This window comes from Phascolarctos cinereus, unplaced genomic scaffold, assembly GCF_003287225.1.
Source record: "Phascolarctos cinereus isolate Bilbo 61053 unplaced genomic scaffold, phaCin_HiC Scaffold_4;HRSCAF=312, whole genome shotgun sequence".
NCBI classification, from domain to species: domain Eukaryota; kingdom Metazoa; phylum Chordata; class Mammalia; order Diprotodontia; family Phascolarctidae; genus Phascolarctos; species Phascolarctos cinereus.
The window spans coordinates 59,260,392-59,548,749 of NW_027555847.1; the positions used below are offsets into that span (position 1 = coordinate 59,260,392).

A 288,358-nucleotide genomic window follows, 5' to 3' on the forward strand; every position below is an offset into this window, starting at 1 on the left:
GTCCTCACAGACCATCTAATCCAACTTCATTAATTTGCAGATGAGAAAATTGACGCCAAGGACACTAAGTGATTTGCTCAAGAGCTGGTAAGCATCACAAGGGAAATTTGAACTCAGACCCAGTGACTGCAGAGCACGTGTTCTTTCCACTGTACCCCCCTGTACATGAGAAGCTAGCACAATGTAGTGAGCTAGGCTTTGAAAGAGATAAGAGGACAAATGATAGTGGTTCCATGCCTCAGGGAGCTCATGTAAAGACAAGACTGATACATGAAGTCCACCATACAAGAGATGTCCAAAGTCAATGAGGACTAAGGGATAGAAAATAAGAAGTAGAGGCTTGATCAAAGAGTTCCCTGACCTGCATATTGCTCTGAAGAGTCCACTGCATAGTCCACTGACTGCATATTCCTATGAAGAGTGTGGACCAGTGGTTTGTTAAATTTTCACTGTGAGCTTTTGCACCTCAGAAGTCAGCAAACATTTCAAATGAGGCTTGATTTATGTTTTGATTGTATAGATTCAAGAAAGTGAGGAAGAAAATGTTAACAATGCAAATTATTTGCCACCACATTCCTTGTGTGGACACAGAGAAATAACACCCAGCAAACCCAGTTGGTGTCATTTTTATAGGATTAATGCAAAAGAGTGTTTGTGCCCCATCACAGCCCTGGCAAACCAACCTTCATCCTCCATGAGGCACTAAGAGTTCTTCCCATTTCCTGCATAGGGAAATGTAATAAAAGTCCCAAATGAAGGATCAACTTCCAGAAACCACCTGGTCCAATGGGAAGAGTGGTGGATTTGGAGCTGGGAAACCTAAGTTCAGATACTGTCCTACGTTTGTGTCCTTGGTCACTACACCTCTTAGAGACTGTTTCCTCATCTATAAAATGAGTGGATTGGACTAGAGGGTGTCTGTGGCCTCCCTCTAGGATCAGGGGGCTCCTTGGTCTTCAGTCACACTCGTACACACACCTGGAAGGGAAATGCTATAGAACCTGGTTTGAAGGTACCAATAAGGCCCAGAACAGTCATTGAAGGTCTCCTGTAAGATGTTGAGACCCCTTTGAAGTAGATCAGAGAGTAACCTTGGGCTCCCAAAGCTAAAACAAAAACAATGGCTCTGGTTAAAGCTTAGTATGGGTCATCCACCCCAGCTCCTGCTGGGAAGGTGATCTTTGCTCCGTGCCTGGGTTATTGATTCCCAACTGAGGAAGCTGAATTATCATTACAAAACAACAGAAGTAGCTTTCCTCCCTGAGCTGGGATGCCCTCTGTTGGGAATTCCAGCTGTTCCAGCAGGGTCTGCCACCTTCAGACCAGGTATGAAATGTAATGAAAAGTGCTGCTCGGTCCCTCAATCTCTGCCTCTTCATCTCCATCCCCTCCTCCTCAAAGTCCTAGGATCATTACAGATACTAGCACTCCAAAGGACCTTAGAGATCCTCTAGTTCAACATTCTCATTTTACAGATGAGGAAACTGAGGCCCAGAAAAAGGAAAGGACTTGTCAAGGTCACACAGGTAGCAGATTCAAAGCCAGATCTCAGATTCCAAAATCAAGTGCTAAGCTAGCAATTACATTAGGATGTACCTGACAATTCTGAAAGTCCTTCCCAGGGGTGTTCTTGGGGTAGCTCCAGGATGGGAATTATTGTAGATATTGTCACATAGTAGGTACTTAATAAATGTATATTCTCTTCCCTTCTCTACCCTACATAGGGAAATGTAATCAAGGTCCCAAGCAAGGGATTGACTTAAAGAAGTCGGTTGGCATAGTGGAAAGATAAGGACAATGCCCTAACATGGAGAACCGTAAGATTTAGAACAGGAAGGGCCTCTAGATATTTTTTCATTCATGCATTCAAAATTTATCAAGGAACCACTATATGGCAGGTGTTGGGCTCAGCAAGAGGAATACAAGGACAAAAACAAAACATACCTGTCCTCAAGGAGCTTATATTCTATTGCATCATAGAGGTTATCTAGTTCAGTCTTCTCAAAAACAGGTAAGGAAACTGAGGCCCAAAGAAAGAAGTGACTTGAATCAAAGGGGTCATACAGAATTTGAAGCCAGATCTTCTAGATCTAAATCCTGTCTACACTATACTTCATTGTCTTCTCTAGCTCCCTGGTCCTGCTGACATTGGAGCCAAAGGAAGGAATTTTGGATAACACTTTTCTACTGGCCTGTTAGGAAGGAGAAATGCCTTTTCCATCTTAAAGAGTGAAACTTCAAAAAATAGAGGACCCTGGAGTGTGTGTGAGGAGGAGGAGAAGGAAGAGGAGGAGAAGGAAAAGGAAGAAGAAGAGGAGAAAGAGAAAGAGGAGGAGGAGGAGGAGAAAGAGGAGGAGGAGGAGAAGAAGAAGAAGGAAGAGGAGGAGGAGAAAGAGGAGCAGGAGGAGAAAGAGGAGGAGAAAAGGAGGAAGAGAGAAGGAGGGAGGGAAGGAAAGAGACAGAGAGAGTGAGAGAAACTTAGAGCACATCAAGTCTAACACCCTCATTTTGTGAAAAAGAGGAAACCGCTACAGAGGAGGAATGAGTTGTCCAAGGTCAGTCCCACCACTAATTGGTATCAGAACTCAACTCTAGGTGTCCTGACTCCCAGATCAGAACTGATCTCACTGCACTGCAGAAACATCTAACATGTGAAGACCTGACCTTACACAATGGTAACATTGGGAAGGGGAAGTTCCAAAAACAAACTTGGACGCTCTCTATAGGGTTACTCATCATGCCCAACCATCCAGGTGCTTCCTCCAGCAAACTTTCCCTGACTGTCCTGGTCAGGAAGGACCCTCTCCCTTGTACTGTACAGAGTGCTTCATTACCTCTTCTGGGCACTGATTGTATGTTCCAGTTGTCTGTGCTGGTGCACAGAACCAGGCTCTGCATATAGTCAATACTGAATTCATGCTTGTTATGTGATATTTGTCGTATAGGAATAGACCTAGAAGAGGCCTGGAGGATCATATAGTCCAGCTGTCTTATTTCAGGCCAAAGTAAATTGAGATGCAGAGAGGTCAGGGAGTCAATACGATGCCTTCTCTCTTCTGACACTCCCACCACCCTGGTGCAAGCCCTCATCACCCCATGCCTGGGCTATTACAGTAGCTCAACACTTGCTCTCCCCGCATCAGGTTTCTTCATGCTCCAATCCATTCTCCACTCAGCTGGCAGATTGATCTTCCTAAAGGTCAGGTCTGACCATGTTACCCCCACCCTATTCAATCAACTCCAATGGCTCCCTATTACCTCCAGGATAAAATATAAAATATAAAATCCTCTTTTCCGGTCTTCCAAAGCCCTTCACATCCTCCCCACTTCTTACCCTTTCCTGTCTTCTTATTCCTTACTGCCCTCCATGTACTGTGGGATTCACTCACACAGGCTTCCTCACTTACTCCAATGTGGTGTCTCATCTCCTGACTACGGCCATTTGCATTGGCTGTTCCCATGCCCAGCATGTTTTCCCTCCTCATCTCTGCTTCCCTAGATTCCTTCAAGTCTTAGCTAATGTATCCTATAACGTATCATTCGTATCATATCATAATGTTTCATTCATAGCTAACGTATCGTCTTCCACAAGAAACCTTTCCCAGTAGCCCTCAATGCTAGTGCCTTCCCTCAGAGATCATCTCTAATGTATCCTGTAGACCACTTATTTGTTTATAGTTGTTCATATGTTGCGTCCCCTGTTAGACTGAGCTCCTTTAAAACAGGGACTGTGTTTTGCCTTTCCTTGTATCCCCAAAGCTTATGTAGCACAGTGCCTGGCACACAGTTGGCACTTAATAAGTGCTTTCTGCCCAACTGACTAGAAAGAACCTTGGATTTGGTGTGAGAGGACATGGGTTCAAATCCTGCCTCTGTCACTGTGTGATTGTGCAAGTCACTTAACACATAGAACACTGGGCTTAGAATCAGGAAGACTCATCTTCATGACTTCAAATCTGGCCTCAGACACTTCCTAGCCATGTGACCCTGGGCAAGTCACTTAACCCTATTTGCCTCAGTTTCCTTAACTGTAAAATGGGCTGGAGAAGCAAATGAAATGGCAAACCACTCCAGTATCTTTGCCGAGAAAACCCCAAATAGGGTCACAAAGAATTGGACATAACCGAAAAATGACTGAACAACAATCTGTAAAATGATGGGGTTGACTTTTTTTTGGCTTTTTAAGGATCCTGTAAGAGACTTATCCATAGTCTCAGAGCTAGTCAAGAGCAAAGCTAGCCTTCAGACTCAGATCCTCTGATTGCCAATTGAGGGCTATTTTCACTACCCTGAACTGCCTCTCTATAGATTTAACATTTCCCTTAAAGAACAAATTCCAGGGGAACGTTGGAATATCCCACTCATGCTCAATTAAACCAGCCATCCTCAAAGTGTGGTCTGGGACTGCTGGGTCCCTAATCCCCTTTCAGCAGGTCCTTGAGGTCAAAACTATTTTCAAAATAATGCTAAGACTTTCAAAATTTCTAATCTAGTAAATGTCAATGAATATGATACACAATATTTTGGCAGGGTCTTTCATAATTTTTAAAAGTGCAAAGGGTTTAAGAACTGTTGGTCTCAGCAGCTAAGACCATAAATAGCAGAGAAAGTGGCTACCTACACAGGTAAAGGGAGGTTTCCTCACCCGGAATTTCCCTATACCAATGAAAGCATAGGTTCAGTCCCTAAGCCCTCTCCACTTACGCTCCATGTTTTAGGCAGAGAACCAGTTTCTATAGTGCACCCAGCTGTGACCTATAACTCATCTTCAGTTCCCTTCCCCTCTCCAGGAGCAGGAATTCCAAGCAGAGCTGAAGTTCTCAAGAAGAATTGACTCAGAGGCTGGGGAGATGATCTATCCTGGCCTCCCTGGGTTCTTTCCAGAATCAAACTGAGACAATGGAAGAGGAAAAAAAAAAACCTGGTCTCCCCGTAGCCCAAGGTGTCCCCCCACCCCTCCATCCCTAGTGACTGTATTCAAAGCTAGACAAATTAATTATCCACTGCCTTGTTCACTCTTCTTTTTCACTGGCAGCCAAAAACAACCCAGTATTAAGAACCTATTGTGTGCAAAACATTGTGCTAGGCATTGGGGAAAATACAAGGTTTAGCCAAGGCACGCAGGTTACAAGGCTCTCACCATTTAACAAGGCGATAAGACACCTTTTGTGAACCCTCCAAAATTCCACAAACCCCCATGAACCCCGGTTTGGAACAGAGTCGGCTCTAAGAAAGAGACAAACAAAATGAGGGTGCATGTGTCCATGGTTTAATTTCTCTCAAGAGGGCTTGACATGCTTTGCATGGGAGTTCAATCCAAGACTGGGCCCATTGGGGTTTTAGGGGTAGATGTTCCTGAAGAATGCCAATCAACTCTGGGAGGTGGGCTATATTAAAATTAGGGTCTTTCAGTACGTGACCCAGGTCACTCAATCCTGTTCAAAGAGACATCAATTTCCATATCACCCGTCTTAACAATAGCGAGGAATCCACATTCTCCCAGAACTGTCTAGGCCACATAATGAGCAGGAATAGACCCATTTAGATTGCATCTTAATGTCCTTCTGAAGAAGGACTGTGAAAGAAAGGGGGATGAGTAAGCTCTGAGTTTCCAAGATAATGATTACTAAGAAAAATCGTTTTTCACAGTGTCATACACAGCATTACAAGACAAATTCATCAGAGGCACAAAGCCAAATACTCAACACGCAGAATCCAAAGCAAAGCTCAAGTACTAGGTGAGCGCTGAGGGAGAAAAGTCAATCATTGCCAACCAGGAAAAATCTAAGTAAGCTTCACGGAAGAAGTGGAACTTCAGCTGGCCTGAGCAGGAATTACAGAGTTGAAAAGGGAGACTTTGGGAGCTGTTTGTGAACAGAGGATTGTCTGGCTTGGCTAGAGTATAGAATGTGTGCAAGAGACCAGTCTGAGCTAAGGATGAAAAGGTCAGGTGGTGCTAGTTTGGGGGTACAGAGGGCCTTAAATTCTGGATACATGAGGATGTAACAGTCCAGATGAGTGATGGAAGTGCCTGTAAATAGGGTTGTAGTGATGGGAATAGAGAAAGTAGCTAGAACATTTAAAGCACCTTTTAGCTTAACCTCTGTCATCTTGTTGATCCTCACAACAAGCCTGGAAAGTGAGTGCTATTATTATACCCATTTTTACAGATGAAGAAACTGAGGCTGGCAGCAGTTAAGTGACTTCTCCAGGATCACAGCAAGTGTCTGAGGCTGGATTTGAACTCAGATTTTCCCATCTCCACGTCCAGTTCTCTCTCCACTGCACCACCTAGATGCCCTAAGAGACACCTGGTCAGTTTGACTATATTTTCCTTATTGAAAGAGGAGCCAGTGTAGCAGAGAGAATTAGATCTGGAGTCTTAAGTTCTAGTTTAAATCCTAACTCTACTATTTACTGGCTAAATTGCCCTTTCTTCTTGCAATGCAGGTGGCTTGTAATTGAAGAAGTGTAATGACACTGGCTAGAGAGTCAGACAAACCAGGGCTCAAACCTCCCATCTGATGCTTATTACTTGTGTGACCTTGAGCAAGTAATTTAACCTCCACGGATCTGAGTTTTGAAATCTGTAAAATGAGGGGTGTTTGAGACAGCCCCTGAGGTCCCTTCTAGCTCTATTCCTTTGCTCTATAAAATAAGGATGTTTGAGTCCAGCTTTATGTCCTCCCAGCTCTAAATCCCATGTTGTTATGATCCTATAAGATTTAGTGGGTGTTAAAGCTCAGGAGCATTGTAACAGAGACTCTCTGAGATATAATCAGAAGACCAGAAAGCACTGAAAAGAGTGAACTGTGGACAGCTGTCTAAAAGAATACAGGGGCAAACTGTGGACAGAAAGTAGACAGCTGTCAAATGGAATCCCAGAAAAAAATATATATCCCAGATTTGTCGACTCAAAGGGGTGTCAAGAATTCATCCCCTCTTGGATGGGGCAGATATCATTCGGGGACATCTGTTGGGTTTCATAAGTGTCAGGTGGAGATCTGGCAGGGAGAGAAGCAAATGATTGCCTTTCATCTGGTTCCTCCCACCCTCCTCAGGAAATCTGACCTTGAACATTTTGTTGCAGACAGCTTCCCCAGAGCTGCGGGTCATTTGCCGGTGAGCTAGTGTGGGGACTACATTTTTTGGTTGGGGAAGAGGGTTGGAGAAGGACCCAGCAATTCTGTCTTGCAGGCCTTGGCATTATGGGATCATGGCTCACTTGTTTGAGTTACCTTGCTCTGAGGTTTAAACCCTGTATCGGGGCTGTTAGATTCTTTCCTCTGGAGTCAGAAGAATCTGAGGTCACAGGAACATGAGTATAAGAAAAAGCATTCATGTTTTAGCCATTAGGTCTGAGTTCCAGTCTGAGTTAGGCAAGTAATTACCCAATTACTGGAGGCTCCAATTACTGGTGGAGGCTCCAACATCTCCATCTTTAAAATAAGAGAGCAGTCCTAATAATAACTGACATGCAAGTTTGCAAAGCTTCTGATTGGAGTCCCTTGACAACCCTGTGAGGTAGGTGCTAAAGATATCATCATTCCCTTCTCACAGATGAGGAGACTGAGACTCAAGTGTTTTGCCCATAGTCACACTGCTGGTGAGTAATGGAACCAGGGTTTGAACCTAGGTCTTTCCTGAGATTCCACACTTAGGATTTGTTCACCAGACCCCGATGCTTTCCCCAGATGATTGCTTAAGTTAATTCTAGCTCTCAATCATGTGGTACTATGAAAAAAATTACTAGTCTTTGCTGAGTTCAGTACAAAGCCCTGAATCCAAACTTCATAGAACAAATCCCTTTAATAAAAGGATTTGTTCTGTAAACCTTGGACTCAGTCAAAAGGCTGCACCTGAGGACCTAGAACGCCACAGTTTCCCCACCCCTGTTAGAAGCTTGGAATGTAGGAATGAGGATAAGATAAGAAAACAAATGACTATAACACCAGTTATTATTGGATAAATGCCATAGAATAGGCCACCTGGTATAACAGAAAAAGCACAAGACACATGATTTGAGGCAAATCACTGACTCCTCTCTGTGCCTCAGTTTCCCTTTTTATGAAATGGAGAAAATAACATCTGCTGTACTCACGTTATTTGGTTGTGAGTTATTAAATGACTTGATAGATGTAAAGTACTTGCTATGTTAAAGTATCTGTCAATTTGCAAGAATTCAGACCAGGAAGTTCCAAGGTCTGAATAATATCACCTCACATTTGGGTAGCATTTAAAAGCATTTTCACTTTCATTGTATTACTTGATTCTCACAACCCTGTGAAACAGTTTGGAGAGGTGTTATTATCCCCATCTGATAAATATGGAAATTGTGGCCCTGAGAGGGTAAAATGATTTATCTAATGGTGCACACTGAGTTAAGAGCAGGCTAAGGACTCAAAGTAATAATGATAATGATGCTGATGCTGACAGTGCCAAGCAAGGGTAAGTTTCAGACATGCAGAGTGAAGTGAGCAGCACCAAGAGAATAACTTACACAATAACCACAACAGTAAAATCTCTGCTTTGGGTGGCATGGGGGATGGGCCAGACGGGGCTAGGTGGGTGGCCACCATCTCTGCACACCTCTGTGTAAGAGGAAAACAACATTGAAACAGTATCTGAACTCTGATCAATATATTGATCAATTTTCATTCCAGAGGACTGATGGCGAAACATACCTGCTCCCTTTGGAAGTGAGGGGGAAGGGAATAAACATTTAAATAGTGCCTACTATGTGCCATAACTGTGTTAAACATTTTTTTTAACAAAATGGAATACACAGTATATTGTCAGATACGGAAAAATGTTCTTGTGTTTTGCTTAAATATACCCCTTTTTTTCAAGGGATGGGGGGAGGAGCAGATGCGTTAGAAAGGGATGATGCAAAAAATAACACTTAAAAAATGTTAGGACTTGAGAGTCACCAAGACCGATACTGAAATCCCACCTGTGAGATAATTCAGCATATATTATTATTCCCATTTTACAGATGAGGCCACTGAGGCTCCGAAAGGTTAAGTGACTTTGTCCATAGTCATGGAACCAGAAAGCGTTGGAGGGCAGATTCAAATGTAGGTCTCTTCAGACTCCAATTTTTTCTACCACTCAAACCCAAGTTTCCTGACTAGTACAGGAAAAAAATCATTATACTCCACTGGAGTTAGCTTTGCAGTTAGGGAGAAGATTTGGAGTCAGAGGAAAATGCACAACTCTACTAACTGTGTGATGTTCAACATGATATTCATCTTTGCTGGACCTTAATTTCCTCATCTATAAAATAAGAATAACATTTTAATCAATCAATAAACATTTATTAAGCACCTACTATGTGTCAGGCTCGGTGCTAAGCCTATCTCACTGGGTTGCTTGGGAGGAACACCCTTTACAAGACTTTCAAATGTTAAACCGGTTGTACCAAAGTCCAAGTGAAGAGGTCTAGGGGTTTTGGGGTGCCGGGACCCCAAGATCGTGGTACCAGGCCCTGCTGAATGAATTCAACTCAAATCTTCTTCAGCCAGAGGAAAAGTTTATTAGTGATAAATCACATTGACCAGGTGACGCCCATAAGGACAGGCGGGCATGAGAAAGGCTCAGCCTTTGGGGCACGAGAGATTCTCAGCCGGGTGACGCCCCATAAAGACGAGCGGGCATGAGAGGTTCTCAGCCTTTTGAGCATGAGATTCTCAGCATCTGAATGAGGGCCAAGGTGGATCTTAAATACTAAAGTAACTTTGGGTGGCCAGAGAAGGGGGTTGGGAAATGAGTCTAGGTAAGAATTCTAATTGGGGAGGTCAGAGAGATTGAACAGACAATGGGAATAGATAATGGAGGGAACAGGAAGGCAGAAGTTTGAAAGGCATCTGCACAAAACCAAGGTGGGGCCAGGACTTTCAAAAGGAGATGAAGGAAGGCCTTTCTGGGGCCTCATAGACAAAAGGGAGCCTAAGGCTTTCAAAGGGAGATGAGGGGAATCGATTAGGAAAGTTGAAGGTTTAAGGGTTTTCTGGGTCCGTAGACAAACAGGAGCCAGATTCTATTCAGGGCAAGGGTCGCAGGTGCATCTGAATAAGATCTAAAGGTAAGCTAGGGCTTTCAAGGGAGATGAGGGTCTGGGGCCTGTGAGTCAGATTCCCTTTGGGGCAAAGGGCGAAGATCTTGGCTTGGGCCCCGCCCCCATCATTAGGACCGTTTTTTAAAAGCTATTAGCTTTAAGTTTTAGTTTTTAAACTATTAGCTTTAAAACGGCACTAAGACTTTTGGGACAACCTGTATAAATTCGATGCTATGATGAGATTTAGGATGATGTGCTCGGTCCCCTAAGGTGGGGAGCAGAGAGAGAATGGGTAGAAGTGAAGGGCACGGAGAATTGGTGGCAGCCTGCTATTCTGAAATTCAGGACTGGAATGTTATTTAGTTCAAGGGAGTCCCAGAGTGGAAAATGATTTGCCCAATGTCGCCTTGTCTAGTGAATCCAGGGCTTGCTGGTGACTGGCTGAGCTGAGACTTCTGGCTCCAAAACCAGGGCTGTTTTCATATTCTCCCTTTCCTCTGCCCCTGGATCCCTAATTCTACCCCTCTATTCCCTCGAGGGAAAAAGAAGAAAAAGAAAAGACAGGAAAGATCTCCGTTTCTCCCCGGAGTTCAGCGGCGTCCTTCTTCTAAGGTTAAGATTTAACTACCTATAAAAGGAGCCTGGAACTCCCGCTGGCATTGCAGCGTTTATAAATAGACTCCACCTCCACCCCCACCCCCAGCCACCCACCTCCCCTTTGCCAGCCCATCGGCTGCTCCCTGCGCAGCCCGTGAAAAGGCACTTCGGGGCTCTCTGGAGTGAGGACCCCGTCTGCGGCAGTGGCAGTGTTCTCTGGCAGCCTTGGACCCCTGATCCCGGCGGCTGCCCCGCAGGAGACGTCAACTCCCCGGCCCACTGTTGTCCTACAGGTGAGTCCAGATGCCGCCGCTGCCCCAGTCTCTTGACCCCAGACCCATCTCTAGGATTCACTCTCTACTTTGGGGGTTTTCTCCTCGGCTGCCTGGGAGAAGCGCGTAGTCGGAAGGCGGAGGAGGCGGTGAGGAAAGAGCTCCTCCCGGTTCCCAGATTCCCAACGCTATGACTTCTGTCCTTTCCACTGCCAAGCCAAAGAAACAAGTGCTTGACTTTGTTGTAATGGAAATAGATTGGATTTGGAGTTAGAAAACCAAAGTTCAAGGCCCCTCTCTGAGGCTCAGTTTTCTCATTTATAAAATGGAGCTTTTGTAACAACTACAAGGTGACTTCTATCCCTGAATTCTCTGATTCCTGTCTTCTGAAAGCCTTTTCCTTTGAGATTCAGTTCAGTTGCCTCCTCGAAGTTTTCCCCCCTCCCTCTTACTTTGACCCAGAAGAAAATGGACCCCTTTCTTATGTTCCCAGAGCACTTTCTCACCTTCACTCCCATTCTTCCGGGCAGGGATTTGCATTATGTCCCTGTAGGTGTGTGTGCCATCCTTACAAGGCCATAATAGCCCGCTCAAAGGCTGAGTGGTTTTTCATATTTTCATTCACATATCCCTGAGAGGATGAGTATGTGAGCTCCTTCTCATGCGTGCATTTTTATTTTGTTTGGTCTGGACCTAAAAGGCCGTTGGTATAGAGCAATAGCTCTTAAACCAAGACCTTTATGGTCCCAGAAACCCTTTCAGGAGGTCTGTGAGGTCAAAACTATTTTTATAATAATGCAAAAATGCTTTAATTTCTAATATTGATGGATATAACCCACATACACAAAACTTCTTAGGGGTCCTCAACAATTTTTAAGCATACAAAGGGATGCTGGATGTAAAAAAAAAATTTTGAGAACCAGCTAGGTGGCACAGTGGATAGAGCAGCTGAGACTAGAGTCGGGAGGACTGAGTTCTAATTCTGCCTCAGACACATACCGTATGATGCTGGGCAAGTCACTTAACTCTGTCTCAGTTTTCTCACCTGTAAAATGAGCTGGAGAAGGAAATGGCAAACCACTGCAGTATCTTTGCCAAGAAAACCCCAAACGGGGTTGTAAAGAGTCAGGTATGACTGAACAGGAACAGAAATGATACAAGAGGATTCCTGGTGAGGAAAGTCCTGCCAATACCAGTCTGCATCTTAAAGTTTTAGTTCTCTGGGGTATGGAAAGGTTGAGTGAGTCAGCGTAGAATCATACAACCAGTAAGGGTCAGAGGCAGGATCTGGGAAAAAAAAAAGCTAAATATAAAGCTCTTTGGCTTCATCTATACACTTCTCTACCTACCAGTATTGCAGTATCAACACAAATTCAAATCAAGATTTAAGGTTTACAAAGCTCTTTCCTCACAACAATTCTACGAGGCAGTTTTTATAAATATTTTGATCCCTATTTTATAGATGAAATGGATTGAGAGAGGGGAAGTGATTTGCCCACACTCTGCAGATAAGATTTAAATTTATATCTAATAGTCTTTACAATATGCCCACTGCCTCTGATCTGGAAGGGACCTGAGCAATCATCCCCTCTCCCCTCCCAAGCTCCTCATTTTGTAGAGTAGGAAACTGAGGCCCAAAAGGCTTCAGTGCTCCATCCAATGGGTGGTAAGTCCCAGAGCCAGGATTTAAACCCAGTTCTTTTGACAGCAGATACAGAACAGAAGTAAAAGCAAAGCCTGGAATCGAAGACTCCGAGATGCACGTTCTTTCTCCTGTATCATTCTACTTCCCTATTCAGACACCTTTGCAGTCTTCTAGTCCAGATCTTTGTTTTTAAAGATAAGGAATTGGAGGCTCGGAAAAACTTTCCAAAGGTCGCTCAGCAAGTTATTGTTATACCAGTACCCAAGTCTCTTGTGCCTCCCTGGCAGGTGCTCTTTTCATGGATTCACAATGTTTCCGGAAGGCTCATTCCAACAAGCTGTTCAAAATATGTCATCTTTCAACTGTTGCTTTGAAAGAAAATCAAACCAAGTCCTGTGTTTTCCTAACCCTGCTCAGTTCTATCTGGAAGGAAGCCACGCCCAGAGCATTGTTTAGGGAAATCCCTTTTTTCCTGATTGGCCAAGTGCCTGGGAGATTTGGGACCAGGGTCTTTTCTGATTGGAAGAAAGGAATAGTACCACTAGAGGGAACAGTCTACAGTAGGGCTTCTTAACTTTTTTTGTGTTACAGACTCCTTTGGCAGTCAGAGGAAGCCAACGAACCCTTTCCCGGAATGCTGTTTTTAAAAGTGTAAAATAAAATACAAAGTGTCCTAAAAGTCTTACTGTAGTTGAGACACCCTATCTGTAGGATTACAAAGGATATCTACATTTAACATGTAATTGGGGGAAAAAATAAAATATATTAAATTAAAAAAAACAAAGGAAACCTATGTTAAAACTATAAAACTATACATTATGAAACTATAAAAACCATATTGAAATACAGTCATCCAAATATTTTCTGGCTAGTTCATGGATCTCAGGTTAAGAACCCCTGAATGACTTTCCAGTTTCCCTAAACAGAAGAAGGAAGTCCCAGAAGGGAAGAATTAGTGGAAAAATTTAGATTCCAAGAACCTGGAATCAAATCTCAGCCTTAGGTAATAATAAAGCATTGTATTTTACATGATTTCATTTGATCTTCAAAACATCCTGGTAAAGAATGTAATACAGTTATTCTTTTTGCAGAGGGAGAAACTGGGGTTCAGAGTGGTGATAAGAACTGCCCAAAGTCACATACTAGCCAGAACCAGTCAGAATTAAACCCAGGTCTCACTCCAAATTCAATACTTTTTCCCCCCCATATCACAATTGCCTCTTTAGTTGGCAAGTTACTTAACCTTAAACTAGGTGGGGCCATAGTGCACAGAATGCTGGACCTGGAGTCAGGAAGACTCATCTTCTTGAGTTCATATCTGGCCTTAGATACTTACTGGCTGTGTGACCCTGGGCAAGTCACTTAATCTTGTTTGCCTCAGTTTCCTCATCTGTAAAATGAGCTGGAAAAGGAAATGGCAAACCACTCTAGTATCTTTGCCAAGAAAACCCCAAATGGGGTCAAGGAAGAGTCAGACATAACTGAAATGACTAAACAACAACAAAAATATTTAAGAGCACATTCTAGTTAAAAAATCCTGATACCCATTTCACAGATGAAGAAACAGAGACTCACAGACATCATAGAACTTTAGAATAAGGGGCCCAGCCATCATTTATTCCAATGGTGTCAAACTCAAAGAGAAAGGGGGCCATATATTGACTTAGAAATCCACATTTTTACGTTATCGGTATTCTATTTTATTTTTGTTTATTGTGTTAAATATTTACCAATTGCATTTTAATCTGATTCAGGTCACCCTACAGCACTCTACAGACTCTGACCTAGTCCAGGAATTCTTAGTTTTAGTTTTGTATGTGTGTGTTCTAGTCCTCTTTGGCAGTCTGGGGAAACCAATGGACTCTGTCTCAAAATAATGTTTTTATATGCACAAAATAAAATTCATAGGGTCATAAAAAAAGGTCAATAAAAATGAAGGTATAATTTTTCCCATCCAAGTTGAATTTTACATCGCCCCCTGAAATCTATCAGTGATTGAAGAACCGCTGATCTAGTCCAGCCCCTGTTGTACAGGTGAGGAAATCGACTCCACAGAGTGAAAACAGTCAACCAAGACCACGTATCAATTCAGTGTCAGAGACTCCCAACTCCTCCTAGGCTGTCTGAATCCAGGCAGGGAAATTGGCCTGCCTTTTCCAGGCTGTCACATAACCTAGTTTGAGGGAGAAAGAATGATCTGAAGTCCCAGAGAAGGAAGGCAAAGACCTTCACTCTGGCACACCTTTTGAGCACTGTGAGGCTGGGCTACCCGCTCAGGTGAGGACAGTGTTTGGCTGGAGAAAACAATCTGTGTCAAATACCAAGATGCTTCAAGCTTCAAGAGAAAAATCGAGCTGTATATTAAAATCCCATAAGATAATGCAAAGGTCCCTAGGAATGGGGACGTCTTAACATTTATAAAAAACATGTAATTTGCCACGTGCTTTCCTCACAACAATTCTGTGAGATAGGTAGGATCCATCTAACAAGTGGGGAAACTGACACCCATAAGATAAAGTGATTTGCTCATGGTTGTGAAGCTACTAAGTGTCAAGACCAGAATTCAAACCCACTAGATCACACTGCCATGATCCAAATACCACCAGTCACCTGAAGGCAACCACCCAGATGACTCTCAAATCCAACTTTCCTCTGAGGTCCCCTTCAGCTAGAGAGCTATGATTTTATTATCTCTTGAGGTTCCTTCCAGCTCAAAAATTCTCTTTTAGGAAATCTATGTTCAGTAAATCCACTGAAAGTCTCAGAAAGAAGAATCTAATTTTGCTATTATTCTCTTATGATTATAAATGTCACAGCAAATAATATATGCAGATTTTTTTTCAACAAAGGATGCCAATATTTTGATTTATCATCAGTCACCTTTGAAAAATTTTGACCTTGTGGAAGTTTGATTTCAGTCTCTGGACTTGAAGCCTGCTCAGTGTTTTCTTGAAGACACTGTGACCAACACCATTCTGTTCAAGCCTGCCCTGGTCTGAAGCTTTAGTTTGTGTTCCTGCTTCAGACAGTCTCCATTGAGGAAAGAAATCATGCCTTTCTGACTGCTACGTGCCAAGCTGATCAGGTCCCCAGTGTTTTCTCTTTCACTGATAGAGATGGATATGTATGTATTATGTATGTGTGTGTGTATATGTGTATGTATTTTTGTATGTGGTATATATGTATGCATGTGTATACACACATACACAGATATATACACATGTGTATATATACTGTAATATACACAAACATATGTATGTGTATGTGTATATATGTACACACACACACACACACACACACATCTTTAAGTGGTTTCCCTACAGCATCTCATCAATTCAAATTGTGCGCAGTTTTTTCCCATAATGTCTGCTTAGACACCATTCTGCTTGCATATAAAGGGAGCCCATTTGATCTTCGTTGGAATAAGCACTGCTCTTACACTAGTGAATAAGCTACCTGTTGGCTCTGCAATCCCACTTGCCCTTTACTATTAGAAATGGCTCATAGATGACCTTGAATTTTTACTCACATTTTCTCCCAAATAGAATTCTAGTTTCCAAATTAAATATTCAAGGGGAAGTTAGGTGGAGCAGTGGATAGCGCACTGGCCCTGAAGTCAGGAGGACCTGAGTTCAAATCCAGCCTCGGACCAAACACTTGACACCTCCTAGCTGTGTGACCCTGGGCAAGTCACTTAACCCCAATTGCCTAAAAACAAAAACAAAAACAAATTAAATATTCAAAATTATTTTTATTTCACAAATAAATAGCCCTAGCTTTATGTCCCTTTTATGTTCAGGATGTAAAAAAAGAATTTTAATGTAAATGTTAAGAAAACCTCATCTATAGATCTCACTTATTTCCAAATATAAATTTTGTGAGGGGAAGCCTGCCACAGCTAGCCTGTAGCAATGCCATCAATTCTATCAGAGTTCCAGAAAGCATTATCCTAACTTTCTGTAGTTTGACAAAAATTGAATGCATAATTTTATAAACTCAGTTGAAAATTTTGGGTCTGGATGAGTGATTCCATCTGTCTGGGGAATTCCCAGTATGGAAATTCACTCCACTTAAGCTGATCTTAAATGAAACTAAAACTTACAGTGGGTTCATTACCTGAACACCTAGATGTCAGGTGACTTGTCCATAGTCACATAACTAGTGTCGGTGAGATGGGACTGACTCAGACTGCAAGGCCATCCTTTTATCTACTATGCCATGCTGCCTGTCGTGAGTAAAAATATATTTTTAAAATGCATCAATTTTTCCATAACACCTTCAAAACCCATGATATGTCACTAAAAAGTGTTGTATCCAATTAAATCTCTAATTATTCTTAAAGTTTTTAAGCTGCAAGTTTTTTTCTTATAACAAATGCCATTATCCACTTTTTCTTTACAAATTCAGCATGTTAACACCTAATTAGATTCCACTTCAACTACCTGAATTTGAAATAGCCGTGTACTAGCTCTATTAAATGTGAAAAATGGGGATTTCACACCCCTTCCCTCCCCTCTTCTCCAGGGAATTCTAAGAGGCTCAAGGTGTTAAGATTTACATTAGCATGGAAATGTAGTCCATAGACCTATCCTATCAACCACTGGCTTGGTATAAAAATTAAAATGCATGGATTTTTCTTAGTGGAAAAAAAATGTAGTTTCCTAATAAGAATGGACATAATTCATGGCACCTGCTTCTTTGCATGAAAGGCAACATCTAAGGAGTAATATTCCAATTCTGGGGCAACATTCCAAATGACTTGGGTAAGGATTTGCGTGAGCTCAAGGCTGTGAGCATATAGTTTCAGCATTGTGAAAAGAGACTGGATAACCCTGGGACCCATCCTTTGAATTTCTCCAAGAATAGTAGCCCAGTCCTATAGAATATGCATATAAGAAATCTGCCTCAACAGGTATTTTCTGGCGTGCTTTGCCATCATCAGTGGCACAGTCTCAATAAGTCTTACTGTTCAACTCTGTATCCCTACTCGCCAAAAGCTTTAGTGCCTCCTATCAGACTTCTCTTATTCAAGATGTTTCCTTCTTCATCATGGCTTAGGGGCACACAAACCAAACTGCCCTGCTGGCTGTGATCTATTTTAGAAAGACTGGGCATTAATTCAATTGTTTCTTTACGTGTCAGATCATTTTTATCCCTGACTTCATGTCTGAGTCTCTTGAATGCATCCCTGGGGCTTCCTACATCTACATCTGCACCAGACTGAAATGACACACCAGTGCTCAGGGGAAATTTTTATTATCGATTTTTCCACCTCACGCCATTTCAGAATAATCCATTTGGTGACTATCTGCTGACAGTCCAGATTGCACTGACTAGCTACCAAGGAAGATTTTTGCTCCTGAACTTTGGGTGGATTTTGAATCTGCTGGGATTTCAGTATTTGCCATGGTGTTTCTGTTCCTAACTGACCTCGATGTGCTTCTGGATTCAGCTCCACTCCACCCATAAACCCATTTTTCACTGCACTCTTTTCTAGTTTTCCAGCAGGTCAGGGTCAGATATTTTAGGGATTGATGGTAGAGATAGCACTTTGGCTATAATGGTCAGTAGAGATACACTGGGGCAAAATATTTTCATTGCCCATATTCTATGCCCTTTTCTCCACCTCTTTCTATATTGACTCTTCCCCTAATGTCTTCTTACTTTCCTCTGCCTCTTCTTTTCATAGAAAGAATCAACGAAATCAATCAATCAATTTTATTAAGCATGTACTATGTGCCAGGCATTATGCTAAGCATGCAAAAAGAGACAATAATTCATACTAAGATATCAATAACTTTGATAGGAGTCATGGTGTGGAAGAAAGATAGCTGGCTATAGATTCAGGAGACCCAACTTAGGGAACAGTGGGCAAGTCATTTAATCTCTCTGTGCCTCAATTTCCTCATCTGTTGAATGAGGATAAGAAGAGGAAAGTGCTCCATAGGCCTTAAAAATATAGTAGAAATGGGATCGATTTTTAGGTCACTCCTCTTAGGATAGTTTAGAGAATATCCAAGGAGGGGATCAATGCTTAACCAAAGGAAAGTAATTTCTAATGTTGGAATTTTAGGCAGCATGACTGGGGTGGGGAGGGGAGGGATCTTCCTGGAAGCTTTTTAATCATATTATAATGAAAAGAACATTGACAAAGAATCGTAGGGATAGGACTGGACCTCTTATTCCATTGATAATGGGAACTGCCAGGTGAGGATACATCCTCCTCCAATGTAACTTACACTGTTAGAGAAATGCTTGGGGTACTGAGAGGTTCTGGTGACTTTCCCAAGTCACAGAGCCAGAATATGTCACCAGTGGTACTTGAACCCAGGTTTACCAGGTTTTGAGGCCACTTTTCTAATTGTTGCAATATGCTGTCTCTCTTACATTAGTATAGCACTCAATTCAGGTCATTTTTTGTTGTTCAATTGTTTCAGTCTTGTCTGACTCCTCATGACCCCATTTGGGGTTTTCTTGGTAAAGATACTGGGGTGGTTTGCCATTTCCTTTTCCAGCTCATTTGACAGTTGAAGAAACTGAGGCAAGCAGAGTTAATGACTTGGCTAGGGTCACACAGCTAGTAAGTGTCTGAGGCTGGATTTGAACTCAGGCCTTCCTGACTCCAGGCCCAACACTCTATTCACTGCACCACCAGCTGGCATGAACTGCTGCAGACTGTTAGCACAACAAAGGGAATCGCTTATCCAAAGACAAGGATACCATAAATGAAAAGAATACAAAAGTGAAACTAGATGTGCAATAGCTGTAAGGATCAATCTTGGCTCTGATGAGGTAGAAAGAAGTGCTTGAGGAGGATGGAGCAAGCAGCCCGTGAGATAGGAGATAAGAGGCAGAAAAGTGATGGAAGAAGACTAGGCATTGAAGGCCCCCCCAAGGACTTATCTGTGTGCTTTCACAAAGCACCCTGAATTCCAGAACAACTCTTCCCCACCTCTGGACTAGCTGCTCCTCTCATTCTCTTGTCCCCTTCTCTCTATTCTATAAAATTGTATTTAAACCATACCTTTGATTCAGCTAACTGCCTTTGCCTCCCATGGGAAGCAGGAGCCGCTCTCTCCCTTAGGGGAGCAGGGCCTGCGGCCTATGCTCTGCCTCCCACGTGGAATAGAGCTCACTGGGGCTTTGCCTCATGGGGAGCAGGCCGCTGGGGTGCATCACCCCAATAAATGCCTTTCTTTAACCTGGAGGCTGAGGGAATTCTTTCCAGACACTAGGACCCGCCCTATTCCTCATCATTTCAGGTGTCACCCCAACATTCTTGGGGTCCACCATGAACTCATCACCAATGGCTACAAAGAAGGTCTAAGTGAATTCTTTCACACCTGAACTAGCTCTCCCAACTCTGACCTCAACAACCCCAGAAAAGGGAGGAGGAAGTGCTACCCTTCTTTTGATAGAGAGGGGGGTGGCTATGGGTGTGGAACATTGTATACTCTGTTAGATGTGGTGACTACGTCAGTTCTTTTTGCTTATCTCTTTTTCTGTTACAAGAGAAGACCCATTTGGTGATGTAGGGGTGGCAATATTCTAGAAAGACTGTGATGGGAAAATAAAAGGCATAAATAACATTTGTTTTTAAAAGAATTGAACTATCACGTAAACAATCCTAAGCAAGATTATGGGGAGATCCAGCTTTTGCAGCTGATTTGGATGAACCAGACTCAGAAATCATTAAAGAACACTCAGAGGCAGCCTGGAATTACGTGTGGAGAGATCAAGAGGCCTCAAAACCGTTTGGAAGATTTCTTGTAGGAAGGGAGACTTGAGCCGGTTTAAAAATGCAAATCACCCTGCAAAGAGAAACACCAGAGAGGAAGAACCTAGGAAAGGATGTGGTCTAGGGCCTATTTGGAACCATAGCTGGGGAGTTTGGGATGGAGGCCATGGGAGAGAGGCCTCACAGGGCATACCATCATGCCTCTGGTCACAAGGGCAGACCTCAAGGGAGCACTCTGAGCTGCCTTTCCACCTGCCTCCTACAACAGACTTCTCTCCCCTCTTCCACATCCCACATCACTGAGAAGTTTCCCTGAGCTCTCTCCTACATCACTCCTGTCTCCCATGAAGAGGTGGTCCTTCTCCTTGCCAAGGCAAACCCTCTACATGCACAGCTGAGCCCATTCCATCCCATCTTCTCTGGCAGATTCCCTCCTCTGTTATCCCTTCTCTCTCACTAATTTTCAGTGTCTCCTTATTTACTGACTCTCTGTTTGCCACAAAGATGTCCACACCTTCCCCAGCCTTTAAAAAAAATCCATAATTGATCTAACCATTCTTGTTAGTGATCCTTGCATATATCTCATCTCCCCTTCTCAGCTAAACTCTGAAGAAAGGAACTTCAGACTCTCCTGGGGCTTTGGGGACACCCACCTTCTTGACTTTTCTGCAGCCTTTGATGCTGCCAACCACTCTCCTGGGTACTCTCTTCTTACTAAGTTTCATAACTTTACTTTCTCCTGGCTCTCCTCCCACCTCTCTGACTGCTCCTTCTCAGTCTCCTTTGGTGGGTCTTCAGCCATGTCATACTCACTCGTGATGGCTTTTCTATCTAGATTCAGTCCTCAATTCTCTTCTCTTTTCCTTCTATTCTATCTCACTTGATGATCTCATCAGATTCTATGGGTGTGATTATCATCTCTGCACAAATGACTCCCAGATCTATGAAGCTAGCCCTGATGTCTCTCCTGAAGTCTAGTTCTAGTATCACCCTGACATCTTGGAATCAGTTTCCCCATAAGCATCTCAAACTCAACATGTTCAAAAGAGTACTCATTATCTTCCCCCACAAAATCCTCTTCTCCTCCCAATTTCCTCAATACCATGATCCTCCCAGTCACCCAAGCTTATAGCTTCAATGTCCTCTCCTCTTCACTTGAACTGACCCCACATATCCAGTCTATTGTCAAATTTTGCAGTTTTTACCTTTACAACATTTCTTGTCCACTTATACCACATTTGTACCTCTTACCTAGACCCTTAAAATAGCTTTCTAATTGGTGTCCCTGCCAACATTCTCTCCCCACACCAATGCATCCTTCACTTAGATGCTATGATATTCACAACAAGGTGATTTTCCTAAAATACAGTTCTGGCCATTTCGCTTCCCTACTCCATAAACTCCAGTGGCTCCCTATTACCTTCAGAATCAAAGTCCTTTGTCATTTGAAGCCCCTGACCATCCAACCCGTTCTTATCTTCCTTGTCTTCCTACATTTTGCTCCCGTCTATACATTCTGTGGTCTAGATACATTGACCTCGTTGCTATTTCTCACACAGGACATTCCATCTCCCTACTCCATGCCTTTTCACTAGCTGTCCCCTCTTTCCCCTCACTCCATGCCTACGATGTTCTTCCTCCTCACCTATGACCCTTAGCTTCCCTGATCTCCTTCAAGATCCAGCTCAAATCCCACCTTCTGCTGGAAGCCTAATTCTGCTTACCTCCCTCCCCCAAACCTTCCCTCTGAGTTTATTCTCTTGACTGTGTATCATCTATACATACATAGTTATTTTCACTCTGTCTCTGTTAGAATAGGAGCTTCTTGATGGCGAGGTCAGTGTTTTTGCTTTTCTTTGCATACTTAGCACAGTGCCTGGCATACAGTAAGCACTTAATAAATGTTTATTGACTTTGATGCAGAGTCAAGAGACCTGGGTTCTAGTCCCAGCTTTGCCTCTTACTAGCTGCAGGAGCAAATCCCTTACCCGCTCTGAGCCTACAGTTTCCTCATCTAAAAAATGGGGATAGGGGCTGCTATGTGGTGAAGCAGATAGAGCACTGGCCCTGGATTCAGAAGGACCTGAATTCAAATCCAGCCTCAGGCACATAGCACTTACTAGCTGTGTGACCCTGGGCAAGTCACTTAACCCCAGTGCCCAACAACAACAACAAAAAAAATCAATAGAAAATGGGGGTAATAACATTAACAGTGCTTGCATCACAACGTTAAGAGAAAAGCTATAAAGACTAGCTGTCCCCTGAGGTAAAGGGGACATTTATAGTCAGTACTAGGCCTGATAAAAAAATGGAATGGTTCTCACCAGCTTCACCTTTGGACAAGGCATCATTGAGGCAGAGGACATCTGGTGATATCTATTTGTTACTCTCATTTTACCAATGGTAAAAACATAACCCAGAGCCAGCGCAAGGAAATGTCTTGGACGGGATCTCCATAGCAGGTTATCAGAGGGCCTGGAATTAGAGCTCAGATTTTTTGGTGAAGAGCTCTTTTGACTCTAGGGGACACTGAGAATGTCCCCATCCTTAAAGCAGTCTACCTTGCTCTATCTAGTAAGCTTGAAATCCATTTTGACAGAAGCAGGTTCATAGGACTATGGATTGTTAGAACCAGAAGGAACTTAGCTCTAACTTAACCAGATCATTGAGTTCCATTTCATACTTTGTCCTTTATTAACATACTAATCCCCCTGGGAGGGGTCCAAATGCTTAACAGGATTGTCATTGACAGAGATGCTGGAGTAAGAGTTAACCTGACTTTCCACAGAGGACAGTGTGTCAGTGGGGTTGAATGGGGAGAAAAAGGCCAGTCTGACTGAGAGAGTAGGTGACAGGGAGTGATACCTAATGAGGCTGGAAAGGTGGGCTGGGGGCTGGGGGAAGGGTCTGATTTTGCTTCTAGAGGCAATAGGGAGCCCCTGGAACATGGCAATGGCACGATCAGCCCCATGCTTTAGGATGCTTATTTTGGCAGCCCTCTGGAGGGGAGAGAAGAGATTGAAAGCAAGGAAGCAAGAGTAAATGAGTCCAGGACACAGGTGAGGAGATCCTGAATTAGCATGATTGGAGACTCAGCAAGACCTGGCAACTGAATGGGGGGGGGGGGCAGAGAAGTAGAGAGAGTAGAAACAGGGTAACTCCGACCGGGAAACCTGGGTGAGTGGAAGGATATTAGCAGAGACCTTCAACTAAAATAAGGCAGCTTGGAAGAGCGAATGGATTAAAGCTGAGCAGAATGACTTTCATTTTGGTGATGTTGAGTTTGGAATGCCCATGGGACATCCAGATAACCCACAGCAGCTGCCAGGACTGGGCTGTGAATGGAAGGGAAGGTTATTTCACTGCTGATTGAGCACTGCTTTGGAAAAGCACTTTGGAATTAATAAGAAACATTACTAAATCATTCATGCCCTTTAACTCATAAACCCCCCTCAAGTATTTCATGACAGGAAGAAAAGGCCTTCCTATAAAAAAAATAGGCATCATTTATAATAGCTAAAAGGTAGACGCAGCTAGGTTGCCCAAGGGATAGAGGGCTGGGTTTGGAGTCAGGAAGACTTGAGCTCAAATCTCACCTCAGAAACTCTAGTCAGATGATGCTAAGCAAGTTAACTAACCTCAGCCTGCCTCAGTTTCCTCATCTGTAAAAAGGGGTGATAATAGCACCTACTTAGGGTTGTTGTGAGAATTAAATGAGATAATATTTGTAAAGCACTTAATGCAGTGCCTGGCACATAGTAGGCGCTTAATAAATGCACGTTTCCTTCCTTCTTAAAAGCTGGGTGCAAAAACTATGCTTCATGATTGAAGAATGACTGAACAAATATAGCATGTGGTAATGCAATGTTGCTGAGCCATCAGGGATGAGGAGTTTGAAGAATTCAGAGAATCAGAGGAAGTGATGAGGAGTGGGGAACAACCCCCACAATGACCTCAATGCAAATGAAGTCTGTGCTAAAGGCAGTAAATCCAGATTGGATGCAAGGGATGGTGTGCCCTGCTTACTGCTGAAAAGCAAAACAAACCCTGCTTTATAAAAGCAGGAAGTGACATGTACTGAGTCTCAATCTATCTATTAGGGAATTTGGTTTAAAGTTTTTTGTTTTGTTTTGTTTAATTACGAACTCTAGTCAGAGAATATGAATTCTGGTTGTTTGAGCTTTGGTTGGGAAGTAACTAGGTGGTGCAGTGGATAGAGTGCCAGGGCCTGGAATCAGGAAGACTCATCTTCCTGAGTTCAAATCCAGCCTCGGGCACTTAACTAGCTATGTGACACTGGGTAAGTCACTTAACTCTATTTGCTTCCGTTTCCTCTTCTGTAAAAAGAGCTGAAAAAGAAAATGGAAAACCTCTCCGGTATCTTTGCCAAGAAAAGCCCAAATATGGTCTGGAAGAGTTGAATGTGAATGAACAGCAGCAAATGGGAAGGATCTGTTTTGTCAAAACAAAATGAATAAATGCGATTACCTGCAATTTACCCTACATGTGTCTTGTTTGTATGTAATTGTTTGTATCTTGTCTCCCCCATTAGAATGTGAGCTCCTTGAGGGCAGGAACCATTCTTTGTATTCTCAGCACTTCGCTCAATAGCTCAATTAGTATTTGTCGAGGGAGGGAGTGAATCATTCGGATTTAAGGGTCAGGTTACACATATAAATAAATATCCATCTACAACTCCTCCTTAGCCCTAACTTTTGGCTTTGCCCTTCCAGGTCCATAACCACCCGCCATGAGAATAGCCATCATTGGTCAGAGCCTGTTTGGCCAGGAAGTCTACACCCGACTCCGAAAGGAAGGTCATCAAGTGGTGGGAGTATTCACCATTCCTGATAAGGATGGGAAAGCAGATCCACTGGGTAAGCCAAGCTTGGCACCTTACACACAGTGGGCTCTTAACCAGTGTTTGCCAAATGGAAATGATTTATTATGTCTACAGGGCTGGCAAGAGGCAGCCTAGACTGGAGATCAGAATCATGTGAGAATCAGGCCTCAGTTAGCTGAGAAACCAGCCAGACCAGCTGTAGCCAGGACTGGGAGGCTTGACAGACCTAGCAGGAAAATCTTTAGCAAGAGACAATGGGAACCAGTCTAGATAAATCAATTCTCATCAACAAGAGACAGGGGTGGCTACTCCAGTAAGAGGAAGGAGGGTGTCCTTAGTAAGGGGTGTCAAGCAGCAGGTTTGGAAAGGTAATTCATGACAGAATGAAAAGCAGATTATTTAATTAATAGAAGAATAATTCAGAAAACTCCAAGGGAAGGGGCAGGGACGGGGCACAGTGGCTGAATGTAGCACCTAGTGAGAAGAGGAGTGTTCATTTGTCTGTGATCAAGGGGATGCTGTGTTTGGTACCCCATGCCAGTGTGCTTAGCTAGTCCAGAGGTGGTTACATCTGTCCTGGGGCACAGAAGGGCTTCCTCAGAGGAGAGGGAGAGGAAGAAAGGAGGAAGAAAAGGAAGGAAGAGAATCAAATGATAGAATAGACCTCTACAAATCCCTCTGCATCTTCCACAGCACTGGAGGCAGAGAAGGACCATGTGCCAGTGTTCAAGTTTCCCCGATGGAGGGTGAAAGGGAAGGCCCTGCCTGAGGTGGTCGAGCAATACAAGTCCCTGGGAGCCCAGCTGAATGTCCTTCCATTCTGCAGCCAGTTCATCCCCATGGAGGTCATCAATGCACCTGAACATGGCTCCATCATCTACCACCCTTCGCTCCTGCCCCGGCATCGGGGAGCTTCAGCCATCAATTGGTAAGAGGGTAGGAGCCTGGCAGAGGCCAAAGGCCAGCTCACACCTTTCCTTCCCAAGCAGATCTGGCTCTTACACCCTCCACTGAATAGATGGAGTGGGACACACTAGGCAGTGCCCTCCTTCCTAAGTTTGTCAGGCACAAGGAAACTATTATTACTGATTTACTTCTTTGGTTAAAATTACCTCTTCCAGGATCTCATTTTTAAAATGCCAGAACTCTTCGGAGGAGAAGGGTGTTAAGCCACCTGGACCTGAGTGTGAATCAGTGTATTGGGAGTGCTTTCTTTTAAGGGTAGAGCACAAGACAGTACATTTTTATCCTTTATCATTTGCAAAGCCTTTCTCATCCGTGACTACATTCCATCCTAACTGAGGCATTGTAAGAAAGGCAGGGGTGAGGGTTATTATCCAAACTAAGAGCCAGATAAGGGAGGTAACATGTCAAAGGTCATGAGAGCCAAGGCCGTGAGCACTTGGTATACTTCCTCATGGCTGAGAAAGGCTAGATTGAAAATGGCATTACCTATTTCATAAATTTTTCTGGAGCTAGGAGGGTGGGCAGATATATCTTGGGGGAATATTAGAAAGAGAAGCCTACAGCCTGAAGAGGAAGAGGTAAGTTGGGGAACTCCTCCGTCCCCCAGAGGAGCACATCCTGATGCATATGCCCCTTAGGGCTTTCTTTAAGTGGTACTTAACCTTTTGTAGGGAATACCTTGAAAATGAGGGGAGCTGCACCCCCTCCTGGTAGCCCCATTCCAGGGCTGCTGTGGGAGGCTGGCTGTTCTCTGACACCTATGGGCCCCTGATGCCCTCTGCAGGAAATAGAGGAGAGGGAAGGAAGAAGAGCTCTTTCTGGTCTGCAGAAGCCAGGGGACAAATGAAACCCCAGGTGAGGATTATTCGAGAACATAGACCCAGTTGTATCATTCCTCTTCTGAAAATAATAACATTTACCACGAAAAGTTAAACTCCTCGGCTTGGTATTCAATGTCATGCTTCCTTCCCATCCAATTTTATCTCTTATTAATCCCTTCCACACATTCCTAGGGGAAAGGAGCAGGAGCCTAGAGGTCTCTGCTCCAAACAGACTGCACTTTTCTGTCCTGCAAAGATACCATGTACTTCTCCACCTCTGGGCCTTTGCTCATGCTATGGATTGCTTGGATTGCCACCCAACCTCCTCTTCACTTGCTGAGTTTCTAACCCATTCTTTAAAGCCCGAAACTGCAGCCATCAGTCCCTAGAAGGTTTCCCTGACTCCCCCCAATCAGGAGCAACTTTCCTTTTGGGATCTCCCATAACTCTTGGTCTTTTATCTCTCTAATACACCATATATAACGGTTAATCTGGATAGATAGATAGATAGATAGATAGATAGATAGATAGATAGATAGATATAGATATGCTTGTGTGTGTGTGTATGTGTATTATCCCCCTACTTGATTATAAGCTCCAGGGACAGTAGCTTATACACACTCTCCAGAACCTACCTAGTAAGTGCTAGATGCTTAGTAAATAAATGTTTGTTGCATTTTTAATTGCTGAAGACAGAGGCAACAGCAAGAGAACACCTTAAGCTTGGAGGCGATGTAGTGTAATGGAAAAGGCAGTAAATTGGAACTGACAGGACCTGGCTTCAAATCTCAGCCCTGGCACCTACTAGCTTGACAGCATACCTCCCAGAGAATTAAAAAAATCTCAGAGTCAGAAGTGACTTCAGAGATCATCTGGTCCAATTTGTGCTTGAGTGATAATTCCTTCTTAAATTGACAAATGACAGCCTCCAGATTGAGTGGAAACCCACTGCTTCCCAAGGCAGCCCCTTCCACTTGGGGAGAGCTCTATTTGGGAGGATCTTTGATGGATCTGGGGTCTCCTCAATGTTGTTATTCCCACCAATGATGCAGGTCTCAACTCATCCATGCCTGCCTGTCCTAAATCATTTGCCTCTCTGCAGCTTCCATCCATCAGTCAATCAACAAAAGTTTAAGTGCCTACAATGTACCAGGTGCCCATCACTCCTGGTTTCACCTTCTGCGGCCAAGCAGAATAAAGGTAGTCTCTCTCCTCCATGACCACTCTTCAAATACTAAATGAGAGTTACCAAGTTCCCCGACTCTTCTGTTCTACAGATTATCCCTGATCCTTTTAGCCAGTCTCTTTGTATGGATAACACACTCTCCATTCTTCTTAGCATACTGCTTGCCCTCTCCTAGATAGTTTCATTATCACTAAAATCAGGATAATAACCTTTGTCCAACTTGTCAGGGTTGTATTAAAAATGTGTCTTGTAAAACTTAAAATGGGCTATTGTCCTTCCTGCCCTCAGGACCCTGATCCATGGGGATCGGAAAGGAGGCTTTACTGTCTTCTGGGCAGATGACGGCTTGGACACAGGAGACATCCTGCTCCAGAAGGAGTGTGAAGTTCTGCCTGATGATACCGTGAGCTCACTCTACAATCGGTTCCTCTTCCCTGAAGGGGTCAATGGAATGGTAATTTCTTTTCTTTTAAGAGAAAGGTTTTATTCACACTTTAAAAAAATAAAACAATCATTTCTAGATATATACTCCACTTCCCATCCCACCCTCAATGTGACTCCCTTCTAACAAAGAAAAAAACAGTAAATTAGAATCAAGTGACACAGTCCATGTCTGACAGTGTATACACCATACTCATGTACCTGAACCGCCATCTCTCTAAGGAAAAGAAGGAGGGGTATGTCATCATTTCCTTTCCAGAGCCAACATTGGTCATTACAGTCATACGGTGTTGGATTTCATTTAGCATTCTGTATACTTGCATTATTGTAGTTTATATATTGTTTTCCATGATCTATTTCATTTGACACCAGTTCATATAATCCTTCTACATTTCACTGAATTCCTCATGTTCACAATTGCTTATAATATAAGAATATACCACTATGTTCATATACTACAATTTGTTCAGCGATGGGATGGTAATCACTGAGGTCAGCCTCCTCCTGAAACATCCTCCACCTTAATGAAAACAACCTACTCTATTCTGCAAGATGGACATTAAGGTCACAGGGATCCCACTCCAGCCACGCTTCTCACGTGGTAGCCACTAACAGTGATAGCAAGGTGTGCAGTGGGATGGACAATTGGTCTGGTCTCCCATGGCATTTCCTATGTCTCCATGAATCCCAGAATATTCTTGTGAAAACTTGGGGGCTATTCTGATAATGGCATCATTTTTATTTCCAATAATCATGATTATTGGAAGCAACATGGTGCAGTGGAAAGAGTATTGACCTCAGAGTCAAATCCCCAGTTTTGTGACCTTTGGCAAGTCACTTAAACATTCGGGGTCTCAGTTTCCTCGCCTGTAAAATGGGTGAGCTTTAGTCATAGGTTGATATATTTAGAGCTAGAGGGGAAATCAAAGACCAGCTCCTTTATCTGACAGATGAGGAAACTGAGGCTCAGAGGGTTTGTGACTTTCCCAAAATTATAGAGGCAGTAGTAGCACCAGAGGCAATATCTGAACCCAAGCCCTTTTGACTAGAGACAGGACTGTCTCTACTATGCACACATCCTCCTTGGGAGCTCCCTTGTTTCTTTTAAGAGGTCTGGTCATTTGTCCTTGGCTCATGGTATGAAAAGTTGGAGTTACCAAGTGATTCTTCCAGTGTGGAAACTACTTTCTGAGCCCATGTGATCTGATTGTCCAAAAAGCAAACAGGACCTTAGACCTCCCTGGTTCCCCTTGTTCAGTAATCATTCCCCTTTGGATTTCATGCAGCCCTTTGTTTTGTGCCTCTCTGGTGTATTATATAATATTGTATAGTATAGAATCATAAAATCATAGGTTGGAATGGACCTCAGAAGGCATTTAGTACAACCTCCTGTGACTGTCAAAATCCTCCCCACAACATCTCCATCCTCTCCTTTAACACTTCCAGTGATGGGAAACTTATTACCTTCTGAGAAGTCCCTTGCCATTATTGGACAGCTCAAATTGTTAGATCTTTACCTAACAGAACTTTGGAATGAGGGAGTAATAATCCTGCTCTACTCAGACCACAGCTCGCCTATCATGCCTCCTTCTCTGTACCACATTTTAGGGGTGTCTCTGGCAAAAAGAAGGTGTCTAGAGAAGGGAAATCAGGCTGAGTAGAACTTGGAGCCATGTCTCATGAGGGACGATTGAAGAATCTGGTTGGAGATGAAAAGATTTTTAAGAGGAACATGATATTTTTCTCCAACTAATTGGTGGAATTTTGTATAGGAGAGGAAGTAGACTATCTGTTCCAAAGGACAAAATATGATACATAGGAAGTTCCAGCCTGACAGATTTGGGCTCAACATAAGAATCAACTTTCTAACAAATCAGAGCTGCCTGAAAATGGTAATAGGGCTGCCACGGGTGGTAGTGAATTCCCTATCACTGGAAGTCTTCAAGCACAAAAGTGGACAGACACCTGTAAAGGAAGTAGCAGTGGATGGGAGTTTGACTTCAAAGACCTCCAGGGCTCCTTCTAGCTTACAGATTTTATATTTCTAAGCCTTTGTTTGCTTGGTGACCTGAGGACTTTTGAAAAGTAGCTTTCACAGTAGGGGATTTAAAAGAAAGTTGGAGGCCTCAGAGGAGTCCTGGAGAGAAGGCTGTCTATGTCCCCTTAATGTTCCATGACACTGATTATGCGGAAAGCCGCCCCAGTGCCCCCATTGAACCCACCAAAGGTTCCTTCTGTAGCTGAACTCAGAAGTGAGCGGCAGATGAACCTGATTCAATGCCACCAGCACAGACAGAAGAATTCTTCCCGAGAAGAGGAAGGTTGCATTGTGATCAGAGCTACCAATTCCAATGAGTGCCTTCTTTTTCTTTCCATTAAGGCAGGGTGAGGGAAGAGAAGGGAAAGCGTCCTCATTCCCTTGAGTTCTAGAAATCACTGTTTTCCATTCTCCAATAAAAGCCCTACCTGACCTTTGTGTGCGCAAGTAATGCTGTGGTTGACTCCTCCTCAGTAAGGCATGGGCAAATGTTCCTTTGGTAGCAGTGATGGGTTTGTATCGAACCACACACACGCGCGCACACACACACACACATACACACACACACACACACACACACACACACTCACCCGTTGTCACAAACAGCACACATAGGAAAAGGCTGAAGAGGGCAGTTTGTGGCCATGGTTTGTAAGTTCCATCTAAGGCCATGGATTATTTTTTCTCTGTGTACATCTAAGAGATCTGTATGAGTTGGAACCTATGACCTTGAAGTCATTAAAAACAAGCTGTAATATTGAGATTACCAACCTGTCCTAGAACCACATTTGTTAGAGGCATTTAAAGCACCCAGGTAGGGTGTTATTGAGCCATATGAATACCAGCACTGTCTGGTACCTTGCAACTATGGAGTATCCCCTGTGTTTGTGAATAGAGCTGAGCCTCCCAAAGGGAAGACAGACACCCATAGGAGACCTGTGAGGCACTTCTCCCACTCACAAATGTGTTACTCCCATGAAAAAGCCACTATGACCTTGTTTATTTCTCCTCAGGTGGAGGCAGTAAGACTAATCATGGAGGGGAAGGCCCCCAAAATACCTCAAACTGAAGAGGGGGCAACTTATGAAGGAATACAGAAGAAGGAAAATGCCAAGGTAAGGGTCAAAGGAGCAATCAGCAAATATGACTCAAATTCAGCTTGTCCACAGCAGAACTCATGGTCTCCATGCCAAAGAAAAGAAATCTACTTCTCTTATGAATTTCCTTTTCCTGTTGACAGCACCACTGTCCTTTGCACAGAGATAAAAATTCTTCCAGAGAAGAGGGAGGCTGAGTAGTGATTAGAGCTGACCAACTCCAATGAGTGCTGCCTTCTTTTCTTTGAGGTGGGGGAAAGGAGAGAGAAGGGGAGCCTCCTTATTCTCCTGAGGTCTAAAAGTTTCTCTGTCTTCCATTGCATTCTACCTGATCTTTGTGTGTTCAGGCAATGCTGTTGTTGACATCCTCAGCAAAGCACCATAAAGCACAGCGGATGTTGTGTCTTTTTAGTAGTAGTGATAGGTCTGCATTGAACCACACACACACACACACACACACACACACACACACACACACACCCATTGTCACCAATGGCACACAAGGCTCACAACGTTGATGTTAGCCTCATCTTTTCACTATCACTCACCCCACGTAGCCAAACAGATGCCAGATCTCATCATATCCATCTCTGCAATATCTCCTGCATAGGTTTCCTCCTTGCAACCCTCACAGCCAGCACTGTAGTTTGGGCACTCATCGCCCCTGGTCTGGACTGCTACAGTAGCCTTCAAATTTGTTTCCCAAGCTCAAGCCTCTCCTAGATTTAATCCATCTACTCAGCCACTGAAGTGATTTTTCTAAAACACAGACCTTACCATACACACACACACCCATTACTTCTAGAAACACACGATAACCTTTCTATTTGTCATTTAAAGCTCTGCACCACCTGGCCCTGGTCTACCTCTCCAGCTTCATTACACATGACTCCCCTCTGTGCTCTCTACAATCCCACCCTACCAGACTACTTGCATGCATGATGCTGTATTTCCCACCTCCATGCCTTTGCATGGCTTTGGCCCATGCCTGGAATATCCTCCTTCCTTACCTCCATATCTCAGAATCCTTGGTTTCCTTCAAAACTCAGTCCAAGAACCACCCTCTATAGGAAATGTCTCCCGATTTCCCCTGGTGACTAATATCCTTTCTTCCTTCTTTAACTGCCTCCATTCATTTTGTATGTACTCTGCATGTATTTATATGTGTACACATTGTCTCCCTCTTTAGAATGAAAGCACCTTGAAGGCAAGGATTATTTCATTTGTCTCTCTGTGTCCCTAGCACTCATTGAAATGCCTGGTACATAATAGGTGCTTTTAAAATGTTTGTTGATTGACTCATTTAGTGCCTATAAGGTACCCAGCTCATTTCTCATCTTCTGTCAGGTCTGTGCTTCTGCACAGATGAGGCACCCTGGTATATTAGAAAGAATATTGGACTCATAAAACCTGGGTTAAAATCTCAGCTCTAACACACACATATCACCTGTGTGACCACAGGCAAATCATCTAACCTCTCTGAGCCTCAGTTTTCTCATTTATGAAATGAAGGGCTTAATAATGGCTGATACTTATGTAACCATGTGCTTTTATTAGAATATATCACCTCATTTCATTTTCACAGCAACCCAGCGAAGTAATCAATTTTTAAAACAAGCATGTATTGAATACCTGCTATATGCCAGACAATGTGCTAAGGACTTGGGTACATAAAGAAGGGCAAAAATACAATCCCTGCTCTCAAGGAGGTTACGTTCTAATGGGGAGGACAATATGCAAATTAACTATAACCACAAAATATATACTGTATACATGTATAAATGGAAAGTAATTTTTAAGAGAAAATATTAGTACTGGGATTATGTAGCATAGGTTTTATTATTCCATCTTACTGATGGGGAATGATGAGACCTTTCCAAATGAAGAGAACATAACTAGTAAGTGCTATCAGAGACTGGATCTGAACCCAACTCTCCTGACCCTAAATCCAACTGTCTTTCCCCTATATCCTGCTGCCTCTCTGAGGAGGGAGAGCTCATAGTGAGCTTTGGGAGAATTCCTGGCTTGGACTCCTGGTTCAGCTATGATAACCACAAATCTTGGCATCCTTTCCCCACCTGGGAAGGGTGTGGTCTAGTCAAGGGTACACTCTGGAGTAGTTCAGGAGCTGCCATAGCAACCTGATTCTATCCCAGTTGGTTCTCTTGAAGAACGAGGTGTCATTATTCAAGTCATCCTAAGCAGTGAGCCCTCTAGCCAGCTAGCTCCCAATCCTGCCTCAGGCTCACTGTGTGCTTCTAGCAGCCCTTGGACTGATTATGCATCCGCCACGATGGACACAATTCTTACAAGTCATTCAATGGCAAGGTAGGACCCAGCACTTCTTCCCTCTACATTATTTCATTATACTTATACTAGTATATACTGTATACACCTTATACTAATCCAAGAAGTCACGCAAGGTAGCTATGGTACCCATCTGCATATGAAGAAACTGAGGCCCCAAGAGATGAGAATTGATATGACTTGGCCAAGGTTGCATTGTGAGTGCTACTAGAATTGCTGGATCAGTCTTTCTACCACAGAGTGTTACAGGAGCTGGGCTATCTAAGGATGGCTACTGTTCCAGGCCATCCATTTACTGCTTTCCATGTCCCTCAGTCCACCATATCCTTATGTCTATGATTAGCATCTAAGGTTGGGATAGGGAGTGGAGATATTTCAACCCACTTAAAAGCAGCTATGTGGTACGTTAGATAGAGTGCTTGACTTCCAGGAAGTCCCAAGTCCTTGAAGACCCAAGTTCAAATCCAGCCTCAGGCACTTGCTAACTATGAGACCAGCAAGTCAACAAGCAGCTAGTAAGGCTTAACATATGCCAGTCACTGTGCTAAGCAAAAAACAGGGCTGGCCCTCAAGGAGCTTGTATTTAATGGGAAAAGAAAAGGCATCCGAAAAGGCTGAAAATGTTAGGTTGGGGATGGAATGAGAAGGCACACCCTTAAGGTTATGGGAGAGAAAGTTCAGAGTCGGAAGTTGAGCCTCAAGAGAAATGGGCCATGGACTTAAACTTCTCTGTGCCTCAGTTTCCTCATCTATAAAAGGAAAGAGTTGGACTCAGTGGCCTCTAAGATCCTTCCCAGCTCCAAATCTATAATCCTCTGATTCCTTGGGACAGTGACCTTTGGTTTGGCTTGGGAGCCCTCAGAGGTGGTCAAAGATTAAACAAGTACCCGAGGTGCTGAAGAAGAGAGTGTCAACGAGAGGGAACAACATTCAGTGAAGGGGTCAAAAGAGCCGGCCTCACGTCTGACTGTGACGCTTAACGAGTCGTGTGGTTTCACTTCTCTGAGCCTCTGTTTCCTCATTATCAAAAATAGAGATCACAATTCTCATGCTGCTTGTGTTGTAGCAGTGTTTGGAGGAAGGTGTTTTGCAATCCTTCAGATTCATCCAAATGTGAATTGTCACTACCATGGTCTCTACAGATCAACTGGGACCAGCCAGCGGAAGCCATCCACAACTGGATTCGAGGAAATGACAAGGTTCCTGGAGCCTGGACAGAGGCGAATGGGCAGGTAGGTATGTTGGGAGTGCAGGACCTGTCCTTTGTCCCGGCCCTGTTTTCTCATCCCCTTTTTAATCTAGGTGTCACACCAGGCATGGATAACAATGAATTGAAAAAGGAGGTGGGCCCCACACAGGAATAGAGAGCAAGGTCAGGAGGCAGCTAGATAAGAGTAAATCTAATGGAAGTTGTAAGGTTCAGGTAATTTTTTTTAAAGCAAGAAGGAGGCATTGAGGGAGGCAGGGCAAGATAACCAGGAGAAACAGATCTAGGACTCCAACAGCACAGGACAGATCCTGATGTGGAAGGAAGCCATTTGGAATGGCCAATCCAAATCAAGCCTCGCTTGGAAGCCAGCCAGGGATGATTGTTATAGTCCTTTCCTCACAAAGTGGGCCCAGTGTGGGTTAATGCCAGATGCCAGTCTATCCAAGTGGGATGCAACAGGAATTCAGTCTCATTAAGCTCTCATAAGCTAGCATTCATGGTACACAGGAAAGAGCTTCAGGTCACCTTGGTCCAAATCTGAGCTCCAAAATTGGACCATTTTGTGACCCTTGTCAACTCACTTTGACTCCCTGAACTTCAGTCTTCTCATCTGTACAATGGAGATAATAACAATAAGTAGCTATTAAGCACCTACTATCCCTGGAGGTTTGAATATAAAAGTGACACAGTCCTTAGCTTCAAGGAATTTATATCCTACTTACGTAATAACACTTATGTTTCCTGCTTCATAGATTATCGTGAGAAAAGTGCTTTGTAAGCCATAAAAAACTATACACGTGAGAGTTATTATCATTTTTTTAATCATCTCTTTTTTACTATGAGGAAACTGAGTCCCAGGGGTTAAGTAACCACTGTACCCAAAGTTGCACAGGAACCGATGGCAGAGCTAAGGCTTAAATGTCAAGAGTAGGGCTCTTCCCACCTCACAGGGCCCCATTTGGCTGACATTTTGCATAAGCCCTGTGGCAGCTGTTTCTGAATCTGTTTCAGAACTTCGAATGACAGATCTCACTCTTCGTGCCTTGATTCTATTTTCTCCTCTAGACGCTGACATTTTTTGGATCAACCCTTAATGACAATGGTCTTATACCAGAGGGAGAAACCCTGGATATCCCAGGAGCAAGTCGGCCAGGCATCGTCACCAAAGTGGGACTTGTCCTCTTTGGAAATGATGGCAAAATGGTGGGTAGCATTACTCAATAGTTTTCTTCCTTTGGTACAGGATTTGCTTTCCATACATATATGCTAAAGAATTTGCTCAAGGGCCCCCACTGTTCTCTATTGGGCACCTGCAATGTGTCCAGTCTCTTGTTACATAGATCAGGAATCGAGGGGAAGGAGAGAAAAGTAAGGGTAGTGGGAAGAGATCCTAGAGGCAGAAGACCTGTGTTTAAATCCCAGTGCCAATACCTGCTAAGTAAAGGACGTCAATTAGAAGGCTACTGCAATAGCCTAGGTAAGAGGGATGAAGGCTTGAACTAGGGTGATAGAGGTGTGAGTGAAGAGAAGATGATAGAAATCAGAGATGTAAAGAAGGTAGAAATGACAAGATTGGGAAGTAATTGGATACGTGGGGTAAAGGAGAATGAAGAGTCAAGAAGGATTCCAAAGTTACAAGCAGGGGCAGCTCAGAGGATGGTAATGCCCTTGATGGTGATAGGGAAGTTGAGAAGGGAAAGTTTGGGGTGGGAGAGGATAGGTTAGTTCTCTTTGGGTTACTTTGAGTTTGAGATATCCAAAAGACAGTGGTAGTAGCTTGGAGGAGAGACTAGTATAGACTAGAGACTAGAGAGGCTAGAGACTAGTGTCATATAGACCTAGGGTCATATGCATAGACATGATAATTGAACTCACAAGATATAGATATGATGAGGCTAGCTTCTCATACACGTTCATGATGCCAAGGTCTCCAGTATGCTGTTGACACATCTCTCTCTCTCAACTGCCTCCTAAGAGGTTCTCTCTCAAAGTTTCTATATTCAACTAAGGTTAAGTCCCTTAGAAAAGTTACTCAGTGTTACATTGAGCATTCTTAGCTGATAAGAAATCACAAATCCCTCCATTTATGTAACATGCAGCACAGGGCTATTCTTCAGGACACTGTCCAAGATGGTATTACAAACCAATAGAAGCTGAAGAGGTAGTATAGAGCAAAAAGACAAGAGGCCCTGGAACAAGGCTCCCCAGAGGCTTGGGGGGCGGGAATTGCAGTTAATAGGTCTGCCATGAAGAACCAGTAAAGGAGACTGAGAAAGATCCCTCAGACAGATAGGGTAAGAACCAGAGGAAAGATATGTCATGAAAGCCTAGAAAGGAGAGAGTGTGTAGGAAGAGAAGGTGATCCACAGTGCCAGATACAGCAGAGAAGTCAAGAAAGACGAAGCTTTAGATGAAGCCATCAGATTTGAAAATTAAGAGCTTCATGAATAACTTGGAGGGTTTCAGTTGAATGATGAGGTCGAAACCAGATTATAGAGAGTTTATCAGAAAGTGAGAGAAGTAGAGTCACCCAGGGTAGGCAGCATTCTCCAGGAGTTTATCTATGAAGAGGAGGAAGGAGAGAGAATGATAGCGGGCAGGGCTAGTGTAATAGAGTGAAGATGTTTTAAGGATGGGTGGGGGGAGACATGGGCGTGTTTATAGATAACAGGAAAGGAGTCCGTAAGTGGAGAAAGATTGAAGCAAAGAAAGATGGTGGAGATGATAATGGGGATAATTTACTGGAGAAGATGGGAGGGGAGGGCATCAAGAGTACATACAGAGGCAGAGGGGCTGGTACGGCTAAGGAGGACGATATCTTCATCAGTCCTTGGCACCTAGTCCGATGCTTAACAGATGTGTATCGATTGGCTGGTTAACTAAAGTAAAGCAGGAAATAGTGCAAGAAGATGAGTAAGTGATGTGAGAGGAGAGGAGGGAGTGCCTGGTGTGTGTACCAGGAGGTATTTGTATTAGATGAGGAGTGGTAATGAAGGACCACGTGATTCGAATCAAAATAGAAGCGGAGTAAATGCCAGAACTGTGCCCTTTGCAGCTGGTGGTGAAAAACATACAGCTAGAAGATGGCAAAATGATCCCAGCATCTCACTTCTTCAAATCAGCAGATAGCACCGCCCTGGAACTGACTGAAGAGGAGCTGGTCACTGCAGAGGCCATTAGGGTGAGAAGAGAATTTGCATCTATCTGAATGTTTCTCTCTGCCTTGTTACTCCTGGACAATGGGGCCCCATTTCAATAAAATTCAGTAAATAGTTATTAAGAACCTAGTAAGTGCAAAGCACTGTGCTAGGTGCTGGGAATACCATGGTGAAAATTAGCACAGTGCCTACCCTCAAGAAGCTCACAGTCCAAAAGCACCTAATAGATTAGCAGGAGATAATGAGAAATCATGGGAAGTTGGCATTATGGTGGATAACAAATGAGTGAAAACTAGGATAGAAAGGAGGATGAGACAGTTCGAAGGTCCAAGTTAAATGGTATGGGAAATATAAAGTCACTTTCAGCTAAGGGTGGTGATGGGAGTGATCAAGGAAGGTTCCATAAAGGAGGTAGTGTCTGTGTTGGGCCTGAAGAAAGGAAGGGACTCCAACAGATGCAGTGGGGTGGGAAATAAGGGAGTAATCTGTTCCAAACATGGGAGACAGCATGAGAAAAGGCATAGAGCAAAAGGCAAGATGGGAATGGGAGATGAAGAAGTTTTATTTGAATGGAAGAAAGACGATAGGGAAATATTAAAAGATAAGGCTGAGCAGGTGTGTTGGAACCAGACTGTGGAGGCCCTTGAATGCTAGAAGGAGGAGTCCAGTCTGTATTAAGTGGACAGTGGGAACTTACTAAACATTTTAAGTAGCAGAATGACATGATTGCAGTGATACACTTGGAAGATTATGTGGGAGTGGGGGCGGTGCAGAATTGGAGGTCTAGACTGGAGGTGGGAAGATCAGTTAAACTATTGCAATAGTTCAGAAGAGGGGAGAGGAGGTCCTGAGTAAGGGTGATTGTAGTGGGAGTTAAAAAGAAAGATGGCACAGTGGATAGAGTGCCAGGCCTGAAATCAGGAGGCCTCATCTTCCTGAGTTCAAATCTGGACTCAGACAACTCTTAGCTATGTGACCCTGGGCAAGTCAGTTAACCCTGTTTGCCTCAGTTTCCTCATCTGTAAATTGAGATGGAGAAGGAAATGGCAAAACACTTCAGTATCTTCACCAAGAAAACCCCAAATTGGGTCATGAAAAATCAGACAACTGAAATGACTCAGCAAGAAGAAATGAAATGCCTTTAATTATTCCCTTCAACCCCACCCCTTTTTTCTATTATTGTTCCTTGGGATGGGTGCCCAGGCTTATTCTAGGGTTTATCATTATGGCCTCAAGTAGCCCTATCTCCAAACCCTGCAGGGGATAGATAGAAAGCTTAGATAGGAAGAATAGCATGGCACAGTGATAAAGGTGAGGATAGAGAGCTCAAGAAGCTGATAAAGGTATAGAAGTAGGAATTTCCCTTTCATGTCCTCAGGGTGGGTAAGGACAGTGAAGAGCCTGACCCAACAATAGCAAAGGAAGCAGTTGGGGCAGAAAGGAGAATAAGATTGGAGAGTCAGGAGCCACAGAGCTGTTAAGGCAAGTCTTTGTGCTGAGGATTGAAGGGAAGGCTGCCATGTGAGCAGGCTTGTCTTCATTTCTTTCCATTTCCCAACTCCATCTCTCAGTTCCAGTCCAACCAGTCTCTTTGCTTCTCCCTGTGCTCCAGAGCCCACATTTATACTGATTTTTGAGCAGCTGGACACCCAGGCTTCCCTGTAACCTGTAGAGTTATTCATATTCTTGTGTGGCCTTGCCTTTCAGGATGCCTGGCAGAGGATTTTGCCCAACGTTGCTGAGATCGAAAGCTCCACTGATTTCTTCAAATCAGGCGCAGCATCTGTGGATGTTGTGAGGTGAGAATTCTTTGCCACCACAAAAAGAGCTGCTATGAATATTTTTGTGCATGTGGGTCCTTTTCTCATTTGTATGATCTCTTTGGGATATAGCCCGAGAAGTGCTATTGCTGGGTCAAAGCAACCCTCTTACTTTTCAAAGGGAAAAACTGAGGCCAAAAAGGGAAAAGCAACTTGCCCTTGCCCAAAGTCTCACACACAGAACAGAATTTGAACTCAGGACCCCTGATTCCATATCCAGTATTTTTTTTCTATTGCACCTCAATAGATCAATTTTTTTTTTTGTGGATCTCACAAGCCCTTGCCAATTCCTACCATTTTAAAGAACCACAGAAAGTTAGACTAAAACAGCATCTGAGAACACAGAACTTCTGATTTTGAGCAGGAAGGGACCATAGTGATCATGGAGTTTAACTCTTTCATTTTTATAAATGAATCCCAAGAGAAAGGATGGTACTGACCCAAGGTCAACAGCAAGTTAACAGCAGAGTGAGGACTCAAGCCATGACCCCTGACTGCCGGACCAAAGTTCTTTCCATTACATTACCCTGTTACTCTTTGTTCCTTCACATCGTTCTTAGGGTCAACTGCTCATTTCTCTTAGTAATCCATTCTCTCACCTGACATAATCACATTTTTCCATGGAAAAATGCTTGTGGTCACGAATGTTTTTGTCAGGATATCCAAAAGAAGATAACCCCCTGTCCTGTCCTCCACAACATGTTCTTACGCTACGTGTCCTAATAGGTTTTTTTAAGATGATGTTTCACCAAAGACTTCATGTCTTAAAAAGTCTGGCTTGGTTTATTGTTAAGTAAACATGCCCAACATTTATAGGGTCATCGCTTTAGAACAGAAAGCAACCTTAGAAGTTACCAAGGTCCCTCATTTTACAGAGGAGGGCATTGAGGCCCAGAAAGAGTCAGCAATTTGCCCAAGGTGGTACAGATAAGGAAATGACAGCTTTGGGATTTGAACCCAGGGCCTCTCACTCTCCAAATCCAGTACTCTTTTCACTGTCTCACTCTTCCTCAGGGCTATTTTTTTTTTAAATAGAAAGTGGGTACACACAGCAAAAAAACCTATTAACTCAATGATACTGTGGCTATAATTGATATTTTAGTAGCAAACCATGCCTCTGTGATACCTGCTAGGATCAAGTCATTAAAAAAAAGTCTTTTCCAAGAAAAGTCACATTTAAAAAGCAGATATTAAGTCACTTAGAAGACAGGAGAGCTGGAAGGGACCTTAGAGGTCATTTTGTCCAATCTCCTTCTTTTGTAGAGGACACTGAGAGTCAAGTTCTAGTCTTTACCTTTCCACCACCTGCCTGTGTAACACTGAGTAATTCACTTTCCCTATCCAAGTCTCTTTTTTTTCCTCATCTGCAAGCATAAAGTAGTGCACTTGGAGTTAGAAAGATCTAGGTTCAAATGCTACGTCATTCATTTACTAGCTGTATGACCATGGGCAAGCTTTTTCAGCGTCAGTTTCTTCATCCATTAAATAGGTATAATAACAGCTGTAGTACTTACCCCCTTAGGGTTCTTATGAGACTCAAATTAGATAATGTATGAAGAATGCTTAAAAACAAAACCTTAAAATGCTATATGTAAATGTCAGTTATGAAAATGATTGAGGGGGCGCTAACTCATCTCTATGGCCTCTTCAGACTGTGGTATTCTCACATTCTGGGAAGACACATTTTTAAAAATCTGAAGTAGAGGAAAGGCAGGATGGTAAAGTGGATAGAGCCACCCAACTCAGCCTTGAGATGCCTTCTAACAGCTCTCTGAATACTCTGGGATAAATTATTACACATGGATTTTATGACCTTCACCAGCATGACTGGGTGCTTACTATGGGCAAGTGTCTTGACTTCTCGGGGTCCCAGGCAACTCTCCAATACCATAAATTACAAGACCACCTCACTGGAGGGAGTTTCTTTGCAGGGAGTTTCCTATATTAATGAAATCACAGGTCCAGACCAAAACAAATTAAAATGGAGATGAAAAGCAATTTCTTCCCTTCCTTCTCCCTCTGACAACAGTTTATGGTGTTATTGTATGGGTTGTAAAAATACCAATAAACTTACCAAGCATACTGTCTCTCAGCTGCCTCCCCCTCTCACCATAAATCCTTCCCCAGGCTACACTGAACCCATGCCAGGACCATGATGGTGTCCTTCCCACGGGGAGCCTCATGTCCTGTCCCTTCTCCAGCCCCAGCCCCAGGCCATCTTGAATTCCTAATCCAATTAACTCAGCCATTGAGACTGCCTCCTGGTGGTCTCCCTTGGAACTCCAAGACAAATTTACATTGTAGAGTGATTTTCACAGCTTGACTGCCCTGTCTCAATCTCACTGATCAACATGGCTCCCTGGTTCTGGTTTACTTTGATCTAGCCCAGCAACCCATTCCCCATAAGAGGCAGAATGGTGTAGAAGATGGAGCCCTGGATTTGGAGTCAGTAAAATCAGGGGTTGGAGTTGCTAGCTTTCTGCCTCCTACTGTAGAACCAATAGTACATAGAATCTCAGAGTTTGAAGGGATTTTACGGAACAAGTTTCCTCCCACCCTATTCAAAAATCATCTCTATAACAGGTGTTCTTAATCTGGAACCAATATTTTGAAAGCTATTTCAATATAATCGGTTCCCTTTGTAATTCTATATATTTTATGCATTTAAAAACATTATTCTGAAGGGGGAAAAAAGGTGACTAGGTGGTACAGTGTTTAGAATATGAGACTTGGAGTCAGGAAGACCTGAGTTTGAATCTGGCTTCAGATACTTATTAGCTGTGTTACTCTGGACAAGTCATTTAGCCTCTGTCTGCCTTGGTTTTCTCATCTGTAAAATGAGGATAATAATAGTATCCGCTTCTCAGGTGGCTGTGACAAATAAATGAGATCATTTCTTTCAGACTGTCAGAGGGATGGGTATGACATAGAAAGTATGAGGAACCTCTGTTTTATATCTTCCCTGACAGGTGGTTATCTAGTCTGTATCTGCACACTTCCAGTAATGGAGAGATAATGATAACAATAACATCATCATAACAGTAATGACGATGATGATAATAATAGCTAGCATTCATACGACACGTTAAGGTTTGTAAAGCCCTTAACAAATATTATCTTATTTGTCCTTCACAACAACCTTGTGAGGTAGATTACTATTATTAGCCTCATTTTACAGATGAGGAAACCGAGGCAGACAGAGGTTAAATGACTTGCCCAGGGTCATATCGCTGGTAAGTGTCTGAAGCCAGATTCAAACTCAGATCTTCCTAACTCCAGTTCCCATATTCTAAACACTGTACCACCTAGCCACCCCCTTGGGTAGCCCAGTCTATTGTGGGATAGTGATCATCTTTTTTTTTGTTTGTTTGTTTTAATTTTTAGGCAAGTGGGGCTAAGTGACTTGCCCAGAGTCACACAAGTAGTAAGTGTTAAGTGTTTGATCTGAGGCCAGATTTGAACTCCAGTACTCCTGACTTCAGGCCTGGCACTCTATCCACTGCACCACTTAGCTGCCCCTAGTGCTCATCTTTAAAAAGAGTTCTGCTTCCTTTGAATTGAACTCTGCCCCCTACTTCCCTTCCCAAATTGGTCCTATTTCTGTTATAAGCTCTGACATCCAGCTGCCAATTAATAGCACAGCCAGATGATATATTCTGCACCTAGCATTGAACATATTTGAGCTTAAAAGGACGTTGGAATTACACAAAATGCCTCCTCTCCCCAGCAATCCTTCAGATACTCAAAGACCAAGGTCTTGTCTTCTTTTCTCCAACCTAAGCAGTCCTCAACTGTCCTTCACATGACACAGCCTCCTGGCACCACCTTGATCACCTACTTGTGCTTAAGTTTATCAAGATCCCTCTTAAATTATGGCCTCCAGTTCCTTTTAAATCCTAGTCTAAATCCTCCTTCAGAAAGCTTTGCTTGATTAACCCAGATCTCCTTTTGCCCAAACAAACTCATTGCAGCAAGTAACACTTGTTTTTGTTGTTAACTTGAATTCACTGTTTATGCATCTTCTGTTCATTGTCTGCATGGTGATTGATAGTTACATTTGTCTGTGTCTTCTTCCTCCTAGAGCATAAAGTCCTTAAAGACAGAAAAGGTAGATGAGAAATGAGATGTTTTAAAGTGTTTTGCAAACTTTTAAGCAGGCTATTATTATCAATGAGTTATTATCTTAGTAATTATTATTCAAGCATAACATACCCACTGTGGGACTTCAGTCCAACATGCTGGAAGATGATGGTATCAGTGTTGGGGCTGGTGGTCATTGCCATTTTGCTGGTCTTTAGCACCTAGTCTTGGCTTCTACAGATGCAGGGATATGCAGAACATATGTCATATGTTCTCAAACTTCTTTTTTCTAGGCTTGTAGAAGAAGTGAAATTGCAATGCGATGGCCTGGAATTAGAGAATGAAGATGTGTACATGGCAACTACCTTTGGGGATTTCATCCAGATGTTGATTAGAAAACTGAGAGGGGAAGATGGAGAAGAAAAACAAGTTATAGACTATGTAGGTAGTGAATCACATCCCCCTCCAAAAAGTATTTGGTACCTTCTAAATAAACCCTATATGGTAGTGACACTCACTTGCTTTGGAATCCAAAATGGCAGCTGGGATCAACATTCCTGGAGAATTCTAAACACTGCATTTAAGATTCCTTTCTTCCCTGGCCCTATTCTCTATATCCACTAGGGGAACCTTATGTGTCCTACACAGTCATCTCAGTTGTGTCCAACTCTTCATGACCCCATTTGGGGTTTTCTTGGCAGATGCTGGAGTGGTTTGCCATTTCCTTCTCTAATTCATTTTACAGATGAGAAAACTGAGGCAAACAGGGTTAAGTGAGTTGCCCAGGGTAACACACACTATCTAAGGTCAGATTTGAACCCAGGTCTTCCTGATTCCAGGCCTCACGCTGTATCCACTGCACCGCCTAGTTGCACTTTATATGTCCTACCTGTACTTAATTGAATGATACAGGAAGAAAATCCTGACACAGTGTGGTCCACAGTCTAAGAAATGGAAGAATTTTGAACCAGGGTACTATGCAAAACAGTTTACCATAAAAGGTAGAAAATGTAAGTTGCCCTGTTTTATTCACATGTTTTTTTCTGCTAAGTAACTTGAAACCTTTATATGAAAATTATTTTTTCTATTTACATATTGTTTTAAAATTTGTTTTGTTTTGTTTTTTTGTCTCTGATACAAACTCATTTAAAAATTAGTTCCAATGTACTCTGTCTAAAAGTTTGTATGCTAGGCAGGCAGTAAATTTGTAGGTTGCTAAGAGCCCTTGAAGTTCTGACATCCAATTACCAATCAACAGCACGTCCAGAGGCTATATTCTACACCTAGGATTGTACATATCTGAGCTTATAGGGACCTTATAGGTCATCTAACTCAACCCCCTTATTTTACCAATGAGGAACCTGGGGTCCAGTGACTTGGACAAGGTCACACAGCCAGTAAATGGCAAAGTGGAATTCAAACACAGCTCTTCTGAATCCAAATTCAGCCACTTCTCCTCCACCCCCCATCCCACAGTATACTGCATTGAGGGGAAATTTTCCCCTCTCCTTGAATAATGGAAAATTGATTGAGAAAATCCTAGAATCTCAGAGGTGGCAGGTATCTCAGACACCATCTAGTCCAACCCACATGTGAATAAGAATCCCTTCTATAACACGTCTGTCTAGTTAGCTATCCAGTGTTTTCGTGAAGGTTTCCATCAAGGGGAAATCCACTATTTTCAAAGGCAGCCCATTCCACTTTTGAGAAGCTCTAATTATTAACAACTTCTTTCCTTACTTGAAGCCTAATTTTTTTTTGTTTCTGTATCATATTGTTGACTTGGGTTGAGTTCACAGTCCACCGAGACCTCTAGATCTTTTCCAAACGAACAGCTAACTATTCTTCCCCTATCTTGTACTCAGGAAGTTGATTTTTGGAACCCAAATGTATGACTTTACATTTACTGCTATTACATTTTTTTGTGTGTTAGATTCAGTCTAGTGTTCCATTTTGTCAAAAGCCTTTTAGATCCTGACTCTGTCATGCGACATGTTGGCTTTCCCTCCCAGCTTTATTCCATGTGAAAATTTGAGAAGGCTCTTATCAATGCATTTTCTTTTGATTGAGTAATGATTGTCATGGAAGTTCATGCTGTGTACATAGATATCTATGTGACTAATTCTTTTCTGTTTCTGACCTTGAAGAGGGAAACAAGAAAGCTAAGAGTAGGCGACACTTTCTTTTTCTTCCATGAAGCTTCTTCCTCCTAACTTCCATTTTCTGTATTATAAGGAAGTCTTTGCAACACAACACCAAAGTGATTGATGACGCTCTTTATGGTACAATGAATCTTCAGGCTGGCACAAAGTTATAGAGTTGGGGCCGTATGTGGAGTTTATAATGCATTCTAGGGATTTCTGCAGATGACGGTTACCCCAGCCCCTACCTGTCCCCTGGTTAGCAGGGGAAACTGAGAATAACAGACCAACTTTCAACAATTCTCCCTACTCCTCAGCTGCCACTACAACAATCCCCTTTGTCCCAGAGGGTGAACGAGAGACTTGAAGCCTAAATCTCCTGGTGGGTTTTAGAGGGACAAGGGTCAATTAGTCTCTGTCTTTCTCAGGTGGAGAAGTCCATCAACAACCTGACCATTCGAATGCCTCACCAGCTCTTCATCAATGGGATGTTTGTAGATGCTGAAGGAGCTAAGACCTACGAAACCATCAACCCAACAGATGGGACTGTGAGTCCTGGCAGGCCAGCCAAACCTTTCCTCTTCTCTTCCCATTCAGTGTTGATCTGTATCTCACCCCTTATTTGCTCTGAGACCTTGAGTAAGTTACTTAGTCTCTCTCAGTTTCCCCATTTGTAAAATGTAGATTATAGCTTCTGCCTTGCCCAGCTTATACGGTAATGACTGGGGGATTCAAATGAGATAAAAAATGAAAAAATTCTTTGGAAGCAGTAAAATGCTACCACAGTGTGAGGAAGTAATTATCTGATGCCCCAAAGGTTAAGAGGAAGGACCTCCATGGGTGATGAGTGAATCTGGAAGGGGTAAGAGAAGAAGAAGGAACTGTAATCCTTACCTTACTTTCCACCACCTGCCCCAACTCTCCTGAGTATACTTCATCTCCCATCTGCTGCTCTGGAATAAAGGGCTATAGAATCAGAGATGTACAGATGGAGGGGACCCTAGACATCCAGCCCTTTCATTATACAAATGAGGAAGCTGACATCCAGAGAGATTAAATAACTTGTCTAAGGTCACATGGGAGGAGGGAAAGGGAACATTTACTAAGAGCCTACTACATATCGGATGCTGCACTAAGCACTCTAAAAAAGGGAGAATCTCCTTTGATCCTCACGACAACCCTGTGACATAGGTGCTGTTATTATCCCCACTTTACAGTGGAAAAAACTGAGGCAGATAGAGTATAAGTGACTTACCCAGGGTCATACAACTGTTAATTGTCTAAGGCTGGATTTGAATTCAGGTTTTCCTGATTTCAGGCCCCCATCCTCTATTCACTGTGCTACCAAGCTGGGAAAAGATAAGAATGCCCCCAAAGTGGTTTGTACCTTCTCAGAAGTGAGGAAACAGAGTTTAAAACATCAGTAAAAGAATTGGAAAATTCAGACCACTTCTGGTCCAAGTGCCCCGCAAAGGCCCTGGTGACAGAAGTCCTGAGCCTTGGACCTCTCAGGAAACCCTGTATCTGGCTTTGCTCTTCACAGGCCATCTGCAAAGTATCACTCGCCCAGATCTCTGATGTTGACCAGGCCGTGGCCGCAGCAAAAGATGCCTTTGAGAATGGAGTGTGGGGAAAGATAAACCCCAGAGACAGGGGACGACTTCTCTACAAGTAAGCAGGGCAGCTTTCCTCATCCCTGGGAGTGTGGGGGCTTCAGACCCAAGCACTGGAGATAGGGGCCCAGAGCTTTCCTTCCCAGTCCTACTTGTCTTCAACAAGAAGGTAGCCACAATTCCTAGAAAACCAGGGGACTTGGCAGTGTAGAACACACCCAGAGAGAAAAATAATGGCCCTTAGAACATAGACTCTCAGAGCTGGGAGGGACCTTAGAACATAGAATGTCAGAGCTGGAAGGACTCTTAGAATATAAACTATCAGAGCTGGGAGAGACCTTAGATCATAGACTGTCAGAGCTGGAAGAGCTCTTAGAATATAAACTGTCAGAGCTGGGAGGGACCTTAGAACATAGAATGTCAGAGCTGGAAGAGCTCTTAGAACATAGACTCTCAGAACATAGACTTAGAACACAGAATGTCAGAGCTGGAAGAGCTCTTAGAATATAAACTGTCAGAGCTGGGAGGGACCTTAGAACATAGAATGTCAGAGCTGGAAGGACTCTTAGAATATAAACTGTCAGAGCTGGGAGAGACCTTAGATCATAGAATGTCAGAGCTGGAAGAGCTCTTAGAACATAGACTGTCAGAGCTGGAAGAGCTCTTAGAACATAGACTCTCAGAACATAGACCTAGAACACGGAATGTCAGAGCCCAAAGGTCTCTTAGAATACAGACTGTCATTGCTGGGAGGGCCCTTAGAACACAGAATGTCAGAGCTGGAAGAGCTCTTAGAACATAGATTGTCAGAGCTGGAAGAGCTCTTAGAACATAGACTCTCAGAACATAGACTTAGAACACAGAATGTCAGAGCTGGAATGGACCATTAGAATATTTAGGGCTGAAAGGGCCTTGAAATCACAGAACATGGAATTTCAGAACATAGAAGACAAAACATTGCATTAAATGGGACCTTGTGTGGCCAACAGAAAACCGGGCTTAGTAGAAAATAAGACTGTCATATGCTTGTGACTATGAAATGGAGAGGTTTGACTTCCACATCCTCAATTTCCCACGTATTTAACCTAGTCATTCAACAAACCTACATCAGCTCCTATTGTTATTCAAGTATTGTGCTAGGCACTGTGAGAGTTTTATTCAATTTCAATAACTCCATTCAGCTCAATAAGCATTTATTAAGTGCTTACTGCATGCCATGTGCCAGGCACAAGGGATATAAAAGCAAAAGTGAAAGTCTCCTTATGGGAAACAGCTTGAGCAAAGGCATGAAGCCTGGAGAGCTCTGTGAACATTGGAGAAGAGTAATCTGACTTTGCTGGAATTTAGAATATGTGAAGGACAGTAATATGAGATAAAGGTTCAAAGGACAGGGTCACACTACTATGGGAGGCCTTGAATACCCAGAAAAGCAACTCAAACTTTACTGGGGAGGCATAGGGAGGCATTGAAGATTTTGGAGCAGAAGAATACCATGTCCAGACATTACAGTTGATGAGCCTTATAAAAGATGTATTGGAGAAGGGGGAAAAAATGAATGTGGAACAATCTGCCTGGCAACTATTACAATGGTTCAGGCAGGACTGGCAGTGGGAATAGAGAGGAGATGGGAATGAAATAGGTTTTGAAAAATGGAATTCATAGGATTTGGTGACCCCTCCATCTCCTCGCAAATTCAAAGATAACCCTAGGATTTCAAACACAGAAGACTTGAGTGAATGATGGAACCACAGACAGTACTGGTAAAGTCAGAAGGAGCAGGTTTGTGGGGAAAGATGAGATTGCCTTTGAGTTCCTTCCTGATTCTCCTTCCTCTCCCAGTGCTTAATGCCCCCAAACTCTCTCTTCCAGACCCACTGGCAAATCTTCTCTCAGGTCCTAGTTCACACTGAAGTATGCAGAACAGCTCAGAGTATGACCCTTCCAATGGGAATTGGAATTTTAACAAGGATCAAGCTAAGGGGATGGCACTCCAAGAATAGAATTTCAGGCACAGGCAATGAATGAAGGAGGGATTGGGGGAGGGGTGCAGGGCCAGAAGACCTTCTAGATGCCCCTGAAAAGTGTGTTATATTAGAAAGAGCACCTGGGGCAGCTAGGTGGCACAGTGGATAGAGCACCAGCCCTGGATTCAGGAGGACCTGAGTTCAAACCTGGCCTCAGACACTTACTAGCTGTGTGACCCTGGGCAAGTCACTTAACCCCATTGCCTCACCAAAAAAAAAGAAAAGCACCAGACTGGGAGTCAAGCAATCCAGATTCTAGTCCTCGTGCCACCACAAATTTCCCATATGCCTTTCGGCTAATAGGTTCCCCTCTCTGGGTCCCAATTCCCTAGGCTCTAAAAAGTGAGTCTTGGATTAGATGTTCCCCGGCGTCCCTTCCAGTTCTAAATCCTCTGATCCCTGGAGCTCTGGGATATCTTCCAGGAGCCTTCCATTCCGTTCTTTCTCCGACCTGAGTAAGATGATCTCTGAGGCTTACATTAGTGTCAGATGAAAGGCTGGTGTACATTTAGAAGCAGGACTGGACCTGTGAAGTAATACACCATTAGACTTTGGCACTCTTCCCGTCTTTCCTTTTCTGTCTCCTTCTGTTCCTGCCCCCTTCCTCTCCCCTCCTCCTGTGCCTCTCCCTCGAGGGTCTTGCGGTCAATTAATCTCTGAAGGTGGTAGCTAATAAGAGCTCAAGGTAAAGGATAGGGGAAGAAACTTTCAAGACTCCAAAGCATTCTCAGTAGACTCACCCCAGTGCCTTTTATGCGCTAATTAAAGACATCTATATCCCAAGTGTTCATATGGACTATTTGTGCCCCACCTATGGTATGGCCGTCTGAGCTTGTATTGGTCTGATCAGCCACAGTCAGACACACTGTACGTTGATCCTGACATAGTGATGTCATTCTGATCCTCTTCAAGAATGAAAGCCAATAATCCATAACCCATCACATGCCAGGCACTGTGCTAATAAGCATTGGGAATACAAATTGAAGCAAGAAAAACAATTCCTACCCTCAAGGAGCTTACATTCTACTGAGAGAAGACAGCCTATACAGTGGAACTTGAAAGGGGGGCACCAATGAGGGGAGGAAGGCTCCAGGGTGGCGGTTTCTAGGGGTGGCAATGTGATGAGGAGGAAGAGCAGAAGGCAGTGGAGTTCTGAGAGAGGCCAGGTGTGAATGACAGCAACACCGGAGGCCCCGCCAAAAATGGGACTTACTTCTTTATGCTCTTTGATGAATACCATTTTCCACTCGAGAGAGGGGGAAAAAATCCAACAACAATGGGGACATGGCAGGAAGAAATACATTGCTAAGGGAGGATGGCATCTTTTCTGGAAAGTTTTGAGGAGAAGGCAGACTGCCTTTTGGTGTGGCTTAGACGCTGTCCCACCTGGGGTGCCACCTGACACCATGACTCAGTCAAGGAAATCAGCCAGTTTTTATTAAACTCATGTCAGGAGAAAGAGACCACTGGGGGACAAACAAGCAGGTAGGTATACAGTATGAGTCCTGCTGTCGAGCAGCTTACAAGGAGTTATGCTGACACATTTATATACTGCTTCTTAATTAGTCCAAATAAATTTCCAGAGAGCTTTGAAACAGAATTCATTTCTTGCAGTTGCCAAGAGTGTCATCAGAAGGCTAAGTAACAGGTCCAGCAGGGGGCAGTGTTCTCCCAGTAGTCATTGAAGGCAGCCTTCAAAGGACCAATGATAATGAATTCTACCCACCTCCTGATAAAGAATCATTGGACCCAAGATGCAGAATTTGTGTGTGTATATACACACTGTATACATATTTATACAAAACATCACATTAAATATATATATATATATATATATATATATATATATGTGTGTGTGTGTGTGTGTGTGTGTATGTATATATGTATGTGTGTATGTATTTATATACACACATATACATATACATATATGTGTGCATACCCTAGAGAGAGTTGGCCAATGTGATCATTGTTTTGCTTGACTATGCATGTCTGTAACAAGGATTTTGGTTTTTTTTTTTTTTCCAGTGGGGTGAGGATAGTAGGGAGAGAAAATAGCTGTTATTTTCCATAGAAAAATATGAAATGTAATTTTAAACACTACACAATGTGAGAAGACTGAACTAGGAACTGGAAGAGCCAGCTTCAGGTCCTAGCCACTCCATTAACTTGAGACTGCTTCTTGTCATTGTTTTAATTTGTGTCAATGTCCCTCGGTTTTACATCGCCTTCATTTCTAAATGTGTCCTCCTGCTTCCCGTCTTCTCCACCGCTCTGTACCCCCAATGCCATACATCACTAAATCAACTCCCCCAAATTAACCATGTCTGATGGTCTACAGTATGCAATGTTTCACACCCGTAGTTCCCCACCTTTGCAAAGAATGGAGCTTCTGCTGTTAACTTGTACTGAGACCTTGGACAAGTCATTCCCCTTCTCTGCTTTCTCCATCTGTAAAATTGAGGAGAAAGAGGTAGGTGCTCTCTAAAGCCTCAAATTATAGTACATACATACATATATATGTGTGTGTGTGTGTGTATATATATACATATATACACACATATATATACATATATAAAGTATATATACATTTATATATCAATCAACAGAAATAGATGATATTGTGAGAGCTATCAAATATCTTACAAGTGAAGCATATTTTTAAAGCTCTTAACAAAATGATTTTTAAAAGTTTCTCAGTCTTGCTCCATTTCTCAGTGGCCTCCAGCTTGATCTGTTTTCCAAGGCTTCAACAACCAGCAGGTTGATTCCGAAATGAGAAAACCACTGACTCAGGCTTCACAGCTGGGAGGTGCCTTAGATATCACTGAACCCTAACTCCCTCATTTTACAGATGAGAAAACTGAGGCATAGAGAGACAAAGTAACCTTCCAAGTCTTTGGACTCCAAATCCAGTGCTCTTTTCACTATACCACAAGGTGTCAGGGTCCCCGCAGGAACTAACCTCAGACTCAGCCTCCTCCAAACCTCATGTATCTGCACTTCTTCTGCAGAAGGACAGGAATGGGGATAGAAAAATATATAAGACCTAATTTCTGCCCTCAGAGTGCCGATGATCAAGATGGGAAGAATCATAGCATGTCAGAACTGAAAAGATCATCCCTCCTTATTTATAGAATGGGAGATGGAGAAGAGGGGGAGTGATTGCCAAAAGTCACCTAGCTAATGGGTGGAGTCAGGACTTGAACCCAGGTCTTCTAACTACTAGGCTAGTGTTCTTACCACTATAAAAGGAAACTTCAGACACATAAGAATTAATGAACATTGCAAGACAGCGTGAAATTGAGTGATGTGCTTAAGTGGAAAGAACACCAGACTGAATCAGGAGATCTGGGCTCTAGTCACATTCCTGTCACTAGCCAGCTGTGTGACCCTGGCAAGTCATTTAAGTTTCTGAGGAGGTTGGTCTAGATGCCTGCTAAGTTCTTCCCAGATGTATGATTCTCCATCCTTAATTCTAAGACTAGCTGTGTGGTAAGGCTTCAGAGGAAGGAGACATCATTGTGGGCCTGAATAGTTAGGGAAGGCTTCATGGTGGAGGTAAGATGAGACTTGGGCAGTGAAAGATGGGGAAAACAAGATGGCGGTGGAAAGGCGGTGAGCAAGATGACAATGTCCATTCCTTTCCTTCTCCTCTGGCCTGTCCAGGTTAGCTGACCTCATGCAGGAACACCAGGAAGAGCTGGCCACCATTGAATCTGCTGACTCAGGCGCCGTGTACACACTGGCCTTGAAGACACACGTGGGCATGTCCATCCAAACGTTCCGCTACTTTGCAGGCTGGTGTGACAAAATTCAGGTAGGATCTGTCAGGCCCTGACCTCCTCTCCTAAAGTCTGAGCCAGCATGGGTCAGGTAGGTCAACGTCCCCCCAAAAAAGGATTCTCTGAGGAGGGCGCCAGCCTGCTTAGGAGACACGTGACTCACCAGTTTCCCTTTGCCTGTTCTGGAAGTTGAGTGGCCTATGGCCTTCAGGATGGAGAACCCCGAGACACCTAGGATAGAAAGCAGTTCTCATGGAATTTAAGCTGTGTTTTAAATCTCTCCATTCTCAAGTACAAAGCTCAGTAGTAGAGATAGAAAGAAGCCTACAATACAGGGCCTGCTCTCTGGGAGCTTGTTGTCTAATGAAGGGAAGGACGCTTACATAAATAGCTACGATACAAGAAAAAGTAAGATAATTATAAAGAAGGGGTCATGGAAACCCCCATGGTTTATACAATGGAAAGAACCCTGGATTTGGAGTTAGAGGTTATAGCTCTACCACTCACTGTGTTACCTTACACTTTCTGTTCTACTGTAAGGGACGCCTGACTTCCTATTTCCAAGCCAAGGACAAATTGCCAAGCTATCCAATGGGCAGTATACCCCTAGCTGGGGGTATGGGGGAGGGAAAGGAGGACTAAAGACCTTGACACATCCTTGTGTTTGGTTTCCAGGGTACCACCATCCCCATTAACCAAGCAAGGCCTAACCGCAACCTTACCTTCACCAAGAAAGAGCCAGTTGGGTGAGTCCTATCACTTCGGAATGCTTTCATAGGAGGGTTTGGTAGCAAAATTGGCAGAAAATTGGACCTGGTCAAATGGCAGGCCTCCCTCAAGACTAACTGTGACCCTACTTTTGTGAGAGGCAATGTGGTGCAATTAATGAATTAACAAGTATTTAAGCACCTACTGTATGCCAGGCACTGTGCTAGATACTAAGGATAAAAAGGCAGAAGTGTGCAGCTTACATTCTATTGGGGAAATAACATGTACATATAAGTATATGCAAAATCTGTGCAAGAGAAAAAAAGATAATTTTAGTGAGAAGAGATACTAGCAACTTGGGGAGGTGGGGTGGGAGGCGTGGAAGGAGAGACCTGGTTTTAAATCCTGGCTCTGTTACCTACTAGCTGTGTGATCTTAAGCATTTCACTTAGTGAACTGGTTCTCAGTTTCCTCATCTGTTAAATGAAGGGTGGTCAAACTGTAAGGTCCCTTCCAATTCTATACCTATGAGCCTCTCAAAGCTTTCCAAAGATACAGCTAATGGGAATAATCAAGCTAAGCCCACCCTGGGAGGGATGCTGGTGGCTTCCTCTAGGGCCATGTGACTGGAGAACTTACTTGGAGAGGCTGATCCCCACCCTCTGCTCCCCTCAGACTTTTTTTTTTATTTTTCCCCCTCATACTTATAAAAAAGACCTAGGACTCAAACGCAGTCTTTCCAGAAAAAGTCCCCACTGGCACCAAGCCACCCTAGAAATAGCTGCCTGGGCAACTGAGGCATAACAGCCTTGTCTTTGGGGCCTTCCTATCTCATACCACAACCATCCCTAGACACTCATTCCCTTGGGTTAAGAAACTGAAGACTTCCTTAAATAAATTAGCAAACATTATATAAATAAATTAACAAGTTAAGTACATCCTATGTGGCAGAAGCCTTAGAATGCAAATATTTCAGAAGAGCTGCTTTGAGGCTAATGTGGACATGATAGACAGCTTCATATATTAGTAGGGTCATCCTGCAGAACAGAATCATAGCATGTCAGATGGGAAAGGGGTCATATTAGTCCAACCAGGCCATTTGACAGATGAGAAAACTGAGGCGGCAAGAGGCAGGATGACCTGGCAGAGAAGAAAGGAACCTTTGATATCAACCAGTAGAACCACTCCATTTTGTAGATGAGAAAAATGAGGCCCTGAAGAGCCATGATGATTTCGTAGCAGAGCCAGGTCTAGAACTAAGGTCTCCTGGATCTGAGTCCAGGCTTCTTGCCTGGTTACTCATGCTAGATTAGGATCGCACAGAGGAGGCAGGGAAGATGGAAAGAGGCAGGATGGGATGGGGGAGGGACTCCCGCCTGATCACCTCGGTGTTTAGGGTCTGTGGCATCGTCATTCCCTGGAATTATCCCCTGATGATGCTCTCCTGGAAGACCGCTGCCTGCCTGGCAGCTGGCAACACGGTAGTCATCAAGCCAGCCCAGGTGAGTTGCCTCAAGGTACAATGATTGTTGTTGAGGTTGATAGGGTGGAGAGGAGGGGAGAGGGTGGACATAATTATAACAACGTGTGCTTCTCAAATCTGAGTCCTAGTGGGAGATCCCTCTACCATGGAACTCTGTAGAGCAAGCTATCCATTTGGCCCATCATTGTACAGTGATACTATCCTTGAACTTTCACTTTCAAGCCCAGGGTTTGCTCATTGGTTTGGGGGAGGAACTCGCATCTCCAGCCATCTCTCCCACCAGGCTAACTCCAGGGGTCCAGTTTCTTTTCTGGGTAGCTACCCAGCCATGTCCACCTGTACCACATTATCTCAAGGGAGAGGGTCTAGTGCTTAGGCAATATTATGGCTTTATTATTTATAGAAATGGCAGAGTGTCATGAGAAAGCAGTAGACTGGGAGTCAAGACTTGGGTTCAAGCTCTGGGCTAGTCATTTTTCCTTATCTGTAAAACAGGAACAGTAATACAAATACTACCCACCTTGGTAGGTATGCCAAGGACATACAGCCAACAAATTCTTTTTCATTCTTTCTTCATCTCTTTAATAAGAGGATTCGTTTTTCATCAGCTGAGAGTAAGACTACGGGACACACAATGAATGTGGGAGTAAGCAGAGGGGAGGAGGGTGCCAATAGATAGGAGTTACTAGAAGGGGAGGTAAGAAGACACAGAAACTGGTTTTTACCAACTTTACAACTTTGCTGATGGAATATTACAGAAGATCAGGACAGAGAGAAACCAGTGTGGGTTGGAGTTGCTGCAATAATAAAGTCTCTATGGCTCACTCATATGACTCTAGATCTATATACCTGGCTTGTAGCCCCACATCACCAATTACTTATTGGACATTTCCAGCTGGATATCCCAGAGTAATCTCAAACTCGACACATCCAAAGCAGAACTCATTACCTTTCCCCAGACTCCCCTATTTCTGACAAAGGCACCATCAGTCTTCCAGACTCCCAGCATCATCCTTGCCTCCTCACTCTCCCTTACCCCACATGTCCAATCAATTTCCAAATCTTGATGTTTTCTCCCTTTCCAATATCTCTTGTGTCCAAACTTCTCTACTCACCTAGCCGCCATCTTAGTTAAGGTCGTCATCGTCTCTAAACTTTCGCAATGGCCTCCTGCTTGGCCTTACAAACAGCTTACAAATTGATATGTCTGACCATATCATTCCCGTGATCACTGAACTCCAGTCTGATAGACAATGGGGAGCCTCTGAAGAATTTTGAGGTGAGAAGTGACCTTGGTACAATGGAGTCATCAGTTGATCCTCGGAATCGACAGTAACCTGTTACTCCTAGGATCAAATAAAAATGCCTTTTATATAAATATAAGGCCCTTTACAATCTGGTTCCAACCTGTCTTTCCAGCCTTACAATACACTACTCTCCTTCTTTTGCTCACATCAAACTATCTGTCTTGCAGCTCCTCACACACAATAGTCGTCTTATATTTTGGTGCCTTTACACAGGCTGTATGTACCCCACAGGAGGCCATCTCCAGTAGTCCCAATCTATATCTGACCACTGGACCCAGATGGTCCCACACGAGAGAGTAAGGCTGGTGATTTTGCACAGCCCTCCCTCACTAAAATCCAATTCACTTGCAAATCATAGGGTCACCTTCCTGATGTCATGGTCCTCTTCGAGAATGAAGGACGAACGACAACAATGAACTCTGTGTCTGGAATCATTTCCCTCCTCACCTCTGCCTCTTAGAGTCCATAGCTTCTTTCAACACTCCCTCCACACACCAGCATCTCCTTTATCAGGTCATTCCTGATTCCACTCCCTACTATTAGGGCCTCCCCTAGTAAAAAATTACTTTCTGTGTATTTGAATATATTTTGTGCACATTTACACATTTATGTTTTGTCCCTCCTGATAGAATACAAGGTCCAAGAGGGCAAAAATTGTTCCATTTTTGCCTTTTGTATCCTCAGCATCTAGCATAGAGCCTGACACATAGTAGGTGCATAATAAGTGATTGTTAATTGAGTGATGATGACATCAAAAATGCATTAGGCGTTTACTCTTTCCAGGGCTTAGCATTAGGTGTTGTCAAGTCTTCCAAGAATAGAGAAGAAAGAATGGAGTCACGAAGAAAACACTGGGCTTGTAATCAAAAGGCCCAGGCTGGAATTCTGGCTCTGCCACTTACCTTGTGACCTTGAACAAGTCACCTCCTTACTCTGTTTTCTCCCCTGCTGAAAGGAGGATTGGTTGGTTTTTAAAGTTGTTTAGAGTTTGAGAGGATCTTAGTAGTTATCTGGTCCAATGCCTTCATCCTATGGCTCTGGAGAGATGGATACACTGGAGGAGGGCATCCTGGTAAGGAGAAAGAGGTGAGCTTGGTTGTTCAGCTGGAACCATTTAATCATATCAAAAATGATAGCTCCATTTTTCTATGTGTGATGTCTGGAAGTCACCCAGTGCATAAAATAGAAGAGAGTGGCCTGGGAGGGCCAGTGGGTCTGAGACTGCAATTCTTTTGCTGTACCGCCAGGTGACACCACTGACTGCCTTGAAATTTGCAGAGCTGACAGTGAAAGCCGGCATTCCCAAAGGTGTGGTGAACGTGCTACCAGGATCAGGTAAGGGGGCAGCAGGAGAGGGGAGTGTTTTGCCATCTCCCTTCTCAAGAAGAAAAGGCAGGACATCTCAGCTGGCCAACTTCTCCATTTGAAAGTCCTATAGGGAGCTCGAGCATCTCCAAAGACCAAGAATCTGACCTTGGGAAAGGGCTAACTAGGAAAAAGGGATGGTAGTAGTAGTGGTGGTAGTGGTGAGGATGGTGATGACACTACTACTACCACCATTACTACCACCACCACTACCACTACTTCCTCTTCCTCCTCCTCCTTCTGCTACTGCCACTGCTACTATTACTACTACTACTACTACTACTACCACTACTACTACTACTACTACTACTACTACTACTACCTCCTCATCCTCCTCTTCCTCCTACTATTACTACTAATAATAATTAATGATAATAAAAAAGCAATGGGCAAATGAGGGATAAAGTAGAAACAATTGAGCATTGAAAATCATACTAACCATTTGGGAGCTCAAGGTAAATCTACCTGAGTCTACTCTCACCTGCCATCTTGTATACACTCATGATAATGGATAGAGAATACCGACCTTGGAGTCAGAAAGGACTGGGTTCAACCTAATAGCTGTGTGTTGGTGGACATGTCACTTTAACCCCTTTGGCCCTCACCTATACAATGAGGGGGTTGAGTCGATCACTTCTGAGGTCCCTTCTGACTCAAAATCTATGATCCTATGATCATTTGTGAAGCGCCTACTATGTGCTAGGTGCTGTATACAAAGATGGGTATAATGGAAAGAATCCTAAACTTGTAGTCAGAAGACCCAGGTTTGAGTCTGCATTCTGATATGTATTATCTATGTGATCATGAGCAAGGTGCCTATTCTCTCTGGGCCTCAGTTTCCCCATTTGTAAAAAGAGGACATTGGACTGGATCCCTAAGGTCCCATGTAGCAATAACATGCCACAATTCTAAGTTTGAAAGGGGCAGCAAGGTGTTGCAAAGAGATAACTGAAATAGGAAACAGTGCCTGGGTCCTGATCCTGACTTTGCCACTAACTTACAGTCTGGCCACAGTCGAGTGAGGTCTCTTCTGGGAACCTCAGTTTACTCCTTTGTAAATCTGGAATCAGTGATCCTCAAGGTTCTAGCCATCTCTGGTTTCCTAGAATCCAGCCCTCCATTTATTCCATTCTTGGATCAAATGCTAGCTCTCTCTCTGCACACAGACAATGAATTACACACAGCCACGGTCTAGCTGCTTGCTTTCTTCCTTAATTAACAGCAGCTCTCCAGGAGCCAGTAAGTGGATGGGGGTGGGTAGGACATCCCTGGTGATCTGGCCTGGTGATTCCTCCAATGACTTTCCTACCCACCTGGTATACTGCTAACACATCTGTCAGCAAAGGGCTAATTGAAATTCTAACTAGGACATCACAAAAGCACCCCTCTCTACCTCCTGACTTCTGCTGAAAGGAGATGGGTTGGGGCAGTAGAATTGGCCCGCATTTCATTTCAACCTTCCCTGACTCTGTCACTGGCTGGGAATTTGCTGGATCGAGGGCAAGGAGGTAAATGTCATCTGCTCAGGGAAAGGGAGCCAAGAGTCCTGGGATCGCTGCCCAGCTTTGCCACTGGCTTACCTAATAATACTAATAACAATACCAGTGATGGTGTTCCTACCTCCACCTTATTTGCACTGCCCTCAAAACACATTCACACCCATTACCTCATTTGTTTTGATGAGGCAATCCTGTGAGACAGGACAGGTATTATCCCATTTTACAGATGGGGAAAGGGGATTTCAGAGAAGGCGACACCTAAAATCACACGTGTAGGGAGGCAGCAGGCCCTGCTGATAAATAACGGTGATGGGGAATCACAGGTTTAGAGCCAGAAGGGATCTTGGAAGCCATTTATTCCAACCCCCTCATTTTACAGATGAAGAAACTGCCAGGATGTTTAAGTGACTTGCCCAGGATCATATGGGTATCACAGGAAGGATTTTAACCTAGAACCTTTGACTCCAAAATCAATGTAGAATTCAGCTCTCAAGGAACAGAGTAGTAAAGAAGTTCACCTCTCTTGCCCGTTATCCCTAATTTTGCTGTCCTTGGGAGCATTCAACCCCAAAGACCCAATGAAATAAATAATTAATAGGCATCTGTGGAGTACCAACTGTATACCCACCCCTGTGTTAGGCACTGGGAACACAAATACAAATATATGGTGGGGGTGGAGGAAGAGGGAAGGAGAGGGAGAGAGAGAGAGAGAGAGAAGAGAGAGAGAGAGAGAGAGAGAGAGAGAGAGAGAGAGAGAGAGGAGAAGAAGAAGAAGAAGAAGGAGGAGGAGAAGAAGAAGGAGGAGGAGAATAAGAAGGAGGAGAGGGAAAAGAGAAGAAAAGGGAAAAGAGAGAGACATATATATATGGAGAGAGAGAAGAAGGAGGATGAGGAGGAGAGGGAAAGGAGAAAAAGGAAAAAGAGACAGAGACATATATATATATGGAGAGAGAGAGAAGCCCATCCCTCAAGGAGTACTCTGCCTACAGAACACCCCATAAGAGCCATTCCATCTCATAGCATATTAGGTCTGAAAGGGGGACCTTGGGACCTTTAGGGATTGTCTACACCAATCCCCTTATTTTCCATAAAAGGAAACTGAAGCTTAGAGACTGAATTGTCCAACATCACACAGCTTCTGCATGATACAATGGGGACCAGAACCCTGACTATGGACAACCTAGTCTAGTCCTCTTTCTACCACAGCAGGCTATACAGGACTTTGAGATTAAAAGTCTTTGACACTCAAAGGAAATGAGTTCTAATGGTAGACCTTCAGACGGTGAGACAGGTATTTCTATAGCATCACAAAGACAAAATCATGTATTCCAGCATATAAGGCCAACCCTCATATGTAGCCTGTTTTCTTCTGCTTATGCTGTCTAGGGGGCAGGGGGCAAACAGGAAGATTCTGTAACATGGGAGACTATTAGAGCTGGAAGGGACTGGTGAGATCAATTAACTCAATTCCCCATTTCACAAAGGAGGAAACTAAGGATAGGATATGTAACTGATTAGATAGATGGAGGGATAGATAGGTAGACGGACAGACAGACAGACAGATAGATAGATAGATAGATAGAAGATAGATAGATAGATAGATAGATAGATAGATAGATATGTCTATGGATATAGCTATAGATAGATATAGATACACACACATATACACACACACTTATATAAACTTGCTCAGAGTTTCATGAAGAGTTAATTGCAGAACCAGAATCTGATCCCAGGTCTCTTATCTTCTAGCCCAATATGTCTTCATATCTACCTCCACAAAGAGTAACTGCCTCCCCTGCTAGCCTACACGTGCACTGGCAGAGTCCACATGAGTTAGCATCCACTTGCTCCCCTCTGAGCAGAAGGAGAAAGTAGGCTTGACTAATGCTGGCTTTTTGGTCACTGACAAATTGTGCCTGCCCTCTGTGGCTGCTTATTCTGCAGAAATGGTGGTTGATCTGCCAGTCACCAAGGTGGGAAACCAGGCATATCGTGGCCAGTTTATTTTCAGAGTAAACCCCAAGTAAAGGAGAACTTTGTACTCTGAATCAGACCGAGATCTAGGCCATGGCGGAGGGCATTTAGGGTGCTCTGCATTAAGAGATATAGGGTGTACAGAATGAGAGGTATATAGTTGTGCTATAGTCTGCCTTCATTAGACCATGTTTGGGCTACTGTGTTCAGGTCCACGTACCACATTCTGGGAAGGAGGTTGACAATCTGGGAGGGATTAAAACCCAAGGAGGGTAACCATATGAAAACCAGTTACAAGACCTGGGAATGTGAATCCTGAGGAAGAGAAGATTTAGGGGTTACATGATATCTGTCTTTTAAGTATTTGAGAGATTGTCATGTAGAAGGGCCACTAGGTGGCGCCATAGTGCATAGAGTGCTGGGTCTGGAGTCAGGAAGACTCTTCTGAGTTCAAGTCCAGTTATCAGATACTTAGTAGATGTGTGACCCCAGGCAAGTCACTTAACCCTGTTTGCCTCAACTTCCTCATCTGTAAACGAGCTGGAGAAAGAAATGGCAAACCACTCCAGTGTCTTTGCCAAGAAAACCCCAAATGGGGTCACAAAGAGTTGGACACAATTGAAACAACTGAACAATATGTAGAAGATGGATTAGATGCCATCCACCTGGAAAAGGAGCCATAGTGTAAGAAGTCAATAGAGGCCTGGCCTTGCCTCTGACATATACTGACTATGTAACCCTGGATGAGTCACTTGAAGCCTCCATGCTCTAGACAGCTCTCTAAACAAAAAGGTGACAACCTACAATTGGTAGAGAGATTTCCTCATCTGAGAGTTCCCTACACTACTGAAATCACAGGTTTCAAGCTCTGTCTCCACTTGACCTCAAAGGGCAGTACTTAGAGTGATGGAGAGAAGTTTCAGGGAGAGAGGGATTTTAAACTCAATATATGAAAAGCTTGCTGACAATTAACACTCTTTTGAAGTTGGAATAGACTATTCCAGGAGGTGAAGGATTTTCCTCTCACTCTTCAAGCCAATGCCAGATCACCCCTTATTTGGGAGGAATCTTATTCAGGTCTGGATTGGACCAGATGGTCTCTGAGGGGCCCTCCAATTCAAAGTCTGTGAATTAATCCATTATAACAATATAACAAACTGGAAATCTCACAAAGAGATGATATATTTCTTCCATGACAACACTCCTTCCATGACAACCATACCAGTCCTGCCTGGGACTTAGCCCTCTGGATATAAGCTTCTCCAAGGTCATCTAAAACCTTAATAATAGGCCATTGTTGTGCCCATACTCAAAGTCTTTTCAGATTGGAAGGGTCTGCCAAAGAACTGTGTCCTGCTGGCATATCCTGCCATCAGTCTACAAGGAGTCAAGTTCAGGAAGACAGGGTCATCTCCACAATACAAGGAGGCATCAGAGGAGGCATTAGTGGAAATCTTATACTATGTCCAAGCATCGAATGTCGCATCGAAACATAGAGTTTGGATTTTGTTTTGTGGTTTTTGATCTAGACCTGGGATTTTATTCATTTGGGAACTCACAATAGAGAAAAACCCCTCCCATGGTGTATATAGCCTTAGAAATTTTCCTAGTACAATCAGACATTATATATGTTCATGGCCCCAGCTGATATATGTTAAAGGCAGGATTTGAATTTGGGTCTTCCAGAGTCCAAGGCTAGCCCTCTATTTACCACACCTTACTACCTCTCATAACAATTCGTAAGATTTAGAGATGGAAGGACTCCAAGGGGTCATCTATCCCAACCCCTCATTTTATAGAGGAGAAAGCTAGGGCCTAGAGATGTTGGAGCTAGCCCAAGACCACGTAGGTGTTAAGTTGAAGAATCAGGATTCAAACCCAGGCTCCCTGTTTCCAAATCCAGTGTCCTGCCTGCCTTCAGCCTCATTCAGAAAATCCAGTCCCCTGAAATGGAGTTAAATTGAAGGCTATATTCACCCCATTCCTTGAAGGACAGAAGTCACATGACCTCCTCAGTGAAGAGAGGAAACATTTCCATATGCCCATACCATTCTTGGCACTATCTAAAATCCTAGGATGTCAGTGTTGGAAAGGGCCTTGGAGGGTCTCTATTCTAACCTTGTTTCTATGATATTCAGAAGAGGTGATCTGTGTTGATTGTTTCCATGATGAGAAACTCCCTATCTCACAAGGCATACCATTCCATTGTGTTGAAGTTACAACTGTCCCTTTGAGAGTACAGAGCATTAGAATTGTTATTCTCTCAATACATACGTGTAGGTCATAGGGACATAGAATGTTAGAGCTGGGAGACCTCAGAGCTTATCTAGATTAGCTACCTCATTTTACAGAAGAGGAAACTGAGGTCCAAAGAGATTCAGTGACTTGCCTAAGGATAGAGCAGAGCCAGAATTTGAACTCGGGTCAGGTGTCAGTAGGAATAGGGAAGTGGTAATCCTGCTGTTTTGCCCTAGTCATATCACATCTGGAACACCGTGCTCATTTTTGTGAGGCAGCTGGATGGTACAACGGAGAGCACTGGTCCTGAATTCAAGAAGACCTGAATTTATAACCCAAACTCTGACACTCACTGGCTATGTGACCCTGGGCAAGTCGCTTAATCTCTGTCTGCACAATTTCCTTAACTATAAAATGGGAGTAATAGTAACACCTATCTCCCAGGGATGTTGTGAAGATCAAATGAAATATTTGTAAAGTGCTTGGCCCACGATTGATACATAACATTTCCTCTCCTTCCTGTAAAGCACTACATTTTAGGAAGAGCACTGATAAGCAGGGGAGAGTCTAGGGGAGTGTGACCAGTATGGTAAAGGTCCATGAGATCGTGCCATGTGAGGAGCAGTAGAAGGACCTGGGAATGGTTAGCCTGAAGAAGAGAAGGCGTAGGAGGGACAGGAGAGCTGCCCTCAAGTATTCAAAGTGCTATTACAGGAAGAGGCAGCAGACTGCTCTGTTTGGCCCCAGAGGGCAGAGCTGGTAGCCATGTGCAGAAGACACAAAGAGACAAACTAGGCTGGCCATGAGGAGCAACTTACTTTTAAGCTGATCCTGGCATAGGCTTTTTAAGGATTGTTTTACTGACCCTATCTCTTTGATCCTAATAACAACCCTATAAGCTATTCTTATGATCACCATTTTACCAATGAGGAAATAGAAGCCAGATTACTTGCCCATAGTCACACTTCTAAGTAAGTGTCAGAGGTTCAAGTGGAACCCAGATCTTCCTGGCTCAAGCCCAGCGCATGATTCAGTGACCCATTTCCCAGCCACTGCAAATGAAAACTTCCAAGTTCCCTCTTCTAGACTGGAAGAGATGATCTCTCCTTCCAGCTCTAAATCCATGACCTATGATCCTAATCACCCAAACTGTCTGATTGAGAATGGGCTGACTCAGTGGTTTCCCTCTCTCTCAACACCTTCAGCCATGGCTGATCCTGGATAATCATTTATATGCATTGTTGGGGGAGGGGTTTCTTGCTCAGGCTCCTGTAACGTCCTCTAAATCGGAGAATATGCTTCATTGTCATACTGGAACTTTCAACAATGTGTTAAGAATCCATCCTAACCCTTCAGGTAGCCTGCTGACTCTCCTTGTGATGGCTGTCCATGGCTCAGCCTAGGCTCCCAACCCTTCCCATTCCACTCTGAGGCAAATCTAGCCAAGATTTCACGTCTCTAGGGGCCAGGACTTTGGGAGACCGAATCTTAGGTAAAGTTCATTGTCTTCCAGACCACTAGTGTCAAATAGAAAAGGAAGCCCCTAATTGGTTCATAAGGATCCCCCCTGGCCCATTAAAATGTAATATTACCTATGCTTTATTGTATTTTTATTTATTTTGTCAAATATTTCCCAATTACATTTTAATCTGATTCAAGCTGTGCTCAGGGGTGTTGCAGGTCCTTTATGTATGACATCTCTGCTCCAAACCCTTTCAGAGTTAGGATTCAGGAAGGAATACTCCAATTTATGGGGGCTATAGGAGTAGAGAAGGTCATAAACTCCCGCAGAACCCACAAGGGACATATTAACTAGCTAATGATGGGGAGGGGGCAGTTAATGTGTAGAGTAATGCAGTGGGAGAGGCTCTGGATTTGGGATTGGGAGACCAGTGGTCTCATCTACTTGCTACATATGCAACATTAAGGAAGTTATTCAATATTTCTGAGCTTTGGTTTCCTCCCCTCTAGGATGAGGAAATGACTTCTGTTGTCCCTTCTAACTCTAAATCCTATATTAAGCGGCCCTTTCGTTATGAGAGTAATTCTCCTCTGCCTGCAGAGAATTCTTTACAGACTCAGAACAATAGTTTGGCTTGCTGAGTGGACTCGGCCTGGAATTTCCATTTCTCTTGTTGAAAGCTCTCCTGAAAGGGGGGAAGGGGGTGAAGATGATGGCCTTCCTTTGCACAGTAAGCCAAGGAGGCCTGCCTTGTGCACCAAGTTTCTACTGGCAGCTCAGCTGGTCAAAGAAAGATATCAGGCCAGGGTCGAAAAGGAAGCAAGAGTTGGCAGCTTCTCAGGTGTGTTACTGGCCAGAAAAGCAAGCCCATCCTCATCAGCCCATGGGTTATGTCATTTAGGGGTCTCAGGGATCTCCAGAAGCCCTGCTTTCACACTCTGTAACCCCTCCTTTGGACAGGTTCCTTGGTTGGACAGAGGTTATCAGATCATCCAGATGTGAGGAAAATTGGGTTCACAGGCTCCACAGAGATTGGAAAACACATCATGAAGAGGTAAGCACGTTGTGGGAGCAGGGTGGAGATATACTGGATATGGATGCCTTTGGGGAAGAGGTTTCCCTTTCCTGGTTCCTGAAATCTATTTAGGCAGCCACCTGTTTAACCTACACATAAGACTATCCCTAAACCTGAGCACTAATCATCTCCAAAGTACCTCAGATTCCACCATCTTTTACCCATGGAAACTTTCCAATCATTGTGGTCTTTGTCTACTGTGATAATAATGGCTTATGTTTATGTAGAGCACTTTAAAGTTCACAAAGCACTCTTCAAACACTATTTCATGTTATCCAGTGAAGCAGAGGTGCTGTGATCATGCCCATTTTACAGGTGAGGTTACCAGTGCTCAGAGAGGTTAAGGAATTTTCCCAGTCCCATAGCTGTTAAATGTTTAGGCAGGATTCAAAGCCAGGTCTTTTTGACTCAAGGGTGAGGGCTCTATCCACCACATAGCCCTACCTCTATAAAGAGAAATCTGCCTGTTAGTTATTTTAAAGCCAAAGTGATGGTTTTAGGAAGAAGATAAACACATACATGAAGAGCCAGAGACTTGTCACAGGCTATATATAGTCAGTAGGGCATTTAATACCTGCATCTATTTTTACTGAAATCCTTTCCTGGAAATCACAGCATGAGACAGCAAAGATGCGCGTGGTCAGAGGCAAGGGGCTGAACTGAAATTCTGCTGCACTGAAGGTGACAGCTTAGCATGGCATTAATCATGATCCTGACAACAGCTCACATTTAGATACACCAGCCATTGTTGCTTTCTTTTTTCCTTCAGAATTGTGATTCCATTGGGGTTGGAGAACTCCTACTATGTAAATTCCTTCCACCAACACAGATCAGCAACTAAACTATGGAAAGAATAGTAGAAAAAAGAAAGAATAGTAGAGAGTTGTCCGACATCCCACAGCCACAACGTGCCAGAGGCAGCACATCAACTCTGGTCTTTCCCACTGTCAACTCTTATCCACTATGCTGCCCTGCCTCTCAGCTAGGGAATATAAATATTGCTATTCCTAGTTGAGAGAGAAAACTAAAACTCATAAAGGTTAAACAATTTGCCAAGCCATGACTCAAACCAATGTCTTATTTTGAGTTCAGAATTCTTTCATGTGTGTGTGCGTGTGTATGATGGAGACAGAGAGAGACAAATGGGAGGGAAAAAAGGGAAAGGGGAGAGAGGAGGGAGAAAGGGGAAAAGGGAGGAGGGGAGAGAGAGAGAGGAGAAGGGGGAAGAGGGAAAAGGGAGGGAGGGAGAGGGGGGAGGGGTCTACTTGCTCTTCTCTCTATGCCTTTGTGCTGGCTGATCCCCATCCCTGAAATGCACTCCTTCCTCATTCTTCTGTCTCTTGGAGTCCCTGACTTCCTTCAAGACCCAGCTCAAGACCTTCTTTATGAAGCTTTTCCTCACACTCTCTGAAGCTAGGGCTGGGACTGGGAGGATGGTGTTACTCTCTATAACAATAGGAAAGGTCGGAGGTGGGGAGATTTTAGGGGAAAAGAAAATGAGTTCTATTTTGGACATACTAAGTTTAAGATATCTACTGGATATCCAGTACAAGATATCTGAAAGGCAGATGGAGATGAAAGATTAGAGACTGGAGTAGGACAGGTAGATTTGAGAATCATCAGCATAGAGATGGTAATTAAATGCATGGGGAGCTGATGAGATCCCCAAGTGAAATGGTATAAAAGGAGAAGAGAAGAGGACCCAGGACTGAAACTTGAGGGACATCTATGGTTAGAGGGTGTGATCTGGAGAAGGATCCAGCACAGGAGACAGAAGGAGCAGTCAGATAAGAAAACCAGAAGAATGGTGTCTTGAAAACCTTGAGTGAAGAGAGTATTAAGGGAGAGAGTGATCAACTTAGAGAGGTCAAAGAGAATGAGGATTGAGAAAAGGCCATTGGATTTAGCAACTAAGAGATCATCAGTAACTGGAAAGAGCAATTTTGATGGAACAGTAAGGTCAGAAGCCCTATTATAAGGGGTATAGGAGATAATGTGGAGGCCCCTGTTGTAGGTGGCATTTTTGAGGAGTTTAGCTACAAAGGGCAGACACATATAGGATGAGAGTTATGGAAGGGAGGAATCAAGGGAGGGTCGTGTTGTTTTTAAGCTGGGGATGTTTGTGGGCAGCAGAAAATGAGCCCGTAGAGAGGGAGAGACTGAAAATAAGTGAAACAGGGTGCAGTCTTTTGGAGGAGATGGGAAGGAAGGGGATTGCTTGGTCAAGTGGAGAAATCAGCCTTGGTAAGAAGTAAGGTCAGTGCAGCATGTGAGACAGAGGTGAAGAACGAGATAGCGGCAGGAGGAGAGAGTCAGGAAGACCCAAGTTCAAATCTGGTCTAAAACACTTTACTAGTTGTGATCCTGGGCAAATCATGTAGCCTCTGCCTTGGTTTCCTCAACTGTAAAATGGGAATAATACTACCACCTACCTCACAGGGTCATCAGGAGGAATGAATGAAGTGATATCTGTAAAGCACTCAGCACAGTGTCTGACACATAGTAGGTGCTTAAGAAAAGCTTCTTCCCTTTTCCACTTTCTGTTTTTGAGCTTGTTATCCACTAAAAACTCCCAGATCCTTTGTTGAGTCTTGCCAATTCGCCTTTATTTTACACTCACGTGTTTGACTTGTGAACCCAAAAATCTCTATCAAATTTCGTCTTCTTAAATTTGTCCCATTGTTCATGCTGTATGCCAGGCACCATGCTAAGCATTTTTTTTCACAACTATCTCATTTGATCCTTGAACAACCATATGAGATAGGAGCCCCATTTTACAGTTGAGGAAACTGAGGCAAATAGAAGTTAAGTGACTTGCCCAGGATCCCACAGCCATTAAGTATCTGAGACTGGATTTGAACTCAGATCTTCCTGGCTCCCAGCATTCTATCCACTGTGCCACCAGATGTTTTGTTTGCTTGTATGCTCCCTTCTCTCTTCTCCTACACCCCCCCCCGGTTCCCCAGTAAGCGTGAGATCTTTTTGGATCCTGACTCTGTCCCTTGATGTATTAGCTATTCCATCAAGTTTCTCATCATCTGCAAATTTGACGAGCATGAGTCATTCCTTCATCCAAGTCACTATTAAAAAAATTCAGTACCACAGAGTCACAAAGAGAATTCCAGGATACTCTACTAGAGACTTCCCTATATTCAGTGGTTGGTTCAAAAACCAGAGCTAATGGTACTTTTTAGACACTTGGGTTCTGATGACATATCCATCTGCTGATTCATCTTAGGACTGCTCTAAAACATTATCTCTGTGTTCATTAACCAGTATTTATTAAGCACTGTGCTAGGCACTAAGGACCAAAACACGAAGAATGAAACTATCCCTGCTCTCAATAAGTGTACAACAAAGAGACAAATACATATAAAAATATACACAGCAAACAAACATAAAGTGAATAAATGTAGATAAAAAGTAGTTCAGTACAGAGGTGTCTGAATGCTCCAACAATCCAGCTTTGTGGTCCTTCAGTGTTTATAATGGTTTGAATTTCTTATCCAAACCTTGCTTTATAAGCCTTGGCCAAAAGCAACAACACTTTGATCTGACACCGACAGCTGTGTTAAGGGTCCTGTATCCATGGGCCGAGATCCACCTTCTAAAGTGACCCTGACTCAGCATTCTTAACCTTTGACTCAGTTTGACTTGCAAGATTTCCAAATTTCTCAGTGAACTTGAATCCAGCCTAGCCCTGCTTACTCTTTTCTGCTTTTTTTTTTCTTCTAGCTGTGCCATAAGTAATGTCAAAAAGGTTTCTCTGGAGCTGGGAGGAAAATCTCCCCTCATCATCTTTGCAGACTGTGATCTGAGCAAGGCCGTCCAAATGGTAATCCTTCTGGGTTCTGTGACTAACAGGGGTGGGTGTGGGTATTCTAGACAGAGGCCAGGGTGGGGATGGAAAAGGTGGGGTTTTAGTGGGGCTGAGTTGAAAACAGACAAATTGAACCCAGCCCTTAGAGGTGTGTAAATCCCAAACGGTAGGTGGCACAGTAGATAGAGTGCCAGACCTGGAGTCAGGAAGACTCATCTTCCTGAGTTCAAATCTGACCTCAGCCACTTACTAACTGGGTGAGTGGGCAAGCCACTTGTTTGCCTGAGTTTCCTCATCTGTAAAATGAACTGAAGAAGGAAATGGCAAACCACTCCATTATCTTTGCCAAGAAAACACTAAATGGGGTCACGAAAGAGTTAGATACAACTGAAAAATGACTCAACAACAAGGACAAATCCTGTAGAGTCGGTGATGAGTTTACAGAATGCCAAGATAGAATAATAATATAAATAACAATAAATAATAACAGTGTTTATGTAGCACTTTAAGGTTTACAAATATTATCTCACTTTATCCTTACAACAACCGTGGGAGATGGGTATTACTACTATGTTCATTATAAGATAAGGAAACTAGAAGATAAATTATCCAGTTTAATGCCTTCATTTTATGTATGGAGAAACAAGCCTAGAAAGGGAAAGTAACTCGCCTTAAGTCATTCAGCCATGTGATGGCAGAACCAGGATCAGAGTCCCGGGCACAGAATCAGAATCTCAGGATCAGAGGTCAAGATGGCATAGTAGGAAGAACCCTGGATTTTGAGTAAAGGATCTTAAATCTAAATCGTGAGGTTCCCCACCCCTGTCCTAGATCTACAGCTGGGAGAGATGTCTAAAGGGACTAATGTAGCCCAACTCCTTTTTTTTTAAACAGATGGGAAAACTGAGGCCCAGAGAGGTTGTCATGTTGATTGCATAAAAGTAGAATAGAAGGATAGCTTAGATTAGCCCCTCTCTCACAGAGCCATTCTGTTCTGATCTGCTCTCATTATAGTCCAAGCTTTGTCCAACATCTGTCTCCAATAATGTTAATCAGCCTGCCTAGCAATTCCTTTGTGGAGAAATGCTTCCTTCCCAAAATACAAAAAGGAAATGAGGTTTCCAGTCCTGAGCCTTGCTGGGAAAATGAAAGTAATGGAATCCTAGAATCTCAGGGTTGGAAGAGCCCCCAGAGATCTGAAGCTGAACCTCACCAGTGAAGAGAGGGTCAGAGCTCCCTTGCGTTTCAGGACAGTTACTTTCTATGTCCCATTTTCCCCATGGGAAATTTCCCAGCCCTCTTTTCTTTACCTCAGTCATTAAAGGAGAGGGACAAGGAAGGTACAGCTCCCGGAGTTTCTGAGATCCTGTTCACAGAGTACTTGAGGGAAAAGGAGGAAGCTGGGTAAGCATTGGTCTGGCTATATTAAAAATAGCAGGTTACATTTCCCTAGCACTACAGTTACATCTTTGTAACTGTATAGTTACAAAGTACTTGAATATCCATTTTCTAATTCAAATTAGATTAGAATCAATTCTCACCAAGCCCTATGAGAAGGGACATATAAGTGTTGGTCCCCATTTTCCATATGAGAGAAGTAAGGTTGGTTCAAAGAAATTGAGATGCCCAAGGTCACACATCTGGGAAGTGGTGAAGACTTAATTCTAACCCTCCTGATGCTAAGTCCAGTGTTCTTTCCACTGATAACAATTAAAATTGGGATAGAAATAAGTCTAGAGATTGGGTCTGTGATTTCATTGGTATGGTGAACTCCCAAGTAAGAAAACTCCAACCAATGCAGGTTGGCACCTTCTCTGTGACTTATAGTCTTAGAGAGTTGCTTAGGGCACTGAGAGATATGAAGTAATTTTCCCAGAGTCACACAGCAAGTTTACAAGATATAGCAGTATCAAAGGAGACACCGAGACCAAGCCAAGAACAATAATAATAGTAGGCATTAATACAGTGTGTCACAAAAGTTTCAGTGCAAGGTTTTAAAATATTAAAGCTTAAAACTGCATTAAGACATTTGGGATGCTCTCTGTAATAATTTCTGTAACTGTTAACATTTCACACAATTTTTTTCTAACAACCCTGTGGGAGTAGGTAGTATAGGTGTTATTATTCCCATTTTACAAATGAGGAAATTGAAACTCCAAGAAATTAAATACTTGTCTATGGCCAAACAGCTGCTAAGCAGCAGAGATAGGAATATGTATGTGTATACATATACACACATATAAATATATGTGCATACACATATATACATATACATCTGAGAGAGAGAGAGAGAAAGAGAAAATCAATTGGGGTTAAGTGACTTGCTCAGGGTCACACAGCTAGTAAGTATCTGAAGCCAAATTTGAACTTGGGTCCTCCTGACTTCAGGGCCCGTGCATGCCACCTAGGTGCCCCTAAGAGCATAGATTTAGAGCTGAAAGGTGCCTAAGAAGCCATCTAGCTGAACCCCTTCATTTTGCCCGTGAAGAACTATAGCCCAGGAACTTGCCCAAGATCACATCAGCAGGAAATCGGCAGATCTGGGGGTTTGAACCCATATCCTCTGACTGTATTACTCTTTCTACTATACCACACAGCTTCAGGGACTTGAGTTCAGGTCTTGTGACCTCAAGCACAGTTCTTCTCAATGTGCTCTACCATGTTTCCCTGTTTTATCTCAGCCTGCTCCCTCCCATTCTACTCTATGCCTAATGTGAGGCTTGGCATTGACCAACCTTGACCTTATCCAGATTGTAGGCTCCCAGCTTGTGGTCACTTTTAGCATATTTTTAAAATAGAAAACTGATTAGCTCCTGAAGTTGTCAGAGTGGAAAAGCACCGGCTTTGAGATCAGCAGATATGAGTTCCAATCATCCCTCTGTCACTTACTACCTTTGGGTAGATTGCTTGATCCATCTGGTTCTATTTCTTTCATCAGTGAAATGAGGGGGTCATACCAAATGAGGCCAAGGTCCCTCCTGGCTTTAAGTCTGGAGTCCTATGATCACAGAAGGAGAGAATCGGTCAGGGATAAACCCTCAGAAAGGCTGCCCTCAGACTTGGTTCACTGAGCTTTGCCAAGCTCTCTGTCACTCCTCATCTCTGCAGGATGCCTTCATACCATGGTATCTCACTAGGGTAGTTCAATTTCTGGGTTATATAGTGGTTGAGACAGGTTCTTGGTTAGACTGTTATGGCTGGTTTCCCGTCGCTTCTGGTACAGACAGGAATGTCAGTAGATATTGGCTAATGAGAGAGACTTATCTGAAAAAGAAGAGTGTGAAAATGGTGAATGGAGGTTTTGAGAAAATGGCAGGGCAAGGGAATAGTTTTGTTGAGTCATTTTCCATTATGCCTGACTCTTTATGACCCCATTTGAGGTTTCCTTGGCAAAGATACTGGAGTGGTTTGCCATTTCCTTCTCCAGCTCATTTTACAGATAACTGAGGCAAACAGGGTTAAGTAACTTGCCTAGGTTCACACAGCTACTAAGTGTCTGAGGCAAGATGAGTATTCCTGACTCCAGGCCTGGCGCTCTGTGCACTCTGGCCCCTCTAGCTGCTTAAGGTGATCTAAGAACAAATTTTTTGAAAAGAATAGCAACTATGCATCCTTCACAATGAGGTGCTTTGTTGGCCCTGGAAAATGGATCCATTGTTTCGGTGGAGAGAGGAAAGCAGATAAACATCTAAGGGAAATGCCTTCCCATCTGCCCAGAGATCTAATACCTGCTCTTCTGTCCAAAGGGCATGAGCTCTGTTTTCTTCAATAAAGGTGAAAACTGCATTGCGGCAGGCCGCCTCTTCCTGGAGGATTCGATTCACGACGAGTTTGTGGAGAAAGTGGTGAGTTCTGACTCTGCCTTTGAAGGAGACACATCTGATTTGTGACCCTGCCTGTGTCCTGGTACTTACTCTCTACCAAGAAGCCCACCCTGACTCCCAGCTCTGTCCCCACCAACTCCACAAGGTGGTAGCAATCTTTCCCTTTCAGACTTTACACTTAGGTACTTCTCCAATGCACTTGATATAATATTGTCTATTATAGACACCTGCTTTTGTTATCTTATTGCCCACCTATTAGATGACAATGTGCCTCTTGAGGTCAAAGTGTCATATCTAAATAAGTGTCTCCCCCAATACCTAGAACAGTGATCTGCATACAGAAAATGCTTAATAAATATTACTTGTTACTGCTAATCGATTGGTAATTTTGAGTATCTGTTATATACAAGGTCTTATGCTAGGCATTGACTCTGCCCTTTGGCTATTACAGTCTGGTGGAAGAAATTTTATACACATACATGTGTGTATATGTATGTTACATATGTATATGCATGTATGTACCCGTGTGTGTGTGTGTGTTATATATATATATATATATATATATATATATATATATATATATATATATATATAAATATATATATATATATATATATATATATATATTGTGTGTGTGTGTATCATGGATAACTGCCATACCACAGGGTATAGCCAGGTCCCAAATGAGAGTACTAGAGGAGGTCAGAGGATGCAGAGATCAACTAGGGAGTTGGGATTACCTGGCCTCCTAGTTCAAAGTCTCTAATTCCCATGACCTGTACCTTCAGTCTCTCTCTGTCTCTGCCTCTGTCTCTCTCTCGCACACACACACACACGTACACGTACACGCACAGAGACATAGACACACCCTTGATCTCACCATTACTCATAAGGGTTCCATTATCAAACATACAGCAAGTCTTCTCTTGGAGCACGTACAACCTCCTCTCCATCTGTCTCTCCTTATTCCTTGTTTCACCATGTTTTCTAACCTCTCTATCCCTCCCTGTTCTCCTAAGCTGTCATCCCTGCTTTTGTTTTACTTCCCTCCCTTCCTATGCTCAACAGCATGGCTAACCAGTTCACCTCCTTATGTCATCCCCTATTCTTAAGTCCCCTGCCTCCTTGTCCTAACCCCACTTATGTCTGGGTAAACCCCAAGGTCTTCATTACTTCCTCCATTTGCCTTCTCTGTTCTTTCTTACTTGCTGCTGAACTGTGCTGGACCCTGGATCTGCTACTAATTTATTTGTTCTCCCATGCCTGGAATGCACTCACTCCTCACCTCTTCAAATCCCCAAACTTCCTTTAAGGTGACACCTCCTACAAGAAGCCTTCTCTACCCCTCTCCAGTTGCTGGTGTGCTCTCACCCTACAAAATCACCTTGTACATATTTTGTATTGACTATCACATTTGTTATATTCTCTTTTCTCAATCCCCATCCCTGACCCAATAAACTCCTTAAGGACAGGAACTGGTTAATTTTTGGCTTTTTATCCCCAGAACCTGTAACTGTGGGTGGCACATAGTAGGCACTTAATATTTGATTGATTGAATTGTAGCTAATTTATTCCATCTTTAAGGAAGGATCAGAATCAGGTAAAGAGATTAGGAGGAAGGAGGAGATGCCCAGGTGAGGAGAACGGCACCAAGTTCAAGACGGTGGTTGCAGAAGACACCTCGCATTTATGTAACACTTTATGGTTAACAAAGTGCTCTCAAAGTACCCATTGAGCTTACTGGCTCCTATGCCAAAGGAGCTAAAGCCGGGTTCTTAAAAGGAATCCGTTGGCTAAAGAATGAGAGGCGAGATTCCATTTAGCCCTGGCAGTGAGCTGCAGACTGAGGACAAACTTGAGAAGGGCAGGTTGTCAGCCAAACAAAGGAAAGAAGGCCTGATTCTCTGTCAGGAAAAGATAAGGTCTGAGAGAAAAGAGGACTATAAATGTCCTCCTTTCCCCCCCTGTGATTGCTATCTTCACACACACACACACACACACACACACACACACACACACACACACACACCATAGCCCTACAGTGACTAGCAGGCAATAATAAAAAAGTGCTTTAAAACTTGTAACAACAGTGCTTTCCCCACAACAACTCTATTAGACAAGCAGTACAAAAACTATTAGGCCCATTTCACAAACATGGAAACCAAGAATACAAATTATGATTATAAGACTTGTCCATGATTATGAAGCTTGTAAGTATCTGAGTCAGAATTCAAAACCAGGTTTCATGGTGGTACGTGCAGACGGTGAGCTGTCTAAACTGGCCAGGGCAGAAGATCATATAGGGGAATGAATGAATGAAGTACTTACTAAGTGCTTACTATGTGTCAGACACTATGATAGGTGCTCATAATAAAATTCAACAGACAGTTCCTGCCTTCCAGAAGCTAACATTCTAATGGGAGGAGACAACACATAAGGGAAGTAGAAGGACAGATAAGGGTCACGTTGTTCAGGCCTGGAATATGAGACTAAGGAATTTGGAATTTATACTGCAGGCAATAAGAAATATTCTAGAGTACAGCATGACAAAAGTGTTGTTTTAGGAAGATTAATCTGTCCTTGGGATACTATCTTAATTGACTAGACAAGAAATAATGAAGGCTTAAAGTCAATAGAGCTGGTAGACATGAAAATAGAGAAAGGGGGATGGATATGATCCTGCAGACACAGAAATTAAGATTTAATCATAATAATAGCTCACATTTATATGGCATTTTAAAGTTTGCAAAGCACTGTATACATACTATTTCACTTTTTTTTCCGTAACAACCCTGGGAGCAGGTGCTATTATTATTCCCATTTTCCAGTTGAAGAAACTGATGCAGGCAGAGGTTAAGTAACTTGCCCAGAGTCACACAACTAATAAGTATCTCAGGTTGGATTTGAACTCAGGTCTTCCTTACTCCAGCTCCAGGGCTCCATCTATATTGTGCTACTGGCTGCCTCATTGACTTGGCGAATGATTGTCTGGGGGTACGGGGAGGAATGACCCAAACCTGTGTGACTGAGAGAAGCAGGGGAGCTATGGATGAAGACAGGGAAGTCCACAGGAGGGCGATGATGAACTTGGTTCTGAGTTATTCCCAACCTTGAACAGGTAGGAGAAGTCAAAAAGCTGAAGATCGGTGATCCCTTGGACCGGGCCACCAACCATGGACCTCAGAATCACCAAGCCCACTTACAAAAGCTGATTGAATACTGCGAGAAAGGCGTAAAAGAAGGCGCTACTCTGGTCTATGGAGGAAAACAGGTTCCCCGGCCAGGTGAGTATCATTACAAGACAACCTTGCAGTGTTTGTCTGAAATGAGTTCAGTAAGGGTGCTGATTCCTGGCTCCAAGCACAGCCGCACAGTGAAGGAAGGTTGGAGCTGGAAAGGACTTTAGAACGTAGAATGTTAGAATTAGAAGTTCAGCACCCACCCATATTTGGGGTGGAGAGGCGGGAAATGCACCTTGCTGGGCGGTCACACAGCTAGTTACTAGAAGGGTTAGGCCTAGAACCCTGGCTTCCTGACTCCAGATCAAACATCCTATCAATTACACTACCTGCCTGCTACTTTAACGGCAGCTAGGCGGCATGGTAGACAGAGCGATGGACCTGGAGTCAAGAAGACCTGAGTTCAAATTCGGCCTCAGATACTTACTAGATATATGATCATGGGCAAGTCACTCAACCTCTTTGCCTCAGTTTCCTCAACTGTACGATGGGGATAATAATAGCACCTACCTCCCAGGGCTTTCATGGGGTTCCAACGAGATAATATTTGCAAAGTGCTTAGCACAGTGCCTGGCATATGGCAGGTGCTTTAAAAATGTTTGTTCTCCTTCATTTTATAGACGAAGGAACTGAAATAGAAAGAGGGTAAATGACTTTCCCAAGACCACCAGCTACTAAATAGCAGACCCAGGTTTAGTTGAACCTTTGTCCCCTGAATCCAACACGTACCAGCTCTAGTATAAATACAGCCACGAAATCCCCTGGACTCCAGACCCTTCTTACAAGATGGTACTGAGTCATGAGAGCTGTTCTCTCCTCTTTTTGTGCCTTACTCACAGTTGGTGCTTAATAAATGTTTTCTAAACGAATAAATGATTCCATCACTTCTCTTTTCTCTCTCTAGGGTTTTTCTTTGAACCAACCATATTTACCAATGTGGAAGATCACATGTTTGTGGCCCAGGAAGAGTCTTTTGGGCCCATCATGATCATCTCCAGGTTCCCTGATGGGTATGAGTCATTGTGGGGTTTTCTTTGAGTTTCACAACATTTTTCCATTTTTATTTGGAGCTGGAGAGTGACCTCTCCTAATATATGGTATCTCTTTGAGAAAACTGCCATGGGGTGGGTGATAGAAGCTTCCTTCTTTAGTTCTCACCCAAAGCATCTTTCCATCACCCAAGGTAGGGTGGGCAAATCTTCATTGACATTTTAGGTCCTCAGTTTCATGTAACTAACTTTAGGGCTGGGTTGGACCAACATAGGATTGCAACCAGGGAAGACTTTGGCAGGTTTTTCATGGCGGCCTTGATATCATTTTCATGCAGGATTCCAGCTTTCAGCTGGAAAGAGCCTTAGAAATGAAGTTGCCCAACCCCCTTGTGTTACAGAGGAGGGAACTGAAGGTCATAGAAGGTTCTTGTTCAAGGTCACAAAGATAGAGTCAGGTCTTTGGACTCCAAATCCAGATTTCTTTCCATATTCTCTCTTATCTTTTGAGTAGGAGGAGAATTCTCCATATCAGCCTTTTCCAATATTCCATTCCCTTTTTCATTATATTCTTCTCCTTCTCCATTCTCTTCCTTCCTCCTCCCTCCCTTCCTTCCTTCCTCCCTGCTTTCCTCCTCTCCTTCTCTCTTTCCCTCCTTCTTTCCTCCCTCTATTTCTTAATTAATTTGGTTATTTGGTTAATTTGGAGGCAACAGCATTTGCCCTCACAGGACTGCTGAGACAATCAGATGAAATAATGGGTATGAAAGTACTCTGCAACCATAAAGTGCTACAGGAATATATCATTTTCTTTTTTTATGTCTTCCCAGGGATATTGATGGTGTGCTACAGAGAGCCAATGCCACAGAATTTGGACTGGCCTCGGGGGTCTTCACCCAGAATGTTAGCAAAGCCTTGTATGTCAGTGATAAACTTCAGGCAGGCACTGTGTTCATCAATACCTACAACAAGACAGATGTGGCAGCCCCATTTGGAGGGTTCAAGCAGTCTGGATTTGGGAAGGACTTAGGTAATAACAAGATGCTCCATTTCTGTTATAGCAGAAACAGCACTGATTTTGAAGTCCCTAGACACCAGCTTTGTGGCTCTGGGTGGGTCACTTAACCTCTGTCTGCCTCAGTTTCCTCATCTGTAAAAGTGCACGTACTACCTCAGGGCTGTTATGAGGGTAAGATGAGATAATATTTGTAAGGTACTTTGAAAACTTTAAAGAGCTTTGTAAATTGTTGTTATTGTTATTATTAATTATTATTATTATTATTATTATACTGGCTTTGTGACCCTGGGAAAGTCACTTAACCTCTTAGTGCTCTGGGCAACTTTCTCAGACTACAAGTCGCTAATGAGAAGGTGCTAACCTGTATTTTTAGAGAGAATTTCCCCACCTGGGAGTTACCTCTACTAATGAAATCCCAGGTGTAGTCTCTATTCCTTTCTCAACCTCATAGCAGCTTTGTCAGATAGCCAGAGCACATGAGATTATACTCTCTATTTTACAGAAAGAGAAACCATAAGCCCAGAGATCGGGAACAGCTTACACACACACACACACACACACACACACACACACACACACACACACACACACGTATGCACACCCATGTGTGTGTGAGCGCATACCCACCCACCTACACACACATATACACACTAGCCATCCTTCATTCTCTGCTCCCATATCCCACTAAGATGTTTTCAGAGGTCACCAACCGCCTAGCTAGGAAACAGCGCTCCAGTCTTACATAGCTTATGTCTCCCTGGGCAAAGGGAGAGTTGTCTAACTCTTTGTTGAATGAATATTCCTGTAGATACCCTGGCTGCATAATTCAGGCCATTATATCTTTTATCCTCAATGGCCTCTGGTGTTTTGCTTGAATTATCTGTCTGATAATAACTGTTGTTGTTGTTCAATCCTTTCAGTCATGTCTGACTCTTTGTGACCCCCTTTGAGGTTTTCTTGGCAGAGATATTGCAGTGCTTTTGCCATTTCCTTTTCCAGACCATTTTACACATGAGGAAACTGAGGCAAACAGGTTCAAGTGACTCACCCAGTGTCACACAGCTAGCAAGTGTCTGAGGCAGAATTTGAACTCAGGAAGATGAGTCTTCCTGACTCTAGGCCTGGAGCTTTATCCACTGCACCACTTAGCTACCCTACAATAATAATAATAGCTCCTATACGTCACTTTCAGGTTTTCTAAATCCATTCTTCACTACAAGGTAGGTATGAGGGTAGATGAGGAGGTATCATGGTGCCCATTTTGTAAATGAATAAACTGAGACTCATAATCTTAAAGCCAGTAAATGTTAGAAGCAGGATTTGAACCCAGATCTCCTGGTTCCAAGTCCAGCATTCTTCCCACTCTCCCATGTTGCCTCAGAGAAGAGGAAACATGGGCAGGAGGACAGTAGGAAGACATCGCAGGGCAGCATGATATATGGTGAGAGAGTGCTGGCCTTGAGCCCCAGCTCGGACCTTTATGGGCTGTGTGACCTAAAGCAAGAGTTTCATTTCACTTGGGCCTCATTTTTGTCATCTATAAAATGGGATTAATATGTCTCAAGGTTATTGTTAGGCAAGTACTCTTTAAACTGTAAACCGTTTGGAAGTGTGAATTATCTTTGAAGAAAACCCAAAGTGCTCATTTTCATAATTTTTCTGAGGGCCAGGCCCATAGACCCTAGTTCTCCAATGGTTATTCAATGAAGCAGAGAAAATTTCCCAGTAAAATTACCACTTCTGGTGGATTTTAGAGGTAAGGAGACAACAGCAGAGAATTTTGGAGTTAGAAGGGCTCTGGAGACCCTTTAGGCCAATCTCTTTATTCTACAGGACAGGAAGATGAGGCCCAGAGAAAGGACAAGACTGGCCTTGCCTTCCTCGAAGGGTCAACTCTGGCACCACCTCCTCAGTGAAGTGTTCCCCGATCTCTCTCTCTTTTCTTCCCTCCCTTCTTACTCCCTTCCTCTATCCCCCTTTCCTCCCTCTCTCTCTCTCTCTCTCTCTCTCTCTCTCACTCTCTCTCTCTCTCTCTCTCTCTCTCTCTCTCTCTCTCTCTCTCTCTCTCTCTCTCTCTGACACACACACACCCCTTGTATTCACTTGGTTATATACCTATTGTTACTCTGCCCTAGTACAATGTAATCAACTAACGAACATTTATTAAGCTTCCACATTGTCCTAGGCACTGGGTATTCAAGTACAAAAAATGAAACCGTCTCTACTCCCAAAGAGCTTACATTCTAATGGGGAAGACAACAAGGACACATCAAAACATATACACATGCATACAAAATTAATAAATGCACACATGTCTTATGTAACTAAATATAATGTAGTTTGGAGGGGGGTGTGGAACATAAGCAGTTTGGGGCTGAGAATCAGGAAAGGCTTCATGCAGAAGGTGGTGCCTGAGCTGGATATTAAAGGAAGAGAAGGACTCTCTCTTCCTTACCTGGGATTAGGAAGACTTGAGTTTAAATACAGCCTCAGATATTTACTATCTGTTTGACTCTGGTCAAGTCATTTCACATCTGACTGTCTCAGTTTCCTCATTTGTAAAATGGGGATAATAATAGCACCTACCTCTCAGGGTTGTTGTGAAGATAAAATGAGATTATATTTGTAAAGTGAATTTTCAAACTTTAAAGCGCTTTATAAATACTACTTTTTATTGTGATGATGGTGATGATGATGATGATGTGAAGTAGAGGTGAGGAGGGATGGATGCATTCCTCCTTACATGAGGGATGGCTGGTACAAATGTGTGGAGATGGGAAATGGAGTCTCAGGAGTAAGGAATGGTGAGAAGACCAGATTGACTGGATCAGAGAAGACAGGAGTACAGTGAGGCTGGAAAAATAGGTGGGGGCCTAACTGTGTATGGCTTTAAAAGCTAAACAGATTTCAGGTATCACCTGAGTGAGGGAAGAGAGAGCAAGAGTACAAGAAAGGGGGAGAGACAGACAGAGACAAATGGAGAAAGAGATAGAGAAGGGAGAAGGGAGGGAGGAGGAGGGAGAAAGAGATAGAGGGAGATGGGGGGAGGAAGGGAGGAGGAGGGAGAGAAAGAGAGGGAGATGGGGGAAGGGAGGGAGGAGGAGACAGAGAAAGAGAGAGAGATGGGTGCAGGAAGGGAGGAGAAGGGAGAAAGAGGTAGAGGGAGTTGGGGGAAGGGAGGGAGAAGGAGGGAGAGAGGAAAGACAGGGGAGTGAGGGAGAGAGAAAAAGAGAGATGGAGTGAAGGGAAGGAGGAGGAGGGAAAGAGGGAGGAGGGAAGGAGAGTTTGTATTACATTCAAGTGGCAATATGAAGCCACGCAAGTTGGCTGAGTAGCAGTCATATCTAAGTGCCTTGAAACCAGAGGCTGTCTCCTTTTTGCCTTTGTATACCCTGGTGCCTTGTAAAAAATAAGTGCTTGAACATTTGCCCAGCTGAATTGGTCCAAGGTCACACAGGCAGTTGGTTAGTGGCAGATTGGAACCTTCCACTTAGGAGGCAGTGTGGTAAATTGGGAAGAGTTCTGCATGTGGACTCAAAGAGATGTGGGTTCATATCCTGGCTCTACCCCTTACTATCTATGGGACCTTGGATAAGGAAGGCATTATCTTTCTGGGCCTCATTTTCCTGCCCCGTAAAACGAGAGAGTTAAACTAGATGGTCTTTAAGGTTCCTTCGAGCTCTACATTTATCATCCCATGGACCCAGGCTGACTGATGTAAAGTCCTTATGAAGTATGTCTGATCTGCGTGTGGTTTCTTGCAGGTGAGGCAGCCCTCAATGAATACCTGAAGATCAAGACGGTCACTTTTGAATACTGAAAGAGAAGCTCCAAGTGAGGAAAAAGAGCCAGGCCCAGTGTTGAGTGAACCCCACTGCCTTCCCCTGCTCTCCCATCCTTCCTAATATGAGTCCCCTGGAGGGAAAGACAAAGAAGAAGGGCTTTCAGTCACCTGCATAATATGCCCAACCTGGGCCCTCCCTTTCCACTGGAGAAACACAACCCACATTTCATGCAGAATTCTGTCTGAGTTCAGGGAGCAAATCAGAAACTTGTTGAAAATTGGAGCACTACCTGGCCTTCTCTCTTGATTGGGATGGAAGGTTAAAAAGAAATTAGCATCTCTCTTCCTATCGTTTCTGGGTGCCTCCCATGATAAGACAGCATCCTGCCTCCAAGAGATCAACCAACTAATAGTACCCATCACTAATGAATACTTGGATGGGAAGGTCAAATACATACTGAGTGTGTTCTTTCCACTGGTACCCACATGGAGGCTGATGGCACCCAGAAGCAATCACACAGAATTTTAGTGCTGAAATTGAAAGGGTTAGAGCTGGAAAAGCCCTTTAAATTTAGACTATGTGAGATAGAAGAGCCTTTAGAACCTAGAAAATGAGAGATGGAAGAAACTCTAGAATATGGAATGCCAGAACAGAAGAGGGACTATCTTTCTATATGACATAGTTTCCATGTTTAGCAACCTCACTCCTCTTCCTCTTCTTCTGAGTCTTCTCCAACTGTATATTGATATTAGATATCAGAATATTAGATGACCTCTATTTTAGAGACCTTAGAAATTACCCAGTCCAACCTTCTATTTCTGTAGATGAGATGATTGAGAAAGTGAAGGGTCATGCAGTGGTAGGTATTCCATTTGGAACTCAAACCCAGATCTTCTGATCCATACTACCTCTTTTTCTACCATGCCATGCTGCCTCCCTAGAAATCCTTACAAAAATCAACTAACCAAGAAGTCATTATTAAAAATCTATTATGTGCACAACACCATTAGAAGCATTAAAGGGAATAAAGGAGAAAGAGAAGAAAATGTGGGTCAAAACGTAAGTGCTCCAAGTAACCAAGAGAAGAAAAAAGGGTAGACTGAAGGAGTCAGTGAAGGCTTCATGGAAAGGCAGATCTTGCAAAACCCTCCATCGTTCAACATGGGAGAATGACCACCTGAAACAAAAATGCAGTACTTTGGTATCATCACCCATATCTACATGACCTTCCCAAATCCAGAGGGCTAGGGACCCCATCTTTCCAGATTGGAGAATTTCTCTCTCTCTATCCCATTTCTCATCCTCTCATCCTTCTCTAAGAAGACTGTCCATATCTTGCACGTTGTTCTCATATATATATATATATATATATATACATACATAGAGAGAGAGCGAGAGAGAGAGAGAACATTCAAGATATCTTCTTCTCTAACCCCTTTCATCTTCTGCTTTTTTGTGTGTGTCTCAGATTCTAGTTGCAAACCCTCATGGCTCTTATACCTTCTTTTTTTACTTTTCTCTAATCATACCCACTGATCTTAGCCGCTCTCATCATATGTTAAAACAATCCTTTTCCGCATACGGAGGCCATGTTCCTGGGCTGGACAAGATGAGGTTCTGGTAGACGTTTCTTGACTCCTCCAAGACACGTTTACTTTTCCCATTCAATTTAATACAATTTCCACTCAACTCAACACGTGTTTATTTAAAAGTTCCTATGTGCTTTGGATTCAAAGACAAAAAACAAAATAATCTCTACCTTCAGGGAGCTTATGTTCTACTTTCTTTCTGCCAGTGTATATGTTACTTCCCATATGCCAAGGAGCCATGTTTTAACCAATGCAGGGACTCCCTTAATTGATGCAAATCACAACTTCTCTATACCTTACCAGATGGTTTTTGTGAATTGCTTTAGTTTTAAAAAAAAATTGTCACCCAGCAACCAACCTTTTTATGAATGTCTCCAAATTGAACTAGACTGATCCTACATAAGATGTGTAATTCACCACTGGGTCCAAACTTGGAGCCTTTCAAGGTTGGTAGGCATTTTTTCCCATCCCAAAGTTCAACCCAAAAAATTCTTGGGCAAATTTATATCCTAAATGTCCAATCAAATAGGTAAAATAATAGAATTCTGAATCCCCCAATATCATTAGACACTTGCACAATCAAATGAAACAAATCAATTCAGGATAGAATTAAGTCAAAAATCATGATCCGTAATTCTAGATGAACTCATAGGAAGAAAGAAACAGGTGTGATTGGAAATACCCTACTTGATCGTTCCATGAAGCCACAGGTGTTTAGAGTTGAAAGGGACCCTGGACATCCTCTAATTCAACCCCTTTCATTTAAGAGAAGGGGAAACTGGGCAGGGATAGTGGAGTTGAAAGAGAACAGGATTGGGAATCAGAGGACCCGGTTCTTGGTTTTTCCACTCACTACTTGTGCCACCCTGGGCAAGTCACTTAAATTCTGTGGGTCTCAATGTTATCACCTCTCAAATGAGAGGGCTAGATTAGTTGTCCTCTTAACTTTCCACTTTAAACCTATTATCCAGTGACCCAAAGAGACTCATGAAGTGGGAGAAGTCAAAGAGACTTTAAAGGAGCATCTAATCCAACTTTCCTCCCATTTTTCAGAAAGAAAAGTGAGACGCATTGAAGTCAGTTGCCAAAGCCCAAGATAACTCAGCTGATAAGTGGCAAAGCAGGGATTTAAATCCTGGTTCTTTGTATCCGCAAACATGGTTCTTTCAGTGTGCATATATGTGTGTGCATGTACACAGACACACACACACTTAACGGGTAGGAACATAGTGAAAAATATAGACTATTCAGCACAGAGGTTAACATTTCTTCCAACTTGTAGATTTAGAAAGAAATTACCCTTATCAAAAATGAAAAATGTTCTAAAATCAGGAGGAGGGGAATAACATAACTAGAATGGGAAAAGGAACTAGCTAGCCAACATTATCAAAAACAAAAACTGGGTCTTGGGAAAAGTGAACAAAACAATCCTTTAGCCAAGCCAACCTTGATAAATACACGATCTCAGAAAATGGTAAGGCCAGAAGGACCAGGGTTATTTTTCAGTCATGTCTGACTCTTTGTAACCCCATTTGGAGTTTTCTTGGCAAACATATTGGAATGGTTTGCCATTTCCTTTTCCAGCTCATTTTACAAATGAGGGAACTGAGACAAACAGGGTTAAGTGACTTGCCCAGGGTGACACAACTGGTAGGTGTTTGAGGCCAGATTTGAACTCAAGAAGATGAGTCTTTCTGACTCTTAAGCCCAACATTCTGTGCTCTATGGTGCCAGCTAGCTGACCGGAAGGACTCTTATTTTCAGGATCATAGGGTCTAAACTGAAAGCTGAAAAAGGCCTGAGAAGTCATCATATCCAATATCCTCATTTTACAATGCAGGAAAATGAGGCCCAGAGAGGTTAAGTCACTTTCCCAAAGTCACACGGATAGTAGGTGGGGCAACCATGCTTTGAACCCAGGTTCTCTGACTCCAAATCTGCTAGTTCAACACCATTGTTATACAAATCAGGAAACTGAGGTCAAAAGAGATGAAGGAATTTATCCAATGTCACACAGTGAATTAATGGCAGAATCAGGATACTTCTAATATACATATGTAAAATATATATAGATGTATATATTAAAAATTATAAAGGCAATATCACAACAATAAATAAAACATTTTCAATTTGCAAAATCACCATAGATATGTACCTACACATATATGTATGTAATGTGTATATAGTCAAGAAATTGGGAAATGACAGTTTTTTTATTTTAAAATTTTTAAATGCCAGAATCTCAGAGCTGAAAAGACCATTAAAAGTCCAACCTTATGCAGGCAGATGATAATCCAGCCACTGTTAACACACTTTTCTGGATTCGTGCAACTGGTCCAGAGTTGACCAGTGAGCTATGAAATAGCTAAATGCCTCTCTAGGGTGTGATGAAGTTAAAATAATCCCCCAAACAAAGCCCCAGGACCAGAGAACCATAGGAGAAAATGAGATCAACCCCAAGCCTGATCCTGCTCATATTTTACAAGGCATTCCCATCCCCTAATACATTTTATGAAACACTTCTAACCTCGATCTTGATGTCAGGCAACATCAAAAGTCAAAAAGAAAATGAAGGTTCACTAGATTGGCCATCTTTAAGGAATATGGTCATTAAAGTACTGCATGAAATTATTACAGTTAAAGGGATAGGGGCTGGATCTAGGGTATCACAGATATAGGGGAACTCCTTGGATAGGGAAGTTCCCTCTGCCAGTGAAAGTTAGCACCTTCCCTTCTGCCTAGAGCAGAGGCCATGGCCTGTAGCTGCCTAAAGTAAGTAAGGCCTGAACCAGATTAAAATGTAATTGGGAAATATTTAATGAAATAAATAAAAATTATAATAGAACACAGATAATGTCAATATGTGCCTTTCTAAGTCAAGATGTGGCAGGCAGGGATCCTTATGTGTACTATTGCTTTTATTTGAGTTGGACACCACTGGCGTAGATGGTTAAGTGCCATACCCAAGATCACATTGCTGGCACGTTTCAGAGGGAGGGCTTGAACCCAAGTCTTTCTGACTTTCAGGCCACCTCCCTATCTACCACATCACATTAATGTCATGCAGACATATTCAAACTGAAGAAGTCTACCTACACTGTCCATAAGCAAAGATTATTCAATATTTAAAAGACAGTCAATATAATTACTCACATGTAGATAGCATTTTGAATGATACAACATAGCAAAATTTATGGGATGCAGCCAAAGTAGTACTTAGGGGGAAATTTATATCTCTAATTGTTGACATCAATAAAATAGAGAAATAGGAGATCAATGAATTGGGCATGCAACTAAAAAAAATTAGAAAAAGAACAAATTAAAAATCTCCAATTAAACACCAAATTGGAGATCCTGAAAATCAAAGGAGAGATCAATAAAACTGAAAGTAAAAAAAAAAAATATTGAACCAATGAATAAAACTAGAAGCTGCTTTTATGAAAAAAAAATGGATAGACCATTGGTTAATATGATTAAAAAAAGAAAAGAAGAATGAAGTCTACAAAAATTTTCATGTGCCTCATCTTAGCAGCTCCTCACAAAAGTCTTTGGAGGTAAATAATACAAGTACTATTATCCCCATTTCACAGATTAAAAAACAGGCAAAAGTGATGATAAAATGGGTTTGCCTAAGGTCATGTGCCTAGTGAATAGCAGATCTCATTTCAAATCCAGTGTTTCACATATAAGAAAAATAAGAATTAATATTAGCAAGAGAGGCTGGCATAATGGACTGAGTGCTGGCCATGGAATCAGAAAGAACTGGCTTTGTGGCCATGGAGAAGTTATTTAACCTGTTGGTGCCAAGGGGGGGCTCTCTAAGACTTCAAGTTACAGCATCTGAGTTAGTGGAGGGACTGTCCACACTGGGAACTTCCTACATTAGGAAACTCCAGTATGGACTTGTAGAAAAATAGATAGTCAATAATCCTGAGTTCTCACTACAGATTTTAGAAACTTCGGACCATAAGTTTAGATCTGGAAGGGACCTTACAAGTCGTATAGTATGAGCCCCTTATTTTATAGGTGAGAAAACTGAGACCCAAAGTGGTTGAATAGCTTGACTAAGGTCAAACAGATAGTAAGAGACAAAAACCAAGATTCAAACCCAGGTCCTCTGACTTCAAATACAGAACTCATTCTACTGCACCATGATACTTTATGTGGAAATGTCCTCCAAAGGAGAAACCAGAGAGAATTGTTCTCTGCCCTCCCCCCCCATTACTTAATTTAGCATTAGAAGAATTTGTCAACTCCATCAAATAGGAAAACAGAACCATAGACAGAGCATAATAGAAGGTCCCAAAGCCCCAGTCTATGAGAAATGACGAATTTTTCTAAATATAAGTATGGTCCAAGGGATCATGAAGAATCAGACATGACTTAATGACTGAACAACTAAATCTAGAACTAAATATGCTAAGCAGAGGGCCACAAAGCTACCGAAGGAAGGGTAAACTGGCCTAGGTCAGAAACAAAAAAGATCAAAGTTTCTGTGCCAATTAGTAGTGAGATTAGGCCTGTGAATGGCCAAGCTGGAAGAGAGAGGAGAGGAGAGGAGAGGAGAGGAGAGGAGAGGAGAGGAGAGGAGAGGAGAGGAGAGGAGAGGAGAGGAGAGGAGAGGAGAGGAGAGAGAGGAGAGGAGAGGAGAGGGGAGGAGAGGAGAGGGGAGGGAGGGAGGGGAGGGAGGGGAGGGGAGGAGGGGAGGGGAGGGGAGGGGGGGGAGGGGAGGGGAGGGGAGGGGGAGGGAAAGAGAGAGCTAGATGCTGCCAAAGAGACTGAAAATGCCCAGAAGAAAGCAAAATAAGTCAAATTACACTGTAGCATAAGCCAGATAAGGAACATTTATCAAAGAATATTCCAAATTGATGAGGTCTAGTTCCAACCAGCCCCTAGGTGACATAGATGTGAAAACAATTATTATACACTAACTAGAACTGTTTTCTTATTCTATTTGTTCTTCATTTCATTGGTACTGGGAGAATTAAGTGTCGGGCTCCTTATCCTGGTATTCAAAGCCTGCTGTGATTTAGTTCCAATTGGTCTAGCCTTTCATGTGTATTCTTTCCAGCCATGCCTGACCACTCCCTACTCTCTGATCTCAGCCAGCCGCTTCCTACCTTGCTGCTTTTGACACCAATCCCCCAACATAGAATGGTCTCCTCTGATGTTTCTGCCTATTCAGATCCCTCTTTTCTTTCAAGGCCCAGATTGGGTGACTCCTACTAGGCAAAGCACCAAGATACAGTGGGGAAAAGTTCTGGCTCTTCTGTCAAGAGGATATGGATTCAAATCCTCCCTCTGACATGTACTACCTGTATAATTTGGGGCAAGTCCCTTTACCTTCATTGGCCTCATTTTCCTGAACTATGAAAAGAAGTAGATAGGTGGTACACCACGCCTGGAGTCAGGAAAACCTGAGTTCAAATCTGACCTTGGACACTTACTAGCTGGGTGGCCCTGGGCAAGTCACTTAACCCTGTTTGCCTCACTTTCCCTCATCTGTAAAATAAGCTGGAGAAGGAAATAGCACACCACTCTAGAATCTTTGCCAAGAAAACCCACAATGGGGTCATGAAGAGTCAGGTACAACTGAACAACAAAAACTCTGCTTTTTAAAAAATATTTTTTATTTTTTCCCCAATTATGTTTAAACAATTTTTAACATTTTTTTAACGTTTTGAGTTCCAAACTCTCTCCTTCCCTCCCTTAGATTTGACATAGGTTATGCATGTTCAACAGCTGTGTTTTTAAGAGACTTTTTAAAAATGTCGAATAATACGGAAATACGTTCTGCATTACTTTACATGTATAATTGATATCATATTGCTTGCTTTCTCACTGGATGGGGAAGGGACTAGTGGTAGAGAATTTGGAACTCAAAATGTAAAAAAAGATGAATGTTATAAATAAATTAGAAAGATAAACAAGGAACTGGAAAGCTACCCTGCTTCATCCATTTATACGTCTGACTAGCCTTACTGACAGGGGGACAGTGAATACACACAGGAATAGACTGTGAACCAATTCCTCATTATTTACATATTGAGCAACTCTATTCACCACAGACAGGGTGATATAAATGAAACCTTGAAAACTATTGAGTCATTTCCAGTCCCCAAAAATAAACAAGGTAAAAACCAGAAGCAAAGGTCAGTGTACCCACACAAATGTGTATATATAAAAAAAAAACAACTCAGGTGGAAAATTACTTTGATAGACATACTATCAGTGAGCTGACGCCCTGTCCCAAAGCAGGCACTAACCCCAGCTATGGTCCATAGGACTGGAAGAGGAAGGAAGATACAATAGACACTACAATATCCCCTGGTGGCTGCCTTCCCTGTAAGTCACTGGCACAGGCTCTGGGACCTTGTGCAAGTCTCTTCCCTGTTTTGTGCCTCAGTGTCGTCATATATAAAAGAAGGAGAGTAGACCTGATTGAGGGCTTTTAACCTTTTTGTATGTCCTGGACCCCTTTGGCAATTCGATAAAGCCTACGGACCCCTTCTCAGAATAAGGCTTTTAATTGCATAAAATAAAACACACAGAGTTACAACAGAAATAATTATATTGAAATATTTTTTAAAATTCACGTACTCCAGGTTAAGAAAGCTCTTTTAGCTCTAAGCGCTATAAGGCTATAATTAAAACAGCTGCAGCTATACCCTTCTCACTGCTCCAAAGGCTTACTTAGATTAGTCCCCTCTCTACTAAATCAATTTTGTCTAAAGGTCAAAAGTCTCATATTCACCAGGAATAATAATTGTTCTTCCTGCTCCTTAAAAACCATAGCTAAATGCTGCCTCTACACATCAGCATGACATTTTCAGAGTCTTCATAGGCGACTTGGATTCCATTGTTCTGCAGTTTCCCCTCATCATTTCTCCGATATTCCTCTCCTTTGGTTTCTCCCACCCTCAAACCACCCACAGAAGGTGAGGGATATGGGACTTCTCTGGTGCCAAACAGGGATATCTGTTCCTGATTCCCCTGAGCCATCCTCTTGACCATAGATAGCCCTTTCAATCTATCAAACACTATCCCTGTCCCCACTTCTGCATACAATCCAAAATCTCCTGCGCTTCATTCTCTTTGCTGAAGCCTACCTGCACAGCAGCAAATCGGTCCTGTTGTTGCCATGGAAACTGGGGGGGGGGGACACCAAATAGTATGAGGAATGAGGCATGGAAAGCTGGGCAAATCCTTCAGCTTAGAAGTGGTCCTCACTGGGGGTCAGGGTTCAATTCCAGAGACATGACAAATGGCCCACTTGACAAGTCGCCCCTACAGAGATGTGAAGTCTGGCCAAAGCTGACTTCTGGAGTTGAGGAGTGAGGGAAAATTCCGCTCGCATTGGAGCTTATCCAAAGGAAAGGACAAAAAAAAGAAAAACTGGTCATTAACATAAAAAACCAGCTTGCTTTCCCCATTGCTCTTCAACTGTGGTCCCAGCTAGGATGGGTGGTCCAGTGCCTGGAAAATTGTAGATGCTTAATAAATGTTGATTGATTGATCAGTCCAGGTCTTGGGTTACCTCCCACTTCTAAAAGAATGTAAGCTCCTCGAGGGCAGGAGCTATACCACTTTTGTATTTATACCCTCAGAGTCTAATATAAACCTGACACATAATAGGTACTTAATAACTGTTTGTTGCCTGTGAATGATTCTGGCTGCCACATATATTCTCACTATTTCGGTCTTCTCACAGTAAAGTAGCTGCCATTGTGTCTGTCTTTGCCTGGTCCTTTATTACTTCCCTCCATGCTGATTCTAACCCCCCTATGACCTTTTGGCCCTTTCTGTCATAGCTTATACAGCCGAAGCTTTATAGGTACCTAATGAGGCACCCCAGTTACATGCAGTTTACAAGTTTTCACTTACCAGAAATTTCAAGGCATACAACGGCATCTTCAGTTTGAAGAGTTGGTCTATGAGAGCAGTATCAATGACTAAAAGCTGCTGAAATAATCCAGGAAGAACTGGAAGCCTTCTTCCTGAAGATGACTACCCAAAGGTGAAGCAGGTAGAGTGATATAGAAGAAACAACATTGACTCAAATTTGAGGACCCAAATTCCAATCCTGATGACGCCATTTGCCACTGTGGACCAATCACTTTGTCTTCCTGGGCTCAGTTTCTTCATCTTGTAATATGAAAGAGATTGAATTAGATGGCTTCTGAGGTTCTAGACAGCTATAGATGGATGATTCCAATGGGCATTAAGACCTATTCATTCATATTATTGTTTGGCATGATAAAGAAACTTGCCCTAAGGAAAAGAAAGACTTTTTGGCTACCAAAGAAACATATGCTTTGTTGCTAGACTGGTTCAAATGGACACAGGTGATGAAATTTTCCTAAATTAGTTTAACTGGTGTTCCTAGATGGAGCAGTGGGAAGAATCAGAGAGGACTTGGGGTGGCATCTCGGCTCTGCTACTTCTGACTTAAGTGACCTTGGGCAAAACCTCACTGGGCCTCAGTTTCTTCCTCTGTAAAATGAGAGTGTTGGATGAGGTGATCGATAAGGTTCCTCCCAGTTCTAAATCCATGATCCCACTGAAGATAAGTAACCCTGAGAAGTGAATAACTAATGGGAAATGGCAGGGTCTTATCTTGCGGCTATTGCATGTGAATTCTCCAGTAAATTCTCCCTCTATGTGAGAAGAGTTATCCTTCCTTCTTGCTAAAGCTAATCCCCCTACATTTGCCCTTCATCCCACAACTTATGTTTGGGAAACCAGTCAGGGGAACATAGGGAATTGGGGGCCATGCTGAGGCAGAGAGGTAGCAGTAGTTCACTTTGTTTCTCCAAAAAGTCTGCTTCAGCTAACTGTGTTTCCATCAGCAGCACCGCCATTGACTTGGCTTCCACTGTCCAAAACGTTGGCACTAGCTTTGGCTCTTCCCACTCCCTGCCACTCACATATCCAATTCATAAAACATTCTCTCAGTTCTAAGACTAGGATCTCTCTCAAATCCATCTCCCTGTGGGGGGGGGCACCCCAATTAGAGCAGCTAGGTAGTACAGTGGATAAAGTCTCGAACTTGGAGTCAGGAAGATGTGGGTTCAAATCCGGATTCAGAAATTTACGGACTGTGCGACCCTAGGTAAGTCACCTAATTTCCCTCAGCCTCTGTTTCCTCATTTGTAAAATGGGGGTAATAACAGCACCTACTTCACAGAATTGTTATGCTGATCAACTGAGATAATATCTGAAATGCATTATAAGCCTTAAAATGTTCTATAAATACTTTTATTGATTTCATTGCTATCATCTAACTCTGGGCCCTCTTTAGTCTAAGTACCTCCTGCCCCAGTCTGGGACAATAGCACTTAACTGGCCTATCATTCACATACTATTTTTAATAATCATTTTAATTAATTTAAATTAATAATTTAATAATTATTTTAATAAGTATTTACTATGTGACATCTCCTCCTACTAGAATATAAGTTCTGTGAGGGCCTTGAATGTGGCAGCTAAATGTTATATGTCCCTCAGAATTTAACATGGTGCCTTGCATACTTAGCAGTGAGTGCTTAATAAAAGTCTAGTTAAATTAATGAAAAGAAAAAGGGTTTGGGTTTTGAATCATTTAGGAAGGGCTATAATTTTTTAAAGATAATACTGGTACTGTAAGTGATGAAAGATTTAATAAAGACAAGGGATAAAGATTTACATATTTAATTCAATCAATAGGCATTAGGGAGCCACTGAGACCTCTCTATCTCACAACAGCTAGGTGAGGCTGGTGGGAAAAGCTTTGACTTTTACAGAAGAGGAAATTGAAGAGCAGGGGTTAATAAGTCACCAAGTTCCTAAAGGCTTGGTCTGATTATTGCCTGTAGGGTAAAAGACAGAGCGTCCTCAAAATGTCAGTGCTGTTTTAAATAGTACTGAGGAAGAGCAGCTTCAAAACTTTATAAGCACTGCAACAGAGGTGACACTATACGTAAAGGGAGTTTCATGAGGATTCCCACAAAGAGGTGAAAAGACATCCAGCACTGAGGAAGAGTTGCATCGTCCCTTTGCCATATGTGCTGCAAGCTTGGCCACACTTTCCCTCAGATTCTGTATGTCACAGGCTGGGGGGCTGGGGGTGGGGTAACAACTGTCAGACCATAGTAAATATCTATTTCTAAAAACTACTTGAATCAGGCTGATGGCTGTCACTCATACTTAAGAGCCAGGGAACAAGAAACCCACCAGCTCCTCAGGGCTTCTCCTAGACTTATGGGATGAGCCATAGCTGAGCTCTGAGGACCCCTCTGGCAGCACAACTCAGGGTGCAGGGAATAATTCCAGATCGTGTGCTCCACAGGACAATAGAATTTTAGTCTAGAAGGAACCTTGGAGATCATCTCGTGCAAATATTTTATTTCACAAAAGAGGAAAGTGACTAGCCTAAGGTCACATAGCTAATCGGAAAGCAGCCAAGATTTCAAAACCAGGCTTTCTGACTCCAATTATAATTATTTTTCTACCAAATGTGAAGTAAATGTTATGTTTTTCCACATCATTTCATGGCCCTGATTTGCCTGGCCTGCTTAATTTTTTTTTCTTTTACAATTTCAGGAATAGACATCAGACTATAAATAACCAGAATACTAACATCTAAGGTGTTTTTTGGCTTGTTTGTTTTATATTGAAGGAAGTGGTGAATAATCTGTTGTGCTTAACAAATGGGTTTTGTTCTCAATGGTATCACTGAAGTCATGTGGGTAGTTGGGGTGGAATTCACCATACGTCTGCCTTCTGGACTAACTTTCCTGATATATCCTTAGCATTTTCTTCTCACCTGTGTTGAGGGGTGGGAGGTGGCAGGGAAGGGGTATGGATGGAATTAAAGGAAAGGAGAAATGGAAAAGAATTAGAAAACAGTAATAATTGACATCCCCAAAGGGTTGGTCTGATTATTGCCTCTAGGATAAAAGACAGGGTTTCCCCAAATGTTAGTTCTGTTTTAAGGTTTAGTAGCTTAAAATAGCCTAAGACTTTTGGGACACACTGTATAAATTACTCTGTTTGGCATTTTTAGGCCCTTTTATAATCCAGCTCCAAACTACCTTTCTATACCAACTCTCCTTCACACACCTTACGTTCCAAGAAAATTGGCTTACTTACTTTCCCCCATACACAACATTCCATCTCTCTTCTCTGTGGGAGGCTATATAGGCTATCCCCCAATGCCTAAAATATGATCCCTGCTCATCCTCTATAAAGCACAGCTCAGATGCCACTTCCTATTGGAGGCCTTTACTGATGTCCCTGATTGACAGCAGACTTTGCCCCCAAATGATACTGTATTTACTCTATAAATATTTTGTAGCTGGCTAGCTGTGTGTACATCATTTTCCCCTAGAGAATGTAAGCTTCGTGTAGCCAGGAACAGTGCATTTTTGTCCTCCTAACCCTAGCACATAGTAGGTATTTAAAAAGTATTTGATGATATTTTTAGCATTTTTCAATACTCCAATGTGCCAAACAATCTATGGTCTCCTCAGTGTGGACATTCCTTCCATTGATGAAGATCGTCCCTCACCTGGTCCTCCTATTCTGTGCTACTCTTGCCCAAATCCCCCCATATATTTGCCACAGGGGGCCCAATCATCATTCTGAAGATTTCCTCATGCTCTCTTGACAATGAATAGATCAATACCAAGGGGACACGCAGGCTGTCCATTGGTTAGCCCTTACTCCCACCATGCGATGACCAATTCATCTTTTTTATAGTCACTTATTTCTCAGGTGACATACTTTATACCACTTCTCCTGCATAATGTTTTATTTGAAATGTGTTTTAGCTTGTTTCTACCCACCATGCTTTCCTCATTGTCCTTTGAGTCGGTTGGTAAAAAAAGTATTGACTGAGCACTTACTATATGTTTTAGGCACTGTGCTATGTATAAGGGATACAAAGAAAGGCAAAAACAGTCCCTGCTCTCAAGAAGCTTACATTCTAGTAGAGGGTAGAGAGAACATACAAATAAGTCTGTATCATAATCTAGATGACAGACATTCTTTATCAGCTTGGTTTTTCTGGTATGGATAGTTAGACTGAACCCTTGAGTAAGGACCATAGAGAGTCCAAATAGAAGAAGGGTTCCCCACAGATGGTGAGGTCCTCAAAATGCTCACACTGGTGAAGGACATTGACTTTCATATCAAGACCTGAAACATTTTGCTGAGGTCTGTGTAGGAATTTGTGTGTGATTCTTCCATGAGGCAGCTAGGTGGCACAGTGGATAGATTGCTGGGCCTAGAGTCAGGAAAACTCATCTCTATGAGTTCAGATCCAGTCTTGGGCACTTGCTACTTGCGTGACCCTGAGCATGTCACTTAACTCTATTTGCCTCAGTTTTCTCATCTGTAAAACGAACTGGAAAAGGAAATGGTAAACCACTCCAGTATCTTTGCCAAGAAACCCACAAATGGGGTCACAAAGAGTCAGATGTGACACAACTTCTGTAAGCTGTGAGCTCTGAAAGTTCAATTTTGTGCATAAGCTGTATTTGTTGTGAACACACAAAAGTCATCAGTGGGTACCTGGCTTCAGCACTTACAACTTGTATGATTCTGGGCAAGTTACTTTGGTTCAAGGGGTCTCAGTTGCCTAATTTGTAAAATTGGAGGGTTGGATGAAATTATCGCTCAAGTCCTCTCCAGCTCCAACTCCCATAATCCAATTTTATTACAAGACTTTTGCTCACATCTTTAGCATACCTTTTGAAACTGTGGGAAGATGAAGTTTAATGATTAATAAATCAAATACAGAAGTGCTTAGTGGATACATTTTAGAAGTGTATTCTGTTACACAAGAGGCAGCATGCTCTTATGACTAATTTTCAAAGGAAAAAATACAAGTTACCAACAATCATTCAGTTAGTGAGAATGGGAGGAGGTTATGGGAGGGACAAGTTAATTTTTTTTTTGCTTTTTTTTTTGATGAAGCTATTGGGGTTAAGTGACTTGCCCAGGGTCATACAACTACGTAAGTATCAAGCAGCTGGGGTTTGATTTGAACTCAGGTCTTCCTTACTCCAAGGCTGGTGTTCTATCCAGTGTTTCACCTACTTCCCCCGGGTTAATTTTTTTTAAAAAATACTTGGGGGGAAAGGCAGGTACTTATGAGATGATTAGCAATAGCAACAATAAAGAAAGTAGATTAATTTTAATGCTTAGTCAAGTAAAATGCAGAAGGGTTAACCTTAAAATGAATGCATTTTAGGAGAGCAGTTCAAGAGGAGTGATGGCATTGTGGCTAGAATGGTAGCCTCAGATCCAGGATGACCTGGGTTCAAATCCCACCCCTGGCATGCACTGATCATGTCACTCTGGAATAGCTTTTCGACTTCCCAGTGTTTTAGGCAGCTCTCAAGTTGCTTTGGTAGAGAGAGTTCCCTCACTCAGGGAATTCCCTATACCAGGGAAATCATAGGTACTTATCTCTGTTTATTCAGCAATGCTGAAACTACAATAATAATAATCACTACACAAAACTATCCCTAGGGACATATATTTAGAGCTGGAGGGGACCACAGAAATCATCTAGTCTAATCTTTTCATCTTGAGGAAATTGAGGCTTAGACAATTTAAGTGACTTGTCTAAGGTCACACAGGTTACAAGTGGTAGGAGTGGGATTTGAACCCTTGTCCTCTTCATTGATCTTTCCATTGAACCACACTGCCTCTAGTTATGTGCTGTTTGTGTTCACCCAGTAAAGATGTTATTTAACCCCAATATGTTAATATGTTAACATTAATAAGATGTTAATATGCTAATGTTACTTAAACCTGAAAGAAGAAGAGGGAAAAGGAGGAGGAGGAGGAGGAGGAGAAGAAGAAGAAGAAGAAGAAGAAGAAGAAGAAGAAGAAGAAGAAGAAGAAGAAGAAGAAGAAGAAGAAGAAGAAGAAGAAGAAGAAGAAGAAGAAGAAGAAGAAGAAGAAGAAAAATAAATCTTCCTAGAATGCTATAGCTGCACAGGTGATGATGAAGTCAAGTACTTGGCAGTGGCAAAAGAGATAGAATTAATAAGGTCTGGCAGCTGATTAGTCTCCTGAGGTGAAGGAGAGGAGAAGAGTCAAAGCTCATGTTGAGGTTTGGGGCATGGGTGGTTAAGTAGATGAGGATGCCACCGACAAAGACACGGATTTGGTGGTAAATATAGTCATTTTGGTTTTAGACATGCTGAAGGTGAGGGGCCAGTGGGAAATCCAGAGAGGGGAGAGAGAGAGAGAGAGAGAGAGAAAGAGAGAGAGAGAGAGAGAGAGAGAGAGAGATCCCGTAGGCAATCTAGAGTTCAGGAGACAGAAAGGAGGGCTGAAGAAGTGTTCAGTTGAACATGGAAAGTCTTGAATGCCCATATACATTGGACTTTTAATTTGTAGACAATGAGAAGCCAGTAAGGTTTTGCAGAGCATTGAGAAGCTAGTCAGAGGAGAAGCAGAGGCAGCAAATGTGGCCAGCTTTTTCTAGGGGTTTGACTGAGAAAGGAAAGAGAGATATAGAACAATAGTTTAAGGGGGTGGGAGGTTCTTTATCTGAGCATTCCCTCATTGTTATATGCCTATGAAACCTGGACAGTCTACCAGCGCCATGCCAGAAAACTGATCACTTCCATTTGAATTGTCTTAGGAAGATTCTGAAGATCACCTGGCAGGATAAGGTATGGGATACTGAGGTAAACTGCCAAGCATGCAGAAAGTGCAGATCCTATGGACTGGCCACTTTGTTGGAAACTCAAACTTAACATTTGCCTAAAAGACTATTATACAGAGAACTCACACAAAGCAAGTGCTCACATGGAGGTCAGAAGGAGTGATACAAGGACACTTTCAAGGTCTCTCTGAAGAACTGTGGAATAGATTGTGAGACATGGGAGACAGTGGCGTATGACTGTCCAACATGGCATGCCCAAATCAAAGAAGGTGCTGTACTCTATGGGCAAAGCAGAATTGCAGCAGCTCAGAAGAAACATAAGATATCTCCTCTCCAAAAGTTCATTTGAACTATTTGTGCCTGACCTGTGCTAGAGCCTTCCAAGCTCATACTGGTCACATCAGCCACAGTTGGACACATTGTACCTTGACCCTGACATGATGATGTAATTGTGGTCCTTTTATATTTTTCACTAATTCATGTGCCATGTTTTAAATTCCTCTGCTAGATTTCATTTCTGCAAAGGCAGAGGCATGATGTAACTTAGGCTTAATCTTTAGATGGTAAGCTCCTGAAGGGCAAGGACAAATTCTTCCCTTTTTACTTCCTCCCTTCCTTCTTTCTTCCTTTCTTCCCTTCTTTCTTCTTTTCTTCTTTTCTTCCTTCCTTCCTTCCTTTCTTTTTCTTTTCTTTCCTTCCTTCCTTCCTTCCTTCCTTCCTTCCTTCCTTCCTTCCTTCCTTCCTTCCTTCCTTTCTTTCTTTCTTTTTCTCTTCCTTCCTTCCTTCCTTCCTTTTTCTCTTCCTTCCTCCTTCCTTCCTTCCTTCCTTCCTTCCTTCCTTCCTTCCTTCCTTCCTTCCTTCCTTCCTTCCTTCCTTCCTTCCTTCCTTCCTTCCTTCCTTCCTTCCTTCCTTCCTTCCCTCCCCAGCATTTAACACAATGCCTGGGCACATAGTAGACATTTGATAAGTGTTTATTGACTGATCTCTTCCTCAGCATATAGGGCATACTTATTCAATTATTATCGAATCAATGAATGTGTGCGTGTTAAGAATGCATACTTTGGTGGAGGCGTTCCGCTCGGAGAAGGTGAACTGAGACCCTGGACACGGTGGTTCCCAGGCAGAAAGATAGCACAGGGTAGGCAGAAGTTCCCTTACTGAGGTTCTTCATCTGGAGAAGGTGAAATGTAAGGGGGGGAAAGTATTCTAATATAGGTGGTTTCCTTTGTAATCCTCTGTATTGGATTTTATACATTTTATTTGTATTTGGAGAAGGGGCCTCCGGGCTTCCGCAGACTGCCCGAGGGGGTCAGCGCGACACAAAGAAGGTGGCATGGGAGGAGCTCGGTCAAGGTTATGGCTGTCCGCCCGGAGAGGCCAGTCCAGCTTCGAGCTCTCCCTGCTCTGGGGTGGAAGGGGCGGGGCGATCTGTCCGTGTCTGGGAAGGAAAGAGCAGGAATGAAAAAGCCCGCGGAGCCCCAGGCCAGGAGCAGTGGGAGGGAGAAAGCGGGGGCTGGCTGCCAGGCGTGGCTTGGAGGCGGGCGCGGTCTCTCCTCTGCCCTCCATTCCCCACCACCTCCCGGAGGCTCCCTGGGCTCGGGGCAGGCTTTGGGTTCTGGTGTGTGGCCCCCTCCATTTGCCCCCCTGGGCTGCGGGCCAACTCTTCCCCTCCTTAACTACGTTTCCCTTTCGGGTCGCCCAGCCCCTGTCCGGCCCTGGGCATCCAGCCCGCCGGACCTCCCGCCTCCCCGGGCCCAGTCCGCAGCCTGAAAGTCGGAGCTGGCCATGCGGGGGCGAGCTCCCGTGGCCCCGCGCGCGACGGGGGCGGGGGCAGGGGTGGGACCGTGGGCGCCAGTTTGGGGCGCCAGCCCCGCATGCTGACGCTAGGGCTCCCCGCGCCCACCGACCCGCCCACTGGCTGCGTACCTGCGGGTGGCTGGAGCAAGGCAGCTGTAGGAGGTGTCTGGCGGCCTCCTGAGCGGACTGGAGTGGAGGGAGGAAGTTTTGGTGAGTGCCCTCGGGCGGGACTAGGGGTGGCTCTAGTGAACCGGAGCTCGAGGGCCCCAGTAGGGCACCGATACTACGAGGGGGGCAGAGTTGGCCAGCAGGAGGGAGGGAGTCCTGGGAGAGTGGAAGAAACGGACAGTGTCAGAGGAATAGAGTTCAAATTCTCCCTCTGCTACTTGGTACCTTTGACTGCCGGTACTCTCTTCTGCCGAATGAAGAGTTTGTAGGTCTCATCACATGGTGGGTAGATCCGCTTACCCTCCTTGAGCCTCAGTTTCCTTCCCTGTAAAGGGAGGTGGGTAGACAGAATGATCCCACGAGTTCCTTCTGATCACACATCTATTATCCACCGACTTTGGCCCTGATGGCATTCCTGCCACTCCTGACAGACTGCCTTTCACCGTGGCAGCTAGGGATCCCCCACTGCCGAGCCAGTGCAGGGGTAAAGGAATGCGATGAAATGCTTCACGCTTAGGTGTTGGTGACTTAATGAGGAGAGGTAATGTGATGTCATGGCAGAGCCCTAGACTTGTCAGCAGAAGGCCCGGGTTTAGAGTCTTGGCTCTGCCAGCCACAGAGTGGGCACTTAGCTTCTCTGAACCTCAGTGAGCTCTTCAGTACTACTGGGATATTAAGGAGGCCCAGGATGAAAAATCAGAAGACTTATTACTCACACCCCTGTGACCCTAGACCAGTCACTTCTTCCTAGGCCTCATTTGGGGCATTAATCCTCTCTAAGACGTAGCATTTCTAAAGTCCCTTCCTGTTCCACATTCTCTTGCTAGTACTTGCATTAACTATTTCAGTAATACAATAGTAGTACTATTGCAGTAGTAGCATTTAGCATAAAAATGTTGCTTGTGGGCATAATCCTTTTCCCGAGGGGCTTTGCATTTTAAAGGGGATCCCGGAATGTGAGAAAGCAAGATGTTGGATATAGAGCAGTGAATCCCTAATGATGCCACTTCAGTAGGGACCCTAGGCCATCTGGAGGATTTGGCCTGAGGACGCACTTTAACACACTTATTTCACACTACTCTGCTCTTCTGCTTCACAAACCGGACTTTGAGCTGCTCATTGGCCTCCTCTTGTCTGCCTCTTTGAGGTCCCTTTTGCCTAAAATTGAGGCTTCCCCCCATGATTTGCTAGTTGAAATCCTTTTTCTTCAAGGCCCAGCTTGGATATGGGATAGCATTTCAATTTGTAAGAAATTAAGTCTATAGAATCTTAATAGGTACCAAATTTAAAAAATTCTTTTCTTAATCTCTAGAGCAAGAGTGTGAGGTATTTTTACAGAAGAGAAAACTGAGGCCTCAAGAGATTCTAGGACTTGCTCGATGTTACACAGATAATAACAAGGTGCAGATCAAGGTTTAAGTCAGGCCTTCTGACTCCAAGTCCATATCTCTTTCCTATACACCACCCTCCTTGCTCTCCTCCCTCCTTTCCCCAATAAAAGCAGTCTTTCCCTTCTCATGTTTCTTACAGCATTTTGCTTAGACCTCTTCCTTTGATCTTACCACATTCTGACTTGTATAATATTTATTTGTCTCCTGTTACAGCACCATGTTCATTGGACTGTATTTAATCACCTATTTGTTTTGCATTTTTTCTGTCTATATTTGGACATGATGATGATAATAGCTAGCATTTATATGGCGCTCTAAGGTTTATTTGCCTCTCTTGTCTCATCCGATCCTCACAACTATCCTGTGAGGTGATGCCATTATTATCCCAGTTTTACAGAAAAAAGAACTGAGGCTGAGAGAGATTAAAGGATTTGCCCATTGTCACACAGCTAGTATCTGAGGGAGGATTTGAACTCTGGCCTGCCAGGCTCCAAGTCCACTGCACCACTTCACTGTCTCCCTTAGAATGTAAGTTGCTTCTTTCATTTTTGAATTTGTATCCCTAGCACCTAGCACAGTGCTTGCTGACACATGGTAGATACTAAGTAAACGTTTGTAGATTGACTGTAAATGATTGGAGGGTAGGCCTGTGCTTTTCAACCTTGTATCCCCAGCACCAAGCAGAGGGCCTTCTTCACCCGTCTGTAATGGATGCTTCAGTGTTTGCTGGCAGGAGAAGGAGTAACCAGACACGTTCGGATTCTCACGACCAAGCCGGCTGTTCTCTGTAGCTTAGGCCGGCAAGGGTGCCCGGGCTTGACCTCCCTGAAATCAAATTCTGCTTACAATTCCAATTCATTATTAGGTGAATAACACCTGAAAGAAATCATCTAGTTCAGGAGTGGGGACCCTGTGGCCTTGAGATTCCATGTGGCCCTTTGACTGAATCCATATTTCACAGAACAAATCACCTTAGTAAAAGGATTTGTTCTGTAAAACTTGGACTCAGTCAAAAGGCCACACCCAAGGACCTAGAAGGACACACTGTGGCCTTGAGGGGAAGGTTCCCCACCCCTGACATTTTATGGAAGAGGCAGATGAGGCTCATTAACATAAATTGGCTTGCCTGAAGTCTCACAGAATTAGTGGCAGAACCAATGGACAAACGAGGTTCTTTCCCCACAATGTCACATGGCTTTAATTCCTGCCTCATTGAGCCTCAACTATGCATGCAGCACCCAGGAAAACTCAGTATTACATGAGAATTGTGGGTAGAACGCGGGATGTCAAGCAAGCTGGATTCCACCCCTGAATTTTGGTGTGACTAGAGCCTCTCTGGTTCTTCCCCTTAAAACAGATATAACACCCCTGCCCAACCTCCCGGGAGAGGACCACATCAGATACTAGATGTGGAAGTAAGTCTGTAGATTTAAAACACTATCATTGCATTTCTCTTTCTACAGGGATGGATATGATTCCTAAAAATTAGGAATGAGGTTCCCCGTAATAGGAAAGAGCTCTGAAGCATGACTCAAAGGAGCTGGGTTCAAATTCTGCCTTTGATGCTTATTACCTGTGTGATCCTGGACAAGTCACAGACTTTTGGATGCTCTGTTTCCTCAGCTATAAAATGGAGGAGGACTCTATGACCTCTGAGATTCCTTCCAGCTCTGGCTCCAGGAAGGATCCTCTTTATCCATCTCTCCCTATTTTGCCCTTTCTCTCAAGAAAATCTCAGTCATTTACCCATGGTAGCTAGGTGGTATTAGTCAATAGATTCTAACTGGACCTGATTGGAGGATTGGAGGGAGGAGCAAAAAAGTCTTCTGAAAGCCTTCTTTTATAGAGGGCTCAGAATTTCCACCAACTTCATTTCCCACCAGTTGTTCTAAACATCGTGGCAGGTTCTGGGTACCCTCTGGCCCCCTCCCTCCCCCCAGCTTATTTTGGTGTATTGTCTTCCTCCATTAGATTGTAAACCCTTTGAGACCAGGGACTGGCTTTCTTTTTTCTTAGTTGTATTCTCAGTATTGAACACAGTGCCTCACACAGAGGTGGCTTAATAAATGTTTATGGACTATTGACTGAGCTCTGTTACCCTAAGCAAATCACTTAAACTCTATCTCCATTTTCACATCTGTAAAATAGGAATAATATAATAATAGTACCTACCTCGTTGGATTGTTGTGTGACATTTAAAAAAAGGTTTCAGGGACATAGTTTCTGAGTAATTTAATCATTTTGTAAATAAGACCAGCATGTTTATTAATAAAAAGATGGTCACTGGTTTGTCTCTCTTAGACCAAAGACCTCTCATGGCAGTGGGCTCATAGTTTCTGTGCCCTTTGAAGAGTAGGTGTTCTTGAGAGTGGCAATCAACTCTGATTGGATAATAATTAATGAGAAAAGGAATATTACAATGAGAGGGTGAGCTATCTGTTACAGTGAGGGTCTTGGGCTATGTGACTTGGATCACTCAAATCTTGGTCAAAGAGACTTACTAGTTTGCATATCACCTGTCTGACCTAAGACAGAGCAGGAACATACCCAGTAGCCCAAACTTAGAATTTTTTTTACTGTTTAGATCTTGGCCTAGCTAAATCTCTGCCCAAGAACTTCCCCCACTGGTTAATTTCTGAATGAGGAAGTAGAAAAGGGGAAAAACCTTGGTTCTGATTCAGTAATTAGTCATTGAAAACAAAAGAAATAATCATTTCTCATAGATGTGGAGATGAAATGAGATATTTGTAAATTGCTTAGGAAATCTTAAAGCACGATATAAGGTTATTATATATAATGTAATATGTAATAATAATAATACTTTACAGTCTGTGTCAGTCCCTGGGCTCCCTCTTTCTGCATTGTTACCCCCTCTCTGCCTGTGGAAGAAAAAAACTGTCCCTAAGTAAAGGTATTTCAGGCTAGCTGGTTGGGGAAAGGTTTGTTTGAGCATTAGGCCCTTTCTAGTCCACACCACACCAAGGAAGCTACAACCTATGCTCCTTATGACTGTGGTTCTGGTATTGAGCTGGTTCTGCTCAATTCTTTCAATCATTGATTTAGGAGAGAAGGCTTTTTGGCCCCAGTTCTCCCTCTTCGTGCCCTGATGGTCAGTGTTGGGGAGAATGGGGGAGGAGGGGCAACTTGATGCTAGGTTTGCTGGTGCTCTCTCTTTCTAACTCACTTCATCCCAGGAAAATCAGGTTTGGTGGTGTTCCATCAGTCCCTCCCATTGCTTCTGTCAGCACCACATATTAGGGACTCAGGCCCACGAGGGCTGCACGCACAGGTATCCTGGGATCCCTTTTATTAAGTCCACACCAGCATAGGCTGTGGGGCTCTGGCTTGATTCACTGCTAGTTCAACAAAAGTAGCTTTGTCCCTTAATGATGTAGCCCTTCGGGGCACCTTGACTAACTTGGCAAGGTGGTAGACTAAATGGAGGGCCCTGGCCTGGAAATTGCGGGCTGCCTGGCTTCATGGGATTCAGACGGAGCAAGACGTTTGTGACAATCTAGTCCAGTGGGGTTCACAGTCGAAATTCTTTAATGCACCTTAAGCAGGAAATAATTGCAAGCATATCATGAGTGTTGTAGTCACTTTCCCTGGGGGTTCACAACACTTTTTGTTGTTGTTCTTGTTGAATGGGGTTCATGGAACAAAAAATTAGGAGCCACTAATCTAGTGGAACCAGTCATTTTACAGAAGAGAAAAATGAGGTCTGGGCACCACCTCAACTCCTGACTATCTCTTTCCCCTCAACTTTGGAGATTCTCTGCCCTCCTGGTTTGCTTTGTTTTGTATTTTCCTACCCTTCTGACCTTTTCTCCTTTTTCTACTTCCTTGGCTCCTCATCCTCTCCTCTCTCTCTTACTGTCCCTATTCATCCCCCCGCAGGGGTGGGGAACCTGCAGCCTGTGGCCTTCTAGGTCCTCAGGTGAGGCCTTTTGACTGAGTCCAAGTTTTACAGAACAAATCCTTTTATGAAGGGGATTTGTTCTGTGCAGTTTGGATTCAGTCAAAGGGCCACACTTGAGGACCTAGAGGGCCACACGTGGCCTTGAGGCTGCAGGTTCCCCACTCCTGACCCAGGCCATGCCACTTCTCCATCATTCCTTTTCACAGCTCCACCTACCACTTCCATAAAGGTGACTCCCTAATCATATGGCTCCAGCCCTAATGTCTTTTCCAGTCCAGACCTGAATTTCCTCCAGGACATCTCTCCCTGGGTGCCCAGAACCAGCTCCTCAAACTCGACATATTCAAACCAAAGCTCATTTTTCTTTCCTTCTAAAACTCTTGTCAACCTGCTTTGCTGTCTCTGTCTGGTACCACTATTGACCTGGCTTCCTGCCCTCTCTCTCAACTGTCACCTACAGTCATCAGCCAGGCCCTACCAATCCGTTTTCACAACAGCCCCCTCCTCCATACAGTCACTAACCCCCTATTTGTTGTTGTTCACTCGTGTCTGACTCTTCCTGATCCCATTTGGGGTTTTCTTGGCAAAGATACTAGAGAGGTTTGCCATTTCCTTCTCTCATTTCACAGATAAGGAAACTGAGGCAAACAGGATTAAATGACTTGCCCAGGGTCACACTGCTAGTAAGTGTCTTGAATTCAGGAAGATGAATCTTCCTGTCTTTAGGCCCTGCACTCTATCCCTGAGATACCTAGCTCCCCTCTTTCCAACCTTATCTCATATTATCCCCTCAATGTACTCTATATACCCATTAAACTGGCTATCACTCTTCCCTCAGCCATGTACTGTGTTCCCAGGCCTCCTGGCTTCTTTGCTCAAGCTGCTGTTCCCCATAACTAGGATGCCCTCGATTCAATTCAATAGGCATGGATTAAGTCACTATGTTTAAGATTATGTTAATCTACTGTGTGCTGGGCTCTGTAGCTACAGAGACAAAAATGAAACAGCTCTTGTTCTCAAAAAGCTTACGCTGTATTCCAGAGATGCAGAACACAGAGATTTCATTGGTATAGGGAACTCATGGATGAAGAAGATCCCAACTCCAATGCCATCTTCTCCATGAATGCTTCCTTGATTCCTTCCCCCATCTTAGTGTCTACCCTTCCTCCTCACACTTCACCTAGCCCTTGGTTTTATAATCTTCCAATACATTTATTATACAATGTTGTATATTATATATACTTGTCTTATCATCTTATCCCAATTTAACTGTAAACTCCTTAAGAGCAGAGACCACGCCCAACTCTGTCTTATTGAAATTTTCTGTCTTCCAACACACCTATCCTGTACTCAGCCCACAATCGGTGGTTGGGTAATAAGTATTTGTTGTATTGTGTGGTTGCTGTTTCCACTGTGCTGCGTTAAGCCCTGTCTGCCTACAGCTCAGAGGCTCATAGAATGTTAAAATTGGCAGAGACCTGAGAGATTCTGGATGTCACCTGGCTTGACTTCGGTTTGCTTCTGTGTAACAAGAGGTCTAGTCATAGAATCATGCAATGCCAGAGCTAGAAGCGACTTTAGAGAGCATTTAGACTAGCCCTGCCCCCCCTTTTTTATAGAGGAAGAAACTGAGGCCCAGAGATGAAATGGCTTGTTCAGGTTATTCAGGTGGTAAGTAGCAGATGTGGGATTTGAACCCACATCTCCTGTCCCAGCACCTTTCCTATGACAACATTCTGCTCTTCAGCCCTCTCTACTTCACAGTATCTATGATTGAATGAGATAATAAAGGTAAAAAATGTTTAGTATGAGGGTGAAGTGTCCTCTCAAAATGGCATGGTACCAGGAAAGACCACTGGCTCCAGTTGGAGGACCTGCGTTCAAAACCCACTTCTGATGCTTATCACCTGGGTGACTTTGGGCAGATTAGGTCCCCTTCCTGGGCTTCAGTTCCCTCATCTATCCAATGGGGAGCTTTAATATGATGACCTCTGAGCTATCCCCCCAGCCTTAGATCTATGGTCATTCAGGTATCATTATTTTCTTTATTGGATCTTCTCAGGGCATCATCATTTTACCTCCCTATGAGATCCATCAAGTCAAGTACAAGAGGCACCTCTTGCCCTTCTGTCTGCAGGTAACGTGGCCCTTCCATCTTGACTTGTAACTAGTGTGACATGTACCATGTCCTTGACTTCCAAACACTTTTGGTTCTCTTTACCCCAAAGTGAACCCGTATCTTCTCAGTCTCTAATTCTTTTTCTCTTTCTCTAACCGATAAAGATAAATAGAGATAATATCATCTTTGCCTAGATCTTCTGGGCACCCTGAAGGTTCTAACTCATCCTGAACAGATATCCTTATTTTCCCCCATAAACAATTACTCTTTTTGTAGCAATCTCCTAACCATCACCCATTTCCTAGCAGTGTCTTCTCAACCCTTCTGGAGACCAAAGTTCACAATCTTAGAGGCTTTTTTGGCTTACCTTTCTCCTTCACCCTTATCCCCAATTCATCATCAGGTCTTCTCTTTTCTTCCTCTCTAACCTGTGATGTAGCAATGTGGGCCCACCACCCTACTCTGGTCCCTCATGGCTCAGATTGGGCGTATGGTGGGTCCTTAATGATTTGCTTTTTCTACGTACGCTGCTTATCCAGGGCCTACTGTGCACAGAGCCATGCGCTAGGGGCTTAACTAGGGATGCAAGGTTTAGATAAGCTAGGGTCCCTACCATTGTAGAAATGACAGTCTAGTAAGGGGTTAAGACGGCTATGATGGCTGATAAGTGCTTGATCAAAGTTGGTGAAGGACAAGGCAGTGGCTTTCCCTCTCTGGGCCTCCTTATCATCTGTGAAATGAGAGAATTGCATTGGGTCGTCTCCAAGGTCCTGGTAGCTCTCATAGTTAGTCTGCAACTAATTAAGTTCCTCCACTGGAGTTAAACAAGGACGGTAAAGTCAAATTCACTTTGTTTCTAAATAGGTTATAGAGTGCTGGAAGCTTTCTTTGTATGTCACATCCTTAGCACTGAGCTCAGGATCTGGCGTGGAGTAGGTGCTGAGTTCTGTTCATTGATTCGGGTCCTACCCATTCTTCCCTGAGTTATTCTCCCTCTTTTCTCCATCTTCCCCCCCCCATCTTTAGTCTTTCTGCAATCCGCCCTTCTCATTTTTCTTCACTTCTCCCAGCGTGGATAACCCCACCTATGTACAGGTGTCTCCATTTCTCAGACATACTTTATTGTAGGTGCCCACCCCTGCACCTTTGCTTATACCGGTTCCTCTCTTGGCACACCTTTTCTGTTCTCCTTCTCCACTCCATTAAATTTCATTGACTGTCCATGTTATGAAAGTACATTTGAGGTCTGGTCTCTCAGACTGGTCTCTCCCTGCTTACTGTAGTATTCACTCTTCTCTGAATTCCCAAAGGTTTTTTTTTTTTTTGGTGAGGCAGCTGGGGTTAAGTGACTTGCCCAGAGTCACACAGCTAGTGAGTGTTATGTGTCTGAGGCTGCATTTGAACTCAAGTCCTCCTGACTCCAGGGCTAGTGGTCTATCCGCTGCGCCACCTAGCTGCCCCTCCCAAAGCTCTTACAGGCTGAGTACTCACTGAGTGGCCTAGACAGGCAGTGCTATTGGAGTTCAGAGAGGGGAGACGTCTTGATGGACTTGAAGAGTGAGGTAAGGTTTCTTGGAAGACATAAAACTTGAGCTACTTCTGAAGGAAGGGTTAGACTAACAAGATGTTAGAGTGAAGTCAGAGACAACTTCTACGAGGTAGTGTCAGGAGGAACATGAAAGTCTTCATTTATTCACTCATGCTTGAGGTTCTACTATTAGAGCTTCATTCCTTTGGCTTAAGGCCTAGATTGATCATTATTAAAATGTTTATCTCCCTGGGATCAGTCAATCAGCAAGTATTTATTTAGCACTCTACTATGTGCCAAGCACTATGGTAGGGAGATACAAATAAAATGAGTAATAGTCTCTACTGAGGATTAAGGAACATCAGGAAAGGTTTCATGTAGAAGGGGGCATTTTATCAGAGACTTGAAGGAAGGCAGGAGGTGGCGATGAGGAGGGAGAGAATTCCAGACGTGAACAGCCAGTGAAATTTCATGGAGTGGAGAGAGGATGACATGTACTGTGCAAGGAAGAGCAAGGAGGCCACTGCCACTGGTTCATAGAGGAAGCAGAGAGGTGTGAGGTGTAAGAAGACTGGAAAGGGAGGAAGGAGAGAAATGGAGAGCTCTCAGAGCCACAGGATCCTGGGCAGAACAGGAAACCGCGGGAAGGGAGGAGATGACGTGGGCAGACCTTTGCTTTAGGAAGATCAGTTCGACATATGAGTGGAGGATGGGCTCGAGTAAGAGTAGATGTGAAGGGAGGCCAGCCAGAAGGAATTTCATTAGTCTAGGTATGGGGCAATAAGAACCCACACTAGGATGGTGGCACAGAGGAGAGAAGGGGGCACATATAAAAGAGGCTGCAAAGGGAAAATCGACAGGGCTTAGCAACTCATTGGAGAGGGGGGAATGAAAGAGTGAAGAATTAATTAACTGAGGTTTCTAGCTTGGGTGACTGGGAGGATGGTGGTGTTCTCAAATTAATTAGAAGGTTAAGAAGAAGGGAAGGTTTTTTTGGAGGGGAGGGAAGATAATCAGTGTTGTTTTGACATACTGAGATGAAGATGCCTATAGGAAAGCCAGTTTGGGAAGGCCAACGGGTATTTGGAGATGGGAACAGATAATTGAGGGTTGAATAAATAGATCTGAGAAGCATCTGGATAGAAATGATCATTTAGCCCATGGGAGCTGATGAGATGACCAAATAAGATAGTAGAGATGGAGCAAAGGAGAGGTTAGGAGGAGAAGTATGAGAAAGTAGTGTCCCAGAAACCTAGAGAGAAGAGAATAGCAGGAAAAACAAGCGAGATCAACAGTGACAGGGGCATCAAAAAGGATGAGGATTGATAGAAGGTCATTTTTTTGTTGTTCAGTCATGCCTGACTCTTTGTGACCCCGTTTGGGGTTTTCTTGGCAAAGATACTGCAGTGGTTTGCCATTTCCTTCTCCAGCTCATTTTATACATGAGAAGACTGAGACAAACAGGGTTAAGTCACTTGCCCGTGGTCACATAGCCGGTAAATATCTCAGGCCAAATTTGAACTTAGGTCTTCTTGACTTCAGGCCAGGCACTCTGTCCACTATACCACCTAGCTGCTCCCAAAAGGTTGTTAGATTTGGCAATTAAAAGATCATTGGTAACTTTGTTTTCCCCATTACCACATTTAAGTTTTATTAAAAGGAAGTAAACAAAGTAGAGATTGTGAAGGGGTTTCTATTAGTTTAAATAATACTAATAAGCCCCAGATAGAAGGAAGAGCTGCCGGGGCTCCTTACCTACCTCCCAGCTCTCCCCAGGTTGGAAGCAGGAGTGAGAATGGCAGTGTGCTTTTCTCCCCATCTGCCTACCATGCCCTAGGGCTCTAGAGGGAGGGTCTCTTTTGGTGCTAAGGCCCTGGGGACATCACTCAAACCTTGGGCATTCCTGGTGAGATGCAGGTTGGATTCTGACTTGGGAATCTGGAATTTGGGAATAGAAGCAGGAGACCCTGAGAAAACCTCGAAGGCACTGGTGACTTTGGGGAGAGCAGTTTGAAATGTATGATGAAGTTATAAATCAGTCCAGTTATGAAGCAAATGAGAGGAAAGAAAGGAAGGACTTACAGCTAGCTTTATCATGGAGTTTAGCCACAAGAGGATGCTAGCTAGCAGGGGTGGGAGGATCAAATAAGGATTTTTTTTGAGGATGGGTAAGACATGGGCTTATTTGTAGGCAGTTGAGAAAACATCCACTCAACAGGTAGAAATAGGATATTAGTGAGAGAGTGGAAAGGACAGAGGAGCAATCTGCTGGAGAAGGCAGTTTGGCAAGGGATGTCTTAGTCGTGTGGAGGGACTTGCCTTGGCAAGGAGAAGGGCCACTCGTTCCCATCAAACAGTGAAAGGGCAGAAAGTCTGGTACATTAGTGATGTGAAATGAGGAAGGGAGAAGAGAAAGTTCTTGGTGACAGGTCTATTTTTTAAAGTGAAATAGGCTTCTCACCTGAGAGTGGGGAGGGGAGCTAGAAGAGGTTGGAGGAGGGATGGCCAGGTTTGGAAAATCCATTGTGCTCATGGGGATAGTGAGCTGAAGGAGGGCACTAGCAGTTGGGATCAGGAAAGGCTTCATATAGAAGGTAGTGTTTGAGATGCTTCTTGAGGGAAACCAGGGGTCCTAGAGAAGAGAGTGCATTCCAGGCCCGGCAGACAGCCAGTGAGAGGCAGGAACCAATTTAACAAATGCTTGTTTTATTATTTATGTAGAAGGCACTGGAGTAGAGGGGCCTAGGAATAGAAAGATCAATAGACCACAGCCCCTACTTTCAGTTTTCCTTCTACCTCTCTTATTTGACTTTTTTTTTGCTGAGGCAATCAGGGTTAAGTGACTTGCCCAGTGTCATACAGCTAGCAAGTATCAAGTGTCTGAGGCTGGATTTGAACTCAGGTCCTCCCGACACCAAGGCCGGAGCTCTATCCACTGTGCCACTAGCTGCCTCTTATTTGACTTTTAAAATCCTTCTTGAGCTCTTCCAGGAAGGCTTTTTGGGCTTGAGACCAGTTCATCTTCCCCTTTGAGGTTTTGAATGGGGGTATGCTGACAGTGCTGTCCTCTCCTGAATTTGTGTTTTGATCTTCCCTGTCACCAAGATAACTTCTCTATGGTCATTGGTTTCCTTTGTTGCTTCTTGCTCATGTTGTTAGCCTTTTTCTGGCTTTTAAAGTTGACCTCTGCTTGTGGGGCACAGGGGACCTGCTTACTGGTTTTGTGTGCTGGGGCTTCAGGTGTTGGCAGCTGGAGGCTGGAGGCGTCTGGTAGTTTACCTGGTGCTGAGCTGGAGCTGGTGGTGGTGGCTGGTCTGTGCCTGGTGTTGGTGCTTGTCTGCTCCACCACCCTGGGGCTCAGGATCTGCCGCTGGTTTGCTGAGGTGGGGCTTGCCGCTGGCTTGCTAGAACACCTCCTGTCCTGTACTGGTTCCCTTCAGCCACAGCAAGAGGGACCTTTCCCGTTAATCCCCCTAGCCTCCCTAGCTAAAAGACTGATGTATCTCATCTTTCTGCTGACTCCATTATTCCAGGATTTTTCCTGGGGCAATATTCTTTGGGTTTTTCAAGGTCAGTAAGGGAGGATGAGAGCAACTTACTTCTTACTCTGCCATCTTGGCTCCCAGAAGTTGAAACAGGTGACTTTCAAATATTCTGTCTGTGTGCTGATAGCTTCAGGAGTAGCCGCTGCTGTTGGCTGATTCAGTCACTCCCATGACCTACTCCTGATTTGCTGGGGCCAAGGCCCAACCAGGCTCCTTTCCCACCTAGGTCCAACAGACCTTTCCTGCTGACCTTCTAAGTTGTCTTTGTCGTTTGTGGGTTGAGAAGTCTGGAAACTGCCACTGCTGCCAGTGATTCAGTCTCCCAATACCCTTCCAGGTTCACTGGGGCTGTGTCTGTACCCACAAGGCCAGTGCTAGACTGCACTCCTCTCTCAGTCTGATGCAACAGACCCTTCCTATCGACCTTCCAGGTTGTCTTGGGCTGGAAGTCTGCCTCACTCTGTCTTTTTGTGGGTTCTCCCACTCTAGAATTTGTTCAGAGTCACTTTTTAAAGGTATTTGAAGGGGTTTGAGGGATAGTTCAGGCGAGCCCCTGCTTTCACTCCACCATCTGCTTCCAAGCAACCTCTAGTCTTGTGGAGGGAAAGATGCATACAAATGTCTAACATAAGAAGGTAAAAAGGGCAAAGAAGAGTCCAAAAAAAAATGTAAAAGAAGAAAGGAAAGAAAAAAAAATAAATCACAAATGCATGAAAAAAGAAAAAGGCGGCACAAAGAGGGTAATGTTGCTACTACCTTATTAAATGTATCATACTTAAACTGTGTTACGGAAGTTCAGTTATAAATATTGTTCAGTTGTGTCTGACTCTCCATGATCCCATAGACTGTTCGTGGGATTTTCTTGGCAAAGGTACTGGAATGATTTGCCATATCCCCCTCCATTCTGTCCCCATTTTGCAGATGAGGAACTGAGGCAAATAGGGGTTACGTGATGCCCAGGGTCACACAGCTAGCGTCCTAGGCTGGGTTTTAACTCAGATCTTCCTGACTGCAGTCCTCCTTTTTGCCCTTTGTACAGTGAAAGATTTAAGCTTTGTTGATGATCAGGTTCTTAAAAAAACAAAAACAAGGAAAAAGGCATTTGACAAATGAAGATCACTTTGGGAATGGGGAAAGGAGTTGGCCATGGTTTCTTGAGCTCCGCTCTGAAAGGAAGGACATTATTAACAAGGGGAGATAGTGAGGGAAAGGGGGGCAGAGAAGAGAGGGGCCGTGGAGAATAGTCCATTTTGTAGGTGGAGTTTGAGAAGTGGAATATGGAAAGAAAAAGCTAAAAAAGTATATCGGCTATTGAAGGGGTTTGAGGGATTTTACAGACATGGAAACTTCAGCTTAGAAACTACAGTATCTTAAACAAATGTACTCCACCCATCCAATCATTCACTCAGCTTCTTACCTCCACATCTGATTTTTTCTCACTACTTCATAGCCATCATTCTCGTTAAGGTGCTGATCACTCCTTGCCTGGCTTAGTGCAACAGCCTCCTCTTGGCTTCTGTACCTCAAGCTTCTCCCATTTGAATTCATTTTTCACGCAGCTGCCACAGCTGTGATTTTCCTTAAGCATAGATCTGACCATGTCACTCCCCTACTCAGTAAACTTCAGTGGCTCCCTATTTGCCTTAGGATCAAATACAGACTCTTTTATCTAGCTTTCAAAGTCCTACATAACCTAGCCCCAAGTCACATTTCTAGCTCTGGTGGACACTATACCCCTTTCCACATCAGTGACCGAGCCAAACTGGCCTTCCCTCTCTCATACACAACACTCGATCTCCCATTTCTCTACTTTTGCCCAGGCCATGCTGCATGCCTGCACTGCCTGCCCTCTGTCTGCCTCCCACATAGTCTCTCTCTTTCTTGTTTGTTTGTTTGTTTTTTTGGTTTTAGGCAATTGGGGTTAAGTGACCTGCCCAGGGTCGCACAGCTAGTAAGTGTCAAGCGTTTGGTCTGAGGCTATATTTGAACCCAGGTCCTCCCGACTTCAGGGCCAGCACTCTATCCACTGCACCAACTAGCTGACCCCAGTCTCTCTCGTTCTTGAAGATGAATTTCAAATACCACCTTCTCTATGGCACCTTTCCTGATCTTCTCCACTGCTAGCAGGCTCCCTCCCGAACTCCCTTGCAGTTAACTACTTTGTATCTATTTACATTTATTCATTTAATCTTTATACTTTATTTACTTATGTATTTATTTCTTGTTTCCTCTACTAAATCGTTAGCTCCTGGAGGGGAGTTATTGTTTTATTCTTTGTCCATATCCTCAGAGCCTGCCACAGCACAAGGTGGGTGCTTAATAGATCCTTTAGTGATTGATTTTTACAATGCTAAATTTACTTTACACCTGCAACTATAATAATATAGTTCTCACTCCCAGGGAGTGAGAAGAAAGAAGAAACAAAACAAAACAGAAGAAGAAAAAAGAGCAAATAGTATGCTTTGATCTGCATTCAGACTCCATAGTTCTCTCTCTGGATGTGAGTAGCATTTTCCATCATGAGACTTTTGGAGATGCCTTAGATGCTTGTGTTGCTGAGAAGAGAGAGCTAAGTCTATCAAAGTTAGTCATTGCACAACATGGCTGTTATTGTGTACAGTGTTCTCCTGGTTCTACTCACTTCAACATATGATTATTATTCTTAAAAGAGCAAAACTGTCTTTGGAATTAAAAGACCTGGGTTCAAATCTCCCCCCCCCCAACACTGCCTTTTGTGACCTTGGGTTATCCACTTCCATCTCTGGACCTTGGTTTCTACTTTTGTTAAAATGAAGGGGTTGGATTAACTGGCCTCTGAATTTCCTTCTATCTCCTCATCTAAGAGCCAGTGATTCTCCTGAGCTGTATGTATGTGACTTTAGGGACTTCCTAAAACCTTTTCCCCAGCCCCTGTTAGAAACTGTGGCTCTAGATTGGGGTTGCTATGGGACTCTGGTGAAATGGGAGACAGGAAAGCATACAACATTCCTAATAATATAAGGGATTATTGGACAGAGAGTACCAGTCTCATCTGTAGAATTAAAGGGTCTGTGGGGCTTCTAGACTGGGGACCTCATGGTGTTCTGGCGAAAACACCAGATTTGGAATCAGAAGACCTGGGTTCAAATGGTAGCTCTGTCACCTCCTTCTGTGACCCTGTACAGGTCACTGACTCTGTAGGCCTCCTTTTCCTTCTCTAGATCTTACACTCCTTCCTCTCACCTCTTCAATGCAGTTTCTCTTCTGTGACATAAAAAATTCTTTTCTTGTCTTGTTTCCTCTAGCCCCAGAGTGAGTGAATGACATGATGTCAAAGTGACCCAAGATGAGAGGAGAGGAGGCAAGACAGAGGCGGAAGGAAGGGCAGCTGGGAACTGAGGAGCAGCCCCTGTCCAGAGCGGAGAGCCCAGGGCAGCCCCTGGCCGACACTGTGCCATGGACCTCCCCGGAGAGACATCTGGTAGATGCCAAAAAGCCTCGGGAAGAAACTGCTTTGATCGTTGGCCGTCAAGTGGTCGTACCCTTTGTGCTTGCAGGCATGGGAATGACCATGGCTGGAATGCTTTTGGATTATATCCAGGTAAGAGAAAAAAATAGGCAAATAGTCCCTTTGGGGCACAGTTAGGCCCCAATGTAGGAGAAGGCCTTCCAGCCCAAAGATCAACTGAATCACCTGTTCTTAAGCCATAGACTTCAATTTCTTTGGGGTTTTAAAATACTTTGTGCTGTTGTGAAGGGAAAATAGTGTGCGTAAAGGACTTTGCAATCAATGGAGCCTTTATTGAATGCCTACTATCTGCCAGGGTACTGTGCTGGGCAAAAGTTTACAGACTTCAGAGTGCTATGTAAATACCAGCTGCTGTATCATCATCATTGTCATCATCATCATCATATAACTGAAACTACTGTTGAATGCTTTCTGGGAGATTAGTTGACAACCAGCTGTGAGCAAGGCCATATGCGAATAGGAGACCAGAGAGGCATTTGGGAGGGTTGGGGCAGGAAGAAAAAGATCACTGGTTTGGGAAATGGGCGGGTGCTACAGGCAAATTCAGCAACTTCATTGGCCCAGTGTGGCCTAGATGGTATGCTTACTGGGGTAGGCATTCTTTCAGTTTTGAGTGGGTAAGTGTTTAATAATTTTGCATTGATTGATGAATTGAGGAAATCTAAGTGACCCTTAAGTACCACCTCCTCCAAGAAGGATTTCTTGCTGTACCCCCAGCTGTTTGGGCCCTCCACCTCCTCACTTTTACCTTGTCTCTCTAGTGTAAATCTGATCTAATCTTAAGCTCCCCTGCAATGCAAATAAAGTGAAAAACAAGTCAATTCCTTTTAAAAAATACTTAAACCATGAAAGGACCAGAAATAATGGAGAAATGAAAAGCCATGATGCCAGGGAGTCTGAAGGGTTCCCAATCTACCAACAAGCAGAAGAGGGACTAGGCTAACATTGTCTGGGAGGGTGATTTCCAGGATGGGGCCTGGACCCCACGTCTGTTCCTCCCTGGTCACAAATGTCCTTCTGCTTTGAAAGACCCTGTAGGGGCAGCTAGGTGGTGCAGTGGATGGAGCACTGGCCCTAAAGTCAGGAGGATCTGAGTTCAAATCTGGCCTCAGACCAAACACTTGACATTTACTAGCTGTGTGACTCTGGACAAGTCACTTAACCCCAATTGCGAAAGAAAGAAAGAACGAAAGAAAGAAAGAAAGAAAGAAAGAAAGAAAGAAAGAAAGAAAGAAAGAAAGAAAGAAAGAAAGAAAGAAAGAAAGAAAGAAAGACCCTCTAGCAATAAAAGGAGAAAAGAAGGGATGGTGATGTGAGATCAAAGTTGGTGTCAGGAACTCTCCTTGGAGTAAGCTAGGAAAATAATCCTGCTCTAGAGCCCTAGGGCAGTGTTTATGGGAGGTGAGGCTTCTAAATTCTTCACTCCACCCGATTCCTTTAGATCTGCTTAGGAGGAAGTGTGGTCTTTATGGAAGAAGTCAAAGGAGTCTTTGTGGTCCTTTGTGTGAAGTCAAAGGAACTATATTCCAATCCTGGCTCTACTTCTTAAACTTCTGTGTGATCCTGGGCAAATTACTTCACTTCTCTGGGCATTCTGTATATCTGGGAATACAGAATGATAGTCATCATCTATAAAATATAAAATGAGGGAGTTGACACAGTCTCAGAGTACTGATGATGCTATCCGTTTCCTGGTAGAGATGTGATGGCCTCAGGTTCAGAATGAGGCATATACTGCACATGAGGGAATTTGTTTTGCTTGACTATGATTCATAAATATTTACAACAAGCTTTTAGTTTTTCCTTCTTTTTTTCCTTTTGAGGGGGATAGGTGGGAAGAAATGGGGGGAGCAGACTTTGGGAACTTCAGGGTTCTCTCCTGGCCCCCACAGATGCCATCTGGTGCCTTAGAGTCACCTACGTACCTGTAGCCCCAAGCACTTAATAACTTTTCCTTCCTGAAGGGCTGTGGGATTGAGAAGGTAGTGCCCCCTTCCCTTTCAGTTCTGGGTTACTCCCCACTTTCCAGAGGGCTGTCACACCCATCACCTCCATGGACCTGAGGTGTGAGTGGAGGGGTGGGGTGTAGAGAGTGGTACTTCCCAATGAGATCAGAGCTGAGGCCGGCCCCTCAGGTAGGCACTGAAGCCTCATTCCCTAGTATTGTGCTCCCTCCCGCTTCCTCTGATAGGCCACACTGGGGCTGGGCATTCCATTCCACGCAATCTTCGGAATGAGTAGGAGACACCAAACAATAGAACTGAACAAGGTGTCCTTTCTCTGCCTCAACCTGTCAGCTCTTGGGTCCAGCTGATGCTAAGATGAAGGAATTACCAGCACTAAAAAGTACAAGATGTTAAGAGCTGAGGAAAACAGCCCACTGTCCTAGTTTGGGAGAAGTCTGCGAGGTCTTTCACTAACACAAATGCTTCTGAGGCCTGGAGAGGTGACCGAACTCTCCTAAACAGAAAATCACTGATCTCACGCCTTCACAAACCAGACAGAAGATGACGAGGAGGACATAAGGGATATTTTTTATCTTCTTGACATCTCGTGGCCTGTTGGCATTCTTTGGCATGAAAATCCACTGAGGAAGCTTTAGAGCTGGCCTAAACTGGCTCTTCTTGGATGAAATTTCTCCTCAACCTTCCCCACCAAGAGCAGAGGTCAGCACCATGTGGGACCAGCCACCTTGACAATCACCGCCCACCTCTTGGCTCCTTCTCATGACTTTCCCTTTGCCATGGAAAAGAGAGTGAGCCAAAAGTCAAAGGCCAGCGTAGACTCACCTTGCTGGGCTCTTGTCCTGAAGAGTTTAGGAGGGAGTTAAGCTTAGGCCTGGGAGCAGGACAGCAGCCTCTCCGCCTGGCTCCTGTATTTTAGTTTTCTATCACAGAATAGCTACTGCTTATGTGGAACAGCCTTCACGGCACCACTACACCACCTGTAAAGAGTCTGTGAGTGTGGGCGCCAAGTCAGAGCTGGGCCCTTTCTCCCTTTCTTTCTTTGCTTTCGGATTTCATTCCTCCCCATTGAGGGGTATTCAGAACTGCTCTCTGCTGCAGTGCAGAGCCCGTGAACAGAGACCTGACAAAGAACTCACCCGATTCCCTGAACTGGCTTCTTGGGGGAATCCTCCGGGTGCTCTCACTTGGGAGCAGAGAAGAGCGAACACTTTGGGAGAAGGAGGAAGGAAACTGTCCGCTCTGACCTCGGAGAAAGTGGCCTTGCTTCCTCACCTGATTCTCCTCCTGCTTCCTCCCATGGGCATGGGGTGAAGGGCCCAATCATGGTCATCACCCAGATAAATATGGAATTCCGCTTCCGGGGGAAAAAGCTGAGAGGCTTCTCCTGTGAGATGATCAGGGCCCCTACTGGATTCATCCCGGAGACATTCGGCTCCATCATCTGTCAGGTCCTGTTTCCATTTATGTTTTCCATCATGGGTATGGTGGCTGCAGGCCTGGTGGCAAACAAAGTCCAAGTATGTATGGCTGTTTCTGGAATGTAGCTTTAATGATTCCCCCCTTGCTGGTCTGGACCAGGTCAGTAAGGCTGACCTGGCAATACCTATCACATAGACAAGACCTTATCAGGACCCACCCCAGCTCACGCTAAGGCCAGTGTCCTACACTCTGCTTCTAGGCTCAGATGTTTCAGTGGCATTAGGAAGCAGGCTTCCAGGACTTTGTAAGGAACTGAAGCTTTCCCCCACCCTTGTCCTAAATCCCCAGGGCTTTGGTGCTAGTGCCCCTTTAGGGAGTAGGTGATGGATGATTGGACTGCATGGCAATTTGCGAATTGAGAGGCTCCAGGTGGGAAATGGGAATGTTGTCACACCTGTGATTGACTGCTCATACCTGTCTATAGGCTCTTGTGTCTTCAGGCCAGGTTAATAGGAAAACCAACAGGGCATTTTTAGAGTTGCAGCAGTCCCTGGGCATTCTCAGGCTACTTCCCTGGCATTCTCTTTGGGGGAGGGGGAGTTTCCTTTCTTTACATTTCTTAGTATAGTGCCTGGCAAATAGAAAGCACCTGGTAATTGTTGATTGTTACCAAGACATCTCAATGAGGCAGTGGATAGAGTGCTAGAATACGAGATGGGAAGACCTGAGACAGGCACTTGCCAGCTGTGTGCCCCTAGCAAGTCACTTAACCTTCTGATCCTTGGTTTCCCCCTCTGTAAAATGGGGATAACAGTAGCCTACCTCACAGGATTGTTGTGAAGATCAAATGAGATAATGTGTTTCAAGTGCTATATAAATATTAGCTATTAATGTTACTGAGGGAAGGAGGAAGATTTATTGTATCAGAGCGGCAGGGTAGCATAGCAGAAGGAGTATCAGATTTGGGGTCAGGACCTGGGTGCAAATCCCACATTAGATATTGGCAGTGCAGCCCAGGACAAATCACTTAACCTTTCTGAGCCATGAGCCTCAGTTTCTCCTTCTCTAAAATGAGGGTGAAAATAGCACCTGCCTCTCATAAGACTGTTGTGAGGCTGGGATGAGATGCCTTCTCCAAAGCTCTTTGCAAACCTTAAAACATGTTATATAAAGCTGAGTTGTGACTTGGAATAGTGGGCTGCTACATCTAGAAACACCTCCCCCCCCCCCAGACCTCTCACTCCCAGTGTTCTCAAAGTGTCTGCCACTGGCTTGGATGGCTAATGTTTGAATGCCTATCTACAAAGAGGTTTTATATGAGGGAGACAGGAAGAGAGAAGGAAAGACATAAGGAGAGAGAGAGTGAGAGAGACAGAAAGAGAGAGAGAGAGAGAGAGAGAGAGAGAGAGAGAGAGAGAGAGAGAGAGAAGAGAGAGAGAATATCATGTACCTGGTAAGCGCTGCGGGTGCTGTAACCAACTTCCCCAACATCCCAGTTTTGCTATTCTTGACCCAGGGTCCACATCGGCAATTACAAGAAGTAGGTACATAGAACTGCTTTACCTAAAGTCGGCCACCTGATTCACCTTATCATAGAATGCCAAGAATGAATTGAAGGGATGTTAAGAGATCGTCTTGTCCAACCCTTTCATTTCCAAGACAAACTGAGCCCTGAGGTGAAGCTGATTTGTCCAAAGTCCCCGGGGCAGGTCGGCAGCAGAGCCCAGCCTGGAGCCTCTCAGCCAGTGGGGTTTCTTCCCCCACACCTTGATACCTCTGTGTTTGGTACTGTGTTCTCAGTTCTCTGCTCCAATGTGTTTTCTAGTCCCAAATCAATTCAATCTGACCAGCATTTATTAAACATTCACTGTGTATCACACACTGTGTTAGTTGTTGGGGCTACAAAGATAAAAATGCCATCATCCTGTCCCTCAAAGAGATTATTTTCTTCTGGGGGTGGGAAATAATATGAAAACAGAAAAAATAAATTTTAAAAGATTATCAGTGTTTGGATTTCTGTATAAGGAAATTCATCTGTATAAGGAAATTCATCTGCCAGTACAGATCCACACTTTCCTCTGCATTTACAATTGTAAAGAGTTTCCTGGGACACAAGAAGGTTAAATGACTTACTGATCCTATAGTCACTATATGACCCAAATCTTCCTGACTGCAGGGCTAGTTCTCTACCCACCATACCATGCTGTCTGTCAAATACAAATTGGAGCAGAGCTCTCACAATCAGGAAATAGGGGAAGGTTTCTTATAGGAAGTGGCCCTTCAGCTGAGCTTTGGAGGGAGCTAGGCATTCTAAAATGCAGAGGTGAGTTGCAGACATGGGAGAAAATCAATGAAAAGACTCAGAGACAGATGGAACAGATTGTTCAGGCAGCAGTAAAGGAGCTGGTTTGGGTGGAATGTAGAGTGCCTCGAGGGGAGAGTTAGCAAGTCAGCCCCTTAGAGATATGCTGGAGCCAGGTGGTGAAAGGGTTAACAGCCAGACTCAGGCATTGCTGTTTGGTACATTAACAGAACCCACAGAATTTGTGACATATTTTCTGTAGAAAGCCTAGCTTCTCCTGGCCACAGGCCATGCACAAACCATCCCTACCTGACGCAAACCAGAGAGGAGCCGACCCCCAGCAGAATGGGGGCTGAGGAACCAGTCCCAGCTGATACCACCCTCTTCCAAAGTGCAGAGGTCGGAATGCGCAGGGGCCTCCTTGGATCTTGCATGTAAGGCCATCTGCAAGCTTGGGCACAGTGACCCATAGCTTGGGACACTGATTATATTTAGTTCTCCCACTTGTAGGAAGATTGCTCTGCTCCTGACTCCGACATTTACTAAAGCTGCATGACCCTGGACAAGTCACTTTAACCCTGTCTGCCTCAGTTTCCTCATCTGTAAAAATGAGAAGGAAATGGCAAACCACTCCAGTATTTTTGCCAATAAAACCCCAAATGAGGCCATGAAGAGTTGGCCATGACTGAAGCAACTCAACAATATGTACACACATACATAATAAATACTAATGAGTGCAAGATAGGGAGGAAGATTACTGGTAGTTGTTGGGGGGGGAGAAGGTGGACGTAAAGAGTTATGAATCCTCCATAGAGATGATGATGATGATGATGATTGTAATGGGTAGCATTTTATAGTTCTTTAAGGTTTAGCAAAATCGTTTATATATATCCCTTCATTTGATCCCTACAACAATATTGGAAGAGAGGTGTTTTTCCTCCATTTTACAGATGGAAAAAATGAAGCAAACAGAGGTTAAACGATTTGCCCAGGGCCAAATAACAAATATGTGTCTGGGATAGGATTTGAAATTAGGTCTTCCTGACTCCAAGTCCAATGCTCCATGAACTGTGGTCACCTAGCTGCCTTGGACTAATTGGACTTCTGGGAGGTGATGTATTTATTCACCAAGAAAGTTTCCTCGCATAAGGAAAAGAGAAGAGAGCTCAGGACAGAACTTTGGGGATGTATCCACAATTAGGGAATGTGATATGAATGACTTGCAAAGGAGACAGAGGAGGATAGGTCAGAGAGGTAGGAGGAAAATCAAGGGAGATCCATGTCACAACTACCCAGAAAGGAGAGTGTCCAGGAGGAGAGGGTGGTCACTTGTGTCCAACACTATGGAGCAGTCAAGAAGGAACATAGATTGCCTTCATTGGAAGATAACTGGCCCCATTCAGAATTTAAATGTGTAACCTTGACCTTGGGGACAGAAAAAGGTCTTTGATTTCTCTGGGAACTCTGACCTTGGCTTTTCCCTGGTTAAGTTGAAGGCCTCCCCGCCCCCCCCCCCCAGATTATTGTCCCTTAACTCATTTCCACTCTTCCGTTTTCATCATCTCTTAATCTCCTGAAGCCCTTTTCTCATACCCATCTCTCTTAGGGCCAGGCCTTTAGGATGAAATCCACCTGCTAATTAAAAGTGCTGAGAAGCTGCTGGCTCTAATTGAGTTTCTATTTTGGGCAGATATTTTTGATAACTTTTTCCACTGAGGTCACTTAGGGAATCTGAGGTGCTTTCTCTGAGCAGTGGCTGACCTCCGGGATTGAAAATGCCTAAATTCTTTCCTTGGCCCCTGGAAGCTCATGTTTCAGGTGGTATTCAACAATTCTGGGGCAAGTTTGGCCAATTAAATATTAGTTTATCAGACCATAGTTTGGACTCAGAGTCAGGTCTCTGGGGTTCTGGTCCCAGATGTATAACCATCATCCTTTGTGACCTCCACTAAGGAGACTTGACTCCACTTTGCATGAATGTCTAGAATGAAATCTGATCTGAAAATGTCACCTAGGTTAATGCTGTCTCTAAAAGGAGTACAAGAGAGGGATTGTAGAGAGAGAAATTTCCTAATACTGAGACCTGGCCAAAAATGGATTGGGCTGCCTTAGGGGCTAATGAGTTCCCTCTTACTGGAAGTCTAGGCTGAACAACCTCAGGGCATTCTGCAAGAGGGCTCATTATTCAGGTATAGATTGGATTAACTGATCTCTGAGGTCTCTTCCAACTCTAATATTCTGGTTGGGGGAAAGGGGAGGGAGGAAGAAAATGAGGCTGGGTGGGAAAATATTATTTTATGGTATAGTATTATATCTGTATCATGCTATAGGTGGAGAAACTGAGGCTCAGGAGAGGGAAGGTGACATACTTGAGGTCACAGTATTAGAATCAAAGATGTCAAGTTGGACCTTAGAGGCCATCCATTCCAATCTCTTATTTTGCAGATGAGGAAACTGAGACATATAGAGATTATGTGATTTAGCCATAGTTAGGAAGCATCTGAGGTAGGATTTGAACCCAGGTCTTCCTGTCACCAAGTCTGGCATTCTAGCTACTGTGCCATACTGCCATAGCAGGTAGATAATTGTATCTTAGGTACATGTACCCACGTGCGTAAGTGGAATAATGTTTTCTTTGTTTTTTCCCTGGCAGCACTGGACCGTGTTTGTGGAGATTAAAGAACTCTTAATCCTAGTACCTCCCCTTTTGGGCCTGAAAGGGAACTTGGAAATGACTTTGGCTTGCCGGCTCTCCACAGCTGTAAGTTCACATCTAGGCCCCTTGTCCCAGAAGCGCAAAAACTCTAGCAGTGCTCAAGTTGCTGGTTCTCAAAGAAACAAGTGATTGGTCCTTGGCTGTCACATTAATGCTCTTTCTTAATGCCCATGATGAAGGCAGAAACTGCCAATCATAGGCAACAGATCTTGAGATCCGGGTCTCTTAATCTTGTCTCTGTCATGGACGCCTTCAGCACTCTGGCGAAATCTCTGGGGCCCTTTGCAAAATAAGGTTTTGAGGTGCATGGGGTCACGGAGGAAGCCAATGCTATTGAGACAATAATATTGAACTGCAGTTATCAACATTTAAAACAAAAGGCCGTGCCGGTGCTGAGTGAAGCGAGCAGAGCCAGGAGAACGCTGTGCGCAGTAACAGCCACATTGTCCGATGACGGGCTTTGATGGACTTAGCCCTTCTTGGCAATGCAAGCATCTAAGGCACCTCCAGCAGTCTCATGATGGAAAACGCTGTCCACATCCAAAGAAAGAACTATGGAGTCTGAATGCAGATCGAAACACAGTATTTGCTGTTTTTTCTTCTGTTTTGTTTTGTTTCTTCTTTCTTGTGGTTCCTCCTATTGGTTCTAATTCTTCTTTACAACATGACTAATATGAAAATATGTTTCATAGGAACGTATATGTATAGCCTATATCAGATTGCACACCATCTTGGGGAGGGAGGGGGAGAAAATTTAAAATTCAAAAACTTAGGGGGGCAGCTAGGTGGCACAGTGGATAGAGCACTGGCCCTGGAGTCAGGAGGACCTAGTTCAAATTGGGCCTCAGACACATAACACTCACTATCTGTGTGATCCTAGGCAAGTCACTTTACCCCAATTGCCTCACAAAAAAACAAACAAACAAAAAAAACCTTATGGAAGTGATTGTTGAAAACTAAAAATTAATTAAAATTTTAAAAAAGGTCATGGAACTCAAGTTAAGAACACTTGATTTAAAAAAAAAAGTAGCTGGAATCCTGGAATTTTAGAGCTATAATAAGCCAATCAGTGTGCATTTATTAAGCACCATGTTAAGTGCTGTGGATAAAGAGACAAAAAGTGAGACAGTCCTTGTCCTCAAGGGCTTATATTTCTAATAAGAAATTTTAAGGTCATCTAGTCCATCTAGTCCTTTCATTTTAAAGAAGAGGGAACTGAGGCTCTTCCTGGGCCATCCTTTCTCCTTGTCACCTTTCTCATCCCATCAAGCCTCACATCATCCCTTCCCCCACCCTCTAGCTTTTTGACCCCTACAAAACTGCTGTTGGGAAGGGAAGAATGATGGCTGATTCTTCCCTCCTATGTCTCCAGGCTCAGAAATGATCTAGTTCCCACCTAATCTGTGTTTGGTCTAACTGAAAGTTAGAACTGTAGAAGAAGAGAAGGAAGAAGAGAACAGGTCTGGGTATGGAAAAGAATGCTAACAGAAATCAGAGGCAGGGAACTGGATGATAATGGGGAGCAGAAGCAGGGCTGATTCCTATGCAGATCTGGACAGATCAAAATTTCATTCTGAACATTCTTACAAAATGACACGAAGGCCATTCATCTAAGGTGACACTATGGGCCGGTCACTGAGCTAGAACCAACCTTTTGTTTTTTTTGTCCAAGCCTAAAATTTTACTGGACAGGGAGGCCAATCACTCCCTCCCCAACATTTTCCAACTCATATAATTCAAATGAGGAAAATCCTTGTGACTGCCAGACTAGAGATTACTTCATTAGGCATAAGACCCTTTTTTTTAAAAAAATGACTACCATTAACATACGAATTTATAAACTGATATCACGCCAACAAAAAACAGAACAGGTGATCCTTAAAGTGCATCTCTCCCTAAAAGGAGAGAAATACCCCAGAGTAGCTGGTAAGGATCCAGAAAGTCACAGGGGCAGAAAAAAAAAGGTATCTGAAGCCTGATAGTATTAGATTTGGAAGAAACTTGGGAGATAATATCATTCCAAACATCTCTACAGGCTAGAATGAGAAGACAGTATTTTCTTGATTCTTTAATGAAGCTATCATTTCATCAGTGTGACCCCATACTTTCCACCTATGCCATAACTGAACACTTCATCTCTCAGGCAGCCACCCAGATGGGTGAGCCTCTCTGCACTTAATGAGGCTGGTCTTTGGGCAGCTGAGCCTCATCCCATCACTATGCCCAAGTGCAAAGCCTTTCTAGCTCAGTGTAGGACCTGCCAGAGGCCTTTTGGGAAGCAGAAAGTAGTCTCTAAATGAAAGGAAGGGGAAACCAGCCCCGCAGTCCCATAATCCTTCATCTGGGAGGTGTTAGTAGCTCTGAGCTGCTCATAACTAAAGCTAGAAAAATTCTTGGAGACCATCAGCCACCCCCCTCACTTTATAGTGACACTGGCAGCTTTTCCATACTGTCATTCCATGCTTTCCCTGAAGCATCAGAGGAAGACTTTGGTGAAGTCACAGCCATCACTTTAACTCACACCTGGGGAAGATAGATGCCTTGTCTGAGGAGAGATTTCACAGTCACATCTTGTTCTCCTAAGTCAGATGCTTTTTAAAAAATCAGTAAACAACATACCCAGGAGAATCTTATGTTCTCTACGCCCCTCAGGCAGTTGGCCAACTGAAAAGAGTTTGTCTGCCTTAGAAAATCATCTGAAAAAGACTGCCTGCCTGTTACCCTCTCGTGCTTTTATCCAGGCTAGTGGTATCCAACTTACATAGAAACAGGGCCACTAAACCTGTGGGCCACATATTGGTTTAGTTTTAAATTGTAATATTATCTAAATTTCATTATATTTTCTTTATTTTGTTAAAATAAATAACCCCTGACTATATTGTATTCTGGCTTGAGCCACATCCAAGAGTATTATAAATGTAAGTATAAACCACACTGGCCGTTGTGGCTCCTATTTGACCTTCCTGATCAAGGACAGCTTTGTTGTGTGCGTAGACCATTCTCATTTTCTAAAGATGAGAGATCAGGCTGATATCTCTTTACTTTGTTTGTTAATTGTTCATAGTCCATGATCTTTTCCATTCTTTTAGCATCGTCCTCTCTTTTACATATCCAGGAATTCTGTTTCTGGATGCCTTTAATACTGTTCCCTCCTCATCAGCCCCCAGGGCCCAATGTAGTGTTCTTCTGTGCATATTTGTTAAGGAAAGCTGCCCTTGTTAACTATATCTTCCTAAATGTCATTGACGCTTCCATCTGTAGTCCACTGAGCATGGAGGAGGTAGAGTTCAAACACAGTGGTTCCACTCCTCTAAGTAGATTATTATAAAAATTCCAATAGATCTGGTTCCTTTTTTGTCCATTTGTGATCTTTCTGCCAGTTTCATCACCCTAGGGCGATCTGACTTAGCTGGGTCCCACACCAAACTTTCTACGAGCCTGACTTCTCCCAGGCTGTTTTTTCCTCATTTTGTTTGGCAATGCTGCTCCTGATCTCCCACTGTCATCTGTTTTACAAATAAGCTTGAACCCTAAACTTGTCTTGCCCTTGGCTTCTATTTCTTTTCTACTTGGAAAGCAGATCACAAAATGTTTACTGGCTAAGGCAGTTTCTGGGCTCTTTTAGCAGCCTCAATGTGGTAAATATATTTGCATCCACTAAATGTTGCTAATAAAAGACAGAAGCGTAGAAAGGACTTCAGTGCCATCCAGTGTGAACTATATGGGAAAGAGAATCCCCTTATAGCATACGCTGAATGTGGTCACCCAGCTTTAACCTGAAGACTTCCAAGAAAAGGAAGCCTACCACCTCCCAGAGGGAGTCCATGCCACTTGGAAAATGATCATTGGAAGTTTTTCCTTATGACAAACCTAAATTAATGTCTTGCAATTCCTACTCATTGCTTCTGGTTCTTCCTTTTGTGGCCAAATAGGACATGTCCAATCCTTCTTCCACTTGATGACTCTACAGATACCTGAAGGCAGCTAACATATCTCCCCTGATTCTTTTCTTCTCCAGGTTAGACAGTCTCCATTCCGATGGCATGGATTTAAGGCTGTTCATTACCCTAGTACACATGGCTAAAGTCAATGCCTTTATTTCTCCCTATTTTTCACTTTTCAGAAATGGCAGTTGATTTATAGAGGTGGGATTACAGCATTTGTGATTGAACAAAGTACCTTTGTCTCTCTCCCATGTCTTTTAGGTGTTTGCTTTGCCTTTTAAACAGTTGGTGATCTGACATACACAGGCAGGTGATTTTAGAAATCGCTGCTCTATTTGGAACCAGTTAATTTCATTGTTCTTAGATGTAATCACTTTCATTTTTGTATGCTTTCATTAGATGTTTGATGCTTTCAGCATCTTCTTGTGTTCTGTTTGACAAAAGTATTTGTGATTTACAGGTGGGAGACTCCTAAGTCATCTATAAACATTTAGACTCTTTCATTCCTGACCTTCAAACCATATTGATTAAAGGACTGTTTTAGGAAAATAGCATTGGCAGCAATATGCTAGATGAATTTGGGTCAGAGTGGAAGTAATGCCCATCCAACTGCATGTCATAATTTGAGCAATTAGGCATTGTAATCCACTTTGTTTTCCCCTTGTAGAGGGCTGCTGTGATATCATAACTAATAACTCATAGGTTTAGAGCTGTAAAGGACCTCAGAGGTCATCCACTCCAACCCCTTTATTTTACAGATGAGGAGGCTGAGGCCCAGGAGGCTAAGTCAGTTGCCCAAAGTCTGTCTCATGGGGCCATGAAATGTAGAATTAAAAGGGACACTTGGGTTCAAAATATTATCTACACGAGAACAAGATAGGAGTACCTTTCTGGGCCTTGTTCCTTTGTCTATAAAATGGGGATGACTAATACTTTGCCTACCTCACAAGCATTGGTTGTTTAAAAAAAAAAGCAGCTGGGAAAGGATCTAAGGAGTTCACTGGACTTCAAGCTCACTAGGAGCCGCCAGCTTAATGAGGCAGCTAAAACAAACCTAATGCAATCAATCTGAGGCTAAATTAACAGAAATCATAGTGTCCAAAACAAAGGAGAGCATAGTCTGTCCTCTTTCCAGGTCCAATAGTATCTGTTTTGTTCTGCTCTGGACGCCATATTTTAATAATGAGCCACCGAGAGAAAGGTAATCAAGATGTTGAAGGGACCACAACTGCATTGTAAGAGAACTGATTTAAGGAATTGGTAGTGTTTTGGGGGAGCAGCTAGGTGGCACAGTGGAGAAAGTGCTGGGCCTGAAGGAAGGAAGGCTCATCTTTCTGAGTTCAAATCTGGCCTGAGACAGTGGCTGTGTGACCTTGGGCAAGTCACTTCACCCTGTTTGTCTCAGTTTCCTCATCTGTAAAATGAGCTGGAGAAGGAAATAGCAAACCACTCCAGTATCTCTGCCAAGAAAACCCCAAATGGAGTCACGAAGAGTCAAACATGACTGAAAAATGACTGAATATAGAAGAAGAGAAATGATTTAAGCAACTGGGAATGTTTAGCTTGTAGAAGAGAAAGCTTGGGGGGAGGGGGGAGGATGTATGTTGTCTTCAAGTCTTTGAAAGGCAGTCATGCAGAAGAGAGAGAAGACTTGCTTTACTTTGATCCAGAAGACAAAACTAAGAAAAATGGGTGGAAATTGCAGACGCATATAAAGTCAATACAAGGAAAAATCTTCACATTGAGAGCTGTCCAAAGGGGAAATGGGCTCTCTCTAGAGTTGTGAAGGTCCCCATCATTGGCAGTCTTTGAGCCGAGAATGGAGGGTCATTTGTCATAGATGGTAAAAGGTGATTCCTGCTCATTTACAAAGGTCAGAGCTTGGCGAAGGGCAAGGAGGGTCTTTATAAATCTAATTTAAGGGGAGAACGTTGCTTGAGTGAGAGGCAGGATAGCCCAATGCTCTGTCTGCTATATTCTGATAAAGAAAATCGGAGTTTGAGTCACAGGCTGGACACTCATCAGATGACTCTGGGAAAGTCATTTGGCCCCTCAGGGTCTTAGGTTCCTCACCAGTAAAATGAAAGTAAACAATCCTTGCATTGCCCACACCATGGGCATTAGTCATGAAGAAAGTACCTCCTAAGTTCTAAAAGGCTCCTGGAGATGGGAGCATTAATCAGGAAACAATTTCCTACCTGAGGTGGGACTGTGAAGTTGGAAAGAGAGAGAAAGAGAATAAGAATAGGGGGATGGAGGAGGGTCCCTTTCCCTTCAAAATATCCTTGTGTCTTTCAGTCAGGTGTTCCTTTAACATCTGCCACGAGCAGGGTACTGTATTGCCAGATGTTCTAGAAGATACAGAAATACAAGGGAGTTTCCTTGCCTTCAGGAAACTTTCAGTCCAGTCAGGGAAGCAAGACAGCCCCAAATAGCAATTAGTGAATGAGAATAATTATAATAAGGTGCCGAGTTGTGCAGTTCAGCCAGATAAGTGTCTTAAGACATAAGAGATTTAGAGTGGCTTAGAATCAGCAGGGAAGGCTTAGAGATGTAAATCATTTAATCTGGAGGGAACCCTAGTTAAATCCCTGCATTGTATAGATGGGAAATCTGAGGCCCAGAGAAGGGAAGGATACCCTAGCTAGCAGGGCAGGACCTGAAAAGGAACAATGAAGTCAGTGTCCTTTTTTGAGCCTTAGTTTCCTCATTTGTACAATGGGCATAATAATAGCACCTACTTCATAGAATTATCACAAAGATCAAATAATGTAATGAACATAAAGTACTTTGAAAACCTTGAAGTCCCATGTTAATGATAGTTATAATTAATGGCAGAGAGAGGAAGGGTTGGGCCAAATTGTGAAGGGCCTCAAATGTTGGATAAAGGAGTTGGAATAGAATCAGTTGGGCAACTAGGTGGCACCATAGTTTACAAAGCACTGGGCCACTTTGAGTTCAAATCTGGCCTCAGACACTAGCTGCATGACCCTGGGCAAGTCACTTAACCCTCATTACCAAAGTTTCCTCATCTGTAAAATGAGCAGGAGAAGGAAATGGCAAACCATTCCAGTATCTTTGCCAAGAAAACCCCAAATGGAGGCACGAAGAGTCAGACACAACTGAAACGACTGAGCAACAGCAATGGAATCAGTTAACCAATATTTGTTAGCTTGGCCTCTAGACTTCTTAGAAAGGGTCTTTCACAGGCCCTGCCAGGCCAGGCCAATGCCCCCCTGCGTTCAGACCCAGCTGGGCCGTGAATAGAAGCAGGGAGTCACTATAGATGTCCACTGGGTTTCCGTCTGTTGATTCTTTGCTTTTTCTCTTTCGCTTGTAGGCTAACACTGGGAAGTTTGACGACCCGCAGCAGCAGCAAACAATGATCAGCAGTAACCTCGCTCTGATCCAGGTGAGTCACCCCAGTGTTCAGTATCAGCTGTCACTTTGGCCAAGTCTGTGTTCTAGGGGGTGGGACTTGTCAGAGGCATAACTAGGGGTTTTTTTTAGGGGGAAGGATTTACAGAGGAAGGATTATAAATTTCACCTTTCTGATTGAAAAATCTTTTTAGTTGCGAAGTAGTCACAGAAACAGAGACCCTGGGACACTGACACAAGGCTACCATCGGGGAGGCCAGGGGATGGTGAAGGGGAGAGACGGTGTGATATGGTGGATGGAGGGCTGGCCTTTGTCAAATCAATCAGCCAACATTTATTAAGTACCCACTGTATACTGTGGGTGCTGTGCTAGGCTCTGAAGATACGAAGAAAAAAAAATTTAAGTATGTTCCTGCCCTCAAGAAGCTTACATTCTATCAAGAAAAATAACATGTACATGTAGTGGGTTTTATAGTCTATATGAATGTCAGGAACTAGCTAACGACCATATCGAGTCTCCACTCTTCAGGTTGTTACTTGACTTCTTTACCTTAATTTCTTCTCAGGTTCTGAGATAGGGAATAAATTTGATATTTCCTCCTAAATTAATAAAAATGCATGATATAGTTAATTAGATATGAATCCTTACTCCAGTTGATAAGATAAACAGATAAACTTCTTTCCCTTAGTCTTTCTTCCTTCTCTCCCTCTTTCTCAAACCCTCTAGTTTCATAGGCTTAAATAAATATCAATGGAACTGGCCATACAATGTTATTAAAAGTATTAACAAGCCGTTTAGATACATATTCAAATATTTCAACAATGTATTACAGTGTGAAAGATCACAGTGGGAGTTATTTCCAACTATCAGCTGTAACTACTGACTTCTACTCAACTCTGGAAACATAATCCCACCATTCAGCGTTCTCAGCTTGACAGACACTTGGGAATTATCAGTATGGTTCATTCTCCAAAACATGAGAGTTTAACGCAGTTCTCTCAAGAAATGTATCTTCAGTCTTTGACTTTGACTGATAAGTTCTCTTATCAAATATTTTCTTTCTCTCTGGCTATTACAGTTAAAACCCACTCCAAAATACAGCTAAACTACCACTGTCCCAAGATTCTGTTCCCTCTTAGAGTAACAGTATTGATAGTCTCTGTGGGAGGGGCTATTTAGGTTGGCATTACATTTCTCCTTGTAACCAAAAATTTTTCAGTCCCTGAATAGTCATTTAGGGTACACCAAATCCACATTAATATTAAATATAAAAATAGGTACTAGTAACTAACATTTATACAGCACTTGCTACGTACAAGTGCTTTACAATTATTATCTCGTTTGGTCCTTAGAACAACCCTTGGAGGTAAGTGTTCTTATCTCCATTTTATCGATGAGGAAACTAAGGCAAACAGAGGTTAAGTGACTTGCCCAGGGTCACACAGCTAGTAAGTGTCTGAGGTCAGATTTGAACTTAGGTCTTCCTGATTCCAGGCCTAACCACTGTGTCAACTAGCTGCCCCAATTATAATATATTACTGGACATAAAGTAAATACATAATACAAAGCACTACTAGACAGAAAAAGTATCTAAAATATATAGAGAACATAATAAATAGTACATACATGCAAGGAGGGAAATTTTTAATTCATATAATAATATATGATAATATATAATAATATAAATATATGATGCGTAGCAAATGATAAAATATATAATCATATTATTCAGTATTATGTGCAGTGTGCATGAGTAACCATTTTTCCTGTGGCATCATAATTTCACCCACTTAAAAGTTGACTGGTTCTAATTCTTTTGTGACATTGATCTTTTGACATCTGTACTTGAATTTGTTGATAGTATAATATTTGTTTAGCTTTTCTGAAATTTGTTTAGCTTTTCTTTTTCTCCTGAGGGGTTTTTCCAGTTGAAACTATACATAGGAAGTATCTTACCTCTGGGTTTAATCCTCTGACTTTGTTAGAAACAAGGGTCCTCTGAAATCCTAGGAAAAGTTTTGGAGTTTCTGCATACAGCATCTGCTTGACTCAAAGTAGCAGAACAGCTTTCTGTGAAACAAGCTGGGCCTCCCCATTCTTAAGCTGATAATGTAGTCACTTCTTTTAATAATTTGTCCCTGAATTTAGCTTCCTCTTTATAGCTAAAAGAGGAACACCTTGATTACTTTAAACATGTGTGTTTTGGTCTCCCTTACTATCCAATTTCTTCTTCAGCTTCACTGTCTCACTTGCAGGTTTTCTATCCCGTTAGCAAATCTCTGTTTAGTTCTTATTTTCAGATGTCTTCGACATTCTCTACCAAATACCAAAGTTTTTTGTTTTTGTTTTGTTTTTTTTTTATCAAAACTCTATCATCTTGCTTTAAATCATGATAACAAACTTGGACCTCTCACCATTATTTGTTTTTCATTCCTGGCTCCTTAGATATCCTTTTCTCAGAATCAAGTAATAATTCTCCTGGGCACACTTGACATATTTATGACCTTCTATTCCATATCTGTTAACAGAAAATAGATCTGCTTTCTTTATTGTACCTAGGGCACATTCTTATATCAAATTGTTATGATCTGACTGCCAGTGAGATTATGCTTACCATTTGGGGGGAGGGTCTGAGCTCCGGGGCAAAAAAGGCTTCCTTCATTCCAAGGGGGAGAAGGGGTTATCAGGAGGTCAGGCACAGAAGAGAAAGGGTGGAGAAATCTCTGGCTGGGGTCGCCAATAGCCAATAAGTGTACAAGAGCAGTCACTGGATTCTGTATCTATTCTGTATTTTGTTATTCAATCATTTTAATCATGTCCTACTCTTCCCAACCCTGTGGACCTGTCTGTGGGGTTTTCTCAGCAAACGTACTAGAGTGGTTTGCCATTTCCTTCTCCAGTGGCAAACAGAGGTTAAGTGACTCGCCCAAGGTCACACAGCTAGGAAGTTTCTGAGGCTGGATTCTGAGGCTTCCTGTCTCCAAGCACAGCACTCTTATCCACTGAGTGCCTCCATTTTATATATACCTATATGCATATGTGACCTTTCCCTACACCCAGGACTTTTCTTTAATAGGAAATTCCAGCCTGGGCTTTTAGCAAGGGGTTTCTTCTTCTAAAAGAAAGGCAGAATGGTCAGAGTTCAACCCTTCCACTAAATACAGGAACAGAATCAGGAATGTTTCAAGTTCAGGGACTTGGCAGATTACATTTTGGATTGTCAGCAAAAGAAGGAGGGAGGTAGAGAGGCTCCATGGTACAGTGGAAAACACTGGACTAGCTGTTATGTCTCCCCTGAGTCCTCTTTTCTCTAGGTTAAAACCCCTGATTCCTTTAATGGATCCTTCTATGGCATGAACCCAAGGCCCTTCACCGTCTTTATTGCCCTGATGGGGTTGGACTAGATGAGCTCTAAGGTCTATTTAAAATCTAAAAATCTGTGGCCCCCTTTCCTTTCTTTGCCCTTCTCCTCCCCCCTTCTCCATCTACTGCTTCCCGATGTCATCCCTCTTCCCCCTCTCCCTTGCTCCTTCCCACCACAAGCCCTGACCTGTGATTTCTGCCCTGACAGGTTCAGGCCACAGTTGTGGGCCTACTGGCTGCTGTTGTTGCCCTTACGCTGGAAGCTATCTCTGGACAAAAACTTGAGTTGTCCCACATCGGGGTCCTGTGTGCCAGCAGTATGGTCACAGCCTTCATGGCCGCCATGTTCTTAGGTGAGCACCATTACCATTTTCTGCCTATGACATTACCCAGCTGGCTCCAGACAAGACCTCTGCCACAGAATGTGACTCTTCTGCAGGCTTTGGGAATTCCCAAAGCCCAGAGAAATAGGCCTCCCCTACCAGACGATTCCCCCATCATGTAGCTTCACCCAAGCCATACTTCCATTCCGCCTGCTGCAGGGGAATACTCCTTCACTGGGCTCTTTTCCCTTTCCTCCACCACCATCAGAATCCCTATCCTCTCTCTTCCATCACTAAGCAATGGTTCTTTGGGAGGACATTCAGGCCAAGCCATTGGAGGCAAGGCCAGCCTTCTTTCATGCCTTCTTCTTCCCGGTCCCTCCATCCTCCCCATTCTACCACCTGTCCTGGGTCCTCGTCTTGTTCTTATGAGATCTGGTGTTGGGGGACTTGAGTCTATATCTCTAGCTGTCTGCTGGCTATCAATTAGTCATCCCCTTCCCAATACAGTGTTAGCTGGTAACATGCTTAAAGTACTTCCCTTACCAGTAGTGCTTTTATTATCACAGGGAGCTTTGGACCAAAAAAACAGTTAAGACAGAAAGGAATGAAGCATTCACAATGACGTATCAGGCACTGGGACAGGCATGTTGAGAAAGGCAGTCTGGAGTCTGGAAGCCTTAAGTTTGAATCCTGCTTCAGATACTATCAAGTCACTTATGGGTCCCAGTTTCCTCATCTGTAAAATCGGCACGTTGGACATTAGGACTTCGAAGACCCTTTCTAGCTCTAAATCTACAATTCCATGAGTATCTGAAAATGGGACATGCTCTCTCTGTTTAGGCCTCCCTGGTCTTAGGGAAGGGCAAAGAATGGAATCTTCTTTCTATTGGAAGCAGTGAGAGCATCAGAGTTCATAGACTCTTAACATTTTATCCCAGTGTTTAAATAGGAGCTTTAATTCTGATTTTTTTGTTTTCTGGGTTTTTTTTAGCAAAAAATTGTAGCCAGTATTTTGGGGTGCCTTTACTCTCCCATCCTTTATTTTGTGGATTCTGCTGCTTTAGAATTTGTTTAGAGCCATTTTTTATAGGTATTTGGAGGGGTTTGGGGGAGAGCTCAAGCAAGTCACTGCTTTCACTCATCTTGGCTCTGCCCCCCTCCTATCCTTTATTTTGCCTGCTGTCTCATGGGATTCTTGGATTTAAAGGTCATCTAATCTGATGATCCCTTCATTCTACAAACTGGGAAACTGAGGCTGAGCTTCCCTTTCAGATGCTCATTGAATTATGTGACTGACTTAACCAAGGGGCCATGAAGTTGAGAAGTTGTGGAGAGTGGTGGAGACCCAAACCAAGTCCCCCCAACACCAGATCCAGCACTCTTTCTGCAATATCAGCATTCTCACTGCATTTCCCCAGGTACTGGTTTAGCACAGGGGCCAGGCATGCCATGGCTCTACCATCATTTGAAGCAGAGATCCATCCCAGGAGGTGGGCAAGGATTTCTGATAGCATTTTTTCCCAGAAAGAGTCAAAGATGTACTAGGAAAGCAATTTGACTTCTTCCTTGAAGTGACGCAGTGACAAGGGTAGGACAGGTCTTGTGTTCCCCCATTGTATAGATGAGAAAACAGAGGCCCAAAGAGAAGAGACTTGCCCAAGGTCACACAGCTGGTAAACAACAGAGCCTGGATTGGGTCCCTGGGCCTTTGCTCTGATGTCACTGATTCTTATGCCAGAAGTGACAGCTGAGGCCCTTTGCCTGGCTACTCTGACATGAAGCAAAGGACACCCACCACAAACTAAGTTCCTGCTCATATTTCAGCATTGGAGTTGGTGGGGGAGTGTTGGGGGCATCATGGTACACTGGAAACAGGATGGGACCTGGGGAGCTGGATTTGTAGTCATGGGCTCCAAGTTCAAATCCTGGCTCTGACTCTTACTACATAGGTGACCTTGAGCAAGTCACAAGTGGTCTTGGCCTCAGTTTCCTAATCTCTGAAATAAGGGTTTGGATTGGATTTATGATTCTTCAGTTTACTAGCTGGGGCAACTAGCATATCAGGCCTGGAATTAGGAAGACCTGAGTTCAAATCTGCCCTCAGACCTTGGGCAAGTCACTTAACCTCTGTTTGCCTTAACCCACTGGAGAAGGAAGTGGCAGCCCTGGAGTCAGGAAGATTTATCTTCCTGCGTTCAAATCTGGCCTCAGACACTTACTAGCTGTGTGACCCTTGGCAAGTCACTTAACTCTGTTTGCCTCAGTTTCCTCATCTGTAAAATGAGCTGGAGAAGGAAATGGCAAACCACTCCCATATGTCTGCCAAGAAAATCCCAAAGGGGGTCACAAAAAGTCAGACACAACTGAAATGGCTGAACAAATTTAGTAGCTGTGTGATTAAGGAAAAGTCACTCTTCTGAACCTGATCTCTGTTGCCTTGCAGATAAAGATTTATAATTTGCTAGCAGTGTCATTCTGGGAAAAGTCATTCTAGCTCTCTGACCCTCTCTCCTTATCTGTAAAATGGGGATGATTATGCTTGACTTACCGACTTCACAGGGTAATTGTGAGGAAAGGGATTTGTAAATCTGAATGTATTCTATACAAGTTAGGTGAGGCTCATGGGGCTCCCCTTGCTTTGTGCTCCACCCCTTTCCATAATGCCTCAGGCTCCTCCGGCCCAGATGTCCTAGTGTTTCTGCTAGTTTGAAAGACCCTGCTTCCCATCAGTGACTGCTTATCCTCAGTCCGGGGCTGCTTCTCCTAGGGGGCTTGCATTCTCATCCTCACATTTCTGGGAATGGAAAGAATATGGGGCTAGTGGTTTTGAGACCTAGGTTCTGATCCCAGTTCTTCCACCAGTTCATTGTGACCTTGGGCCTTCAGAGGGCCTCGGTTTCCACCTCTGTAAAATAGAGGGAGGGTGAGTTGGATCAAAGTATTATTTAGCTCTCTGCCAGACTTGAGACCATAGGATAATGCAACTCCTCTGTTATAAGAATTCTAGGCTCATTACACTAGGAAACACAGGGAGGTTTTAACTTGCTTATTAGGGAAGAATGAATTCCAGGGTCCACCCCTGGAGGGCAGTGTGGGTTTCCTTTCAAAAATCAAGCAGCTGTAATTGCTATTTCTAAATCTCAGATCCCCACCAGGCCTTGCCTTCACCCTTTAGGGGTAAATAAGGTTGGGGGGCAGAGAAAAATTATAAAATTCTAGTGTTTGAACTAGAAGGGCCCTTACTGGTCATCTAGGTACAATGTTTTCCTACTGGTGGCTTGAAGCCCTGCTCAGTCAGTTCTGAAAATATTTGTCAAGTACTAGCTGTATACAGAGCACTGTGTTGGTTTCTGAGGGAAATAACAAAGTTTAAGGTATATCATAAAAAATGCTAGGGGAATGATGAAAAAACTCAATTCTGTTTTTATGTAGCACCTGCCATGAGCTTAGCTATGTGTTCCCGGAGAAGGTGAAGCAGTCCTAGGGAAATCCTAAGAGAGATAGATGCTGCTGTGTCTACCTGGATCCACCTAATGTTCTCCCCAGATTGGAGAGAGCAGGAAATCACAGGCAGACCCCAGGAGAATAACAAGAAAACCTACATGGGTCAGTCCCCATGACCCTGTTGTGATAAGCTTTTGTCTTCCATGCCATGAACATTCCAGATTGTTAAGAATTTGGCTATTCTGACAGGGTCCCTCCTGGTATGTAGCTGTGTGACCTTGGGTAAATTGCATCCATTTCACTTCTGTCTTTCTTGGGCACCATTCCTCCTCCTTAGGAAAGTCTTTGGTTGTCTTCACTGGCATCACCTTCCAAAGGTTGAGGATGTCACCATATGTCCCTCACTCACCTTAATGACCCATCATCTGATTCTACTATGGAGTAAAAGACTTGTAGAAAGAATATCAGGGCTGAGAGGCCGTGGGCCTGGATTCTTATTTGATTTGTGCCATCACTCATTTGAGCAAGTCCTCTGAGTCTCAGTTCCCTTCTCTGTAAACCAGATGATCACTAATGTCCCCTCCAACACTGACATTCTTATTCTAAGATCCTTTCAAGCCTTCACGTTATCCAATGTAAAGCTCTTTCTTCTGTTCTCTTGGCATTAGCAAGCACCATAGTTTTCTTCCCACTGGGAAAAACACAAGATATTTATTTGTTTGTTTTTCTGTTGGTCCCAGAGCATGCTATTGCCATCTGATTGCCTTTTTCCTCTGGTATTGCAACCCCCCCCCCGAGTCTGTTATAATAAGATTTCTCGTTTTGTTTTTTTTTTTTGGTGAGACAGTTTGGATTAAGTGACTTGCCCAGGGTCACATAGCTAGTAAGTGTCAAGTATCTGAGGTCAGATTTGAACTCAGGTCCTCCTGACTCCAAGGCCGGAGCTCTATCAACTGCACCACCTAGCTGCCCCTGATAAGCTTTCCTCTTCGAGAACATTCCATATTAATACAGTTTGACTGTTTTGACAGAGCCCCTCTTTCTGGGATGTAGTTGTATGACCCTGGGTTAGTCACAGCAGCTCTCTGGGCCTCAGTTTCTTCATCTGTAATAAGAACATTGGACTAAATTTCAAGAAACTTTATTGAGTCTTTGATTTCTGTATTAAAGGAATTTTAGGATTCCCCTCAAAGCCCACCAGCTAAAGTAAATGAAATACTAGGAGCTAGTGTTGAGATGGGGTTCCTCTATGTTAGATGGATAGATAGACAGAGAGATGGATAAAGATGGATAGATAAAGAGGTAGCTAGAGGGATAGATGGATGGAGAGATAGTAGATAGAGGGATGGATGATAGATGATATGTAGAGGGATGGATGGATAGAGAGGTGATGGATAGAGAGATAGAAGGCTGAATAGACAGATGATGGATAGAGAGATAGAGGGATGGATGAAGAGATGTTAGAGGATAAATAGAAGGATAAATGAATAGAGAGATAGTGGATAGATAAAGGGATGGATGATAGAAAGATAACGGATAGACAGAGGGATAGATAGATGGATAAAGGTAGATGAAAAGGAAGATAATGGAGAGATGATAGATGGATGTCAGGATTAATGGATAGAGAGATGATAGATGACAGAAAGAAGGAAGGAAAATTGATTAAGCACTTACTGTATGCTAGCCACTGTGCAAAGTACTGGAGATACAAATATAAGACTGACCCTGCCCTTGTGGAGCTTACATTATAATAGAGTAAGATAATGCATAAAAGGATTGGGGGGGGTGGGGTTGTACATGCATTAGCTCGGTAAATTAGCCTGGTATGTCATATGGTTTGTTGGCATGGTTCCAGGTAAGATATGGTAAAAGCTCACCTTTTAGAGCTGAGAGACCCTGTGGCAGAGTCCAAGGTTGCTTTGGGGAACAAGTGAAGGTGATGGCTGGAATATAGGCAGCTTAGTGAGGAGACGGCCAGGAAGTGCAATGACTGATAACAGCAGGATGCATAGTGAAGACTTCTCCAGTGCAGCCCCAAGTTCTGCCCTCTGCCTGAAATTCCAGTATTAGCGCTTTGTCCCTTTAAGGTTTTGATCTCTGTTGAAAAGTCAATACCCTGGTGGCAGCAACAGCAGCACTCTAAGCTGTTGTCAGTCACTGAGGCTTTTGGTGTAAATGAAGGTTCTGCTAGGCATTGAGTATCTTGGGAAGTGGTGGGAGCAAAAGGAGGAAACCCCCAGGAGGGAGCTAGTGGACTGCCCTCTAGCAGGGCACCAGCCCACTGAGTGGAGGACTTGCGGCGATCATAGAGGTGGCCACCAAACAGAGGTTGTCACTAAGCTAGGCACAAAGTGATCTGTGACCTTCATTTTTAGAGGTGACATTGCTCCCACTCCTGATGGCCACTGTCCAGTATAACTGTCAGATCCAAGGCATAGACCCTAGCTCCTCTGTGTTTTTTCTTCTTGTAGGCTCCATCCCTCTTGCTGGCTCTGCCTTGGGTTATGCCACTCCAGGTGGAGATGCTTGTGGCTGTTAATTCCCAGCAGGGAACATTTGGAAGTTGTCAAACAGGAGGCTTGATTGAATTCCTCTACCTACTTACCCTGAAATCATATCCTTCAAGCTCTCTTCATTGGAGTCTTCTCTGCTAGGTCTTAAAAATCTCCCAGACAGCTCCAAATGTTTTTTTTTCTTTATTTTTAATAGTATTTTATTTTTTCCCCAATTATATGTCAAGACAATTTTTTAGCATCCATTTTTACAAGATTTTGAGTTCCAAATTTTTCTCCCTTCCTCTCCTCTTCCAAAAATAGTAGGCAATTTGATATAGGTTATTCATGTGCTATCATATAAAACATATTTCCATATTAGTTATAGTTGTGAAAGAGGAAACAGATCACAAGGAAGAAGAAACATGAAAAAGAATGAAGTGGAAAAAAATATGCTTTGATCTGCGTTCGGAGTCCAACAGTTCTTTATCTGGATGTGGGTAGCATTTTCCTTTGTGAGTCCTTTGTCCTTGTCTTGGATCATTGTGATGCTGAGAAGAGCTGAGTCATTCATAGTTTATCATCACACCATGTTGCTGATACTGTGTACGATGTTTTCCTGGTTCTGCTTATTTCACTTTGCATCAGTTCATACAAGTCTTTCCAGGTTTTTTCTGAAATCTGCCTGTTCATCGTTTCTTATTGTACAATGGTATTCCATTATATTCCTAAAGCACAGCTTGTTCAGCCATTCCCCAACTGATTTACATCCTCTCAGTTTCCAATATTTTGCCACCACCAATAGGAGTACTATAAATATTTTTTACATGTAGGTCCTTTTCCCTTTTTTAGATCTCTCTGGGATACAGACCTAGTAGTGGTTTGCTAGATCAAAGGGTAAGAACACTTTGGTTGCCCTTTAGGCAGGGTTCCAAATTACTCTCCATAATGGTTGGATCAGTTCACAACTCCACTAACAGTACATTAGTGTCCCAATTTTCCCACATTTTCTCCAACATTTATCATTTTCCTTTTTTTGTCATATTAGCCAATCTGATAGTGTAAGGTGTTACCTCTGAGTTGTTTTAATTTGCATTTCTCTGATCAAAAGTGATTTAGAGAACTTCTACATATGCCTATAGATACCTTTGATTTCTTTATCTGAAAACTGCCTATTCATATCCTTTGACCATTTATCAGCTGGGGAATGGTGTGTGTTCTTATACATTTGACTCAGTTCTCTATATATTTGAGAAATGAGGCCTTTACCAGAGACGCTTGCTGTAAAGATTGTCCCAGCTTTCTGCTTTCCTTCTGGTCTTGGTGGCATTGGTTTTGTTTGAACAAAAGCTTTTTATTTTAATATAAATAATATGTGCTCTATCCACAGCACCCCCTAGCTGCCTTAAACCCAACTGTCTGCCTACCTAGCCATCTACTAGGCTTCAGATAGCATCAGGCAGGATCTTGACAAGGAGACTTAGGAACATTGGTTCTTGTCCTGTGGTTGATATGTAGACATGCCCGTTACAAGAGAGGTTCCATTAATAGGCCAGCTAACAGGGATGGCTGGATGTGGACCTGAAGTATGTCTAGAAGGTAATGAGAGAGATGCTTTATTGCCTCCAAGGTTGTTGGGTGGGAAGGCCATAAAGCCCCCTAGAAGGTGCTGTTCTTTGTTCAGATTGTACTAGATGAAGATATAATCTCCTCTCTCTCTCTCTCTCTCTCTCTCTGCAGGAATACTGATGATTTGCGTGGTGCTGGGTGCTCAGAAGATGGGGATCAATCCGGACAACATCTCCACACCCATCGCAGCCATGCTCGGAGATTTCGTATCCCTGTGCATTCTGGCAGGCACCAGCAGCATCCTGTACAGATATATAGGTATGGCCTGCAAGAGGTTCAGGGTCCAGTGGGTCATGGTCAGAAGGTGGAAGAGAAAAGGTAGAGCCAGGAGGTACCCAGTACATAACACCATATGTCCCAGCAACCACAACCCAGACTGCTCTAGGAAAGTGGAGTTAAAATACTCCAGCTGTAAGCAGCTGACCTTGAGACCCTCCATTGTGGGAGGCTACATGTCATCAAGGCAAGAAAATTGGCCTGAAACTTGGGAGACTCCCATCCTAGTCCTCACCCTGCCTTTCCTGCTCTGTATAACATTGAGCTAATCACTCTCCCACTCTGGAGCTGCTGTTTCTTCATCTGTAAAATGGGGGAGGGGTGAATTAAATGATCTGGAGAGGCAAAACTCTACAAAGGCCCTCACTTTACAGTTGACTATGTGGAGGCCCCAAGAAGAGACACGATAGACAGAGCCCAGACAAGAACCCTCAAGCACTTTCTGAGCATCCCTTCTTCTGATGTCATACAACTGTGATTGGTTAACTGCCTGCAGATTCTGAATAGAACTGCAGAGTAAGCTCAGTCCGCAGGTGCCAAGCCAGATGACCTCATTCCATCATGTACTGTAATAGCCACGTGTTCAGAATTGCCTGGCAGATCACCAGAGCCCATCCCCCAGGGGAAAAGGGAATGGCCAGAAACTGAAACCAGATAATGTGCATTTGGGGTCATCTCTTGTCTTACCCAGTTTTCCCTTTCGAGCCCTCTGGATCAGGAGCCCTAGTCTTGTTGAAGTAATGGGGAATGTTTAACCTAGGAAAGAGAAGATTTGAGAGGACACAGTAGATGTTTTCAAGAACTTGAAAGTCTGATATGTGAAAAAGGGATTGGAATTGTTGACGCTAGCAGGACTGGGACCAATGGATGGACATTACAAAGAAGGAAATGTAGACTTCATAGAGGGAGGATTTTTTCTGATAATCAGGCTTATCCAGAAGTGGAATGGGCTACCTGAGAAGGTCTCCTCTCACTGGAGATGTTTGAGTGATGGCTGAATGACCCTTTAGAGAGGAGTTCCTTTTTCAGGTATGTGTTGAGCTATTCTATGTGGCCACTGAGGCATGTCCCAACTCTGGTTCTGGACTCAGTTCTATAAATCTTAGGAGCACAGTCCTAGAGCTGGAATGGAACCTCTAGAGGTCAACCTAGTCCACACAATGCTCCCCATCACTCCCAGTTTGTCGATGAGGAAACCAAGGCCCAGGGAGATGAAGTTATTTCCTTATGGTGACACCAGGTCTACTATGTCCTCTCAAATCTTCTCTTCCCTAGGCTAAACATTACTTTACTTCATTAACATTACCTTTACTTCAATAAGACTAGGGCCCCTGATCCTGAGGGCTCAAAAGGGGATAATTGGGTGAATTCATTTTCAGATAAGAGATGACCCCAGATGGGATTTGAACCCAGGTCAAGTTCTGCTTAGATTAACTTCTTCTCTGTGACAAAACATGGGAAGCATATTGGTTCTTATCTGTTTGGTTTCAGTGTTTGGAGTTGTTGTCCTAAGCTTTCTCACTGTGTTGTAAATCACATGACAGCCTCCCACAGAATTCTGAGAAGGGGAACTGGATATGTTACCACGAGAAGAAACAAGGTCCCAGAAATCAAGGAGGAAAGTGGGGCAAATTCCAGAGAGCTTGCTCTATTTTTAAGCCCAGACTCAGTCTTCAAAGCTTCCAAGGGAGGCTCTGTTGCAAGATGCAGTTTCTTTCTCCCAAGAAGCATGTCATTAATTTATACGTATTTTTAAAATTCTTCTTGAACATCTACTCGGCATGGTGTTGGGGGTAGAGTGCTGGACCAGGAATCAGGAGGGCCTGAGTTCAAAAGTGGCCTCAGACACTTACTACCTGTGTGACCTGGGCAAGTCATTTAACCTCTGTCTGCCTCAGTTTCTTCATCTCTAAAATAGTGATAATAATAGCACCCACCTCCCAGGATTTGGGGAAGGAAAAATGAGATATTTGTAAAGTGCTTAGCAAAACTTAAATGCTGGCTATGATTATTGTTATTGTTGTTATCAATCCAGAGAATATGGCGCAGTCTGTGCCTTAAAGAAACTTATAATCTGGTTGAAGAAACAGTACATGCTGTATACATGGAGTCTTTAGAACAGTATACACATAGCTATTTAAAAAAATGGGACAAAAAAGAAAAAAATGAGACTGACTTTCTGGTGCTGCTTAGAACCTAGGTCCAAAGGCAATTCCCGACAGGAATCATGGGTTCTTGGAATTCTGGGGTTTTAGAGTTGGAAGGGCCCTTAGAAACCATCTGACACAATTCCCTCATTTTATAGGTAGGAATCTGAGGCCCGGGGAGGCTAAGGGACTCCCTGCCCCCCCAATGCCCTGAGCAATGGCAGCCTCATCAATGCAGACTGTCCCGAGGGACCACAGCGGCCATCTTGTCCAGCCCCTACAGGAAAGAATTCCCACTGTGTATACTTGACAAGGGGTCATCTAGCTTCTGCTTGGAGAGCTCCAAAGAGGGGAAGCCTGCCATCTCTCATGGCCAGCCATTCCACTTCTGATAGCTTTACTCGCTAGGAAGGCTTTCCTGACTTCAGTGCTGCTCTCCTGTGCCTCCTTCTAGATCCCTCTCATTGCTTCTGCCTTGGCCCTCTGGAACCAAGTAAAACAAGCTTAATCCTCCCTCTAGCCAACAGCCCTTCAAGTACCTGAAGACAGTTTTCATTCCCCCCTAATTCTTCTTTCCTCCAAGCTAAACATGAGGTTGATGCCTTTGGCCAATGAGCCAAGTCATTGATAAAAATGGTAAGCCAAGTAGAATCCCAGGGTTGCTCCACTGGAAACCTTCCCCAGTGTTGACACTGCACTGTTAATAATTACTCTCTGAATCTAACCATCTAACCAGCTCTGAGTCTGTCTAATCAATTTAACCCCCTCATTTCATAGAGAGGTAGTATGGTATGGTGAAACAAGATAATAGTAATGATAAAAGCATTTAGTCCATATTATGTGCCAGGCACAGTGCTAAGCACTTCACAAATATTGTCTTTGATCATCACAACAACCCTTGGAGGTAAATGCTGTTATGAGCGTCATTTTACAGGTGAGAAAAATAGAGGTTAAGTGACGTGCCCAAGGTCATTAGTAAATTACTATCTAAATCTGAATTGGGTTTTCTTGACTCTGGGGCAGCTAGGTGGTGTACTCAATAGAGTGCTGGGCCAGCGGTCAGGAAGATTTAATCTTCCCAAGTTCAAATATGGCCTCAGATACTAGCTGTGTAACCATGGGCAAGTCACTTACCCTTTTTGCTTCAGTTTCCTTATCGGTAAATTGAGAAAAAAATGGCAGATCACTCCAGTATCTTTGCCAAGAAAACCCCAAATGAAGTCACGAAGAGTCAGACATGACTGAAACAACTGAAAACAGAATAAAAATATGTCCTGACTCTACAGAACACTCTCCTAGCTGCCTAATAATGCATTGGGGTAGGAATCAGGATAACCTGAGTTCAAATCCTGCCTTAGACACTTAACTGTAGTGTCTATATATATAACTATAGCTACATGGCTCTGTGTGAGGCATAGCCGAGCCTCAGTTTCCCCATCTGTAATTGGGAATCATACATGTAGTACTTAATGGGGGAAGAGGGATGCGGGAAGATGGGAAGGTCAAATGAGATAATGTACAAAGTGTTTTGAAACCTCTAAGCCCTGTACAAAATATCTTTTTCACAACCAAACCTATTATTTCATAAATGTGAAAGGCATGTCCTCTGCCACTGTAAATCAGCATCTTCCTTGAGTAATAGAGTCACAGGAAGTTGCTTGGGGCAGTGAGAGGTTAAGTGATTGACCAGGTCACAGAGTCAGTATATGGTCACAGAGGACTTGAACCCAGGCCTTCTTGACTCCAAGGCTGGTTGTAATGATGGTGAATGAGGAAACTGAGGTCCCAGGGAGGAAAAATCTCTTGTCTAAGGTCAAGGGAGGAAGAGTCAATCAAGGCCCCAAGGTCAGCTTCAGGGAGGAAATGACTCTTGAACTGAGCCCAGAAGAGAAAATATTTAATATAAAATCAGCCTATCAGAAGATGGTATGGAACAACTAGAGCGTACCCTCTTCTCCATAATAAGGTGGCGATTACAGGCCATGTGATACAGCTGCCCAGAAAGTAAACCACAGGTTTTATGAGCCACCCCCTCCCTGGGGTCTTGTTGAATACTATATTTCTGCCCCTTTTCTCTCCATTTTTTAGAGTTATCCCTAACTGAACTTTTACAAGAAACTGCCATCTGAACTGCCCCGTTTAAAGATGGCCTCTCAAGTGGTTGAACTAGAAGATAGTATCTTAGTAGCTACACTTAAACCTTCCAGGGGCTTCCCCTGCCTCATATTTTAAAATCCTAGTGTATTAGAGCCGAAAGGGACTTAGAAACAAACCAGAAATGTCGGAGCTGGAAGAGACCTTAGAAAACAGCATGTTAAAGCAGGAAGGAACCTTAGGACATAGAATGTCGAGATGGAAGAGACCTCGGGACACAGCATGTTGTAGCTGGGAGGGACCTTAGAACACAATGTCAGAACTAAGAGGGGCCTTAGAACATAGCATGTCAGAGCTGAAAGGGGCCTTAGAAAAGAATGTCAGAGATAGAAGGAGCCTTAGAATGTAGATTGTCACAGGTGGAAGGGGCCTAAGAGACCATATCATTCAACTCCCTCCTTTTACAGGTGAAGAGACTGAGGCCCAGAAAGGTGAAGATAGCAAAGCTACAACTAGAATCAAAGTCCCCTGCGCGCGCGCACACACACACACACACACACACACACACACACACACACACACACACACACACACACACACACACACAGAAGCCTCCAGAGTAGTGATCTCTGCCTCCTTCCAGTTCTTAGAGTTCCTCTTCTCTGGGGCACCATCCCAGAGTCCCTCGAATCTCTCCCCACCTCTTGGATGGTTTTTCACTTTGTCTGCCTCTGTGATCAGTGAACTCAGTAGTGTAGCTACAGAAGACTTGGGGGTAGGGGTGTGGGGGAGCACTCCTGGGCCATAAGACTGCAGAGCACTGCTTTCCCTGCCTTCCCTCCACCCCCTGAAGTTTTCCTGCCCTAGGAAAAACGACCCCTGTGACAGAAAGTTTTTCCATTAGACTCCACTGAGGAATTGAGAGCTTTTTATAGGGTAGCCAAGCCAGTGATCAGCTCAAAGCAGAAACAAAGCCAGCTGTGGCACATTAACTCCCATGCCAGAAGAGACCAGCCCCCCCGAATCCCCAAGGCTGCCAGTCACCCTGAGCCCTTCATTGGCTCCCAGTGGACACATCGAGAACCCTCCAAGTTGTCAAATGTCGTTTCTCCGAGAACCCTCCAAGTTGTCAAATGTCGTTTCTCTGCTATGTCTGTGCCAAAGCCAGGCCGTGGCTTTTCCTCTAGGACCTGAGGCTCAGCATCTCTCTCCACCCTCTGCTTTTCTGCAAAGCCAGGCTGGGGCCTCAGGCCCAGGGTTATAGTGAGGACTTTTTGGAAACAAGCATGAAAACCGATCCAAGAGGCATACTGTTATCACCCAAGACATGGAGACTTTGGGGCCTGTCTCAATGCCAAGCCCACTTGACTTAACCCTCTGGGGGCAAGACAAGTGAGGGCTTCTCTTCATTATTGTTCCCACGAACTGCCTTCCCCACTCTCCCCAATTCCTGCTGCCAATTTTCTCTCCCAGCCCTGATCTCCACTCCTCCCTCCCCCTCCCCATCCCTGCTGGGAGAAAGAACTGGTCTCTGTTTTGTGCTTCAGAGAGCATTAAGAGGATTCCATTGCAGCCCTGTGATCCTGGGGTGCACTGAGAGGCTTAGGGCCCACAAGGAGAGAGAAGATAGTCCCACAATGGTAATGATAAGGACAATGATAAACTGAAGGCTATCCAGAGAAGGGGAACCAAGATGGCAAACAGCCTGAGATTACAGCATGGGAAGAGAAGGCTAAGGAACTGGGGGATCATTAGCCTGGAGAAGAGAAGACTGGGGACGTGAGAACTGTCTTCAAGTATTTAAGGGGCTGTCAGGCAGAAGAGCGATTAGGCTCAGGCTGCTCTGCCCCACATCTGGGCACAGTTTGGTAGGCACTGCTTTGCACACAATAAGTGCTTAATAAATGCTTATTCATTTTTCAGAGATGGCAGATTTCAATGAGATATGAAGGGTAATGAGAAACACATATGACAGTGAGAACAATGATATAGAAGAGCCAGTGATCAATTGCTAACATGTGTGATATAGACAATATGTACTGGAGAGGGTCAGAAAGGGGACAGATAATTCATTCCTCCTGCAAACATTAATGTACTAGGTACTAGGTGCTAGGCACCTGGGTGGATGGGGAAGGGGAAGAGAATAAGCATTTCTATAGAGCCAACTTTGTGCCAGGCACTGAGCTGAGTGTTTTAGCCATATTATCTTATTTGATCCTCACAACAACCCTGGTAGGTAGGTGCTGTAAGTATTTCAGTTTTATAGATAGGAAACTGAGGCAGACAGAGGGTAAGTGACTTACCTGAGGTCACAGAGCTAGTAAATGTCTGAGGCTGGATTTGAACTCAGGTCTTCCTGACTCCAGGTCTAGTGGGCCAGCTGGGAGAGAGTGAGTAAGAAAAGTATAACTTCACGTAAGAAGTTAAGAGAAGGAAACTCAGCCAGGTTGGGAATTGGGTTCCAGAACTATACCTTCCCCTTTACCTAGAGAGGCAGAGAGTTCTGGGGACATATATCATCAGCTGTGGTCACTGGATCAAATGGTTTTGCTGAATTGTTTTTCTTTGTCACAAAGGAAGGTTCAGTAGGAGGAGGTATTTCAAATGGCTGATTTAAAGACAAAAGACATCAGTAAAACATTTTAAAGTTTCCAGTAGGGGAGAGATAAGAAAAGTACACAGAAGGTAATGCTTTCTAGTCCAAATACAAATAGGATGCCTCCTAAAGCCGATACATAACTCTCCCAGAGAAAGGAGGCACATCTCTGACAGGGGAGATCAGGGAAAGCTTCATGGAGGAAGTGTCATTTAAGCTGGACCTTGAAAAACTGTGGGAAAATTAGAGAAGGGGAGGAGGGCGTACCAAGTGGGCGATAACAGCATGAGCCTAGGCACAGAGATGGGGAGTGGTTGTGTCCTGTGCTGGAAGAAGAGATATGACCTAAACCAGGGATGTCGCAGGTTGCTAAACGACTGTTAAAAGGATATGGATGGCAGTATTCTATACAGGAAAGAGTCCTAGCTTTGGAGTTGGAGGGTTTGGCTGGGAACCCTGGTTCTGCTGCCTTCTACCTGTGTGACTGTGGGCAGATCCTTCCACCTTGCTAAGCCTGTTTGATTCTGGGCACCTCGTATATTTACGTCTGTAAAATGAGAGGGTTTCTCCTAAGGAAATGGGGGGAAATATTGTAGCAACTGTACTAAGGTAGTGAATGATCTAGTCTGTCGTGGAAAAACTTTCTGAGACAGAGGGTTCTGCATTCAGAAATAAGGGATTGGGGAGAAATGGGGTTCATGGTGTAAGGAAAAGCTCTTGTCTCCAGGTATATTATGTGATCATGGGATTTAAAAGCCGCCAGGGATCTCGGGGATCTTGTTGTCCAACCACCTTGTTTTGTAGATGAGAAAACTAAGGCGCCCCCCCACCAAAGTTGAAATGACTTGGCCCAGCATCCCATAGGTAACAAGCCACTGGTCATCATCCCAGCACCCCATTTCCAATCTCTTCATCCTGAAGAGGAAAAATGCTCCTTCCCTGAATGAGAGACAGCATGGCCTCATTGCCCTCATCTGGAAAACAAGATGACTGTAACTAGATGACCTCTAGGGGCCTTTCCAGGTCTTTCTAAGAGGGAAGGGTGCTTTTAAGGAGTTTTTGCTGAGACGCTCTGTGAGCTTTTTGTTAAACATCCAAGGCCAATGGTTACCTCTCGGCAGAAAGAAAAGCAAGGTTGTGTTCATCTTGAGACTGCCAAGTCTAAGGCAAACCAGCCTTCAAGGCTTGAGAATCGGGTCGAGAGGCCCAGCTGCTCTGTCCAGTGGCCCTCCCCTGGGACCTCAGGCTCATGACTCAGTCTCTCTCCCTCCAATGAACTCATCTCGCTGAAACAGGCTTGGAGCCTCAGGCCCAGGGTTAGGATGGAGGCTTTTTGGCAACAAGAGAAAATAAATTATCTAGGAGGCAGCTGAGTCCAGAAATGAAGACTAGCCCCAACCCTGATGTCTCAGTGAGGCTTCCACTCTGCAAGGAGAATTCATACCAAGAACTGCTGGATGTAAGGCTGGAAGGGACCTTAGAAAGTATCCTAACCCTCCATTTTATAGATACAGAAACTGAGGCCCAGAAAGGCCAAGAAACTTGCCCAAAGTCACACAGGTAGGAAGAAGTTGCTGATCAGTATGCCAGCATCCTACCTGAGCCCCTGGCCCATTTTAATCAAACGATTAAGCATCATTGCCTTTTTAAAAATTGTTGATATCCCTTATTTTTATATCACCTTCATCCCCAGCTATATCCCTGCTCCACTCATTACCAAAGAGCTAATCATTGTAACAAAGAATAAAAAAGGAGAGGAAAGGGGCAGCTAGGTGGCACAGTAGATAGAGCACCAGCCCTGAAGTTAGGAGGACCTGAGTTCAAATCTGGACTCGGACACAAAACATAATACAGCCAGTGCTATGTGACTCTGGACAAGTCACTTAACCCCAGTTGCCTCACCAAAAAAAAAAAAAAAGAGGAAAAAAGCTGCTCATCAAAACTAACATATGGGGCAGCTAGGTGGCGCAGTGGATAGAGCACCGGCCCTGGATTCAGGAGGACTTGAGTTCAAATCCGGCCTCAGACACATAGCACTTACTAGCTGTGTGACCCTGGGCAAGTCACTTAGCCCCATTGCCTAGCAAAAACAAACAAAAAAAACCTAACATACCAGCAGAGTCTGGCATATACAGTATTCCATACCCATAGTCCCCCACCTCTTCAAGAGGAAGAGCATTCTCTTAATTCTTCTCCAAAGCCAAGTTTCTTAGACATTGTGATCCATCAGTCCATCAACAAGCATTTCTGACTGCTGTGCTAAGCACTGAGAATACAAAGAAGGGTGAAAATAGTCCCTGCCCTGAGCTGGGAGTCTAATGTGGGAGGCATATAAATAAACATCGGCGTACAAGACACATATGGAGTAGCAGAAGGTAACCTCAGAGGGGAAGGAAAGCCCTGGGAAGAGGGAGGGAGAGAAGGGGTAATCAGGAAAGGCCTTGGTTTCACAAAACATTTATTAAATTCCTACTGTATACCAGGTACTGGGAATACAGAGACAGAGAGCAGGGAGCCCCTGCCTTCAACAAGCTTTTATTCTACAATCACATGTTAACATGGGACGTGCATCTCCTCTCTCTTGCCAGACCTGTATTACCTGTTCCCAGTGATCTGTTTCTTCTTCTTCTCCCTGATCCCAATATGGATTTTCATAATAAAGAAGAGCCCCACCATCACCGAAGTACTGAAGACAGGCTGGTTTCCCATCATCACAGCCATGTTAATCAGCAGGTAAGAACAAGGAAAGACCCAGGTCACTCCGTCTGGGAGTTGATAGCTGAATTTTGGAGAGGAAGAACCTTCCTAAATGAGAGCCCTACCCCTATCCTACCTCTCCGCTGGTACTGGAGCATTGTGGGCCCTCTCTCTGATCCAAAACACAGACTGCATGAGGATTTGCTGGGGTCAGAAGCAGCCCCATAGACTGCTCTGGCCGAGCAACTGGATTAAATAAACCTTCATAAAAGCTGCCACCATATCTAGCATACTCACTCGACCTTTGGGGATTGGATTTTCTTCCTGTTTCCCTCCTCCTCCTCTCGTCATATAAATGCTTTGATAACTTCATTTTGACCTTAAATTTTTTTCATTCTAACAATTGAAAATTATTAGAAGATTTAAAATGCTAATATTGAAGATTAATAAAAGTTTCTTACTAGTATAAAAAAACTTAGTTGATCATGATGCAAACTTCCTTTACCATATGAGTCTTCATGGAAGGAAGTGGGGCTGTTCAGCTGAGAGAAGGGAAAACTAAGGGTCATGAGGGAGACGGGAGATTTGAGAGCAGACTTCAAGTATCAGAAGGCATGTTGGAAAAGAAGAGTAAGGTAAACAAATTGATCATCTATTAAGCATTTATCATGTGCAAGGCATTGTGCTAAGTGTTAGGGATACAAGTACAAACAAACAAGGCAGTCCCTGCCCTCAAAGAGCTTACATTCTAAGGGAGAGATACTACAGAAAGAGGAGATGGAAAACTAGGGTGGGGGAGAGGGAAGTAGAAGGTATCCACATAGGGGCAAGGATGCCGGCAAGGAGGTGGAGAACACAGTAAGCTGGGCCAGGAGCGAAGTGATCATGGAAGGGGCCCTCGAGAAATGGTCATTTGGACCTTTTCTGCCAGACGAGAACTTAGAGCCGCAGGTCAAGTGGCAGAAAGGTAGATTTTAGCCCAATGTAAGAGACAATGATGTTTTGTAACAATTAAGGCAAGACCAGAATGGGCTGCTTCTCAGAGAAGTGATGAATTGCCCATCCTAGAGGCTGGATGGCAGTCTGTTGGAGATGTTGTATAACGGATTCTCAGGCAAAGGTGAGTCAGGCTAGGTAATCTCTGCGGATCCCTTCTAACTCTGAAATTCTGTGACTTGTGTGTATGGTCCAGTCTACAAAGAGAATATTTTAACTGAGACCTCGATCCACATTGGTATAAATTCATAGAATCAACAGAATCCCAGAAGTGGGAGGTGCCTAAGATTATACCTAGGCCAGCTCCTACCCTGAGAATTCTCTCTTCCGCAGTGTTCTCCACAAAGAGCTACGTACTTGAGTACCTTAAGTAAAGAGGAACTCATGACTTCCTGGAGCAGCCTGTTCATTACTGAATAGCTCTAATTATCAGTGGGCTCTATTTATATATTTACAAATTAAATATATGTGTTCATTATAAAAATAACTAAACATAAAAACCATAAAATAGGCCATCACATGTTAAAAAGAACAGTAATCAGTTCAAAAGGAGCCCATAGGAGTGAATGGGCTGCTCATAAAAAACAAGATAACATTAGGCTATGTAATATGTCTCTCGAGGGAGGCATTAGTCCTGCTATTCTCTTCCCTAGTCAGAGCCCAACTGGAGTGTTCTCTTGCATTCTAGGTATATGTTTTTAAGGGAACATTCATGAACAGAAGTGTGCCCAGAAAATAGTGTCTGAGAACCATAGCCTCCTAGATTTAAAGCTTATTTTATAGATGAGAAAACTGAGACATAAGTGAGCTCAAGGTCACACAGGTAATAAACATCATAAAAGAAATGATGAAAGGACTTGAGAATATTTCCCTAGAGAAAAGATGACCTGGAGCATGGGGGAGGTAAGGAGTTAGTGGATAGATACATGTGCCCTCTTCAAATATGTGAAGGCCATCCATGTGGCAGAAAGATTTGACTTGTTCCAAGTGGCTTTAGGAAAAAGAATCAAAACCAATGGATAGAAGTCCCAATGAGGAAGATTTCTGCTTCATATAGGGGAGACTTCAACAGTGATAGCTGTCCAACAAAGAACAAACTACCCAAAAGCTAGTGAGTTTCCTGTCCTTGGAAACATCTAAACCGAGACTAAATGATGACATGTAGGGGATGTTCAGAGTCTTGCATTATGAGCATTTGCTATCTGGGCCCCAAGGAGACCATTGGCCTCTGCCTGTTCTTTAGAACTGGGACATTGGTAGGCACATGACGATCAGAGTAAGGCGGAAGCTTCCCTGAACTTCCAGCTGTCTACAACAGCCAGTCCCCCTATTCGGGGCTTGCAGAGTCGAGGGTGGAGTAGTGGAGAGCTAATGCCTCTTGCTTCCCTGAGTTTCATGATAACAGAAGAAATAGTACAGAATCAGTGTGGTATGGTGGAAAGAGCACAGTATTAGAAGTCGGGAGACTTGGAGTCCAGTCCCAGTTCCTGTGTGACCTTAAGTAAGTCATCTCCCTTCTCTCCATCTATAGAAGAGAGGGTTGAACTTGAATCTCCCTTTGCATATATGTTTTATCCCCCTTGCCCATTCCGTTAGAATATAAGCTCACTGAAGGCAGGGGTTATTAAATCATTCAACTGTAGGCAAAAAAAATCTAGCCTAATCCATAGAGGTATGTGAAACCTATTTTAATTGTCACTGAAATAATAAATTGTCCTTTATCCAGAGGGCCAAGTGGTTGGTGTAGAGGGAAGAAGAATGACTGGGGTCCCAGGATATAGGTTTGAACCGTGGCTGTGCCACTTACTACCTTTATGACCTTGCGCAAGACATTGCGCCTTCTTGGGGCACAATCTGCCCACTTATAAAAGGAGGAGATTGGAACAAATGTCCTCTAGGGCCCCTTTGAGCTCTGAATCGATGGTCCCTTTCAGCTCTAACAATCTCTGATTCTCTTTATTGGACCAGGGGAGAAGGGTCACCCTATGCTAGAAAGTGGTCTCTGAAGGCTTTGTGTCTACACTTATTGCTTCTTCTTTCTCATCTCCCACTCACTTCTTTTTTTGTTGGGTTTTTTTTTTTTTAGCCAATTGGGGTTAAGTGACTTGCCCAGAGTCACACAGCTAATAAGTGTCTGAGGCCAGATTCTATGAATTTATACCAATGTTGATCGAGGTCTCAGTTAAAATATTCTCTTTGTAGACTGGACCATACACACAAGTCACAGCTCTGAATCGATGGTCCCTTTCAGCTCTAACAATCTCTGATTCTCTTTATTGGACCAGGGGAGAAGGGTCACCCTATGCTAGAAAGTGGTCTCTGAAGGCTTTGTGTCTACACTTATTGCTTCTTCTTTCTCATCTCCCACTCACTTCTTTTTTTGTTGGGGTTTTTTTTTTTTTAGCCAATTGGGGTTAAGTGACTTGCCCAGAGTCACACAGCTAATAAGTGTCTGAGGCCAGATTTGAACTCAGGTCCTCCTGAGTCCAGGGCTGGTGTTCTATCCACTGTGCCACCTAGCTGTCCCCTCCCACTCACTTCTTAGGGACTCCCTGTCCAGCTTCTCACCCCACCCCTTGACTGAAACTGCCCCCTCCAATAATATCCAGTCAGTTTTTTGTCTTGTCTTTTCTCCCTCTACACTATCTCTCCCACCTGTCCCTGTCTCTCCACTCACATGGTTACCAGCAGAGTGCAGGCTTTCATTACCTCTTACCTGGACTCCCACAACACACTCCAGCTCGGTCTCCTTGCATCCAGCTTCTCCAATCCCCATAGCTGCCAAATGGATGGACCAAATCTCTTCTCTACTCAAGATTCTTCACTGGCTCTCTGTTGGCTCTGGGGTAAAATAAAAATTCTCCTGGCATTCAGCGCCCATTGTGATCTGGTTCCAGTCTAGCTTTCCAGATTGAGTTCATGTTACTTTCCCTCTCACACTCTAGATTCTAGATGAATTGACTTAGTCGATGTTCTCCATGCAGGACGTCACATCTGTTTTCCTTTGTGCCTTTGCCCAGAAAGCCTCCCTTCTTGAACTTCACTCCCTCCTCAAATTTCCATCCCCAAATCCCTAGCCTTGCTCAAAGCTTAGCTCAAAGGCCACCTTCTACTAGAGGCATTTCTTCATCTCAACCCACCTCTAGTTTTAGTGCCCCTTCCCCACCATTCTCCTAAGATTACTTGGTAGACACGTTGTATTTTCTTATCTGCTTACTGGTGACTTATTCTCAGTAAAATGTAAGCTCCTGGAGGGTAGGGGCTGGCTTTTTTTTTCTCTTTGTATCCCTAGGGCTTAGCATGGAGCCTAGTATATTAAGTATTGAATGGACACTTTTCAAAAACTTGTTGAATTGAATTTCTAGAGGAGATGAGAAATGAGCTAAGGTAAATAGAATGCGAGACACATTCTGGAGACACTGTAGAGAGCAGCTGGGGCAGGGGAATTCTGTTGTGGAAGAGTGGGAGGTGAGGCTTCCCAGGCAGGCTGAGAAGATAATATAGATGATGAAGTAGTAGCCATGAAAACGCCACAGTTAAAATGCTAGAGATCCCATCCCTTGGGTGTACAAACAGTCTATGAAATGCTTGTCCTTAACGGTTTCTTTTTCCAGTCTTGGTGGGCTCATCTTCACCAAAAGCATAACTGAGCAAAAGATCAATTTGATGGCTGTCTTCACTCCAGTGATAAATGGTGGGTGAGCCTTTCTGTCAATCTAACTGAAGAAGGCAGGGTTTCTTTAGCAGCTGCCTGAGCTGCAGTTACCCATAAGTTCCTTGAGGCTAGGTTTCTTCTTTGTAGCTGTCATGTGATATGTGTTTGTTGACTGATTGATTGATTTAGACTCTGAAAGGACCATGGTGATCACCTAGTCCAGGGATAGGGAACCTAGGCCACATATGGCCTTCTGGGTCCTTGGGTGCAGCTTTTGACTGAGTCCAAATTTTACAGAACAAATCCTTTTATGAAGGGGATTTGTTCTGTGAAGTTTGGATTCAGTCAAAGGGGCACACTTGAGGACCTAGAAGGCCACATGTGGCCTTAAGGCTGCAGGATCCCCACCCTTGACCTAGTCCAACCCCCTCATTATTCAGAGAGGGAAATTGAGACACAGAAAAATTATCACTTGCTAACTCACACACTCAGTCAGTAGCATAGCAGAGATCTGTAGAGCTAGACAGGAGCACGAGAGATCCAGTCTACTGGGGACAACTAGGGGGCGCCATAGTGCACAGAGTGCTGGAAGGGAGTCCGAAGACCTGAGCTCAAGTCCAGCTTCAGACTTACTAGCTGTGTGACCCCCAAGCAAGTCATTTAACTTCTGTCTGCCTCAGTTTTTTGATTTGCAAAATGGGAATAATAACATCGCCTCCCTCCGAAGGCTGTCGTAAGGATCAAATGAGGTAATATTTATAAAGCGCTTTGCCCAGTGCCTGGCACGTAATAGACGCTTAATAAATGCTTGTTAATTTTTCAAAAATCTGGTGCAACCTCATTTTACAGGGGAGGAAACTGAGGCCCAGAGAACTCAAGTGACTTGCCCAAAGTCAAAGAGCTAGGAGTAAACGCCAGAGGCAGGGTTTGACATCCAGATCTTTGACTCCAAATCTAGAGCTTTTTCTTTCCTTTCATCTGTGTTCTTTTCATCTGTGAGGCTTGTGGTCCTGTTCCTGGTTCTGATAGACCTCATCAGAAACTCCTGGACCACTCAGCCTCATTTAATTGCACAAATAAATCCATCTCCAGCCTCTTGCAGTGACTGCTTAGGTAGTATTTCACTTGATCTGGAGAGGTAAATGGTGGCTGATGTCAGAGACTTCCTCCCTAGTTCCATTTCTCAACGCCTTTCTGGGGTTCCCCATAGCAGGAACTAATCCCCAGTGAATGAGTTTATGGGGCTTAGCCAAACTATGGCATATAAATGCCATAGTAATAGCAGAGGTATCAGACTAAGAGCTGGAGAATGCTGCCAAACTAAATTAAAGTATAATCTGGAAATGTTTAACAAAATAAATAAAAATATAATACAATAAAAATAATTTTAATTTGATGTTTTCTACTATCAGTAAACCCTGGGTAGGGATCTGTTTGCCTTAGGGGGCTCTAAATTTTCCTTATGGAATTAGCCAAATCTATTCATGCCTAGTGGGATCCTGACACCCAGGGCCTTTTTCGGACCTCTGGACACCCAAGCTTTACAGGGACTGCTTGGGCAGGAGCTTAACTCAAACAGTCCAGCTGCTGAGACCTTCTAGGATGAGAAGACCCCATGTGAAGGCGAGCATTCCTGAGAACCCTGTCCTGCTTAGCAGTGCACGACTGTAAAATGACCTCACTGAGTAACACCTAATTGGAACTACAATTCTCCCACCAGCCAGGAGGGCAGAATTCCATGGAAATCTACATTCCATTCCGGCTGGGCCATGTCTTCCATAAGTATCACTGAGCAGGGTTATATAGACTCATAGACTTGCAGATCACCCTCTGGCTCCAACTTCTTTCCAGACTCATTTTACTGACATACTCCACCCACTATGCTCTTCATTCCATCCAAACTGACTCACCAAATTCCAAATTCCAAACATCTCCTACCTTGGTGCCTTTGCACACAGCCGTCCACCATGCCTGGAAGGCTCTCTCCTTATCCCTTGGAATCCCCATCTCCCTTAGGCTTGAACTCCTATGAAGAAGCTTCTCCTGATACCACCAAATGTTAGTGCCCTCCAGTTACTTTGTACTCAGCTGCCGCCATGTTGTTTCCTCCCAATAGAACATAAGTTCCTTGAGGACAAGGAGTGTTTCTTTTTTTTGTCTGTTTCCCCAGTGCCAGCATGGTGCCTAGCACATAGTAGTAAATATTTCGTAAGTGCTTGGTGAATTGAATCAAATTCATCCATTCAACAGGCATTTTTGAACTCCTGCTTTATCAGGCCCTATACTAGAGACTTTAGGGGATACCAAGGAAACATGTTGTTTTGCAGTCATTTTCAGTCATGTCCAACTCTTCATGACCCCATTTTTGGGGTTTTCTTGGCAAAGATACTGGAAAGGTTTGCCATTTCCTTCTCCAGCTCATTTTACAGATGAGAAAACTGAGGCAAACAAGATTCAGTGACTTGCCTGGGATCACACAGCTAGTAAATGTCTGAGGCCTCATTTGAACTCAGGAAGATAAGTCTTCCTGACTCCAGGCCTGGCGCTCTGTGTACTATGGTGCCACTTGGCTTCCCACAAAGGAAATATAAGTAACATTAATTGCCCTTATGGAGTTTACAGTCTGTCTGGGAAAATTAAAAGTATATGCATGAAATAATTAGCTCAAGTGTGAGACTGTATATCCTAAGGGCCAAAATGGGTGATCCAGACAAACCATAACATACAAAGCAGCTTTAAAAAGGGTGAGCCCCCTGAGCACTAAAGCACTTGGGGAAGGCTTCCGGGAGGAGGCAACCTGGATCTGGACCTTGAGTGATGGGTAAGGCTTAAATAGCTATAGTCGTGTGTATGTGTATCTGTGTGTATGTGTGTGTGTGTGTGTGTGTGTGTGTGTGTGTGTGTGTGTGTGTGTGTGACAGAGAGAGAGAAGAAGAAAAAAAAGGAGAAGAGGAAGAGAGAGAGGAGGAAGGGAAAGAGAAAAAGGAGGAGGAGGAGGAGACAAGAAAGAGGAGGAGGAAGAGAGAGAAATAGAAAGAGAGAGAGAAGGAGGAGGAGGGGGAGGGGAAGAGGAGGGAGATAGAGAGTCAAGACTTAGTTGTCTTCTAGGTGTTGGTGGTAACCTGGTGTCTATCCAGGCCAGCCGGATCTCTACCTACCTGTATTCCTGGAGTTCCCCTGGAGTCCTGCCACACAATATGAGGAGCTTCTTCCCTGATCCAGGCTCTACGTTCTGTTCTTCAGGTGAGTCCAGGCAGGTCATTACATTGGTAAACTTTTGGCTTTAAAGTAATGAGTCATTGGCATATGACTTTCATGGGTAGGCATAAGTGCACGCAGTAAAGTTTCAAGGTCAGCCAACTTTGACCCCTGTTATTGCCTAAGACTCTGGTAGCTCTCTTTGACACCCCTCCCTTCCTCTTTCAATGCCAGCTGTCTTCTTCTATCCTCCCAACAAGGCCTTCTTGCAGGAAAAAAGGCATAAGGTATGTCATTCGTATTTGAGTATAAAATAAATTGCAGCTTGCCCAGAGCTGCCAAGAGGATAAGCATGGGGGCAAATCTTGAGCTCTCAACCCTGCCCTCTTTCTGCTACATTATACCTCTCTCCCAAAGGGAAAAGAGATTAAATAAAGAATGTATTCACTACCCAGGGTCCCAAAGCTCACAGCTGCTAAGTGCCTAAGGTGGGATTTCAGGTCTTTCCGAGTCCAGTGTTCTACCATGCTGCTTCAAGATCAGATGCAGGATTGGGGAAATGGCAGGAATTTAGGCCTGGATAGAAACGCCAAGCCCCATTCCTACCAAAGCTCTGATCCCCTTCTCAATGCCTGAGTGTGTTCTGGCTGGGTGCTGGTGATCATAGGGGTGGGGGTGGGGCCAGCTTTGAGTGTTGCCAGAAAGTGCTACTGCCTTCCAGGTAGAGTTCGACAACCCCCCCCCCAAAAAAAAGATGCCTTGCCCAGGATCACACAGCATAGCTAGTGATGGCCAGAGCTCAGACCTCCCGACACGCTACCAGAAAGTACATTTTTCTACTTTTGCTTATTGTGGCTGCAAGTTGAGCCTTGCAATGAATTTCATCTCTTCTGATCCCCTGGTATATTTCCTATGAGAATGTTTTCCTTCCTAACCTTGTGTCAGCTGAAGTTAACCACACTTGGATCCATCTGTCATAGAGTTCATTGCCAGCAAAGGCAGCTCCTTAATCCAGCCTCAGGCCCAATCCTTCTGTCTTGTATTCCTTACAGAAATCAACTCTGTGTCTGCCCGAGTGCTGCTGTTCCTGGTCATCCCTGGCCATCTGACGTTCCTCTCCTTTATTTACATGATGGAGAAAGGGGAGATGGAGATAAATCTGCTGTTCGTGGTCTTTTATCTGGTTGCTTCTTTGACCCAGGTAAGGATTTGGAGGAGAGTGGCTGGAGAACAGGACTTCAGAGAAAGATCTGAGGATCTGAGTAGCCTGCAAGCTCCATGTGAATCCATGACATGCAGCCTGAAAAAATGAATTCATTCTAAGTCTGTGTCAAGAAGAGAAATATTGTCCAGGGAAAGAGAAAGAATGACCTCACTGTCCACTGGTCTGGCTGGGCTACATCTGGAGTACTGTCTTCAGTTTTTTGTTTTTGTGGTTTTTTAAAAAATTTTTAGGCAATTGGGGTGAAGTGACTTGCCCAGGGTCACACAGCTAGTAAGTGTTAGGTCTGAAGCCAGATTTGAACTCAGGTCCTCCTGACTTCAGGGCCAGTGCTCTATCCACTGTGCCACCTAGCTGCCCCTGTCTTCAGTTGTTGACAAACTAGAGCCAGCCCAGATATAAGTGGATCTGAAGAATTCTGTCATACATGTATAATATTATAAGCCTTCCCAAATCCCTAGCCCCTATAGAAAGATTCTTCAAACCTTCTCTGGGTTTGCTCCCATTACACCTGTGCTGTATTACACTTACCTGTGGACCCTTTGGCCCTGGTAGAATGTCAGCTGTGTGAGGGTAAAGGTGCAAAGAGGCAAATGTCAGCTTGATGTAAGAGGAGGTCATGGATGCCCCTCATGGAGGTCCACCTTCAAACAGATATTGGATGACCAGTTGTCAAGTATGTTATAGGGGAGGGTTTTTTCTAATATACATTAGACTACAGCAAGAGTTCTTAGCCTGGCAGTAGACTTTTTTTAATATATTAATAACTATTTCAATTTAATTGGCTTCCTTTATAATCCAATGTATTTTGCTTTATGCATTTTAAAAACATGATTCTGAAAAAAGATCCGTGGTGCCAAAGTGCCAAAAAAAAAAAAAAGGTTAAGAACTTGGACCTAGTGGCCACCGAGATCCCTTTGGACTCTGAAATTCTGTGATTCCATGATTATTGTTATGCAGAATGATGGAGATCAGCACAAAAGGAGTTTCAAGGTGATGAGGATGAAGGATTCTGGAAGAACAGGGTCTGGCTTATTCTTTGGAATGGGCCAGGCAGTTTCCACCATGCTAGGCCAGCCACTGGAAGAGGCATCCGGTGACTCGAGCTTCCTCGAATTAAAACTTCACACTAGCCAATTCAGTCCCCTAGAATTTAAATTGGCTTTCTGCCCAGTGTTCCCTGGCCACCTGGCACATGGAACACATCCTGAATGAGACCCCATCTGGTGGCAGGCCCTCAGATTTATGAAGGCCACTTCACCTGGCTAAGGGTCTCCTTCTAAGGACTGTTCTGGGGTAGAACATAATTTGATATGAGAAGGTCTGATGGGGTGTATTCCTGGAACTCAGCTTGAAGCTTACGGCACCAGATATAAACTCTAAGCTGATGACACCCTGGCATATTCTGCTTCTGATTTCATTAGACTGGGTGCTCTTTAAGGGCAGGGATCATTTTGCCTTCCCTGGTATCCCCAGCACTTAGCACAGACACTGACATAGTAAACACTTAGTAAATGCTTATTGGTTGATGGATGGCTAAAATCCCCTTTGCCCCGCTCTAACCAAGCACATGATTTTGAGTTTCCCACCCAGCCGACCCATCCTGAGGCTTAGACTGTTTACTAACTGTTCCGCAGACAAGAATCCCACCTTCCATACCTGGGCCACCTGACTTCATCGGTATAGTAGCTGTCTGATATGTAAACGTCCTCCATCAATACAATCTGTAACTTCGTCTTAGGGAGTTGCTAGGAGAGGTTCATTCACAAAGCCAGGCTGTGTCAAAGGTAGGATTTGAACCTAGGTCCCAATCTAAGACTGCCCTTGTATCCACAAAGCCACACTTCTTCTCATGCTATATTGTTGTTCAGTCATTTTTCAGTCATGTCTGACTCTTCACAACCCCACTTGAGGTTTTCTTGGCAAAGATATTGGAGTCATTTGTCATTTCTTTCTCGGGCTTATTGTGTAGATAAGGAAACTGAGGCAAACAGGTTAAGTGATTTGCCCAGGGTCACACAGCTAGAAGTGTCTTAGGACAGATTTTAATTCAGGGCTTCCTGACTCCAGGCTGGGCGCGTTATCCACTGTGCCACCTAACTGCCACCTTAAGCCATATATCTACCTAGAATACAGCTAATACTTCCCCCCCCATCTAAACACATACCCCTCTCCTTCTCCTTCCCCTTCTCTCCCTCTCTCCTTTTCCTTCAAGGCTAAGTTCAAATGCCACTTCTCCTTAAGGCCTTCCCAGCTCCCTACCCCCAGCCAGAAAATGACCACTGTCCCATCTGTACTCTGATAATACTCTGATCTCTCAAGCTCTTTATATACTAATAATTAATGTACTTGTATTATCTGCCCTAATGGACAATAAGTTCCTTAAAGACAGGGGCTCGATTAATTCTTTTTTTTGTCACCCACAGAGCCTAATGCAGGACTTTGCACACAGTAGGTGCTTAATAAATGCTTTTAAAATTGAATTTTGTTCCTCCAAAGAGTCAGTTTCATTGGGTTAACTGTTAATATCAAACAAGTCTTTATTGGATATTTACACTCAGCTATTCATTACTACAGGGAAAATCAGCATGGTCCCTGCCTTCCAGAAGCTTACAATCTAAGACACAAAGCTTACACCAATTAAAAAAAAAAAAGGTAGTGATTGCTGAATTATGTGTATGGACTCTCAGTGGAAGAGAAGAGCAGACTAAACTAGGGCAGTCCAGGAAGGTTTCGTGGAGGAGTTGAGGCTTCAGCGGTGCCCAGAAGAATGGCTAAGATGGAGGTTAGGCAGAGAAGAGATGGGCAGGGCATTCCAAGAGAAATAGTGAATTAGCATGAGCAAAAGCCAGGAGGCTGGAATGGAAACGGTTCATTCAGGGGGAGTGAGGAGACGAGCCAGCCAAAAACAGGATTGCGGGCCACCGTTCTTCTAGGGCAAAGGAGTCCCAGTTATCATGCATGATTGCTTTTTTTATGTTACGGCTGTGGAACCAAAGGAAAATATATCACAATGAACCCCCTCCTCCTGAATGCTGCTTGCCCAGATTTAAGCTAAGCTAGAATTATGGAGAACAGCTGCCTTTTTTCCCCCTCAAGGAACTTTTCCCCATAAAGCTGCTCATAATCATGGAAAATGTGCATCACTTGTGGCCACTGCTCCATCTGGCCAGGACCCAGAGACTCCACTCCTGACTCAAGGCATCCCCACCCCCCCTCACCCCCAGCTACAAAGAGCCCTCCTCGGAGAGTCCCAGGGACACCCAATGAGTGTCCCAAAGCAGGGTATTGGCAGCCCTTCCCCCAACTGGAGAAGAGCCACCCCCCAGAACTCATCCCACCAAACAGGAAAAATCCCATCACGCAACAAAGTCATTGCAGAGGGGAGCATTTGATAGCTAAGGTTACTGGGGATGTTTCCCTAGCAGGGGGGTTATTGCTGTTACTGGTGATTGTGGTCTTCAAATACCTGAAGGAATGTCTGTATGTGGAAGAAGGTGATCTGCTGCATGTGATTTCAGAGTGCAAAAGGAGCACCACTGAGATCCTTGAAGTTGGAGGCTCTGTGTTCCAATCCTGCCTGTCACTTACTACCTGTGTGACTTAGGGAAAGTTACTTCACCTACTCCCTGCCCCAGGCCTCAGTTTCTTTGTCTATAAATAGGACTGTAAGACTAGAGAGCCTCTCTAGACCTTCTCGCTCTAAATCTTTGTCCCTAAGTGCTGGGGAGGTGGAGTGTAAGGAAGAAGTTCCGACAGTCCCAGTGGAGCTGTCCAGCACTTGAGTAGCCTGCCTCAGAACGGAGGGAGCTCCCTGTCACTGGAAGTGTTCAGACACTTGCTGGGTGATCCTCTCTGATAGAGGGGATTCCTACCCTGGGAGGACAGGTGGGTTAGGTCCCTTGCAGCTCAGACATTCTGATGCTGATGCTCTGAGAGCCAAGTAGGTGGCATAGCAGAAAGACCACTGGACTCAGCCCAGTGTCAGGCTCAGCTCTGCCACTTTCTACCTGTGTAATATTGAGCAAACCACTTCCACTTTCTGAGGCTCAATTTACTCCTCTGTAAAGTAGATGCTAGAGATCCTTCCATCCATAAAATGCTGGTCTATTCAAATGCACTTGGATGATTCATGGACTGCAGTCAAGAGCCCTGCATTGGGAGTCGGTAGATTTAGATTCTGATCCCTCACTCTCAAGGAGTTTATGTTCTATTCAGGGAGAAGATATGTGCAAATATAAGTATATTTGGAATAAACACAATATATTTAGGGAGGCAAGACCTTGGCAATTGGCAAGGCTTGACGTAGAAAATGGTGTTTCCATTATAGGTCTTGCACAAACTAAAGACTTGTTGATTATTTGAAATGTGCCTGAATAGTGTAATATCTATATTCCAAGGGTCCTTAACCTATGGTCTATGAACTTGGTGAGTGTTGGGGGGAGGAGTGCTTATATTTTTATAAATGTATTTAAATACAATTTGTTTCCTTTGTCAAGTCAGCAAACACTTATTAAGCACCTATGTGCCAGACACGCTGTATTTTATTCTATGCGTTTCAGAACATTATTCTGAGGTGAGGTCTGCAGACTTTACAAGGTCGCTAATTGCTTCTATGACCCAAAAAAAAATAGGAACCTTGATCTATACCAACCTTAGCTATTTTCAGCTGCCATTGGTGTCCATGACCTAAAAGGCAAAGGACCCCTGGCCTATCCCATGCCAACTTTAGCTGTTGTTCAGCTGCTAACAGGTTCTGTAACTCCAAAAAGTCTTAAGAACCCCTGGTCTATACCAGCCCTAGCTGTTGTTTGGATTCGTTGGTCTCTTAGGCTTCAAGACTATATTTTTCTGTCTCTAGCTGGTGACCCCCAGCTCCTGGCCTGACTGACTTCTGTTTTCATTCCCAGTCCTGGACCCTACCCCCCCAGCTCAGGCAATGATTCTGTTGTCTTTGTTCCCCTCTCTAGGTGCTGATCCTACTATACCTGGCAGAGATAATGGTGAGGCTGGTATGGCGCCGGTCCCAGGATCCCGATAGTCACTGCATCCCCTACCTCACTGGGATGGGGGATCTGCTGGGGACTGGCTTACTGTCCCTCTGCTTTCTCTTAGACTCCTTCTTTATCAATTTGCATCTGAGAAATCCCAATATCGTGGAACCTGGGCCTCCCTAGAAATGAGGCAAGAAAGCCCAAGACACTTTATTCTCTGGTCTTCACAGCCTTCAGAGTCTTGAAAGCAAGTGTCCCAACAGTCAGACCAAAAGGATTTTGGGGCCTCTCCTTGTAACCCTCTCTGCCAAGAAGATTATCTCATGTAGCCTCAGGCATTCTTACCTGGCAGCAGCCCAGAGCATGGCTTGTACATACATGTAGGTGCCAGTGTGACATGGGCTTCCCAGTGGGAATGGTGTCATGGAAAGGTCTAGCATGCCTTTGGGAGACCACACAAATGAGAGGGATGCTGTTCTGGTCAGATGTCTTGGCTCCTCCTCTCCATAGCAGTACCCAACTTGGAGAACTTCAGAGCTGCTCTTTGGATATACCCCTGTACAGCCTTTCCTGCCCCAAGGCAAAGCACTTCCCAAGTGGAGTACAGCCATGCTCCCGAGCCCTAACCAAGGGCACGATATCTCTTTGTTTCAAGTTACTTCATCTTGACTTTTTCCCCAAAAACCCTGTTAGGAAACTCAGTGTTTGGAAAAGTGCAGAAGTAAATTTTGTAGAATTTATTTGGCTTTTGTCTTTTATGTCCTGACAACAGTTGGTACAGAGATAGAGTTTGGATTATTAAAAACAATCAGCAGGGGCAGCTAGGTGGTGCAGTGGATAGAGTACCAGCCTTGAAGTCAGAAGGACCTGAGTTCAAATCTGGCCTTAAACCAAACACTTGACACTTACTAGCTGTGTGACCCTGGGCAAGTCCACTTAACCCCAATTGCCTTTAAAAAAAAAAACAATCAGCAGAAGCTGTTTGAAACTTTTTTTTAAATGCTTCCATATTCATGATCACATTTGATCTCCCCAATAGCCTTGATTAGCTGGGAAAACTTTGTTATCCATATTTTACAGAAAAGGAAACAGGCCTAGAGAGGTGAAAAAGTAGAATGCCTTGGGATGCAGCATAGTATGCAGCAGTAAGAAAAGCCCAAGAGTTTCTGTGTCACGGACCCTTGGGCAGTTGAGTGAAGCCTATGAGCCCTTTCTCAGAATCATAGTTTTAAATAAATAAAATACAAAGGATTACAGAGGAAACCAATTAGATTGAAATAGTTATCACAATATTTAAAAAGCAAGAGACATCAAGACAACAAAATCAAAAGAATGAAAAAATAGAAGAAAGTGTAAAATATCTCATTGTGAAAACAACTGACCTGAAAAATAGATCCAGGAGAGAGAATTTAAGAATTATTGGAATACCTGAAAGCCATGATTGAAAAAAGAGCCTAGACATCATCTTTCAAGAAATTATCAAGGAAAACTGCCCTGATGCCCTAGAACCAGAGGGTAAGATAGAAATGGAAAGAATCCACCAATTACCTCCTGAAAGAGATTCCAAAATGAACATTCCCAATAATAATGTGGCAAATTCCAGAGCTCCCAGGTCAAGGAGAAAATATTGCAAGCAGTCAGAAAGAAACAGTTCAAATATTATGGAACCAGAGTCAGGATCACATAAGATTTAGCAGCTTCTGCATTAAAGTACTGGAGGGCTTAGAATATGATATTCCAGAAGGCAAAGGAGCTAACATTACAACCAAGAATCATCTACCCAGCAAAACTGAGCATAATCCTTCAGGGGAAAAATGATTATTCAATGAAATAGAGGACTTCCAAGCATTCCTGATGAAAAGACCAGAGTTGAATAGAAAATCTGACTATCAAAAAGAAGACTCAAAAGAAGTATAAAAAGGTAAACAGGAAAGAAATCATAAAAGGATTCAGTAAGGTTAATCTGTTTACATTCCTGCATGAGAAGATGATACTTGTAACTCCTAAGAACTTTCTCATTATTAGAGTAGTTAGAAGGGAGCATAGAGAGGGCACAGGTGTGAGTTGAATATGATGGGATATCTAAAAAATAAAATTAAGGAGTGAGAAAGAAAAATGCACTGGGAGAAGGGGAAAGGAAGAGGTAGAATAGGATAAATAATCTCACATAAAAGGAGGGCAGATTGGGGGAGGTGGTATTCAGAAGCAAAACACTTAAGGATGGCCGGTAAAAGGAGAGAGTAAGATAAATGGAGAAAATAGGATGGAGGGAAATACACAGTTATAACAGAAAAAAAATTTATAGCAAGTTTCTCTGATAAAGACCTTATTTCTCAAATATATGGAAAAGTGAGTCAAATTTATAAAAATAAGAGACATTCCCCGACTGACAAATGGGAGGGGGGAACATAAAGAGACATAGGCCAGGAACTTAAGGTGCTTAATCCTATTCAATGTACCTGCCTGTTATAGCTGGGCTCTTACCCCATTCCCTGTGGTCAAGTCCTTCCTGCCTTGTACCCCAGTTCTGATAACTATGGTCCTGTTCTGCCTATACCCTCCACATGTGCCTCAAAGCCTTGATTTCCTGCTTCATGCCTAGTGAGATCTTGTGACTTGTCCCACAGTAATATTGTCAGGGACTGGAGTCCTGCCCAGTGTCCATGTCTCCGTCTTTACTACTTGCTCTCAGATGCTGACTTCCTGCCTCCTCTGAACTTCTAACTTTCAGTAGTTCACATCTCTAAAGTACTCTAAGATGAACAAAGCACTTTCCTTAAGATAGCTCTATGAGGCAAGGGATGCAAGTGCCCCCACACAGATAAGGACACAGCCTCAAAGGTGTCAAATGATGTGCCCAAGATTATAGCTAATCAGACTTGGAGTTAGCATTCAAACAGGGATTTTTCCTTATTGAATCAAGTGCCCTTCCACCTGCGTCTCAACTGTGAAACACAAACACACACACACACACACACACACACTCCTCCTCCTCCTCCTCCTCAGACATTTGCCCAAGATCCACAGTTGGACCTCCCTCAGGCTGACTTTCAGCCCATCTTGACCTCTTTTTGCCTGCTTCTGGGACACTCACCCCCACCCATTTGACCCCCACCCCCATGGGTCTGTGAATACCACCTAGCCCTGTTCTCTATGGAACCCCCATTTCTGACAGTTGTTGCCATGGTAAGACCAAGGGATAGGAAGATGGAAAAAGAAAAAAGACAGATTAAAGAAGGAGATTAAGGAATAGGATATAAAAGGAAAAGGTCTACATAGTGGAAAGTTGAGAAACCAGACTCTTGGGATACTTATCAAGTGTTCTTCCCATGCCATGAGTTACTTACTTCTGGAACAAGTCTCCCACCTGTTTCCAGGATACTATCAGGCAATAATGTTGGAGTTCACTTTAGTAAGGCTTGGGGAAAGCAGTAAACTAGACCTGCATGGAAATTTCTGGGTCCAGGGAGAGGGCTCTACATATAACTCTTTTCTTCTCTTTTTTTTTTTTTACTTATTACCATTTTATTTTTCCCCAATTACATGTAAAAAAATTTTTTTTCATTCTATTTTGAGTTCCAAATTCTCTCCCCCCACACTGAGTAAGCAATATATAATATGTGTAGTCATGTAAAACATGTTTCCGTGTTAGTGGTATTGTAAAAGAAAACACATACCCAAAAAATCCCAGGAAAAATGAAGTTAAAAAATATGTTTGATCTGTATTCAGACTCCATCAGTTCTTTCTCAGGAGGTGAATAGTATTTTTGATCATATGTCCTTCAGAGTTGTCTTGGATTATTGTATTGCTGAGAATAGGTAAGTCATTCACAATTGATCATCTTACAATATACATGCAACTCTTTTCTACAAAACCATCACCTTAGGGTACAGACACAGGATGGGACAGTCAGGACCTGTATGTCCACCTCATCTTCCTCATTCCAATCCTTTCTTATTATCTATCCTTTTCTTTTTCCCACCCTTTTCTGTCCTCCTCTTCTCTCTCTCCCCTAACCATAGGATTTCACCATCATTCCTTCTCCTTTCTTCCTGGAATTTTGTGGTCATAACCTAAGATAAAGGTTTGGGATTGCCAAACCTTGGGGGCTATTCACCTTCTCTTAGGCACTATATCTATGGGTTGAATATTCCATCAGTAGAGGGATGGTGGTGTCTAGACGACATACTTCTTCCATAAAAATGCAACTCTGTATTCAAACAGATAAAAATAAATACTCATTAGCCATTATATTTATGAAAATAATATGAAATCAAAGCAAGATTTAAGTAAGTTAGTACCTTGGTACAATCCATTGCCTTTCTTGTTAATTTGTATTCAATCATGGTTTAAATTAAACTCATTTCTATATTCAGATTTGAACAAAATGTGTTCCATCTCACTCATCAACCTTTCAACAGACAGTGCTCAATTTTTGTCATAATACTTTCTTGGGAGCAGCTAGGCGCAGTGGATAGAACACCAGACCTGGATTCAGGAGGACCTGAGTTCAAATTGGGCCTTAGACACATAACACTTAATAGCTGTGTGACTCCAGGCAAATCACTTAACCCCAACTGCGTCACAATAATAATAATAATAATAATAATAATAATAATAATGCTTTCCTGGCTACCCAGTACAGTAGAAAATGGATTTAACCTTAGTATGGCTGAGGTTCTGTTGCTGTTCAGTAGTTTTAGTTGTGTCCAACTCTTCGTGATCCCCTTTGGGGTTTTCTTGGCAGAGATACTGAGGTGGTCTGCCATTTCCTTCTCCAGCTCATTTTACAGATGAGGAAACTGAGGCAAACAGGGCTAAGTGACTTGCCCAGGGGCATGCAGCTAGTAAGTGAGTGAGGCCAGATTTGAACTTAGGAAGATGAGTCTTCCTGATTCCAGAGCCACTCCAGACACTGTGCCCATCCAAACACATTCTCTGCCATTCTCTGGCGCTCATTAACGAGATAGGCAAAATACTTGGACTTTATTCCAGAGGCAGCTGTAAGGGTTTACCTATTTCCACAGATTTTTTTTTTGGGGGGGGCGGGAGGCAATGATGAAGCAGATCAAAACACTGAAAAATAAAATAAAGCTTTGTTGTTGTTGTTGTTGTTGTGTTTTGCACAAGTAGATAATCAGAACCATGATATTTATAATGAAAAAAAGGCAAGGATTGCCCATATTCTAAGCTTGTGGCTCCTGGTTGTACTGGGGCTTCAGGGCAGTTTAGCATCAAAAGCCTTTGCATGTGGCCATTGTTTAGCCTTTGATTTTTCTCTGCGGGGATAATCTTTTACCATCTTATAGTTTCACAGAGAAAAGGTCACGTTTACACTTTCAATTTCCTTGCTTACATTCTCCCTCACACAGCAGAAAGAAAAACCAGTACAACACGATTGCATTGGAGAGAGAGTAAAAACCCCGAGATAGTAAAAACAAAACAAAAGCAAATTTAAAAAAAGCCCCCGGTATTTTCCAATCTCTAGTTTCCATGACAAGGAGTTTCCGAAATACTTCAAATCTCCACAGAAACATCCATATATAGTAGATGAGAGTGATGGACTCAGAGTTTGAAAAAACCTGTATTCAAATCTCACCTCTGGCTTTTACTAGATGTGTGACTATGCCTCTCTGAGCCTCAGTTTCCTAGTCTGTAAAAAGAGGGGGTTGGGCTAGAGGGCTTCTAAAATCCCTCCTAGCTCTAAATCTAAGATCCTGTGAATAGAATGAGTTCACCTCCCTTGTCCTGAAAGCTGGACTTCTATTAATGCAGCCTAGAGTCAAATTAATTTTATTAACAGCCGAGGGTCAGGATACACACATACACACACACATATATGTATATGTGTGTGTGTGTGTATGTATGTATGTATTTAAATAGAAACAAAGTTTCCAAACTCAAATATGAAGGCAGCTATGATGTATGTTGTCAAAAGAGCACTGGATTTTTGGTCAAAAGACGGGTTTAAAGCCCCACTCTGAGGTTTTGTCACTGTCTGACCATGAGTCATTTCTTCTCTGTGGGTCTCTGTTAATCTCTGTTAAGATGTGTGTGTGTGTCCTAGCACGCTTGGCTTGTATAATACAAAGACTGCTCAGCTCCCACATTGTATGGATAGATATCTGATCTGGGATCTGGCCTGACCCTTCCCAAAGAAAGCTAGGATTTCTGACTTTGAGGAAATGGGAAAAGGATGTGGTTTGGTGTTTGCTTCTTCCCTTACCTACCTCAAGAGGGGTGTCTGGTTAAAATTATATCTACCACATATTAAGTATCTCTAAGTCTAGGGGTATAGTAGGTTGGAATACACCCATATCTTTCCCCAAGCAAAATAGTAAACAGAAATTTGAGAAGTGCAATAGATTAGAATAGACCAAGATATTGTTGTTCCATGATGTCTGACTCTTCTTGACACCATTTTGGGGTTTTCTTGGCAAAGATACTGGAGTGGTTTACCATTTCCTTCTCATTTTACAGATGAGGAAAACAGGGTTAAGTGACTTGCTCAGGGTCACACAGCTAGAAAGGGTCTGAAGCTGGATTTGAACTCATAAAGATGAATCTTCCTGATTCCAAACCCAACACTCTATCCATTGCAGCACCTAGCTACAATAGAAAATCAGAAAGGAGCTCTTCCACCTTCACTTAACCAAAGAGAAAGGGAAAAATCTTACCAATCAGAGTATACTCAGCTGACTCTAGGATTACAAGTGTTAGGACAAGTTAGAGGATATGTTGGGTTGGCCAACTTTCCCCACAGGTCCACACCTCCAGTAGCTTATCTCCAGCCCACAATTCAAAAAAATCCAAGCATTGATTGGTTTTCTTGGCCTGTCTCCACGACTGTTGCCTGTATAGTTTCCCAGCAGCCCACGGTGTTACAAGGGCTGACTTTCACAACTGCTCATGGAGGTGTTACATTTGTAGATCGTGGGATCACAGAGTTAGAGTTGGAAGGCACTTGAGAGGCCTTCTAATCCAACCTGCACCTTAATTATAAGGTGATGAGACTGTGGCCTCGGGAGGGTAAGTGACTGGCTCAATATCCCATGGCTAGCTTGGTCTTCTGACTCCCAATCCATGATCCTTTCCATTCTGCCACACTGATCTCTTAAGGTCAACTGGAGCTAACATTCTGTTCATCTAATCTACAGTGGGGAAATTATTTATCCTACTGTGAGGGAAGAAGAAAAAAGATTAAAATATTTCTAGCCCAGGCAGCAGTGAAATATTACTAAATAGATCACCAATGCTCATCATTTCTGTAATAACAGAGGGAGTGTGATAGAGTGGAAAGAGAGTGGGTTTTGGTGTCCACAGCAGCTGGTTTTGAACCCTGGCTATCCCACTCATCGCCGAAGTGGAACATGAGCTTCTCAAGGCTAAGGACTGTTGTTTTCTTGTCTTTGCATCCACAATGCCTTTCGCACAGTAGGGACTTCATAAACATACATACTTGTTGAATACACAAATGAAAGGTTCCTTCCAGCTCAAAATCCTTTGATCCTCAGGGCTGAGTCTGGGGTTTGCGGGTATATGTGAAGAGGGGGAGCCTCTCCTGCCTGGTGTCATTTCTTTACAAGCTCTTTGAAGGTTCTTGCTGCTAGTAACCACAAGAAAAGAGACAGGAATGGAAACTCCCTCCATGTAGGCATGTCAGCCGCAACTCTGTAACTTACAGCCTAGAGAATTGCCTGGGGCACTGAAAGGATTAATTGACTTGTCCAGGGTCACACATCTCCCATATGTCATAAGCAGGAAATAATAACAATCACATTATATATTATATCATATTATACATAATTATCCATCATAATTATGTTATTGTAATGTGTTATCAATAATAATGATATTTACATAACACTTCAAAGTTTACAAGGTGCTTTACAAATATCTCCTTTTATCCTTCCAACAAACTTCTGGAAGCCAAGATGGCAGAGTAAGCAGTAAATCGCCATAATTCTCCAATATTCACCTCCAAACAACCATAAAATAGTGCCCCAAAGCAAATACTGGAACAGCAGTACCAGCACAAAGACGAGATGAAACAATCTTTGAGCCCAAGAAAATTGGAAGATCAGCAGGAAAAGTCTGTCTCACTCTGGTTAAAGGGGAGTGCAGTTCAGGATAGGCAACATCCTGCAAGCCAGCAGCAAACCCTACCTCAGCAAACCAGCAGTAGATCCTGAGCTCCAGTGCAGTGGGGAAGGCAAATGCCAACACCAGGACCCCCCCATGTGCCTCAGCATGGTCAGAGGAACAGCAGACTCCAGCTCTGAAAACTGCCAGGTGCTTCAGCATTGCCCCGGGGCAAATAGGCAGCCTCCAGTGGCCAGACTCTACTTGTTTAAGCACATCCTAGGGAAATGCAGAAACACCCTACCAGCCTCAGTACACACCAGACACCAGCAGTAGGACCTCAGCTCAGCACCAGGTAAGCTGCCAGACTCCTATGACCTCCAGCAGCACCAGCCATCCCACCCCACCCCTCAGAGTAGCACCAGACACAAGGGTCCCCCCCATGGGCCTCAGGGCAACATCAGCAGGGCACTGGGTAAACAGCTACGGCCTGCAGCCCCTGGAACAAAAAGTTTGAGGCAGTACCCCTTCCACCCCTGGAGCAGAGATCAGATTTAAAAGAAAGGAAAAAGACCAAAAAAGATGAGCAAAAAACAAACAAACAAAACACCAAAAAAATCTGACCATAGAAAGTTATTATGGTGACAGGGAAGATCAAGACACACTCAGAAGAGGACAACAATGTCAAAACACCTACTGGCAAAACCCCAAAGAAAAAGGAGAAGTGGTCTCAAGCCCAGAAAGCACTCTTGAAACAGCTCATAAAAGGGCCTTAAATATATATATATTTAAATTAAATTAAATTAGATAATTTAATTTAAATATGTATTTAAATATACACATAAATTTAAATATGTATATATATGAGGTTGAATAAAAATTGGGAAAAGAAATGAGTGATGAAAGAAAATTATAAAAAAGAGTCAACAGCTTGGAAAAAGAAAACAATTGCTTAAAAAGTGGAAGTGGCCAAATGGAAAAGGAGATAACAAAAATCCACCGAAGAAAACAATTCCTTAAAAAGTACAATTAGCCAAATAGAAAAGAAAGTATAAAAGCTAATTGAGGGAAAAAACTCCTTAAAATTTAGAAGTGGGCAACTATGACTCTATGATACAAGAATCAATCAAACAAATTCAAAAGAATGAAAAAATAGAAGAAAATATAAAATATCCTTTTAACAACCCTGGGAAGTGCTATTATCATTCCCATTTTACGGATAAGGAAACTGAGTGACTGAGGCTAGATTTGAACTCAAGTCTAATAGCACCTTCCTTCCAGAATGGTTGTGAGGATCAGATGAGATAATTGTAAAACACTTAATACAGTGCCTGGCACAAAGTAAGTGCTATATAAATATTAACCGTTTTTGTCATTATCTTCCTGACTCCAGGTCCAGTGCTTTATCCATTGAGCCAACTAGCTGTTGAACCAAGGTCTTACCAAGTCCAAGGCTGGTTCTCTGTCCAATACACCACACAGCATCTTAGAAACACTTAGGATCCCAGATCTTGAGCTGGAAGGGACCTCAAAAGCTATGTGGCCCAACCCCCTCATTTTACATATAAGGAAATGAAGGTCACACAGGTAGTAAGCATCAGAAGCAGGATTTGAACCCAGGTCCTCTGACTTCACAGCAAATATGCTTTCCCACTGTCCTATTTTGCCTCCTCTAATTGCCTCACTCTCCATTATCACTTCTGAGTCTATATAATCTCTTTATCCTTATAATTTGGGGCTTTTGTTGTTCATTTGTGTCTGACTCTTTGTGACTCCGTTTGAGGTTTTCTTGGAGAGATATTGGAGTGATTTGTCATTTCCTTCTCCAGCTTATTTTAAAGATGAGAAACTGAGGCAAACAGGATGAAGTGACTTGCCCAGGGTCATGTAGCTAGTAAGTGTCTGAGGCTGGATTTGAACTCAGGAAGATGAGTCTTCCCGACTCCAGACCCAGCCTGTATCCACTGTGCCACCTAAGGGTGAGGATATTGAGGGATGGAATTCCCTATACCCATGAGAAAAAAAGGGGAGAAATTGTCCTCTACCAGTGCATGTGGGCACCTGCTCCTTACCACAGAGGCTTAGAGAGTGTAATAATATAAACAAGCCCTGTGGCATGGATGATGTGGCAACATAGATGGGAAAAGGAAAGTGGCTTCCAGGAATGATTACCCAGAGATAGTTGTGGTGACAAGGACCAAAGACAGGGACAGGTAATTAGGGCTTGAGCATAACAGATTTCCTTGGGAACCCAAGGAGCTAAGCTGGCTCAGTGATCCCAAAAGATAGTCAGGCCTGGAATCTCAAGTCTAGATTCAGGGTTCAGGAAAGTTTAATGAACACTCCAAGGTGAAAGTATCTAGGGCCAAAGACAAAGTCCCCTGGCCCCAGTTCAGGGGGAGGAGCTGATGCCCTGGGACGATGAAGGTGAATTAGTGAGGCCTATGGCCCAGAGCTGAATGTTTGAGCCTTGAAAGTTTACATGCCTAGGGACTAATTAGAGGGAAATGAGACTTCATAGGGTTATGGTAAGGAACAGTTTTTAATTAGTTAGTTAATTAATTAATTTGACAGTCATTTATTAGTAGGCAAGCCTATCTACTACATGGCAGAATCCCAACTCACATTGCTTGAAGGCCACCAGTGAAAGGGAGGTCTACCACCTTTCTCCCATCCCACCTCTGGATAGCTCTAATAATCAGGAATTTTTCTTGACTTCAGGCAAGCCTAAATTCACTTCTTCCTACTGCCATTCTTTCCTCTAGGGAAGTTTAATCCCTCTTCCCACAAGCCAGCTTTTCAAGTACCTGGAGTCCAGAACTGTTAGCTAGGCCCCCTTGGACCACTCTTCCTATTAGCGGTAGAGTCCAGGTTCTCTTAGCCTTCCTGTGAACATTCAGCAGCTTTAAGCATTGTCCTTCCCCAAATGTCCTCAAGAATGAACGTCATTCTCCAGATGTGCTCTGACCAGCAAGATTCTCACTTCCTTATTCCTTGAAGTGCTGCAATCCAAGATTGCATTATGGGTTTTTAAAACTGTCCTAGGGGCAGCTAAGTGGTGAAGTGGATAGAGCTCAGGCCTTGAAGTCAGGAGGACCTAAGTTCAAATCTGGTCTCAGACACACACACAACACACAACAGGTATTAGCTGTGTGACCCTGGGCAAGTCACTTAACCCCAATTGCCTAGCAAAAAGCAAAAAACAAAACAAAACTGTCCTAACACATTGTCATCTCTCATTAAGTTAGCAATCCACTGAACCCTTCAGATAATTTTTATCCTGTTTAACCATGCTTCCCCCAAACCCCTCTTGTGACAGGGAGGAATCTGACTCCAAATTCAGAGCTATTTCCACCTACTGACACCTTCTATTAGGATCCCCCTTATACCTATCACCTAGAATTCTATTTAGCAAGTGTTTGCATCTGCTAGGTGCCTAGCCCTATCCTAAGCCCTGAGGTAATCAAAAGAAAAACTCATCAAGCTAGCACTCCTCTAGCCTAGCTAGTCTACCTACACCCTTGGTTTCTACCCCTTCTTCATTCCTCAGGAATCTGACTCACTCAATCATTTCTTTTTTTGTTCATTTAAGCAAATATTAATCTAGATTAATTAAAGTAGATTAAACATTAATCTACTATAAGCCATGGCCCTATGCTGGGCATTGAAGTGAAGATCTAAGGCAAGCCTTAAAGACAAAAAAAAAGTCACAAAAAAGAAGCCTGAGTAGGTCAATCATAAAACCAAAGAATGTCTAAGCTAAAAGGGACCTTAGAGGTCCAGCCTCTAACCTAGTCCAGCCCACTTATTTTATAACTGAGCCTAGGGGAAAAAAAGAAGTGACTTAGCCCACTCACACAGAGTTTAACTGGAACAGTTGGGATTAGAATTTCCCATCCCTACATCTAGGACTCTTTCTACTGCACTCTGTCTTTGTCTTAGAGATTGGATCCAAAGGGCGAGTTTCAGGACTGATTATAATAAGGCTGTGGAGCAGACAAAAGATCTTTTGTTACCTGTGAAACCAAACGACTTAGGTTCGAGCAACTTAAGGTCTCTGGACCAGTTTCCTCACTGGTTAAATGAGAGAGAGGGTGGGATAAATGACCCTGAGGTCCCTTCCAGACCTGTCTTCTCTTCAATCACAGCTCCTTCTTTGGTGGCCGTGGAAAGAGAGCAGGACCCGGAGTCCTACGTTCAAATCCAGCCTCAGACATTAAGCTGTGCGACCCTGGTCAAGTCACTTAATTTCTGTCTCATCTTTTCCTCATCTGTAAAATAGGATAGAGCCTACCTCCCAGCATTGTGAAGACAGAGATATTCGTAAAGTATTTTGCAAACCATAAATACTAGGTATTATTACTCCGATGCTCCGTGAGTGATTGCTAGGCTCCCAAGGCCCTCAAACACTGGCCCTGCTGAATGTCCCATTGCCATAACCCTGGGGTCGCTCTGCCAAGAAATCACGTGGTGAATGGAGGAGCTGTGAAGCCAACTACGGGCAGGTGCTAACCATCTGGAAAGGGGTTCAGGTGTGCAGAAACAATCGCCCCATCACTTTCAGTGGAGTGCCTTTGGCGTGTGGCCTGGGGTTGGTGAGGGATGACCCAGGCGAACCTCTCTCTCCAAAAGCACGAACTAGACTGAGTGGCATAGGAGCCGGTCCCGGCGCCAAAGCAGGCTGGAAAGGGGTCCCGAAGACCGCTAGCAGTTCGGATGGGGTTCCCGTCAGCCATACGGTACCCCAGTATCCTGAGTGCCTGCGCCACTCTGCCACGCTTCCGGGGGTCACTGCCAGGTCTGCACTTCCCTTGCACCTTGGTACCCCCGAAAGCAAACTCGGCAAACATCGGCAAAGCAGGACCGCTCCACTCAGCTGGAGGGGGCCAAGAGGAGAAGAGGACTAGGGGCGGGGAGAGTGTCTGGCTCCGCCCTGCGACCCTCCGCCTCCGGGCGCAGCCGGCTGGAGCGCAAAGCGGAGCGGGGAAGGAATCCGGGAGATCGGGTTGCCCCGCCCCGCCTCTCGCAGCTCCGCCCCCGGGGTGCCTATTATCTCTCTCCCCTCTCCAGGGAGGTCGGCTTGGTACGGGCTGGGCCGGGGGTAGGAGGGGAGCCGCGGCAGCAGTGGCGCCCGAGCCGGGAGCTGGGCGCTCGGGCTGCGCTCGGCGGCTCCTGCTCTGGGGGGCGGTGGCGGTGGCGGCGGCGGCGGCGGCGGCGGCGGCGGCGGCAGCAGCAGCTGAGGCAGCGGCGGCTGCGCCTGGGAGCCCGAGGCAGCGGGGCTGCGAGGGGCTGGGGCAGCAGCCGCGGCCGGTGAGCCTCGCCCGGAGGTGCCTCGCCTGGGGAGCCAGGATGAGAAAAAGCCGGGTGCAACGGATGGTGCTGGCCACATGTCTGGGCTCCCTGATCCTGGTCATTTTCTACTTCCAGAGCGGCCCCAGCCCGGGTAAGTGAAAGCGAGCGGGGTCCCGTGGGGAGGGGGAGGCAGGGCTCCCGGGACCAGTCCCGGCGGGGCCTAGGGGAGCGCCCTGAGGCCAGCCCCAGGAGGCTGCAGTCCAGATGACTCGGGGTGAGGAGTACCCGTGCAGCTAACCTGTGACATCCTCCCCACCTCCCGCCCTAGAACTGGCGGCTGTGCCCCAGGGGCCCCGGCAGCTGGGCCATTCCGCTCCCGCTGCTACCTCGCGCAGGGCTAGCCGCTTTAGGTTGCGCCCAATTACAGCCGCACCAGGACAGCCCAAGTTCGAGACTAGGGACAGGATAGGTCCGGACTGGGCGCACACGCGGGCTTTGGGGCAGGCAAAGCTTGGGTGCGCGGGTCCGTCTCAGGCAGATTCTGACCTCTTTGGTCCCCCCCCCCCTTAGGAGCTCCTTCCTCACCTCCCCTATCCAGGTCCACCACCTTCCTTTCCAAAGAGAGAGTGCCACGGAACTAACTTAGTTTAGTGGAAAGAGTATTGAATTGTGAGTCAGAAGACTCACTTCGCTACCTACCTTTATGACCGTGGGCGAGTCCCTTCACTTCTCAGGGCTTTGGAGAGGTATGAAATGATGGAAGGAGGGTGTTAGTGCCGGCCAGTGAGTGCAGTGAAGTTTCAACAATCAAGGATTCTTTGCGCATCCTAAGAGGATCCCAGGGACATCCAGGAGAGGCTGGAGAGAAGGTTGGAGGCCGGTGGTTGCTGAGCTGGCTCCGGTATTAACCGAGAGCTGCGGCTGAAGCCTCAGGCAGAATCCTTACTCTGGCGAAATAATGGCTTTGGGGGGCGCCCAGCTGACTAGGGGTGGAGGAAAGAAGTTGAGCCGCATTCTTGGCGTGTTTCAGAATTTGGGGAATTGGTTTAAAGGTACTTCATTCTCTAGTCTGAAACTTTGTCTTAGTAGGCTGCTGGGACCAGGGAGCTCTTAGCATTGACCACAATGGATGTTTTCAGGCCAGTGGGTATGATCCACAAATGGGGAAGTTGGAAATCACCTCACAGCCAGGAGCGGAGTAGGAGAGGGGTTACTCTGAGGGGATCTGAGTTCTGCAGCTAACTAGTTGTATGACCTTATCCAGGTCACTTCCCTTCTTCTTGTCTTAGTTTCTATGTAAAATTAGTGGATTGGACTAAATAACCTCTTTGGGTCCCTTCTAGCCTCTGCTAGATTCCATAATTACAAGGCAGGTTTCTAACTTTGGAGCTTGAGGCAATAGTTTCAGGAGAGGGAAAGAAAGGTAATAGGAGCCTGGCTTGGGTTCAGAGATGGCTGGGACCTTGGAGACCATCTAGGCCAACCTCCTTATCCTGCAGATGAGGAAACCCAGAGAGGGAAAGTGACCTGCACAAAGTCTGTATAAGCAAGCTAACAAGTATTTATTAACGCCTATGTGCCAGGGGCAGCTAGGTGTGGAAATGGATAGAGCATGGGGCCTGCAGTCAGGAGGACTCATATTCTTGAGTTCAAATCTGGCCTCAGACACTTAACTAGCTGTGTGATCTTGGGCAAGTCACTTAACCCTGTTTGCCTCAGTTTCCTCATCTATAAAATGAGCTGGAGAAGGAAATGGCAAACTACTCCAGTATCTTTGCCAACAAAACCCCAAATAGGGTCACAAAAAACAGACAGGACTCAGCAAAATGAGAACTACATGCCAGGTAGTGTGTTAGTTTCTGGAGATACAAAGAGGAAAGTCTGGGCCTTTGAGGAAGAGGTCAAGAGAGACAATGAACACCTATATAGGTATATGAAAAACACACAGAGAGAAGTTGCAAGCAACCTTGGGGGAGGAGGCATTGGCAGCTGGGGGGAGGTGGGTAGGGAATGAGAAAAGCCTAGTACAGAAGGAGGTACTTGAGTTTTGTCTTGAAGAAAACAGATTCCAAGAGGAGGAGGAATCCTGCTATTGCAGGAGTCCCATTGGCAGGAGCAGAGAGGGTTTCATATTCCCCTCGGTGGGGGTGCTCTGCCCTATGTGTGTTCTGGCCTATTCTTCCATTTAAGGCTGGGGTGGTTTATAGGATAAGACACTTAGGGCTGAATCATTTCTTGCCCTGGATATGAAAGGAAAAGTGACTCTTCTCCTTCCCCTTTTCTGGAATCCTGTGTGGGACAGTCTCTAACAACTCTAGAATGTGGGAGCCTTCAGGGACCTCTGCTGGGCAGTGTGGTATTGGGAGAAGTGCTCTGGACTGGGCATCAGAAGCAAGGCCCAGAGTGTTCCATACTCAAATGAGCTTTGGAAAAAAAAAAACCTTTAGTCACAGGAACTAAATTATCGTGAAAGTATCATAGATTTGAGAGCTGGAAGAGTCTATATCCTCCCCCCACACACACATACACAGTGTCATACACATACATTTTACTGATTAGAAGCTGAAGCCAAGAGAGTAAACATACCTCTGATCACACTGTGAATTAGTAGCGGAGCCAGGCATTAGACCAAGCTCCCCTGGTGCCTCGTCAGTCACTGGTTCCTTTCTACCATGCTGCCCTACCTTTGGAGGATCGGCATCTGGACGGACAGATTCTGGTCTGTGTTGGGGTTAGTACTGCCCCTACTGATCGTTGTGTGACCTTGAACAAGCTACTTGAGAAAAAGAGCTAATGTTGATGTCATGCTTTAGGTTTGCCAACTATTTTACATATATTATCTCATTTGATCCCTTTGCTTGATAATCTGTCCATTTATTTCCTCATCTGCATGTCAAGAGGTGGAGGATTTCAGATGTTCTTTCTATTTCTGGATTCTGTGGTACTTTTTATGAGAGGCTTTGTGGAGTGGTAGAAGGAGTACTAACAAGCCTGGCAGTTAGATTGACCTGAGTTGTAGCTATTAACTGACTGCATCACTCTGGAATACCAGTCAACCTCTCCGAGCCTCAGTTTCTTCATCTGTAAAATAAGGATAATGTCCCTTTGACAAGACTGATGTGAAATGAAGGCACTTGGGAAGCTAAACTTAATCTAACAACATTCCCATTGCAAAGTGATTTTCCTTTAATGCAAGTATGACTATGGTACTCCTTTGTCAAAAAACTCCAGTGGCCCCCTATTGTCTCAAGGATAAAATATATACTCTGTTTGTTTTTCAGTCTTTCATGACTTGGCCCCATCCTGTCTCTCCAGCATCATTTTCCAATGGTCCTGTTTCCAAACTCTGTAGTCCTGCCAAATTGGCATTCTTTCTGCTCCTCACACATGATCCTCCATCTCCCACCTCCATGTCTTTGCACTTGCTGTCCCCCGTACCTGGAATGCTCTCCCTCCTTACCTCTGTCTCACAGAATCCCTCTTTTCCTTCAAGATGCAGTTCAGTCATCACCTTCTACAAGAAGCCTTTCTTGATCCCCCCAACTGCTGTCTCTCTCCCTGTCCCAAATTACTTTGCATTTATTTTAAATTTATTCTGTATGTATTTATACATCATGTAGTAAGTTAGATGGCACAGTGGATAGCACTGTGGACCTGAAGTCAAGAAGACCCAAGTTCAAATTCCTCTTAGAGATAAATTAGCTGTGTGACCTTGGGCAAATTACTTAATCCCTGTTCGTTTCAGTTTTTTCATCTGTAAAATGGGTATAATAAAAATAAAACACTTAAAAATACCTCCCAGGGTTGTTGTAAAGATCAAAAGAGATAATAATTATAAAAAATGCTTAATACAATGCCTGGCACATAGTAAGCACTATATACATTTTAGTTATTATTATTAGTCATGATGTCTCTCATGATTGAATGTAAACTCTCTGAGATTAAAGATTGTTTCAGTCTTTGGACTTGTATGTAGTGCCTGGCACAATGCTTGAAATATAGTAGGTGCTTAATAAATGCTTGGTGAATGATTGATTGAATAGTCTTGTCATGGCTGGAATTCTTCTTTTGAGAATGGCCTCCGAGGGCAAAGAGGAAAAGCAGTTTATTAACAGCAAACCTCTTTACTGACCTAAAGGGGATTCCCCAACTCATTTCCTCCTGTCAGTGACCAGACTCAGCTCTGAATGACTGGGAGCTGTTTCTAAAAGTCAGATCTGTCCCCAGAGGATGGAGAACAGTCACCACTGAAGAGACGACAGAAGGCGAGAGTCTGGACCTTCGGATTGAGTCAGGAGCATTTTTAGTCTGGTTTCCCAGGAGCCCAATTTCACCTGTCCTTTCTCTTTTGGCGGTTGGCCCAAGGCGTGATGAATGAATGGAGTATTCTTTAGTACCACAGACTCATCCACACAGGCAGGCTGGACCTTGTCCAATGTGGAGGGTAGGCAGATTGTCCATGTAGTACTCACCATTCCAAACGTCCTTCTTAGCATATGTGCGTGTGTGTGTGTGTGTATGTGTACGTGTGTACATGTATACAACTGTCCTCACCAGCCTGGCTCATGCTTTTCTTGACATGTGACACAGAACATTTGGTCCAGCCTGGTTTTCTGAGCCGTGGTTATCTCCAGTACAAACAGGTAGTGATTCCTAAAGGACCCTTCAGAGTTAGTCAGCACAGCTCAGAGCCAGTAATCATCCTCCCCTACATGCAAATGATCCTATGCTCATCACTGTGAGAGGATGTTGGGAGGACACAGGGTAGCTTGGGGAGAAAAGCATTGGATTTGGACTCCAGCTCTGCTACTTAATAGTAGCAGTAGTGATCTTAGACAAGTCATTTCACTTTTCTAGATTTGGCTTTGGCTTCCTCTTTTGTAAATTGAGAGGATTAGATTAGCTGATTGATAAGGTTCTTCTTAGCTATAATACTTTCTAAGTAAGAGAATGGGGCCAATTTCAGGCTCAGAAAAGGAGGTGGGGACACGTGCAATTGGCATGGCCAGGAGGGCCTTGTGCTTCGGTTAGCTCCTTAGGGGACTTCACACATGATGCTCCATCACCTGACTTGGGACGTTTTCCCTGGCTATCCCTCATGCCTGAAATACTTTCCCTCCTCATCTCATCTCCTGACTTCTTTCATATCTCAGCTAAAAATATCACCTTTTCAAGAAGAACTTCTCTATCTCCCTTAATGCTAACGCCTTCACTCTGTGATTATCCCCAGTTTGTCCTGTATAAACCTTGTGTGTGCATAATGGTTTGCATGTTGTCTTCCCCATTAGACTGAGCTCCTTGAGAGCAGGGACTAGTTTTTTCCCCATTCTTTGACTCTTCAGGACTTAGCCCAGTGCCTAGCACATAGTAGGTGCTTAACAAATGCTTGTAGATTTGACTTGGCTTGACCGTGGCTCTTAGAAATTTAGAATCTCTGACTTCAACAATTCTATTTGTATATGTGATATCCTTAAGTACTTCCCACATACCACACATTCCAATTCTTTTCTTGAAGATGGTATTCATGATATACAAGGTATTCCAATAGCCTTAAGCAATTAAGGAGATAGATATGGACATGGACACGGACATGGATATGGACATAGACACATCTAGATAGGTGGTGAAGTTTTTCAGTCTTTAAGCCTTTGGCTTCTTTCAGGTCTTGATCCTGAACCATATTTCCCAGCCTCTTTTTCTCAGTCCTTTCCACCATTGCTTTGTAGCTACCAAATATACACTTGTATACGTTGACTTGGATGGAAGGATTATGTCAAGTCCTTCACAGGAATTCGGCACCTCCTCATTGGCGCATACATAACCTGAAGTTATCTTCCTGGTGGCCTTTTCAGTCTGGCTCTTGAGCACCAACTACAAGGTGAGATGCCTTAAAATGATGCTTCCCTTTGGCCCATGCTAACATTTACTTCTCCAAGGAGAGCTTATGAAGTCACTTAGACTGCCATGGGCCTTCTGGTTTCATTTAGAGCAAGAATGTTAATATTGAAATAGTTGATTTCTTCCAGTAGTATGTCAACTCACTGGTCATTAGACAAGAATCACACATTTAATCAATTTAACCAGCAATAAAAATAAATGTTTATAATCTAAAAATGATGTGATTCTTAACACCCCCTGCTTCTTTCTCACCACTCTGGTTCTGTCCTTGCAGCAGCTGAAGGCAGTCAAACAGGATTGAGGGACCAGGGATGGTAGGATTATTAGCCTAAGCAAAAAGGCCTCCCTGGGAAAATCACTGTTGGTTATACACTAACATGTGTTGGAGGACAGGGAGCTGGAGAAATCCGATGAAGCCCTTGACATGATCCCCTCCAAACCAAGTCAACACGCACAGATATATTTGGTGGCTACAGTGCAAAGGTATGTGGGGGCAGGGGCGATGTAAGCAAGGTCAGATCACATCTGGAGCACAGTGTTCAGTTCTGGGTACCACATTTTAGGTGAGGGGAGTCTGGAGCAAGGGGACCAGGTAGAGAAAAGCATGGAGTCTGTGCCATTTGAGGATTAGATGAGAGAAGTGAGGATGCTCAGCATGCAGAAGAGAAGGTTCAGGTGGGAGGTGAGAGCTGTCTTCTAGGATCTGAAGGACTGTGAATGAGGGATGAGGCTCATTCTGTTTGGTCCCAGAGGGAAGAACCAGCAGTAATGGGTATGAAATGCAAAGAAACAAATTTAGGCTCAGCTTCAGGAAAATCTTCCAAATAATCAGAGCTAACCCGAAGTGGAATGGATAATATGGGTTCCCTCTCATTGAAGTTCTCCAGGCAGAAGCTAGATGACCACTTAGCAGCTATCAATCAATGTCAGTGTCAATCAATGAGCAAGCATTTATTAAGGGCGTACTGTGTGCCAGACGCTAGGGAGATGAAGTAAACAACGAAACCGTTTCTCTCCTCGAGGAGCTTACATTCTATTGGGAGAAACAACATGTGTGTATATGTACATTATTATACATATACACATATACATATATTCTATGCATACATACATATATCAAATATATATATATACACACAAATATATGTGTTTAGGTTGGGCTGGCTGGCCACCAAGAGCCCTTCCAACTCTACAATAATTCATTACCTAGGCCACGGCTTCTTTAACTTCCCCCTCATGACCCCTTCAGCATTTCTTAAACTGTGGGTCATGACCCCATATGGGTTTCTTATTAGGGGACATCCTTCTGGTGACACCCCTTTCTCCATTTAGCCGGGTTGGACCCCAGCCAGATGGTAGACAGGGCCCATCGCTGGGGCCACATTGAAGCCTTTCCAGCTTGTTAGGACCTGCTAGGGCTTGTGTTGTGCCACAACAGCTGAGCGCTACCCTAAGATATTAATGGAGTACTTGCATGGAAGTGTTGCTGCTCAGAGAATCACACATAATTTTGCTGTGACTGACTTTTAAAGGATTCTTTCTAAGAGAAAAATTAAAGCATTCCAAATTAAAGCATATCTTTTGATAGCCTTGGGGGCTATAGGCAAGTCCCCACACAGAGCTCCTATTGTGTGTAAGCCCAGCTTACAGAGATGACGTCCCAAGACATTCCCATAGTGACTCAGGCATGAGGGATGAACAGACATGACACGGCAGGGTTGAGCATGACACATTTTGGAAGAGCTCCCTGGAAGGGGGGAAAGCTTGAATAAGGGATCAATCTTTGAGCCAAGGCTTTAAACCTTCTCTGGCCCATCTGTAAGACCAGTGGTTGCTGGATGTGGCAAGATTAGAGATATGCTGGAAAATTTGTGGAGTAGAGATGGCGGGGGGGGGGAGGGAAGAAATAGGACCCTGGGAAATTTGTGGAGTAGAGAAGGGGGGAGGTAGGGAGATAAGAACAAGGTGGCCTTGGGGAAGGAGGAACAAATCTCTTTCCCTGGATCCTGCACCAGAGAGCAGATACTGCAGAGAAGCTAGCTACCATGCCGGCCCCAAATATGGAGAGCAGCACTTCTACACCTTAGGATTTAGAGCTAAAAGGGAGTTTAGAGGTCACATAGTCCAATTCCCTCATCTTATAGTTGGAGAAACTGAGGCCCAAAGAGGGATCAGAGGTCAAGAGCTGGAAGGGACCTTAGTTATCATCTGGTCCATCCCCCTGAATTTTACAGTAGGGGAAGCTAAACCCCAGCAAGAAGTGATGTGCTCAAAGGACATATAGCTAGTACTCAGAGCCAAGACCAGAAGCTAGGCTTTCTAGCTCCCAGAATACTCAAATGAGATAAATACATTCTCATATAAATATATTCATAAACATATATTTATGTATAAATATATTTATAAATATATTATGAACATAAATATATTTGTAGATATATTCATATATATGAAACAGTTAAGAGCTACATAAGTCTCGGCTATTGGCATTTATTATTGTTTCCATGCTGCGACATTAATATGCCGCCTTTCATAACCTGCAGGACCAGAGAGACCGCATACTTAGCTTAGGGGCCCGGAGTCAGAAGAGAAAATGGGAGAATTGCTCATTTGGATGTTCCTGGGCTAACTAGCTTTCAAAAAAGGGAGCTTGTGCTGGCTAGTAAAAATTCTCAGAAGTGCCTCATTTTACAGAGGAGCCCCAGAGAATTGAAGCGATTTGCCCAGGTCACGTGAGGAGAGAGAGGGCCCCACTAGGTCTCCTCACTCCCACTGCCAGTGTTTCTGCAGCTGTGGCGTGGTGCCCCATTGGGCTTAAGATCGTAGATTTAGAAGTGAAAAACCTTTAGAGGCCACCCTCTCATTTTACATATGAGGAAACTGAGGCCAAGAGAAAGAAGGAAAATGATTTGCCCAAGGCCAAAGGACAAAGCAGGGATTTCACCCAGGATCTCAGATTCAAATCCAGAATTCTTTTTACCGTGCCACCCTGAGCTGGTTCTAACATTTCTATTCTACAAAGTGGAAATTATTCATTCTTTCTTAAAAGGAAAAAACAGATGCACATATGATTTTTAAAAGACCCATAGGGCCCTAAAATGTCAGGACTGTGCTCCTTTGGGCCTGGATAGTTACTTCTGAGCACCCCTGATTCCCTTCACTTCTCCATCAGCTGCACCTCTTCTAGGCCACTCATTCAATCTTCGGGTTTTCTGGATGGGGGGGGAGGGCAATTAGGTGCAAGGCTGGATGGGTAGAGCCATAGGATGCAGACTCAGGTCCCTAGGATGAGCACTCATGTGCACAGATGTTTGGCAAATTCGGGCTACACAAATCAAAGCCTCCCCATAATGCTCATGACGGCCTTGCTGGATCATTATGAGATTTAGTGCTGGAAAGGACCTCAGAGGCCATCCACTCTAGCCCCCTCATTTTATAGATAAGGAAACTGAGGCCCATAGAATTTAAGTGACTTGTCTACCTACCACTTTTAAGTAGTAAGTAGCAGAGCTTGAATTTGAAAGCAGATCATTGTTGTTACTGTTCCTGCTTTGTTTCAATCATGACTCTTTGTGACCCCATTTGGGGTGTTCTTGGCAAAGATACTGGAGTGGTTTGCCATTTCCTTCTCCAGCTCAATTTATAGGTGAAGAAACTGAGGCAAACAGGGTTAAGTGACTTCCCCAGGGTCACACAGCTAGTAAGTGTTTGAGGCCAGATTTGAACTCAGGAAGATGAGTCTTTCTGATTCCATGCTCAGTGTTCTAGCCACTGGGCCACCTGTTTATCAATCTATGCAGTATCTACTCTCGTTAAGTACTATCTGCTCTCATAGATACTAGTCTATAAGCTGTCTACTACCTTAGATACTATCTATATACTATCTATTCTCATAGCTACTATCTATTTTCTTTTTTGTTTCTTTCCCCCCCCACACTTATTAGTATTTTATTTTTTCCAATTACATGTAAAGATAGTTTCAACATTCGCTTTTATAAGATTTCGAGTTCCAATTTTTTTCTCCCATTCTTCCTCCTTTCTCCCCTCCCCAAGAGGGCAAGCGATCTAATATAGACTATGCATGTACAATCATATTAAACATATTTCCACATTAGTCATGTTGTGAAAGAAGAATTAGAACAAAAGGGAAAAACCACAAGAAAGGAAAAAAGAGCTAATAGTATGCTTCAATCTGCATTCAGACTCCATAGCTTGCTCTGGATGTGGTTAGCACTTTCAATCATGAGTCTTTGGGGATTGTCTTAGATCATTGCATTGCTGAGAAGAGCTAAGCCTATTAAAGTTGGTCATCGCACAATGTTGCTGTTACAATGTTCTCCTGATTCTGTTCATTTCACTCAGCAACACTCCAAGTCTTTCCAGGTTTTTCTGAAGTCTGCCTGCTCATCAGTTCTTATTGCACAATAGTATTCCATTACATTCATATGCCACAACTTGTTCAGCCATTCCCCAACTGATGGGCATTCTCTCAATTTCCAATTCTTTGCCACCACAAAAAGAGCTGCTATGAATATTTTTGCACATGTGAGTCCTTTTCCCATTTGTTTGATCTCTTTCGGATATAGCCCTAGAAGTGCTATTGCTGGATCAAAGGGTATGCACATTTTTGTATCCCTTTGGGCATAGTTCAAAATTGCTCTCCAGAATGGTTGGATCAGTTCACAACTCCACCAACAATGCATTAGTGTTCCAATTTTCCCACCTCTTCTCCAACACTTATCATTTTCCTTTTTTTTTTTCCCCCTTATTTTTTTTTGGTTGGGCAATGGGGGTTAAGTGACTTGCCCAGGGTCACACAGCTAGTAAGTGTTATATGTCTGAGGCCAGTTTTGAACTCAGGTCTTCCTGACTCCAGGGCCGGTGCTCTATCCACTGCGCCACCTAGCTACCCCATATTGTTTTCCTTTTTTGTCATATTAGCCAATCTGATAAGTGTGAGGTGGTACTTCAGAGTTGCTGTGGCCAACAAGTGACCACCCTGTAGCCAGCAGGGTGATCGGTGAGGATCTGTGACAGACATATGGGTCCATTGCTGGTCTATACTTGAAGCCTTTTCGGCTTGGTTTCCTACCTTCTAGAATTTCTGCAGAGCCTCCAAGAACTCATAGCCACCTTCATGCCACAGTGAAGCCCAAGAGGAAGGGAATTTGACCAGATTCGGGTTTGGTCTTTTTATTTTTATTTTTAGAATACCGGACAGTAAGTCACATTTATATGATACTTTATATTTTGCAGACCAAAACATTCCCTTCTGGGGATAGGGATGGGCGTCCTGTGGTTTCATTAGTATGGGGAACTCCTAGTGTAGGAAACACCCTCCAATAATTTCATAGCTCCCCTGTAACTTTTAGTCGTAGAGTTGTTTGGAGCCCATGAATCCAGGATCACCCACCCTGGATGTGTCAGAGGCAGGATTCAAACCCAGGTGTTTCCGTCTCAAAGGCTGACCCAAGCATTCATTTGTATTACACTGCTTCTTCTTCCCTTCCCCAGCACCCCATTTTACAGATTGGGAAAATTGAAGTAATTTATCCAGTGACCCACTCCTGCTGGATGTTAGCTAATCCTTGAAAAATGACCTCTTGAACTTAAAATGCTACTCCCTTTTGGAGGGCAGTATGGTGTGGGGGGCATCTTCATTTTAAAAATGAGACAGCCATTAAATGGCCCAGGCAGATCCAGACCCTAAGCCTGGTGATTGCAGGTCCAGGGTTCTTTCCACTATACCACAGCTGCTTCAGGCTACAGACCCAACCCCACCCAGCTTTCTTGCTCTTTGTGTGTATAAATCAAGATTTTTCAAGTACTAAAATACAGTTTACCCTTCTGAATGGATCCACATCCCCCTTCCAATCTCTCCTGCTATAGTCTCTTGCCTTGTAAAGAACTTTTCCCCCTAGAAAATAGGGAGAAACAGCCCCCCTCAGATTTTAGTGGTGACTGCATAGTCACATCAATAACGGTGCACACATTACATCAGAATTAATGTCAGACAATAAATTTAGTGTTCCATAAATTATGTAGGTCGTTGTAGTTGTGCAGACCTGGCCCGCAAGGCATCATGGGATCTGGTAAGGGATTCAATTATTTTCTAGAACAGGAGTTATTAACCTAGGATCTGTAGTGAACTTGGCGTTTTAAATCGTTGTTATTGAGCTGTTTTGGTTAGTTTAAAAAATACTTTGATAAAATCTTATAGAAGTGAATGTTGAAAACTATCTTTACATGTAATTGGAAAGAATAAAATAGTATTAAGTGGAAATAAAATGAAATCTAATCACGAGCTTTGCTGAATATTCGTGACAACAATAATAAAGTGACATTTATAGAGGGAAAATACTTTGATAGTGATATTTCAATATAATTGGTTTCCTTAGTCACGTGTATTATTTTATGCATTTGAATCCAAAGACCTCAATAGATGGCACACACAGTCCATGACACCAAAAAGGTTAAGATCCCTGGTCTAGAGCAAGTCTATGTTGCTTGTGAGGGGTTGGCAGCCTCTTGTGTGGGTCCCAAAACAGGCATACAGAATGATTGTTGAGTGACATGGTTAGGACCAGCCCTGGGAAAAAAATTCACAATTTTTGTTGGCAAGGTTTGTCTTTGGCATTGTTCCCACCCCCATATCAATGCCTTTTTTCCTCCCTCTGGCACCAGTACCTTCCTTTGGGAACTTCATTGTGTCCCTCCCCATCAATCCCAGACATCTATCCTGTGTCCCTCTGCTGCTGCTCTTAGCTGGCTGTTAGCTAATCCTTGCAAACTGATCACTTGGGTTTCAAATGTGACCCCCTCCTGGGGGTGGGGGTCGGAGGCATTTGCGTTTCTAAAGGGAGACAGCTCGCTTGGTCCATGAAAAAAGCACTTGACCTGGAGTCTAGAGGCCAAGCTTGAGTCCCTGGTCTCATTACAACTTTGGGCAAACTTAATAAAACTGATTACAACCTTGAGTAAATCACTTTCCCTCTCTTGGCTATGCTTTACTCATCTGTAAAGAGGGAGTTGGATTAGTTGATCTCTGAGAGTAATTCAGCTAGGGCGGCCAGGTGGATAGAGCACCAACAGACCTGGAGTCAGGAAGACCTCAGTTCAAATCCAGCCTCAGACATTACTGGCTGTGTGACCCTGGGCAAGTCACTGAACCTAGTTTGCCTCAGTTTCCTCCTATGAAAAATGAGCTGGAGAAGGAAATGGCAAACCAGTCTAGTATCTTTGCCAAGACAACTCCAAATGGGGTCATGAAGAGCCAGACATGACTGAAACAACTGCACAAAAACTAGGACACTTCCAGGCTTGGATATAGGTAGCACCCCAAGATTCTCACACTAAGACTTCAGAGATCTCCCTGTATTTTTTTTTTGGTGAGGCAACTGGGGTTAAGTGACTTGCCCAGGGTCACACAGCTAGTAAGTGTCATGTGTCTGAGGTCAAATTTGAACTCAGGTCCTCTTGACTCCAAGGCTGGAGCTCTATCCACTGCACCACCTAACTGCCCCTGATCTCCCTGTATTTTTAAGGCCATAGGATCTTTCAAACTGGGTGGGGTGTAGTCCTGGCCTACAGTGGTAATAAGAGTCACAAACAAAATTTGAACTCAGGCCCTCAAGCCCCAGAGCCAGGATTTTTTCCATTGTACCACATGGAAGATAGTAGAAAGTCACCCATGGCTGCAGTCTCCTCTTGACCTTCTGTTCTCTCCACAGACAGTCCAAGGCTTACCAAAGACAGGAGCCCCTGCAGGGCAGTGCATAAAACATCTGTCCTGGGAGTCAGGAGACTAGATTCTAGGCTTTGCGCTGGTCCTTACATGACCACAAGCAAATTGCTTCCTTCTGGGCCTTAGTTTCTTCCTCTGTAAAATGGAGATACTAGATTAGATGAACGTCTAGAAGTCTATAATGTTTTTAAGTCTTTCAGATTGTCATTTTATAGATACCACTCTGGAAAAAAAAATCTAAAATGAAAACTCATGAGATACAAATAATAGCTGACATAATAATAGAGTAATAATATGTGATATTAATGTAATAGAGCTGTCTGGTACTTAAAATTTTGTACAGCCCTTTCACATACATTATCTCTTCTGATCCCTACAACATGCCTGTAAAAATAGAAATAATTTTTCTCTTTCCATATGGGGAAACTGAGGCCCAGTGAGGGAAAGTGAGTTATTTGGGTGAGTTATTGGTAGAGGTACCACTAAAATCCAGGTCTTCACAGCTAGAAGGGACTCTAGAGGGCATCTATGTAAATCGCTTCATGTCACAGATGAGTAAACTGAGTTATTATTATAGCTAGCCTTTATGTAGCACCTACTGTGTGCCAGGTGCTGTCAAAGCACTTTACAAATATCTCATTTGATCCTCACAACAGCCCTGGGAGGCAGATCCCCTTTTTACAGATAAGGAAGCTGAGGCAAATAAAGGTTAAGTGACTTGCCCAAGGTAACATGGCTAATAATCAACAGAAGGTGGATTTGAACTCAGATCTTCCTGACTCCAAATCCAATGCTATATATGTAAAGTGTTCACAAACTTCAAAATGAGCTGTATAAATGTTAGCTATACAGTTATATAGCTTATATAGTTATAAGTGTGTGACCTTGGGCAAGTCACTTAATCTCTGTTTGCCTCATTTTCATCTTTTGTAATATGAGGGAGGTCGATAGTGGGACCAGAGGAGGAAGGAGAGCATTCAAGGTATAAAGGAACAGCCAGATGTCCCCCTAGTGCTTCCCATTGAGCTATTAGGATCCTGTGTGGTCTTCCTTGGAATGAAAGTTCCCTTTCATTTGTTTGTTTTCATTTTTGTCTTTGTAACCCCACCCCCCACCCCCAGCACTTAGCGTAGTACCTGGCGTACAGTAGGTGATTAATAAATGCCTGTTGAATGAATAGCCACTTCATAAGCCTTCCATGCTATCTTCTCCCTCCACCTTGCACCTCTCTTATGGTCCTTATCTTTTTCTTCTGTTCACTGTCAATTACTGTGTCTCTATATTATCTTCATTAATAGTCTGAAAGCTACTTAAGGGCAGAACCTGTGTTGGACTGAAGTGGCCTTCTTGATAACTTCCTTAGCATTTAGCACAGTACCTAACTCACAAGAGGCACCTAATTAGTGCTTGTGAACCAATTGACTGGAGTTCTGTGATCCTGCCAAAGAATGCTCAGTCCCTGTGGGTACCAAGACAAGAGCTTCATCTTTCCTTCTTCCAGCCTGGTCTAGGTAGGCCAAGGTTAAAGGAGGGAGGGAGCTGGCCCTGCTGCTGCTGCTTCAAGGGCCAGGCAGGCACAAGCCTGGCATTCCATCCTTTTCTTCCTTTGTGGAATGAGGGGGTTGAACTGGAACCTCTTCCCTTCCAGGCCCATGAGCCTAGGATATGCGCTGACTGAGCCTGTCCCTGCTCCAAAGGTGAAAGGAAATGGGTTCAATCCCATGGGATCCTGGTAAGAAAACAGGAAAAAAAAGCATTCTGTGTCTGGGGAGAGCTGAAGAAATAGTAAGAGCTGCTGTTCCCCAGGGGCTAAACAGGAATGTGGAACAATGAGTAGAATCAGATTGGAAGGGAAAGCAGTAGGTGGGTCAGTAACATATTAAAAGAAGAAGTGGCATTCAGTGGGTCCTCCATTCTGGCCCCCCTACCAGCCCTGGGCAGTGGGGAAAGCACCAGACTGGGGCACGAGAACTGGGCTCTGGTTCTCAGTCTGTTACTAACTACACTTGGCAACCACAGTAAGTCATTTCCTTCTGGGCCCCAGCGTCCTCAACTCTGAAATGAAGGAATGGTATTAGATGGTCTCTCTCCCACTAATCCATCCTCGATTCAACCACTGAAGTGATTTTCCTAAAACGAAGGTCCAATGATATCACACGAACACACGCACACACACACACACACACACACACGCACTCCCTCTCCCCCTTCCCTCCAGTGGCTCCCTATTGCCCTCCAGGAGCAAATACAAAATGCTGTGTTTGACCTAGCCCCCACCTACCTTTCCAATCTTCTTTCACCTCGCTCCCCAACACTTACTCTTCCATCCAGTGACACTGGCCTCCTGACTGGTCCGTGGACAAATCACTCCATCTCTAGTCTCTGGACATTCTCTCTGGCTGTCCCCTCCTGGAATACACTCCCTCCTCCTCTGCTCCCACTACTGACCTCCTTGGCTTCCTTTAAGTCCCAACTAAAATCCCACCTTCTAAAGAAAGCCTTCTCCAACCCCTCTTTTGTATTTTATTTTCAATTTATGAAATAAAGCAAGCATTTCCATAACATAGTAGAATAAAAAAAAAGATTGCACATGAAACTGCAAATCTATTATATACAACTTAATATTCCTTTTAATATTCCCAGCCCCTCTTAATTTTAGTGCCTTCCTTCTGTTAATTATTTATTTATCCTGTATATAGCTCACTTTGTATATATTTGTTTGCATCTTGTCTCTCTCATTAGACTGTAAGCTCCTTGAGGGCAGGGACTGTCTTTTGCCTCCTTTTCCATCCCCAGTGATTAGCACAGTACCTGGCACATAGTAGGCACTTAGGAAATGTTTATTGATTGATTGATGTCCCTTCCAGCCCTAAACATCTACACATCTCTCAGGCCATTTGTATTCCAGCCATTCAGATAAAGATTTTAAATAAAAGCTCATGAGAGGCATATCAGAATTTTTAGCATGTGACATCTGTATATTGATCACCAAGCACTTGGGTGGAATGGGAGATTGAGTGGAGTGTATGTGATTTTCACAGCCTTTAGACATCCGTTATCCTGTCTGATCCTCACACCATACCTATTGGGAAGGCAAGAAAGTCTGCATTATGGGGAAGCTAAAGCCCAGAATGGAAATTAGGGACAGAATTGGGATTAGAACTCAGGTTTTCTCAGAATGCTACAGATAGAAAGAACCTCAAGTCATTTAATCTGTCTCTCTCCCCCATTTTACAGGTGGGGAAACGTTGGGCGCTGAGAGCACAGGTGACTTGTTCAAGGTAACACAGTGAATGAGTGGTGGTAGTGAGCCTAGTACTTGGTCTTCTGATGCTACACTAGAGCTGCCTTGGACACTGGGGAAAGCAGCCTTCCTCTTTCTCTTCCTTCTCTTCCCTCTGTCTCCCTTGGAGTGTATGCCTGAGTATCCTAATTATTAAGATCATTAGAGTTTTGGGGGAGAGGAGAGCAAGAATTCTTGTTCAGGGGCTTGGGTGCCCCTATCTGTTTTCAGGGCTTGGCATCTTAGCTCCAGGGCTGACATCTTTTTTGACATTCAGAGAGCTGGTTTGTGTGCCTAAGAGCAAACTGCCCACTTCTCACAAGGACAATGATGGGCAGTGGCTCATACTAGTGGATTGCTGGTAGTAGTGGATTGCCTTGTGGTCAGGAAGAGTTGGGTTCTAGTCCTGCCTCAGACATATGTTGGCTGTGGGGCAGCAGACAAATCATTTAGCTTCTCAGTACTCTTCCAAAATTGTTCTTTGGGCCATCTTTAGCATACGAGCTATAGATCACTAAATTCTGCTTTAATAATAGTAATTATGGAGAGCTAGAAGAAGCTATGGAGACATAGCAGAAAAAACCAAAACCACACGGAAAGAGGGTGAAGCACATGTCATCCCCTTCATCCTGTCTGCTACTGGAATTGTCCTAAAAATACTTTCATTGAGCTGGAAGAAGATGAGCTTCAATCCCAATACTTTTATTCATTTTAAAACAAGGTTATTTTTATCTACTTGTCTAGTCGTCCAAAGAGCGGTAGAGCTTCTTCAGAACCACAACCGTCTTTTATCTTTCTTTGTATTCCCAGCACTGAGCACAGTGCCTGGCACACAGTAGATGCTTAATAAATATTTATTGACTGACATAAAATATAAAATATACCCACAATATAGAAACTGGTCCCATGGCCATTTCTATTTGAATGGTATCAAAAAAGATGAGAGCAAAATTAATAATATTCATTGGGATAGGGACTGGACGTGAAATGGATGTGAATGTGAAAACTCCCTCTACCAATGTGTACTGGCTGGCACCATCTCTGCAATTTGTATGTGTGTATATATGTATGTATATATGCGTTTATATATTTATCATCTTAAAGAGTTGCCTAGAGCATTGAGGAATTAAATACTTGTCCAGGGTCACATGGCCACTATATGTCAAAGGCAGGATTTGAACCACGCTCTCCTTGACCTTAAATACAACTCTTTGTGCACTACAACAAGCAGCCTCATAACAACAATAAGAGGCATCTCTGAAGCATTTTATGGTGCCAGTGTGCTCAGCACATACTTCATATCATCTGATCCTCTCAGTATCTGCTATGAACTACAACAAGTATTATGAGATGCTGAAAAGTGAAATGATTTATTGAAAGGCACCCTAGCTATTAATGGCAGAGCCAAAACTGTCATCCCAGACCCAGACTCTGCATCATTAATTTAAATATCAACCATTTGGTAAGGGCCTGCTGTGGTGCAGAAATATGCTAATCACAATCTTGCTCCCTTCAGAAGAGATGATAGAATATTTCCTTCCTCTTGGTAGAGGTGGAGGGCTACAGGAGAAGAATATTGTGTATACTGTTGTGTTATTAGTCAGTTTCACTTAATTATCTTTGTTCTTTCTCCTAGAAAAAGCTATTTACATTCATTGCCTACATTTCTTCCCTCATTGACTTTTCAGCTCTTTGTAATCTGTCTTTTGATCTTATCAGCCAACTCAAATTGTTATCTCTGAAGATTGCTCTTTTAATAACCAAATCTGATGGTCTTTTCTGCAGGGTTTAAAATTTTTTTTTCAGTCATTCAAAGAGCATTTAAAATGGTTAACTGCCTCCTTCTCTTCCTGAATACAGTACGACTCGTCTGTCCTGGTTCTCTTCCCACCTGTCCTCACTCAATGGCGTGGGATAAGGTACTGTCCTACTCAAAATCTACGATCTTTTGCTAGATCATTGTCTATGTCCTATCACCTAATTGTGGGTGTCCACTGAGGCTCTGTCCTGGACTCTTTGCTCTTTATTTGATGACCTCATCAGCTGTCATGGGTTCAATTATCATCTCTAAGAGAATGACTCTCAGACCTATATATGAGACATTTTAAAATCTAATGTGCCGTGAATGTCTCAAATTCGACACGTCCAAAATAGAACTCGTTATCTTTCCACCAAAACCCACCCATCTGCTGAACTTCCCTCTTTCTATCTTCCCCATTTCTCCATCTTCCATCTCTGAACCTTTATATCGGTCACACTTTTTGCGCAGAATGCACTCCCTCCTCGCCTGCATCTCAGAGTCCCTCCCTTCTTTCAAGACGCTGCTCAGGCACCACCTTCTACATGCAGCATTTCCAAACCCCCTCCTGATAAATGCTGCCTGAAACCTAAAAGGAGAAATGTACTGCCCTGCCTCAGATACTCCTATCTTTCTCCAGGAGGTACAAGGTCCCAATAATACTCTTTATTTTCTACCCCTTGGGTAGAGCCTTGTTTTCTTGCTTCCTTCCAAATGCTTTTGCCAATGGGGCAAAGCATTGTGCCCAATGGGTCTCCAGTCTGATCTTGGATCCCAGCTGATGGTCTTCAGAACCAAACAGAGATAAACTAGGTTCACTGTGGCCCAGGAAGGGTTGAGGTTTTGTTGGCTCTTTTTTTCCTCCTAAACAGATGTAGAATGTCTGCTTTTGCCAGATTAGCTCTGGAGCAAGTCCAAAGCGGGAGGCTGTGATCACATTCCAGCCTGAATGGAACAATGCCTGGCTTGTAGGTGCTGTCCAATATCAGGGCTGGAGGGCAGCTGATCCCTGAGCAGGGAACCCCTCCTGGGAAGGGCAAACAGCCAGGGAAACCTTTGGAAGGGAAGTATCGCTGGTCACAATCAAATACTACAGCTACAGGAGTCTCATTGCAACTTAGGATTCAGGGCTCAGTCTGGAATGCAATTGTCCATTCCTTTTGTAATAGAGTGCCAGCCCCACTAAGCCAGTGCTGCTGCTCCCTGAGAGAGAGCAACCAGAGCTTCTCCTCTTGGTCTCCTAGGTCCTAGGCTAGACACTTAGAAGGGTTTAGGAAATTCAATGATTTGAATATTATACCCCTTGAGGATAAAGAGTAAATGCTTACTATGGCCCCTCCCTTCTCCCTCTCTCCCTCCCCCCACCTTGATCTTTCTCGATCTTTGTTTATTCTATTATAAAATGATGCTATCAACCAACCAGCATTTATTAAGAGCCTATGATGAGCCAGGCACTGTTCCTGAGGATACAGAGACATAAATGAGCAATCCCTGTCCTTACAGAACTTATGATTCAGCAGGGGAAGACAACTTGTCCTTATATAGGTAAATGCCAAATAGCTATAAGGTAATTTAGAGGGAAGGCACTAGCACTTGAAAGTGTCAAGAGAGGCCTCAGGCAGAAGGTGGTGTCAGAGCTGATCCTTAAAGGAAACAAGGGATTCTGAGAAGCCAAAGTGAAGAGGGATTTCTCCCCCTCACCCTTCTCTCCAGGCATGGAACCTTGGGTTAAGTGCTTAGCACAATTCTTGGTACATAGTAGGAGCTTCATAAATGCTTATTCCTTCTTTCTTCCCCCTCATTCCAGGAATGGAACCATGGTTAAGTGTTTAGCACACTACTCGGTACATAGGAGCTTAATAAATGCTTATTCCTTCTTCCTCTTCCCTCATTCCAAGCATGGGGAAACAGCTACTACAAAGGCATAGAATTGGTAGACTGGTATTGTCATGTGTGAGGAGCTGTAAGAAGGTCAGTTTGACTGGACCGTAGTCCATTCCTGCCCCGACATTCTATGAGGTAAGGTCCTTTACAGAGAAGATCAGAGATTTAGAGCTGGAAAGACCTCAGACGTCATCTAGGGCAGCCCCCTAATTTTAGAGATGAGGAAACTGAGGCCCAGTGAGGTCTTATGATCTGCCCAAGGTCACACAAGTATTAAGAAACAGAGGCAGGATTTGAAAGCAGGCCCTTTGACTTGAGATCCAATGCTGTCCTGACACTGTAGGCACTGCCCCTCCCCCGTAACCCTCTGAATTCCTAGGTCCTTTCACATCCTCCTGTTCTGGCTTCTAAGGATCTCTCCAGTTCCAACATAATACCAAAGATTAGCACTTGAAGGGATTGTAGGGACCATCTAGTATAACCACCTCCTTTTACAGTGGGGTAAACAGAGGCCCAGAGAAGGGACACACTTACCCAAGGTCCCTATAGAGCCTTAAAGAGGCTCAAAGCCTAAATAAATATGACCTGTTGTGGGTCTCATTATTTTAAGTAGAGTCTTGAAAAGAAGGGTCCATTTTGTCCCAAATTACAGCTGCCTTATCTGGGTGAAACACACATAATAGCAGACTTCTCCTTCTTGCCACACCTCTCCACAACTGAAATGTGGTGGCCAGACTTAGACTGTGGCAGGAAATGAGCCCATGATTGGTGGTTTCTGGGGGAGTTGCCATGTGAACGAGGCATCAACGGCTACATTGGAGCAATTGCTTCTGCAGATCCAGCCGGGCTAGTCTCCTCCCTGCCCCCGACACCCTCTGCCGCACGTGCCCTGAGCCTTCTTTCTTCCTTGCACCTCTAGAATAGATTCTTTCATCTCCTTTTCTCTCCCAGGTTCTACTCTTTAAGGTTCAGCTTAATTCCCAACACTCAATGAAGGCATCATAGTTAGAAGAAAAGGCAACAAATATGGGTTTAGAAGCCAGAGAACCGGGGCTTGAATTCTGTCTTTGGTGTTTATGCTATACAACCTTAAGCAGCTCTTTTAACTTCTAGGCTCCTACTTTTCCTCATCTGTAAAACCAAGTTAGCATAGATGGTCCTGAAGGTCCTTCCAACTTCCGAATCCTAAAAAAGCCTTCCCTGATCACTCTTTTCTTGTCTCGCTGCTGTCTCCAGTCCTCTGACCCTTTCCAACCCATCCTCCACACACGTGCTGGAGTAATCTTCCAAATTCAGTGCTCACATCTTTGTTGTTATTTAGTCATTTCAGTCATCTTTGACTCTCCATGATCCCATTCAGGGTTTTCCTGGCAAAGTTATTGGAGTAGTTTGCCATTTCCTTCTCCAGCTCATTTTATAGATGAGGAAACTGAGACAAACAGGGTTAAATGCCTTGCCCAGGGTTACAGAGCTACTAAGTATCTGAGGCCAGATTTGAACTCAGGAAGATGAGTCTTCCTGCTCTAGGCCAGGCACTTCATCCACTGCACCACCTAGCTGCCCCTGCCCTCATCATGTCATTCCTTTTTTTTTTTTTAAGGCAATTGGGGTTAAGTGACTTGCCCAGGATCACACAGCTAGTAAGTGTTAAATGTTTGGTCTGAAGCCAGATTTGAACTCAGGTCCTCCTGACTTCAGGGCCAGTACTCTATCCACTGTGCCACCTACCTGCCCCCCCTTTTTTAACTTTTGGTTTAATTATTTTTAGTTTTCAACATTCACTTCCATAAGATTTTGAGTTTTAAATTTTCTCCCGCTCCTATTTCTTCCCCCCTCCCAAGATGGTGTACAATCTGATTGAGGCTCTACATATACATTCATGTTAAGCATATTTTCCCATTAGTCATGATGTAAAGAACAATTAGAACTAATGGGAGGAACCACCAGAATGAAGCAATAAAACAAAACAACAAAGGAAAAGGAGAGCAAATAGTCTGCTTCCATCTGCATTCAGACGCCATATTTCTTTCTCTGGGTGTGGATCCATCATGAATCCTTTGTAGTTGTCTTAGATTCTTGTGTTGCTGTGAAGAGCCAAATCTATCAAGTCAGTCATCCCATAATATAGCTGTTACTGTGTACAGTGTTCTCCTGGTTCTGCTCATTTCACTCTGCATCAGTTCTTGTAAATGTTTCCAAGTTTTTTTGAATTCTGCCTGCTCATCATTTCTTATGGCACAATAGTATTCCATTACATTTGTATACCACAACTTGCTCAGCCATTCCCCAATTGAAGGGCATCTTCTCAATTTCCAATTCTTTGACACCACAAAAAGAGCTGCTCTAAACATTTTTGTACATGTGGGTCCTTTTCCCATTTGTACAATCTCTTTGGGATATAGCCCTAGAAGTGCTATTGCTGAGTCAAAGGGTATGCGCATTTTTATAGCCCTTTGGGCATAGTTCCAAATTGCTCTCCAAAATGGTTGGGTCGTTAGGGTCTCTATTTTGTAGTTGAGGCTCAGAGACCCACCCATGATGAACTAGCTAGTAACTGGCATTGCTGAGACTAGAATCCAGTCCCTTCAACTCCATGTTAGCACTCCTTGTACTACATCCCTGGAAGAAATGAGTAAAACAGATTCAAGAGACTACAACTGGTGTTCTCTGTCCCAGCTTCAATTCTTTAAAGGCTGAAATAGTTCCTGTGTACTTAAGTCATTCTTCCCTGTATGATCTTTAACTGTGTTCTCCCTTTCCTCATTAGTGTGAGTTCTTGAGAGCTGTCTTGTATACACACAATGCCTTGCATATAATAGGTGCTTAATTAGTTTAATTCAATTAATTAGCTTAATTCAATTTCATTGAGTTGAGCTGAACTGAATCTCTCCAGGGATTTCCTCTGAACCTCTAGATTAGGTTAGGGAGTTACCATAACTGCATTTGATATATTGTTTTACTGTGTCATATGCCTCCTTTTGTAACCCTTACTAGCTGTGAGAACTTCACCTCTCTAAAATGACTCTTCTTACATTGAGTGAAAAGGTAATGTTTATACTACCACTCTCATAGGATTGCCATTAGGAAACTTCCTTGCAAAACTTAAAGCACTCCCACAAGTATGAGCCATCATTATTGTCTTCCTGTCTCCTCTAGGAAACCCAGCACAAAGCAGGCACATAGTAGGTGCTTGGTAAATACTAGGTTAATTCCTAGGAAGACTTCTTGCCTTAACCTCCCATCTCCCTCAGGAGTCTGTCCCATTGATTATTTCCCCCGTCTCATCTTTACTTTCTCCCTACCTACTATCTCCTCCTGACCTATAAACTCTCTTAGGGCTCAAAATCCCAACTCTATCACTTACTAGCTGTGTGATGTTGGGCAAGTCTTAACTTCACTGGCCCTCAAGTTCCTCATCTATAAAATGAAGAGGCTGGAGTAATGGCCTCTAAGGCCCACTCTAGTTTTAAATCTATGGTCCTAACATTCTATAATTTTAGAAAAACCACTTTCTTTTGACTCTACCATCCCCTGCAGCTGATGTCCAGTATTTCTGCTTATTTTCTCTCTTAAACTTCTAGAAAATTACTTAACATTTACTGCCTGTACTTTCTCACCCCACCCTCCTTCATCCATCCCCTCAGCAATCTGGCTTCCAACCCTCTCACTTTACTGAAACTATTTTTCCCTCCAAAGGTCACTAGAGACCCCTCTGTTCCCAAATACAATAGCTTTTTCATGGTCTACATTGGCTTTGACCTTTCAAAAGCCTTCGCCATTGCTGACCACTTACCCTCTTCCCTGATATTCCTGGAAGTCTTTGGCCCATGTGACACTGCTGTCTCCTGGTTCTCCTCCCTGTTAGACAGTTGCTCCTCAGGTTCACCCTTCTTATCCTGTTCCATGAGGGTGGGTATCCCTCAGAGCTCTGTCCTGGGCCCTTTTCTTTCTTCCTTGGTGATCTCATTCACTTTCACGGATTTATCACCTACTTCTCTGCAGATGACTCCTAAATCTACACATCCAGTCCTGAGATCTCTCTTGAGCTCTGAAGTCCATTTGCAACCTGGATGTTCCCCTAGTACCTCAAATTCAACATGTTCAGAACTGAACTCATCTCCCCACTAAGTCTTCCTCCTCCCAACTGTCCTGTCTTCTTAACTCCCCAATTCTGTCGATGGCATCATCTTCCCAGTCCATTCATGCTGGAAAATTTGGGGGTCATGGAATCAAAGGATTATACACCTTTGTGTATGGGAAGGGAACTTAGGGGTCATCTAATCCAATTCCCTATCTGTACTTATGAGGAAACAGGGGCCTTAAGAATGAGAGTGACTTACTTGCCCAAGATCCCACAGAGAGTGCTAACGTGGGATTTGAACTCACCGAGGTCTGATGTTCAGCCCTCTTGGTGCAGCATTTTCACCACTGTACCATGCCATGTCTTTTCCTCACCCTTTACCCCCCCATATCCAATCCACTGCCAAGTCTAGCCATTCTACCTCCATGACATTTCCTGTCTCTGTCTTCTTTATTCACTTGACTACCACTCTGGTTTGGGGCCTGTCCCAGCTTCCTAACTGGCCCCATTGCCTCCCAGCCTTCCCATCTCCTATCCATCCTTCTCTTGCTTACCAAAACAACCTGCCTCATATAAAAACCCTACCATTGTCATTCCCTGCTCAAAAACTTCACCGGTTGCCTATTGGAGAAAATATAAGTGCCTTAGCCTGGCATTTAGTGTCCATGATTAAGAGGCATTGAGTAGAAATCCATAAGCAAATCTATAGAAGGAAGGACACAATATAGAAGGAAGGGTGAGGTGGTGACGATTTATGATTTATGATTGTTCTCCCATGTTGTCCATTGAGGAATGGGAGATATATTGGGGCACCAATAAGTGTTTTCAAGGAAGCCTCTCTCCTTTTCTCATGTAGAGACAATCTTGGGCCAGGGTGGGTGGAGGGGATGTAGGATGGAGCACAGATGATGCTGATCCCAAGAAGTTGGAAGTACCCCCACCCCATAGCCATAGAGAGGCCCCCTGTCATCCCAGCAATCCCAGCCTCGCCACCATGACTCAGTCCTCCCAGCCAATCAGAGAGGAGCCCATCTTGGCTGGATAGAGGCCCAGCTCCCCACCCCTCTCTCTGGCTCCCTGCCTCCTAGTGAAAGAATTGCTGGGCTGAGGGTCAGGATTTCATCAGCTCCAGATGTGGGGTTGGCAGAAACATTGGTCCTGTTGGCTGGGCTGTTTCCCACATGCCACCAGGCCTTCCTGTCTGTGCCTCCAGGATCAGGGACCGGGAACAACCACTGTGTTCATTGCTTTTTTTCTTCCTGCCAATATGCAGTTAGGATGTGTTAAAATGAAAGATCTATTAGGACTAATTAACTGATGACAGACACCAGGCAGGCAGGCAGGCAGGCATAGACCAGCAAAAGGTGAAGTCATGGCTCAGGCCTCACTTAGGGTTTGTGGTTCAGTGGAAAGTGAATGGACCTGGTTCAGATACTTTGGACCCACGTGGCCATTGAGTACGTCTGGGCCTCAGTTTCCTCTTTTGTAAAAACAAGGGGTTTAGAGCATTGTCTAAGATCTCTTCCAGTCCTGAGTCCTACGAGCCGTCCTTGCCATGTCCCTTAGAACACCAGCATGTTTCGTTTCTCCGCCTGTCTGTCCGAGTCTTATGTGAGTATGGTGGGGGAAATCATCTTAGTTATACCAGTCTTCCCCTAGGAAGACAATGCTTTCACCTCAGCCTCAGTAGGGATGGCCTTTGAATTATTCCTCCCACTGTAAGGATGAGTTTGAATTGTGCCAGCACACTCTTGCTGTCTTGGTTGGTGGGCAGTGCCAATGGATTAAATAAAATAATAGAGGAAGTCAAAAGTTCCTGTTACAGAGTCAGGGAGTGTCAGAGGTGGAAGGGACCCTAGAACACAGAACAGCAGAGGTCAAAGAGAACTAAGCATCTAGAATGTCAGAACTGAAAGGATAGTAGAATATAGAAAGTGGTCAGGACTTTTGAACCACAGCAGTCAAACTTGGGGTTGCAGGTCACAAGGCAGCAGTGGGAAAGGACCCCAAGAAAATGTTACTGGGAAGTAGATTCTATGTTGTATTGCATTTTTATTGATTTTTGTTAAACACTTCCCAGTAACATTTTCATGGGGACCTTTCCCACAATCTCATTAAGCCTCAGTTTTTCCATCCCTAAAGTGGGTGTTATAACACTTGTATTCCCTACCCTGAGGCATGGGGAAAGCATTTTGTAAACCTTCACGCCTAGAAATGCCATCTGTTGTTATTGTTAGTGTTATTGTTTTGTTGTTGTTTATTCACTTTTCAGTCATGTTTGACTCTCCGTGATCCTGTTGGGAGTTTTCTTGGCAAAGATGCTGGAGTGGATCCTCACTGCTGTCTCCAGTCTATCCTCTGATCCCTTCCACCCATCCTCCACACAAGTGCTGGAGTAATCTTCCAAATTCAGTGCTCGCATCTTTGTTGGTGTTGAGTCATTTCGGTCGTGCCTGACTCTTCACGATCCCATTTAGGGTTTTCTTGGCAGAGTTACTGGAGTGGTTTGCCATTTCCTTCTCCAGTTCATTTTACAGATAAGGAAACTGAGGCAAACAGGATTAGGTGACTTGCCCAGGGTCACACAGCTAGAAGTGTCTGAGGCCACTGTACCACGTATTATTATTATTACTCACATACAATGTATCATGAGAAAATACATTGGCTTTGTAGTCAGAGGGGATGGGTTCAAAACCTACCTCTGATACACCTGTGTGACCGCAGGCCCCCTCCACCCCGCTTCATTTTCCTCACCTATAAAAAGGAGGAGGTCCCTTGCAGTTCTTGGTCTGGGATCATAGGGTTCTGGGAGAAGGCCTCGTGGAGATGGCAGCACTGGAGCTGGGCCTGGAGGTATTGGGTGGGACTGTGAGATCAGCCAAGAGTAGAGAAAGAAGACTGAAGAACCAGGTGTGGCTAATCGCAGATCTCTGATGTAGTAATCCTGAACCGAGGGAGCTAACTTTCCCTTCTTTTCCCCAAAGCCTCCCCTAGGGCAGCCCTGCCCTCCGGGCTGTGTTAGAGCCTCCTGGACCAACTCTACCGGCTCATTATTCACACCTTGGCAATAAACAAATGCTCCACATCAGGGCTGGATTTATTGTTTTGCTGATTGTTTAGACTTAAGAAAGTCTTGGAGAAAATGTTAACATTGAAGAGTCAAGTCTAGCGAGCGTCATTTGGGAAGGCTGCTTATTAATCATTTACCAGGACACCCCAGCTCCCTTCCAGCAGAGCATGCAAGGGGGAAGGGACTGAGTATTGGAGCCTGAAACCCTCCAAAGGCAAAGCCTGCCATGAGTTTGACAGGACTTCTGCCTGATTTGTTTTGGGAAAGAGGAAATGAAAGGTGGCCATGGGCCTTCCTGTGTCTCCAGCCCCATTATAACCTATAGCCCAAGTGGAATTAGTCTGGCACTTCTAGTTGTAGCATGTGTGCACTTTGTCAGGGGGGCAGGAGTGGGAGCGAAAGATTATGTTCTTAACACTTGGAACAGACTTTTCAGTCTTATAGCATGTCAGTCAATGAATTTTATTTTTTTAAAAGAGAATGATTTTTAATATTTAAGTATAAGATGGCTAAATGTGTCAGATTATACTTACAGGAAAAAAATGTTTCTCAGTACACCACACACACACACACACACACACTTAGTAGCTCTGTAACCCTGGGCAAGGCTTTTAACCCTGTTTGCCTCAGTTTCCTCATCTATAAAATGAGCTGGAGAAGGAAATGGCAAACTACTCCAATAACTCTGCCAGGAAAACCCTGAAGGGGATCATGGAGAGTCAAAGATGACTGAAATGACTCAACACCAACAAAGATGTGAGCACTGAATTTGGAAGATTACTCCAGCACTTGTGTGGAGGATGGGTGGAAGGGATTAGAGGATAGACTGGAGAAGCTACAATCTTCAATCCGTGTCTTAAAACTGGAATCAATTAAAATTCAATAGTCTTGTTTTCAATTTAAAGAAAGTCAGCCAGCCACCTCTGTATTTTCTTCTCTCCAAAGTGTTTTGACATATATTAGGCACCTAGTATGTGCCAGGCGTGACATTGCTGGTCAGAGGCAGAAGGGACCGTAGAACACAGAAGAGCAAAGCTCAAAGGGACCTTAGCACCTAGAATGTCAAAACTTGAAGGATCTTAAAATATAAAATGCCTGGTGTGGGTAGGACTTTAGAGCTCTTTCAAACCAGGTGTTCTTAACCTGTTGGGGGGGGGGGGCGGATCATGGGCCACTTGGGCAATCTGGTGAAACCTTTGGACCTCTTCTCAGATTAATGTTTCTAAATGAATACCTGGGATTACAAAGGAAACCAATTTTACTGAAATAATGATGTATTTTTTCCTTCCAAATTCTTGGATGCCCTGAAATTTTATCCATGGACCCCAGGGTAATACCCAAAATTATAATCCGACTCCTTCATTTTACAGAGGAAATAACTGAGGCTTATGAAAAGACAACTACTTGCCCAAAGTCACTTAGCAAGTTAGTGGTCAAAATGGCGATAGAAGGGGCAGCTAGGTGGCACAGTGGATAGAGCACTGGCCCTGGAGTCAGGAGGACCTGAGTTCAAATCTGATCTCAGACCAGACACTTGACACTTACTAGCTGTGTGACCCTGGGCAAGTCACTTAACCACATTGTGTAGCCAAAAAAATTAACAAACCAAAAAAAAAACCCAAAAAACCAATATGGCAATAGAACCCAGATCTCCTTCCATACACTCCATGCCTCTGTCTACAGGTTTCTATTTAGGAAAAGGCTCTTTGATCCTTCATTATAAATGAAGCTGTCTTTGGATTTCACAGTACAGATAGAGTCCTTTAGACTAAGGCTGAATTTGGAGGGACTAAAGTATAAATAGATGCTAATTGGTGCTTTGGTTAATTGCCCCTCTCGGTTTCTTCCTCAGTCACTTGTACTCCAGTGAACTCCCCTTTCTTTGTTCCAAACTTCTCTCCAACGGGTGCTCAGAGCTCTCTCCCCTTCCTGGAGCTGCCCACTGCTCCCCTGTGGTGATGGCTCCTTGGGTGTCTCTTCCCCAGGCAAGATCCTATGCTAGGAACCTTCCCTTCAGAACATCCACATCCTTTCTCCCTTCTCCCTGTTCATGGAGTAAAACTACAACGCAGAGCCCTCTTCCCCAGGAGAACATACAACCATGGCATATCAGAGCTAGAAGAAGACATTAAGAAAATATAGCCCAACTGCCTCATTCCGTGATGCCCCCTATGGTCATTACTTCTACACCTGTCCCCAGGAAGCTCTTTAATCATTGTGCAGGTGGTGTTCATTTCAGGTACTGAGACAGTGGAGGAAGAGCCAGGAAATGTTTTGGGGGTCACATATGCCTTTGAAACTCAACAGCAACTGCTAATTCTGCCTCTGTGTAGGATCAGTGCCATCTAGTCAACAATTCAACAGGTATTCATTAATCATCTGTTATGTGCAGGGCTCTGTGTGTGAGGCACTGGGGATAATAGAACACAAGCCCTGTCCTCAATTACTTTTTACTAGCCTGGACAGGTTTACAAATAATTAAAAGATCTCCATTTAAATCCTAACTCTTTTACTCCCTGTGTGACCTTGGACAAGTCACTTTGTAAAATGAGGGTGTTTGATTGAGCCTTTCGAAAGGATTTGGTGAATTTGAGGCACAGGCCTGATATTTTATATCTGCCATCCCAGATTTCAGTTGTGGCAGCCTTGAGCTCAGTTTTGGGAGCGAGACCTAGAATTGAAAATGACTTGGGAGCATCATTTTTTCCCCATCATCTCGCACCAGCTCCCCGGCGTCTCTTGGCTCCAGCCCTGATCCTTGGTCTGGCTGGACACCAGCACACAGATGGGCTTACCAGCTTCTCCAAAAAGGGAGAAACCAGCTGGCCCTGATTCACTTCAGTACAATTCAATCCAATCCAGTGGCAAATTCTCAAACATTTATTAAAAGTCTGCTGTGCGTTGAGCCTCATGCTAACTGCTGAAGGGGAAAATACAAAGTTTAAGATACTCTGCCTTTCTGGAGCTCATGGTGTGGTAGGGGAGATAAGACACAAACACAGAACTGAAGGAGATTATTTCAAGTAGTGCAGTCGAGAGAGGCAGGGGGTTGTAGTAGCTGGATAGAGAATTAGCCTCTGAATCAAGAAGACCTGGGTTCAAAGCTAACCTCTGACACATTCTGGCTGTGTGACGCTGGGACAATCACTTAGCCCCTCAGTGCCCCTGCTTCTATGGAGAGATAGCTGTAACTTCTAGGAACTCCCTATGGGTCAGTTGAAAACAAATTAGTTTATTAGATAAATGGAAGACAAATTGTCCTGTGAGGAGGCAGGTTGTTACTGAGTCAAGAGATCCAGGAAGGCTTTTTGAAGGAGGTAGCCTTTGAGCTGGGCCCTCACGGATAGATAGGAACATAACAAATGAAGAAAACAGTGAAGACATTCAAAGCATTGAGAACTGTGTGGTTAAAGGCAAGGAGGCAGGAGATGAAGAGAATGCTTAAGGGCCAGAATAGTCCCGTTTGGCTGTTGCATGGGTATGAGGCAGAGAATGACATGAGATGAGGCTGTAAAACTGGGGTAGTGTCATATATTGAGAGGCCCTGAGTGTCAGGCTAAGATGTTTGAATTTTACTTAATAGGCAGTAGGGAGGCTGTGAAGGTCTTTGAGCAGGGAAGAATGCCTAGATCTACACAGAACGAAGGTTAGTCTAACAGCGTGTGAAGGAAGTTTTGGAGGGGCAAGAGTGCAGAACTGGGAAGCTCCAAACCCTGCTTCTGGGGAAGAGTCCAGAGACTTTTAGATGGGAGACTTGGGTTTTATTCCTGTTTTCTAAAATCCCTTGGCAAGTCACTTGACCTCTCTGACACTCTTCTATAAAGTGGGGCTATTTACGCCCTTTACCTCCAGTCATAATGTGAAGGTCATGGAGGTTATCAGTTAAGAAATGCTTTACAAATGTTATGGTCCTAAAGAAACTCCAGCACCTGCTCTGTGGTTCCAAGCCTCTTTGATAAAATTTGGAATTTGGAGTCAGAGGACCCAGGGCTGCTACCTTCCACCTGCTTGACCTGGGGCGTTTCACCTCCTTGGGTCAGAGTTTCCAAATCAGTAAAATGAGGGTGTTGTTCTCAGTGGTTTCCAGCCCTCGGCCTATGATTTCTTATTCCCAGTGATTCTTTTACCTGGAGCTCAGGCCTCTGATCTCCCCTGGTGTTGTGGACTTACAGGATAATGTCCAAACTCCCTGGTCTGGCAACATATTACCTCTCCAGTCTTATCTCCCACAGCTCTGGGTTGTGGGAGCCCTTTATTCCATCTAGGCTCTATCCTTCCCTCTACCCCAATACATGTAATGCTCCTTCTTGCCTCTGAGACTTGACTCGGTTTACATAGAAGGTCACAGAGCAAGGGCTAGCAAATTCCAGAAATGCACATGAGAAATAAAGACTAGGCTAGATTTTAGGGTCATAGAAATTAGATGTGATAGAAACACGTTTTAGAGATGAGGAAACCGGGGGCTCAGAGAAGTGAAGGTGACCTGTCCAAGGTGACAGAACTTTGTAGAGGAGTTGGATTTGATAGGGGGAGGAGGAGGGAAGGCAGGCAGAGGGGGACTGGGAGAGACACATCCTCCCAATCCCCTGTTGTAAACGAGAAAGTTAAGGTTTTTCTCCATAAAAAAGAATATTTCATGAAGGCTTCCAAATTTTAGGTAGGAATTTAAACACCATTTTATAACACATTTTGTTAATGACTACTCACTAAAAGATTAAAATGGTTGATTTTCATAAATGTTAGTAAGTAAATTATAATTTTGTTTCTCATGGTTAGAAAAAAGTAGAGGGAGATGTGTGTTTTTCCTGATGTCCTGTTATCTGTCTACTCTCTATCTCTCTTCCTTTAACTCTCTACCTGGGAGAGACCTCAGAAAGAATCCTCAGCCAGGCTGTAAGTCTTCGAAGTTCAGGCCAACTCAGATCTCATCAATTAATTTCAATACCCATTGGTTAAGGGCCTGTTATGGCAAGAGCCATATGTACTAGAGATACAAAAATGGGTAAGTGCAAATCTTCTTCTCAAGGACCTTAAATCTCCTCGGTGACACTACATTTATTTCGGTCGATAGATTGCATGGTATGGTATTCGGTCCAAAGTCCTGGTGGAGGGGGGGATACAGCTAGGTGGCGCAGTAGACAGAGCTCCAGCCTTGGAGTCAGAAGGACCTGAGTTCAAATTTGGCCTCAGATACTTGACCCTTATTAGCTATGTGACACTGGTCAAGTCACTTAGCCCCCATTGCCTCACCAAAAAAAAAAAAAAATACATGAGGCCAAAGTCCTCTAGGGGAGAATCTGAAAAGGGAGAGATCCCTTTGAGATGGTGGGCTCAGAGAAGCTTTGTGGAAGAGGTTGTAACTGATCTGAGCCTTAAAGGAAGAGAAGTACTTTCTAATAGGGATGAGGAAAGAGAGTCTCAGCTGAAGAAACTGAGGATGTTTAGCCTAAAGAGAAGGAATCATATCTAGGAAAGATATCTGTCTTCCCCTGGTCCCAGAAGGCAGAATCAGAGCAAAGGAAATAAACGGCAAAAAGAGCATGGACTCTGGGGTCAGAACATCTGGGTTCCAGTCTTATCTCTGATGATTAATGCCTGTGTGATCTTGGGCAAGTGAATTAACCTGGGCCTCAGGTTTTTCATTTGTGAAATGGGGTAGGGTTTTACTAAGATGACCTCTTAGGTTCCTTCAGCTCTAGATCTTTGGCACTGAGTTTTAGGCACATTTAGACTTGATACAATAAAAAATTTGCTAATGATTTGAGCTCTCCCTGCTGTGGGGAGTGTGGGTTCCCTCTCCCTGGGTAAGAATTTGTCAAGTATGTCATAGCAAGCATTATTCTGGAGAATGTGGGGTTGGAATGGTTGGCCTCACAGTCCCTTCTACCTCTGAAACTGATTTCAGACATGGATGGGCAGAGGGGAGAGAGTGGCCTGGGGAGGAGACGATAGGAAGAGATCTAGGAATAGCTTCTCATCCAGTTTAGCTGGAATGCATGTAAAGAGACACCTCAGGCCTGGCCAGGCCTTCTGCAGGCTCCATTAGTTCTCCCTTCTCCCGGTACATAGCCCTCCCCCATGGGTTAGGCTCTCCCTTCCTGCTGTAGCATCTTGTCAAAAAGCCACCTCCTCCTGGACCTGCTCAGTGTTTGCCAAGTGTGTCCCAGGTGTGAGAATGCCTAAAGCAGGCTAAAGTGACTCCCTAACAATCTCTACCCACCCATAAGACCTTTCTTTACCCACCTAAAGTTTTGTCTGAGTAATATCACGATCAGCTCTGTGCTTTGGTTCATCACCCCCTTTTTTTGGACCTCATTTGCTAAGTGTATTATAATAATTGAAGAAAATCTTAGGTTCAGAGATTTAGAGTTGGAAAGGGATCTTAAAAGGGATCTTTGAATCCAACCCTGCCTATTGTACAGATAGGAAACTGAGGCTGAAAAGAGTTAAGTGACTTGCCCAGGGTCACACAGCTATCAGGTTCTGAGGCAGAATTTGAATTCAGGTTTTCCTGACACCTAGTCAGGCCACCTGACTACCTGGGATCATAGAGTCTTAAAATGTTAGAACTAAAGAGGGCCTTCCTATTCACATATGACAATGAGCGCCACTCCATGAGTTGGCAGTGAGATTCTGGTGGAAAGGACACTGCCCTACTAGTCAGAAAGCCCAGGTTCTAGCCCAAGATCTTACCGGCTTGCTGTATAACCTTGAACATGTCACTACCCATCCCTGGGTATAAGTTTCCTACTCTGTAAAATGAGGGAATTGAATTAGATGATTTCCAAGGGCTGTTCCAGTTCTGACATTCTGTGTTCTAAGGCCCCTTCCTGCTCTGACATTCTGTGTTCTAGGGTCCTTTCCGGCTTTGACAATTCTCTGTCCTCAGCTTCCATCTAGCTTTGTTTGAGACTTTTCTTCTGGGGTTCCTTGGCCTTGGTTTCCTCCACCATCTTGAAGCAAAGCAATGACTGCTAAGTGTTTCCAAATGTTCCTCTGTTCTGTAATTGCCCAGAGCAAAGCCTGCAGTTCACAGAACCACTAGTTTAACCCCCTTGCTTGATGAATGTTTTTGTATTGAGTAAGCCTTCCCAGTTGGATTCTGTGCTCGCTAGTTTCCTATTGCAGCCTTCTCTTTCATGAAGGCTCACATTTCACCCTGTTCACGTGTGTGTTCTAGCCTGTGGTCTTGCTTTGGGGACCTTTCCTTTTTTTTTCTTTTTGCTGTCTTGTCACCCAGTAAATTATATACTAACTGTATTTTAGGCCTGATGTTTCAGTTAAATATCAAGGAAGAGCGACCAACTGGGTCATTTAAGTGGCACGTATTGATGCCCACCTCTGCAAGGGTGGGGAGCACTGGGTAAGAGGCTGTTGCACAAGGATACAATTATAGCCTTAAAGCCAGAAGGACCTTAGAGGTCTCCTGTTCCAATCCCCTCATGTTACAGATGTGCAAACTAGATGGGGAAGTGTTTTGCCCAAGGCCACATAGGTCGTATATAGGGAACAAAACAGTGGGATTCAGACCCTCATACTTTGATTCCGAGTCCTGGGCTTATTCCACTCCACTGAGATGCCTCTGATTACTCCTGGCCACATTCAGATAATGACGTCTTATTTTCTTGCTGGGGAGAGCATTCATCTGTCTTCCTGGTTTTCTTTTGGGGTATCTGGAAGTTCATCTGTGAGCTTTTAATTCTCCATCTTCCACCAAACCTCATTACTGTGATTTAGAAGCATACAGAGTATATGAGAATTGAAAGAGACTTCAGTGGTCATGGGGCACACACCTCCATCTGACATATGACCAAATCTCTTTTTGTCTCCCTGGTGAATGGTCTGCCAGCCCAATCCACTGCTGAACAGTTCTGATCATTAGAAAGTTCTCCCTTCTCTTTTCGGGCAGAAAGTTACCTTCCTGTGAGCTTTCATGCAAAGTGACTAGTTCTGCACCTCCAGAGAAACATCAAACAAGTTGGCTTCCTCTTCCACATGACTGTCTTCAGATATTAGATGGCAGTTATCACCCCTGCCCTGAGTCTCTTCTCTGTCGGTCACCTAGCATTTATTACTCACCTACTATGTGCCAGGCATTGTGCTAAGCACTGGGGTTGCAAAGAGAGTCCCTGTTCAAGGATCTCACAGGCTAATGGAGGTTGGTTGTTAGCCTTGTTCTCAAAGAGGACCAAAATGACATCACTATATTAGAGTCATTACAGTGTGTTCGACTGTGGCTGATCAGACCAAAATGAGTTCAGAATGTTCTACCACAGCTCAGGCACAAATAGTCCATGTGAATATTTGGGGTGGATTCTCTAAATTTTCGCATCTTGTGTTTCCCTCGAGCTACTTCAATTCTACTTTGCTTGTAGAGCACAGCACCTTCTCTGATGAGGGCGCACCATGCTGGGTTGTCCTGTGCCAGCATCTCCCATGTCACACAATCAACACTAAAGTTCTTAAGAGAGATCTTGAGAGTGTCCTCATATCAATTCTTCTGACCACCATGTGAGTGCTCACCCTGTGTGAGTTCTCCATAAAATAGTCTTTTTGGCAAGCTTCCATTTGGCATTCAAGCATGTGGCCAGCCCATCGGAGTTGCACTTTCTGTGATAGAGTTCAAATGCTTGGCTGATGTAATATATAAACAATTATTAACAAACAAGCTATATACAGGGATAAACTGGAGATATTTGGTAGAAGAAAGGCACTAACATTAAGGGGATTTGAGAAAGTCTTGCAGAAGATGGGACTTTAGATGATATTTGAAGGAAGCCAGGGGCAGCTGGGTAGTGCAATGGATAGAGTGCTGGGCTTGGAATTAGGAAGATTCATCTTCCTGAGTTCAAATCTGGCCTCGGACACTAGCTCTATGTCCCTGGGCAAGTCACTTAATCCTCTTTGCCTCAGTTTCTCATGTGTAAAATGAGCTGGAGAAGGAAGCAGTAAATTGCTCCAGTATTTTTGCCAAGAAAACCCCAGATAGGGTCACAAAAAGTAGGATACAACTGAACAACAATGAGGAAGCCAGGTGGTGTCCTTGAGGAGGGGGAGAGTTCCAAGCATGGTGGATAGCCAGTGAAAAAGCTCTTGAGTCAGGAGATGGGCACAGAACCTAGGTTGTGTGTGTGTGGGGGGGGGTTGTGGGGACAGAGTATGAATAACTTCATACCCACAGAGAGAGAATTTTATATTTGATCCTGGAGGGAATAGGGAATCACCGGAGTTGACTGAATATAGAGGTGCCATGTTCTGACTTGTACTTTAAGATCAGCTTGACATCTGACTGGAGGATGGACTGGAGTGGGAAAGATGAGACAGGGAGACAAATCAGGGGGCTATTGTAATAATCTTCCTGCACCTAGTTGGACACTCTTCCTTCAGAGATTCCCTATGTGACATGGTTTTGGGTCCCCTGACCTCCTCTGGATGCCCTCCAGCTTGTCATGAAAGGTGGTGCCCAAGGGGAACAGCATACTTCCCTCCTCTCGAGGGAGATGGGGTGCTATGGATATAATGAAGAATAAAATAAAATAAAATATCCTTAAGCAGTAGAAGCCCCTTGAATGGTAGGCAGTAAATGCTATGAGTTCAGAGAAAAGAGAGATCACAGTGGGTTGGAAATGAAACTTGGGCTGAGCCTTGAAGAGTGGGTAGGATGGGCATTGGATAAAGGCTTCCTTATTGCCCCTCAAAGTCAGATGCTAATTTGGAATTACAAAGTTTCTCAGGGCCCTGAGAAGAAACTGCTGAAGAAGCCATTCAATCCTGGAAACTCTTCTTTGGAAAGCAAGGCAGCACATCTTTGTAACAGTCTACATAAACATAGTTGCAGGCCATAACAGAGTCCAAATTCATCTGTGTTAACTTATATTTTGTAGGGACTGTTCCCTACCTCTCACCCCATTGGATCATAGCTATAGGGGTAGGAGGGACCTGACAGGCCATCTAATCCAACCCCCTTATTTACAGATGAGGAAGTTAAGGACTTATCCAAGGTCACACAGGTAGTGTCAGAGACAAGATTTTAACCCATGTCCTCTGCCTGGAGAACCAATATTCTTTTCCCACTTACCTACTCAGACTTTCCAAGGCATCTCCTCACCCAGTATTTCATTTGCACCTCAGAACAACAGATAGGAGAAGGTTAAGAAGAGCTGATCTCCCTTGGATCTCAGGCTAGTGTTCTTTCTACCCTAGCAGGCCTCCTTGATGGGGCAGGCTGGGCACGTGGGGAGGTTTCTGAAGATCTGGGATTTAAACCAGAATCAATATAGTGACTCCAACAGGGATCAGAACTAGTAGACCATGAGCTCAACAGGGGTCAGTAGCACGACATGGCAGCCCCAAAGCTATGAGCATTTAAGCTAAATGTGCAGGAGGGAGGTGATATATAGACTGTGCTCTGCTCCAGTCAGGCCCCACACCTGGAGCTTTGGGGCTGCTTCTGGGCTTTCACACTTTATTTTTCCATGTGTCTTTTTCCTTTTAAGGTTGTTCTTGTCATCCTTTATTTTTCATGAGTCACCTCACCATAGTTCCAGAACCCTCCCTCGTAACAAACTATACTGTGAGCCCCTTGTAGGCTGGGACTAGTCCTTCTTCCCTGCATGTCCCATAGCATAAGGTTAGACCCCTCACAGGTGCTCATTAGAAGGGTGTGGAATGAAGGAATTGTACATGGTACTGGATGAAACTGCTCTGCCCTTCTTCTGTCCAGGTAGAAGGGAGGGTCTCTGGGACATCAAGTCGGAGAAAGATGGTATATGTCTTAGGACCCTTTTCCCTCTGGGTCCTGTGGTACAACTTCGTTATTAACCACACTCCAAGATCAGTGTTGTGCTATATATGCCCCAGAATGGAAAGTGGGTCTAGCTAGAGTTAAGACCTGGGTTCTAATCAAAGCTCTACCAAGTTGACTCCTGTGTGCCCTTGGACAAGTCATGCCCTGATCCTGGTTCTGGGTCTGTTTCCTCTTGTGTAAAACAAAAGATTTGAACAAGAATATCACTGAGGTCCCTTCTAACACTCTAACCTCTGACATCCTAGGTTCTAAAGCCCTCCCACTTCCTATAGTCTAGGTTCTAAAGTCCCTCCTAGTTTTACAAACCTAGGGAGAAGCCCTGTCCTAAATCTAATATTCTAACCTCCCTCCTAGCTCTAATAGTCCAAATGCACCACTCTCTCCCAGCTCTTATATTTGAAGTGATAAGACTTTTCCTGCTTCCAGCATCCTCCCAGATGCTCAGATCCCTCCCAGTTCTAACAATATAGGTTATAAGACTCCTTTCAGCCCTAAAATTCTAGGTTTCTATGTTTTGGGAAGCCAAAGGAAGATCGGAAGATTTCTTTATGAGTAATGGATTTTCAGTGGGATGGTATTGAGGCATAACAGCCAGATGTGCCCATGTCCTCTGTAGGCTTAGACCCGCCAAGCAGCCAGGAATATTTGAGGTAGCCAGCCTTTCTTCCTGGAAGTGCTGGAGAAAAGCTAATGTTGTTCATCTTTGGTTCTTCTTTTCCTAGACTCTGGGTAGATACCAGGTCACCCCTCCCATTTCTGTTATGGCAACCTCACCTTGGCTTTCCTACAGTGAATGAGAGCCCAGATTTCTATATACATTGGTTATATTGTAGTCTCCTGGACAGGGGCCTGAGAGCCTCTCCCTGAGTCCCTTGATGGTATTTGGAATGTTCATCTCAAGAACACATTCAATAACCATCTCAGAGAGTTTTTTGGAGAATGTTTTCAGATGTATCCACGGTTATTTGGTGGCATCAGTTTCCCCTTTCCTTCCCCTTCTTCTACACCCCCCTGCCCCCCCCACCCCACCATAATCTGTCTGCAAAGAAATCATTGGATCATCAGTTTTTAGAACTGGAAGAGATCATCTAGTCCAACCCTCTTATATTACAGATAGGGAAACTGAGGCCCAGAGAAATGAAGCAGACTGCAAAATAGAGATTCATATCCATACCCTCTAGTAACAAATCCAGTGCTCATTCAGTAGGGAGAAGGAGAGAGTACTGAAGACATGCCAGCTGTTTTCTGTTTTGGCTGAAGAAGCAGTGCCCCAGATAGACCCACACTGGTTCAGATGAGCCTTTATGTTCACAAAGGAACCTCCTTCTCCCCTACAGGAGACAGTAACGTTCTGTTGTCTGGGAATTCCTGGCAGGAGAATCAGAATTGGGCTTTGCTGACAGAGGATAGCCAGGTCCTTCCGACCTGCCTCTGCAAACCATTGCAGCTGCCACACACCTCAGGAAGCTCTGAGAAGGCCAGGCAGCAGAGCAGTGTGGCCTGGGCCCAAGCCCCTGGTGAGCAGCCAACATCTCTGACATAGGAGTCTAGTGACTTCTCTGGGCCTTTTGTCTCTTCTGTGGAACTCCTCCACCTGGCATTCGAGGCCCATCAGAGCTGGAAGGAGCCTCTTAGCTCTTAGAACGTCACAGCCCTCACGGAACAGCTAGTCCAACTTCTTCATTTTACAGATGAAGAAACTAAGGCCCTGAGAGATTAGAATGGCCCGCCCTTTAATGTCCGAGTGGGGAGTAGAACACAGATCCTCCGAATTCCAAGCCAGTACCAGCACTCTCCCTACAAAACCTTTTCTTTTGCCATAAGTTGGCCCCTCTCCTTGCTCACTTTCAGACTATTCACTTTGAAAACTGAGGTGTTAGAATTGCTGTTTAAATCAAGCTCCCACTAATTAATTAGTAGACAGAGTGTTTTTGAGCAATGATTTCATGGCTTGGAATGCCATTGTGGTCCCTAGTCAACCTCTGGTCCCCATGTTCCCTCATAAGGAGGATTCTTGGCTCAATCCAGACAGAATCCTTTGCCATCTTCTCCTACTGCACCATGCTGTTTCCCGCTTCCACACTTTGGCCTGAGCTGTGCACTTCATCTCTGATTGTCCTTTTGCCCCTGCCTCATCCTTCAGTTCCAGGACTACCCTCCTAGAAAGCCCTGTCTGAACACCCTTGCCCACCATAATTTCTTCCTCCTTAGGAATCTAGAACCTTTGCTCTCTCATTTTGGTTCTAAATAACCCTTGGCCTCAAATCATTGCCTAGCCATTCTGTTGGTGCAGATCTCCTTTCCCCAATGAGATTAACCAGTCCTCAAAAGCAGGGACAGCAGGGTTTGGTTTGTTTTGTCTCCCTCGGCCATCTAGCATAAGGATGAGTACACAGGAACTGTTCAATAACTGCTTATTGAATGGAAGTGTATGGGAGGGTCAAATTACAGAAATGTTGAAATTAATGAATGATTGAAAGAGCATTTACTAAATACTTACTGTGTACCAAGCACTGTGTTAAGTGCTAGGGAGCACTTAAGCAGGCAAGACAGACCTTGCCCTCAAGGAGCTTACTTACATTCCAGTAGAGGAAGGCTCCAAATAAAGGGAGCTAGAGATGAAAAACAGAGTGAGGAGATGGAAAGGTACCAGCTCCAGGGCTTGGCTTGGGAATGTCTGGGAAGGGATGTAGGGGGTGGGGCCAGACTAGGTAGCTCCAGTTCTGAGAAGAAGAGAAGGCTGGAGTTCAGGTGGCCTGGCTTGGACATGGCCAGGAAGTGAAATAATGGTAATGATAAACCTGGTTCTCCCCTTTGCATATGAGGGTCCTATCTGACTGCAAAGTTTGATTTTCTGGATGGAGGAAAGCCTTGAATGTCAGGAGGAAAAACAGGATTTAGAGCTGGATAGAAACTTAGAGATCACATCTCATCCAACCTTGTCACTTTCTGGTTGAGGAAACTGAGGCCCAGAGATGAGAAATAAGTAACTTCCCAAAGCCTGTCAGGTGGCAAATGGCAGGGTGGATTTCAAAGCCAGGTCTCCCCTGATTGTAGGTCTTATGTTCTTTCCACTTCACCATAATGACTCTTAAAATGACAACAGTTGAAGGAACACATCTTCCTTCTTTACCCTACCCTCTTCCTCTTCTTCTTCCTCTTCTCCTTCCTTCACCCCATGACTTCCCCTCAGAGGCTCCCCACCCTGCCCCACCCCCAGCTGTCTCATGCCCAGATGCACATGCAAGTTTTCATGAATGACTAAGAAATTAAACCACAGAGTGACGGAAAAAAGCAATAATAATGGCTCATACTAGATGCTCATTGATTTGAAGCAGGAAGCAACTTCAGAGGCCATCCTCCTCACATTACGGGTAGTCGCGGGTCCCACAAGTAACAGTTAGTGGCAAAGCTGACATTCAAACTCAGGATCTCTGGCCCCAGATCCACGAAACATTCTTTTCCACACCACGCCTCACATCTCTAAAGCATTTGACATACCCTCACTTCACTTGATCCTTACAACCCCCATGAAATAGGCAAGACAGAGACTATTATACCCATTTTATACATAAAAAAAAACCCGAGACCCAATTTGGTGAGGACATGTCCAAAGTCACAGAGCAGGTCAGTGGCCTAGTCAAGTTCTATGCCTCAGGGCTTAACTTCCAGGCTGGTTCTCTCCCACCACATCCCACTGCCTCTCACCTCCCCCTGACCAAGCTGGTGTCTCCTCTTCTTATCCTCCCCAACCCCAGGAACCTCTCATGTGTCAGTAAACATTTCCTGTCACTGGTATTTGGTTTTTTTTTAAAGGGCTCAGTCCACCCCTACTACCCCTTAAGCTCAACCACATCCCGGCTGAGGATCCTGTTCTCTGTTCCAGCCTGGATATTGTGTTTGTTTTAGGAGAAACACATAGACACTTGTCTCCTCAGCCTCTGTTTGGACCGCTGCTTCCTCTGCCCAAAAACCACACGCTGCCAGCCTGTCCCCAGATGGAAGGCAGAGGCAGTAGAAGTGAGTGGTGTGGTCTGAGGAGCAGGGCCTGGAGCCGAGAGGGAGGAAACCTGGATACAAACCACCTTCTCGGGGCAGCTAGGTGGCACAGTGGATAGAGCACCAGCCTTGAAGTCAGGAGGACCTGAGTTCAAATCCGGCCTCAGACCAAACACTTGACACTTACTAGCTGTGTGACCCTGGGCAATTCACTTAACCCCAATTGCCCAAAAAAGAAAAAAAAAGCTAAACTTAACTAAAAAAACTGAATGCTCATTGATTTGGGGAGACTTCTGGGGATGTCACAGGACTTTAGGGCTGAAAGGACACCAAGAGATCATTTAATCCAACCACTTGTTTTATGAATTCTCCTCTCCCCCAAGTAGAATATAAAGCAACTTGAGGGTAGGAACCATGTAATTTTTTTTTCTTTGTATCTTTACCACCTAGCACTATCTTTGGAAGCTCAGCACAATGGAGAGAGAAAGATGGAGACACAGATAGAGATAGGGGCACAGAAAATGATAGAGACACAGACAGGGACAGGAGAGGGTAGGATAGGATCTATCTAGTGCTTAGCACTGTCTCTGGAGACAGAAGACTTAGGTTCAAATCCTGCCTTTGGCAATTAATAGCCATGAGACTTCCCTGGATCTCACTTCACTCATCTGTAAAAATAACAGGGCTAGAGATAGCATCCGAAGTCCTTTCTAGCTGTAGATCTCTAATCCTATAAATGTTGTTGTTCATTCATTTCAGTCGTGTTTGACTCTTAGTGGCCCTATTTGGGGTTTTCTTGCTTCAAAGATACTGGAGTGGTTTGCTTTTCCTTCTCCAACTCATTTTACAAATGAGGAAACTGAGGCAAACAAAAGTTAAATGATTTACTCAGGGTCACATGGTTAGTAAGTGTCTGTGGCCAGATTTGAACTCAGGTTTTCCTGACCCCAGGCCCAGCACTATATCCATTGCACTGCCTGGCTACCCTTATAAAAATGTAGTAAATAATAAATTCTTGTTGCATTGAATTGAATATGGACAATAGACCCATGGAGTGACTTAACCAAAGTCTCTCAGCAAATGATAACTAGAACTCACACCTTCCGACTAGTATTCTTCACACTATACCACAGAGAGAGGACAGGAGAGATATGTTGGTAAGCAATCACACGTGGAAGGAATGGTGGAGGAAAGCAGTGGAAAATATGGTCCATGTCCTATCATGTCTCTGAGTCTCCTCTTTCCTCATCTGCAAAATGAGCAGATTGGAACAGCTGATCTCTAGAGGTTCTTCCAGCTCTTAATCCATGGAGACTTGGGGTCAAATGAGGTCTCCATTGCACAGGCTTCACTCCACTGTTCACTCCCACTCTTCTCAGTTGCCCATGTGCCCTGGAGTCCCAGGCCCATCATTATCAAGGAAGTCATGATGCAGTGTTGTCTGCGTCTTCAGAAACCCTACAAAATCCTCTCTCTTCTTTTCCATCTCTCCCTCCGACCTTTCCCAACCCTCTTGCCTTTTTTCTCTCCCCTTTCTCTTTTCACATTTCAAGTGTTCTCCACCAGAAATGGACACTTCAAGCTGTGTCCATCAAAGCTACTTGAGTCACTGCCCTGTCCTATACCCAGCCTGCTTCTTGGCTTGCATCATAGGATCATAGATTTGGGCCAAGATTAAATGACTTGATGCAGTTGGTATCTTTCTTCATATCTCCTTAATAACCAATTTGGGTATTTATAATAGTTAACATGACTTAGTCGCTCGAAGTCTTTCTTAAAACAATTAAAACATATTGCTGTTACTGTATACAATGTTCTCTTGGTTCTGCTCATTTCACTCATTATTTCATGCAAGTCTTTCCATGTTTTCCTAAGATCATTGAGCTCATTATTTCCTATAGCAATCCATAGAAAGAACTGATAAATAGAAGTATATATAGGATAATTTTACATATATGCATATATATGTACAAACACACTTATTTATGTCTAATGATAGCCATCTCTAAGATGGAGGGGAGAAAATAAGAAATGTATATGATAACTTTATTATATATTTAAAAGGAATAGCAAGTTGTACATAATAGATTTTCAGTTTCATGCTTGTTTTGTTTCATAAATTAAAAAAAAAGATGAAATGACTTGGACAAGGTCATGCAGGTAGTAAGTATCAGAGAGGGGTTTCTGATTCCAGGACCTTGCCACTGTACCAAGACGACTCAGAAAAAGAGCCATCTGCATCATAGGCTGAAGTTTGAAACTTCAGAGTTTTGAGGTGCTACCGGGGAAGGGGGAAAATCCAGGAGGTAGGTGGGGAAAGCAAAGTCAAGCAACCCCACATTTGGCCCTCCAACTCCTTTGTCCTAGGGGGGAATCAGCTCGCTATAGTGTCTGGACATTGGGTCCTCTAGAAGGCAGGTCTGTGTTTGGCATCAGGCTGGGTCCCTTCTCTGGAGCCAAGGCAAAATGATTTACTACCCAGGGTTGGCTGGCTGGTGATTGGTCAGGCACACAATGCCAAAGAAGAGAGTGGGGCCAGGGCTGGCACATATCTACTGCTTTCCTCCTCTCTAGTGCATGGCTGAAAGTGGGTCTACATTTCTTCCTTGATAGCCTTCCTTTGGTAGATTTCCACCTCACGAGGTAGAGATGGCCAATAAAGTAAGTCTGGAAAAATCACCCTTTCCCTGGAAAGCCAGTATTCTAGCCAAGGAATACGACATGCCGGACAGCTCTGCAGCTGGGTGATGCTTGTCCTGGACAGGACTCCTCCCCACTCATTGTTGGGGCTGGAAGGGACCCTTAAAGAGCAGTGAGTCCAGCCTCTCATTTTACAGAGAGGGAAACTGAGAGTCACGGAGTGGAAGTCACCCAATGATCTAATAATAGAGCACAGAGTAAAAACCAGCTTTTCTGATTCCTACTTCAGTCTTTTCACTACAACACAATGACTCCAAATAATCCCCAGTGGGCTGCTTTTTCAAGTCCTGAGATTCATTTGGAATGAATAAAGAAAATTATAACATCCTTAAATTTTTTTTTAGTACTTTGTGTCTTTCAAAACAGTCACATACATAAAGCAGAGCTAATCCTTTGAAGTAATAATAACTCACATTTATGAATCACTTTAAGGATTTCAAAGCACTTGACTCACAATAGCGCCATTAGAGTTGTTAATGTTAATTAAATGTTAATAGTTAACATTTATCTAGCCCTTTAAGGTGGACGAAGGAACCTGGCTATCTTTCTCTTTGTCTGTCTGTAGCTTTAAGGAGGGGTAGCCCATGTCCAGTTCATGATATCTGGGCAGTTATGCAAAGTGTGCTAAGCTTGAAGATTTAAAAATCATTTTTTAAAAAATGAAGTAAAACTCATTTGGTTTGCCTCTACAACCCCTGTGACACCCTTGGGTGGAAGCCTCAAAGATAGATTCTGTTCCCTTCCTCTGGCCTCTTCCTCCCGGAGCCTCTCAGTTCCTCCAGGTGGTCTCCCCTCCCAGCAGCAGCCCCACCCTACAGCTTCTCCTGTTCAGGGGGATGCTTGAGGTGGGGAGGGAATATTAACTACATTTAAAGAACTGTGTGTCATGTATATATACTACTGTAAGCACATATCTACATATATATAGATATGTATCTGTGTGTTTGTGTGTGTACATATATAAATATATATCTGCTTCTTTCGTGTGTGTGTGTGTGTGTGTGTGTGTGATGTGTGTGTGTGTGTGTGAACTTTCTGAGCCCCACCCTAATGCATGGTGCTCTTTCACACAGGTAAAATGACAAAAGGTTTTGCCATTTGGTGTCTCATTTGCTGTTCACCAGGGAGACAGACAGGGAAGGCTCTACTGTCTCCATCAGCACTGAGCACATGACCAGTGAGAGAGATTCTGTATTTGCTTCACCGACCCTGAAGGATCATCTCCATGCAAGAGCTATGTGCTGTGCCCTGTCCCCTGTAACACTGAGATGAGAAAGTAGTCTCAGAGAGGGAAAGGGACTTGTCTAAAGTCCAACAGCAAATTAGTAGCATAATGAGACAAGAATCCAAATTGCTTAATTCCCCATTCTACACAATTTCCCCCAGAGCATCTATCTCTGTCTCTGTCTCTCTTTCTCTGTCTTTCTCTCTCTGTCTTCCTCTCCCTCCCCTTTTCCCTCCTCTCTTTTTTCTCCTCTTCCCCCTCCCTTCTTTCTCCCTCCCATCCCTCTCTTTCTCCCTTCTCCCTGTCTCTTTCCCTCTCTCCCTCCTTTCTTTCTTTCTTTCTTTCTCTTTCTTTCTTTCTTTCTTTCTTTCTTTCTTTCTTTCTTTCTTTCTTTCTTTCTTTCTTTCTTTTCTTTCTTCTTTCTTTCTTTCTTTCTTTCTTCTTTCTTTCTTTCTTTCTTTCTTTCTTTCTTTCTTTCTTCCTTTCTTTCTTCCTTTCTTTCTTTCTATTTCCTTTCTCCCCCTACCTCTCCCTTCCTCTCCTTTTTCTCTTTCCACTCCTTCTTTCCCTCTTTCTCCCTCCTCCCTTCCCTTCTCTCCCTTTACTCTCTTTCTCCCTTCTCCCCCTCCCTGCCTCCTTTCCTTCCCATTCTTTCTCCCTTCCCCTCTCTTCTTCTGTTTCTCCCTCCTCCTCTCCCTTTCCCTTCTTCTCTCCCTCCTTCCTCACTCCTCCTTTCTGCCTCTCCTCCCTCCCCCACCCCAGCTATACCAGATTGACCTTCCAGAGGCTAACTTGTTGTTTCTTCTCATTTACTCACCCAGTTGCTGAGGACAGGATCTTGAGCTCCAGCTGGCTTGGCAAGACGGGGAGAAGTCCACTTCAGGCGCTTTATGACAATGACCAGGTGAGTGAGGTCTGCGGCCTGACAAACAGGGTACATTTGGGAAGATGAGGGAGAGGGATGATAGGGAAAGCAACATTCTAGGTTTTTGCATTGTCCATTTTGTCTTCTAGTAGCTTCCTCTGCCCTGGGGTCTCCCTGGACCCAGTTAGGAGACTGCAGAGTTGACCATAGATTTGAGAGTGATTAAGGTTACCACCAGGAAGGCTTTATAAAAAGTTGAAATAGCTGCCTACAAGGCTTGATTGGAGGGGCATTAGTCAGCCTTCATCCTTCTACTCAAAACAAATTCTCTCACTGCCAGAAATTCTCACAGTGCCAGACATTCCACCATTGGAAAATTTAGAACATTTGGCCTTTATAGGTCTCCAATGATATTTTGCACATATCCCTGGGAAAGGAAGGTACCATAAAGTTTCATCAAGCAACACCCTAGCATGGATTAGCTGACCACCAGGCTGAAATGAAGCCTCTCCAGGAATGGGAGAGGGGATTGGAAGGTAATCCAAAGCAAACTTCCTCTCCATCATTCTGCCAAGAGGTCCTTTCAGCTGCTACTTTCATTCGGGTGCTACTTAGGGGGTGTCAGGCCTAAGAGGAAGCCTGATCATGCCTTGAACACAAGGGCAATCAGTCAATCGATCAGTCAGGAAGCTTTTAGTAAGTACCTGCCATGTACCAGGCACTACGCTAGGCACTAGGGGTATGAATACAAAAATTGAAATAAACAAGTCCTACTCTCCAGGACCTTAGGTTCTATTTAGAAGGAGACAAGTCCACATATACATACATACAGAATCAACACCTGCTTTATAAATACAACTAGTTAGGGAAGAAGACACTCCGTTGGAAGGGGGGATCAGGACAAATTTCAGGTAGAAGTTGGTGCCTGAACTTCATCTTGAGGGAAGAGAGGGATTCTCTGAAGGGCAAGTGAGGAGGGAGTGCATTCCAGGGATAAGGGATGGCCAATGCAAAGGCAGAGAGATGAAAGATGGACAAACGGCAAGAAGGGCAGTTTAAGATGGGCAAGCTTGGAGCCAGGTGGTAAAGGGCTTTCAAATATAGAATTTTGTGTCTGATATAGGATAGTGGCAATAGGGCGCCCCAAGAATTTGTTAAGTAGGGGAGTGACATGGTCAGAGCCACACTGGAGGAAAATCCCTTTGACAGCTGGGTGGAGGATGGATTGGAGTGAGGTGCATAGAAAGCCATTATGGTAGTTAAGGTGAAAAGTAATGAGGATCTGAACTAAGATGGAGCTTTATCAGTAGAGAGAAGGAGTCAGATGTGGGAGATATGGAAGTAGAAATGTCAAGATTTAGAAACTCATTGGATAAGTGGGGTGATAAAAAGTGAGGAATGGAGAATAATGCCAAGGTTGTGAACCTGGGAAGCTAAAAGAGCAATGGCACTTCTGGCAGAGATAGGGAAGTTTGGAAGTAAGCTGGGTTAGAGGAGAACTCGAAATAATTCTGTTTTAAACATCTTGACTTTAAGTTGTCTCTGGGATACCCCGTTTCAAAGATCCAACTAGGTAGGCTGTGATGTGAGAACGAAGTTCAGGAGGAAGATGGGTGAATCATTGGAATAGAGATGATCATTAGACCCATGAAAGCTGATGAGGACGCTAAGAATGTAAAGAGGGAAGACAGCTTTGGGGGACATCAAGAGTCGGGAGTCATGAAGTGGACAGCGAACCAACAAAGAAGACAGTAGGGAAAGCAGGCCCGAGGAAGGAGAACCAAGAAAGAGTAGAATGGCAGAAGCTCACCAAGGAGAGATAGTATCCTGGAGGAGAAGGTGGGTGACAGCTCAAGTGTGGTAGAACGTGCAAGAAGGATGAGGGATGAGACAAGACCTTCCGTCTTGACAATTGAGAGATAGTTGGCCATTTTGGAGAGAACAGAGTAATGAGGGTGGAAGCCAGATTGCCAAGAGTAGCTGAATAAGAAGAAGGAAGGAGAGGCCACAGCTGGAGGCAACTTGTTCCAGGAGTTTGGCCAATAAATAGAAGTAAGGTGGGGGATGGTAGCTTCACGGGATGGTGGCAGCTAGAGAAGGGTTTTTTTGTTGTTTTATTTTGTTTTAAAGTTTACTTTTTTAAAGGAGAGAGAAGATATAGGTATGTTTGAACGTAGCTGAGAAGGAACTAGTAGAAAAGGAAGAGATTAAAAATTGGAGGGTTCAGTCTGCTGGAGAAGCCAGTGGTGGGGGTGGGATGGGGCTGGGATCAGGGCATAGGGGGAGGCAGTGGCCTGGGCAAGAAGAAGGACCACCAGAGGGAAGGAGGGGAGAGAAAGAGGTGATGGCCAGGGAAACCAGACATGACATTATGGACAATTCAGGGCAACCCCTCCTCATTTCAGTCAACAGCCGTGAGAATGCGTAAGAGCACAGAACATAAGCCTCCTTCAGGGCAGGAGCTGCCTCGGTTTTCTTTTTTTTGCGTCACTGAGGCCTAGTATGATGTTGGGCACATAGTTGGCACTTCATAATTGCTTGTTGATTTTTGGGTGATTGGCAGGGAGAGAGGATGTTCCCTGACCACCAAGAGTGGGTACCTACATCCTCCCCACAGGCACACACCCAACCACTCTTTCTCTACTTCTTTTTAAAGATTTTTTTTCAAGTCCCTAACTCAGAAAACCAGACCCAGGCAATTGCTGTGGTTGAGAATCTTTTTGCCTGAGAGTCAGAAAACTTTGAACTTATAGTTCCCATTATAGCTTGAACCTGGCCCCAGAGTGAATCCAGAGACATAGAGAGAGAGCTACCTAAGGAGGAGGAGAGGATTTCACAGCACGGGACAGCCAGGCTCCAAGGCCTGAGCCTGCCAAGTCAGCATTCCACAGACAGCTCCTGGCCCACGTGGCGAGGTGAGGTCACACTGAGCCAGATAGGGAGCCAGGCAGGAAGCTGTCCATTGAGGAGGTGCACAGTGCCCTGCTGGGCTGCTCTTCTCTTAAATGTTAGGACCCTCGGCCATGGACGCTGTGACCTGTTTTTGTCAACCTCCTAGGCAAGAAGAAAATGGATCTCTAGTCCTGGAATCCCTCTCCTGTGTCTAAGGCTTATGATCTGTAGGCAGCTGGCTTCCTTCTCTGGCCAAGAAAGGCCCCTTAAAGTCAGCAGCAGAACCTCATTAATGGGACCCTGCTGAGCTAGAGTTTGCAATTTCAGACACAGGTCTGGACAAATCTGATCAAATAGGAAATTCAGAAAAAAATTTATTAGTCTGCAAATGTATTTTTTTTAGAATAAGTGTTTTGAACCAAGAGGTACACCTCTGTTGGGAAATGGCTGAACAAATCGTAATATCTGAATGTAATGGAATATTATTGTACCCTAAAAATGATGAAAGGAATTTTCAGAGGAAACTGGGAAGATCTCTGTGAATGGATACAGAATGAAGTGAGTAGAACCAGGAGAACAGTTTATACAATAATAACAACATTGTTAAGAAAAACAACCTTGAAAGATTCGAGAATTCTGAGCGATAAAAACCCCATGATTCCAGAGAATGAAACATAAAGCATGCTAGAGAACAGTGCATATAAAATGCAGAAAGGGACATATGGTTCTGGACAAGACCCATGTGGGAACTGGCTTTGCTTGATAGTGAATATTTGTTACAAAGATTTTATTTATTTTGGGGTTTTTGTTCAGTTAAAGGGGGCACGTTGAGGGGGAAAGGGAAGTTAAAAAAAGTTTTTAAAATAAAATAAAAATTTTATGGATGCTTTCTAGCATAATTGTAACTTTCCAATATTTACATCATCTCATTGGAGCCCTTGTAACAAAGGAGTATAGCCAAGCAAAAGCAAACCAATGCATTGGCCATGTCTGCCATATTCTTCCTCTGTAGCCCACCACTATTGCTCTGCCAGAAGGAGGATGGTATGTTTCCCTATCAGCCATGCAGAGTCAAGATTGGTCTTTGCATCCACTGGAGATCTGATATCTCTGGTGTTTTGTTTTTGTTTTTTGACATTTTTGTGGTCATGGTGTAGAAATTGTCCTACTGGTTCTATTTGCTTCATCAATCCATATAAGTCTTCCCAGGTTTCTTGGAGTTCCTCATAATCATTTCTTATGGCACCATAATATTCATTACATCCATATGCCACAATTTATTCAACCATTCCATAGCTGACGGATATTCACCTTATATCTGGACTTTTGCTACAAAAGCGCTGCTATAATTTTGTATTTATGGGATCTTTCCCTCTGAATTTGACCTCCTTGTGCTATGTATGTCCAATATTGATATCAATCAATCAGTATATTCCAGGCACTGTGCTAAGCACTGGGGATACAGAAAAGTTGCCAGAGATAGTCCCTACTCTCAAGGAACTCCCAATCTGATGGGGGAGATAGCAAACAAACAAATCTATACAAGCAAGTTATATATAGGATAAATAGGAAATAATTGAGAGAGGGAAGGCACTGGAATTAAGAGGGCTTGAGAAAGGCAATTTAGTAATTCATTGAGTATAATTTAAAACTTTTCTAGCACAGTTGAATCATCCCAGTTCCACCTACAATGCATTAGTATGCCTGACTTCTCACAATTTTTCCAACATTTACCATTTTCTTCTTCCATCAACTTGGCCGATCTGATTCACAGGAGGTAAAACTATTTTTCTGAGTTTTCAGTCTTATTTCCAAGGAAAGGGGATCCCCACAGGGCAGGGTAAGGGTAAGACCCATAGACTAGGAGTTTAGAACCTTTGGTCCTAATCTCAGCTCTATCAAAGATTAGCCCCGTGACCTTGGGCAAATCATAGAATCATATAGTTTTTAAACTGGAAGAGAGCTCCATAACCAAATGATATTTGACCACCTTGGCTGGTATTTTATCTTAGTTGTTTCTAACTGATGTGCCACATTTTAGTTTTGATTTTGCCAACCCTAAACTTTGGCAATCAACTAGGCCCAACCCCTTACTTTATATATGAGAAAAATGAAATCCAAAGAAACTAACTGATTTGTCCAAGAAGAAACATTTCACAGCAGAGCTGGGACTAAAACCAAATCTCCAGGCTCGCAATTGATAGCCCTTTCCACTTTACTGTACTATGGCACTTTACTCCCCTGAACCTAACTCATTTTCTCAACACCCAGTGAAGAGAATCATCCCTGCCAGGTCAACCTCATTGAGGAGCAGCTGTCAATATTTGCTTCCTCTTGAAATTATTTTAAATTATATTATGTTTAAACACATTCTCCCTCTCCTCCTCTCCTCCTCTCCTCCCTGTCCCTCTCTTCCCACTTCCCCTTTGCCCCCCTCTCTCTTCCCCTATGATTTTCATTGGTGTAAGGAACTTCAAGTAAAGAAAGTCCATCTGCCAATACAGTTCAATACCTTATCTATAACTTGTCATCTTAAAGATTTGCCTGGTTCTGAGAAGTTCACTGTTTTTACCAGAATCACACAGTCAGTACATGGCTCCGACAAGATTTGAACCCACATCTTGATTCCAAGGCAAGCTCTCTCTATCCATGACATGATATTGCTTCTCATTACTTTATACATGTATGGAGACTCCCTGCCCTTAAGAAACTTACATTTTCCTTGGAGAAATAACATTCACACAGCTAAGTAAATTCAAAGTAGTTCTATAGCATTTCATACAAATATATTGCTTGCTGTTTGATAATATTCAGTTACATTCAAAAACATATTTTTTCAGCCATTCTTCAATCGATGGGTACCTACTTCATTTCTAGATCTTTGCCACCATTAAGAGTGGTATGTATGTGATGAGTATTTCAGTACATAGTGGATCTTTGCTTTTGACTTTGCCCCTTTTGACATCTATGTATTCAGTAGTGGAATCACTGAGCCAAAGGACATAAACAATTCATTCACTTTTCTTGTATAATTCCACATTGATATTTGAAACAACCACCGTCTTATTTTACAGAGAAGGAAACTGAGGATCAGAGAGATAAAGTGACTTTTCCATGAAATTATCTAACCTGAAGACCTAGAAATTTTGATTGGGGTAGATAGGGCTAATAGATTCGGAGCTTAGGAGGGAGTATGCCTCCTTGGGGCAGCTAGGTGGCACAGTGGATAGAGCACTGGGCCTGGAGTCAGACTCATCTTCCTGAATTCAAATTTGGCCTCAGACGCTTACCAGCTGTGTGACCCTGGGCAAGTCACTCAACCGTCCTCATCTGTAAAATGAGCTGGAGAAGGAAATGGCAAACCGCTCCAGCATCTTTGCCGAGAAAACCCCAAATGGGGTCATGAAGAGTTGGACGTGACTGAACAACAAGAGAGAGTATAGTTCTGAGCTGAGGCACCGAAGTAGCAGGCCCTGCGAAGTCTGGGGGTACCATAAAGATCCTTGGTGGCACAAGGTGGGGGAGCCAGATTTCACTGTTTTGCTTTGTTTTTTCCAGGGCAGACTTTGATCCCAACCCCTCATCCTCTCCCCTTTGGTATACCAATCCTACTAGGTTAGATTAGGCCTAGAAATAGGTGTTGGACCCAACTCCACCAAGAAACAACATGCATAATTGTTCTTTTTCTTTTTCTTTCTTTCTTTTTTTTTTTTTGGTTAGGCAATGGGGTTAAGTGACTTGCCCAGGGCCACACAGCTAGTAAGTGCTATGTGTCTGAGGCCGGATTTGAACTCAAGTCCTCCTGAATACAGGGCCAGTGGCCTATGCACTGCGCCACCTAGCTGCCCCCAAACATGCATCATTGTTAAGGCACAGAAACAGAAGGCAAGAGTTCCAGCCCCAAATCACTTACTGACTTGGCGTGTTAGCCTTGGGCGAGGCTCCATATATGATTTGGGGGGACTCCTTGAGCCTCTGTTTCTTCATCTTTAAAATAAAAGGGTTGTACTCAATCAATGAAAATTATTTTTTAGGCCTTGTTATATTCCAGGCATTGTGCTAAGCACTAAAGATGCAAAGACTCAAATTAAACAGTCTTTGCCCTCAAGGAGCTTACATTCTATCAGTGTAATTGAATATTACATTGTAAGTGAATGTTACATGGTAAATGAATGTTACATTCTATCTCCCCAGGAGAGTCGATGACTTTTGACACTGTCCTCCATCTTAAAAGATGGATTCTCAGAGATGGGAGTAACGCATAGCCTTTGTTTGACTCATGGCCACTTCTGATGGTCTCTCTGCCCTCTCCTAGCTCCAGCACTCCCCCCTCCACCTGGTCCACCAAAGACGGAGGGAGCTCCTGAGTCAAATGTGCAACCTCTATACCCGTAAGCGACGCCTGCTGAGCCCCGAGGACTTGCGCCACCTGGTAGTGGACGATGAGCATGGCTTGCTGTACTGCTACGTGCCCAAAGTAGCCTGTACCAATTGGAAGCGAGTGATGATGGTCCTCACGGGGGGCAGTAAGTACCGCGACCCACTGGAGATCCCAGCCCACGAGGCCCATGTGCCAACCAACCTGAAGACACTGGCGGACTACAGCCCCTGCGGAGATCAACCGGCGGCTGCGGGCCTACCTCAAGTTCCTGTTTGTTCGGGAACCCTTTGAGCGGTTGGTCTCGGCATATCGTAACAAGTTTACCCGCAGCTACAACACAGCCTTCCACAGGCGATATGGCACCAAAATCATCCAGCGGCATCGGCAGCACCCAGCCCTGAGGCCCTGGCTCGGGGGGATGATGTCCGCTTGAGGAATTCCTATACTACCTGATAGACCCCCGCACCCGAAAGGAAGAACCATTCAACGAACACTGGGAGCGGGCACACTCACTCTGCCACCCTTGCCTGGTCCGCTATGATGTTGTGGGCAAGTACGAGACCCTGGAAGAGGATGCGGCCTACGTGCTGGGCCTCATCGGTGCTGACCAAGCCGGCTTGCACTTCCCATCCTCGTCCAAGATCACTCGCACCACAGACAGTGAGACAGCCCGCTTCTTCCAGGGAATCAGTCCCTTCTACCAAAGAAGACTCTTTAATTTATACAAGATGGACTACCTCCTGTTCAACTACTCCATCCCTTCCTATCTGCAGCTCCGGTAACAGCCAAGGAGGCGTCAGGGGCTCGGGTGGGAGGGCTGGTTTTTGCCTCTCAGTCATCAGGGCTTGCTGGTTCGGCCATGTCCCCCCTCTTACCTGCTGCTGTTTTCCACTTCTTTCCATGCCCGTGCCGTGAACTGTCTCCCCAGTGACCAAGGGAGACCAAGACATAGAGTTCCTATTGAATGCTGAGAGGGAGGAAATCACTAGGGCATAGATCACCCACCCACCAGCATCCCTTCTTCCAAACTGAGCACGGGGGTTAAGTATGGCCACATCTCCTGTAGCCACTCAGTGGTCTGGCCGCAGACCTTAATCCTGGAGCCCCCATCATGAGTGCAGAGGGTTCATGGTGGGGGTTTGCTTGGAAGGTGCTCCTGTTCTGTCTACACTGCCACCCCTCCCTCACCACCTCTGCCCCCCAACTAGCTCTCACTCTAGTCAATCTGATGATCTTCTGGCCTTCTTTCTACTAGTCGGGTTACAGGTGATGGAACTGAAGACTGCAATACTGGGACAGGTTTTTTTCTTTCTAAAATGCCCTAAGGTGCTGGAGTAACTCTTTTTTAAACAAAAGTAAATTTATTTCTTTACCATTTGTCTTTGTGGAATTTCTTCAGTCAGTCAATAAGTATTTATTAAGCACTTGCTATATGTCAGACATTGTGCTTAGCACTGGGGTAAACAAGGTCAAAACATAGTCCCTGCCCTGAAGGAGCTCACATGGTAATGGGAAGAAATATGCAAACAACAATGTCCACACAAGATATGTGTGTATGTGTATATTTATTTATGTGTGTGTGTGTGTGTGTGTATAATGTATATATACAACATGCATATGTGTATATATCACATACATATAATGTAAATATAACATAATGTACTTAATGTATACATCACATATGTGTGTGTATATATTTAATGGAAGGTATATATGATAATAATATATAATACAAAAAACATACAATATATAATAATATAGATTTAATCCCAGAGGAAAGGCACTGGGGAGGGGCAGAGGGAGGGAAGGGGTCTGAGACAGGCTTCTGCAGAAATTAGGATTTGAACTTGAAGAAAGTAAGGAGGTGGAGGGAAGGAGGAAGAGCATTCCAGGCATTGGGAACAGCCAGTTCAAAGGCACGGAATCTGGAGAGATGGAATACCTATTCCAGGAATAGTAAGTAGGCTATTAAAGCTGGATAATAGAATATGTGGAGGGAAGTAAGGTGCAAGAAGACTGGAAAGGTCAGAAGGAGACCGGTTATGAAGGACTTTAAATACCAAGTGGAGTACTTTCTGTTTCATCCTGGACATTCTGAAGAGCCACTGGAGTTTACTGAATAGGGGTGGGGGAGGGTGACATGGTCAGTCCTGTTTTTTAATAAGGTCAATTTAATAGCTGAGTGGAGGATAAAACTTCATCTCATCATCCGCCATCCCTAAACAGCAATGTTAAGGGGGGGGGAATGGGGGGGGAATGGAGGTTCTGAAGAGTGGGGCATGGGATATTGCCCAGCATTGAGATGTGGATCCAGGTTTAAATTCCAAATCTGTCATTAGCTGTGTGTGGCCTTAGACAAGACACTTTACTTTTACATGCCTTAGTCTCCTCATCTGTAAAATGAGATTGGATTAGACCAGAAGTGTCAAACTCATTGCTTGCTGGTCACAAATGCCACACACACACACACACACACACACACACACACACACACACACACAAGATTAAAATTTAATTGGGAAATGTTTGACAAAATAAGTAAAAATACAATACAACATAATGTTAATTTGTGGTTTTCTAAGTCAATATGTGCCCACCTCCCACCAAGAATACCTATTTGAGTTTGACCCCACTGGATTACATGACCACTGAGCTACTGAGATGACCTTCTAGAGCTAAGTCAATGATCCTTTGGGTGTGAAAAGAAAGGTGGTACCTCTCTCCTCCTTTTCACTGCTCCACTGAGTGGCCCAGTGGTGTGACTAGTCAATTGCCCTTTTTTCTATACCTCAGTTTCCTCTTCTATAAAATGGTGATAATCCCAGCTCTATTTGGCTTCAAGGATGGTGGGGAGACTCCAATGAGACAGAGAATGTGAAAGGACCTTGGAAAAATTTTTAAATGCAGCAGAAATATAATGGATTATTTGCTTATGTAGTTTCTAGACTCATGGCAATGACTGGGGGACTCACAGTGGCACAAGTGGAGGAAATCACTCATTTCTGGTTGGACCCAGCAAGATACAGCTGGCAAAATGTCCTTCTCAGTGACCTCACATCTGAGTTCATCCATGCATAATAATAGCTTGCATTTGTTTAATGTTTTAAAAGTCTTTGTTCAATGTGTTCCTACATCTATGACCTCAATTTATCTGTAAGTGCTCTGAGGTATATATGGCACATAGTAGCATCCCTATTAGATAAGGAAACTGCATCTTTGGCAGGTCTGTCAAATGACTTGTCCAATGTCACACAGAGCAAGTCTCCCACTGTAGTGTCAGAGCTGCTGCCAGAGAGGTGTATTCTCCTCTGATCTGAGAGCTGAATGGTTTTTTTTTCCTCCTTTAGGGATCTTGAGCAAAAATGATGAAAAGCAGATATGCTACCTAGATGCCTCCAGATACCCAAGTAGTTAATGAGTCATCAGAATTCCTGTTCAGTTCTTCTAACGGAGCTGAAGTTTCTTAGGGATTGAAACACCACCCTGGGGCTGGAAGCTTGGAAACCCTTCCCTCAAATGTAGGTCTGTGACTAAGACTTGTGTATATGTGTGTATTTGAGAGAAATCTTTATTACTTGTTTAATCATGACCTCTTCTATCTATAGACCTGAAAGGTGATTTCCTTGTTCCTCTAAGTTATGATATAACCTTTTATATCTAAGTCATAGATTCATCTGGAGCTTATCTTGATATATGGTGTGAAATGTCTGTCAACTTGCGGCCTGGGCTTGGTCCATGCCTTTGTTTGTAGAGGAAATCCTTTGGCCTGCGTTCAGCAAGTGGCCCAACGGCCATAAGCGGCATGCGCCACAAGTTGTACAGCCCTGGTCTATACCTATTTTCTGCCAGATTGCCATCCAGTTTTCCCAGGTTTTTTTCCCCAAATACTGAGTCCTTCTAAGACTAGGATCTTTGGGTTTATCAAAGGCTATGCTGCTGTGCTTCGTTTCTGCATGTTGTGATCCACTGATTGACCTCTTTTTAACCAGCACCAAGTTGCTTTATAGTTCAGTTTGAGATCTCATACTGCTAGTATGAGAAAGAGAAAGAAAGATGGACAGAATACATAAGGTAAGTATTGCAGAAAAGAAGAATGTATGATTAAAAAAAGAAAATGGAGAAGATGCTTCATTTGACAATTCAGGGAGCAGAATGGAATAATGTGTGGCTAGAGGATTGTGAATTGACTTGAGGATCTCATTCTAAGCATATATTATTCCTATTCATGATGAGGGCAAAGTGTTGTAATGAGGATAAACTATTTATAATGCACTTTGCAAACCTTAAAGCACCACATATACATATATATGTATGTATGTTTATAGTGCTAGCTGTTATGATTATTGTTAATCCCCACTGACTTCTAGTCCCTCCATTCCTGTTCTTCTAGTCTATCACCTATATTCTGGCCTCGATTCCCCTCCTTTATAAGTCTTGATCCTACAATGGACCAACTGAATTGCATGTTCAGACTTCCTTCCTTGAATTCCCTATCCCTAGTTCTATTGCCATTTGGAACCTATCTTAACACTGGGTCACCCCCATCACCTCCCTTTTCTGCTCTTCTCTCTTCTTATCATGAAAGGCAGTAATCACATCGATAACTGCCCATCTCCATTAGCATTTCATGATGACAGCCAAAAGTTATCAACTGGGCTAACTGAAGAAAAATGGTTTTCTCTACCAAAATGCTACAAGCATATCCAAATTTTGTTCACTTTATTTTCTATTAGTTTAATTGTTTAAAACTCCATTTAAAAATACACTCTGAACAAATTAATGAAAAATTGTTTTATTTTAGACATTTTACAACATTAAAATTAAAAGTAAAATGAAACTTTCTTTTGAAATTCTGAAGCATAGTTTAAAAGGTGGGGGAGAACCACAGAGGACCAAGAAGGACCATCATGGAGGGAGAGGGATCAGACTAGTTTTCCTTGGTTATATAGCTAGAGCGTAAAGAAAATTGGCTCGGAGTCAAGACCTGCTGTCTGAATCCCGTCTCTGATTCGTAAGCCCTGCATGACCTTAGTCAAATCACTTAGTCTCCCTCAACCCCAGTCTCCTCATTTGTAATGTGGAGGGTGGGCTACGTAACCTCTGAAGTCCCTTACATCTCCAGATCCCCCAAACTAGTGCTAATCTGTGTTACCTTGGACAAGCCTTAACCCTTCTTGCCCTCAGTTTCCTCATCTGTAAAATGATGGCTTCAGAGTAAATGGCCCTTGAGGTCTCTTCCCACCAACTATGATCCTGTGGAAGATGGCTGAGTTCCTGATATCAGCTATAGTTCTTTCCCTTCCCAATACTGTTAAGTTGAGGGTTCTGACTAGTGGTCAAGGTCAGTTGATTAAATGTTCAACTACACGTACAGGCAGTGTGTCAGTGGATAGAGAGGCCACTTTAGAAGCTATAAGAAGGCCATTTTCTATTCACTATAAGAAGGAACTTCCTAACAATTAGGACTGTACAAAGAGAAATGGCCTGTAATGGTAGTGAGCTCCCCCTCATAGAAGGTCAGAGAATGAATGAATCCAAGGTTCAGGTGGAAGCTGGACTGGAAGATAGAGCCCTCAGGTCTGACCCAACTCTTCCATCTCATGACTCTAGCCAGGGCCTGCTCCAGAATATCAAGAAATAACAGGCCTACTTATTAAGGATCCTAGGATCAGGGCAGGGTTCCAGTCCATTTACATCTAAGGCAGACAGCAGGCTGATAAATCATAGTGGATAGCAAAAAGGAGATTACTCTTTCCTATTGGGATCAGACAAGAGGCAGGTTGGCCAGGGACATTGGCTCATCTGTTATGTCAGGCAATATGGAGATCCAGTCCTACATTCATTTCCCTAGGAAATGTCAGTGAAAGTGAATTTCGCAATTAGCTGTAGCTGGGGCCAGAGTCCAAAGCCAAGGTCCCCATATCGATGGATCAGATTTGGTTTTCAAGGATAGAACTGGATGGGGCTTGTTAGCAAACTACTGAAAACACGGGGAATCTGACACTGCCTTCCTTGGAAGCAGCAGCAGCCACTGGCATGCCAAGAATGATATGGTTCTTCACCCTAAGAGCTGGTGAGTTTTTACTCCTCTCTAGCCCTAGCTGGTGACATCTATCATAGCCCTATAGTATCATTGGATTATCCTCTCTTAGGATTATGAGTCTACAGCTGGAAGGGACCTTGGAGGCCATCTAGACCAACTTCCCTCCATTTACAGAGCAGGAAACTGAGTCAGAGGGAGGCAAAATGACTTGACCAAGATTATATAGATAGTAAGAAGGCAGCTAGGTGTCACAATGGAGAGAATGTCGAATTTAGAGTCAAGAAGACTTAAATTCAGATTCTGCTTCTGTCACTAGCTGTGTGACCCTGGGTCAGTCACTTGACCTCTTTTAGCCTCAGTCACCTCATCTGTAAAATGGGAATAATAATAGCACCTACCCCAAAGGATTGTTGTGAGGATCAGATGAGATAAGTTAAGCAAACCATGAAGTGCTACACAAATGCTTGCTGCTATTATGAGCAGAAGCTGGATTTGAACCCAGGTCCTCTGACTCAAGAGCTAGAGTTCATTCTACTTGTTCTTGTTACCTGCCCTCCTTTTCAACTTTTAAAATCTTCCTGGCCCCATCCTTCTGTTTTCTAAGCTCAGGCAGGAATCCTGACCTATCCCCAGATCCTGACAGAGCTTACCAGCTCTGTGTGTACAAGTGCACACCCACCCCACCCATCACCACCATGGACAAGTGTGCTTTATTGTCTTATGATTAATTAGAATAAATAATTGGCACCAGATGGATTTTTAGAGATTATAGAATTCAATCCCATTTCACAATGGGAAACTGAGACCTAGAGAAAGGGAAATGACTCGCCCAGGGTCACACAACAGAGCCAGAACAAATGTGCTTTCCAAGCCACCACAATGGCAGCTTTTTCTACCAGCTTCTGACAAAAGTTAAGGCACCTGCTCAGGAGGCTAGCAGGATTTGAACTCTGACCCCATCTTCTCAAGATAGACCCTAAAATGACTATATCCATACCCCTCCCCATAGCTCACTTTCGGTTTCTGTTTTTCCCTGCTGATGAAAGACAGTGTGATGTAATGGACAGAAAGCTAGCTTGAGAATCAGGAGTTCCTGGGTTCAAGTCACACATATGGAGTTCAGGACCCCAGGCAAGTCATTGAATCTCTCAGTGACCAAGCTTCTCCCTAACCAGTTTCATAGAAGAATCTCCACACTGGGAATTAGACCAAATTACAGATATCCGGTTCAAAAAGAAAAAAATATTCCCCCAGCACATTGATTAGACATAGGAGAATCCCCACCCCACCCCCAGGAGCATCTGTTGAGGAAAATATCAAGAATTCTAGTTTCTAGAGGTTCCACACGAGGTCCATCTGAATGAAGGCAAAAGAAACAAGCTGTAATTAATAATTTGCCTTCAGTGGTTCCCCACTGCTGACGACTAAATAAATTTCTCAACTGTTTAATCTGTCACAGCATTCTCCATGATACCTTTCCATCCTTATATTACTCCTTTTTACGTACCCTGTCATCCAGCCAAACTGTGCCACCACACTGTTCCATAAATATGTACCATGCTTTTCCCAACTCTCCACCTTTTCTGACTTGTTCTCTCTACCTGAAATGTCCACCTCCCTCCCCACCCCACCCCTCCAACTATCTAATTCCTACCCATTCCTCAAGACCTTATCCAAATTTCACCTCCCTTATCCTCCTTCCAGTTAAATGTTAACTTCTCCCTTTTCTGATTCCCTGTAGCATTTAAAAATCTCTTTTATTGTGGTTTCACGCCCTTTATAGAAAATGTGACTTATCTGTTTACTTGTCTTTTCTTTCTTATTAGACTGCAAGCTCCCTGAGTGTCAGAGCTACTGTCTTATATCTCTGTATCCCCCCAACATACCTAATGCAGTATTCAACAAAAGAAGCATTCAATAAATATTTGATGAATGAAGTGAGTCATACCTCCAGATTCCTTCCTTTAGTTAGAACTCAGGAGAGCTAATTCAAGCCATATCAGAGTAGATGCCAAGAAGGAGCCAACAATAGGATCTCACCAGAGCTCTAAGGAAAGCCCCTCCCCCACCTGAGTCTTGCTGGCTCCAGATCCTACATGGAAAGGGTAATGTTTAATCCAGATCATTGGTTCTTCCCATAATCTCTTTACAGGTTCTGCTCTGGGTAATTGAGACTTTCCCAGAAGATGGAAGATTTCTTTCCTCTTTAATTGACATATGTTGTTCATAAAATTCTAGGCTTCCCGGAAGTCTGCATTTCTAACAAAAACTTTCAAACATCAGTGGCTTTATCTGGTCTATTTGGTGGAGACCATCCACCTCTAAGTCTGGGGTGGGAATAGAAGTGTGAATAGAGTGAATAGAACTAAAGCCAGTGAGGTAAGTGTGTCATGGGAGAGGAGTGAATGAGGGGAAGGAGAAGGAATGGGAAATGGAGATCAAAGAGAAGAGTCTAAGGGCCCCTGGTACTTGAAGATTGGGGAGGTTGTTGCTCCCTGACACATGGAAATCCTACAGCAGAAAACACTCACTCAACCAACATGGTTCTCTGGCATGGCATCCAACCTGGTCTTCCAACCCAGTCATTTCACTTAAGCCTTTAACTGCTTACATGCATAATGGGGCACGAGACACAAGAACACTCAACTTTCTTCACCATCTGACCGTTAATCAATTACATCCTTGGGCATTTTGGGGATTATTTTTAGATCACCCACCACAAGGGGAATGTTTGGCAGACCTGAGAATGTGGGAGATGTGACCATAAAGAGGAGACTGTTTTTTTTTTTAAAAACAAATACAATAATTCACACATCCAAATGGTAGATGTTGCCTTCAAAGTCATCTTATTTTAATTCACTTATTTGTGGGCCACCTGTCAGGAATGTTGTCAACAGGATTTCATGGGCTGGGAAGGTGGACTCAAGCTCTGAGGGTCTCTTCAGATTTTGAGGTTCCATGATGCTTTGGTCACCTGGACAGGCACCTTAACTCATGTGCATCCTAATGACACTGAGGGAGCTCCTTACTGAGAATAACCTTTATGCCCAGGCATGTGTTCTTGAGAATATCTTCAGCAGTAACTGATCTTCATCCTCTGAGGATGGATTTAATTTTCGGAATAATCCCAGGTAATTCAGGGCCAAATCTGGCTAGTAACTGTGGATGTCATTATTAAGAGCAGGGCTAGGTACTGGGCCTGTGATTTCATTTATTAAGGGAACTTCAGATGAGAAAACTTCCTAATTTCCCTCAGTGCCAGTTAGCACTTTCTCTGCAACTTAGAACCTAGAGAGTTCTAGAGCACAAAAAGGTTAATTGACTTGCCCAGGGTCACACAGCATAGTGAGACTTGAACTCAGGTCTTCCTGACTCTGAGGCTAGCTCCCTATTCACTTTGCCACCCTAAAAATTCTAGTAAATAGCCACCATGTCACCTTAAGCCACGTAATGATATGTTCTGTCTATGTGGGCTTCAGAATAACCCAGTGAGGTAGCTACTGCAGGCAGTATGGCATCATAGAACACTAGCCTTGCAGTCAAGAAGCCTGGATTCAAATGCTACCCCAGATAGTCACTGTTTGACTCTAGGCAAGTTACTCCATCCACTCCACAGGGCTGCCACGAGGCTCCAATGGAATAATGTACTGAGAGTGCTTCGTAAACCTCAAAGCTATAAGAAATATGAGTTATTATCTCAACTTTACTGATGAGAAAACAGAGTCTCAAAGCTTCAGAGGAGGTTAGTGGCTTGCCTATGGTCCCACAGCAAATAAAACAAGATTTGAATCCAGTTCTGCCTGATTTTAAGTCCAACGTTCTACCTGGATGCCTCTTGTCAAGCTAGAGACTATACTTCAACTGGCATGTCCTTTAAGAACAAATGAAGTTGTTTTCTAATGAAATTGGCCAAGTTGAGAACCAATTCGGGGTGAGGGGGATTCTGTTCTATGAGGGCTGGGTCAGGATGGTGGCAGGGACAGAAATGGTGATATTTTAGAAGAGGTCATCTCCCTGGGAAGGTCACATTCCTGGCCAACAACATGGTCATTGGGAAGGGGAAAAGCATGGTCAGGGCTGGGGTTGTGTGTGTCCTCTGGGTCACAGGACTAAGGAGCATCCTAAGAGGGTCAGGAGGATCTCCATGGACTCACTCAGAGGCACCACACACACATACCTTGTCCTGAAGGGAAGGACCACTACAACCTAAAATTCTGTATCTCATGATGGAATGACAAACCATATCCCTGGTGTTTATTCCCTTCTTTATTGAAGCAGCTTTGATTAAAAACAATGCATGATTACAAAGGAAAGAACTTGATTTTCATAGAATCATTCTTTCATAGCATTATGGATATGGAGCTGAACTGGTGTCACTGAATCCAATTTCTCATTTTGCAGATGAGGAAACTGACAGATTAAGTGAGCTGCCCAAGGTTACATGACTAGGAAATGTTTTAGGCAGGATTTGAATCCAGGTTTTCAATTCCAAACCCACCACCTCATTCACTGTTCAATTGTCTTGAGCCATTTCTAAATTGGCTCTGAAGGCAGTTCCCAAAGAATAATTCCAGCAATGGCAGCTCACTGAAATGAGTTCATTAACTCCCTCAGGGACTGCTCTGAAGGGGTCAGAAATCATTTGGATGTATGAGGTCTGTTTCAACAAAAAAAGAAAAGGAAAAAACAAAGCCAGTCATATTGCCTTTTTTTTTTTCAGTCACTCCCTTCACTCTGTAATTCAAATCTGGTTATCCAAAGGGTCCCCTAGCAGAGATCCTTATGGGACTTGCTTTCCATAAAGAGATGAGAATCTTCTGTAATCAATCACGAGGAGCAGAAGGGATTGAACTCAATGTGTATTTACTAAACACCTACTATGTGCAAACTGGTTTCGCTAATGCAGGGTGATACAGAGACCAACACCAAACAGTCCTCAAGGAGTTTACATTCTCCTAGCTGGATCCAAGAGATGTATCTGTCCCTCTAAGGAGGGAGAGAATGCTAACAATGGCACCCCAAGCTGAGCCCTGAAGGAAGGGAAGGATTCTGAGAAGTAGAAGTGAAAAGGGAATGCATGAACAAAGGTGGTGCATGGGTGGGTTCTGGGAGACTTGCATTCCAGTTTGGCGAGAACACAGAGTATGTAAAAGTGGGCAAGGTGAAATAAGGCCAGCAATGTAGATTGGAGTCAAATTGTGATACATAAATGCCAGGCTCATGTGTTGGTGGGGTTTTTTCTAAAGGCAGTAAGGAGCCATTAAAAGTTTTTAAGGAGGGGGGTGACAGTGGCAGACTTGTGGGGATGTATTGAAGAGGGGAGAGACTAGAAGCAGAAAAACAAATTCGGAGGCTCTTATAATAGTCCAGTCAAGAGGAAGTAGGGACACGAACCAGAGGGGTGGCTCCATGCATAGAGATCAAGGGATGGGTGTGAGATATACTGGGAGTGAAACAGAATTTAGGAACTCTTTAGAGGAAGGGAGGGGGAAGAATCTGTGAATGACTGAGGTTACAAACCTGGGTGACTGAAAAGATGGTGGTAGCCTCCACAGGAATAGTGAAATTGGGAAGAGGAGAAGGTTTGGTTGGGAAGATGAATTCAGTCTTGAACATGTCACATTTGAGATGCTGTTACAACATCCAGGTAGAGGCATCCAGCAGGTTATATATAGATATTAAGTCATCTGCATGAACCATGAGAGTGAAGGAGATAACCAAAGAAGGTAGAGGCAAAAAAGGAAAGGGTAGAGGTTTGGGGTGGTAGTGAAAGTTGATTGATGAGCCAGTAAGGATGACTTTGAAGGGTCATTCTGAGAGGACAACTAACAGTGTCATTGAAGGGGCAATGATTCGTGAGATGGGTTTGTCAACAGTGACTCAAACAGCAAAAATGCCAAAGATGACTATGGAAGAAGAGCTTCTGGACTTGAGGAAGAAAGGGCTGGTGACCTTGAAGAGTGCAATTTCAGTGGGGAGCTGGAGTTGGTAACCAGACTGCATGAGGCTGGGAAGTGACTGAGTGGGGAGGAAGTAAATATAGATCTATCTTTGACAGTGAAGAGGAAAGAGATAGAATGACAATTTTAGGGAGTAATGTGGTCAAACAAAAAGTTTTGAGGTTTGTTTGTTTAAGTGGGGTGGAAGGAACCTAAGTATGTTTATAGGCAATAGAGGAGGAGCTGGTAGATAAGATGATGAGGAAAAAGAGGGAATGATGGGTAGGCTAATCTCCTGAAAGAGATGGGAAGAGAAGGGATCAAGAATACCAGCAGAAAGGTTAGCCTAGGCAAAAATGGCCACCTCTCCCTCAAAGACAAGGGAAAGGGAAAATTAAGCAGGATTTGGAAAGTATAGATCAGTGGAGATGAGGGAGAGCTCAAAGTATGGCTAGGATTTTCTCAGCAAAGTGGCAGCTGAGAGAGAGAAAGTGAAGGTCTGGGAGAACCATTTGGGGAGTGGAGTGCAATAGTCATGAAAATAAGGGGAAACAGAGTGTACTATACCACAATGAGGTCTCTGTTAAAAAGTAGATAGCCTAATCTTGTAGTCCCTATTGGTATGCGTGCATGGCTTCCTCCAACTGTGTTTCAGCTCCACGGGAATAGGCATAGAGAAGGCAAATGGTGGGATGATCCAGAATGCAAACTGGCAGTGAATGATGGTGGGGCAAGGGCTTTGAGGGTGAAGGTAAGGGACTGGTTAATTACAAGTAAAGATAGGTGGCACATTGGATAGAGCACGGCCCTGGATTCAGGAGGACCTGAGTTCACTGGCCTCAGACACATAACACTTACTAGCTGTGTGACCCTGGGCAAGTCACTTAACCCCATTGCCTAACCAAAAAAAAAAAAAAAGAACAAGTAAAGATTGGGAAGGCAGGAAAATGATGCCAGAACAGAATTGGGAGGACCAGTGGGCTGGGAGGTTGCAGTGAGAATGATGACTACCTGGGGAAGAAAAACCACAGCACACCATTATTAATCATTAGAGGCATGTCAAAGGTCTAACCAGAGAGACAATGAAGCTACTAAAAAGGCACCATCTGAGAGCCATCCCTGGATTCCAAAAGCACTTGCAAAGTGTATTCCCACAATGCTTTTAGCAAGGGTCACCATGCTGGAAGAAGGAAGTGTGTGCCTTTTCAAAGGGGAATGCACTCATTTGGAAACTGAAAATTTATGGTGTTTATTAGCAAATCAGTCAGAGAACTTGATAATTCCCCACCAGCTTGCAGCCATCCCCTTTTGGCTGTTTCACTTCCTGACAAAACTGCACCAACCGAATCAGCACAAGCACTGGTTTGGGACTTGGGGTTGCCTCCTTGGCTTGGGGTGCATTAGGGAAGTCCCACCCACTTCTAAAGGCCTGAGTCTTCTCATGAATGATGAAGAAGGAAGTGGCTTGTCTAGCCAAGTTAGCATATCATCTTCCCAAACTTCTGTAAGCGTTCTCCAAGCTCCTCTTTGGTTTAGTTCCCAAGCAAATTGGTGATGAAATCCTTCAGATTGGTACAGTTAAAAAAAATACTTCCTGAAGTGCTCTGAGATCCATTTTTTTTTTCATTTGACTCTTATGTCCTGTGACAAGTAAGGAGGACTGAAGAAGGGTAGTGACTTGTCCAAGGTCTCCTGGCTCCTAGCTTTGGTGATCTTTGAATGAGAATCCCCCCCCCTTAGAGCTATCTCTACCTGTTGAGATCCTTCCCAACTTGAAGGCTCAGCTCGTGCCAACTTCCCCTGTTAAGCTTTCCCTGATAACCTCAGCCAGGAAGTGATTCCTCCTGGTTTTTCATTATGTATGTGACTGTCTTAATTCCTCCTTACCCCTACCCCCAATCCCCAATTCCGTAAGAATTTGGAGAGCAGATACACCATTTTATTCATTTCTGTATGTCCCATAATGCCTATCACAGGGCCTCAAACACAGTAGGTGCTCAGTAAATACTTGAATGGATGGAAGAAGACTGTTAATAAAGTAGAACATGGAGGAGAAAGCCCCAATCCAGGAAATCTGTAGCTGTCTTTTGGAGATGACATTGATTTGAATCCAGGGTCATAGGTTACATCTGCGTAATACTTCACAATTTACAAGAGCACTTGGTTCACACAAACTTTCTGAGGAATAGATCACATAAGTATTACCACCCTCATTTTAAGGATGAGTAAACTGAGGCTTAGAGAGCCCAAATAATTGATCTAATGTCACATGGCAGATTTTCTCCCTTAACAGCATAATAAATTTAACTGAAGGCATGAACTGATACTTACAACTGCTCATTCTTCTATGAGGTTGATTTTTTTTCCCTGTGGAAAGGCTAATTCTGGATAAGATAAGTAATTATTTTGAGTCACCAGTGTTTATTGGAATCACATAATTTCCAGCAACTGTAACAACTTCTGGGTTGAGGTGGTGGTCTTTTTAAAGACTGACCTAACAGATTGATACTAATATACCCTGAGGGCCTCAGACCATCCGTCCACTCAGCTCCACTGGAAGGAACTACTGGCCCATAATAGAGAAGGGAGGTCTCTTTCTCGGGTGGAGAGCTCCACTGTTGACTGCCCAGTGACCGTGATTAAGAGCTAGTAGAATCCTACATCATGATGAGTGAACAGCGGTTGAGGTTGGGAAGTTGATGCTGTTGAATTCCACCACCAAGCGTGACCCCTGATTGCTTGATGCCTCTGCTCTCCCTGTGAGCCACCCATACATGCGGTAGCCCAGCATTTCCTGCAGCCGGGCCTTTTGCTTTGGAAAGTGCCTGCTAAGTAACCTGTCCTCTAAGGGGTTTCTCAGAGGAGGAATGTCGGTGTTTCTTGGAGGAGGCATCACTGAGGTCACCAGAACGTGACTCCTGGAGAAGAGAGCAAGCAGGGGAAATTCACTTACCTTGACCCTCCTTACCAATGGTGGAGCCAGTAAGGGTGGGGGAGGGGGGTGGGGAGATGGTAATTGGACTCAAGAGGCCCAATTGATTAGAAGGTCATTCAGTAGGTACCAGGACTACAGCATTCTGGTGCTGTGGGAAGAGTGCTGGATTTGAAATCAAAGGTTCAAATCCTTGGCTCTCCCACTTAATTACCTGTGTAGTGGTTAGGCAAGTCATTTAATTTCTCTGTACCTTGGTTTCCTCATCTGTGAAATGAGGAGATTAGACTAAGACTAAATGATTTCTAAGGTCCCTTCCAGCTCTAAGGCTATGTTGCTATGATCCCTCTGCTTGAAGTCTCCAAAGGAAAGGGGAGCTTACTACCTTGTGAGGCAGCCTAGGACAGAAAGTTCTTCCTTATATTGAGCCAAAATCTTTCCCCACCTCCTTGGCCCTAGCTCTTCCCTTAGGAGAGACATAAAATGCAATTCTGTTAGACAGGTAGCATAATAGATTTGGATCTGGAAGGGGTGGGGTAGGGATCTAGTCTTGAAGCCCAGAGAGGTTGAGTGATTTGTCAGAGCCTGGACCCCAGATGGGTGCTCTCCCCACCACATAACACTGCTCTAACCCCTATTTTGCCCAATCTCCCACCTCTGTACTCCAAACTTGGCATGACCCTCCTTACCATGGCCTGACCAACAGGGCTCTATGTGAGGGATCGAGAATGAGTAAAGTACAGGCCAACCATAAGAGGAGTGGGGCCCATGATGTAGAGTGAAGGTAAGGTCTAGAGAAAGGGCAGAGTAGAAAGCAGGCATTGATAAATGGTAAGACAGACAAAGGTGAAGAATAGGACTGGAGGGGCAGCTAGGTGGTGCAGTGGATAGAGCACTGGCCCTGGATTCAGGAGGACCTGAGTTCAAATCCGCCTCAGACACATAACACTTACTAGCTGTGTGACCCTGGGCAAGTCACTTAACCCCATTGCCTAACCAAAAAAAAAAAAAAGAATGGGACTGGAGCCAACGAGCCTCCAAAGCCTACATAGGGTATCATATTTCTAGAGGCAATCTGTAAAAGTGAGGCCAGCTTCAATATTATTGGGGGAGTTGGACTTCCTACTTCCTATGACACCATGAAAGATGTAATCTGGCCCCTTGCTGAAAGACCTGTGGTTCCTTTTGGTCCCTGGGTGTCCCTATTTATGGGAGGTTGTCATCTATGTATGGGGTGGGGGGCTCATCTATTTTTTATGCACAAGCAGAGGAGGAACTGTGAGCTTAAGGTCCCAGAAATACCCACCTACTCAAATATCCTGCCAATGTTCCAAAATTCCTTTAGGACATTCGTTAAAGAAGCAGAGGGGCATAGTAAAGAGTGCATTGGACTGGAGTCAGAAGACCTGGTTTCTATTTTGAGTACCACTACCAAATAGCTGAGTCACATTGGGCAAATTATTTCCCCCTCTCTTGGACTCAGTTTCCTCCTTTGTAAAAAGAACCCCAGAAGAGACAGTTCTTTCCAGCTCTGACATTTGATAGTGTTTTGGGGGGAAGTGGATCGTTGCTTTTCCCAGTAGTGCTTCTGGAGAAGGTAACCCATCAAGTCCCTAATGCCTTACTCTGAATATGTTCTATAAGACAGGTTGCATCTCCAGCTGGAGACTAGGGCAGCTGGTGAATATAGACTATAGCAGAAATGAAGAGTTTGCAACAGGGAACACAAACTTTGCCTCCTTTGATTTCATGCTGATTTACTGGTTCCAGACGTACAAATGGTATAAAAGCAATAGAATGTCAGAGCTGGAATAATGCCTCACAATTGTCTAGTCAAACCCTCCCATCTACAAGATAGGCAAACTAAGTCCCAGAGAGGTGAGAGTTAGTTAATAGCAGAACTGAGGGGAAATTTCAAGTATCTTGACTTTCATTCAGTCCTGTGTCTTCCATCACATTTATTTCCTTGTCTATTGATCCCCTGCAGATATACCACCTCTAAGACTCAGTTTCTTCATCTGTAAAATGACCTCTGAAGGACTCTGGATTTATAACCACATATACCTCCCCTGAAAAAATTAATAAATTTTAATAAAAGCAACTTCTGGCACATTTGGCCATCATAAGACTCTTTGTTGTTTAATCATCTCAGACTCTTTGTGACCTCATTTGGGGTTTTCTTGGCAAAAATACTGGAGTGGTTTTGCCATCTCCTTCTCCAGCTCATTTTACAGATGAGAAAACTGAGGCAAACAGGGTTAAGGGACTTGCCCAGGGTTACACAGCAAGGAAGTGTCTGAGGTCACATTTGAACTCCAGAAGATGAGCCTTCTTGACTGCAGACCCGGCACTCTGTGCACTATGGCACCACCTAGCTGCCTTCATAAGACTCAGAATTATCTAAATCAACTGATTCCCAGCCTACAGATTTGCTGCTGTTCCATCAAGAAAATAACTGAGTGGAGGCAAGTGGTCCACTTGGAGACTATAGCTCTATCTAGGCAACAATTTTACTTTGGATGAGACAAGACCAGACAGGATGGGAAGAAGAGATTAACAGAGGTGGAATGCTAGGACTGTTGTGTCCTGACAGCTGAAAATGAGATAGCATAAGACTGTGTAGAATGGGAGGGCGGGAAGGGGATGGGGATGGAGGGGCGGGGGCACAGAACAGGAGAAGAATGGAAGGGAAGGAGATGAGATTGGTGGGGGCAGGATGGAAGAGGAGGGGATTATGGGATGGGATAGGATATAATAAAAGAGGGACAATTTAACAGTCCCCAGCCTCTGGTGGTTCCTCCCCAGCTTCAATTGTTCGGCCCCATCTCATCAGAATGTCCCACATGCAGCCCATCATCCCTGTCCTTCACCTCAGCAAGAAACTCCTGCGCCTTTGGGGAGGTGGAGCTCTCTGCCGTCATTTCCTCAGGACCCTCCCCCACTAATTCAAGAGGAATATACACACATCCACCTCACCAGGGAAGAATTATGACATCGAAGAAGTCTGTCTTTAACAGCTGCAGTCCCTCTCCCAGGCACTTTGTCCTCTTCCCCTCGGCCTCAGGGTCCTCCATCTTGCTCTCCCCTTGCTCCTCTTACAGCAACTCTCAGCTCCTTTATTCACACTAAGGTATCAATGACTCCCAACATCTTACAGTGGGGCTCTTCCCAGGAGACTGGCATTTCAACAGATGTCAAAGCCTTATTGAAGCACTAGGCCTAGAATTCCAGGTAGCAGCTAGCAGTCACCTCTTAAGACCTGCCCGCGTCTCACCCTGGGGAAGGACCCTCCTTCATAACCACACTGCTCACTGCTACCCTATCAGCACTATCTCTCCTGTGAAGTTTGAAGAGTGAAACCCTTTCCTCCAGCTACTTGAGGCTTCCTCAGGAAGCTGCAGATGCCTTCCTCCAGGGACGGAAGGGCAGAAGAGATGCTGCTGAGCCATTCCACTCATGACTTTCCCCAGGACAGATTGCTAATTCAGCCTCCCAGAGAGAAGAATGTGCCAGATGTAAAATCTGAGCTCATCAGAGAGCTCCCTGGGAAGGGACTTAATATTTCCTTAGATGCCTAGACCTTCAGGTGCATTCATATCTGCACTGTCAGAATGTCATTTTCATCCCTTTTGAATAATCTTCTAAAATTTCAGGCCATGGGGTCTTACCTCCTACAAATTTTTGAAGCCCAAGATAGTTTCATATAGGTTGAGTAAGCATCACCTAAAGGGACTGATTCGGGGGGGCTCTGGACTCCACTCCAACTGTGAACATTCCCCCACTGGCCACCACCAACCTTCTTCCATAGATTCATCTCATTTAGTTAAGTATTGCCCTCTCCTTAAAAACCTCTTGTAAAGCAAATACTTGGGGGAGGGGAGTGTCAGGCAGTGAAGAAAGACTCTGCTCCTCAGCAGTTTAGTTTGAATCTGTTTGTAAGGGAGATTTAGAGGGGAGACATACTGGGCTGCCAACATATTTTGCCTGATTGGCTAATGAGAACCTGAACAGAGCTTTGAGGGGGGTTTTTAAACTGAAGCACAGCCTATAAAAATAGTATAGGCTTTGCAACAAATCTCTCACCCTAGTAGTGAAGATCGCTGCCATCCAGTTTCATATTAAGTTTACCACGCCCTTTTCTTCCCCAACACACACCTACTGCTGCAGCCATACTAATGTCTTCACTGGCCCCACACATCTCACACCACCATCAATTTTCCTTTACTCCAAATCCATGACCAGCATGTGCTTCAAATAGAACTCTGAAGCTGACCTCCTTTCCTTCAGGAGGTCTCCTAGAACTAATTCTAACTCATGCTGATTTCCCACTTTGAAATTCCCCAATCCTGGGGTCCTTTTTGAGAACAAAGAACAAATAAAAATAACAACAATAACCCTATCAAAGACAGCTTTGCCATCAGTTTGCTCTTGCTCTACCACGTGGGCGAGCCCTTTCTCTCCAACTAGATGATCAGTTCCATGATGACAGGGAGCCTGCATGATACTTCTTGGCCGCCCACAATGCCCAGCATGGAGCTGGTGCTTGTTAGCTTGAACTGAGGGGAAGCAGCTGAGGCTGTGTCCTCAACATTCCTTGTATTCCCCCATGAGATCCAGCACCCAACAGGTCTAGACACACATCAGGTGCATAATAAACGCATCTAATACGATTCCACAAACATTAACCGGCAAGGCCCTGTGCTAGGTCATGGAGACAAAAAGATAAAACATACCCTAGCTTCCAAGGCAGCTTATAGCCAAGAATAAGCCCTGGCTTTGGAGTCAGAGGAGCTGGGTTCAAATCCTGTTTGTGCTACTTACTTATTAGCTATGTGACCTTGAGGAAGTCACTTCACCCCCAATTCCTTACCTGTAAGATAGATGACCTCTTCCACCTCTAAATCTAATATACTATGAGATAAGATGTGGACACAAAGGTCTATAACACTAATTAGAATATGATGAGTGCAAAGTGAGGGGAAGGTTCCTAAACAAAGTCTTCTGAGAAAATAGAAGGAGAAAGAATAGGCATGAAGGAGGGGAGAAGGAAGAGGATATCAGGGAAGGCTTCTAGGAGGAGGTGGTGCCAGAGTTGGGCCTTGAAGACATGGAGGGTAATGGGGCGAGGAGATGCCTTCTAAGCCCAGGGGAAAGGAGCAAAGACTCAGAGACTGGAAAAGACAGGAATGGGAGTAAGTTTAGCATGAACGAGGCACAGGGGGAAATAAGGCATGGGAAAACAAAAAGAATTTAAAGTGCACATACCCTTTGCTTGGAATGGACAAGGTGGGCTTCAGGCTTTTCTGAAGGGGCAGCTTCTCTCGAAGGCGCTTCTGAGACTCCCATGGCTTAGTTCTTGACATCTCAGAGCTCGTTGGCCAAGCTAATCTAGAACACAGTACATTTAGTTTCCAGAGACCTAGAGGAAAGATTTCCCAGCTCCACAAAGTTGAGAGGTGGAAGGTTGTCTCCATATCCAGCCCTCCACCCTTTCTCTCAGGCTGCCTCAGCAAGGGTAGGAAAGGGCTTAGCTCTGTGATTCATCACTTTTGGGACCCTCTCTACCAATCCAGATTGCTACCTTCTCCGAAACCAGAGTCTTAGAAAACTGCCTAAACAGCCGTGGTATCAAATTCAAATAGAAATGGGGTCACTCAAACTTACATAAGGATTCCAGAAGCCACACGTTCGTTGATTTAGAAAACCACATGCTAACATTATCAACATTCTATTGTATTTTTATTTATTTTTGTTAAATAATTTCCAATTACATTTTAATCTGGGTCAAGTTGGGAGTATTGTGGGCCATGTGTACGTGAGGTGGGGGAGGGAGATGTTTGACACACCTGCACTACTACATAATGCTGTTCTACCCAGGGTTATTTGGATCAAATATAACATGCAAAGTCTGGAAACCAATAAGATTGCCCATTGCTCGTTGCATTCATATTCTCCCGGAAGATGGAGAAAAAATGTTCAGTTTCACTAACCAGCAGATGGAACGATTAAATGCCGGCCTCACCTCCACTCCCCACTTCCTCCTCAGCCACCATGCTGACTCTGCTAGCCCACAGTCAAGAATGCATGTCAACCCAGGAAGGATGATGAGTCATACTTGCTGACTCTGACATCCAGTCCCCAGTCTGACTCAATGGCAGAATCTTTGGTGCACTAGAAACAGCACTGGGTTGGGGGTTGGGAGTCCTAGGTTCCAATCCAAGCCCTCCCAATAACTAAAGAGCTGCGGGACTTTGAGTCACATCACTAAGCCTTGGCTGGCCCTCAGTTTACTTATCAACAAAGTAAAGGATTGGACAACATGATCTTGAAGGTCCAATCCAGCTCTGCATTCTGTGAGCCTATGACTTGTACTGGTTTAATCAAAGCTAAACCTAAGCGTGGAGACTGTCCAATCAAGAGAACGTTCAAGGGGTCTTCATTAATTCCATCTGAGGCACCCAACTTTTGAGATTACAGATACAAAGGAAGGAACAAGTTGTTACATTTAATTCGATTAATTCAACAAACATTTATTAAGCAACTATTTTGTGCTTAATAACATAATATAATAATATAATAACAATACAATATGCTTAATAAATAATTTAGCAAATTATTTATTAAGCACTTTCTCTGTGTCAAGCACTATGTTAAGCCTATGGATTGGAAGACAAAAATGAAAGAATCCCTACCCTCGAGGGACTTACATTCTACTAGGAGAATATCACCATACTCAGATTAGAAAATTCAAAGTATACGTGGCAGAGTAATTGCTGGCAGTCAAGGGACTGACTGGAAGAATCAGGAGAAGTGGCACTTGAGGTGGGCCTTAAAGAGAGTAAGGTTTCCAAGAGATGCAAGTGAGGATGGAAAGCATTCCAAGCACAGAGGAGCCAGGAGAATTCTGAAGTCCAGTCCCTGACAATGAAGCTGGACCCTCATTGCCCTTGTTCTTCTGTCCAAGGTTTCTCTCAGTGTCCCAGGTTCACAGCCTCAGGGTTGTCCTCAAGACGTCACTCTTCCTCACCCCACCCATCCTATCAGTTTGGTTCAGTCTTGACAGTTCTACCTTTACTATATCTCTCGTATGTAACCCCTCTCTCTTTTCAAAGTCACCATCACCACCTTAGTTCAGACTCTAATCACCTCTCAAACTATTACCATCACCCCTAATTGAGATCCCTGCCTCAAGTCTCTCCTCAATCCAACCCATCCTCCACAGTTACCAAATTACTTAAACACTGACCATGTCATTCTCTTACTCAATAAACCCCAGTGGCTTCTATTGCCTCAGATAAAATACAAATTCCTCAGGTTGATTTTTAAAGCATTTGATAACCTACCTCAACCTATTTTTAGATTTTTTTTTCTTTTTAGGCAATTGGGGTTAAGTGACTTGCCCAGGGTCACGCAACTAGTAAGTGTCAAGTGTCTGGTCTGAGGCCGGATTTGAACTCAGGTCCTTCTGACTTCAGGGCCAGTGCTCTATCCAGTTCTCCACCTAGCTGCCCCTCCATCCTATTTTTATAGCCTCATTATAAATTACTCTCAGAATTCTATGGTCCAGTTGAACTCGCTTCTTCTCTGTTCTCCAAACATCATACTCCATCTTCTCTCTGCGTGCCTTTGCATTGGCTGCATACTCCATGCCTGGAATGAACTTACTCTTCACATCCACCTTAGAGAATCCCACTCTTTCTTCAAGAGAAAGCTCAAACATCAACTTCTACACAAAGTCTTTCTTGAGCCCCCAATATTAGTGAGTTAATATTTGTAAAGCACTTAAGCATATAGTTCCTGGACATTAGTAGGTGCTTAACAAATGTTTCCTTCCTTCCACCCTCCTTAATCACCTTGAATTTATTCTGTGTGTATGTATGTACACACTTCTTGTCTCTCTCCCATAGAATATAAGCTTGAGAGTAGGGACTGGGCTTTTCAGGGGCTGGGGGGAAGGTTTGGTCTTTGTGTCCCCAGCTAGGGAACATAAAGATCTGGAACATAGTAGGTCTTCATTAAATATTTGTTTTTATTAAATTATTATTAAATAGTATTATAAATGTTATTAAATGTCTGACAGAAGAGGAAGGTGAATCCTAGAAAGATGAAGTGATCCACTCAAGGTCATACAGCTAGCTAGTTCTGGCAGCCAAATCACAAATGTTGACTCATATCATACTGGTAGTCAACAAAACTCTCCATGTTTTTTATATAAACAGATTCTGTTTAGCCATGTTCTTCTTCTCCACCACCCCCTATCCTATACTTTTATACATATGATTTTTTTTAAACCCAAGGGTAGGATTTTACATTTGTCCTCATTTAGTTTAATGTTGCCATAGATTCACTACAGCATTCTGATACTTCAACACCTTTTAGGACTCTGATTCCACCATCCAGTGTATTTGCTGTCCCACTCAACTTCACATCATATTCTATTTTATAAAAATGCCATCTATGTCTTAGTTGAAGTCATTGACAAAAATGTTGACTAGCATAGGACCAACAGTCCATTACCACATGTTTAGTGACATCCTTCCTCCAGACTATACCACAACATTCGTCTTTGCATAGAAAACACTGTTGTATTAAATTATGAATCTACCTAACTGGATTAGCATCAATTCCTATTCTTTTCATCTTGTCCACAAAGATATCATAAAAGACTTGATTCAATATCTTACAATCCAGGGATACCATATCAATAATATTCCCTAGAACTCTGGGTTGAATAACACTTTTTAAAAAGATGACTAAACCAGACTGTCATAATTTGCTTTCAGTGAACCTTTAGTGGCTTCTAAGTTATCATTACTTCTCTTTTGTAATTGATAATTTGTGAATCCATTCTAGAATTTTTCCAGGAATCACTGTCAAGGTTACCAGTCCATAGTTTCTAGTATCTAGTTTCTCTCTCTCTCTCTTTCTCTCTCTCTCTCTTTTTTGAAATTGGAATATTTCCCATCTTCTGTCACCTTTTTAGCTCTCCAGAAATACTCAAAGATTACTGACAGCCATCTATGGCTTCTATCTGCCAAACTACTTTGGTTCCCTGGGTATAATTCACCCAGGCTGGAAGACTAATTTAATTCATTTAGAGTCAGTATGTGGTCTCTTACAATCTTTTCTCATGTCTCTGGGGTTCAGATCCCATTTAATCATGCTCATTCTTCCTTTTCCAGGTTTAAGATCACTCTTATTGATGGAAACAAAATTGCTGAGTAGTCCTGCTTTCTTTGTGTGGTTAATACCATACCATCTGCCCCTATTATACCTATTCCTATGTTGCTGTCCTTGAATAAGCCATAAAAGTTCTTTTTGCTATCCTTAGTATTTTTGTAAGCCTTGGTTTGTTATGGGTAGCAGCCTTCCTGGCTCTTTTTACGTGATCATTCTACTCTTCTATACTTAGTATATGTTCTTTTAAAATCTGATCTCAGAGAGCTCCCTGTGAAGCAACATTGTTTTCCTTAGATGATCCCAGTATTTTTCCTTCTTTAGAACCATTCATTTTTTAGTTCAGTTTTTCAGTTATGTCCAACTCTTTGTACTCCCATTTGGGGTTTTCTTGGCAAAGATACTGGAGTGATTTATCATCTCCTTCTCCAGCTCATTTTACAGATGAGGAAACTGAGGCAAACAGGCTTATGTGACTTGCCAAGGGTCACACAGCTAGGAAGTGTCTGAGGCCAGATCTGAATTGAGGAAGATGAGTCTTCCTGCCTCCGTGCCTGACGCTTTATGCACTATGGCACCACCTGGCCACCCTATCATTCATTATTAAAATGTCAGAATTTCATTTTGAGGGCCTCTCTATCTCCCTTTGAGCAATCTTCTTCCCTTTTAAAGTCCAATGGCTTCCTCTCGCTTCCAGAGTCAGATATAAAACTATCTGTTTGGTATTTAAAACCTTTGAATATCCAGCCCCTAACTCCCTTTCCAGTCCTGTAACACTTCACCCTCCTCTCTCCACAAATTCTACAGCCCAGTTACATTGGCCTATTTACCATTCCCCTACCTAAAACTCCATGGCCTTTCACACTCCATCCTGGATCACTGTGCATTTGCACTGGCTGCCTTCCCTTCCTGCAGAAGGGCCTTTCCAGGTCCCCACAGCTGCAGTCTTTCCTTTTGAGATTACTTTCCATTTTCATATTAATTATCTTACATAGACTTAGTGATTGCCCATGTTATTGCTTCCATTAGAATGTAAACTCCTTGAAGGCAGGAACTGTTTCTCCAGTGCTTTGTATCCCAGGGCAGCTAGGTGGAACAGTACATAAAGCATTGGCCCTGGAGTACGGAGGACTTGAGTTCAAATCTGGTCTCAGACACTTGGCACTAACTGTATGACCTTGGGTAAGTTACTTAATTCTGATTGCTCCACCCCCCCAAGAAACAAAAATCTTCCTTTGTATCCCAGTGTTTTAGCATAATGTGTGCACACACACAGTACACACTTAATCAATACTTGTTGACTGAGACTGAGATACGATGGCCAGCAGATTGGCTAAACTCATTGTGTCCCAGTATCAGGAACTTCTGTTTATCTCTCTTGTATATTGGCAAGAGGTTTGTTGATACTGGCCTGACAACTCCCCTTCACAGACCCTACTCTCACCACCTGAAACCTACAGACCCTTTCTCAGAGTAATGTTTTTAGATAAAATGTTAAATTTCAGTTAAAAAATTAAGATGGAATTATTTCTCCATCCAAGTCCACAGGCCCCCGAAATCTATCCCCAGACTGCTAGCAGGCCTCTGACTCCCAGGTTAAGAACCCCCACTCAATAGTGATGACTTTAGTTCTTCTGCTAGCTTTTGACATTAAAAAAAAATCTGCTCCTCCTTCCCTCCCCTCCCCACCCCTTATTCTATCTCTCTAGCATTTCTCTGAGGTCCAATTTCTCTGCTTGTCTTGACCTTGATTCTGGATTACCTTCTGCTCTCTTTGAGAACTAAGCCAGTAGCATCTTGCACATTTCAAAACCCTTCCCCCAAGGAGCCTCTCACTGCCAAACTTTCACTTGCAGGTAGAAGCTGCCACCCTGTGGGAATTCAGCGTTGCTTTGCTGAGGCAGATGGAGCAATCTGGCTGGAAAATGAGAGTCTCTGGGGCCAGGTGGTGATTTTGAGAGTGAGGGAAAATAGGAGCTAAAAGGGCTCCCTTCCCTTTCCCTCCTCCTGGCCTCTCCAGCCCATTTAACCCTCTTAAGAGATGTATCCAAGCTAACTTGGATGAACTGGAGGGCTTCAGAGCATAGGTCCAGTTTACTTAAGACTATAGGTGAGAGGCTGCAGAGTGAGATGGCCTGTACAGCCTAGCAAGGGAATATCTGCGTGGACCACTGGTCTCTCATGTGAATGAGAAGCGGGGACAAGGGATTGAACTACTAAGTCTCAAGAACAACTTCCATGCCTTTTAGGGGAAAAAAACATCCTCAGCTACATGGTAGGCATCCTGGTAGATACTGTTCCTGCTATATATAAACATGCATTATTGAAAAAGCAGGTGCTAAAATTTCTTACTCTCAGGACAACTTTGTAACCCTCCTGCCCACTGGAGAATTTTGTTATACTAACTCAGACTCATAGAGTGTCTATGAACTGTGGCTTCTGCCCTCATCTCATGGCCTACAGTTCTTGTAGTCAACGTTTAGAGGAGGTGGGGCCACCCAGGAAGACTTCTGGCAGACTCTTCCCTGATCATATCACGTCTGCATGGTTGGGATGGATACATTCAGTGTGGCCATTGGGTTAATTGTATTTTTAATGGAAGAACAATCTGTTGTGTTTCACCCTTTGTCTTCTCCCAAAAGCTTTCAGTGGCAGAACAGCCTGAAAGATGGAGTGACTAATGATAACCACAGCCTTTAAGAGCTGGTACCACCACTACATGTCTGGTGCACAAGTGTAAGGTCTGAGCACCACAGCAAAATTATCACTAAGATAGATTTAACCTTGTGTGCAACCACAGTAAGGATGGGTGGGCCCATTTCTCTACCCAATTTCCCAATCCACTACCTCCCAGGGTAACAGAAAATGTAAGTGAATGCATAAATTATCACTAAGATAGATTTAACCTGGTGTGCAACCACAGTAAGGATAGGTGGGCCCATTTCTCTACCCAATTTCCCAATCCACTACCCTGATTCTATCATCCTATACCCCTCTAGTTGATAACTCTGGAGTTGTGGCGGCTATGAGTCCAACATAATGCCTACCCATAAAACCTTGGGAAAGATGGAGGATTACCTACAACCAAATCCCACACCTCAATGACAATTACCCTGTATTATGTCATTGACCTGCCCTCTGCCATAATCCCAAATGCCAATGATTACATCAAACCCTTAGGCTGAGGCAGAGGTATGGGGATGAAACCTCTTCCCGGGGAAAGATGAACATTGTCTGTGCCAGGATCCAATCAAGCATAAACCAAAAGCTAGGACCCCCTCCTGACTTTCCAGTCTTTTTACATATGAATCAATTATCTATTCATAAGTTCCAGTCACGCAGTCCTACTTGCTATTGCTCATGCATAACACTCCATCTCTCATCTCCATACATTTGCTTTCGTTGTCCCATGTTGCCTGGAAAGGTCTCCCTCCTCACCTTCATTTGCTGGATTCCCTGGCTTCCTATAAGACTCAATTAAAATCTGACTTTTTCTTTTTCCTGAAGGATGACTTTCCTCGCCCTCCCAACTGGAAGAGTCTTTCCCTCTGAAATGGCTTTCCATTTTCACTGTATTATATCTTGCATGTAAAGAGTTATTTGGACAATTTCTTCTCCATTAGCTGTGAGCTCCTCAAAGGTAGGGACTGTATTTGCCCCTCTTCTTATCTCTAGAATTTAGGACAGTGGCGAGCACAGGGTAAGCCCCTTAAGAAATGCTTGCTGCCTGCCTGAACCTCAGAGTCTCTGTAAGGACAAAATCCAAGGTACTGAGATAGAATCAGGAAGCCAGCTGCAGTAGAAAGTCCAAGCCAAGAAAATCTGGGATCAAGAGGCATTTGTTTCTCTGATGCATGCCTCCTCAAGGCCTTGTCCTTTTATGGCCATAGTATGCGTTCCGCACTCCTACCCTTCACCATCAGCATGGTGTTCCAACATATCCCCTCCTCACTCAGCCACATCAGTAAGCCCATGGGTTTACCATTCTCAAGACCAGAGGTTGTTGAGGTGAAAAGTTCCCACTAATTCCAAAGCATACATGGTGGTTCCCACATCCTCTTAGTGAGCTCATCTATCCCTACCACTCCATCATGTATTGTGGACAACTCTGTTGAAGAAACACTGGAGAGAGAGAAATCAGTCTTCTTACCCTTCCACAATCAGCCATGGTGGGCAAGAATTCAAGTAGATTAATCTGAGCTTCAGGAAGTCCAAATAACAAAGACTGGTGGACCAAGCATGGAGTGGACAGTGAGGACACCATCCCCTGCTGATAAAAGAAGAGGCCTACCAACTTTACTGTGAATTTTTTTTTAAAGACTTGATGAGTGCAGAGCTTACAAGAAGGAGGCTAGACCTAGTCCTCTATGCTCAAGGGCCTCCCAGAAGTAGGAGTCCTTACTTATTTGTCACTTAGGCTGTTCACAGAGCATGCCAGAAGTCTTCCTGGGTGGCCCTACCTCTTCTGAACTTAGATTACAAACTGTAGGCCATGAGGTGAGGGCCAAAGCCACAGTTCATGGATGCTCTATAAGTCTTAGTCTAGCAAAATTCTCCAGTGAACAGTAGGGTTACAGAGTTGTGCTGAGAGTAGGACATTTTAGCAACCGCTTTTTCAATAATGTATGCATATAGCCAAGCAGTATCTACCAGGGTACCTACCATGCAGACAAGGATTTTTTCCCCTAAAAGGCATGGAAGTTGTCACTGAAACTTAATTGGCCCAAGGGGCTTAAATAGTTCATTCAGTCTCTTGTCCCAGTTTCCCATTCACACCTTTGCAGTGATGATTCCTCAGGGGTCTGCTTCAACAGATTGCTCCAGATCTAAGATCTAAGAGGAGGAAAGCCCCTGCAAAGGAGCTTGTAATACAGCACATAGTTACTGTTTTAGAGTCCCAGATTGTCTGTTTAGTGGGCAGTAAGACAATACTGTCATATCCCCTGGTGGGAGGGGAGTGGGCCCACCATGTGCTAGTGATAAGGATAATCCCCAGGGCAAGGAAGGTGAAGAGTACTCCCCTCCTGGGGAAAGAAAGGCAGGGTCCAAATTAGGCTCTAATTGGGCATAAATTAAAGGCCAGGCTGACAGAAACTGATGGGTCTCTGGAATGTTGAGACAAAGGCAGAAAACTGATTTCAGGAACAAAGATCTCAAGCCAATCAGTAAGAACCAGTAGGCAATCTACAAGAAATAACAGTGTTTTAGTCCTCCGGCACAATGCCTCCCCAACCCTCTGGGGGTGATGTTCTTTCTTAGCAATGTATGGATGATTGATTTGCTAATACGGTCATCAACTGGATCAGCCAGAGACCTCTTCCTGACTTAGCTTTGCCAGTAGGACCGTGGGATTGGATACTTGACCCAGTATCAAGATAACATTCCGATAGTTATGGACATGCCCATAGAGACAGTACATTTTCTTCCTTGTTCTTCCCCTTCCTGTTCTCCCCTCCACGCTCCACAGTCACAAAGCACACCCACCTGTTGGTGCAGGCAAGTTTTTCACCTCCACAAGTTAGCTAACTACATAATTTTAGACCACATTTTTTTCTCCCGTTTTTAACCACTTTTTTTTTACTAATATTAAAATATACTTGTCTGTCACATGTGGTCACCACACCATTCCCTAGCCAATGAGCAGATGGAATGAACTAATTGGACTTCGAAGCAATAGCACAAGGGTTACAATTTCTACCAGCAGAACAACTGGTTATCACTATCTCCCTTTTCTTCAATTTGATACAGGTCTCTTTTTTCGAATTGTGGGTTCACACTACCACATCCAAGGTTAACCCATAAGAATTGGAATCCATATGAGCTATGTTAGAACTTAACCTTGATGTGCTCAAAGCTGCCTATAAATAAAGAGGAAATCACCCTCAAACCCTTAGACACTCTGTCCATTATCCAAAGGCATTGCTGTGTGTATCCAACCAACTCACCAAACCACAGAAGAGGCCTTACACAAGTAGTAGGGTCATTTGTCTTTCAACTGGAAACATCAGTGAAGGTCCAGCCGTCCTTTGTCCAAAAGGCTTATGAAAACTCTAAGCAATAAACACTACAACTTTGGTTCTCTTTGATACAGTAGGTGACCAAGGAGAGTCTGTAATCCGTGAGAGCCTGCCTTCTTACTGGAGATGTGAAACCATGGATTAGCTTGTTGATTGGAAGGGATGTGAGCTAGAAGAACAAACCCAGGGGCCTTCTCAGAGCCTCAGATTCCATTCAAGAGGCAAAGAGTTGATTGAAAAAAAAAAAAGCCTAACTTGCAGCCTCACAAGTCAACCAAGTGGGCTATGGGCAAGCCCACAGCATACCCTTATTGCATTCTCCCTTACCCCACCTCCCCCAGCTATGCCTCCCTACATGAGATGATTTGTTGAGACTTCGACTTGAAAATCCCAATTCATGTTGGCTTTGGATCCAAGCTTTCCTTTGTTTTATTTGTTCATATGTTAGTGTGAAAACCTCACTCTTCTCTATGAATTACCTTTGCCTTCATTGACGATTCTAGACCCTCACTCAAGCCCTATCCAGATTTTGAGAATTAAACTAGTAAATGCCTCTAGGCCTTAACTTCTATAACTGGGTAAGTTTGGGTATCTGAATTGGTAACACATCACTGTTTTTGTTTCCCATTTGCTCCCGTCTTATGATTCTATTGCTTTTGTATTTCTCTCCTTTTATATTTACCCAAATGCTTTCTACTGGGCCTCCTCCCTCAGGTTCAAGGCTTTCCACTCAAGGGTATTTTCTTGATAGAGTGCTTCTCTGTCATCCCTTCCCTCAAATCCATGAATTTTTTTGTGCCATGGAACCCTTTTACAAAATCATATATACCATACATCAGATTATGAAGGAAGCTAATTATACCGGCATACAATTATTAAAATACATTTTTTAAACAATCATAGGCCTGTAGGTTAAGAATCTCTACAACAACTTTTGAACAAATAATACCCTACCATAGCTATATTCCAGGCAGGAAAGTTATTTTGTCTTAGTGATGCCTATGAGCTCACATTTATTTCTTTGTATTATACCATCAAGTTTTATTGATTACCCCCTCCTTATTTTCTGTACATTGCTATACATCTTTGGTCTTCTGACATTCCCTATTTTCTCCCACAAATTTCTAAATGTCTGTTCCACTTTTCTTCCATTATCATGCCTGGTATCTTACAGAGTGATTCACTTTATAATTTTAGCTGAGCAATTCCCATTTTCTTCCATTTCTAGCTTATGGACCTCTTGATTAGACAAACGCTTTCTTCCCAGTCCTCTCTTCAGCCTTACCCAACAGCCTCTTATTCTGACATCCTTAACCATGGTTGAGAAAACCAAATCTTGTTCTTTGACATCATCTATGTAGCCATCTAAGAACTTCTCACAAGGAGAGGGAACCACCAACTCCCCTAAGTGCTTCAGTGTCCTGACCTGGACTTCCTAGTCCCCATAGATACTTTTCAAGTTTCTTCTGATGGGTCTCATGACATTATTAGTGAGTTGCCACCTCTGGGTTTGATAAGTCTCATCTGGCTCTCTGTCAAGTCCTGGATACATACCCCAGGAAATCAGTGCAACTCCCAATGGGTCATACTATGCCTACAGGCAACCACTTCCATACCACTCAGAATGGAGCTACCAGCTGCCATGATGACTCTTCCCCCTTCTGAAACAAAACATAGCTTCCATGTATCTGCTGAAATCTATGAATACTCTCGAGGTACCACTTCTTCCTCATTTTGTCTAGATTTAAAATTTATAGACCTTTATACCTGTCGTATGGCCCCAGCAGTTAAGAATTCCCTTTCTCTTCCCTTTCTACTATGTGTCACATTCTCTGACTCATCAACTTCTTGACCCTATTTGATTACTTTTCCTTTCTACGGTTCTTTTTTTTTTTTTACTTCCTGACTGACATCCTTCTTGGATTTTTTTTTTTTAGGCAATTGGGGTTAAGTGACTTGACCAGGGTCACACAGCTAGTAAGTGTCAAATGTTTGGTCTGAGACCTGATTTGAACTCAGGTCTTTCTGACTTCAGGGCCAGTGCTAGGGCCAGTGCTCTATCCAGTGCGCCACCTAGCTGCCCCCAGATTATTTCTTAATTAAGTTAATTAATAGTATCTCCAATTTACCTTGTGTCTTGTTTGTAAATAGTTGTTCCAACATTTTCTCCGTATTATACTGTGAGCTACTTGAGAATAGGAATTCTCAGGTTTGGGATTTTTCTTTGTATGCAATTCCCAGCACATAGCAAGCACAGGGCCTGACACACACAGTGGGCCTCTAATAAGTGCTCATTGAATTGACTTCTTCCATCCCACCTAGGAGCCTTTCATCCTCCTTACTAAGTCAAACCATCCTCCTCAAGCAAAGGAGACCAAGTTTGCATTTCAGAGACATCCTGTGATTGCCTCTGGCAGCAAGACAGTTACAACACAACTATGGCAAGTCATTGCAATGCTTCGCTCTCTCCATGTACTATCTCCTGGTATAGAAGGGTGTTAGGCTTCTAAAATGAAACCTCGGTTCTCTGTGACTTCCCACAAATAAATTCCCAGATCAACTCCAGTTCAGGGGCTGGTGACCACCACTTACTACAGCAAGTCTGTCTGCCCACACCTCCAAACTTCCCTTTGCAAGCTAATTTGTCCAAGTATGAGGATCAATGACCACTACTAGGTCTGCTAGCAGATCATCAGACCGAGGATTACCCAGCAAAAGACGCAGATAAGGAAGGAGAGTTTGGACTTTTGAGTTTCGCTTTACCTGTATGGAAAATGAAGGGCAAATTCCTCTATAGTCCCCTTCTTCTTGCTTTTGTCATGTGTAAGAATCTTACTGCAAGGTCCCTGAGGACAAGAGCTATCATTTTCATGTCCTTGAACACCAGGATCTGGAAAACAAGATTCAAAGGTTAGAGGGCCAAAGATTAGAGGGAGAAGAGGCACTGATGTACCAAGGGAGGAAGAAGTCAGGAGACCTGGACGCTTTGCCCATTTGTAGATGATAATATCATTCTATCTATACCCCAAGGTATATGAAGAGTACGAAAATGTAGTTAGGTGGCACTAGGCGAGAGAGTCCTAAGCTTGGAGTCAGAAAGACTCCAGATCCAGCCTTAGGCACTTACTAGCTGTGTGACCCTGATCAAGTCATTTAACCTCTGTTCACCTCAGTTTCCTCATCTATAAAATGGGGATAATGGCCCCTACCTAGTAGAGTTGTGAGGACCAAATGAGATTATAATTGTAGAGTGCTTAGCACAATGCCTGGCACATAGTAAAGCTAATTACATAAATGTTAGCCATGTTAGCCATAGGGAGACTATAGCTTAAAGAATTTTCATGCACCTCATCTTTGCATCCCAACCATTGCTCAGTTTCATTCTCCATTTCGATTCACCATCTGTAGCTCACAATCTCAACTCCATTACCTTGGTCACCTCACCACCTTGTTTCTTACCATTCTCTTCTGACTCGTTCCCATCATTATAAGGGAATAACCCTTCTCTTCCAGGCACTCAATCCAATCTCTTGTCATCCACAGATATAACTATAGTTTTTACATGTCTTGATTTCCCCCAGAAATCACTCTGTGTTACCATCAATAGTACTGAGAAGCAACATTTAATGTGCGAGGAGGCAGCTCTCTATACATAAAGTGACTAAATTTTTATAATTTTGATAGAACATCCTCAATTTTTCATGACCTGCTCTTTAAGTGAACAAATATCCCTGAAACTGTTCTTTGCTGATCTTGGTTTTGAATCCCTTCAGGTGTGGACAGACAAACTGTAAAGTGCTTCATCTTGCTCTTTTCAGTTCCCAAGCAAGTGACCTGGTAGTTAGTTCACAAGGTCATTCAGTTTCTTCTGACAGTTAGTCTACTATCTGGCCTCCTTTCTTGTAGCATGGAGCTAGCTTGGGAGCAGGCAACCAGGTCTCCAAACTGCTTTGCATTTGCAGATATTTGAGGCTAAGGAAGATTCCCTGGCTCCAGCTTTGCCAGTCTACTCCTATCCTCTGGCCACCACCAGCCATCTGCTGTCAAAAAACACTTCAACAAGTCACTCTGCCTGGTGGGAATTGACCCAAATGCTTTCCAAAAAGCCTACCACCTCAGGATTCTTGGATTCAAAGATGAGTCTTGGGCTGAAGCTGCTGTTTCGAGGAACACACTGAGTGCAAGTCAAGGGAATTGCCTAGTAAACAGCTAACTTTAATAAAGTCATCATCATGAGCCAACTTGTTGGATGCCCACAAGATAACAAAGCAGAAAAGAAATCAGTCTAATTGTAAATCAGATCTAATAAGAAATACAAACTAACTTACATGATGACTTACACTATGATACAGAAGTTTTTAGTAGCCATGTTAAGGACAACTTTGGCCATATGCTAAAGATTTAGACCTGGGCCTCAATCCAGTTCCCTAGGATGACATCAAGGGAGGAGTAGTTGAAATCACAATTGATGCTGTTTGTTATTTTTCCTGAGGTCATTACCAGGCTACTGCTGGACAAAATGCATTGTTGGCATAAATATTACCCTCCATTCTTGAAATTTTGCCATTGCAACTAATCAGAAGATGTGAAATGGAATGATCACAAAGTCAGAGCTAGGAGGGACCTTGGAGGGCTTCATTTGGCAGATGAGAAAACTGAGGTACACAGTTTAAGTGATTTGCCCAAGGTCACACAGGTAATAAGTGAGAGAGGTGGGATCTGAATCCAGGTCCTCTGACCCTAAATCCAGTGGCCTTTTTTCCACACTCTATCACCCTCTCTCTGGAGCATCCTTACTATCGTGATAGGGAGGGTTGAAAGTGCTAGGGATGGGGGAAAGATGTCTCAAGTGTGGTATGACAAGATCACATTCAAACATCTGAAAGCCTCTCTTGGGGAAGAGGGAGTAGATTCTTTGTGATTCTAGAGGGCAAAATTAGAACCAATGAGGGGAAGTTAATTTCATAATAGCTAGCATTTATATAATATTTTAAGGATTGCAAAGCACTTTTCATGTTATCTCATTTGGACCTCACAACAACCCTGTGAGGTGGGTGCCATTATTATCCACATTTTAAAGATGAGGAAGTTGAGGCTAAGAGAAGTTAACCTACCTAGGGTCACCCAGCTAGCCAGTGTCTGTGGTAGGATTTGAACTCAGGTCTTCCTTACTCCAGGTCCAGTGCTTCATCGACTGCACCACATAGCTGCCTCTAGGCAGGATTAAAGGGACATTTTAGAGAGTCATATTCTGGTCCGATATAAAGAATTTTCCTTTTTAAAAAAACCTGATACCTTTTTTAGTTCATTTCTGGATATCAATATGAAGGACTTCCTGCTAAATCCATCCAACAGTTGAATAGGATATCTCAGGGAGTAGAGGGAGCACTGGACTTGGAGTCAGTAAGTTCTGTACTTGAATCTAGGCTCAGAAATTTAGCAGCTGTGTGACCCTGGGTAAGCCACATAGCTAGCATTTTATACAGCACCCTGCATATGTTATTTCATTTAACCTTCACAACAATCCTGTGAAGTGGGTGCTACGATTATCACCCCCTTTTTACAGATGAGGAAACTGCGGCTGAGAGAGATCAAGTGACCTGCCCAGGATCATCACACAACTACTAAGTGTGTAACTCAGTTCTTCCTGATTCCAAGGCCAGGAATCTATACACTGCATCATCTAGCTGCCATAAAGGTAGTGATGGTGATGGTAGTTATCAATGCTCAAGGCCAGGAATCAGGAATCACTGCACCATCTAGCTGCCATAAAGGTGGTGGTGGTGGTAGTTGTTACATATGCTCAAAGCCAGGAATCAGGAATCACTGTACCATCTAGCTGCCAATAAACATGGTGGTGGTGGTGGTGGTAGTTGTTATAAATGCTGAAGGCAGAAGTCCAATTGTCAGGGGTACTGCCAGGGGATGCCTGTACTGGGTAACTAGATAACCCCTAAGGTCCCTGCCAGCTCCAACATTCAACATTCTATTTCATTCTACATATTGACATATACTGACTGATGATATTAAGACAAATAGAAGCTAGAAAAAGAGAGAGTGAGAAATAATTATTCAGATGTGTTTAGAATCTCTTTACCTAGAGATTTTTAAAGGCAAATTGTTAAGTTTGCCACTTCCCACAGGCAAAGGGATAAATAAACTAGGTGACTTTTTAAGCTTTTAAAAGCTTGAGCTTTTAATTTTCTAACCCTACAAGCAAGATGAGTGTGGAGACCTATCACCCCTGGGTAGAAGATGTAAATGTGGAGAGTTGCTTATTTTGATTGTCCTGGGTACTAAATAAAGATGATATAGTAGCAATTGGCATAGAGGTAGAAGGCTAGCCTTAGAGTCAGGAAGACCTGGCAGACCCAGAGTGATTGTGTGACTAGGTGGCACTTTGGGCAATTCACTCTTCATTCCCCCAAACAATTACCTGAGGCCATAATTATAGAGAAGCTGCTGATTTTCATAGGTGGAGTGGCCTTTCAAATTAGAAACCATGAGTTTCCCACAAAGATGACATTATATAAGTCTATGCCAAATGAGAGAGAGAGAAGAGGAAGAGAAAGAAAAAGAAGAAAGAGGAGGAAGGAAGAAAAGGAAAGGGGGGAGGGAGGTAAGGGGGAGGGAGGGAGAGACAGAGAGCGCGCGCGCTGGCATCTTCTTGGATAACGGAATAAAAAAGCAATTCTAAAACAGGAAAATATGTGCATTGATGGCTTGATGAAATGAAAGGTTTTCTAACCCTTAAAGCTGGCCAAGAGTGGAATAGAAAGGAGTGAGCTCCCTCTCATTGGATGTCTTTGAGCAAAGGCTGTGATGTCACTTATCAAGTGGTTTATAGATGAGATGCTTGCTCAGGAATGTGTTGGAATAGCCTCTGAGTTCCCTCCTAGCTCTGAAATTCTAGGATTTGGGGATTCTGATTTTTAAAAATCCTCAGTTTGAGTCCTCATTCCGATATATGCTATACAACATGGATGTTTCATTCACTTTCCGCCACCTTCACTTTGATGGTAACAGGTGCATCTCTTTGGAGGCTAGGTTGCCTAGTGCTTAAGGAATTCTATGGTCCTTCTTATCTACATGAATGCATTAAGCTACTATCTTCAAAGGTCTTACAAAGGGCACAGTAACAGGCCAGCCACAGATTTCATGTTTGAGCTGGTCTTCCCTCAATTTGGAGCTCATCGGTCTCTCCTTGAGGACATTTGTCTGTTCAAAAATGCTTCTCTCACCCAACTCTAACCTGGTAGGGAGGAAAACAAAGAAATATTGAGATCAGTTTATTCTGGACAGGAGGGGTGGCGGTGGTGTTAATCAAGGCAATAGTATTTAATGAACAAACTAAAATAAGAGATTAAAGAGTGCTGAAATCAAGGAAATTACAATTAAATTGAAAAGACAAGATTTATATGCATTAAACACCCAAGAATAACATAAAGACCTATATATAATGAAGTGATAAATTAGATGGTATGCATTAGGGGTTCTTTCCCTTGTTTGTGACATGGACCCTTTTGGCCATCTGGTGAAACCTAGGGACCCCTCCTCCCAATTAATATTTCAAGTGAATAAAATAAAATATGTAGGATAACACTAAAAAACCCTCTCTTTTGGCAAATAAGTAGAGTTCAGCAAAACAAATAACACATTGGCAATGTACAAAAATGCATGCCTCATTCTGCAGTTGTTGTCTATCATCTCACCTCTACAAATAGGCAGGAAGCATGCTTTCCCCATTGAACCCACTGGAATCCCAACTAGTCACTTGCATTGATCAAAATTCTGAAGGACTTTCAACGTTATTTTCCTTTCCATTACTGTGATCAGACTATATGCTTTGCAAGTTCTAAAAATGTTGTGATTCTATGATTCTAAGAGGCCACCACAGTAATCCTTTGTGTAGCCCACTCTTATTCTTCCTGAGTTCTTATACTGCTATTCTGCTCATTAGGAGGCGTTAATGATCACAGAGTTAGAGAACCTAAAACTTGGAAGGTCCCAAGGTCATCTAGCTTAACCTTTAACAAAATCCTCAGTCTCTTTCATCCAGCTTTTACATAAAGACCTTCATTGAAGGGGAACTCATTAAGCACCAAGTGTGTAGCCCATTACACTTCTGGACAGCACTTATTGGTAGGAAGTATTTGTTTACTCCCTGGGTTCAAATCTGGCCTCAGACACTTACTAGCTGTGTGACCCTGGGCAAGTCATTTAACCCTGTTTGCCTCACTTTCCTGATCTGTCAAATGAGCTGGAGAAGGAAATGGCAAACCACTCCAGTATCTTTGCCAAGAAAACCCCAAGTGAGGTCAATGACTGAACTGAACTGAATTTGCTGATTTAGTAAACTTCAGGCTTCCTCCCTGCAACTCCTACCCACAGCTCCATTCTGCTCTCTAGGCTAAACAAAATAAGTCTGTTACTAGTTGACCACACCACTTTCCACATGAATAGCTTCTCACAAACAGGAAACAACAATTCAGATAGTTCTGTGGTGTTTCATCCTCTCTCTAAGTGCTCCACATTTCTGCCTGGACTTTATGGAGTAAATCTACTGAAGGGAGTCTACATATGTCCTAGCAGCACTCAAGGCTCCTCAGCTCCTCTGTGACCTGGAATGGTCATCTAACTTTCCCTGAGCTGAAAGGGAAAAATTTAGCTGAATGTGATTCTAAAGTTCTACTGAAATGGAAATGAAAACAACATAAAAGGTAGAGGGAAAATTTTTACTCTGACACTCTCTCATCTGGTAATTCCTTCACCTCAGAACCTATAAAGTCTCCCTATTCCTCAGCTTGGACTTCAAAGCCCTCTAGAATGTGTTCCTCTTTTTGTGATACTTTTAAAAACGAATCCTTTTCAAAGATTCTCCATCCCAACTAGGTTATTTTTAATGCTTTCTGTACACAACTGGCCTTGGAATTCCCACCTCCATCAATTTAGGCCTTCTCTCCCCCAATTTCAAGTCCTATTCAAAGATCACCTGCTTCAGCAAGCCTTTTCACAGTTAAATTCTATTGCCCTCTGATCATTATGCTCCACCTGGATCTATGTACAGGTAACCCCCAACTTAAAAGAATAAATTTCTAAAAAAGGATAAATCACAAACATCCTGTACATAACCCATGGGCACCACCAAGCAACCAAGATGGTTGATGGTTGACAATGGTCAGGTAACTATTTAATCCAACATTGCTTTTCTACTTTTCCTTTCTTCCCCCCCTCAGAGAATCTGGGCACATATCACACTCACTCCTTTCTCCTCTTATGTCTTCATTGCTAACAGCTAGTTGATATATACTCTCTGATGCATATATACTCATCTTTTTTAATCTCATTCTTTCTTTTTCTAACTCATGTCCAATTTCTTGAGGAAGAATCTCTCTTCTCCCCTTCCTTTTCTCTTTTACCTTTTCTAAAGCCTCTTTTTCTTCCCTCTTTTCCATTTGTCAGGAAAAAAAGCAACCAAACCCTTAATCCTGACTAACCAGCATTACAATATTATTGTTATAGCTGTATCAAGGAACAGAAAAACCATAAGTTAGAAGAGGCTAGGTGGCGCAGTGGATAGAGCACCAGCCCTGGAGTCAGGAGGACCTGAGTTCAAATCTGGCCTCAAACACAAGACACTTACTAGCTGTGTGACCCTGGGCAAGTCACTTAACCCCATTGCCCAGCCAAAAAAAGAAAAGAAAAGCTATAAGTTTTAAAGCAAAATGAGGCAAAAGTAAAAAATCAATTAATGCCATTCACTTCAGTGTGTCTGGAGGTCCTTTTAGAATCTTCACAAATCATAGAATTATAGACCTTGAACTGGAAAGGATCATAATGGATCTAGTCCAAACTGGTTCATTTACAGATGAGGAAAATGTGGCCCAGAGAGGTGAAAGGACTTATCCAAGGTAGTAGGTAACATAATTGGAATTTGAACCCAGGTCCTCAGATTCCAAATCCAGAATTCTTTCTAGCACATTAAGCTGTCTCCATTTTATCTTACTCTAATTAAGCTTATTTTTCCTTAATTATCAATATTCAAGATAACTAGAATCTAATGGCATCAAATTGATTTGGTTTTGTTTAATTACTACAGCGGTTACAGTCATCCGATAAAGTCTTGGTCTGATGCCTTATTGAGATGTGCAGGGGATTCTGGGTTCCTATAAAAGCTGTATAATGAAGCACAAGTAAAGACGGTATGTCTGTCACCTGAACACATCAAGCTAAGTCTGGAGAAATCCATCAGCAGAAGATTGGTTTGGCTAAAACCAGTCATGAAGACAGACTACTAAGTGTTTCTATCTGTATCGAAGTCAGGAGCATCCACACCAACAAAGTCCTTCATCTTTTGTAACAATTGTTTTCTACTGTATTTAACCAAAAAAGTATGGTGTTACAGGAATATTAGGATTTAAATGGGGGTAGCTCAGTGTCCTGACCACTGCATATAACATCGTTTGCACAGAAAAACGTATTCTGAATTTTAAAGGATCAACTTACAGGCAAACTTTTCTTAATTGGGAATGGCTTGATGGCCAAAGAAATCAGTACTTGCGGTAAGTTGTGAAAATGGACGTAAATGCTGACGTTGTTCTCTGAGCCCTGTGATAAGCCCTCTCGCCTCTGATAAGGACCTCAGTGAGACCCTCCTGATGTAGAAGATGGCATCCCTACCTGCAGTGTAACGAATGGGATGCAATGAAATCTTTTGAATCAACTTCTCTGTTCAAAATGTTCTCAATATGGATTTGGTTGCTTGATACTCTGTAACTCAAAGTTTCTGAAGGAATCTCTTGTTGCTCAGTCATGTCTGACTCTTCATGACCCCATCTGGAGTTTCCTTGGCAAAGACATTCCCTTCTCCAGCTCATTTTACAGATGAGGAAAATAAGGTAAACAGGGTTAAGTGACTTGCTGAGGGTCACGCTGCTAGTGTCTGAGCCAGATCTGAACTCAGGAAGACGACCTGACTCTAGCTGCCTTTCTGAAGGACCAACAAGGTGTTAAAGAAAAGTAACTAGCAGCCTATCGGACACAGATCAGATTAGTGCCAACTCCAGCTAGATGAGAGAGCAAGGTACTGTTACACTCAATCTTTACAGAGTAAAGTGCAAGGATTACTCAGGACTGGGGGAGCTGGTCAAGGGGGGTTTGTGCTTCCTGAGAGAATCAAAAATTTACACAAAGATTCCTGCACTCTCATCCCTAGGCTCATCTTTACCTGGTCCCTGTTGCCAGATGCCCAACTCTGCTGACTGCCTGGTTTATCCAGCCCATCTCTCCCAGGTCTCAAGACTCCGTCTGCAGTCTCCTGGACTGAATTCTAATTTCCCTGTGTCTTTAGCCTGGAGTCTTCATACACTGACACTGCCTCCTTTCCCTCTCCCCAGGCCCACCCTCCCAGGCTGCCTTTTATAGGATCCTAGAATCAAGAGCCTAAAGGAACCTTAGATATCATCAAGTTCAGTGTCTTCATTTTACAAATGAGAAGACTGAGTCTGAGGGAGGTAATGCTGGTAAGACAGGATTCGAACCCAGGGCTTCCTGACTCCAAATCCAGCACTCAATCCACTATACCAGGCTGCCTCTCAAAATTCAGCACTTTATCTGTCTCCTTACAACTTCAGTTTTACCCTCTGGCTACTACAGGGTCATTCTTATACTTTCTTTCCTATACTGACACATCCCCTAGCTAAGGTCCCTCTCTTAGCCTTTAACATCTGTCAAACCTATTGACCTACCCCAGCCCTGGCCTCTTTTCCACTGCTCTGTATGTGTATCCTATTGCTTCCCACCAAAACCGTTAATGGAAATTTTTGTACCTGCGGCAAATGTTACAAAGATCTAGTTTGGAGGAGATGGAGGAGAGGAAACAGAGGCCCTGAGACACTGGCATAAGGCCATTTCTGGCAAGGTCTCCTTGTAGGGAGTTAGGAAGGCCTTGGCCTTCACCTTGGCCTCTATATTAACTAATTATTCCTGTTAAGTAGGTGTTAAGTTCTTTGTTCCTATACCACTGTCAGGACCTTCTAAATGCCCCAAGTAGCCCTATAATAGTGCCCATTCTGCCATCTACAACTTGGCACTAACACACTTTTTTTCTGGTAAACTCTCTTGACAGCTAGAAGAAAATCTGAGAATGGAGAAACAGAAAAGGGGAGTACTAAGCTAGAAACCTAGAGATTCTAATAAAAGCCTTGGGAAGGTTTTGACCGAAGTGAAGTTTGAGTAAGTGAAAATCACCAAGGCTGTCTTTATTTAAACTGAGAACTGGGATAAAAGAAAGAAAAAGTTAAGATGTTAGCTATTGCAAGACAGTGAAGAAAGGAAGCTAATTGCATCTAAAGAGTCTGTTTGGGGGCAGAGCCAAGATGGCAGAGTGAAAGCAGCAACTTGCTTCAGCTCTCCCCCAATCCCTCCAAATACTCATAAAAAATGGCTCTAAACAAATTCTAAGGCAGCAGAACTCACAAAAAGACAGAGTGAAACAAATTTCCAGCCCAAGACAACCTGGATGATCGATCAGAAAGGCATATCGCGCCAGGCTGGAGCACAGCACAGAGTGGCGTGGCGCAGGCTGCAGCGAACCTGGAGCAGGCCTCAGAGGACTGAATTGAGGGCAGCTGTGGCGGTTTCCAGACTCCTCAATCCTCGAATGCCAAAGACAACTTAGGTCAGTGGGAAAAGTCTGTTTCTGTTGGTGCTGAGAGAGGAAGGCGGGGTCTCAGATCCAGTTCCCTGAAGGCGGCCCTGGGGTGGGCAGCTGCTTCCCGAGCTTCCAGCCCACAGACTGAGGGGCAATTGAGTGGCTGATCAGAGGGGGATTGCAGGGACCTCTCTGCTGGTGCTGAGGCAGGAATCTCTTGCTTTGCCCGTGCTTGGATCTGGGTCACAGTTCTGGGCAGTGGTCCTGGGGTGAGGAGGAGCGCTGCCCACAGTGGAGCTTGTAGTGGCTGTGGACAGGAAACCTTCCTCACAGTTCCAGGACAGAAAGGAGTGCTTGTGGTCACTAAGAGACCACAGCACAGGCCAGGAAAGGAGTAAACACCTTACCCCTTATCATACCACCTTGCAAGAACTGAAAATTTACAGGTCCCTACAAGTATCTCTGAAAACAGCTACACAAACCCCTGAAGCTTGGGACAGCACATTCTCCACACTGGAAGCAGACTCTTACCTTAACAAAGAGTTTAAAACTCAAGTAATTGGCTGGGATCATGAGCAAGCAGCACAAAAAGAGTCAGACTATATTATCTTACTTTGGTGACAAAGATCAAAACATACAACCAGAAGAAGACAACAAAATCAAAGCTCCTACATCCAAAGCCTCCAAGAAAAATATGGATCAGTCCCAGGCCTTGGAAGAACTCAAAAGGGATTTTGTGAAGCAAGTAAGAGAAGTAGAGGAAAAACTGGGAAGAGAAATGAGAGTGATGCAAGAAAATCATGAAAAACAAGTCAACAGCTTGCTAAAGGAGACCGAAAAAAATACTGAAGAAAATAACACCTTAAAAAATAGCCTAACCCAAATGTCAAAAGAGGTCCAAAAAGCCAATGAAGAGAAGACTGCCCTAAAAAGCAATATTGGCCAAATGGAAAAGGAAGTAAAAAAAAAAAAGTCTGTTTGCTTTGAAAATGGGATCTGCTTGGATGTACACACAATATCACCAAAATGTAGCTGCTTTTTTTTTTAAAGACATCTACTTTAAGTATAAAATGGTATTGAAAATTCATGCTTATCAGTCAGTGGGGGCTCAAATAGACATCCATTGTCATGAATCTCACACGGTGCTTTGTGTGCCCAGAGCAAACGGTGGCAGCTTAACCTAAATTTTAGGGGCAGCTTTTAGTAAAGAGTAAATGCCTTGCTAGCTAAATTGGCAAAACTAAAGCCATGAGCTGAAAGCTTTGCTGAAGGGGAAGATAGAGCAAATATAGATAAGAGAGACAGACATATAATAAAAACAGGGTCAGAAATCATTCTAAAACAGTATATCTTGGTCCCTTCTCCTTCTGGAGTGCTGCTGAGCAGGGAGAACGTCTACCATGAGCTGACTCCTCATGCTGACAAGCAGTAGGAGAGCGTGCCAATTTCCAATGGCCGGTGGCTATTAGCCTATATGAGTGACAACCAGCAGAGTGAGTGTCCTGCCCCAGTGACAACTGGCCAGCCAGCCATCATTGGCACTGTGCTCCAGAAACTCATAATAACACATCACCAGAAGGCAAAATTCAGTCTAAGCACATTTTTATGCCACGGTTGATTCTGGCAGGGTTAGTTGTGGCAGTAACAACATCACAGCTCTCTTTTTGTGGTTATGAAATGCTTTCAATATATATTTCCTCATCTGATCCTTGCCTCAATCTCAAGAGGTAGATGTCATTTCAGTCTTACAGGTGAGGAAAATTGAGTTTCAGAAAATGACAGCCGATGTCAAGGAACCAGTAGGTTGAACTAGGGTTCAAAAGCACAATTCTTCTGGCTTGGAGTTCAGGATTTTCCTACTGTTTGGTACTATGAGCACCAAAGGGACATCTCTGTAAAGAAAGGGTCTTGAATAGAGCAAGCCTTCTGAAAAAGTTTGCTCTTTAGGTGTTACCTAGAAAGTACAATCCCCAGGGACCCAATTATACAAGGCCTCAGTGTGGCAAAAATGCATATTCTATAATAGATAGATTTCAGTATGGAGTTAGCTAATACAAGGGATTATGGGAAAGGTGGTCCCCCTCCCCTTGCCTTTTTTGAAAGGGAAAACCCGACATTAAATCTGCTATCCAAAAGCCTTGTGAAGATTTCCGTACCTCTGGTGTTCAGCTTCCATCTTCTAAAATAGAAACAAAAGATGAGGAAGCAGTTAGTTGTTTTTTTTTAATTTGTTCTAGAAAAGAAATTATTTGGGATCTAAGAGTAAATAAATAACCCTTCCAACTCTGTCTTTTTGCTTAGGGAACCACACCATTACTCCAGAGCCCAGATAAATGCTACTTGCCTGGGAAGGGGGCTGAGGTTGGGAAAGTATTTTCCCTTCTCTGTTGATGCTTTCAGGTTATTATAAGCTTCAGTCATCTGCAGAGATCCAAGATCACCTGCTTCGAATCATAGTCATCTCAGGTCAGTGAGGACAGACTTGGCACTGGTAATCCAGAACCGTATATAATCATATATTCCACCATGTATGCAAATTTCATAAGTATGCACAATACACAGGTGCCATTCCCCAAAATGTGAGTGATTGGAAGACTGGTTCAATGCTGCTTCTGAATAGAAGAGGGAAGTCTTCCCTTGGACATGTCCAAGGTTATGTGAATTGGGGTGAGGTAGGGTTTAGCTAGCAAGTTATCCCCTTCACCCAACCTTTCCACCCACTGAAAATAAGCCTCCCTGCTCCCTTCCCTATCCTAGTAAAGAAGAAAGAAAGGAGGAAACGACACTGTTGGGATCCATCAATACCATGCCCCGTTGGGAAGGTACCTTCTCATATCCTCTCCCCTTTCTAAGGTCCCTTTTGTATTGTCTTCCCCCATTAGAATGTCAGCTACTTGAGGGCAGGAAGTGTCTTATACCTCAGTGCTCAGCACAGTGCCTGGCACATAGTGGGCTTTGCATTAGGCCAAGAGTGCCAAGACCAGGTATTCTAGGCAGGGTATCTCAATGCAGAGACAGAGTAGGTGGCTACTCATTCCATGGGACTTGTAGAATAGTGGAAAGCATGTCTGCCCAACAATCTCTCCCCCAACCAATTAAATTCTCATAAGTAAAGGTATGCTTTGAGGCATTGACTCTCCACAAGATCTATGTTAAAAATGCTAACAGCAGATTAGGATTTAGGATAACATGTTAACTCAGCAATTCATTAGCAGGACTTTTTATCAGATTGGCTCCAGTGAAGTAGGGTCTTGAAAGTATAACACATGGGATAGGTAAATTTGGATGAGCAGGGAGGGAAGTTTTGGAGCATGAGATAATACTATAGTGTTTTACAGTGGACTCCTTGGTGAGAGAGGAGCCCCAAGGGAAGGGGGAGACAACAATTCTAACCTGAAAAAGGGGAGGGGTGGCATTGTCCAAATATGGCCTTCGGCAGACCCTGGTTAAGCCTCTAAGCTTGAAGACTTTCAGGCATTTCAAACCCAGACATCTCTTTGCAAGGAACTATTGAGCAGACTCAACTCCCTCTCTGGAAGCTGCCAAGCTTAATTTTTGGGGCGACAGAATGATAGCTATGAGCCCTCTCTGCTTGCCCTGACAAGGCTAGATCTGAGCCATATAAGGGCTCTCTTGGCTTGCTTCTTTGCCCCTAGTTTGGCATGGGCTTTTGGAGGAGTTCATATAATCAATGATGTAAAGCTTGAAGGGGCCACTTAGAAGTCACTGAGCCCACTCCCTCATTTTACATCTGAGATAACCGAGGCACTGAGAAGGTAAATTAATTCCCTAGAATGAAATAGCTAGTAAGTTCTATTCATTACATCACGCTGCCTCTCTAAAGACAAGAGGTGAATAAGCATAGAACTGTTCCTGTCCAGCACACTAGGGGTATGGGTGGGGTGTTCAGATACTCAGATTCCTGCCTTCCAAGTCACAGAGGATGCTGAGTCCCCATTTCCGTTTAAAGAGGCAAGGCAGGGAAGAATTTGGGCAGAAATCCAAATGATCCATTCAGGAACATCCTAAAGCCCCCAGTGTGTTAAAGGTAAACTCCTAAAAGCCTCTCTAGGGATTGAATGAGCCTGGTCTAATCTCTGGACAAAACATCACAGGCTACTAGAACTCCATCCATATCTTTGTTAGTGATGATTTTGTTGAGTTTTTTCTAAGAAACCACAATTATCCCTAAGAAGTTTGAACCCTTCACCTCCCATCCTTCCATGGCAATAAATACCATATACATTTAGCCTACAATAAAACTAGGTGGGGCGACGTACTAATACTAATTGGAGTGGGCTTTGGCTGAATAAACATCAATAGATATAGATTGAGCCCATAACATTTCCTAATAGCTCCCCTGAAGTAATCTTTGGTGGAGCTAGATCAAGGTCTAGGCATAAGTAGGTCTGAGAGGTCTATCTCCTCTTTCTGTGCCTTATGCCTCGATGCTCAGCATCCTTCCCCCATTCAAATCTGCTCTCAGGAAAGGTTCTGCTGTCCATAATGTATCCCTCAGGGCAAATGTCAAATATTTGGGGGTTTCTTCTTTGGGGTAAGGGGTAGGGATGATATATTGTCAGCTTCCTCTGTCTGTCACTATGCTAGGAAAGGGTCTTTTCTCTGGGATGGGGGTTTCAGGCTTTAGAAAATTCAATTTAACAATAATTTATTAAGTTCTGTACTATATGTAGAATTGAATTCCACTATAGGGACAAAACAGAGCATGTAGATAGCTAAATTGTCTTTGCATAAGGCTGGCCATGGGAAAGAGAATCTGGAAGCAAATATTCCCAGCAGTTGACTGGACACTGTACTAGCTAGGACATAATGGGAACATAGGATTATAAATTTAGAGCTCAGAGAAACTTTAGAGGCTATCTAATCCAAACCCCTAATTTTACAGAAAATATTAAGGCCCAGAAAGGTCACATGACTTGTCAGTGATCACACACCCAGTCTGTATCAGAGGTGAGATTTTAATACAGCTCTTTCAGACCCCAACTCCAGCATTCTATCCACTGTATGAAGGAGATCCAGTTTAAAGATTGGCCCTGTCAACTCAGCCTGGTTCTTAGGAGACTGGGGAATGGAGTTTGCTGCTATTACTCTTAAGCACATACAGAAGATCTAAATTAAATTTCCTGGGACTGCCCTGAATCAGTCCAAGAACATCTCAAATTGTCCTGGTTTCCCCCAGGTTTGAGGGTTGGCTTTCTAAAGTTCATTGTTTATACCACTGGTCATGACACTGGTATAAACAATGAACTTTAGAAAGCTGGGAAGACACTCTTTCCCCAAACACCACTGAGTAGGGAGCAGCTGAAAGTACAGGCCAGTATACTTTTTTGGGGGGGGGGCAATTGGGTTTAAGTGACTTGCCCAGGGTCACACTGCTAGTTAAGTATCAAGTGTCTGAGGCTGGATTTGAACTCAGGTCCTCCTGACTCCAGAGCTGGTGCTCTATCCAGTGCACCACCCAGCTGCCCCAAACCAGTATACTTTTAGGTGTGACCCTACACGAGCCCAGTGAACTAAAGAATTCAGCAGAACAAATGAAGGGTCAGGAAAGAAAAAAATATGAAACCCACTGATGACAAGAGAAGCCATACACTCTGATCTTGAGCCACAGGAGAGGAAAATGAATCTCTAGCTGCAGACTGCCATTCATAAGAATGAAAATCTTAATTTAAAAGATAATCTATAGAGAAACAGCCTGGCATTCTGGCCTTGGATTCAAATCCTACTTTTGATATATTACTGGGCAAGTCACTTCACTTCTCAACGTACCCAGACAACTCTCTAAGACTAAAATTTGCAGAGACTGTACCAATCTGTATTAGTTGAATACATTTCCTCACCAAAAGCTCCCCATGCTGAGAAAATTACAGATCCAATACAAAATTTTAAAAAAAGACAATTGATACACAGAGGATATAGCCATATAACCAAAGAAATTTTGTAAAGTAGCATTAGAACTTTTTTTTTGCTTTTCTTTGTATCCCCAGTGCCCAGCACAGTGCTTGGCACACAACAGGTGCTTAATAAATGCATGTTGGTTTTACTTATTGACAAGGCACAGCGGATAGAATGCCAAGCCTGGAGTCAGGAACACCTGAGTTAAAATCCAACTTCAAACACTTACTAGCTATGTGATCCTGGACAAGTCACTTAACCTCTGTCTGCCTCAGTTTCCTCAACTGTAAAATGGGGATTATAATAGCTCCTACTTCCCAGGATTATTGTTAAAATTGAAAAGAGGTAATTTTTGCAAAGTGTATAGTACTTTGTGCCTGGTACATAGTAGGTGATTAATAAATGCTAATTCTCCCTCAATAGGAAGGAAATAAGTTGCATATAGTTGGGACTCAATAAATCCTTATTAAATTAAATTCAAGAATAAAAAGACTTTAATATCTTACACGAGCTTCAGAGTTTGCAAGATGCTTGCATCCCTCTTTACTGAGGTTGGTTCTCACCACTATCCCATTAAACAGTCTAGGCAGATATCCTGTGACCATTTTACTGGGAAAGGAGGCTCAGCTCAGTTTAAGGATCCTGCCCAGGGCCATCTGATTAGTAGCAGAGCCAGACCTACAATATAGGTCCTCTTCTTCTTACTTCAGAGTTCTCTCCACTACCCTCATATTACTTATGCAGTAGCTGGTCAACAGTTTGGAAGGGCAGATATGTCTGTCATTTATTTAATTTACTTTAAAAAAATTTTTTTTAGAATACTACAGTGATAGAAATAAAGTTGATTTGGAGAAGTGGTAGAACTCTGGCTTAAATGCAATGACCAATGTTAGCATCACAAGAGCAATGTTAAAGGACCAGTCCTTTACGCTATTAACAATCCATAAACTGTGTGCTTTGTAAAAGTCTGTTGTTTGAATGTTTGTTGGGAGGTGACTGTTTTGCTCAAACAAAATATATCAGTAGGTTTTCAAAATAAAAAAAACATTTTCGGGTCAAAAGCAAAAGGGTCTTGAACACCAAGGGACACAATGAATGAATCTATGAAAAATCTAAAAATAGACATACAATACAAAAGTCAGCTACTCAGTCAACTATCATTTTTTATTAAGCACCTACTATGTGTCAGAGACTATGCTAAGTGCTGAGGATGCAAAGGAAGGCGGAAACAAACAGTTCTTGCTCTCAGGAAAGGTGAGCCGTCTTTAAATAATACTATTTCACTTTGAAAATCTCTAGGGTGGACTTCCTGAGAATATATGACTTTTGTCATTGGCTTACTACATACCTTTTTATGAGACTTCCAGTATCTGTATTTCTCTGTGAGAAAAGAAAAAGAAATTAGATTCAAGAATAAAACACTCAATGTCTTAACTCCCCTGTGTCCCCCTCTCTTCTTCCACATCCATACTTCTAGGATTCTTTCCTCTTTGCTGGCCACTTGCAAAGAAAGGAAGATCACTTGAGTTCAAATCCAACCTCAGAGTAGACACTTGACACTTACTAGCTGTGTGACCCTGAGTCACTTAACCCCAATTGCTTCAACAAAAAACAAAACACACACACACACACACACACACACACACACACACACACACACACACACAAAGAAAGAAAGGAAGGTCCCAGCCAGTGTAGTTTGGTTTTGTTTGAAATATCATGTTTATTTTTACATGGAAACAAAAACAGATGCCCATCAACTGAGGGACAGGTAAGCAAATGATGGTTTATGAATATAATGGAATATACTATAAAAATATGGTGAATTTGGAGAGGCATTGTAAGACTTATGTGAGCTGATGAAAGGTGACGTAAGCAGAGCCTGGAAAATATACACATAATGACTACAACAAAGTAAATGGGAAAAAATATAGCAACAACCAAATAAACAAAAGCAAATGAGATGAAATTATTATGAGCAGGGCAGGCGCCACAAAGGAGATATGAGAAAGCAAAGGGCAACTAGGTGGCACAGTGGATGTAGCGCTGAGGCTGGAGTCAGGAAAATCTGAGTCCAGATCCAGCCTCCAACACTTACCATCTGTGACCCTGGGTAAGTCACTTACCCCTATTGGCCTCAGTTTCCTCATCAGTCAAATGAGCTAGAGAAGGAAATGGCAAACCACTTTGGTATCTTTGCCAAGAAAACCCCAAATGGGGTCATAAATAGTCAGACACAACTGAAATGACAGAACTTCTTACAGAAGCAAGAGATCTATGGGTGGTATGGAATACTGCATAAAATGTGAGACTTTTTCAATGTGTTGGCTAATTGTGCTGAACTGTTTCCCCCTTTTTTATTCTTCATTATATATATATATATATGGCTCTCTGGAATGAGGAGAGGGGAAAGATACGTTGGGAAAATGTAGGTGAGATCAAAACAAAGGTATCCATTAAAATGCATTTAAAAAAACCAATTAATTATCCATTCCCTCCCCTCAACTGAAGGAGGGAAGATCTGGCAGACTTCCCATCTTCTCTTTGCTTTTCTAGCCACATCCCCAGATCATTTGATGGCAATGTCTGCGTCAAAAAGATCTAAGGACAGACTGAATGAAGACTCAAGTATCTCTAAATGGGCTCACTGGAAAAGCTCTGGTCTCGCTAAAAAGAACGTTTTGAGGATTCCGCAAAAGAACTCCCAAGGGCTGGAAGTCACCACATTAAATTTTCAGTGGGAGCACTTGCACCTCAGAATGCCACAAATAAGTTTGGATTGTTGCTTTTTTGATTGGCTGATATTCAGAAAGTGATGGAGACTATGCTGGTCTTGCAGATTAAAGTCAAAAGCATGTCCTACGTATGTCTGTGGGAGAGGAGTGGGCAGCAAAGACTCTTGTCAAACATTTGTCAGCACATCCTTGCTTCCGGTTATATATCTATAATCTTCTGGCCTACAAACGTAAC

General features: G+C 43.6%; 3 protein-coding genes, 1 long non-coding RNA gene and 1 pseudogene across 5 annotated transcripts; 3 read left to right on the top strand and 2 right to left on the bottom strand.

The window, feature by feature from the left end:
- The first annotated feature begins 10,754 nt into the window (after positions 1-10,754).
- On the top strand, positions 10,755-88,059 carry ALDH1L1 (aldehyde dehydrogenase 1 family member L1). Its single transcript, XM_020981150.2, has 23 exons — positions 10,755-10,947; positions 25,043-25,186; positions 25,846-26,080; positions 28,414-28,579; positions 31,618-31,719; positions 35,151-35,240; positions 36,284-36,421; positions 38,274-38,399; positions 40,084-40,175; positions 44,570-44,717; positions 46,846-46,965; positions 47,961-48,088; positions 53,721-53,871; positions 54,512-54,582; positions 55,941-56,046; positions 58,582-58,669; positions 66,836-66,929; positions 70,686-70,785; positions 74,517-74,615; positions 77,713-77,878; positions 78,738-78,843; positions 79,653-79,852; positions 83,605-88,059. The coding sequence occupies exons 2-23, from the start codon at positions 25,060-25,062 to the stop codon at positions 83,658-83,660; spliced, it is 2,709 nt and encodes a 902-aa protein (XP_020836809.1). The 5' UTR covers positions 10,755-10,947; positions 25,043-25,059; the 3' UTR covers positions 83,661-88,059.
- LOC110205021 (caspase-3 pseudogene) lies at positions 17,157-17,979 on the bottom strand (annotated as a pseudogene).
- A 13,336-nt stretch (positions 88,060-101,395) lies between the features above and the next one.
- Positions 101,396-169,450, top strand: SLC41A3 (solute carrier family 41 member 3). 2 transcript variants are annotated; one of them, XM_020981152.2, is made up of 11 exons: positions 101,396-101,886; positions 117,631-117,926; positions 126,196-126,303; positions 133,543-133,614; positions 137,153-137,297; positions 144,947-145,093; positions 154,537-154,681; positions 159,256-159,335; positions 162,405-162,539; positions 163,547-163,695; positions 168,687-169,450. In XM_020981152.2, the coding sequence occupies exons 2-11, from the start codon at positions 117,672-117,674 to the stop codon at positions 168,891-168,893; spliced, it is 1,443 nt and encodes a 480-aa protein (XP_020836811.1). In that variant the 5' UTR covers positions 101,396-101,886; positions 117,631-117,671; the 3' UTR covers positions 168,894-169,450. The 2 variants fall into 2 exon arrangements, with proteins under 2 accessions (XP_020836811.1, XP_020836813.1); XM_020981154.2 differs by lacking the exons at positions 101,396-101,886; positions 117,631-117,926 and adding an exon at positions 120,124-121,338.
- Positions 169,451-181,871: 12,421 nt separating this feature from the next.
- On the top strand, positions 181,872-238,084 carry CHST13 (carbohydrate sulfotransferase 13). Its single transcript, XM_020981155.2, is given in 6 exon segments — positions 181,872-182,236; positions 229,396-229,478; positions 236,647-236,937; positions 236,939-237,104; positions 237,107-237,139; positions 237,142-238,084. Coding segments are annotated over 6 exon segments (1,020 nt in total). The 5' UTR covers positions 181,872-182,142; the 3' UTR covers positions 237,495-238,084.
- A 13,058-nt stretch (positions 238,085-251,142) lies between these two features.
- Positions 251,143-269,704, bottom strand: LOC144456620 (uncharacterized). Its single transcript, XR_013485619.1, has 3 exons — positions 269,584-269,704; positions 256,892-257,014; positions 251,143-251,612 (listed from the first exon to the last, which is right to left on the bottom strand). It is a non-coding gene; the product is annotated as an uncharacterized LOC144456620 (long non-coding RNA).
- Between the last annotated feature and the right edge of the window lie 18,654 nt (positions 269,705-288,358).

Coding starts and splice junctions, on each gene's coding strand:
- ALDH1L1 (XM_020981150.2), top strand. CDS start 25,060: ATGAGAATAGCCATCATTGGTCAGAGCCTGTTTGGCCAGGAAGTCTAC. Junction 56,047..58,581: donor TAGTCATCAAGCCAGCCCAG/GTGAGTTGCCTC, acceptor CTGTACCGCCAG/GTGACACCACTGACTGCCTT. Junction 79,853..83,604: donor TGGATTTGGGAAGGACTTAG/GTAATAACAAGA, acceptor GGTTTCTTGCAG/GTGAGGCAGCCCTCAATGAA.
- SLC41A3 (XM_020981152.2), top strand. CDS start 117,672: ATGAGAGGAGAGGAGGCAAGACAGAGGCGGAAGGAAGGGCAGCTGGGA. Junction 145,094..154,536: donor CATCCTGTACAGATATATAG/GTATGGCCTGCA, acceptor CTCTCTTGCCAG/ACCTGTATTACCTGTTCCCA. Junction 159,336..162,404: donor CTTCACTCCAGTGATAAATG/GTGGGTGAGCCT, acceptor GTTGTCTTCTAG/GTGTTGGTGGTAACCTGGTG.